This window comes from Hemicordylus capensis, chromosome 4 (genome assembly GCF_027244095.1).
Source record: "Hemicordylus capensis ecotype Gifberg chromosome 4, rHemCap1.1.pri, whole genome shotgun sequence".
Classification (NCBI taxonomy): Eukaryota; Metazoa; Chordata; class Lepidosauria; order Squamata; family Cordylidae; genus Hemicordylus; species Hemicordylus capensis.
This window is the reverse complement of record NC_069660.1, coordinates 138839272-139127629: the sequence shown is the minus strand read 5'-3', so window position 1 is coordinate 139127629 and position 288358 is coordinate 138839272. Positions and strand designations below refer to the sequence as shown.

Genomic DNA, 288358 nt, shown 5'->3' with positions numbered 1-288358 from the left:
AAATCGTCTCTTTTGTTGCCCATATAGTAGAACAACCAGAAATGCTGGCTTACATACTACGCAGCCAGCTGCACACCCAAGAGGGATACAAGTGTGCTTTCTCTGTAGCACTCACCACTGAACGACTCTGTGTATCAGAGCAGCTGTGTGCAACTCCCTGTGTTCCGAAAGGGGGCCAGGCACAGCTGCTCTGATGCACAGCATCCTTCAGATGGAGCCTCCCCTACCTGTACTGCCAGCAGTGACAGAGTGGTGGCTGTTGCACAGTCAGTGAGCCTGCGTCCCTCTTGGGTATAGGTGCACTCTGCAGTGTGTGAGCTGCTGTTTTTATGACTGCTTTAGAAAGTGCTCTCAGTTCACTCATTTTCTAGTTCCTTCCACAAACATCTCTACCTTATCAACAAAATTTCCAACTTCTCAAAAAACCTTCACTTGGCTTCTACCAGCCAGGATCACATCTATCTATCTATCTATCTATCTATCTATCTATCTATCTATCTATCTATCTATCTATCTATCTATCTATCTAATGTGTACACTGCCCCAAACTTTCATCTCTGGGCAGTTAACAATAGCATTAAACAAGTTAAAACAATTTAAAAATCACCCACAAATTAAAACCTTGAAATTTTAAGGAACTGATAAAGCTTGGGTTAAGAGGTAGGTTTTCAAATGCTTTTTTAAAATTGTCAGACTTGAGGAGGATCATATCTCAGTAGGGAGCACATTCCACATTGTTTAGACTTACTGCTGCCACCATATTTGTCTCAGGTATGTCAATTTATTTAACTCTATAGGATGTTAGTCTACTCCCCCCCCCCCCCCCAAAAAAAATTATTTGAAGAATATGAGGTGGGAAATTCTGAGAATTATCTGCTGAGCATGAAAGCATTCTTTGAATATTCACTGAATAATTATCATGCAATCAGTTCCAGAAATGAGGTTTCTGGAATAAGAAGTAAAGATTCATCTTGGATAGATATGCAAATTTTAATTGTTCCCATGTGAAGAAGTTCAAGAGGTGACAAGTTGGGGATTTGGAGAATAATTCTCCAAAATATTTTCCTCCCGCCTTGATGAGAAAGTATTGAATACATTCAAATTGGAGAATATTCATTTCCAAGTCTAAAGAAACATGCAACAAATGTTAGCTTCTTTAAATGCCATCTGTGTTCCAGCATGAACACCTCCTCTTGTGACCATGCATTTACTGTGTGCCACAGTCAGGAATAACAGTGCATCAGCTTCAATGCTGATAAAAGTAATATAAAAAGTGGTCTGGGGTCTGCAAAGTACTTTGCAGAGGAGTTGCTCTGGGTGAGCCCGGTGAATCTGGATTGACTCCTCCCAGAGACTTAACCATCTTCAGCCTGATGACATTAGCCAACAGCTCTATTAGCCCTGCTCAGGGCGGGACTGGGGTCACTGAGAGGGTGGTGGGATGTATGTGGGGATGGCGCCAGGTTTTGAGCAGAATGGGTTCTTAAGTGTGGGAGTATTCATTAGTGCCGAGTGAGGTGGGGTGCAGGGGCGCCCTATGGGTGGGTTGCACCAGGAATATGCCCTGTTGCCCTGTGGGCCAGTCCAAGCCTGGCCCTACTGACATCTATTCCCACTCAGCAGGTTGCCTAATAGTTACCAGGAGCCCATTATTTATAAATTTCACATTGGCTCTTTATAAGGTTAAGTTGTATATATAACCTCTAGATGTGAAATCTGAAGCAACCAATTTAAAACCAAGACTATCTCTATCAATACATATTGCTCCCCAATTCTTCTGTTCCTTTTAGCATTTGGTCCCCAATTCTTCTGTACCTTTTAGTAAGCAGGCTAGTAATTGGTCCAGGTACTTGACATTAGATATGTTGTTTCTGGGTCTAAGTCAGATTTGGAAGTTTCTTTTATTTCAGAAGCTTGGCACATGTGGGATGCTTTTTCCCCTTTCCACTAGTCAAAGGTCAGTGTTGGGTGGAGGGACAGCATGTGGATCAGAAATGGTCAGATTCTATCACTGATTTCAGAAACTGTTACAGTTTTTCAAAACCCATCATGTACGCTGTGTCAACTGAACTCCAGCACATCAGTTTTCCAAATGCAGCACCTCAATGCTTTTTAAAGTTAAAGTTGAATTATTTATCATAAGTATATGTATATGCTTCAGGACTTTCCTTACTTTTTTTCTATTAATGATTTACTTTGATGGCTAGCGAGCAACTAAAAAAAATATTCTTTTACCACATAAGGTGATTCTGGTACCTGTACCTGCTTTTCTTCTGATTAAATTAAAATATGCAGAGAAAAACTAAAGAGTGCAAACTTTGAATACTGAGTGTAGTTTTGCAGAAAAAAGTCACCTATTCAAGATTGTGCATGGAGCTGTTTGTATGCTTATCTATCTATCTATCTATCTATCTATCTATCTATCTATCTATCTATCTGTCTATCTGTCTATCTGTCCGTCTATCTATCAGATTTATATACCGCCTAATCTATGAATCTCTGTCAGAGACGAGTCTGGCTGCCACATTCTGTACCAGTGGTAGTTTCTGAACCATGTACAAAGGTAGCCCCACTTAGAGTGCATTACAGTAAAGCCTGGAGGCTACCAGCATATGTACCACTGTTTTAAGGTCATTTACTTCCAGGAACGGGTGTCACTGACATATCAGCCGAAACTGATATGTTATTGTACTAAGTACAAACAGGGAATGTCCAAAGATGATGATTCTAGAACATTTCAAAGACTGGCTGACATCCTGACTATCAAAATGTTCAGCTAACTCAGCTATACTGCTGACTCAGTGGGGTGGAGTGGGAATTCTACAACCTCCCCTTCCCCAAGAAGTTCTCAAAGATTTGTCCCTTCTGGAGGAAGGGAAGGGTACTGAAATCCCAGCCCCCTGCCTGCCCCCACTTTTCTCTCTCACACACACACCATTACAGTGTAGGCTTGAGCCCGAAATGTTTCGGAGGCCATTATAAAGGCCTCCGAAATGTTTCGGCTCGGGGAGGGGGGGGTGTTCCAGCCTTTTGGCGCTAGCAGGGGTGGTACTTTAAGTGCAGGGGAGGGTGTACTCACCCCTCCCCCACCATTTTCCCCACCAGAGTTCTGTTATTTCTAAGCCCCTCAGGGCGGCAGCATTCCTCCCTGGCACCCCATTTCCCTCATTGGCTGGAAGTGGCCGGAAGTAGCAACCACATGTGCGCTCATTGCATGTGCCCATTGCGTGTGCCCATTGCATGCGCGCACCCATCTGCTGTGCATGTGCATGCGCATGATGGGCACATGCACAGTTGCTACTTCCAGCCATTTCCGGCCGATGAAGAAAACAAGGCGGCAGGGATAAACACTGCTGCCCCGAGGGGCCTACAAATAATGGAGCGCTGGAGGGGGAAATGCGGTGAGAGGGGTGAGTACACCCTCCCCCACCCTTAAAGTACCACCCCTGCCGGCACTAAATATATTTCAGGCACATTCCTATTACAGTATTAGTCTGGAACTCTTCAGGTTCATTGGCACTATGCTTCTCCCATTGCCCTGCTGCTTTGTTAGGATGGCCGCCACTATCTACAATAAGCTTTTTAAAATGGCAAGCTGCTTGCTCCTGACTGGAGTGTGAGAAGTGAGGGATATTATTTGCACAGGAGGAAGAAAAGGGGCATGCTGAAAATATTCTGTTTTTCATTCTGTCCAAAGGGGTGTCGCTACAATTGAATGGGGGTGGGGATGTCCCTGGGCCTCTGAGGTAGGGAGGCCCGTCAGCTCTGAAGAAGGCATCGGCGTTGGGGGGCGGGGGGGGGGGGCAAGGACCCATCTTCATTCTTTGTCCCAAGGCTCACTAAAACTTTGCAATGCCCTTGGCTGCCCATGTAGTTATTCTGCAGCAGTAATACAGGAGGAGTGGTGGTGGAGGAGGAGATGGAGGGGGCAGGGGCCCATTTTCACTTCTTGTCCCAGGGCCCACTTCAACTTTCCTACAGCTTCATAAGCTCTGCTTCATGAGAACAACCCTACTGGATCAGGCCCAAGGCCTATCTAGTCCAGTATCCCACCAGATGCCTCTGAGAAGCCCACAGGCAAGAGGTGAGGGCATGATGTTCCTATAATGTGTGAAAGACTCCTTAGTGTGCAGAAATAGCGAGCTGGTCAGAAATATAGCTGATTCAGATGCATAAGATTTGGCGGCCTTAGATTTGATAGTGTCACACCTCTTTTATGCTCACTGCACTGGTTGCCTGTTCTCTTCCGGGTCCAATTCAAAGGGCTAGTTCTCATCTACAAAACCCTTATGGGCTTAGCATCTGTATATCTCTGGGATCGCCTCTCTCGGCCAGTTTCATCCCATCCTGTGAGGTCTCCTCAGCTGACCATCCTCAGTGTCCAGGGCCCTGGTGTAGTGTGTGATGCCTGGGCCTGTAGGAGGGCCTTCTCTGTGGCTGCCCCTCTACTTTGGAACATGCTTTCCCGCCCTCCAGATTCATTGAGCCCCCTCCCTAGCTGCTTTTAAAGCCCTTCTTTAGACCTACCTGTTTCTCCAGGTGTTTGCCCTTTATTTTATTTTATTTTTAAATTGTTATTGGTATTGTTCTTGTCCACCACCTAGAGTCTTTGGAGGCAGCAGTATATAATAACATTTTAATAAAGACATGAAATAAACAAATAAATGTATTGGTCTGAACCTGGGGGTGGGGGTGGGAGTAGGGGTGGGCATAAGATGGATCTTCCGTGGCCACTCACACTGGTGAGGTGCACCTTGATATCAGAGGCCTTACCTACTGCCAGTACAGTGGGCTTTCCTTCTTTCTTTGAAGAAGAGGGTGACTCACCCCTCCAGTAATATCTGTATGTACACCCCATTTTCATTCCAGCACAATGGGGGAGAGCCGGACATTCAACTTTGGTGGAAGGAGGGAAGACTCTAGGACTAATTCCTAGAGTTATGCTTCACTGCAATGATGAGAATTTGATCCAAGGGCATAGGGAACATGGAGCAAGGGGAAAAAATTGTCCCCCAGTCACCAGCATCGGGGGGGCACCAAGTCACCCCCTCATCCTTGGTCAGGGCACCCCATGCCCCTTCCTGCACCCAGCAGGTGAACAAAGCGCTCGTCCGCTGGGAACGCCAGGTACACCCCTCTCCTCCCTGCCAGTGTTTCACGGAAATGCTGGCTGTTCTGCGGAGTAAAGCCCAGCCAGCCAGAGTTTCAATAAAATGCTGATTGGGGAGGGAGGGTCCGAATGGACCCTTTCCCGGGCATTGGCACAGCCTCCTGCATCTGACATCAGCAACAAGGGGGCAGGACCCGTTCTGAGGACAGGGCCTGTCAGCCCCAGCAGAGCTCCCCTTTCCCAGTGAGTGGCTCATGGAATTGCTGACTGGGAGCTTCTTTCCTTGTCTCCTCAAGAAGGCAGGGGAAGCAGCTCCCAATCAGCGATTCCACAAGCCACTGACTAGGGAAGGGAAGCCCTGACAGTCCCCATCCTCAGCATTGGCCCCACCCTCTTGTGTCTGATATCAGACTCAGGGGGTGATGCTTGGGGTGCCCCCAAGGTTGTAAAGCCTTGGGGGCATGGGAACCACCAGAGGACTTTGTCCTCTGGCCACAGCCAAGCTCCCTATGCCCCTGATTAGATCAGTTTGCCAATGCACTGGGGATACCCCACATCTAATTGGAGTTGATATCAGAGGCCTTACCTACTGCCAGTACAGTGGGCTTTCCTTCTTTCTTTGAAGAAGAGGGTGACTTCCCCCCACCCCCGCCAGTAATGCATCAGGGAAAGGATACAATATCATAATGCTGTTTCTTTTCCTGGAGCATTTCTGTTTGGCTGCTGGAAAGGAAAGTGGCAATTTTAAATGCTGCTTGTGCTGCCTAACAAGGCAGCAGCCTGATCTAAGTAAAAGGGGAGGGGAGAAGGAAAGCCCACCATGCTGTCAGCAGGCCAGGCCACCCCTGTCCCTCTGATCTAATACAGGATTAGATACAGCAGGTCATTTTCTGGACTATGAGATTTGCACCAGTTAAATGGTTGCAAAGTGCGACAGAACAGTGCAACGGTGTCAAACCAAGAGTAAAGGGTTGTTCAGTGCTTCATGGTAGTCTAGTGGCCATTCATATTGCCATCCACTGCAATGTGTTTTTCCAGGCAGGAGGTGTCCATATTCTCCTTGAAACGCACCTATCTACCCCCTCCTTCTGCTCCATTTGGGCCAATGGGTCTTTCTCTCTCTCTCTCTCTCTCTCTCTCTCTCTCTCTCTCTCTCTGAAGTGACGAGCTTAAAAAAAAAAGGGCTGCCTTGCACAAAGCCACCAGCAGGAGGAAGCGCCATTCCAAAACAAAAATCTAACTGAGCCTTGCATCATTGCAGCCTTCTGCAAGTGCTCCAGCAATTTATTTTTTCAATCCAATGACAGAGAAGACCATAATAATAGCAGGGAGGAGGAGGAGGGGAGGCAAGCACTCCCCAGTGAGGGCAAGCTGCCCAAATCTGTTGGGTTTGGGTCCCTGGCAAGGGTGGCTGGTGCAGGCGCTGTGGGGGGGGGCATGCACAGTGGGAGGCACCTTTAACTCTAAATTACTTAGTGTTTATCTCTCCTCCTGCCGCACCTGAAAGCTGTTGTGAGCAGTGGTGTGCTGCCCAGCACCCACAGCGGGAGAGGATTCGCTCCGGCACTCAGCTGGCGGAGACCATTTGCATGCATTCCTAGCATTCCAGATAAAATCTTCCAGCAATGCTACATGCATAGCAAAACAGTCCCCGTCTTTATACTGGAGATCCTGCATTTTCTTTCTCAAGTTAAAGGTGTATGCCCACCCCTTTTTCATATGCAAGGAATCTAGCTTGCTTAGCATGTCCTTTGAGGTCTCAAGATCACATATCGTAGTAAGATAATTTTTACTCATGGAAGCAGCTATCAGGACTTGAGTTTTAGCATCTTTGAGCAGCCACGTCTCTTTAGCAGTTTTCTCAGCAGCTGTGGTCCCATCTATGTGTGGGTGATCTTCCTCAGTTACTTTCTGTAGTCCTTCCGCTCGCAATGCAATCTTCAGTCGAGTTTTCCATTCCAAGTAATTGTCTGGGTTCAGGATAGTCAGCCTGATCTTTCCCTCTAGGTAAGTAGCCATCCTCACGGAGCTCCGTAAAAGGGCAGCTGTTGTAGATCGGCAATTCAAAGTGTCCACGGCTAGGTCTCACTGGATCTCCTGGAACAAACCTAACTCTTTAGTTGCAGTACAAACAGCTCAAAATACTGGGCTCCCATAACCTGTTAGGAATTCTCTCTGGTAGGAGAAACCCTTTTTCATTATAGCAGTGTGCACAGAGGCACAACACAGCAGAATTTAGTTTGGCATGCGTGTATGCTGAGAGTAACGTAACTTGGAGCCAGTTCATAGTTTCAAATCAATATATATGGCATTTATTAGAGAACTCCATTCTAGATAGGAAAGTGAGGAGTTAGGATCTCTAATCTAGCTAGCTAGCTAGCTGGATGCAGATGGATTCTGCATCTCTCTGCACACATGGTGCAGGGGAGAGGAGCTTGCATGTTGCTAGGTAGAAGGAAGGAAGAGAAGGGAGAGAGGAAGGATGTGCAAAGCAGGAAGGAAGGAAGTTAGTCCCTAAGAGTAGCAATCTACATTCTAAAGGAATAGTGTCAGAGCAGTAGCGAAGGGATGGCCCTCTAGCCCTCTGACTCTCTGTCCTCCTATGTCACTGAGACAAGAGACAGTGCAAAGTCCTTCACTTCCAACATAGATAGTGTCTTGAAGATGAATAAACACAGCCATATACCTCCACATTAGCCTGATCAAGTCAGTGACTGGTTGTTTACATCAGTAAACAAAAGCTTTGCATCTTTGCACCTGGGATGTCCAAGTTTCGAGGGAACAAATATAGAAACATTTTTTCACACATGGAAGCATTTACATAGCTTGAACTTGCCTCATCCAGAGGACACAACTGCATTGCTTAGTCCACCCTAAGAAATAGACACCTTTGTCATGTTCCAAGTTCTGCCTCATGATTAGTTCAAATGTTGCTCCAGATCATGATTTGGAGTATATTTTCCCTGATCAGGCCACACAGAATCAGAATCAACTCTACTACAGACTCTCACAAGGAGAGTTGTGGCTGCTTCCCCTTGCCTCTTTCCTGTTTCTCTCCCCTCTATGCACCCTACTCCCAAGGAGCACCAGGACCAAACATCGCGAAACCAACGTGCTAGGAAAGGTAGGTAAATATTCCACCTCCACCATCTCTCTCCCTGGCTCCCTTGTTATTCTGCCTCCCTTCTCGCTTCTCCTTCCCAGGCACTCTTGGTAAAGATTTCTAATCTTGGGTAGAACATAGGAACATAGGAAACTGCCATATACTGAGTCAGACCATTGGTCTATCTAGCTCAGTATTGTCTTCACAGACTGGCAGCGGCTTCTCCAAGGTTGCAGGCAGGAATCTCTCTCAGCTCTATCTTGGAGAAGCCAGGGAGGGAACTTGAAACCTTCTGTTCTTCCCATAGCGGCTCCATCCCCTGCGGGGAATATCTTGCAGTGCTCACACATCAAGTCTCCCATCCATATGCAACCAGGGCAGACCCTGCTTAGCTATGGGGACAAGTCATGCTTGCTACCACAAGACCAGCTTGAACGTTAGCCCATTGATTAAAACTCCTAACCAACCTCTCATTTTCTTCCTGTAACTCCCGTTTTACTTTAATAAAGCTTTGAAACTATAACTTCAGTCTCCCTCATCCTTTGAAACATTTCCAATACACCTTACTTGCCTAAACTTGATACTGTGTCAGAACTGCACCCCAACTGAGCTAATTTCCCACACATAGCACAAAAGCATAACCGGAACATCTAGCCAAAGCTTCTGTGCAGTTTTGGTAACACTGTTCAGGCATAATAGCACTAGAAGAGTTACTGTATGTCCCCACCTCAGTCTGTTCTTTTCCAGGCTAAATATACCCATTTCAACCTTTCCTTACAAGCCTTTTTTTTACAGATCCTGACCATCTTTATGGCATTCCTCCGAATCTGTTCCAATTTGTCTACATCCTTTTAAAAGTAAAGTGCCCACAACTGGATACAGAATTCCAAATGAGGTCTGACTAATGTGGAACAAACTTGATCTATTACTCCTTGTGACTTGAACCTATCACTCTGTTAATGCATGCTAAAATTGTATTAACCTTTCCCCCCAACTGCATCACACTGCTGAGTCATGTTGATTGATTGATTAGTTTTTTATACCGCCTCACCCAGATGGCTCTAGGTGGTTCACAAATATAAAAACAGAGAAAAAACCCACAAATACATATCTCATTAAAACCAGTTTAAAATCATTTCAGTACTCACTAACACCAGGTTAAAAAGATATGTTTTAGGGCTCTTTTAAAGGCTGCTAAAATGCTTAAGCCTCTAATATCCAAAGAGATCACATTCCGGAGCCCAGGAGCAGCTACAGAGTAGGCCCAGTGCCGAGTCACTGCCAGGCAAGCTGGCGGAAACCGAAGATGGGCCTCTCTTGATGACCTTAAAGTGCGGTGGGGATCGTACTGAAAAAGGCACTCTCTCAGGTAACTTCATCCTAAGACATTTAGGTTTTTAAAGGTAATTACTTTGTATTTTGCCCAGAAACATATCGGCAGCCAGAGCAGCTGTTTCAAAAAAGACATAATATGGTCTTGCTGGGAAACCCCAAAGACCACTCTGGCTGATGCATTTTGAAGTAATGGGAGTTTCCGAACAACATACAAAGAGAGTCCCGCATAGAGTGCATTGCAGTAGTCAAGCCGAGAAGTTACCAGTGAGTGCACCACAGTTTTGAGATCATTATCTTGAAGGAACAGATACCACTGTCATATCAGCCAAAGTTGATATGACAGTGAAAACGCTCCAGGCCATTGCCTCCATCTGATACCAGGATGCGGCCTGGATCCAGAAGCACTCCCAGGCTACATACCTGTTCCTTTAGGAACCCCGTCCAGAACAGGAAGTTCTACCCCTCAAATTATGACCCCCTCACCATTAGTACCTCCATCATGTTTGGATTCAACTTCAATTTATTATCTCTCATCCATCCCATTACTGCCTGAAGGCAGCCATTTAAGGGAGCTATACCATTTCCTGATGTCATGGAGAAATAGATTTGGGTGTCATCAGCATATTGATAATACCCTGCTCCAAATCCCCTGATGATTTCACCCAGAGGTTTCATGTAGATGTTAAAAAGTATCGGGGATGTCCCCTGAGGGACACCATACAATAGCTCTCATTTCACAGAGCAACTATCCAGTGACACCATTTGAAATTTGCCCGAGAGATAGGAACAGAACCACTGCAAAGCATTACTCCCTATTCCCTAATCCCTCAGATGACTTGGAAGGATACCATGGTCAATGGTATCGAAAGCCACAGCAAGACCAAAGAGCCAGCAGAGACAGCCTCTGTCAGTTCCTTGGAATAGATATTCCATCAGGCTGATCAGGACTGTCTCAACCCCATAGCACATTCTAAAATCCGTAATCTGAATTCTTTATTGGCATTTAGGAGAGCCCTAAAGACCTACCTGTTCGGCCTGGCTGTCCAGGGTTTTTAAATTGTTTGAAAGGGTTTTTAATGTATCGGGTTTTTATAAGGTTTTGAATTGTTTTATTTTTTAGCTGCTTTGTTGTATTTTAAAATTGTCATTCCCGATCATTGATTGATTTTAACTGTTTTATGATATTTGTGAACCACCCAGAGTAAGGGTGGTCTAAAAATCAATCAAACAAACAACAACAAATAATAAAGTTAGTTTGAAATGGGTCTAGATAATCAGTGCCCCCCCCCAACTGCGTGGAGTTGATCAGCCACTACCCTCTCTTCAACCTCAAGGGAGGTTGAAGACCAGCCTATAATTATCCATCATTGAGGGCTCTAGGGCAGGCTTCTTGAGCAAAGGTCTCACAATTCCCTCATTCAAAGGAGGAAACCTGTACCTTGTGATTAATTGCAACCCTGAGATCCTTTCTACATGTGCTACTTCCAAGCCCAGTATCTCCTGCCCTGTATCTGTGCACTGGATGTTATCCCTGCCTATGTGCAGAATTTTGTATTTTTAATATTACAGCAGTGCCACAGAGAATTGAAACATAATAGTTAATTGCAGTACATCTGACAGATAACATGCAATAATGATTTATATTTGACAATTAACAGCTTGCATTTCATATTTGAAGTCTGCCAAGAAATTATAAAAAGTAAAAAAAGTGCACTTTCAGATTTTGATTCTGAAATTTCTCAGTCACAATTTGAATGGCAAAATGACAAACTTTGCTGATTTGTAAATGTTTCTGGATATTTGTGTCAGATGTAGCTTGTGAGAAAATGGATCCTCTGAGTACATTGTCATAAGAAGAGTCCACATTAACCAACAACTCTATTCTTAACTAACAATATTATTTAAAGACCATGTGCTTAACTTTCTCCCATGGAAATAGATGGTACTTATAAGCATTAAAACTTAATGATACCCTAAATAAGTGGCTAATTTTTATATTGTACATAACTTCCTTTTTTGTTTGCTAAGATGCTGTTTTCTTTCCCTTATTTACTAACCTCTTTGGCTTTGGCTTGCCCTAATATATTTGGACTTTCTGCCCCCTCTGAGTTCCTTTGTCTGCAAAATGTCTAGTGTGTCTCATAAATAGCAATAATAGTCTATGATGTGTAACCAATTATGCATCATATTTAGTTCACAAAACCAAAGCTGACAAGTTGCATCCCACCCTGGTGCCCAGCTTTCCTAAATGGGCCATTGCACTCATGGACTGATTTTTTTAAAAAATATATATATTTCCCCATCAATGCTCCACTGTTGTTATGGAGACTTATTTCTGGTATAATGCGCTTCTTTCTTCCACATGGCCCTCTTCCCTGGCATGCACTTCTGTTACCATGGTGATGGTTGGGCATTCCTTTTGCTTCTTCTTTCAGCAGTAGAGCACCTTCTGCTGCCTCACAGGACTCTGTGTGGTGACAATAGATGGCTGCAGGCACTTAAAAAAAAAAAGGTACAACCAGCTCCAACCTGTCAGCTAATCAATCAACGAAACCAAATCTGCACACAACAGTTGTGGGGGTTGAGCATGCGATGTCTAGGAGCAAGTAAGAAAGTTGAACTAAGCTGGTCAGCATTTGGCCAAGTTCATGGCATTCTCGGAGGTCATAGATCTTTTCAGATAAGAACAAAATGCTACTTCTCCTATTCCTTGTGAGGTAAACTTAGGGGAACTGCTATTGTCAAGTAAACATACACTCAGCCAGTATTTCCCACACTTCTGGGAGTAAGGTATACTTTTTACAGAATTAAAATTAGAGGCGCATTTCATTTGTGCACCACAAAGTGTTTACTTCAGATGTAAGTGTTAGGACTGCCCACCCTCAGAGGAGCTTGGATCCACACACACGCACATGTGTGCATGCATGCACGCACGCACACAATTTTTGCACAAGGCCTTGATCTTGGTGTGCCTCCTGATTGGAAAGATAGACATCAGAGCAGTGCCTGAGGCAGCCTGCTCCTGGGGTGGATTATTCTGCCTGATCTCTGTAACGGGTGTGACTGGAACATTCAGAGAACCAAAGCATAATTGCTTGCCTGTAAGAGAGGCTGATGAGAACGAGGCAAGGCAAGAGTTTCGAATGATACTGAGACGCAACAGAGAAACATCTTCTGAGGGTAGGTACTTTGGTTTTCCAGTAGGGATGTTCCCGAATCATTTTGGTGCCTCTTTGAAGAGGCGTCTGAATGATTCAGCTCCCTGCAGCTGAAACATTTCGACGTGGGGCAAGGGGTTCCTTTAAAAGGAGGCAGGCAGGTCCTACCTGCCCCTCCTGTGAGCTTCCGCTGCCCCGTGCCGCCCCATTGTGGCACTGTTCTAAGAAACACATCCCTGTGAAAGTGGCAGGCTTTGCCACAGTCTGCTTTTAAACGCCCCACCACGACGATGAGATGCTTTCCCCAGCATCCCTCGTGCAGCGTTGGCATGCAAATGACATCGGCACATGCTGGGGGAAGGATCTTGTTGCTGCGTGAGAGATGCTGGGAGAAGCATCCTATCTCCGCGGTGGGGTGTTTTAAAGGAGATTTAGGAATGGGCTGCCACTTTCACAGGGATGTGTTCCTTATAACAGCACCACGATGTGGTGGCGTGGGGCAGTGGAGGCTTGCAGGAGGGGCAGGTAGGACCTGCCTGCCTCCTTGTAAAGGGACCTCTCCCCACCCCCTGGGATCTGCCCAACGTATTTCGTGCACATCCCTATTTTCCAGTGCCTGCTGTTTATTAATTCACCTGACCTGACACAGGCCCCAGCATACTGCTTGGGAATTACTGCCCATGGTGACTGATTTCAATGGCAGAAAAACCAAAATCAATAGACAGATCTATTGGGAAAAGGAGAGGAAGGTGCTTTTTGCAATACACACCAGCATCATCATCACATTCCCTGTCACCCTAAGATTCTAGCACATGGATGCATTCTTGAAATACGGCCTGTTTCTTTTACTAACAGCTGTTCCACTGCTCAGCTGCCTCCTTGCCACAACTATTTTACCCATAGGACCCAGGTCAGTGTGGGTAAAATACGACAGGATGCTGCTGCATCCCGAGGCATATAGGTAATTAAACTGGACATCACAAAGTGGTGGCTGCATGGTGCAGGTGCTATCAGTAAACATAAGATACAAATTCTGTTTTTTAAGCACATGAAAATGAATGGTAAATGAAAACGAATCAAAATAATAAACCTGATGAACTGAAAACGAACTGAATGTTAATGAAAATAAAACTCTTTTTTTTTGCTTGTATGTGCCTAATAAGTACATACAGTTCTCTTGTTTGCTATGGGTGCCATCCTGGCTGACACTGAGTTTGTGCAAGGATGTTGCACTCACACAAGGCTGATGTTCTAGCTAGTTGTGTGAAGTCTGGAGCTTGTGTTTCGGACTAGTATTGCGCTAGCATAGACATGCTTGCTCTTGCACAACAAGCACACCTTGTATATTTTACACAAGAGCCCAATTCCAAAAATCCCCATGATTTAGTGCAGCTACACAATCTTCTTGCACTAGCACAACTTTGTCCATTGTGCAAGAGAAGCCTTAGGATGTGACCCGCTGAAAATACGTGGGTGTATTTCTCTGGATCAAGGGTTCTTAATCCTTTTGCATCCATGGACCCCCCAGATCATCATGTATTACCCACGAACCCTCATCCCATTTATATAATACTGTACGTTTTCATGAGGCTCTAATAAAAGAAAGAGAAAAAAAAGTACTCAACGTAGTTATTTTCAAGGATTTTATTGTAAGTCATCAGTGTAGCAAAGATTTTTCACCACACCTAGACTTATCCCATGGACCCCCAGGTTAAGGATCTCTGCTCTAGAAATTCTCATTCATGAGGGTGCCCCAATTCATACTGCTAAGGTATATCTGAGAGTGCTTTATCAGTGCATGTGGAAACAGTCATCATTGTGGAGATAAATCTCACAAGCTTTTTCTCTTTTGCTGTCCTTCCCAAAACAAATCACCGGGCCTCTTTGCCATTCGCAAAATGCCTCAATGGTGAATGCAATTGACAGGGTGTGTTTTTGATCTGGTGTAGTTTAGCCATTGGATTTAAATATACGGAAGCCATTTTTGATACTAACCCTTCTCTTAAGGAAATCTTGAAAACTAATTTGCAGGCTTTCCCCTTGAGCTGTCACACTGCTGGTGGCACATGGGACACGGTGTTGCCGAAGGATGGCTGCCACCAAGACAGGGCTCCCCAGTACGAAGGGCAATAAAACACTTTTTAAAAATGCACTTCACAGCTTATTCTTTGTGAGAATTGCTTCTTCCACTGTGAGCCTGTGTGCTGCTGGGTGAAGCAGAGCAAGGGCAGTTTTCTAGGAAGCTCATCCTTTGTTGGAATAAAGGACGGTCTCATAATCGAGGGAGTCCAGCTTGTCATATGAACTCCACCAAAAGTGAAAATGGAGTTCTAATAAGGATGCCTGGCCTGTGACTTCCTTCGGAACAGAACAACAAATGTGCCCTACTCTTGCTTGTTGGACATCATCTCACTGTAAGCATCTGATGATGTGTTACACACATCATCTTCTTTTAACACACCTGGTGAATCCCTAGTTTCTTTTTTCCCCCTGGTGCAAAACGGCAGCACATCACATGATTACACAACAGCAGAGTTCAATGGGACCTGAGACTTTGTTTAGGAAAAAATGTAATACTCTGGCATTTGTTGACACTGGAGAACCTAAGCACAGAAATGGGCACTGGCAATTGATGAGCCAGACTAGGCTCACAAAGCAAATGTAACCTCTTCCTAAGCAGCCCACACACATTTTAATGAAGGTGTGGTGCATTTTTGCCCACAGTTCTGGAGAAACCTGGTTTTGAAATTTTGAAATACAGAATTCTCTTTGAGTTTTGTAAATAAGACTCCAGCTATCCCCAAGAGTATGTTTTCAAGGCCTTACTGCCAAGTGGCATCAACTTTACTATCAAGTAGGGACGTGCAAACCGGCTCGAAAGTGAGCTAGTTTGTACTCGAGCTGCCTCAGCTCAAAGGCTTGCCCTCAAGCTGAATGGGGGGGGGGCCTGGTCCAAAGGCGATTTGAGCCAAGCCCCCACCTCACAATCCGACTCGACGGTACACTTGTAAAGGGGAGCCCTTGCTGCTGCTTCCACCATCCCGGGGGACAGCCCAGGGCCCCTTCCACCCTCCTGCCTGACTCCCAAATGACTGCCCAGTTCAAGCCTCTCTGCAAATGTGTGCGTGCGCAGAGAGGCCTGAAATGGACTGCAGCCAGCCAGTGAGTCATTTGGGATGCAGGCGGGAGGGTGGAAGGAGCCCTCACTGCTGCCACCTCCGCCCCCATGGCCACTGCAGCGCTTCTTAAAGGTACAAATTGTGAAACGTACTTTAAAGACTTTTCTCTCCACAGCGGCACATTTAAAAGGTAAAAAAACACACTCTAGAGACTGGAAAATTTCCTTCCCTCACCACCATCCTGCTGCTCAGCAGCACTTTTAAAGGTTTTTTCACACACACACACACACACACACACACACACACACACACACACGTCTAGAGACTGGAAATCCCTCCCTGCCATCCTGTTGCACAGCATCAGTTTTTAAATGTAAAAAGCCTTAGAACTCCCCCCTCCCCGCATCCCTTTACTTGTAAAGGGGAATCCCGCCAGATTCCCCTTTACAAATATAGATGTCGAGCCACTTGAGCCAGCTCGATGGCAGAACTGGACCAGGTCAGGCATGATTGAGTCCGAGCCGCCCAGGATAGCTTGAATCAAGTTCGGATTTGAGCCAAACCAGACCAGCCGGTTCTGTGCACATCCCTACTATCGAGTGACACCCTTCATGAAACAGGATGTTGGGTCATGTGGCAAAATACACATAATAATAATAATAATAATAATAATTCAATTTCTATACCGCCCTTCCAAAAATGGCCCTTCCAAAAATGGCTCAGGGCAGTTTACAAAGAGAAATAAAACAAATAAGATGGCTCCCTGTCCCCAAAGGGCTCACATTCTAAAAAGAAACATAGGACACACACCAGCAACAGTCACTGGAAGTACTGTGCTGGGGGTGGATAGGGCCAGTTACTCTCCCCCTGCTAAATAAAGAGAATCACCACGGTAAAAGGTGCCTCTTTGCCCAGTTAGCAGGGGTAGTTAAGGCCCCCGGACCAGTTTCAGGAGAATTGATTGGCCTCTGAGATTTAGAAGCTGACTATTTCCAAAAAAAGTATTGCTTTTTTCACTGCTGAAAGTCTTCTTCGTGTAGCATCACTTCCAGGTAACGGTGCATAGAAGTGCGGCCTTCCTAGTAAGTGTACTCAGAATGGTAGCTTAGCGGACTGCTTCTCAGGGTTCATCTTGCAATGGCATAAGTTACTTGGTGTCAGTCAGGAGCATCACATCATCACAGTAACAAAGTGAAAAATAACACGAGCAGTGTGATCCTAAGCACATGGTGTAGTGTTTCACAAATAGAACTGGGGAGACTCGGGTTCAAATCCTCAGTCAGACATGAAGCTTACTTAATGTTTGTATTATAAGGCTGTGCATTGTCTTGGTATTGTATCTTACATTTTATTGTTGTGAGCCACCCTGGGAATGTTTTACACTGAAGGGCAGGATACACATTTAAATAATAATAATAATAATAATATTAATAATAAATGAGTAGAGGAGGAGAAAAGAGGCCTTGAAGAATATGTAAAGGACAGTGAAGAAGATACACTTCAAATGGTCAATAACGAGAAACTATTCAACACCAATGAAACAAAGCAGGCCTACAAGAAAGAACAAGTCAAGAACCGAGCAGAAAAAAGGAGAAATAAGCCACTGCATAGTCAATATTTGCACAATATAAGTGGAAAATCAGACATCACCAAAACCTGGCAATGGCTTGAGAATGGCAACTTGAAGAAAGAAAGAGAGGGTTTAATACTGGCTGCTTAAGAACAGGCACTAAGAAGAAATGCAATAAGAGCCAAAGTAGAAAAATCAACAACAAACAGCAAGTGCCGCCTTTGTAAAGAAGCAGATGAAACAGTGGACCACCTAATCAGCGGTAGTAAAAAGATCGCACAGACTGACTACAAACAAAGGCATGACAAAGTAGCAGGGATGATACACTGGAACATCTGCAAAAAATACAAGCTACCTGTAGCCAAAAATTGGTGGGACCATAAAATTGAAAAAGTTGAAGAAAATGAAGATGTAAAAGTATTGTGGGACTTCCGACTACAAACCGACAAACATCTGCCACACAATACACCAGATATAACTGTAGTCGAGAAGAAAGAAAAACAAGTGAAAATAATCGACATAGCAATACCAGGGGATAGCAGAATAGAAGAAAAAGAAATAGAAAAAATTACAAAATACAAAGATCTACAAACTGAAATTGAAAGGCTGTGGCAGAAAAAGACCAAAATAATCCCAGTGGTAATTGGCGCCCTGGGTGCAGTTCCAAAACACCTTGAAGAGCACCTCAACACCATGGGGGCCACAGAAATCACCATCGGGCAATTACAAAAAGCAGCTTTACTGGGAACAGCTTAACTGGGAACTATATTCTGCGACGATATCTATAACAACAGCAACAACACTGACAATAAAATTCTGGCATCCCAGGTCCTTGGGAAGGACTCGATGTCTGGATAAAACAAACCAGTCAATAACACCTGTCTGACTGTGTAAATAAATAAATAATAAAGCAATTCATTACTGATTTTGTTTCCTGTGCATCATGCTGAATGAGGTAAACATCTATGTGTTGCTGCCTATTCCTTGAGTTCATCTAGTGAGGCCCTTTTGGGGATGGCTCAGTCGTAGATCATCTACTTTGCATGCAGAAGGTCCCAGATTCAGTTCCTAGCATTTCCAGATAGGGCTAAGAGAGACTCCTGCCTGATACCCTACAGAGCCACTGCCAGTCAATACTGAGCGAGATGGACCAAGGATCTGACTTGGTATATGGCAGCATCCTATATTCCACATCTCACTGTCCTCAAAAGTGTTCTTGGTGGTGATACATGAAAGAAGCTTTGGCACAGTGATAACCAGTTTATGGGACTCCCTGCCTCATGAGATGAGGGAAACCCCATCAGTTCTGGTGTTCTGCTACTTGCTGAAAACTTTTTTTAAAAAAGAAACCCAGCTGAATTTAAAATTAACCAAGAGTTAAGTTATTCTTTCTGCTCACTGTCCCTCCGTTTTCTGTGCCATTTTAAATTCTGCTGTAACTGTATAAGCTTTATGATATATTTTGTGGTTTCCCTAAATGTCTTGATTATTAGTCACTTTGAGCACCCCCTAGCTGGGATGGAAAAGAAGTTTAAAAATAATAATAATAATAAATAATACAGTAGGAAGAGAGCTCCCCTTGTGCTTCCACCATCCCAAAGTAACTGTGGCTGACATGCTGCACAGGCTTACATGGACAGAGCGAGATCTCCATTCTCACAAGCAGCCAGGAAATGAAGTGCCCACAAGGATTGCCTGACAACACAGCAATAAAGGGAGGGATCTTTACTTCTCCCTCATCCCCCCCCCTTTTTAGTATATCTGTGTGGGCTGTGCAGCTTGCATCCAGGAATATGTCCCCTTCCTCCTTCTAAGCATGTGCACAAATTGTGATCTGCTAAGTGACTTGAAGCACAGCCTAGGCTGTACCTGCTCCTGCTCTGCTCACCGCCGTTTCCTGCTGCGGTGGCGCGCCCCTCCCTAGCTGACCTCACGCACTGGCAATGCTCCCTGAAGCTGACCTCATGCAGCAGTGGCACACACATGACCTCTGTGCATGCGCGGTGGCCATTTGCGTGGTCAGCAATCAATCATGCCATACGCTTTCCACAATTCCTCTACAAGTGACAGCCATTGAAGCAGAAGCTGTGCACGGAAACACTGAAAGGAATGATTCACTTCCACCACCACCCCATGGAGCTCCGGGTGATATATGTGTCTCTTGTTTCTGTCCTCACAACAAACCTGTGAGGTAGGTTAGGCTCAGAAAGCATGAGTAACCAAAGGTCACATACTGAGGTGCTTCACACGACACGTGAGAAGCGCCTGATGGGGTTCCGCAGGGAGAGTGGGCTTAGACAAGCAGCCACTCGTAGCTGGGTGGGAAGGTCGGCTGCTCACATGACTGCCGGCTCCATCACAGAGATGGTGGGGGCTGCAGGGATCGGGGGCCGCACAGCCCCTGGAAGTCCCAGGATGTCCCATGCGAGTGTGCGGGGCATCCTGGAGAGACCCCCAAGCCCGGGAGGCTGCTTCCAACTTTCCGGCTAGGGGTCTGCTCATATTGCCATGTGTTGCCATGCGCTGCGGTGACACAGAAGCAATGAAATGAGGTTAATGGAGTGCTTGCTCCATTAACCTTATTTAAGGGGAGGGTGTTTTAGGCGGACTATTTTTAGGTGGACTATTTCTTTGGGAGCACCGGTCTCGCCCATGAGCCCAGTGGTTCCCACACTCCACAGAAAGCGGGCTAAGCTCTCTTAGCCCGCTTTCCGTTGATCGTGGGAATAGGCTCTCTGAGTTGCATGGCAAATGGCAATTTGAACCCAGGCCTCCCTGGTCCACATGCAGTCTAACCATCACATCACACTGGTCTCAGTGTCCCATCTAACACCTAATCTACTAAATGTTGAGAGTTGTGGGACTGTTCTACATCCACTTTGCCCTGAGCAGGTATTTGAATGCTGGTTTTCCAATCCAAGTCCTCCAGCACCTTTATCTGCCACACCAGGGAAGCTCATGTTAAATAATACTGCTGTCTTAACTTTCATCTACCTAAGTACATCAGGAAAAACCTCATTAATAGGTAGATAGATAGATAGATAGATAGATAGATAGATAGATAGATAGATAGACAGACAGACAGACAAACCTGACCATGTAGAACTTGACCTGTAAAAACACGTTGAGAGCATGGGTGTAAATTAATTTCCCCGGGTGGAGGACACTGGCCAAACATGCACCTGGGAAAGATGCAAGCTAATTATTTATTATTTATTTATTTATTACATTTATATACCACCCTATCCAAATGGCTCTGGGTGGTGAACAACAACAAATATAAAACCCATAAATCAATCCTTTAAAAACAATCACTACAGAACAATTTAAAAACAGCATGAGATCATTAAAAATTAAAACATTTAAAACAGTTTAAAAACCTTGGAAGGCCAACAATGAACTCAAAGTACAGATATCTGCTGGGAGTGCATTCCACAGCCCAGGAGCAGCTACAGAGACAGCCCGCCTGAGTCTCCACCAGACACACCGGTGGTAACTGGAGACGGGCCTCCTCACGTAACCTTAATGTGTAGTGGGGATAATGCAGAAGAGGGAGCTCTCTAAGGTAACCTGGACCTAAGCAGTTCAGGGCTTTAAAGGTAATAACTTTGTCTGGAAATATATCGGCAGCTAGTGCAACTATTTTAAAACAGGCATAATATGGCCTTGCTGGGTTACCCCAGAGACCTGTCGGGCTGCCGCATTTTGAACTAACTGAAGTTTCCAAACTACGTACAAAGGCAGCACCACGGAGAGCACATTATACACACTTAGTATAAGTCAACTGTCTCACAGGGACCCTGGTAAAGGAGATGGAATTCTTATGGACCACAGCCACTCCACCCCCACCGCCTGCCTACTTGCCCTAGCCTGCTCCACAACAGAGTAGCCTGGTGGGAGAAGCTGGGCCCACATTGGACCACTTTCCTCCCCCAGCCAGGTCTCAGTTATACATGTCAGGTCAGCCTCGTCATCCATGATCAAATCATGGACCATTGCGGTCTTATTCTGAACTGACCTGGCATTGCAGAGCAAATATATTACTCTATATTATCATGCAGTTTACATTAACTCCTATCCATAGTCCTATACTATATACCTGCAGTTTGAAGCCCAACTTCTCTTCTACTAAAAAGAAAAAAAAAGAAAAAAAAACAATAAACTGCTTATTACAGGGCTTTAAAAAAGAACAATTTGGAACTGCAAAAGGATATTTAATTGTAAATATCATGCATAACTATGTGTTCTGGCTGTTAGAAATGAACTCTGCTAATGCTCAGAGACCCTTTCCTCCAGCAAATCTCATAAGACTTGGAGGGCCCCGGGCTCAACATCTTTTCTTTGAGCAGGAAAAGGTTCCTCTTGTGCACCCAGCCCCTCATCCAAGCATCTCCGCTGGTTCAGAATTTAATAAGCAACCTTCTTAACAATCATGAAGCTCATGCATGGGAAGGACAATCCCTACCCCATCACAGTATTTACACAAACGTGCAGATACATTCCATTGTAGAGTTAACCCACTTGTGGGGTGCCTAGTTTATTGGAATTCAACTTTGTTCCGCAAAAGCGATGGACCACTGGGATTAAGGTAGCATTTTTACAGCAGAGAACTAATCTAGAGATACTGCGGGGAGAACGCAGCAAGGGCAACCTGTGCCCCACGCTTTTAACAGGAGCATAGTCTATATTCTGCTTCTGGAGAAGAGAGCCCTTGCTGTGGGTGCACTGGCACCGCATGCCTGCCTCCACCCATCTCCCTGGAGTCCTGGCAAATGTGACTGCTGTTGGTGCACACCTGTACAGCAGGTAACACCTTTTCTATGCCACACTATACTGGGTGTGGGTGGGACAATGGCGCAGGCTGTCCTGCCAGGGGCATTGTTGTAGAAGGTGAAAAAAACACTACGGAATTTTTGTGGAGCGCTGTGATCAATTGGAGGGGGCCCAGCTGGAGTGCAGCGCTGTGTGCTGCCCACCCGTGTTTCTGTATAGATGGCTGCTGGCTTGGCTGGAGTGGTGAGACATGTGCAGCCACAGGTGGGACCATCTCCCCACTGCCCAGCATCCCCATCTTTCTTCCCCACCCCAGATCTTGGGGGGCACCCAGCCCCCCTTGACTAGGGCAGAAAGCCGGCTATAGCCAAAAGGTTTGTGTCTCTACGAACGTGTCACTGTTGCCAGTCAGAATGGGGAAGAGAGAGGAGGAGGGTGGAGGCGTGGCACTATGGCCAAAAGGTGGTCATTGAAAGCTGCGGCATGCATAGAGCAACCACATGCTTGGGTGGGTGTGCACCACTGTCTCTATGACTGAGGTTCCAAAATTACCACGAAACCATGGTTATGATGATGTTCGGGTCCGGACACAATGCTTCAGAAACTGAATGGTCTCAGCAGTGAACCTTATTGCAAACCGAAGGTTAAAATTGGAATATGGCGAGCCAAACTGCAGGTTGATTTCGGCTCGAAACCGTAGTTGTATGACTTCGGATGTAACGGAGTTCAAACCTCTGCCCCATTTAATTCTGTTTTCATGTTACATCTGAATTTGGCCTTAGAGTGCTGGACTAGGACTGGAGAGAAACAAGTTCAAATCTCCATTCGGCTATGAAATTCACTAGGCTTGTTCACATGATCATTAACTGGGTATGACAAGTGTATCTGTGTCCTGCCCAGCTTCAGAAATGGTTTGCGCTGCCACTTTAATGTGGGAGGCATTGTTTTACAGTGGTTCTGCTCCTACCTCTCAGACAGATTCCAGATGGTGTTGCTTGGAGACTGTTGCTCTCCAAATGTGAGCTTATGTATGGTGTCATTCCTCCATACTGTCTCCAATGCTTTTTAACATCTACATGAAATCCCTGAGAGAGCTCATCAGGAGATCTGGTGCGGCGTTTTATCAGTATGCTGATGACACCCATATCTATTTCTCCATGTTAACATCATCAGGAGAATGGTGGCATTCGATACCATCAACCATGGTATCCTTCTGGATCACTTTGGGGAGTTGGGGATAGGGGACACTGCTTTGCAGGAGTGCTTCCACTCCTATCTCTTGGGTAGATTCCAGATGGTGGAACTTTGTGAAAGTTACTCCTCAAAGCAGGAGCTGTTATATGGAGTCCCTCAGGGCTCCATTCTGTCACCGATGCTTTTTAATATCTACATGAAACAGCTGGGTGAGGTCATCAGGAGATTTGGTGCAGGGTGTTATCAGTATGCTGATGATACCCATATCTATTTCTCCATGTCAACATCATCAGGAAATGGCATTCATTCTCTAAATGCCTGCCTGGAGGTGGTAATAGGTTGGATGAGGGATAGCCAACTGAGACTGAATCCTGATAAGATGGAGGTACTTATTGTGTGGGCTTAGAACTTGGGAGACAATTTTGATCTGCCAGTTCTAGATGGGGGTCACATTTCCCCAAAAGGAACAGGTACACAGTCTAGGAGTGCTTCTGGATACAAACCTCTCAATGGTATCTCAGGTTGAGGCAGTGGCCAGAGGTGCTTTCTATCAACTTTGGCTGATATGCCAGCTACATCCATTTCTTGAGATGAACAACCTAAGAATGGTGGTACATAGGCAGGTACCCTCCAGACTTGACTTCTGCCATGCGCTCTATGCAGGGCTGCCTCTGTACATAGTCTGGAAACTACAGTTGGTATAGAATGTGTCAGTAAGGCTGATCTCTGGATCATATCTTTGAAGATGACCCGGAAGCTTCAGTTGGTCCAGAATGCAGCGGCCCGCCTGCTTATGGGCACTAGGAGATATGATAGTGTGACACCTCTCTTGTGGTTGCTGCATTGGTTACCTATTTGCTTCCGGGTCCAATTCCAAGTGCTAGTTCTCACCTTTAAAACTCTTCGAGGCATAGCACCTGCTTACCTTCAGGATCACCTCTCCCGGCCAGTTCTGTCCCATCCTGTGAGATCTTCTCAGGTTTCCCTTCTTTCGGTCCCCGGTCTCAGAGAGGTCCGTGGTACTAGGGCCCGTGGAAGGGCTTTCTATGTTGCCACCCCTTCACTTTGGAATTCTCTTCCCTCACAGATTCGGTCTGCTTCCTCCCTTTCAGCATTTAAGATCTTACTGAAGATGTTTCTTTTCTGCCAGGCGTTTGCCCTTTAAAAATCCCTCCCTTCCTCCCTTTAAATCTCGCATGCTGTTCTTGCCTTGTAAACTGCCCTGAGTCTATGGATTGGGTGGTATATTAAATCTTTTAATAAATAAAATAATAATAAAATATCAGAGTCCACATTACTCCTGTGTTGAAGGAGCTACACTGGCTGTCTATAAGTTTCCAGATAAAATACAAAGTGCTGGTTATAACGTATAGAGGTCTAAATGGCTTAAGTCCTTTGTATTTAACAAAATGTCTTCTTCACCATGAGACCCATTGCCCATTGAGATCATCTGGAGAGGTTCGTCTCTGGTTGCCACTGGCTCGTCTGGTGGCCATGTCTCTGGTGGGACAGGTCTTCTCTGTTGCTGCCCTGAGACTGTGGAATGTGCCCCCTACTGAAATCCTACTGAAATCCTACTGACTCCCCATCTCTGACAACTTTAAAAAAGCACTTGAAGACTTATCTCTTCACCCAAGCTTTTAAATCTGATTCTGATTTTAAATTGTTTAAAGGTTTTTATTTAATTTTGTTTAACCTGTTTTATGTTGCTGTAAACTGCCCAGAGATTAAAGTTTGGGGCTGTGTACAAATTTGATTTGATAAATACAATACAAGTACCCCAGAACTGGCCCACAAACCAGCTTATCCCGGTTTGATGGCTGAACCAGACCGAACTTGGTTCAGCTAAACCTGAAGCCGGACTGAACTGGCCAAACAGCTGGCTCATACATCACATGCAGTGGCTATGACAACTATGGGCCTATCCCAAGTGGTCTCAGGATCAATGCATGTTGCTGGTCATATGCTTGATTTAGTCTTCTACTCTGATCAGTGTTTTGTGGTGGTACAGTATTTTGTGGGTGGGGACTACTGTGATTTCTTCATTGCAAATTGCATTAGATGGAGCACCACTGGTGATTCTGTTGATGCCCTGGTTCCGACTTGGAATAATGAACTTACAACGGCAGTAGATACAATTGCTCTAAGCAACCTCTGTGACCTGCTTCTAAATCAACCCCATGGAATACAGAAGAACTATAGGGGCTGAAGCTGCAAGGTAGGCAGCTAGAGCACAAATGGAGAAAGACTTGACTTGATTCCTACAGATGGGAGCATCTTCAGTGCATTTGAAGACCAATGCTCTGGCCATACAGAAAGCAAAGAAGCAATTCTTTTCTGTTCATATGGCATCCACAAGCTCACATCCAGCAAAGTTGTCCAGGGTTGTGAGACAGCTATCACATTGCCCTCCTCCCTTTAATTGCAATTTGGAATTTGTCTCATGGAGGCAATTATTATGCCACTTTTGAAACCTGTATTAGACCCCTCGGAGTTAGGGAACTATAGGCTTGTTTTCAACCTCCCTTGGTTGTGGAAGGTGATTGAGAGTGTGGTGGCTTCTCATCTCCAGACAGTCTTGGGGGATGTAGATCACCTAGACCCATTTTGAACCAGCTTCCACATGGGGCTATGAGGTGGAGACAGCCTTGGTCAGCCTGTTGGATGATTTCCAATTAGAAGTCAACAAAGGGAGTGTGAGTCTGTTAGTCCTCTGGGATCTTTCAGCAACTTTCATTACCATACCATACTATCCTTCTGGATCTCCTGAGGGAGTTGGGAGTAGGAGGTACTGCTTTGCAGTGTTTCCACTCCTATCTCTTGAGTAGATTCCAGATGGTATTACTTGGAAGCTGTTGCTCTTCAAAACAAGAGCTGCTATGTGGAGTACTGCTTCGCTCCATTTTTGTCTCCAATGCTTTTCCCAATCCAATCTAATCCAATTCTATCGAATCCAATCCAATCTTTATTACGATCATAGACCAGAGTACCAAAAAAATAGCGTGTGTGTGCACGCACGCGCGCACACACACACACAGAAACAAACACACGAAAATGAGGAACATATATACAAGTAGATCAAGATCAAATGCTTAAAAACCTGATCGGATCCGTGAATTTGTCTAAACCCCTCACTTACACAACACTTAAGAAGTTGCATCTAGCTTCACCCTCTACACATTTCTTCCTATAAGACCTTTTATTCCCTAAAGTAATCCAGAAAGTCTTTTTCAAACACCTGTGTATGGTGTTTGTATGTTAGGTGACAGAGCATGGTCTTTTCACTGGAGACACCTGTGCTGTGGAATTCCCTTCCTGGAATTGCGCACTAGGTAAGATCATCTGGAGATTCAGAAAGCTGGCAAAGACCTTCCTTTTTTGGAAGGCTTTGGAGAGTGCCGCTCACGCACTGTACATAAAGATGCATATCTGTGCATTTATATATTTTTGTCATGCTGTCTTACTTTATAATGAACTTTCATTTTAATTGTGTATAGAGTTGGGGTTTTTTTTTGATGCTGTATCATCTATATTGTTAAGTTGCTCTGAGGGACTATTTGGCCATAGGGTGGGATAAAAATTTAATGCAAGAATGAAATGAAAATTAATAAAATGAATGCCAAAGGCATAAATCTCTCCTTGCTTCAAAAAAGAAAAGAAAAGAAAAGAAAGATACTTTGCCCTGTGCTGACAGCATATTGTAGATATGAAGTGTAAAAGAGTAACCATGACGAACATTCTTAAAATATACTGTTCTTCCTTTCAAATTTCAAAATACAGTAATCCTTATGCTGGTCAAAGTCCATAATACAGATATTGATTGATAGATATTCAAAATAATCCTACATAGATCCAGAAGCAGGTCTTGGGACTGTATGGTGAATCTTTCTTTCCCTTTTGAAATGTTTTTGCATCCACTCTCTCCTCAGACCTGAAATGAGCATTACGCTGGCCAGTTAGAAGTATAGGAACTAGCCACCTCAAACCACCACCCTGAGGGAGAAAAGAATGACTTGTCCTCCCTCAGGAACTGGCAAGGTAGAAGGCTCCTCTCATTAAATCCTTCCTTCTTCAGTTGTGCCAGCTCAGAGTCACAACTGTTCCACAGTGGGGAGGCAAACTGTAGCTAAAGTCTTATCAACTGACCCTCCACTAAACCTCTTCCACAGATACATTTTTTTAAAAACAATAAATACTTCAGTAACATTCTGAAGGAATCGTCTTTCAAAATCAAAATCGGACTGACACTCCCTCCCCCCACTTTCCCTCAGGCCTGAGTAAGACAATTGGCTTGCTTCAGTTAAATACAGGGAGGGAGGGAGGGATATTCATCTCCTTTCCTAATCAAATCAGGGACCCTCAGTTACCAAACCTTGTTTGTTAGGGTAGGTTCTCTCCGTGTCTGCAGTCTGATCTTTAAAATAATGTTTCACAGGTGGAAAGGAGAACTTGGGAGAAGGTTCAACAGCAAACACGGTCTCGTTAATCTGGGGACAGTCCCTTGCAAAATGATGTCTAAAGAGAGTTTGTTTATTGTGTCCCCCTCTTTCATTTCATTCCTGTCTCTAGCAACCACCGATAGTAATTTTCTAATGTTTGTGATAATGAGTGAAAATTGAAAGAAGCTTCTGATACAATAGTAATTGTAAATTGACATTCTGAATTTTGTACAGCTTTCACTAATTTACAAAAAGAAATCTTGTAAGAGGAAATTAAATGCATATAGATGTCTATAGGGTTAAAGCTATAATGATGTAACATAACAGCGCTAGTTATTACAATTATGTGATGTCACCAAAATACTGGCATGCAAAGGGATACAGTTAACCTATAAATGTCACTGTTGTGATACGAGAGACTGATGAAGACTTGAGGAAAATTTCGAGGCTCAGCTAAGAAGGGCAGAAACCCTTGAAGTAACAGATGGACAGAAAGGAGTCACACACCTACAGTGTGCATGGAAAAGTGCGAAGATTACATCTTTTAAGACAGCACAGTCTGATGGTGGGCGAGCACATCTTGCATCTTGTTTGGCACACATGCAAGAAATGTGCCTTCGCTTTGCGCTTGGCATCAATGGGTGATGTGTTTTCTGGAGACTTGCAGGGAGAGGGGAATTAGGTAGGCAGGGAGATGGGAGCCATTTTGCCAGCATAATAATGACGCTGGACTACATAGGCCTTTAGTCTGATCCAGCAGAGCTTTTCTTCCATTTATTTATTTTTATTTATTTTTATTTTTATTTATTTTTACATTTATATACCGCCTTTCGTTAAAAAGATAACACCAAGGCGGTTAGGGTTATTTAGTCTGGTCCCTGGGTGCCCAGGGTTATTTAGTCTGGTCCCTGGGTGCCCAGCTCTTAGGAAGCAGGTCCACTGAAATGAAAGGATCCTTTGGGAAGACGGAAAGAACACATTCCTCCCTGTAATCATAGGTAATATTCAACCAGTCTTTTAACCAGCTGGCAATAGCCCCCCAAAGTCACAGAGTACTTGTAGCTGATAAGGACACGTCGCCTCTTTCTAGTGATCTCATGTCTGCATATTGGGTCTGCTTCACACCAATAAGTACATTCCCTTTACACTTTCCAAGCTACTTTAGTAAAGCTGTGTAATGCAGCAGAGGACTTAGATCCAAAGTTTTTTGAAATTAGGGCCGGGGGGGGTGACTCTATGAGCAGGCAGAAGCTGAAAAACAGAATGGGTGCATCAACTCTGGTCTGAGGCTCAAGCCACACATGACTAGAAGCTTTGTGTCCTTTTCCTCTTCACTTTATAAAAAACTTCAGATCAGCCTGTGAGCCTTAGAGGAGGAAGGATGAAGGGCAAGAGGTTGCTTAACTCTTTCTAGGTCAAAATCATCCCATATCTTTTCCTCCACAGGTGAAAAGGCAGCAGAGGAAGGTAATGTTAAACTAAAAAAAAATCACCAGAAGGGGAAAACAAAAAAACACACACATGGAATTCAGTGTAGCTTGAGCCTAAGTATATGTAATTGAGCTGCAGCATCAGGACGGTGTTTTCTAGGTGCTTATCAGGGATTTCAGAGCATGAACTGGGAGCCTTGCAGGCAAAGGCTGAGACCTAGCATAACTCAGGCCTGGCATGCTCAGTTAAAGCCCTCTGCAGACTCCAGTGGGACAGGGACGTGCAATATGGAGGATCCCTGCAATTACCAGGTAGCATGAAGCCTCTGAGGTGGTACTAGAAAGCTTTATGTCTCCTCCTCTTCTAGCCCTAGCCCCAGTGCCAGCAACAGAAAGCAGGGATGGAAATTGTGCTTCCCCACAATTTCCCTACAATGCCAGCAAGCTCTTGACACCGGATGCAATGATGCCCAAGCTTTTTCTGAAAGGTGCTGCTGAAGAGGGTATTGTTCTATTGACCCAGGGTCGATTGGTTGGCATCTGCCTCTGACCTAAAAACAAAACATATACAGGTGCTCATCTTAAATCCAGAGCGCTCTTACCCCCTGACCTTGGGGCACTGATCCATGGCCTCCTGTCTGGGGGGCCCCCCTCCAAATGCCACAGGGGACTCCAAAATGCCCCCCGGGCCTTGGGGTCTAGGTGATGGCACCCGCGAGAGTGCGAGGCCTGCCTGTAGCCTGCCCACGACTAGCAGCCGCCCACCAGCCCAATCCTACTCCTGTGCACGGTGGGTGGGGGGGAGAGTGCCGTGCACAGCAGCCCACCCATCTGCCTGCCTGCCTGTAGGCTGGCAGAAGAACAGCATTCGGCTTCCCCATGGGAGGGGGGTAGCAAGCAAGCGAGCAAGCAAGCATGTGCTTACTTGCATCTCATGTGCTTGACTGCACGAGGGCTGCAGCAGTGAGAGGGAGCGGAGGCTGCTGCAAATCAAGGGAGCTAGCAGCAGCAAGGCTCCACCCCAGCAGCAAGCGAGGCCAAGGCTGGCAAGGCTCCATCCATAGAGGCAGCCTCTGATTGTCTCCCTCCCTCATCTTGCTGGGTTGCCTGGCTTGGAGGCTCTGCAGCTCAGGTTGGGCAGCGTGGCACTGGTGAGTGGCTGGCCTGGCTGGTGAGTAAGGAGGGGAGGGGAAACGGCCAGACTGGGAGGAGTGTGTCTGTGCCAGGCAGCAGGACAATGGAAGCAGGCACCTGAGCAGCTCCTACCAGCTCCTGAGTTGGGAGGGTGCTACATATAAGCTTTAGGGGGCCTGAAAGAGTTAAGGGGTTTTTTTTGGGGGGGGGAGATTAGAGGCAGAGGCTCCATGAAATTAGGAGGCTAAAGGCTGCACAAGATCTTGGAAAGGACAGGGGTCAGTTAAAGGCTGCATAGGATTTTGGAGCCGGGGAAACTGCTCCGGGCTCCTTGGTGGAACAGTGGGATAGAAACGTAAAAATAAGTATATACTTTTAAAAATTCCTACTTTCTTGTGAACTCAGTTGCTGTTTGTGCCCCCAAGAACCCACGTGTTAAATACTGTGTGTGTAGGGTCGCTTCTGTGTGTTACCTGGGTCGCTTCTGTGAGAAATTGCGGGGGGGGGGGCACCACTCGCAAATTGGCAGGAGAGCAAGAGGAAGGCAGCGCCTCACCCAGCTGGAGAGTCAGGTTGCTTGGGGGTCACTTTCAAAAGCTTGTGGCTGGACACACTACCTGCAAATTGTCTCTCTTTCCCATAGGCGAAGGGGCAAAGGGAAGAGTTTCATATGCCTGTGTGTGGGTATAGATATGGAGCACCCTTTTGGAATCTGGGTCTGTCTGTGTACATATGTTTTATGTCTGAATGTCTGCTCCGTGCTTGCAAAACTCCTGAACTCGTGGTGTGTGTGGGGGAGCAAAAACACAAGGGAAACTGGAGGAGGGGAGAAAATGCCTTCCACTCAAGCACTCGGCTATGCCGAGTGAGAGAGTGTAAGGGAGAGAGCCAGAGAGCTGAGGGAATGATCTTTTCTTCAGTCACATTTATTGCAACACTCATGGGCGGAGCCACCATTGTGCGAGCAGGTTCGAAAAACCTGGGCCACCGCGCTTCAGGGGCTGTGCCTCACGCCACAGCCACACCCCTGTGTCAGATGTCAGATGCTAGGGCGTTATTTCGCTCGCAAATGGTGCTGCACAGCCCCATTTATGAGCAAAATCCAGCTAGCACGGTGTTTCCAGTGTGGCCAGAGCACCTCTCCCTGCCTGGGAGCAACTCTCCCTGCAAAAAACCAGAGAGAGCAGCTCCAGCCACACTGCAAACACAGTGCTGGCCGGATTGTGCTCGTAAACGGGGCCACACGGCCCTGTTCGCAAGTGAAACCAGTGCTGTGATCACAACATGGCCAAGAGCTGCTCTGGCTGTGCCACAAATGCGGCACTGGCTGGATTTTGCTCGTAAACGAGGCTGCGCGTCCCCATTTGCAAGCTAAGCCACGCCCCCTGCGTCTAAGATGCAGGGGCGTGGCTTAGCTATGTGCCCTGCATCTGATGTGAGACGCTTACATCTCATTCAGGGGGCGAGTCTAGGGGGCCGTGGCAGTGGGCTGAACCCGGGTCACCGCTGGTCTCCCTTCCCCCTCTGGCAACATTGAAAGAGCAAAAAAGCAGTTCCAACTTCTTGCCTGGTTATCTGAATGGTGGATCCTCTTTCCCACCCAGCCCCCAAGTTGCATTAAAAAGCAACAAAAATCCCAAGATCTCCCCTCCTCCAAAATAATAATAATCATCACCTTCTTTAAAATCAGCTTTACTTTCTTGTAGATTCAGTTGGTTAAATATTGGATCCTTTGGAGACAGTGGGTAAAGAAATATGTGGATATGCAGGATGGGAATGTGTTAAGTTGTGTGTTGAAACGTTTCTGGAAGTGCATATTTGCACAAATATACTTGTTTTTAGCCTACATTCCAGTAGACTTATGAGATCACCCAGCATTCTGCATGTGTGTCCATATGTGTGTGTCCCCCTCCCCATCAACTTCGCAATACCTGAGTCAATATAAACCAAATCGGGTACAATTTTAGGGACACATTGGCACACCTCAATGACATAGTTTGCGATGACATCATCCACCCCAGTTCAAAATGACAGCTGCATGAACGTCTGAGGTGCAAGCCTCAGAATCAAATTAGTTGGAGGGCTAATTTGTGGACTGTCTAACCAATTTGAACCAAATTAGGTACAGTTGTAGTGAGTGAAACACAGGGAGACCTCAACGGCATAGTTTGTGATGATATCAACTACCCCAATTCAAGATGGTGGATGCGTAAACTTTTGAGGCACAAGTAGGCTAACTTGCAAATTGCTTAACCAATTTGAACCAAATTTTGCTACAGCTGTAGGGACACATAGGGACACCTCAGTGGTGTAGATTGTGATGATGTCTTCCACCCCAATTCAAGATGGTGGACATGTAAATTTTTGAGGTGCAATTGCACTAACTTGTGGATAGTCTAACCAATTTGAACCAAATGAGGTACAGTTGTAGTGAGTGACACACAGGGACACCAGAGTGGTGTAGTTTGTGATGATATCATGCACCCCAATCAAGATGGTAGATGCGTAAACTTTTGAGGCGCAAGTGGGCTAAGTTGTAAACTGCTTAACTGATTTGAACCAAATTTGCTACAGCTGTAGGGACACATAGGGACACCTCAACAGTGTTTGATGATGTGGATGATGTCAACAGTGTGGATTATGTCATCCACCATAGTTCAAGATGGTGGACATGTAAACCTTTGAGGCGCAATTGCACTAACTTGTAGATAATCTAAACAATTTGAACCAAATTTGCTACAGCTGTATGGACACACAGAGATGCCCCAATGGTGTAGTTTGTGATGATGTCATCCACCCTGATCCAAGATGGTGGACATGTGAACATTTGAGGTGCAAGTGATCTAACTTGTAGACCTCGATTTGAACCAAATTTAGTCCATTTGTAGAGATAGTGAAAGGAAAGTAAGCAGATTAGTTCTTACTAGAACAACTTGTATATTATTACATTCTTGTGAGTTCAGTTGCTGCTTGTGCTCTCAAGGACCCACGTGTTAAAAATACTGTGTGTGTCGTGTGTGTGTAGAGGGACAATGCTTAACTTGCAGTGGGGTGGGGGGCCTCCAATGTGGAGGCTCCAAGATTACCTAGTTGCACCACTGCTTATGTCCCTATGAGGTGGTTCCATTCTCCCTTGTTAGGATGTAGTGAGAAAGGCTGCTGAACCCTTTCTAGGTCAAAATCATCCCATGTCTTTTCCTCTACAGGTGTAAAGGCAGCTGGGGAAGGTAATTTTCAACTAAAACATCACCAGAACAAGGGTGGGGGGAATCAATGGAATTCTGTGTAGGTTGAGACCCCGGGAGGTAGGGAGTGCCTGGATGAGCTTTGTTTGGGTGCCCCCTGAGATTTGGGCCAGCCCTGCTGATTACTCCTTATTTTGAGTGTTATTTCCTCCCCAAAAACCCTCAGGGTTTTTATGACTCGTGGGGCATTCTAGGCCCCAGTATTTACTGTGGGTGTCATTATGAGCTGGCCACCTATGTGTATTGGCATTACAATAAGAAGTAATGTGGATATCGCTCTCCTCCAAAGTATACTGAGCATTTCATGCACATTATCCCAGAGCCAAACTGCATTCTGACCCTGATGGGCTTGTTTTTCCTTTTCTAATAGGCACTGTGGTGGGGGGCAGGGAGAAATGGGTTTGAGACCATACACAAGAAAGGGGGCTTTAACCCTTTGCCCCACCGCAGTTCTGATCTGGGACTGTCCCCCCCCACTCCCTGCCGGCTGACACTGAGGGAAGAAAAAATAGGCCCATCAAAGCCAAGTGCTTGTTTAACATAATGTGTAGGTAGGTTGGTTGGTTTCTAGTAACATATTATCCTCAGTAAATAGTTGACTGGTATTCTTAACCCTGTATTACAGATGGAATGTGTGGGGGGGTTGGGGGTAGGGGTGGGGAGAAGGCTGATGTTCTGATATCCCAAGGATTTCCTAATAACAGGGGAGGACCTCTCCCTGAGTACAGCATTTTCCTCTTCAGACAAAAGCTTCTCAAGGTCTGTGTGGGCTGGGTTGCATAGTGCATCAGCACACGGGTGGGGCCTACTGGATGGTGTTGAAACTGCGAGTGCTTACACAATGACAGTAATGCCTGAATAAGGCTCATCTCATCTGTTACAATCTAGTAACAATTTGGTATTTCTTTCTTTGCCCCTGTTCCCACCTTCAACAGTCTTCATAACCAACCTGCTCCAGCATTCAGGAGAGGGCAGGGCAGGGCTGGAATATGATTTGCTGAGCAGTTTCCCCAGTGTCTGCTCGAGACATAAGCCCTATTCACACATTGTGTTCAACACTCGTCCAACAAGTGTATACTGTACACAGGTGCACTGGTACATTTATTCACACATTATGTTGAATGCAGGTACAACAGTACACTTCCTGTCTGTGCCATGCATAGGAGAGGGGCCTGTGCCCAGGTTCACTTTTAAAATGAATTCAGCTACAGTCACTCACACAAAAACATGTACAAGTGTACAGACATCTGCACACACATACAACACAATAAAGCTGTTCTCACATGCAGGCAAAACAGGGCTGAGGAAGCAAAGCCTGGTTTTGCTTGTGCTTGAGAACTGCCAGAAACCGCCTGGCTCCCGGTAGCAGCATGGTGGCAAACCTGCCCAAGAGCCCCGCCTGTTAGCCAGGCTAAATGATCGCAGCAGCAGCCTCCTGACCAGTGCTGGGGGCAGGGGATCCCCATAATGCACCATGCACTCACACAGTGCATTATGGGAGTTCTGGGGGCTGGGGTGACGTCTCTTGGCCCCTGACCCTCCGTGCTGCCAGAGGAGGCAGCTGCACATATGGGTGTGCGCTGTCTGTGCCCAGCAGAGATGGAGGGGGTCATCTGCCAGGTAGGTAAGCTTTTCAAGGCTTCCTCACCGTGCGCTCCGAGCCCTTTCTCATAATCACGAGGAAGGGCTCAATGTCTGAAGAGGGTTAAAGTGGTTTGATTACGATCACCAGCAGATCTCAAGGCTGAGCTGAGGTTTCAAGCAGCTCAGCCTTGAAACCTCCTGACTCACCGCTCATTCCTTAAGCACGATGCTACACCCCAGCACCACACCCAGGAGAAGTAAACTAATAATAACTTTAGCCCTTTCGACCATGTGTGCTTTAACTTTACACCAGGCTTTCCAAAGGGCACTATCTATCTATCTATCTATCTATCTATCTATCTATCTATCTATCTATCTATCTGTCAAATTTGTACACTGCCCCAAACTTTTGTCTCTGGGAGGTTAACAATAGCATAAAACCAGTTAAAAACATATACAAAAAACTTAAAAACAATTTAAAAATTTAAAAATAAACCAGAGATTAAAACCCCCAAATTTTAGGAAGCTGAAAAGCTTGGGTGAAAAGATGGGTTTTAAGGTGTTTCTTTGAAAATTGCCAGAGATGGGGAGGATCGTATCTCAGCAGGGAGCGCATTCCACAATCTTGGGGCAGCAACCAAGAAGGCTTGTCTCTGTTTAGCTACCAAATGAGTTGGTGGTAACTGGAGACGGACCTCCTCAGATGACCTCAATGGGCAGTGGGGCTCATTGTGAAGAAGACACTCTCTTAGATACCCAGGGCCTAAGCCGTTTAGGGCTTTATAAATTATAACTAGCACTTTGTATTTTGTCCGGAAACCTATTGGCAGCCAGTGTAGCTCCATCAGTAAAGGAGTAACGTGGTCTCTCCAAGATGACCCAGAGACCAACCTGGCTGCCGCATTCTGAACCAACTAAAGTTTCCGGACTATGTACAAAGGCAGCCCCATGTAGAGCACATTACAGAAGTCAAGTCTGGAGGTTACCAACATGTGTACCACTGTTTTGAGGTCATTGATCTCAAGAAACGGGCGCAGCTGGCGTATCAGCCGAAGCTGGTAGAAAGCACCCCTGGCCACCGCCTCAACCTGAGAAACCAGGGAGAGGTGTGAATCCAGAAGTACTCCCAGACTGCGAACCTGTTCCTTTTTGGGAAGGGTGACCCCATCTAGAACAGGTAGATCAAAATTATCTCTAGAGTTCTGACCCCACACAATAAGTACCTCTGTCTTATCTGGATTCAGCTTCAGTTTATTCTACCTCATCCAGCCCATTACTGCTGCCAGGCAGGCATTTAGGGAGGATATGCCAGCTCCTGAAGAAGTTGACATGGAGAAGTAGATCTGGGTGTCATCAGTGTACTGGTAACACCCAGCTCCAAATCCCTTGATGATCTCTCCCAGAGGTTTCAAGTAGATGTTAAAAAGCATTGAAGAAAGTACAGAGCCTTGAGGGACACCATACTTAAGCTCAGATTTTGAAGAGCAAGAGTGTCCAATCGACACCATCTGGAATCTATCTGAGAGGTAGGAGAAGAACCACTGTAAAACAGTGCCTCACACCCCCAACACCCTCAGACGTTCCAGAAGGATACTATGGCCAAAAGTATCGAAAGCCTCCAAGAGATCCAAAAGGACCAACAGAGTCACTCTTCTTCTGTCAATTCCCAATTGAAGATCATCCACCAGGCCGACCAAGGCAGCCTCCACCCCATAGCCTGCCCGAAAACCAGTTTGAAATGGGCCTAGATATATACGGCCAGAGTTCCACTGTTATCCCATCTGAGCAACCACAGGGCCCCCGTGTTGGTTGTTTGCAAAATGCTCTTCATGCTTCCATTTCCTTGCCAGGAAATGTTGCTTTTGGCATAACCCTGCTGCTTTCAGCTGGAAACTAAGGTTTCGTTCTCACAGAGATGCAAACCCTGATTCTGACAGCAACTGTTAGGCTTGCATGGTAACTTGTATATATAATATAATTCCTCCCATATGAGCGCTATTCACACATTATGTTGTACCTGCATTCATCTGGCTGTACACTTATCCATGTTTTTGTGTGAATGATTGTGTCTTCATTCAGTTCAAAAGTGAACCTGGGTACAGGTGCCTCAAACAGAGGGCCAATTACAAAAAGCAACTTTACTGGGAACAGCCTATATTCTGCGACGATATCTATAATAACAGCAACAAGATTGATAATAAAATTCAGCCATCCCAGGTCCTTGGGAAGGACTTGATGTCTGGATAAAACAAACCAGTCAATAACACCTGTCTGACTGTGTAAACAAGAAATAATAAGATAATAATAATAATAATAATAATAATAATAATAATAATAAAGATCGCACAGACTACAAACAAAGGCATGACAAGGTAGTAGGGATGATACACTGGAACATCTGCAAAAAATACAAGCTACCTGTAGCCAAAAATGGGTGGGACCATAAAATTGAAAAAGTTGAAGAAAATGAAGATGTAAAAGTATTATGGGACTTCCGACTACAAACAGACAAACATCTGCCACACAATACACCAGATATAACTGTAGCCGAGAAGAAAGAAAAACAAGTGAAAATAATCGACATAGAAATACCAGGGGATAGCAGAATAGAAGAAAAAGAAATAGAAAAAAATCACAAAATACAAAGATCTACAAATTGAAATTGAAAGGCTGTGGCAGAAAAAGACCAAAATAATCCCTGTGGTATCTGGCACCCTGGGTGCAGTTCCAAAAGACCTTGAAGAGCACCTCAACACTATAGGGGCCACAGAAATAACCATCAGCCAATTACAAAAAGCAGCTTTGCTAGGAACAGCCTATATTCTGCGACGATATCTATAACAACAGCAACAACATTGACAATAAAATTCTGGCATCCCAGGTCCTTGGGAAGGACTCGATGTCTGGATAAAACAAACCAGTCAATAACACCTGTCTGACTGTGTAAATAAATAAATAAATAAATAAATAAATAATATCATCTCTGTTGCTTGTAATCACCATGACCCCACTTTCACAAATACTAAACAAAACAGACCTCGGATACCAAACATCTAAAACATCAAGTAAAATAAACCATCTGATCTACATGGATGATCTGAAGTTGTATGGAAAGTCCCAGTCAGAAATTAAAATCACTGCTAAACACTGTCTGTATATTCAGTAGCGATATAGCAATGGAGTTTGGACTAGACAAGTGTGCTGCATTAATAATGAACAGAGGGAAAATAAGAAAAACAGAAAGAATTGAACTGCTCAATGGTAACAACATCAAGAACCTGAAAGAGAAAGAACATTACAAATACTTGGGCATTCTCCAAGCTGATAACATTGCACACACTGAAGTTAAAAGAAAAATTGGCAGTGAATACATCAGGAGAGTTAGAAAAATCCTAAAGTCCAAACTCAATGGCGGGAACACCATACATGCCATAAACACCTGAGCTATACCTGTTATCAGATACACAACAGGAATAATAGACTGGTCCCAGGCAGAGCTAGAGACACTATATCGTAAGACCAGAAAAATAATGACCATCAGTCATGCTCTGCATCCCCACAGGGATGTAGATAGGCTATACCTCCCTTGCAGCTCAGGTGGAAGAGGAATGCTGCAAGTCCATCAAACAGTAGAGGAGGAGAAAAGAGGCCTTGAAGAATATGTAAAGGACAGTGAAGAAGATGCACTTCAAATGGTCAATAACACGAAACTATTCAACACCAATGAAAGAAAGCAGGCCTACAAGAAAGAATAAGTCAAGAACCGAGCAGAAAAATGGAAAAATAAGCCACCGCACGGGCAATATTTGCACAATATAAGTGGAAAATCAGACATCACCAAGACCTGGCAATGGCTTAAGAATGGCAACTTGAAGAAAGAAACAGAGGGTTTAATACTGGCTGCACAAGAACAGGCACTAAGAACAAATGCAATATGAGCAAAAGTAGAAAAGTCAACAACAAGCAGTAAGTGCAGCCTTTGTAAAGAAGCAGATGAAACAGAGGACCACCTAATCAGCTGTGGTAAAAAGATCACACAGACTGACTACAAACTAAGGCATGACAAGGTAGCAGGGATGATACACTGGAACATCTGCAAAAAATACAAGCTACCTGTAGCCAAAAATTGATGGGACCATAAAATTGAAAAAGTTGAAGAAAATGAAGATGCAAAAATATTATGGGACTTCCGACTACAAACAGACAAACATCTGCCACACAATACACCAGATATAACTGTAGTCGAGAAGAAAGAAAAACAAGTTAAAAGAATCAACATAGGAATACCAGGGGATAGCAGAATAGAAGAAAAAGAAATAGAAAAAATCACCAAATACAAAGAGCTACAAATTGAAATGGAAAGGCTGTGGCAGAAAAAGACCAAAATAATCCCTGTGGTAACTGGCGCCCTGGGTGCAGTTCCAAAAGACCTTGAAGAGCACCTCAGCACCACAGGGGCCACAGAAATCACCATCAGCCAATTACAAAAAGCAACTTTTCTGGGAACAGCCTATATTCTGCAACGATATCTATAACAACAGCAACAACATTGACAATAAAATTCTGGCATCCCAGGTCCTTGGGAAGGACTCGATGTCTGGATAAAACAAACTAGTCAATAACACCTGTCTGACTGTGTAAACAAGAAACAACAACAACAACAATTTTATTATTATTATTATTTATTTATTTATTTACACAGTCAGACAGGTGTTATTGACTAGTTTGTTTTATCCAGACATTGAGTCCTTCCCAAAGACCTGGGATGGCTGAATTTTATTGTCAATGTTGTTGCTGTTGTTATGGATATCGTCGCAGAATATAGGCTGTTCCCAGTAAAGTTGCTTTTTGTAATTGGCTGAGGGTGATTTCTGTGGCCCCTATGGTGTTGAGGTGCTTTTCAAGGTCTTTTGGAACTGCACCCAGGGTGCCAATTACCACAGGGATTATTTTGGTCTTTTTCTGCCACAGCCTTTCAATTTCAATTTCTAGATCTTTGTATTTTGTGATTTTTTTTCTATTTCTTTTTCTTCTATTCTGCTATCCCCTGGTATTGCTATGTTGATTATTTTAACTTGTTTTTATTTCTTCTCAACTACAACAACTATCATCATCATCATCATCATCATCATCATCATCATCATCATCAATTCGATTTCTATACTGCCCTTCCAAAAATGGTTCAGGGCAGTTTACACAGAGAAATAACAAACAAATAAATAAGATGGATCCCTGTCCCCAAAGAGCTCACAATCTTAAAAGAAACATCAGATAGACATCAGCAACAGTCAATGGAGGTACTGTGCTGGGGGTGGATAGGGCCAGTTACTTTCCCCCGCTAAATTAAGAGAATCACCACATCAAAAGGTACCTCTTTGCCAAGTTAGCAAGGGTGGTGCAGATAAGAAGAGTACTTCTTTGTCTGTGTTCAGAACATAATGTGAATACCTGTACCTGTGTATAGATCTGTACCTGTACACAGATTGTATGGGTGTTGAACATAGTGTGGATTAAAGGCCCATCCAAGCATTATGTTTAATACTCGTTCCATGAGTGTACAGTGTACAAAGGTACAGATCTGTACATAGGTACAGTCATTCACATGTTATGCTGAACACAGGTACAGAAATACACTTCCTATCTGTACCATTCATTTGAAGGGCCTCTATCCAGGTTCACTTTTAAAATGAACACAGGTATAGTCACAAACACATGTACGAGTGTACAGACATACACTCGTACAGCATAATGTCTGAATTGGTCTAATGACTATAGAAAACTGGATGACTCGGAAAAGATTTCCAGCCTCATCCCTGACACACTAGTTTCCTATGTGAGGGGATGATACTTTATAGTATGGAGAAACATTTAGTCATGCAAGCCACCATCTCCAGTCTGAAGAGGTAAAACACAGATACCTCACTGAGAAAAGCACACTATCTCCTTGTATCACATGCCGGCTGCTTCTTTGAATACTCTTCCGTGGACTCGGACTTGTAAGGAAGAATCCACAGAGTGCCCCCCTCCTTATCTCAGACCAGAGGTCAAGTAAAGAACATAGAACACCTAAGACATTTGGGTGCCTGAGGCAGGAAATCCACATGGTGCCCACCATGGTGGCCACAACGAAAGCCTAAACCAAATATCTCACTGATCTTGGAAGGGGTCCCCAAATGTGCCCCGTGAGGCAGGCAGCCTCACCCTGCCCAACGGCAAGAGCAGGCCAGCCCTGGTCTTGAGGCGTTGCTTTTATGAAGTGACCCATCCACTCTCTGTCACTCCAAGTGCCATGTTAGTATTCTCATAATATGGATATTATAATGGAGCAAGCAAATTTTTGGCAACTTGGGATCGGGCCTTCTTACTTGTAGCCCCTAGGTTGTGCAAAGTGCTACCCATGGATATAGGAAATGTATAAGCTGTGGAGGCCTTCAGGAGAGCCATAAAGACCCGTATTCCATCTGGCTTTTAATAATATTGAAGTGGTTTTAATAGGTTTTTAAAAATGTGTTTTATGTTAATATTTTAAATGGTTTTGCTTTTGACTGGGGATTGCATTGAGCTGATTTCAGATGGACGGTATAGAAACGAAATAATAGTAGTAGTAGTAGTAGTAGTAATTAATAATTAATAGCTTCCTTTGGTCCACATGCTTGCTTTTTGTGTCCCACTTCAGTAAGCATCTTCCTCTGCTGTTCCATTCTGAAGGATAGAAATCATCATCTCTAGCATCTAACCAAGAGGAAGGAGGGGGAGGAGGAGGACGTAGATCCAGAGGTCAGATAACAATATAGGTCACCCAGAATGGAGTGAATCAGATACCTTTTAGGCATAGTGGCTGTGATGGACTTTAGAGCTATAAAGCTGTCCCATAATGGACATTTTTGTTTTGTTTTGAGAAAAGGGAGCTGGCATTATATGGATTCAACTCCTAATTTATACATGTCAAAATATGTCAAATCAGTGTATAATTTTGAAATACTCCTCTTGTTTCTTTTTCTCCTTAAATTGACACAGGTGGCAGATTTCTGTAGAGTTTGCTGAGTCCGCAGCGCCATCTAGTGTTGAAGTTCAGAATGTCGTTCTGCTTGTTCCTAGTCGCGGGCAGGAAGAGAAATTAACAAAAGCATTTAACATTCAAAGGTAGTGGTGCAATGTTTGTGTGTGCAGTGGATAAGAGGTGAGATAATAGGACTGGAGATAGAAGTAGGAATAGAAACTGCTAGAATGTGCTGCATATTTCTGTGAAGGTAGCAACCATCTGAATAAGAGGTGTCAATATTTCATGAAGGAAAGAAAAAGATGATTATTATGAAGTTATGGTTATGACAGCAAATGGGGCCAAGGATAGTGAGAGCAAAGAAGAAGGATGGTACCAATAAGCAGCAGCAGCAGCAGAAAAGGAAATAAAAGGATGTTTTCAGTAATTAGTTCTACTTCATAGAGCACACGGATGCAGTATATCCCACCTTTCCTATGCTCAATGCAGCATAAACATTAAATTAAAAACATCATTAAAATAGCACTACAGACACAAAAATAACAACTAAGCAGAGGCTGAGAGGCAAACTTAAAAACATAAGCAAGCTAGTAATCCAATTGGCAGGAACGCCAGGCCATTAAGAGACTGATGGCCACTTTAAAAGGGTAAGTTTTTTTTAATGGTGCTGAAACCAAGAACCCCAGGAGCTGGACATCACTAACAAAATGCCATTTGTTCATGTGCTCACCAGTCATCCCTCCACAGATGATGGGACAAGCAGAAAATGTTACCGTCCAGGCCTGATTTATATAACAAATATGCTCATTAGCTAGCATACAAAATTAGGCCTGTCCCATAGTGTCACCAAGTGACCAAGTTCTTTTATATAGTGACCATGTAGGATCTGGGCACAAGGAAGAAAGGAGATCAAACCACTCCTAAAAGGATTCAATGGGCTTTATTGAGTATAAAAGAATAACAACATCAATTCTAGCTGAGCAGAAAGCAGAACACTCTATCAATATTACTAACAGTATTTAAACAGAACATCCTAGCCAGCACCAATGTTCAACCCGTGTTCCTAACTAACATATGTGTGTGTATTAAATCTTCCTAAAACCTAATATAATTCAGATATAGACAGAAAAGGGGGGGGGTAAGGAAGGCTGAGGACTGGCATGGTTTGGGGAGATCAGGAATTAGTAGAGGGACGAGGGGAAGGGAGCAGAAGAAGGGGAATGGGGGAAGGGATTCAAGGCTTGTAAGGGCAGCATATTACCAGGATCAGAGAGACTTGAGAGCGATGGATCTCTTCAGCTGAAGGACCAAGGCCTTTGGTTGGAGACAGGAGCTTTGGATCAAGCATGCAGTTTGCTCAGAGCACAGCTGAGAGTCAGAGCACCATGGCTGGGGAAGTCTTGACTTCTCACTGTGTAGTAGAAGTCACAGACAGCTCCTGTCCATGGACAGAGTTCCTGCTTGTTGCCCCGCGGCTTAGCAGCAAACTCTGGGATTGCTTGTGAGCAGGTCTTGCATGTAGGCACAAGATTGCCCGTAGGCACAAGACTGCTAACTCTCTGTCCAGTAGCCTCATTCTTTATAGTTGTATTTTCCTTTGATCTATTCAAATCTCATCTTTTCCTGGGTCCCAAAAGGTGACCACTTGCTGCTACCTTCTGGATAATGTCTTTTAATTATTCAGGATATTGGCCAGTCCAGAGAGATCTGAATCTCATCTTCTGTAAACTGTGTGCTTAGAAGGGGGGGCATTGCTCAAAGCGAATCTGCATCTCTGAGCTGAAAATGGGCATCTTCCCAGATTTGCCAGCCTGTCCCCAAAAGGTGTTAAAGTGTTAGTAAGGTAAGAATTATAGTCTATAGGTGTTTTCTTTGTATGCATCTACCTATGTTGAATTTCTATAGAGAGCAATTGAGTTAATCACTGACAAGGATTAACACTGTTAGTGAGTCACATATTAGCATTTGGATTATTCGGGCCTGGCTTTTGTGCTTCCTTGAGTATCCATTTCACAATACAATGCTGGATCTCCTCTTCCCTCGCAGACCAGTTGAGATCTGGAGGTCAATTTACCCTGAGTTCAGGCAATAATTGAACTCTTAATATGAAATGAAATCAGACACAGGCCTGAATTCCACATACTTCTGAGTTGGTACCTTTAAGTCCAAGGTTGGGGTACATGGGCCCATAACAAAAAGTCCCCAAGCTGACCTCAGGAAGTGCGCCAGACCCAAGTGAATACCTGCCAACATGCCCCTATTTTCCCATTCAGGTGAATGGGAAAATAAAGACATTTTGGCAGGTATGCAAGTCATATAGAGTTTTATAGGTCATTGTTGTTGATCTATTCTATTCTATATACAGCACCAGAGGGCCCTGTCAAACCTCAGCAACATCCAACAAGGCCCGGACAGTGTGCTGGGAAGTGTAAACCTCAGTAGGAAAAGTGGTGCAAAGACGACACTTCCCAGCGCTTTTTATGTGCGCCTTCCCAGACGTTGCTAGCACCCAACAGGACTCCGTTTCTTTTAAAGGAGCCCACCAGCACTGGGGAAAGCACAGCAGTACGTGGTGATGACTGGTGGGGACGGTCACCTCTGTGCAGTGTCAGGAAAGCTGTGAGAAGTATTTGTCTTCAGTCAAAGCTCCGGACAAGCCTGATATATACCATTATTATGGAGACTTCAAATGCTAAGAACTTGAAAATACTTGGCAAATGTTTTTCAAACAAGCAATATGCATTAGTCTGATATGAACTTGAATTTTGCAGTAAAATTAAGTTATCTGTGGTGAAAAAAGCTCACCTCTTTTTTTTAAACAGCTGGTTTTAAAACTGCTGTATTTGAGCAATTTTTCTATGGATCAGTAAACTGGGGGTTGGGGATGGCACTTGTCACCTAGTTGATGTGTACAAAATTCCAGGGGGACGGGGTAGAAACTGTAGATTTTATGGGCATCAGTGTGTTCAAGGCTTATAATTATAATGTAACTGGCCCTATCCACCCCCAGCACAGTACCTCCAGTGACTGTTGCTGATGTCTATCTGATGTTTCTTTTTAGATTGTGAGCCCTTTGGGGACAGGGATCCATCTTATTTATTTGTTGTTTCTCTGTATAAACTGCCCTGAGCCATTTTTGGAAGGGCGGTATAGAAATCTAAATAATAATAATAATAATACTAATAATAATAATACTAATAATAATAATAATAATAATAATAATAATGGTGGAATGTTGTGTTTACTCTTTGCTTTCACCATACAGGCACAGGCAAAGGCCTCTCAAAGTGGTTTAAACACAACTGAAACATATTTGGATTTCCGGTTGTGGCTGCTGCTGATTCTTAAAGCTACAACAGGCCTGATATAAATAGCCCCAGGAAAATGTTCACCAGGAAGCAGAAGAACCTGGCAACAGATGCCAGTTTTAGGTGTCAGGCTCTCTCCTCCACTGGGCCACAGAGGCTAAAAGCAGCCACTGGCTTCTGTCTATTCTTCTCTGCGATGGCTGCAACCAGGAAGAAGGGCTGGGAAAATGTGACAGCCGCAGTCCTCACCTCAGTCCAGGTTTTCTGGCTGCTGAGTCAGTCAGGATATTTGAGAGTTAGTGACCTTTTTTCACCACAGATAACATACCTTTAAAAAAAAATGCTTCCCTTTTAATTTTACTGCAACATTCAAGTCCATACCAGACTAATCCATATTGCCTGTTTGAAAAAACATTTGTCAAATATTTTCAAGTTCTTAGCATTTGAAGTCTCCATAATAATGGTGTATATCAGGCTTGTCTGAAAACTTCGACTGAGGAATTCCCCTCAGTGGGGCCCCTGAGAAGTCTGATGACCAACCTCTAGCCAGCCCCTCTGCCTCCATTGAGCTGGAGCATCCTTCAGAACCCTGTGTCAGGAAACCCTTTGATGAGGACCCGAAGGAGTCCACAGACAAGGAACCCTGAGCCCAGGAACACTTATACCCGGGCTAACTCAGCAAAGAGACACCTCTAAAGTGGTGCTTCTCTTACCTTTAGCAAGGGGTGGGGGAGCAACTGGCCCTCTTCCGCCCCAGCACACATCCCTCCAGTGGGTGGCTGTGGCTGGTGTCTGTCTTGTGTTTCTTTTTATTATGAGCCCTTTGGGGACAGGGGACGCTATATATAAACCACTTTGTGAACTTTGTCTGAAGAGAAGTATAAAAGTATTATTATGCCATTTACACACAGTCTACCAGATGTTATTGACTGGTTTTGGTACTTTAATTATCGGGCCCTTTCAAAGGGTCTAGGATAACTAAAGAAAAATTAAAGATAGCATCGCAGTATTCGTGCTGTCCCGAGTAGTGTGGCTTTCTGTAGCTGATGTGTTGTAATTTTATCGATGCTCAAGGTGTCGATACATGGTGTTCGAGTTCTTTTGGTACTGCACCAAGGGCACCACCAACTATTGGCACCATTATTGTTTTCTTTTTCCAGAGCTGCTCATTTTCAATCTGAAGGGCCTTGTATTTAGTTATTTTCTCCAACTGTTTTTCACCGATTCGTCTATCCCCTGGGATTGCAATATCAATTATCAGAACCCGATTCTTCTCGATGACTGTCAGATCCAGCGTATTGTGCGCTAAATGCCTATCAGTTTGTATTCTAAAACCACAAAGGATTTTTGCCTCCACATTTTCTGTGACCTTCTCAATTGGATGATGAATCCACCAATTCTTGCTTGCTGGCAATTTGTAATTCTTGCAAAAGTTTCAGTGGATCATCGCAGCAACTTCATTGTGTCTTTCCTTATAATTAGTCGCATGATTTTCATACAACAACATACAAGGTGCTCAACTGTCTCATCCGCTTCCTTGCATAACCAACGCTTACTGTCTTTCTGGGTGTTATCAATTTTTGCTTTTATAACATTTGTTCATAGTGATTGTTCCTGGGCTGCAAAAATGAGACCTTCTGTTTCTTTGTTGTGTCTCCTTCTTTAACCACTGCCATGTTATGCTTTGTTGACTTTTGGTTGTATGTCATTAAAGAACTGACTGTGCAATGGTTTGTTGTGCCATTTTTCTTGTCGATTCCTCATCTGCTGTTTTTTGTATTCATCTGATTCCTTTATTTTCAGCAGTCTTGTCTTACTCACTTCCTGTAGCATTTCTTCTTGGCTTTCACTGATGTATTCTGCCAATGCTCTTTTTTTTTCTTCAACAGACTATCTGACTTGGAACATTCCACGTCCACCTTCATTTCTCGGCAGGTAAAGCCTATCAGTATCACGTCTTGGGTGCAGGGCATGATTGATGGTCATTATTTTCCTGGTTTTCCAGTCCAGCGCATCCAATTCTGCTTGTGTCCAATTAACAATACCTGCTCTATATCGGATTACAGGAATTGCCCCTGTGTTGATTGCTTAGATACTGTTACCACCATTAAGTTTGGACTTCAGTGTCTATCATACTCGCCTGATATATTCCTTACTAACTTTGGTCTTCACTTCAGCATGCTTGATCTTGTCACTTTGGAGAATGCCCCAATACTTATAACTTTCCTCAGGTGATAGACTCTTTATGTTGTTTCTGTTTGGCGGCATCATCATCATCATCATCATCATCATCATCATCATCATCATCATTTAGACATAGTCCACCAGATGTAGTAGTAGTTGTTATTATTATTATTTTACACAGTCAGACAGGTATTATTGACTGGTTTGTTTTATCCAGACATTGAGTCCTTCCCAAGGACCTGGGATGCCAGAATTTTATTGTCAATGTTGTTGCTGTTGTTATAGATATCGTTGCAGAATATAGGCTGTTCTCAGTAAAGCTGCTTTTTGTAATTGGCTGATGGTGATTTCTGTGGCCCCTATGGTGTTGAGGTGCTCTTCAAGGTCTTTTGGAACTGCACCCAGGGCGCCAATTACCACTGGGATTATTTTGGTCTTTTTCTGCCATAGCCTTTCAATTTCAATTATTCATTGTCCTGTCAATTCCATTATTATTATTATTTATTTACACAGTCAGTCAGGTGTTATTGACTGGTTTGTTTTATCCAGACATCGAGTCCTTCCCAAGGACCTGGGATGGCTGAATTTTATTGTCAATGTTGTTGCTGTTGTTATAGATATCATCGCAGAATATAGGCTGTTCCCAGTAAAGTTGCTTTCTGTAATTGGCTGATGGTGATTTCTGTGGCCCCTATGGTGCTGAGGTGCTCTTCAAGGTCTTTTGGAATTGCACCTAGGGCGCCAATTACTGCTGGGATTATTTGGGTCTTTTTCTGCCACAGCCTTTCCATTTCAATTTGTAGATCTTTGAGTCCCATAATATTTTTGCCTCTTCATATTATTTATTATTATTATTATTATTATTATTATTATTATTATTATTATTATTATTATTATATTTATTAGTGGTAGTAGGTAGTAGTCATCATCCTGTTGAGCTGGCGGTCCCCCTGGAATCCAGCCCTTTCTCCTCTGCAGACCAATAGGAGGATGAAGCACCCATGAATCATCCCCAACAGTGCCAGGCCCCCAGGAGCTGCACCATCAGAGAGCGCCATCCGAGCTACCCATGAGCAAGAGTTGGGGAGGGAACTTGATTCAGCTGCCTCAGGTAGGGCTGAGGAGGGCCAGGAGGTGGTAGTGGTAGCTCCAATATAGGAAAGATGCTGAAAGGCATCATCTCATACTGTGTGGGAGGAAGCAATGGTAAACCCCTCCTGTATTCTACCAAAACAACCCCACAGGGCTCTGTGGGCGCCAGGAGTCAAAATTGACTTGACAGCACACTTTACCTTTAGCTCTTGGGGAGATGCCAGATCCCAAGGGCCATCAACCATTTCTTGGCATGCTGAAGAGTAGCACATCAGAGCAATGGGCCAGTTGCTCTCCCCCTGCTAAATAAAGAGACTCACCATGTTAAAAGGGTGCCTCTTTGCCTAGTTAGCAGGGGTGCTATTAATGTGGTGAGCTATTGACACACTAAGGCAGTTCAGATCACCAAAAACTGGGCAGGGAAAGCACCCTACTGAGCTCTTCAGGAGCTCCGCACACTAATGCTTTTCAATCGTATCCTAGCAAAATCCTAGGCAGTGGGAGTGGGGAGTGATCATGTGTGAGACAGGAGCTCCCAAACCTGGGCAGGATGCTTGTCATATGCAGTTTTTGATTGTCTGGACTGCCTTAATGTCTTCATGAGCTTTCCCAGACAGCAGGCTATATTGCAGTTTTACTATGAGGTTTTAATGCGAGTTTGAAGCTACGCCAACAAACAAACAAACAAACCCACGACAAAAAACGTGGATTTTATTTAACCCTGGATACAAATCGGACTACTTTCTAATCCACAATGAAGACCCTGAATTTTGTGTGAAGTGCTCCCTGATAGCTTTCGGGGAGTGACTTTGGGGTAAATTTGGCCAAAATGTGAATGAACCCCCTTCATTCCAGAGGAAATTTGGGCTAAAAGCTGGGTGTGGAAAACTTCCATACAGACATATGTTTTGAGTCGGGGGCGGGGGGGAGAGAATGAGGAGCTCATACAGCAAATTTGAGTCAAAACTATTTCTATACACTTTTAAATGTATATTTATCTCCACCTTAGAAACCTTCTTCTGGAGTTATGTGATCATCACCAGGCCTAGCTTGCCCCACTGTTGTGCCCCATCATTTCTTCACTCCCCTCAACCTATTTTGCTAGACACAGACACCCAGCAGGAACCTCAACACCATTCGTGCAATGGGGAATGCAAGCACCTCACCCAGGTAAGCAAGGGGGTGGTGGGTGGGATTCCATCCCCTTGGCCAAGGACTCCCATGACCTCCCCATTCCTTCCAGAATCTGGGGACATACTTCTTTCATTAGTCTCAAAAAGGTGCCTATGTTAAGATTTACATATATTTATATTTGCAGCAGAAATACAAAATACAGACAGAATTCCACTGTAACTTCCTCTATGGATGAGATGAATGAGTATTGTGTCAATGAATGCAGGATCTATTACAACAGGGAGTCCTTCGGATGTGGACATCGGGGATACCACCAAGGAGCAAGGGGGCTGAGACATGGGAATCGACCACGATTCCTTACATTCCCTGTATCTGTCTTGGATCTGTCTTGGGTCTTTCCAGGCAGCCCTCAAAGTAGTGCAGAGCAAGGCTATTCTCTATTGCTACTGCAGTGCTGGCCACAAGGAGGCAGGAGTGCCACCAGCAGTGATCTAAATCGTTGACTACTGCTTGAAAGGCAGCTTTCAAAGTGGGGACTAGGTTGGAATCTTGGAGTGTGTCAGTATGGGGCTTATGGGCTTCACTTCAGTGGTTGAAACCAGGGAGGGTGTTGTGGTGTATCGTGTCCACCAAGTAGTGCATTATCTGTGTGGTGTGGTAGGTGACATCATGGAGATACATTGTGAGTTACTTCCATGCATGGTTATTGTTTGGGCATTGTTGGTGATGTTTCGTGCGTGTCACAGATGCTTAATCTCAGATGCTGTGTGCGTTCCTCTTGGTGTCTCTACCTTATTTATGGTCCAAAGTTACATTGTTTTGCTGTTAAACTCACTTGGGAATGCATAAGGTCACAATTGCATTTCAACCAGCACCTGAAGTCAACATAGCATAGCAGGGCAATGAATCTGTAAAAAAGGGAGTGATCAGCCAGTGGTGGATTAACGGAGAGGCTGAGTAGGCATTTGCCTATGGTGGCAAAATTTGAGGAGCAGCAAAATTTGCCCCTCCTCAAATTTTGCCACCCCTCTCTCTGTGGCTGCAGAGAGAGCCACCCTGCAGCAAGGGTGGAGTGGATGAGGAGAAAGTACCCCCTTTTACCTTAAAAAAGGCAAACCTTTTTTGTTTAAGTTTAAAAGGGTGGCAAAAGCCTTTTTGCCTATGGGCAGCAAAAAGCTTAATCCACCCTGATCACAGCAGCGAAGGCTTTTTGCACAGCTGAGGAGGTGCAAAGGGGCAGGGAGCATCTCTCCGCTCACTGCAACAGGCCATTTTGCTACTAGGAATATGTCCATGAGGCCTGCATGACCTCATGGACCAAAAAAGGCATAAAGATCTTTCGCAGCAAGGGGAGAGAAGCAAAACCCGCTTCTGCCTCCTCCCTTCCATGATCGTTCGCAAAAAGCCTTTGCCCCTGGGATTCTGAAAGCTCTTTGCAAACATGCAGTTCTTCTCCCGTCGACCTAGTGCTGTGTAGAATGTGGGCCACCATTTCATTTATTTGTTTGTTTGTTTGTTTATTAAATTTATACCCTGCCCAAATTTACGTCTCTGGGCGGCTAACAACAATTAAAACACATATAAAAACACATATTATAGTGCTGACCTACAGTAGTTGGGGGAGAACTTGCGGGAGGAGAGCTGGTCTTGTACTAGCAAGCATGACTTGTCCCCTTAGCTAAGCAGGGTCTGCCCTGGTTGCATATGAATGGGATACTTGATGTGTAAGTACTGTAAGATATAGCTGCTCTGGGAAGAGCATCTAGGTTCCAAGTTCCTTCCCTTGCATCTCCAAGATGGGGCTGAGAGAGACTCCTGCCTGCAACCTTAGAGAAGCCGCTGCCGATCTGTGAAGACAATACAGAGCTAGATTGACCAATGGTCTGACTTGGTATATGGCAGCTTCCTATGTTCCTATACATATGATGGAGGAGTTCACACGGCCATAAACTGTAAGCCATTGTTATTAGGTAGTAATGGCTCACCTTCAAGCTGTGAAAAGCTGCACTTGCTGACTTTTATTATTATCATTGTTATTATTATTAATTTGATTTCTATACCGCCCTTCCAAAAATGGCTCAGGGCGGTTTTGCAGATCAAGTTGCTGTTACAGGCTTTGGAGCAGGCCTGATTTGTTTTTCTTATCAGTTGGCAAATATACATATAAATGGCTATATTAAATGGACTGCCAATCAGTAGAGGGAGGTAGGGATACTTTAACTATTGTAGAGATCACTGGCATATTCAGATCATCCAGGAGGTGATGGGGAAGAACCAGGGAACTAAGTATGATATGAAACTTCAGTAGCTGAATGAAGCTTGACCTATTTCATGTAAGTCGAAAGGATAGTTTGAAAGAGGGTTCACAGAAACCTGCCATGGGTCAGGCAATTCAGTCTTGGTGCATTGTCAGTACAGGTGAATGGTGCTTCTGAGAGTGAAGCTTGTAAAGCAGCACTAAATTCCTTATGTGACCCATGTCCTTGCTTTTAATGATGCATTTTGCAATAACAATTTAAGTGTTCCCTACATACATTAATGTCCTTCACAATACAATGAGGTGCGTGTGGTGTCTTAAAATCAGGAACAATGGGCTTAGTCAGAAAATGCCATTGTGGTCTAGTGGTGGATGGCATAAGAGGCAATTTCCCCATATAAAGGCACAGGATTAGAGTGATGTCAAAATGTGGGTGGATGCAGTCTTCTGATGTGCTATCAATCTACATGGGTTTGTTTGACTGTGTATATACAAAACAGAGCATGCGTGCCTCTTTGGCGGTTTCGTGAGAGCAAGCACACACTGCACTCGGTGATTTGTTGAGCCTACACATGTTTGCACTTCTCTTGATCTTCCGGATTGCTTCACTACTCAGAAACAGGCTTGAGTGTTTTTCCATTGACTGTGCAAAGCTGCAGTCCTATGTACAGTGTACATAACCTGGAAAGTAATTAACTAATAGTGGCAGCCGGGCAGCACCCTTGGATGCAAGAGTAATCCCTATCCTAGGAATATCAAGGGGAAATCCCCTCACTTCTCTTTTGACCTCCGACTGCAGAGGGCTGGTGACAGCACTTGGCTGGTCATTACAGCCCAGCCAACAGCAGCACCTTCTTCAAGGGATGTGCACGGAACTGGCGGGGGCCGGTTTGACAGAGGGGGTGTGTGGCTTTAAGGGCGGGGGTGGGTGCACTTACCCCCACCCCGTGTTTCCCCCGCCGGCATGAGAGTCCTTAAGAGCCCGTCAGGGTGGCAGTGTAACCTCCCTGCCACCCTGTGTCACTGTTTACTGGGTGCACCTGTAAGTAGGAATGGCAACTGTGTTGGTTGCTCATGTGCGCAACTTCCACACTTCCGGGTATGTCTGGTAAATGGTGGCATGGGGTGGCCGGGAGGTATGCTGACGGCCCGACGGGCTCTTAAGGACTCACGTGCTGATGGGGGAAACGTGGCGTGGGGGTAAATGTACCCACCCTCGCCCTTAAAGCCACCCCCCCCGCCGTCGAACCTTCGAGCCGGCGGGGGTTTGAACCGGTTTGAAGACCCGTAAAGGGGCCTCCGAACCAGTTCGTGCACATCTCTACCTTCTTCATGATGGTGAGAGAGATCCATTCCCATGACAAATCATAATTGGTTCAATCCTCATGGAATTTGCTGCCACACAATGTGGTGATGGCCACTGTCTTAGATTGTTTTAAGAGGGTGTTGACAAATTCATCAGCAGTTATATTCCACAACCACTCGATCACTATATCACCACGATCACTTTAAGGTTACCCTTGAAGCATTCCTCCAGGTGCTCACAGTGGTGCAACAGATGGCTCCCAGGGAGAGAGACTACTCAGTGTCCCCTCCCTGATGTATTTGTTGTATATACAGCCCAGAGTAGTCCAACAGAGGGTGGGAGCCGAGCAAGGTCAGTATTCACCGACAGAGTAAATGGCAGGAAGGGAGGACCTCAAGAGAGAGGGATATAGCTGAGGGCTGCTGGGCAGGCCTGAATTGTTCAAAGGAGATCAGTAACAGGGAGCAGCATACAAGAATAGGAGCCTTTGAAGCAGAGTTCTTGGACAGAGGGCTGGGTCTATGTTTCAGGAGCAGGGAGTTGCTTCCCCGTATCTAGGGGAGGGGGCCTGTGTTCGCCCCTCTCCCTGGCAGCCCCTCAGAGTGAAGGAGATAATGAAGAAAATATGGAGGGGTGGAGCTGGGGGGCCCTCAGGAGCTGGGGGGCCGGGTTCTTCGAACCCATCTGCTCAATTATAGCTACACCCCTGAGCTTCCCCTTAGCAAGCAAGTACTACCAGAAGAGTCCATGCAGCAAGAGGAAACTAGTAAGGCCATGCATTCATCCATGCAGCAAGAGGAAGCTAGTAAGGGGCACAGAAGAGAAGGCAGACATTTACCTTCCTGCTTCCACACAACATGAGGCCCCTCTATACTATTTGTGCCCACATGAATAGTGACGCAGTGGTGAGTTCCAGAGCTCGAATGGGAGGGGGGGGAAATTGAGCTGGTTCCTCCAGGATCCCATAACCAGGGAGTAGTGCTGGAAGCAGTGGCCGTGCACATGGCCAGTGAAGGGGGTAGAGAAAAGTTTGTTCTCCTCCCAACTCACTTTTAACCTGGGTAGCCAATCTGGGCTAGCCAGGGATGGAGCTTCTGGGTGGGGAACAGTGTTCCCTCTAACAGGGATTCCCAGATGTTGTTGACTATGACTCCCATCATCCCCAAGCAAAGGCTATTGCAGCTGGGGATTCTGGGTGTTGTAGTCCACAACATGTGGGAATCCCAGTTAGAGGGAACACTGGTGGGGAAGGCTCCTGCAGACAACCAGAGCTACCTGGGTAGAAGAGGGTTAACCCAGGTAGCTCTGGCATGGTCTTTATGTAGGCCAGAGCAGGGCCATGCCCTTTCCTATAAACTGACCCGACTGTAAATAGATTCCTGTCAGTTCTGCTTCCAAGTAGACATATCTGTAAGCAACTTTCCAGCTGCCAGGTGTGCACTTCTGCATTGGTCCTGGAAGACTTCCTGAGCCCAACTGGAACTGGAGGGGGCTTCCCTGGGGAGTTGAGGGGTCGGAGCTGGTTCTCCAGAGGCAAAGGTTTGTGAGGGCCCAGGATAATTTATTTATTATTTATTTACTACACTTAATTGGTTCCTCAGATGTGGATTCTGGTATTAAGGTGGAGGTTGAGTCAGCAGGGATGGTGCAGGCTTGTGGGGGGCAGGGTTCTGGAGGGAGTGCAGGGTATGGGACAACTTCTGGATAGTGGTCAGAGAGTCTCCTCTGGTGGAGCTTTTATGGCAGGTGGTGTAGCTGCAGACATGGACGTATAAGTGGCTTCTTCAGCCAGAAGTCCTTCAACCAGAGGTTTCTTGTCTGAGCAGATTTCTCCTCAGACAAGATTTCTCCTCAGTTTCTGGATCATTGCTACTCTTGGGGCCTGAATCAGGGAGGCTGAATCAGGGAGGCTTCATGGAGGCACATGACAGGAATGTCCTCCTAGGGAGATCCACCTGGCCACCTCTTTGTAAACATTTAGGCACCAGGCTAAATCCTCTCTCTTCCAGCAAGCTTTTACATTGTAATTTACCGAAGCGCTTCACATGATTTGTGTGAAGAGTCTCTAGAGGGTTTGCGGGGAGAACGGGCTTAGCCTGCTCTCCCCGCAGACAACCAGCCAGTCTGCGGCTGCCCACATGACTGCCGGCTCCATCACGGAGCTGAGCTGGGGCTGGGGAGTTCGGGGGCGTGAGGCCCCGGAAGCTCCAGTATGCCCCACGACTCCCAAGCCGGGAGGCTGCTTTTAAGCCGTGCTGCGGCTACCCACAATTTTAAAACCCGGGTTTGTGGAGTGCTCGCTCTGCAAACCCGGTTTAAGGGGAGGGGTAGGTTGGCGGGTTAACCGCCAGGAAGCCACCGAGCTCGGTGGCTCCCACGATCAGGCGAAATCAAGCTAGGCTCCCCTAACCCGATTTTGCCTGATTGTGGGAATAACCCCACTATGTATACTGGTTTTCTGCTGTCTCTGTATCAGCTCACTGGCTGTTCTAATGTTTTAAGTGTTCACATTTAATTGTGTTAATGTTGTTGTTTGTAAAAAGCTTTGAGGATGTTGGTTAGTTGAGCAGTATATAAATCTAAAAAATAAATACGTATTCATTCAGGTTTGTGGCACTGAATACCAGTAGCTTGGAAGGGGCTCTTGCCTTCATGTTCCACTTATTGACCAACTTAATCCCGCCCCTTTTGCCACAGGAGCCGTTTCTGAGCTGAAACCATAATCTGATCCTTTGGTTTGTAGTGAGTTTGCTGCTCCAACCGGAGGTTTTGAAGGCGGCCTCATGTAGTCCGAATTCTGCCACTGCTGTAACCTGGGTTTTGTGCCATGGCTGCTGCCAAAATCCTAGAGAGGGTGGCTCAGGCCAGCCCAGAAACGTGCCAGCTCTATCCCTGCCATACATCTCACTGGCCACCTCTCTGCACACTTGCCCTGCTCTGTCTCTTCACTCCTTCAGCCATTGCCTGGAAACAGGGATGTCCCAAGCTTCAAAGCATGTCAAAGGGGAAAGCCACATTCACTGATCAAGTGAATGAAGACGTATTTGCACAAGCCTTGAGATTATATAATCTCAAACCGCCTTGAGATGATAAAATCTCAAATCGCTTTGAGATTATTGTAATGAAAGGTGGTATCAAAATCTAACAATAAATAAATAAAAGCACATGGAGTTCATGGTGGCACCATAAACCAGGCAACCCGGTTGCTTCCCAACAAGGATAACACATGACAGGGGAGTGATACCCGGGGTCTGGGTTGAAAGGCAGCCCCTGGAATTCCTGAGTGGTTCTGCTCTATTGTTTTTACAAGTTAGTAGGGGAAGGGCTGCTACAAGTTAGTCCAGCCCCTTCCCCTTGGGTGCATGCAGTCTCTTGCCTTACTCATGAGAACCACCATCTTGGGGTACACCAGGATGATGTTTCAGGACCTGGATCGCTAATAACGTGTGATGATGTCCCTGCTCCCAATGACCGCTCTCTCTCGAGAGTGGCAGGCCATAGAGAGAGTTGTCACCACCCAGTCCCATTGCTAGATCCATGCAAGCCCCGGGGAAGGGTACCACACCAAGACCATTCCGGGTTGCAGCGACTGGCAGACAGCAGGAGTGAAAGCACTCACTCTGGCACTCTGGTCGTCCCTTGGAAGGTATGCATGTTGATTTTTGCCCAGTACAGCCACCTGGCTTGCCAGGGATCACTGAAAATAGGACTCCCCTCACCCGAGATTCCCCACAGTGGCTGATCTGCATACACCACAATGCCGGCCCCAGCCCAGGAATGTTGAATGTGTACTAGGAGCTATCCCTGATCTTGCCAGACTGAGCCCACACGGAAATGACTGGACACATGGAGTCTGTGGGAGTTGAGTGTAGAGGGGAAGGCAAGGAGTATATTTTTAAACAGATATACCGGGGTGGGTGGGGGGGAGGCCCCCTATCATTAGATGGCTTAACTCATATACATAGCCACTCCCAGGAAATCACTATACCTTCCTGGAGTAACAGAAAAAGGTGGGCTGCTGTCTGGCTGCAAGACTGGTTCTTGTGAGCGTGGTGGTGCAAGTGGAGTGAGGAAAAGGGCTTGAGTGCCTTGCTGAGGGCGGGCGGTCCATGCTGGAAAGGGACAATCGTGCTGGGCACGCCCCCTTGAAGATCGTGGCCAATGGCTGCCGTCCTGCTGATGTGCTGCCTTGCCCACAGTCTGGGAACATGAGAGCTATGGAGCTTGCTGGGGTGCAGCCTAGGCAGACCAGGAAAAGGGAGGTGCTCCTTTGCCCTGAAACTGGAGGTTGCCCAATCTGGGTTGGAAGATAACCTTTTGGACGAATCCTGGGTTCAAGAATTAAGCTCAGGTTAGTCAACCTGCGGTTTCATGTATGTCCAAAAGAGTTCAGTGTTACCCTCACACCTGCAGTATGTGGAATGCACCCAGGGGCATAGTTAGGTGAGAGGGGGCCCGTGTTTCTCTCCAGCGGCCCCTTGGAGTGAGAGGGATAATGAAGAAGATAGGGAGGAGTGGAGCTGGGGGCCCCTCAGGAGCTCGGGGGCCCAGGTTCTTTGAACCCATCCGTTCAATTGTAGCTACACCCCTGAATGCACCATTTCCTCCGGGCAATCTCTCCCCCACATGTCAGTTGCCCTGGCAAACGTCCACCCCACCCCTCAAGGTGATCTCTCTCCTTCCTCCACATATCCCCTTACCTAGCAGAGCCACCACTGCTCCTCCTACTCCTCTTGCTTGTCCCTCTCCTTTGCCTTTTCAAAAGGCGAACAGAATGGGAATGTGGAGGAGTAGACTGGTGGCACATTGTGCTCTTCCACACTTCCTTCCACTCCATTTTCTGTGGTGCCGCCACCACTGGAAAGTAGGGCAGAGGTGAGGTGGTAGCTCTTGGTGTAGTGAGGCAATTGGTGCCCTGCACTGCCCCCAGTCCTGAGATGGCCACCTCAATGCATCTCAATAGCAGGCTGGCTCTCATCGGCCACCAGATGTTTCTAAGGTGCCACTTTTGGAAACAGGACACATAACTAGATGAACCCTAGGTCTGATACAGTTGAGTGTGTCTTGCACTTTCAGCCTCGTCCTCCCTCCAGAACTCTCCCAAACTCTCTTTCCGTCTACATATTCTAACCATAGCCCCCTTCTGTTCCCATGATTGAGAGCACTGGGGGGGGGGCAGAGTTCTCAGTCCTGTGGAGACCCACCCACCCCCACCCCCCGCCCAAGTACAGCATTTGTCTTTGCAGACTAAAGTGGGGAAATGTGGAGAGTGGGGAGGAGAGTGAGTAAGGAGTGTGTCATGCAGGAGATGGGGCTTGCTGGCATGTTTCCATTAGCACTGTTGTTAGGTTCCGTGTATACAGATTGAGAATGCCCATGGGTTAGAACAGGGCTATGGTGCAGGAGACGACCCTGGTTCGAGACACCCAGAGCCCATACCACCTTACACAACATCTAAGGAATTGAGGCTCCTCCCCTTATAAAAATTGAAATATTTTACTCACCATGACTTGAATCTTAAGGTGATAGGGCTTGGCATTCAGACTTGGAAAAAAATATTATGAAAATCATAATCTGTATACATTATGTCAAAAATGAGAAGAAACCTGATGGTGGTAATGTATGACACACATGAGTCTAAGAGTTTCCTGTTCTATTTTGGAACAGGAAATGACATCTTTGATCTAGCCTGCAAAGTGTTAGCACTGTTATATCCACTATATAAACAACCCTGCACCCTACTTTGAATTTTTTCCTAATTGATCCTCCTTCCCTCTTACTTTCCCAATGTGTCCTGCCTTTATCTTTAAATTATGAGCCTGCTGTTAGGACCTGACTGTTTTTTGTTTTATTTTTAATGCTTGTACAGTGGCAAGTGAATAATTTCCCTCCTTATGGAAAATCCGATTGTGTACACTGTAGTGGAGAAGAACAAGGCTTGCTTTGAGCTGATAGGGTCAGACTTTGCAAAAAGGCTCACAATGAATTTGAGTTCCAGCCCTTTTGCTTGGGGGAGTCCCATTGGAATCTATGGGATTTCCACTTGTACAAGCACTGCAAAAGCATAGGTTTCCTGATAGTGTAGTTCAATAGCAACCTATGCTGACGTAGTCACTTTAGCTACTTCCAAGTCCTAGACACTAGTGGGATTGAAATTAAAACATAAATTTTGGATGAGGTGCCCAGTTCCTCCTGCAATCCACAAATCCTACTCTGTTGGAATGGGGAAAGTGTGGGATTGCTGGATGAAGTGTGTGGTTTCATACTCACCAAATCATAGGATTTTTGAGTTGGAAGGGATCTGAAAGGTTTTCTAGTCCAACCCACTGCTTAGTGCAGGAAATTGCTACAGCATTCCTGACAGAAGGCCTCTATTCGGAAACCTCCAGTGAAGGAGAGCCCACCACTGCACGAGGCAGACTCTTCCATTGTTCTTACAGGTAGGAGATTCCTCCTAATGTCTACCCTGCATCTTCTTCCTTGTAATTTCTAATCATTGGTTCCAGTCTCGCCTTTGGGAGCAACAGAGAGCCCACTCCTCCATGTGACAGCCAATCGTATATTTCAAGATGACAATCATACCTCTTTTCTTGTCTAGGTTGAACATATCCAGCTCCTTCAACCATTCCTCATAGGGCTTGGCTTCCAGGTGTCTCACCATGTTTGTTGTCCCCCCAATGAACCCTTTCCAGTTTATCAACATCTTCTTTGAAATGTGTCCAAGTGAGGTCTGAGTAGTGCTGAAATATTAATGTTCATGTTCTTGACATTGCCTCTGCTAATGCAGCCCAAGATTGCATGGGCTGTTTTTGCAGCTGCAACACAGTGCTGCCTCATGTTCAATAAGGCACTAGAACCTTTTCACATGTACTGCTGCCAGGCTGATCTCCCCTTTGTGCATTTGCTTTTTACCTAAATACAGGATTCTACATTTATCTCTTCTGAATTTCACCTCGTTGGTTTTGGCTCAATTTTGGAGTATCTCTAGATTGTTTTGAATCTCGATTCTGCCTACTAAGGTGTTAACTATTCACCCCACAGCTCTGTGTGATCTGTAAATTTGATATGCATCACTTCTATTCCCTCATCCAAGTCATTTTTAAAAAATGTCGAACAGCTCAGGACCCAGGATTGAGCCCTGTGTTACTCCATTCAACACCTCCCTCTAGGCCAGCCCTGCTCAACTTTGCCCCCCTCACAGCTGTTTTTGGACTACAACTCCCATAATCCTAAGACACAGTGACCAATAGCCAGGGACAATGGGTGTTGTAGGCCAACATGTGCAGGAGGGCCAAAGTTGAGTAGCCCTGATGTAGACTAAGGTGGAGCCAACAATGAGCACTGTTGCATAGTAGTATCATCTAGCCCACATGTTGACATACTGTCAACAAACATATGATGGAAGACTCTGTAAAATGGTCTTTTGAAATCAAGATATGCCTGTGTCCATGGTATTCCTGTGATCTATTAAGCAAATGACTATAATAAAAAGATTAGTCCAGCATGACCTGTGCCTGGCAAACTCATGCTGGCTCCTAGTAATAATCACCAAGTGCTCACAGATGAATGCTTAATAATCTGTCCTAGGATCTTGTCAGGTATCAACATCAAGCTAACTCAGATACATGGGAAGCAGCATGAAACTGCACAGGGTACGGAAGTTCTGCACTGGTAACTGGAAATCTTATTGAGACAGATTTCTGATTTCAAAGTTTTTGCCATGCATTCTCTACATACTTCCAAGGCTTCATTTTTAGCTATAAGGGGTAGAAAGTTTCTTTCTTAAAAAACAACAACCACCAAGCTGATATCTGGGGAAGGAGATGCTAATCATGCATGGTACACATGTTGGCATCCTTTCTGGCCTAAGCCAGGAGGAGTTTTCATAGTTCTTCAAGCTAGCCCCCAGAGGCCCAACGAGCATTCACAATAAGGAATTGTGGAAAGCTGGTCTTGTGGTAGCAAGCATGACTTGTCCGCTTAGCTAAGCAGGGTCTGCCCTGGTTGCATATGAAAGGGAGACTAGAAGTGTGAGCACTGCAAGATATTCCCCTCAGGGGATGGAGCCACTCTGGGAAGAGCATCTTGGTTCCAAGTTCCCTCCCTGGCTTCTCCAAGAGAGAGATTCCTGCCTGCAACCTTCTCTGTTGCTGCCCCGATGCTTTGGAATGCACTCCCTATTGAAATAAGAGCCTCCCCATCTGTGACAACTTTTCAAAAGTCCTTAAATACATATCTGTTCACTCAGGCTTTTAACTGATATTGTTTTGATTGTTTTAATGTTGTTTTTAGAATATTGTTTTAAAAAATTTTAATGGTTGTGTTTTAAATTTATTGTTTTTGTTTTTAACTAATGTTTTATTTTGTTTTTATCTTGTTGTAAACCGCCCAGAGATGTAAGTTTTGGGTGGTATAAAACTATGTTAAACAAACAAACAAACAAACAAACAAACAAACAAACCTTGGAGAAGTCGCTGCCAGTCTGTGAAGATAATACTGGGCGAGATGGACTTATGGTCTGACTCTGTATATGGCAGCTTCCTATGTCCCTATGTTCCTATGTCATTCACATCACCAGTAATTATGATGCAGGGGAAGGGCTGGCGGGAGGTAGGCTCTTGCCTGCCTCCCTGCATATGGTCCAATTCATTTCCTAGGCTCTGCTGCTTACGCGAGTCATTCCACAGTGAGCCAGAGGAGAAAGTCCCCTGGCATCCTCAATGCACCATGCCAGGAGCACGGTGCATTGAAGGAGTCCCCCTCAGTATGGTATTCTTGCAGCCTGCACACACACATGACTGGGTACCTGGATAGAAGGGCGCATGCTCACCCTTCTACCTGGGTAATAACCCGGGGGAAATTCCCAGGTTCCCCAGTGGGGCAGCACCGGGATCGACCTTGATCCCAGCATTTCACATGAGCAGCCCAGTAGGGCTGCACAAGCTTGGGCAAGGCTGTCCGTGTGAATAGCCTTAATTTTCATTATCAGGCCCATAAACTTTGGCCATCGGTAACATCTTGAGGGACAAATGCTCATAGTGATTTTTGCACTGTCTACCCCCCTTGAGCTGGCAAATAAGTGAGAGCATTTGTACTTACAGTTTTCTCTGTGTTATCACCCCTTCTTTATCCCGACTCCCAAATGGTTAGGGTAAAATTGCACTCATTTTTGCACACAGGAAGGGGTTAGGGTCAGGGTAGCAATGAGCAAATTGTCATACTCTCTTCATGGAATAATATTTGGAGGACATTCCTGCCCATTTTCATTTCTATTCCTCTGGCAATGCAGATCAAATGTTATGCTCTTTTGGTGTTTTTAAAACTTTAAAAAGCTTTTGAAACACCCCTGCGGATTTGGCCACCACAGGTGCAATGGTCAGGACAATCAAAACATAACGTGCTGAAAGTATTGCCATGCTATTGCCTATTTACCATCTCTAGGGATGGAGACCTGGTCAAAAATCACAATGAGCATTCATCCCCGCCACATGGTACCGATCACTCCAGCTGGCTCCTGTAGCATATTATGGCCACTGGAAAAAAGCGGTGATTGAAGCCTACCATTGTTGACATCTGATAGACCCCTGTTTTCGTAATAGAAAGGAAGAGCATATACATGAACATAGGAAGATATAAATGAACATAGGACTACCTTATATCGAGTCCATCCATTTAGTTTAGTTGTTACCTACACTGACTGGCTGTGGCTCCCAACACCCCATCCAATGGCCTACAACACCCATTCCCAGCCCTACTTGGAGATGCCCTGGATTAGAACTTTGGAACTTCTGTGTGCAGAACATGTGCTCTGCCAATGAGCTGCAGTCCCATCCCCGAGGAGGCGGTTATTGTTCTGGCTGATTATGAAGGCCACAAACAAGAACTCCTCTTCTCTGAATCATTCCATCTAAATTATGTCTGATTTAGATTCTGCAAAGTGACACGGTGTGTATGGCTGTTGCCTCTTCAGTTGTGCCATGCTAGAGACAAGTGCTTTAATTTCAAGTCTAATTATACATACATAATATTTATTACATGCTTGGTTATTTTAAACACTCCACATATTGTGATAAACAGGTTTCCTGCAACCGGCCAAGTCATTCTGAACACTTTTTAAAGTAGTAGAGACGAGAACATAAGCAAAGAATTAAGAGACACCCACTAAAAACCTGGTGGTGTCAAGCAGCTCCCTCGTCTGCCATTGCCCATATATAAGTGACAAACTCCTTGCTACCCAAAAAAGTGGCAAAAAAGCAGGGAGGGGGGAGAAATCCTTTCCACCAAATGCTCGTAGGAAGCCTTTCACGAACGGGTCCTCTCAGAAATCCTATAAACATCTACGTGTTTCTGGCTTTGTGTTTCTCTCACATCCACACTGGAATACAGAACATGACACATTCAGGAAAAGGATGCCTTCTGCTCAAAGACGGCTCCAGATGATCTGGGTGCCTGAGGCAAAACAAATCCAAATGGATCCCATCCAATGTTTCCTGGTGGTAAACCTTTAATAATTGACAATATGTTCCCCTTTAATGGCCCCCTCAAACCTGTCAGCTGAGCAGGCCACCTCAGTCCGCCTAGCAGTAGAGATGGCAACACTCCTCCTGAAATGTTTCTATAAAAGGCTTTAAATTGTGTATGCATAGTTTGGGTGGATTTCAGGGTTGAAATTATACACCTTCCCCAAAAGGTTTCCAGTCATACGCTCCATGTTCTTATGATAGTTATTGGTGAGATCCCGGATCCTTGTTGTGGTTTCTTCATCTATTTTTGTGGAGAGGTTACCTTGTGAGCCCATTATCTGCAAAGGCAAAACAAGACAGATCCTGTAAACACTAAGCAGAACTTAGGGTCCAACCAGGGTCAAGCTCCTAGAGGTGTGATTTAGAAGCTTTGTCTTTGTTTCTTTATGTTGAAATGGCAGCTGTGAGGGGCACCAGTTAGGACTGAGACTGTGGTGCAGGGTTATTTAACTCATTCCCATCATGCCACAGTCCCAACAATAACTGTCCCACTCCCAAAGAGGCTCTTAGCCCCAAGAACGACACTCCCATTGGCACCAATGGCTGGTCTGTCATTTTGGACAGAACTTTGGACAAGCAGAACCAGTTAAGATGGGCTTTAGCCACCTAATGATGCAGTAGGAAAATGACTCGACTAGCAAGCATGAGGTTGCCAGTTCAAATCCCCGCTGGTATGTTTCCCAGACTATGGGAAACACCTATTTCGGGCAGCAGTGATATAGGAAGATGCTGAAAGGCATCATCTCATACTGCGCGGGAGGAGGCAATGGTAAACCCCTCCTCTATTCTACCAAAGACAGCCACAGGACTCTGTGGACACCAGGAGTCGACACCGACTCAACGGCACTCTTTACCTTTACCTTTATGCCACACTGCTTTCTCCAAAGCCCAGCATAAGACACTCTTCCCTTGAGCCTTCTGCAGATGCAGAGAGTCTAGGGCAGGGCTGCTCAACTTTGGCCCTCCTGCAAGTGTTAGCCTACAGTCCCCATAGTCCCTGGCTATTGGCCACTGTGGCTGGGGATTATGGGAGTTGTAGTTCAAAAACAGTGGGGGGAGGGGCCTAAATTGAGCAGGCTTGATCTAGGGGAAGGGAATTTATTTCTTCTTATTTCATACTAGGCTTTGAAGAAGAGAAGACACAGCAGAAATCTGTCCCACTATGTCCCCCTTTACCAACCTAGTACAAAGTGACTCATCTCTTTCCTTTAGTGAAGGTTAGCATCAGGGGCGTATCTAGGGTAGGGCAGGCAGGGCACGTGCCCCGGGCGCCACTTGAAGGGGGGGCACCATTTTCTAAAATTTAAAAAATCTAAAAAATAGCCACCAAAAACAAAATGGCACATGCTCAAATGGACTCTGTGAGGCCCTAGGCCAGGCCATGCCTCACAGAGGCCATTTGAGCATGTGCGGTGACCATTTCGTTTTGAGCAGCCATTTATTTTTTTAAAAAAATTATTTTTAAAAATGGCCATGACACATGCTCAAATGGTCCCTGTGAGGCCCTAGAGGCCAGCGCGGGAAGGGGGAACCTTTGCAGACCCCTCCACAGCCTTTAGAAAACCTCCTGAAGGGGCTACAGTTTAAAAAATAATAATATAATATAAGTCACTGTACACATATTTAGTTTCGAACTATGTACAGAGAATCAGGGCTTATGAATACTGAGCTGAAGCATATGAGCTAGAATTGTATTCATTTGCTCTAACTCTGCTTCTTGTGATAAGTGAGTTAAATGTGATGTCTTAATAATATGGCTATTAATGGTAAGCTTGTCTTTGAATCAGTGTGAAATCCTTAGTATTAAGACCCACTGAGAGTTTCTTGCTCTCTTTCTCTCATTTTAACTGTCTTTATGAAATACTAGAATATATTCCAAGCAGTGACACAGTTTACTCTGAATATCCTTTAATTATTTTCAGAGTATCTTGGAAAAGTCAAATTCTCCATTTATTTTTAAATCTTACGTAATAGTGATGCTACAATGCATAGTAGAGAATTAGACAGGCACTTCTGTTTAGTTTTCCAAGTACACCTCCATATAGTATTTGGGTATTTCATTAGCCCCAGCATACTGAAATGTGTAGTTTTCCAGCATTTTTGGTCTGGCTACGTCCACTGCTAAATAGTTTTTGAAATATTAAAAGATTAACGAGCTTGACTTGTATTTTTGAGCTGATATTATGGTAAAGTTATCTGAAAGATGGGTGTCAGATGCTTGGACAGGGGGCGCAATTTCAGTGCTTGTCCTAGGCACTATTTTCCCTAGATATGCCTCTGGTTAGCATGAAATGAGATACTGGCCCCAGCCATCCCAAGGTCTCTACATGTGACAGATAATTTGGAGGAGAGGAGGAACTGGGTGCAGACACAAATAACTGCTGGCTAGTAAGCCAAGCCAAAATGTGTGGATCCCTGAGTTTGTTCATTATGAGCATGTTGCTATGATAGGGCAAAGTTAGTTATGTCACCAAAGGTTGGGAGGCAGAGGCGCACGCTCTCACACAAACACTTTACCAGCGTTTATGTGCTGGCTCCAACTTTGGCTGGGTGCCAGGCCCCACCAAACATTCAACCATGATCAGTGATCTCAGATTTGTTCTAGGATGCCAAGCTATGTGCCAGCCATAGATTGAATGATTGCTCAGCTGACATTGGAGCCACCACACAATCACAATCACTTTACCGGCTTTCATGGGAGCGTGCGCACCTCCACCTCCCGACTTTTGGTGGCATAACTAACTTTGCCCAATGGTGCGATCCTGCCCTATATGGGTTTGTGCACTAAAGATATTCAGAAACAATTGTTGCCAGGGTGTGACCACATTTTTTTTAAAGTACCACATTGAAGAGATGTCACTTACGACACACCAAACTGAGTGTGGGAGGAAATGCCACATTAAAAAAAATTATCATCTTTTGGTTGATCCTTGGCAAGAGAATAAATGGGAGAGACCAGGAGTTCCTCTCCCTTGCTCCTAGATATGATCTAATGTGGGATGATGTGCCATTGTCTAACAGGAACATGGACATTTTCATGATATGTGGGCAGAATAGACATCTCCCCATTAAACTTGGAAGTATAAGGGAGAGGGAACACAAGACACTTCTACTTCACATATAGCAAGGGGCTATATTTACCTTGTAGGCATGAGATGGGATGCATGATATATTTGATATGACAAATATTTATATACCACTTTTCAACAAAAAGTTCCCAAAGCAGTTTACATAGATATAAATAAATGTAATGAATCGCTCCCTGTCCCCAAAGGGCTCACAATCTGAAAAATATGTTCATTCCTGCACCACACAAAGACAATCCTCACCTGAGAAAGTATGTGAAGCAGACCTTTGTACACTTACTTACATTGGACTGCTTTTGTCTGAAATTCTTCTCCCTCTGTAACCTGTAGTGGTCTATCTCTGCTGTGGCTTCCTCCTTGGCTTGCTTCAGTCTTTTCCCCTTTCCTAAACAATAAGATCCCATTACAGTGACACAAGCATTATGGTGCAAGTTAATATTTGTACAAAGTATTGAACTCATACGCGGAGCTCCCAGCCTTGTGTTGTGGGAGAACAACACCCCTCCCTCCCTATAAATTACTTCCATTCGCCTGTAGAAAAGAGTACATTTGTTCAATATTTACCCCATGAGTTTATAAAGACCATTTTGCACATTTTGCACCCAGAGTGTGCATAGCATGATGGGGCATGAGAATGTGAATCTCAGATTCCCATGGTATACCACCACACCTTGTGCAGAATGCCTTGTGACTGGGGGATATGTATGTTCAGCCTAGAGTTGTCAACTTTTTATTCCGAAACGACTGGTCCCTTGGATGGATTAGGGGCAGGAAGAGGGCAGCATCTGATAGGTCATTGGTGGAGCCAGGCCCAGGGGGTAATCAGGCAGATGAGGGTAAAGCTGGAAACTGAGTCACAGGTGGGGGTCAATAGCTAAACATATTTCGGCTCAGCTCTGAAGCTTACTGGTCAAGAGCAGGGGCAGGATGTGGGGCAGCATTTGATGAGTCATCAGTGGAGTCGGCCAGGGTGTAAATTTAGGCAGATTGGGGCAAAACTGAAAACTGAGTCATTGGTGGAGTCAATAGCTATAAATATGTTGATTCAGCTCTGAAGTTTACTAGCCTTTAAGAATTCGATAGTTCTGAGCCAATCTTTGGTTTTAATGGTTGCTTAGCATGGATAATTGGCAGGCTTAGTACAATCCTATGCTCCGGCACTCTGTAGGGTACAGTCTGTCTTCTTGATCCATTGACCACAAACATGGGATGGACGGATTGCATGGGTGAGGTTCATGCACATCTAGATACCTGTGTATATGTGCCAGTCACTACATGTGGTGAAGGCACATGGAAGTCTGAGACTTATTGTCTTATCTCATCATATGTGGATTCTACAGTAGTGCTCAAATTATGGGGGAAACAATATGGTGGCCCTTAAGGAAACCCCACAAACCCCTGGCTCTGTAGTTTTCATCAATCATGCTGCCCCTTGTTGCCAAGGGGGTCATGACAAAAGGTAAGGGGTTTCTCTTCTGCCCCTCCCATAATGTACCACTAGTTTACACAAGTGTATGTACAGTATGTGCATGCTAGAGATGTCACCTATCCTCCTTTCACCTTGAAGTAACTTGACAGTTTTCCAATTTTCCCCTTCAAATCTAGGGGGAGGAATTATCAATCCACTTCAAGATTTGACAATTACATCCATTCCCATACTTATCAGCAGCACAGTTAAGACAGGACAGAGAGACATTTTCCTCTTTTTAAACTTCAGTTTGCTTCAAGCAGTGAGGGAGCAGTGGCTATGGTGGCTTCAGTTTCAAAAGCCCCCAGCAGAGAGTGTCACCCCAAATTGATAACTTCCTCCTGGAAAAAGTGGGAGAATCACAAGATATCTTGGGAATTGTAGTCTTTTCAAGAGTTGTTGCATTGCTCATAGCCCCTGAAAAGTCTACAATTCCCAAAATGCTCCATACCTTTTCCAGAACTTCCAGGAGGAAGAAGTTCTCAGTTTAGGGGGAAAGCCCTGTGTGATAGAGATGTGCACAAAACCGCTTTCCCCGGTTCAGTTCGAATCCCAACCAGATTTGAACCAGACTGGGCATGTTTGGTTTTAGCACCCCTCAAGCAGGACCCCGGTTTGGTTCAAATTTGAGCCAGTTTGGTCCTGGTTCGAGGGTGGTGTAGGGCAGTAAAGTTGATTAGAAAAAGAAATTACTAGCCACCACCAAGGGTGGCAGAAGCCTTGAAGGTGCTGCAATGGCCACCGGGGGGGGGGTGTCCTCCGGTGGCTCCCCCTCCCCCCTCTGGTCTCCCCCCAAGTCTTCTTGGGCCAATTTGGCCCATTTCAGTGCCCTTTTGGCCCTCTGAACATGTGTGTTCGCCACTTTTTGGGGCCGTAGTGCATGCTCACTGGCTATTTGTGTAACCCAGGTCACACAAATGGCCAGTGCTCATGCATGGCGGCCCCCAAAATGGCTTCCATGCACAGAGGGCTGAAACGGCCCCCAAACGAGCTGAAACGTCCCAGGGAGACTGGGGGGGGGGTTCCTTGCAGGGGGAGGGGGAGCTACTGGAGACCCCCTGCAAACACTGCAGCACCCCCCTTGAGGCCACCACAGCCCTTGGCAGCTGTAAGTAATTACTTTTTCTAAACTATTTTACTGCCCCCTGCCACCCTCGAACCGGGCCTGAACCGGCTCACCCGAATCGGCTCGACCTCAAACCAAACTGGGCCCAGACAACGTCCAGCCTTGAAGCCGAGCTGGTTTGAGCTCGAGCCCGCTCAATTTCAAGCCAGCTTGCATACCCCTACTGTGCTGTGGGTCTTTTTAAAAGGAAGCTGATGCAGCAGCCTCTGCTCCCTCACCATTGGGAGCAAACTGAAGTGAAAAGAAAGAAACTTCTGTGTGTCTCACCTGGCTAAATACAGAAGTGGGTGGAGTATGGATTGCAAAACCCCACAAAGGGATTTTTGAAGAGTTTGACTTGTACTTGAGCCTGCTCTTTTGGAAACCACCATGTAGACAACTATAGATGCTTAGCATCCCTATGTGCATAGACCCCATGCATACAGACTGCCTATCCCCTCTTTGCGGCCAATAATTCCTTTTGTTGCCCATCATTATTTTGTAGACTCTGACTCATCCAACTTCAGTGGCTTCTCTAGTGCTTGCACACACACTGTGTATCAGTCTTCAAATTAACTGAACAGTGCAGATCTTAATTTTCAGAACGGTTAAGAATTTGTTATAGCAAGCCAATGCATATGCACCTTATTTGTTTTTATATAAGAAAAAAGTGAAGTTTTAAAGAAAGATATTTTTAATGAGTCTGCATTTTTAACAGCTGCCTAAACTTCTGAGAGCAAGCACAATTGCCTGCATTGTCACACAGTCTGTCCCCTTCCTCTGCTCCCCATGTGCTGGCGACAGGAAGGAAACTCCTATTGATTTTACTGGGTGTTTGGATTATGTGCTGACTCCATGATCAGGAGGACCATTTTATTTACTAGCTCACGTCAACAACCAAATGGTTCCAGGCTCCCTAACCAAAAGGCACCAGGCGTTGTCATGACGCATTCCTCGGTGCAACAGTTGATGACTCCCTATCATGCTTTCAGGTTTAAACCAAATACTTCTCCTTCCCACCCCACCCCCCCATTTGCAACAGCAAGAGCCAGAGAACAGATTTTAGTTGTCGTTGATGAGAAACGACATTATTCTGCAAGATTTGCCATATTGATTTGCTGCCAGGAACCCCTTCAGTCCACACCAACTGGATTCTATTTAATGCTGGCAGGTTTCCAAGGCACTACAAAGATACTGCTCAGCCACTAACTGAGTCGCAACATTTACATTTTATTGGGTCTCCCCCTCCTTTCCCCCAACATTTGCTAAATGCAAAGGTGGGTGAGGACATCAAAGCAGCTTTCCAGAACTCATAGATTGTGGACATGAAAGCAAAGGTAAAAATCAAGCCTTAACAAACAAACAAAATAACAACAAGCATGATGGGAAAGTGACTGTGTTCAGAGAACAAAGCCCTCCCTCCTAAATCCTGCAAAGACCTAGGTAAGTGCCAACATTCCAGAGTGAAATGTAGCTATTTATTTGGATCTGGATTTTTACCCAGGCCTGAAATCTTTAAATATTTTCTGTGTGCTTATTGACTCCACATGCTGTTTAGGGCCCAGGGCTCCTAGCACTGATGCAAAAGGAGACCTGCCCCAGTGCTGAGAGCCAGTCTACTGGCATGGCAGCTTTGGCAGCGTTATCTTTATGCACCAAGAGCACCATACAATGATCCAGTTGGGACTAGGAGGAGGCAGAGAGTTGGGGGTGGTGGTTCCCCAATGGCAGCTCAAGGCCTCTGTGTACTTGAGGCAGAGAGCCAAATGCCACCCCCCTTCTGTGCATCCTTCTCCCCCCTTTAATAAAAGCAAGGAGCAGAAAGGTAGGGATGTGCACTAATTGATTTTTTCATTTTAATTTGTACCCAAATCAAAACACCCCCAATTTGTTTGGGTCCAAATCTGACCCACCCCCATTACCCCAGATTTGATTTGTACCTGCATTTTCTGAATCTGAATCTGATTCTGTATCTGAATTGATTCAGATTTAATAAAAAGGGTCCCAGGGCCAAAAGAGTGGCGGGGGTGGTGGTGGTAGTGCCCAATGGGTGAAAGCTACCACCCAAATTCCAAAGAAATTGGGCAAAGGGCTTATTTTTAAAGAATTTTTGAAGTTTACACATCTTTCAAGATTTTTCCCATAGCGAATAATGGGGATTACAGCAAACTTATAGCTCCACGTGGGGGGCACCGGGGTAGCCCAGAGTGGGGTGTTGTGGGTGATAGTGCCCAATGTGTGCAAGGAAACTACCACCCATATTTCAAAGGAATTGGGCAAAGGGCTGGTTTTTAAAGAATTTTTGAAGTTGGCATGTCATTGGGGCAGATTTGGGGCAGAAAGGGGGTTTTGGGGACAGAAGAGTGGGTCAGGCGGTAGTGCCCCAATGGGTGCCTATCTAGATTTCAAAGGAATTGGGCAAAGGGCTGATTTTTAAAGAATTTGTGAAGTTTGCATGTCTTTAAGCTTTTGCCCCATAGGGAATAATGGGGGTTTCAGCAGCCCCATAACTCCACTTGGGGGGTACCAGGGTGGCCCAGAGCGAGTGGTGGTGTAGTGCACATAGGTTGCCAACCACCCCCATACCCACAAGCCCATGGGGTACTGGGTTTTGTTGTTTCTGAGATGTTGTGAGTGTAGATTCTCTGGTACCAGATGAGAGTGGATTCATTTTCAATGACAAACAATGAATCCACTCTCATTTGCTACCAGAGAATCTATACTCAGAAGACAACAGGCAAGGCAAAGGAAAGCAAAGCAAAGGTCTCTCTCTCGCTCACTTCTCTTCTCTTCTCCCACAAGGCAGAAAGGCAGAATGGTGGCTGCTGCCTCTTTAAATCTAATTGAAAATCCCTCTTTGAACTCCCCCCACCCTTTCCTTGACCAATGTGGGGTCAGTCAGCAGTGGCAAGAGCCAAAATAACCAATCTGAAACCAGGAGGGAATCGTCAGCAGATTAGCCCATGCTTTCGTTCACTGATCTGAAGCTTGGAAGGGTGGGATATTCAAATAGATGTCAAACACAAAATGGACACAAAATGGAGATCACCACAAAATGGAGGTCCAAAACAACAAAACCTTCAGCTCCAAAATTCAGGTGATTTGTTTTGGAGCTGAATCTTTCGGGACTTGCAGATGGGCAATTTGTTTTGTACACAAATTGCCTGAAACAGGCAGATTCAGGTACACACCGAAACATTTTGCACATCCCTACAGAAAGGCATCTTGCCACTTTGCTGGAGCCCCAGTAATTTGCTGCCTGAGACAACTGCCTCAATTTGCCTCATGGATGGTGCTCCACCTTTAGGCTTCGCCTCATAGAAGGCCTATGAGGGGTAGTGTCCCTTTAAGAAAATCTCTATTCAAGAGAAAACCAAAAGGAAGAGGGCAGGGAGTAGTGGCTAGGAGTGGAAACTCAACTGTTCTGTAATATGGAGTCTCTTTCTGTTAACTAAAATTATAGCTGAATTCAGATGAAATAAGAAACTGGAGGTTCCTTCACCTCTGGTTTCCGAAGCTGCACATCTGAATTTGGTAAACTGGAGAAGGGTGAAAAGGGACCTGCGGTTTCCCTCGCCAAACTCTTCTCTGAACCTTTGGTCAGAGTGGAGTTTCACCACCCTTAACTCCGGTTTTGCAGTGTCAGAGTTACATCTGAATGATGGCACCATGGTTTGGGCCCCATGGGACCGGATTTGAGGGAGGAAGCACATCTCTTGTTCTGGCTGGATTGGCTGTCTGGGCTGTCCTTCTGTCAAGAAGGAAGCCTGCACAGCCAGCTCCCCCGGCTCTCTGCAGACTCGCTGACTGCAGACAGAGAAACAGCTCTTCCTCTCATCTGAATGTGGACAGGAGAGTGTGTGTGTGTGTGGGGGGGGGTGCCGCCACGCAGAACCACAGGTCCATTGGACCCACAGTTCCACATTATGTCTGAACTGGGCCTTTGATTCTTCTTATCAGCCTCCTAAGTTCTTCTTAAAACATCTAGAATAGCACAGACCACCATTCCTTATGGTACCTTGAAACGGTAACAAGATGGTTCTCACTTGCATTGAGAGGCCCGGCTTGCTGAAGATCCTGTGCTAAGTGTGGTGGTGCAGACATGTGCTTGCATTGCAACAGCTGGGGGAGGGGTTGGGAGCAGATGAGAGCTGCTGCTGTGGCTAGAAGTGTGAGCTTGGAAGTCCCCAGTTCAAATTTCACCGCAGCCACAAGCTCACTAGTAGACATTAAGAAAGGCACTCTCAGCCTGGGCTGTTGTGTAAGGCAATGTATGTGAACCACTTTAAGAATCTGAACTGCACTAAGTATGTGTAACTCAAACGAAGCCTATGTGGGTGTAAGCTCATATTCATATTCATCCCTTCTTACCAGTGCCTCTTCCTTTGTATCTCACTCTGTCTGAATTTTGATTGTAAGCTCCTCAGGCCAGAGGATTGTGTGCCTTTTTTGCTATGTCATTCCATATAAGCACCATGTGTACTGATGGTCTTTTATAAACAATAATAAGTAATGCCAAAACAATAACGAATCTATTCAATCTGGAGAAAGAGGCAATAATACCACAACAGAAGCTGCTGAAAGAAGACACAGAAATCTACTGGAGGGAGATCTGATCTAGATTGGTGACTCATAACTAAAATGCTTCCTGGCATCCTATCATCGCTGCTCAAAGGAATAGCATCAGTGATATGGAAATTTAAGATAACAGAAGAAGAGGTCAGTATAGCTATCAAAGAGTCATGGAACTGGAAAATGTCTGGAAGGGACAAAATGTGGGCATGTGGGTAGATGGAAAGATTTTAAAAGGACACACAAAATCCTTCAATCAGGTTCTTCAGAGCCCAAAAGGTTTCCCATGTGCCCCTCGTTATTTGTGGGGGTTCTGTCCCTGCCAATTTTCACGGATAACAAAACCACGAATAAAGAAACCTTGACCCTATGGGGATTGTGGGGTTAGGTTCCTAAGCACACTGAAGTGTGCTGAAAATCACAAGAAAAAGCAAGGGGAGGGGCAGAAATAAGCATACTCTTCAGCTCTCCAGCAATGCCCCACAAACTTCCAAATCTTCTGATTTTTGTTCCCTTTTGAGGTTTTTTTTCCCCTGCCGCAGAAAAGAGCCACAAAATGGCTCAGCACTACAAAATGGCCACAGGAAATGACATCAGAAGTCATTTCCGGCCACTCAAGAACTGCAGATAGGCGCAAATAACCCTACTTTTGCCCCACAAATAAAGAAACTGGGTTCCTATGACCCAGCCACAGATACGCAGGTGCCACCTGTATATGGTATTATATAAATGCTCTATAAGGGCCAAACTAGATGTTCGTAGGAGGACATTAAAACGAATGCTTCCAAGTGGAAGCCTCTCTCCTCCCCTTCCTTCTACAGAAAACAGCCATGGAAGAGGAGAGGAGAGGAGAGCTGGTCTTGAGGTAGCAAGCATGACTTGTCCCCATAGCTAAGCAGGATCTGCCCTGGTTGCATATGAATGGGAGACTTGATGTGTGAGCACTGTAAGATATTCCCCTCAGGGGATGAAGCCGCTCTGGGAAGAGCAGAAGGTTTCACGTTCCCTCCCTGGCTTCTCCAAGATAGGGCTGAGAGAGATTCCTGCCTGCAACCTTGGAGAAGCTGCTGCCAGTCTGTGAAGACAATACTGAGCTAGATAGACCAATGGTCTGACTCAGTATATGGCAGTTTCCTATGTTTCTAGGAGACTGATCCTTGCAGCAATCAGCTGCTATGGGAGCAAACAGCAGCATTGGATGATGGGTTTCAGAGGGAAAGTGACCCAAGGGGAAAGAGTTAAACTCTCCATGTGCTGTGGACCTAATCAGGATTGGGCCCCCTGCATCTGTTTTGTTTTGGGTTTTTGTACAAAGAAGCCCAAAGCATGTTTTTTAACAACACACAAGGTTTGCCCTACGTCTGACAATCCTTGTGAGCCTAACCACTTATTACCTGCTTATTAGCCATATCCAAAATGTTGCTTTAAGCAAGTATCCATAGAAGAAATGGTCACTTGAGCACCAGTGTAAGGGTACACCAATCACATGTAGATTCAATGCATGGGGGCGGGGGAGGATCATGCCTGCTGGCCCCACCCCTGTCCTCCATGTGCTGATTTTGTATGTGCGTAGGCTCTGTACATGGAGACCCGCAGGATCACTACACAAAGGGTGGGGGTGGAGCCAGCAGGCATTACCCCTCATGTGTTGATACTACACACAGCTGTTGTGTGAAAAGGGCTACTATTACATGGGGAGAGAAAGGATGTGCAAAAGGAACACATGATTGTAAAGATCAGCTTACTGCTGATGCTGTGATCTTGAAGAATGCATAAGTGAGAAAACATAATCTCTCCGTAGCATATATTGATTACAGCAAAGCCTTTGATTCTGTGCCGCACTCCTGGCTACCCAATACTTAAGAGAGTACAAAGTGAATCCCACCATAATAGTGCTGCTAGAAAATACAATTGCAAAAGTTCCCCACTCTCCATGAGGTTTCAGGGGCAGGGCTGCTGCCCGTGCCTGGCTTCCTTGGGACGGGAGAACACTGGCAAATTAGGGTGTGTTTGTAATATTTGCAGATACACAATTGGAGCATAACTGGAGGCAGAGATAAGCTCCTCTAAGCTTCTAGAAGGGATAAAATATAGACTATTTTGCTATTTGCAGCAAATGGGAGCTCTGTGGGGTGGTGGTGGCAGAAAAATAGCATGAGGGGAGTTGTCCTCCTGCTCCTTATGCACTGGATTGGAACCTTGGTAAATCCCCCCGCCCCCACCACCAGTGTTTCTGGCTGTAGAGACACCTCTTTAAAATGTAGTTAGTAAATAGCTAGTTTTGTCCAGAGACTTCTTAGAACACTGAAAACAGAGCTTTAAGCTAAGAATAAAATTAATGCTATCATTGCCTGGACAGTCCAGGTTCTGACTTGCTCCATGGATCTAAATAAGTACCCTTGATTTCAGGGTCCTTGATAGAGCAACTTGCGCATGCACAACAAAGTTCACAATTGTCATGCTCTGCCTGCCCTGAGGCCATGCACATTGCTGCCCCTTGTAGCAGCCTGCCACATCCCAGCAGCCTATTAGCCTTCTGAAGCCCTTGTAAGGCCCAGTAGCCCTATGGGAGCACTCGTTATAGCCTTCCTTATAGCAGGAAGTATAAAAGGCTTCCTTCCTGGTGGAGACAGGCCTTGCCTCTGTATCAAGGTGGACTTCTTGTGTTGGTGTATTATCTTGTATTATCTTGTGTTTCTCTGGATGGTCTGCTTGGTATGATCCTTGAGTTGTTCCTGGCTCCTGACTGCTTCCTGGCTTCACCTCTGGTGTGCTCCTGGCTTCTGTCTAACCCTCAGCCTCCTGATGACTTCTCAGTTTTACCTTTGGCATGTTCCTGACTAGACTCCTGTCTTGACCCTCCGGCTCCTGATTATTGATCTGGCTTGACCTCTGGCATGCTACTGACTCCTGTCTTGACCCTCCTGTCTCCTGATGGTCTACCTGGAGTGACACCTGATGTGTTCTTGGCGCTCTCAACCCTAGCTTTGGACCTACATCCCCTAGCAACCACCGCCCATAGCTTAGCTCCTGTCAATAATGCACAATTCACCCTCCTCAGATGAAAGGCTATATATCCCAAGATCTAAGGAAGGAAAACATTAGTGCACACTCTCAAAAATCAAATATCAAAACTGTGAAACTACTTCAGAACATCTGATCATGTGGTTCTCCAAGTAGCAGTCAACGCTAATTAAGGTCTCTCCTCTCTAAACCTCAGTGATAAATCATTTCAGCCAGCCTCAGTCTAAAGAAAGTGCTGAAAGACAGAAATCCAAAGCCCTGCTTGGGAAATACCTACAAATCCTTAACAGAGAAAATGTGAATGTGGCCTCATCAGTGAGTGGCTTAAAACAGGACAGCTTAAAGCAGAAATGGGAAGCTTGATCCCTACTATTGAAGATGGCAGCTGATAGCTATCAAAAATATCTAACCAAGATTAGACCACAGATGTAGGCACTTTTTGAACATACAATAGACAGGATACCTTTGATATCTATCAAAGATAATAGATATTTTAGCTATCTTTTAATAGATAAGACAATAGAATATGTAATACCTGCCTGTCCTGTCTTACACAATTGGAACATCTTGCCAAAACATTACAAAAAATATTGAGAGCCAGTGTTGTGTAGTGGTTCAAATGGACCAGAACTGGGAAAATCTGGGTTCAAATGCCTGCTCAGCTGTGAAGCTTAGTGTGTGATCTTGGTCTAGTCATTAGGCCAGTTGGGGATGGATCTTGCAGGCCTTCCCAGCATGCTTTGCACTGCCTACAGATTGTAGACAGGATCATAGAGTATGCCTTGCATAGTGGCACATCCATGGTAAGTAGCCCCTGTAGCCACAGATCTCTGTTGTTCCCAGGCATGTTTCCAGAGTAGACAAGTTGTTCTAGCAAGAACTAATCAGCCTACTTTCCTTTCACTGTTTCTACAACTGGACTAAATTTGGTTCAAATCAAAGTCCACAAGTTAGATCTCTTGCACCTCAAATGTTCCTGCATCCACCATCTTGGATCAGGGTGGATGACATCATTACAAACTACACCATTGAGGTGTTCCTGTGTGTCATTCACTACAACTGTATCACATTTGGTTCAAATCAGTAAGACAGTCCTCAAGTTAGTGCACTAGTAACTCAAAAGTTCACACATCCACCATCTTGGATCGGGGTGGATGACATCATTACAAACTACACCATTGAGGTATCCCTGTGTGTCACTCACTACAACTGTATCAAATTTGGTTCAAATCGGTTAGACCAGGGATTCTCAACGTTGGGTCCCCAGATGTTATCGGACTTCAGCTCCCATAATCCCCAGCTCCAGTGGTCTCAAAAATTCACACGTCCACCATCTTGGATCAGGGTGGATGACATCATCACAAACTACACCATTGGGGCATCCCTATGTATCCATACAGCTGTAGAAAATTTAGTTCAAATCAGTTAGACTATCCACAAGTTAGTACACTTGCACCTCAAAGGTTTACGTGTCTGCCATCTTGAATTGTGGTGGATTATATCATCCCAAATTATGCCATTGAGGTATCCCTACAGTATGTGTCTCTACAGCTGTAGCAAATTTGGTTCAAATAGGTTAAGTGGTTCACAAGTTAGCCTACTTGCACCTCCAAAGTTTATGCATCTACCATCTTGAATCGGAGTGGATGACATCATCACAAACTATGCCCATGAGGTGTCTTTGTGTGTCACTCACTGCAACTGAACCCGATTTGGTTCAAATGGGTTAGGCAGTCCAGAAATTAGCCCATTTGTGCCTCAGATGTTCACACGGCCACCATCTTGACTTGGAGTGGATGACATCGTCACACACCCCGCCATTTGGGCATCCCTATGTATCCCTGAGGCTGTAGGAAATTTTGTTCAAATCGATTAAGTGGTTCACAAGTTAGCCCATTTGCACCTCAAAGGCTTATGCGTCTGCCATCCTGGATCAAGGTGGATGACATCATCACAAACTATGCCGTTGAGGTGTCCCTATGTGTCCCTACAACAGTACCCAATTTGGTTCATATTGGTCCAGGCATTGCAAAGTTGATGGCAGGGGGAACCACATGGACACACACACAGAATAATGGGTGATCTACTGAAAAGTAGGCTAAAAAAGTGAGTGAGTTCACATGACCAGAAGAGAAAGGAAGAGGGCTTTCTTTTTCTCCTATATTGGTTAAGAGCAGGGTAGAAAACCTGTGTTACCCAAGTTTGATAAACCTGAGCAGGAGAGATTTTTGTGAGTTCACACAAAAAAACACCTACATGTGGGTAGCCCGGCTTTTAACTGCTTTTGATGATTTTGTGAACCAGCCTACTAGCTCTCAGCCTAACCTAAATTTCAGGGTTGTTGTTAAGATAAAAGCAAAGCCGCACATATACACTGCCCTGATTTCCTTGGAGGACAGGATATAAATGTGAGTAATAGTTTTAAAAAACTCCAACAACAATCATTCACTGCCAACTGGGCATGTCATACCAGCTCATCAATTACAAATGTGTCCCTTTCTACCAACATAGTCTTGACCTAGTTCTTGAGAATAATGATTAAACTTTGGACTGGAATGAAACTCTTGTGACAGATAGCATAATAGATGAGACATAATTTGGTGAACAAAAAACCATATTATAATAATGGTTGTAAACACCTCCCACACTGGGAAGGAAAACACACACACATGAGAATGAAAAATAAATTCCAAAATCTAGTTTGAAAAAGCATGCCCATCAATGCAAGCTAATGCATATTTGCATCTTTAACAGGAGTCATTTCAAATACCCTGAAAAACAAAAGTCAGAAATAATACATGTGTAATTGTTCCTATTAAATACTGTGTCAAATGTGATTTGCCAGACTTAACATACAACCATGACATTCTTAAACCATGATTGACACTTGTGGAGAGAGGTTTCATATACTGGATCAGTGTTCTCTCTAACTTTTTTCATCTGTGTGCGGAATGAGTTTTGTTCTGGGCGGCAATATCAAGGCAGTGTGTGCACACATGCAATCAGAGTGGGGCCTTACTGATTCAGCCTGAGCGGGATCTAAAATTAACTGATTGGACATCAAAAAATGTGCGAGTACGTCCACATGCGCACGGCTTAAAGGGAACACTGTACTGGATTCCTGTCTAAGTAAACACTGGAACTAGCAAAAAGAAAAGAAAAATGATCATTATAATAGCAAACAGTTCCTGTTCGCTTTCCTCTCTCCACTTAGCCTGAGCTACCAGATTCTAAGATTGGACTGAGCTGGATGTGGTGAACTGTGATCTCAGTATGTCCTGGCAAAGGTGTTCACAGAAATAATTATTGGAAGGGGAGCAAGATCTAATGGTGGCTGTGAATTTTGGGTTTGATGAGGCTGGAATTGGGGTGTCTGTGAACAATGTACTTTTTATATTGTTTTGTGTATAGTGCTCACCACTTCAATACATCTGTGCATTTTTCTTGTGCCTATGCATGCTTTTGTACACACCCGCCTCCACCCAGTCACAGCTATCATCCCCATCCTACTTCAGAGATCATATCTAAAAAATCACAGGCTGCATTACTGCTGCTGTGAGTGAGGTAGATATTCTACTCTTGTATCAATGATGTATGTGGGCCACAGAGAAGCCTAGATGCCTGTGTGGGTGGTCTGCTACATTACATAGTGTAATCATTTTGAAACTAACCTGTAACAAACAGCTTTAATTAGTGCATTTAATAATTCAGTAAGGCTGTATACAGATCAGACTGAATTTAACCAAATTATGTTTAAAGAAAACAACCACCGTAGTATAGAAATGCTTAAAAAAATAACAAAAGCGGGGGGGGGGGTCCAATTTAAATTTTAAGGTTCTTGGGTTTAAATTTTTTTTTATGCACACTGTTATGTGAGTTCCCAGAACCCACCACCTCATTTTCCACCTGTCCCATCCCTCCACTCCACCTAAACAGGAATTTAGATGGAATGGAGGGGGGATTGTACACAACCAGACCTAGCTCAGATTCTGCCCTCCCAGAAACTCCTCCCCTTTGGACTACCCACCATGTCTCTGTCTAAACCTTCAGCTTGAATACAGTAATCACCACCCTTTATTCCCCATCTCCTGCATGAACCTCTCGCCTGGGCTGGTGTCATCAATGGGGATAAAGCTTACAGATGCAGTACTGATCTTCCAATCTGCTTGAGAGGATGGCCTAGAGTCGGAGCAGCCTGGCAGAAAGGCCTTTGAGAAGGCTGAACTTGTGGGAGAAGACACTGATGCTTTTGGTCTGGTCCTACGGAAACCTGGAGCGCTAAGCTCACCACTGCAAGTGGAAAATGGAAGCTAAATTGTAATAGATTGTGCTTAAGAATGTATATTAGGCCTGTGCAAATTCAGATTCAAAAATTCTGACTTTATCTGAAATTGCCCCAAATTGGTAAAATTTGGTAAAATCCAAATTTGGTAAAGCTGGAATTGGTAAAGTTGGAATTAATTCTGAAATATTGAAATTAATTTCAGAAATACTTCAGAATTTTGGAATCAGCAAAATGGAATGGGATTTCATCCTATAGAGTTGAATAAGGAAATTGTGGGGAAACCGCCCTCCACCAAAATCACTGGTTGGTTCTAGAGTCTTGAAACATGATACACATGTGGGGAAGGTGGTCAGGACCTCCTGTAGCAAAATTGAATATAATTGGTTAATCCAGTTTTGGTGAAATTCTGAAATTTTGAATTCCTGAAAAATGGATACAAATGTTGAAATCTGGCTTGTTTCAAGCCAGAACTTTACAAAAACTTCTGAAACTGAAGAACCCCCTTGATCCATCATTCCACCATCATGTGGAGGAATTTGCCTTTTGCCTTCATAAAAAGGGGTTACAGCATGCCCCTGTTGTCCCTCCTTTAATATTTCTGGAATGGGTGGGCATATGTTTATGAAATCTGGCATACATCAAGTCCACATTGACATGACTTTAATTTTTTCAAGGCTTTGGGTAACTCCTCTGATTTGGGGGAGGGGAAGGACATTCCTTGGGTTTTATATTAATTTTTGTCTTCCCACAGTCATAGTGAAACTACTTTGAATGTTTCTGGTTTTGTGGTTAGAAAGAATTTCTCACTTTTCCTTCTATCCATAAGGGATCAAAAATGTGAAGTCCTTTTAATCCCTTTTAAAAGGTCTGCCTATTCCTGCAATGGGGAAGAAAAAAAATTAATATAAAATCAAAGTAATATCCTTTTTCCTCCACATGAGGGTCCAAGGAGGGACTTCAGATCCAGAATCTTTTGTAAAGTTCTGGCTTTAAATGAACCAGATTTCATAATATTTAGCCATTTAAAAATAATAAAAAATAATAATTCACCAAAAATCAATAGATTGACCCATCACTTTGGAATATATAACACAGAGTCCAGCCAATGTGAACTCCATGTGTGCCAGATTTCATAACCATATGCCCATCCATTCCAGAAATATAAAAGAGGGGCAAAAGGGGCATGCTGTTATCCCTTTTCATGAAGGCAAAAGGCAGATCCTTTCACATGCTGATGGAATCATGTTCCAAGGAGAGTCTCCAGTTTCAAAATTTTCATATATTTCTGGCTTGAAATAAGGCAGATTTCAGCATTTTTAGCCATTTTTTAAACAAAAATTTCAAAAATCCAACAAAACTCAGGGGATCGACCAATTCCCTTCAAATTCCCTACAGGGGGTCCTGACCTCCTTCCCCACATTTGTGGCATGTTTAAAGGCTTTAGGACTAACTGGCAATTTTTTCCATCTTAATTTCCATATTGATCACAATGGGGAAAAATCCAAATTAAAGTTGGAATTCTGAACCTGATCTGATATCGCCAGAGCCCATAGAATCCGAATCCGATATTGTCAAATTTGGGTCGGGTTGTATCCTAATCTGAATTTTCTGAAAAGGCCTAATGTATATGCAAACTTGTGTCTTCTCACAGGCCCTTCTCTAGAACAGCACAGAGAGTCCAGGCCTAGTAGTGAGAGACCACTACTATCCTCTCACTAAAAAATAGTTTCAGACATCTCTCTGTCTCCTGCTTAGGGGTGTGCAATTCGGGTTTTTGGGTGATTCAGCTCGGACCCGAGCCGAATCACCCCTGTTCTGTTTTGTGCCCGAATCTGGGTCACCCGAATCACTCTTGATTCGGTTCAGATTCGGATTTAATCCGAATCCGAATCCGTATCGATTCGGGGGGGGTAAAAAGGGGCCCAGGGGCAAAATTTTGGGGTGGGGTGGTAGTGCCCAATGGGTAGAGTCTACCACCCCAATTTCAGGGGGATTGGGCAAAATCCTGATTTTTGGTGAATTTTTAAAGTTTTAGTGACTTTGGGGCAGTTTGGGGGCATAGCATGGGATTTGGGCAAAAGGAGTGGGGTGGGGTGGTAGTGCCTAATGGGTGCAGGCTACCACCCCAATTTCAGGGGGATTGGGTAAAGGGCTGATTTTTGGTAAATTTCTGAAATTTTCATGTCTTTGGGGCAGATTGGGGCATATTGGGGCAGAAAGTGGGGCCTGGGGCAGAATAGTGGGGTGGGGTGGTAGTGCCTCATGGGTTCAGGCTACCACCCCAATTTCAGGGGGTTTGGACAAAGGGGTGATTTTTTGAGAATTTTTGAAGTTTTGGTGACTTTGGGGCAGTTTGGGGGCAGAAAGTGGATCTGCCCCAAAATAGTGGGGTGGGATGGTAGTGCCTCATGGGTGGAGGCTACCACCACAATTTCAGGGGGATTGGGCAGAGGGCTGATTTTTTGAGAATTTTTGAAGTTTGGGTGTCTTTGGGGCAGATTGGGGGCAGAAAGTGGATCTGCCCCAAAGGAGTGGGCTGGGCTGGTAGATAGTGCCTAATGGGTGGAGGCTACCACCCATGCCCAATTTAAGAGTGATTGGGCAGAGGGGGGAATTTTGGTGAATTTATTTTTATGAGGTTTGTCTTCATAAGGTGAAGTGTGCTAAATTGATTACTTCCTCATATTATTCATAGTAAAGGAAAGTGTGAAAAAGTGAAAGTGGGGTCATGAGAGTTCTAAGGTGTGAATTCTCATTCTATCATAGCAAATGAGATTTTTTTCAATTAAACAGCTCTCATGACCCCACTTTCACTTTTTCACACTTTCCTTTACTATGAATAATATGAGGAAGTAATCAATTTAGCACACTTCACCTTATGAAGACAAACCTCATAAAAATAAATTCACCAAAATTCACCCCCTGCCCAATCACTCTTAAATTGGGCATGGGTGGTAGCCTCCACCCATTAGACACTATCTACCAGCCCAGCCCACTCCTTTGGGGCAGATCCACTTTCTGCCCCCAATCTGCCCCAAAGACACCCAAACTTCAAAAATTCTCAAAAAATCAGCCCTCTGCCCAATCCGCCTGAAATTGTGGTGGTAGCCTCCACCCATGAGGCACTACCACCCCACCCCACTATTTTGGGGAAGATCCACTTTCTGCCCCCAAACTGCCCCAAAGTCACTAAAACTTCAAAAATTCTCAAAAAATCACCCCTTTGTCCAAACCCCCTGAAATTGGGGTGGTAGCCTCCACCCATGAGGCACTACCACCCCACCCCACTATTCTGCCCCAGGCCCCACTTTTTGCCCCAATATGCCCCAATCTGCCCCAAAGACATGAAAATTTCAGAAATTTACCAAAAATCAGCCCTTTGCCCAATCCCCCTGAAATTGGGGTGGTAGCCTGCACCCATTATGCACTACCACCCCACCCCATTCCTTTTGCCCAGATCCCATGCTATGCCCCCGAACTGCCCCAAAGTCACTAAAACTTTAAAAAATCGCCAAAAATCAGCCATGAACCGAATCACCCGAATTTTTCGGCTCCGAAATTCGGGTGATTCGGCTCGTGCCCGAAAAATATCGGGGGACATCGGGGGTGATTCGGTTCGGCCCCGAATCACCCGAAATTGTTCGTTTCGGGCACAGATCGTTCTGTGCCCGAAATTTTTTGCACATCCCTACTCCTGCTGTCTCTTGGGACATATTAGAGCTACCTAGTTTCTGTACATCAACAATGTTTTAAAGTAAGTTTAAAATTCCTTGTGGGGGCGGAGCACACCTCTCCCCCTGCTCTCATGGACACATATGTATGCTGGCGCATTCATAAGACCAGTTTGTTGCTTATGCCACCTCCACCCCTTATCAATTTATGTGCAAACTTTATCAGGTACCCAACCGGTTAAGAATGCTCTTGTGTTACCTGCCCTAATATCCTGGTTCTCAAGCAATCTCAATCTGTTTAGCCTTCCAAAGATAAGTACATATTTTAGGTCCAAACTACAAATTGAAGCTATTCCCACGATCTGGGCTAAGGGAGCCTAGCCTGGTTTCCAGGGATCGTTGGAGCTACCAGGTTCAAGGGTGAGCCTGGTGGTCCCATGGCAGCTAAGCTGCCTAACAACCCCTCCCCTTAAACAAGGTTAATGGAGTGAGCCCTCTGTTAACCTTGTTTTTGCAACCATGTCAGGGGGATTCCAGGAATGCACCATGCACTCACGCGATGCCTTCCTGGGGCTCCAGGAGCTGGGGCACCACACGATGGTGCTCCCCTTCCACCAGAGCTCTGCAGGAGCACCTGACCTATGCCGACACTCATCTGGGCAGCTGATCCAGCAACCCAGCAATGAGAGACTGCTTATGTGCAGGGAGAGTGGGCCCGCTCTCCCCGCCGAACCCCATGAAGCTTTACATATTGATTGTCAGTGGTATGTCAGTGGTTCCCAACCAGGGTTCCTCCAGACATTGCTGCACTACAACTCCCATCATTCCCAGCTACAATTTATTGTGGCCGGGGATGCTGGGAGTTGCAGTTCAGCAACATCTGGAGGAACCCTGTTTGGAAACCACTGCATTATTTTAAGTCCATCAACACTAAGAGGCTTAACGTTTGTTTCAGGTATAGCAGCCAAGGGGAATGACTGTGACAAGAGGAAGGGGATGCATTTTCCCCACCACAGTCCTGATCTGGTGTGGGGAGCCCCATAGCTGCCATTTGTCATGGGGGGAAAGCTCCCAGTTGTGAAAGAAGATTTAAGCGCATCAGTGCTAATGCCGTGCTTATCGTAATGTGTAATTTGGCCTTTAGCATTGTAGAATCAATCCCCCTTCCAACCCCACTAAAGCATCCTGTCTCCAGTTCTGGAAATCCTGTATGCCCCCAGAGAAATCAGTGATCATGTTACTGAGCTCATCTCACTGAAATCATGTTGCGCCCAATGCTGCGTTGCTGTTTCTCCTCCACTCCTATCGTACAAGACATAATGGGCCCTGATAGCTGTGTCTGTTCCACTGGTGTAACGTTGGAGTTCCTTGGCTGAAGTCAATGGGGTGAAAGAATGTAAAGAAGATCAGACTCCAACCCTAACTAAGCCACATTTGGTGAATGCTTATATTTCAGACTTGAGGCAATTGTTCATTTTTGTTTTCATTTTTCTCTAGGTTGCCATGCCACATTGAATTCAATGTGGTTGCACCACACACGTGAAGCTGTATCAGATGTGACACGTAGCAATGTAACTCCTCTGGGCATAGCACAGCAATGCACTGGGAGCTTGGAAAAACTCGTCTTTTCAGTGGATCTGTGACTTGAGACAACTCTGGATAGAACTGACTGATCCAGCAGTAAATTATCTGCTCAGTGGGCAGCTCAGTCCCATGTCAGTACCTGCATCTCAGTGAGTAGATTTCAGGAGCAGTGAAACACCAAACGCAGTGAAAACCTTTTGAGTCCTGGCTCCGATTTATGGGTCGCTTGTCTTGCTGACTTTGCTTATTGCAGGATTCAAAGCAAGATCAAGTGTGATTATACAAAGCCTCTCCACAGAAGAAACAATCGGGCAAGGAACCATGTGAATTTATTGAATATCATTTCATCTTCTAGGATGTGTAACCCCCACCCCCACCCCCACGTTATTTAATTGCACTTGCCAGACTCTATATGTTATGTTGATCTCTGGGATTATGTACAGATGGGCACGGAACTATTTTAAAGGCTGTCTCCCCTTGCAAAGAGCCTGAATGCATGTTTTACTGGGGTTGTTTATTGAATATGACTGTGCTGCAATGTGCTCTGTGACTGCTCTGAAGCCTGCAGCAACTCCTGCTCGGGAAGTTGGCTTCCTTGTTGAAAATGCATGAGGATGGCCCTAAGACCCAATATTTAGATCAGGTTCAGGTCTGTCTATCAAACCGCAACATCATGCCCCAAATGGGGGTGTTTGGGCATCACCTTTCATTTAGAAAAGCCCTTAAAATGGAGCTGAAGTACTAGATCTTAAGCGCTGAGAAAAATCTATTGGAGGAATCCCATTTCTAGTGCTGTTTCCTAGGGACTGTACAGAATGTCTCGTGAGAAATATTGTTAGTGTCACCAAAACTCTCTCCCTGCCCCCGGCTGGTAAGTCTTCAGATCGTTCACCAGTGCATGGACCTCCAAGGTGCTTTCCAGATTAGCCGCTCAACAACAGCAAAATGCTTCCATTCAGGCAAATTGCTTTCCAAACATAGAGCAGTCCCGTGAAAACTAACAATCCGAAAGAACAGCAACTTCTTTACACTGGATATACGATGTCATAGCACTATAACACAGCGATTAAATTCGAAACAAGGCATTGCAAATATGAACAGCACCCTGCTGTCAGCGTAGGGACTGCAGTGTCACAACACAGGAAGTGTGGAAGCACACTTCAGAGATTCATTGTGACCCCACTGTAATCTGGAAAGCGCCCAAATTCACCTAAAATTTCAGTAAACTTTGTAGGAACAAAAACAACAATCAGCTTTCCAACCAGTTGAAGAGTTTCTTCACCCATCCAAGTCTCTCAACAAGGCATTCAGGACTATTGAGACATAGATACCACCAACAGGACAGCTCGGGCAACACTATCTGCATGGTTCTATAGGTCAAAAGTAGGGCTATGTGGAACATCTGGGAGAAATTTCAGTCTTAATACTTTCTCTCTCATAGTTCTTTGTAGGTTTTGTCTGAAAGAGAAGTGCCAAATTCACTTTGAAAGGGTACTATTTTTTCAATGCAATCAGTGATTTAATTCAGCGGAAGGTACCAGATGTTTTTGTGTATGCAGGTTTTGCTCTAAGTCATACTGCATTATGGGTTCTCTGGTCTTAATCTGTAATAACGTGCTGCCATTTTTGTACATGTATATTTGGTGTGAGCATTAAAAAAAAAAATCTTAGGAGTAATCTCCCTTTTTAACTGTGCCCGTGAATGAGAAATCAGCGGGGGGCTAGGGATGCCAGAAAACAGAAAGCATCTTGAGGCATGCCTATTTGGAAACAGTTGCTTTATAAAGAGTATCATGCAGAGCAAGGAGGATGACAGGAAGATAATGTGGGGATGCTATGAAGGGCCAGTGTCAGGGAAAACACTCTCTTTCCCTTGAGACATAAGAGTTTATAGTTTCAAAGAATATAATAACATAATCATGACCACACCAAGCTCTACTCATGGCTTCAGTGGCTGGGAGTTGTTGAAAATGCTTGGGAAATATTGGGACCCAAGAGTATGGATGTTATTACTTTATAAAGCCACCCATGGCATAACTGATCAGTCTGAATATGAAGAGAGGCTTTCAGTACATGCAAGCAGGGGCGTAGGAAGGCTGGTGGCAGCCCTGGGATAGGATGGGAGGGTGGGCATCAGGTCGGGCGCTGTGCTTCCTCCGCTGGGCGCACTACCCCATGCTGGCCATGCCCCTTCTTGCTGAGTCAGGACGCTGATGCAAGAACTATTCCTGGCACTGGGTACCAAGATGCACAGGGCCTATCGAGCTGGCCAGCACATTCTTCACTGGCCTGGCTGGGTGCTTCTTCCCTCTCCCTCGTGCACAAAGAAAACGTTGGCCAGCTTGATGGGCCCCTTGCATGTGTGTAGTGGCAGAAGTGGGGAGGGGGACACAGCACCTGGCAGCAGCATGAGGAATGTAGCACCTACCAACAGGGGCTGAAGCATCCACAGCAGCACTGGGGAGGGGCGAAGAGTTAACTGGGGCATGGGTGCCCCAATGGGCCCCATGCAGCCCAGGGACATTTGCCTTGCTTAATGGTGGCTAAGCCACTGCATGTTAAGTAGGTCAACTAAATACACACCTTAGGCCTAGAGTTAGCATCATATGGTCAGGGCCTTTAAACCATTTTCCCATGCTAGATACATGGAACAGCAAAACACCAATACAGGTAAGTGCTTTGTGTGCAGTACCGTTGCTTCCAAATTAGGCCTTCGCTTTTGTCAATTCAGCTGGAGCCTTGGTGTGTATGCGTTTTTGCTAAAAGGCTTCAAAAATATCCAGATAAATAGGAAACTCTGACATTATCCATTGAACAATGGAAATAATGCACAATATCTGCCACCCCAGTCATAGTCTCTTGAAATTATTTCTGTTCTTAACCCTCGAAATCAACGAAGGTGTGCTTGATGCACAATATACGCCACAAAGTTCTGGATGTCATTGGAGCATGGCAGTCTCTTAGATTTCCCACAATGCCATTGGTCCGTCACTAATGTCCTGCTGTTTCTCATTTCATTCTCTTTTGACGCGGTGAGTAAAACCAGTACTGCAGCATTGTGGATGGCTTCAACCACTGTCAGTATGGCTATGTTACACCTGATTGCATCTCATGACAAAATCTAGATCTAAACCTGCTGTTTCACTTGAGGCCAACCAAAAATTAATACATGGACTTGGATCATGTTAACCTTTTTACTTATGCACTAGGCAGCCCAAACAAGGGCCTGTTGTTCGGTCATTCAAGGACACAGCTGACATCAAGTGTCGGGATACAGCAGGTCTTGATTTGTACCAGATGTGTAGATCTCATCACACAAGAGGTGGTGGCAGGAATATGAATTTAGGTTCATTGCTTTCTGAGTTGGAGTCTGGCAGTTTGTGGAGGTGAGTAGGCCAAACACCAGATCATACTTCATTTGTATGTTGCAAAGAGGCCAACAATCAGTCATGTAATTAATCCTTCTTAATAAGAGAATGGTTTCCTTCCAGAGTGTATTTTTTCTTATCTAGATGCACACCAAGAATAAAAAGGTAAAGTGTGCCATCGAGTCAGTGTCGACTCCTGGCGACCACAGAGCCCTGTGGTTGTCTTTGGTAGAAAACAGGAAGGGTTTACAATTGCCATGTTCCATGCAGTGTGAGATGATGCCTTTCAGCATCTTCCTATATTGCTGCTGCCTGATATAGATGTTTCCTATAGTCTGGGGAATATACCAGCGGGGATTCAAACCGGCAACCTCTGGCTTGCTAGTCAAGTCATTTCCCTGCTGTGCCATTAGGTGGCTACACAAAAAACAAACAACCAGCCCTGTTTTAAACATCAAGCCCCAGTGTAAGAGTTTGGCCCAACTATGGGAGTCTGTAAGTCCCCCGTCATATGCAGCCGTGTGAAACCACTATCCCGCATAATGAACCCATACCTGTTGGGGAGTGTGTGTGTCAATGAAGCAGCCATGTAGTTGGGACCTGTCATGTGTGTCTTTCCCATCCAGTCATTGCCCCCCCCTCCTGTTAGAGTGCTGATTGGGTGAAGACCCATATAATAGGCCCCACCTATGGGCTCCTTACCATGGGAGCTGTCTCCCTGTGGCGGCTGGGAATCATGTGGGTGCTTCCAACTAGGTTGTTGCACTCCCTCCCTTCTGGGCCATGATCAAGTGTGAAAGACCTTCACAACTGGCCCTGTTCACATGGTGTTGAGTTTGCATGAATTACTGCAAGATAAAGTCATGGGGAAAGAGCAGGTCCTCATAAGAGTGCCTTGTTCACACATGGTTCTCAGCAATGTGGGACCCAGGGCTGGATCTAGGCTAACTGGCACTCTGTGCAAAACAGAAATCGCACAGGATCATCTGAAGAAGGTGATAAGTGGCATTGCTAGATGTATGAAATAATTTGTGCCCGGAACAGGCTTTACTTCACTCCAGAAGGTATATCTGGATCTTCTTTACCTCCTGCAACCAGTACCCTTCACAAATGAATATATTTTTGTATGCATTTTCATATACAGATTGACTTTTAGCCATGTACACTCCAGTTTTAAGCATGCAAACTCAGCAGCATGTAAGCAAGTAAACTCATAAGCAAGTTTCACTGAATTCAATTGGACAAAATGTGCACAGGATCATTTTCACAAGGAGATGAGTGGCAAAATAATTTTAGATGTGCATTCATTTCATTGGGGGCTCCCCTATTTATACTTTTATTATTTTTATTATTTATTTGATTTATATACCACCCTTCCAAAAATGGCTCAGGGTGGTTTACATCAAAATAAAAACAATTAAAATCAAGTAACAATTAAAATGAAAACTAAATCAATTAAACAATTAAAATCATTTAAACATTAAAATCATTAACATTAAAATAATTTAAAACCAACATAAAACATTTAAAACCATGAATCTAATTGAAAGCCTGGGTGAATAAATGCATCTTCAGTACCTTTTTAAAGGTTGCCAGAGATGGGGAGGCTCTTATTTCAACAGGGAGCACATTCCAAAATCCAGGAGCACTATGGAGAAGGCCCCTTTCTGAGTAGCCTCAAATGAGTTGGTGGCAACCACAGACAAATACTTGCATATAGGATTATGGTCTAGGAAAGTACTCAAAGAGCTAGTTCCTTCTGAACACACAGAATTCAACAGCATTCATACTTGGAAAAGTAAAAAAAAAAAAAAAAAAAACCCACAACACTCTATACTTAAATTAGCAGGAAATGAATCTACATTTTTGCAAGTAAGTTGGTTAGAAGAATGTATTTGGTTTACCAGATAAATTTCAGCATAGCACACATCAAGGTCTAGTTAGATGGTTTAATGCCCTGATACTAAGCATGCTAGATTTATTTCTTAATTGAGACAGTTTGAGTGCCATTAGTCTAAAGGCATATTGTCACAATTGCATCAGCCAATGGCAGGTACAGGAAAAAGCTGGCCTTTGCTGACATCCATGGCGAGACAGTTGCTGAGGGTTGCAAGAAGACTATCGGCTTGGAGAACTTTCTCAGCTGTCCATGCTGTTGTTGAAGTTAGAACAGCAGAAGAGTATGACATTAAAAAGCATATATGCTTGATGTGTGAATGCTCCTAACATGTACAGTCAATGCAGGTCAGAAGAGAAACTGAAAAGGCATTCAGGAAGGTGTCAGATTTGCATTCTGGATTGCATTCTGCACACACAAGATTCAACTTTCATATACGTTACCACTGTGTACATTCACTAAGTTTCTCATATTCTGTCAGTGCCATCTGCAAGGTGGAAATATGGTGGGCCTTCAGCTCTGAGTAAGAATTTGCCTTTAGCTTCAGCAGCACACTTTGCTCCATAAGAGCAAAGTCGCGAGGAACAAGTCAGCAATCAATTTTCTGGCAATTCAGGTTTCCAGGTAGCTTCAAAATATGTTTGAAGAACATGTTTTATCTTGTCTCTACACCTATTACTAGGGGTGATTTACTAATATTAATAGTAAAGAAGCTTTATTTCTTCTAAGCCCCTCCTTCTTTCTTACCCCTAAAAGAAAACACTAGCCCCCAATGCTGGTGGTGGCACCAGTGCAACCCATCTTCGACCAGGGCATGCCATGACCTACTTGTGTCGGCCACCAGCAGCATTCTCACCTGTATATGTTTGTTGTCTTTTACAGTTTCTGCTTTCTAAAGAGGCTCTATGTTTTGGGGATGCATGATAAAGAAAATACCTTTTCTTGCCTCCTTTCTCAGAACAAATAAGCAGAGAACAGTGAAGCATACAAAATGATCGGGGCTGGAGTTACACAACAACCATAGGCTATGTTTTCAGTTTAACATTCCAGGACCTCATTCGCCGAGAACGGTCAAACTTGCTGTTTCAGTTTACAACTAAATCCGGCTGAAGGCTGGACACAAAGCAGAATGAAGTGCTGCTGACTGGTACAGATTGCCTTGGTACTGGTGTTTTCTGAAGTGCCAAAAAGAGGTTGGATTGGTTTATGTCATGGATGTGCAAAATTACTAACAGCCCAGTCCACCAGCTCTGCTGTTACAACTTAGGGAGAAAATTTCTGTGTAGGACTGGATTATATAAACTCCACAGCATAAGGTGCAGGGACAGGAGATTATATTAAATCAGCAACTGTAAAATACTTGCAGAGAGAAAAGGAGTTTTAACCCTAACATGCACATTCAAGGTGACATGATTTGAATTTCAGCCCAGAAAGTAGTTTTGGTTTTGAAGACTTAAGATCAAAGTTCTCTATATTTACAGGCCACTTGCTCCCAGGAAGTGTGCCTCTACCAAATCATAATCCTTCTCTCTAAAGAGGAACAGAGCTTTGTGGGTTATATTAGAATTGCTCACCTGTGACATCGTATGAATGTACAGGTGCCCGTGTGGACATACATGGCTTTGTCGGATTGACTTCTTGTTAGAAGTCAACATGGAGACAGGTCTCTCCAACATGGAGACAGGACCCCAAAGTGCTGCCATGCATGCACTGAACGTAACATGTGAATGTATGTGAATATATTGTGCACAGAAAACTATATGTGCTGAACAAACCATGTGACTAGAAATAGCAGGTGTGGGTGTCAAGTCAGTTCTTTCAGTGTTTTCACTCATGTCTGCACAACCTGTGACTCACCAGATCAAACACATCCTGCCACCTACATATCGGCTCCCCCCTCCCCCCGCTCTCTGCTTCAGACTGCTGAAGAGGATGGTTCTCAGGCATCTGGCAAGCCAGAATACATACAGTAGTTGGTGGACTGTGTTTGACTCATGCACACCTGTCTTGACTGGCACTGACCAATTTAAATAGGGAAACCTCACTCTGAGGATGTCAGAATCTATAATCAAAATTTTGAACATTTTTCAAATTCTAAAATGGCATTCTTTTTAAAAATTCCATTTTGAGATTTAAATCCCCTTAAAATCTCAACTAAATGATTTGACTAATAATGAGAAAAGACTGTTTGTTGCAATCCAATAACCCCTCTCTTGAGCTCAAAGACTCTTGATCCATAAACATCAACTCTGCCTGCAAAGATTCTCCTTTGACTTCTACTGGAGAAGACAACAGTCTGTGTACACAGAGGGGTGTGTGTGTGGTGAGGTGGTTGTAGAAGCCTACATGTACAGGACTATGTGTAACACACTGTATCAGTGTGAATTAACCTCTAGCATAATTAAACGACTATTGGATGACATTCTGTGAGCAAGTTTGGTCTCCTGAGGTGGGAGCAATAAATATTATTTCTTATATTTATTATATTTGTACACCACCCCAAACCTCCATCTGTGGGCTTTTTACAGCAACATAAAGCAAACAAAACAGAAATGTAAACCTTAAAACAATTTTTTCTAGTTAAAAAACTTGGGTGAATAAATGTGTCTTTAAAGACTTTTTAGAAGCTCTCAGAGATGGGGAGGCTCTTATTTCAGCAGGGAGCGCATTCCAGACTCCTGTGGCAGCAACAGCGTGGGTCTGTTCCTGAGTAGACACCAGACAAGCTCGTGGAAACTGCAGATGAACCTCTCCAGATGATCTCAATGGGAGATGGGGCTCATAGTGAAGAAGATGTTTTCTTAAATACCCATTGCCCTAGCCTAAGTTGTTTAGGGCTCTATAGCTTATAACCATACCCTAGAAATGTATTGGCAGCCAGTGTAGTTCTTTTAATATAGGTGTAATATGGTCTCTTCGAGATAACCCGGAGACCAAACTTGCTGCCACATTCTTTACCAGATGCAGTTTCCAGACTACATACAAAGGCAGCCCCACATAGAGGGCATTGCAGTAATCAAGTCGGGAGGTTACCAGCATGTGTACTACTGTTCTGAGATTGTTTATCTTAAGAAACAGACGCAGCTGGCATATCAGCCGAAGCTGATAGAAAGCACCTCTGGCCACCACCTCAACCTGAGACATCAGGGAGATGTTTGGGTCCAAAAGCACTCCCAGACTGTGTACATCTTCCTTCTGGGGAAGTGTGACCATATCCAGAACTGGCAGGTCAAAAGTGTCTCCCGAGTTTCAACCCCACACAATAAGTACTTGCGTCTTATTTGGATTCAGTCTCAGTTTGTTATCCCTCGTCCAACCCATCACAGGCTGCAGGCAGGCATTTAGAGTGGTGATGCCTTCTCCCTAAATACACACCATCATCTTCGTTGGTAGCCAATGAGGCTGTTCTTTGGAGTAGCCTAGCCTGTGCTAGGCTGCTCGTGTGGAGCAACATGATCCATAGAGATCCTGGCACTCCTGCCCAGCCAAACCATACTTTTAAGCCAAGCTTAAGGGAGCGAGGGCTTCCTTAACCCAGCTGCCAGGACCATGTGTTTCCTTGTTCTGCACGCAGCCTGAGGATACACAGAGACAGGCACCTAGAGCCTAGAGATGGGCCTAGAGTGCCTGTCTGACAGGGGAATCCCCCAATGCACCACACTCAGTGTGTGGTGCATTGTGGGCTATCCGGAGGCTGAGACACATCGTCCTGGCCTCCAAAGCTCCGTGCTGCCTGCTGCAGCGCTACTCATCTGGGAGTGCAGTCCCTGCTCCCAGCAATGTCCAAAGGATCGTTTGGGGGAAATGTAGGGTTTCACAGCCTTCCCCTCTGCCCTCCCTCCGGAATGTGAATAGCTTCAATATTTGACATGCACCACAAGTCAAGTCCCAAGTAAGTTAAAGTGTCTCTAAAGGTAAAGTGTGCCATCGAGTCAGTGTCAACTCCTGGTGACCACAGAGCCCTGTGGTTGTCTTTTGTAAAATTATAGGAAGGGTTTACCATTGCCATCAGTATGAGATGATGCCTTTCAGCATCTTCCTATATCGCTGCTGCCCGATATAGGTGTTTCCCATAGTCTGGGAAACATACCAGTGGGGATTTGAACTGGCAACCTCTGGCTTGCTAGTCAAATCATTTCTGGCTGCACCATTAGGTACCACTCTAGTGCATACTAAAGTACATATGCAGCCCACAGTCTATCTACAGAATTGGAAAGCGAGTGGAGTTTAGGCCCAACTTTATACTATAGCCAGCCATCCCCATGGGCCCTTCTCCACCTGTCCAGGTGTGGTACAAAAACCTTGCTTATGTAGGCTGATCACCCATGGTCTATCTGCTTGAACATAGAAAAGCTTGTTTTTTAGAAAAGAGGGTGAATGAAAAATGGCAAGCCTGTGGCTCTGAACTAAATCAACTCTGAACTGAAGCAACCCAGCACATGAAACAATGGAATCTTGTCTCATGGAATTAAAGCCATACTCATTAGCAAAAATATTAATCATTGCTGATGATAAATGCACAGTTTCAGGCAAGTCCTGAGACAGTAAGGAAAAAGGGATGAAGAGAGATGCAGCAGCAAGAGATAAAATCTTGTGTAGAAACAAAACCATCCTAGAATCCCTATGAATGCCTGCTTTTCTAATGAGCATGAGTAAAACAAGAACAAAGTTGAGGCTGCAACTTACTTTTTTTGGCTTCTTCGAGTTTGTCCTTGGCACGTTTTTCTGCCTGCAAAAGCTGCTGGATTCCCTGAGACTGGCTAGTCATTTTGTCCCCTTGGTTTGTTCTTCTGGGAATGAGGAAGAGGGCTTTATGCTGCTGCTCCCTGGTTTCCCCACAGCTTGTCTTGTTGTGTCAACAAGATGTGCGTCCAGTTTGAACCCTCCAAGCCTGCTGAAGCGAGATGAATACCCTGAGAAGCAAAACACAAAGGTAGGTGGAAGGAATGTGCACAGACTGGCTGAGGGATACGTTCTCTTTTCCTCTAGTTTATATGGGCTCATTGACGTGTTTTGAAAACGCAGTAGTTCCCTGTTTGCCCACAGTAAATGGGAGTTTTCATTTTAATAGCAAACATCATCTAAATGAAAAATGCAGCCGTCTTACCCAAATTTGCTGCTTGCTTTGCATCTCCCTTTCTGTGCCTGAGCCACAGGTGTCATACAGTGCAATGTGTCAACAGAGCACTCAAAACCCACATTTTTCTGTGAAGCTTTTGGTACAGCCCTCTAATGCACATACCCTGCAACTAAGCCTAATTATGAGTCCATGAAATAGCTGCATATTTGTTTTGTATCTGCTTCCCTTGTAAACACAAAGCATCTTATGTAGATTTAACTGAGAACTTTATTTTTTTTTAAAAAAAAAAACTTCAATTCATTCCTCTCCTTTCTTCTTTCCCTCTGCCCTCATGACTCCACCCCCACTCCCCCCACTGGATCCCCACTGGGACAAACTTCTAAATAACAAAACTGATTATCCTATAGGATACGACAATATTCTTGCCCTCTTTGCCCTGCCTCCACTCCTCTCCTCTCTCTCCATTATCTCCCTTGGATCTGTTTCTACATTGTGAACCTGACAGGGCAGAGACCTCTCCTCTCATCTGTTGAAAAGCACCATGAACGTGGCTGGTGCTACATCAGTAAATACTTCGTACATACTGCTAGAGTTTCAACACAGTGTTTGAACAACTGCAGTGCATGCTGAGATCTGCATTGCTCCTGCTGCCATGTAGGAGCATAACCCTTGGGTATAAATATATGATGATATTATTGCCACATATTTTGGGGCTGTCTCTGGGAAACACCCCCCCCCCCACACACACACACACAAGTTTAGATGTATGGAAATAACTCATAGCCAGAACCAGTGTTTCCTCTATATATTTTTCCATCAGTGAGCAGAATGAATTTTGTTCTGGGTGGCAGTATCAAGGCAGTGTGTGCACATGTGATTATTATGTGCCACTATAGATACAACACACATGTGCACACACACACACATGCACGCACGCACGCACGCACACACACACACACATCATAAATAAGGAGGCAAGGAAGTGTATTTTACAATTCTATACTGTTTTAAAAATTGGGTTTTTACATTCTTTAACTTCACATGTAAGTATTAAGTTACTTAACACAGTAGTTAATTGCCTTTTAAATTTGCATTCAAATGCAAACCAGGGCAGACCCCACTTAGCAAAGGAGACAATCCATGCTTGCTACAAGACCAGCTGTCCTCCTCTCTGCAGGTTAAAGGACAAGATGAACATGAACACATTGGGCGGAGAGCTGATCTTGTGATAGCAAGTATGAATTGTTCCCTTTGCTAAGCAGGGTCCACCCTGCTTGCATTTTAATGGGAGGCCACATGTGAGCACTGTAAGATACTCCCCTTAGAAGATGGGGTTGCTCTGGGAAGAGCACCTGCATGCTTGCATACAGTAGGTTCCATGTTCTCTCCCTGGCATCTCTAAGATAGGGCTGAGAAAGATTCCGGCCTGCAACCTTGGAGAAGCCGGTGCCAGTCTGTGTAGACATTCTGAGCTAGAGGGACCAATGGTCTGACTCAGAATATGGCAGCTGCCAATGATCCTATGTTCCACATTCCCCCACTCTTTCCTTCAGGAATGCCTTCTATGCTTTCATGTGCATGCACATGCACACACGCACCCCTCCCTTTCAGTACCCATTGTTCTATTAAAACAGTGATTAGCAGCACCCAATGTAACTTCATGATTAAATAAAGTGTCAAAAAATTCAAATTTCAAATAATTAAATCTATGCATATAATAATCAAAAACAGATTAAAACAGAAAAGAAGAGTATTTGCTTCCAAATATAAAGTCTTGACCAGGCAGATAAATTTAAAGTTAAAGTTCCATTTTATTTGCACTGTTTCCAGGACCCGTGCAGAACCGAGGCAGAATTCACACCAGACACAGGTTTGCCTCTCTTTTTTTGGAATGTCAACCTCTTTGGCCTTATTACAGGCAATGCAGAGCCAAGATCGGGAAGTTATACGAAAGCAACCAATTGTATCAATCTTGCAAGGACTGCATACAGAAGTTACAGTTAGCAAGGCTATTGTGTCAATGGATCTAGCCTGATCTCGACTTTAAATCTGATCAGTGTTATCAGGCAGATAACATTTTCTATCATTCTCACACATACACACCCAAAGCAAGCATTTTATGCAATCAAATTCAGCATATTTTTTGCATTGGTATGGTATGTAGACATAAGTGTAGCAGCCCAGCCAAACACATGCTTGAGCCTAGGGCTCACTCCTATGGCCCACCAGACATATGACCTACAAGTCCAGCCCACAGAGTGAAATATTGCAAGATGCTTAAGTCATTGACAGGTTTCTGCCATGAAGTTCAGTAGGGGGAAGAATGGGTTGAACCCATTGTTGGAAGTGAAGGACTATGTGCTGTCTCTTTTCTCAATGACATAGGAGGACAAACTAGTGAGTCAGAGGGCTAGAGGGTCAAGACATTGGTCATCCCTTCTCTACTGCTCTGACACTATCCCTTGATATGTAGATTGATACTCTCAGGGACTTCCTTCCTTCCTTCCTGCCACTTCCTTCCTCTCCCCTTCCTTCTACCTTGCAACATGCAAGCTCCTTTCCCCTGCACCATGTGTGCAGAGATGCAGAATCCATCTGCATCCAGCTAGCTAGCTAGATTAGAGATTCTATCTCCTCACTTTCCTATCTAGAATGGAGTTCTCTAATAAATACTACTTATATTGATTTGAAACGATGTAACTCCAAGGCTCCAAGTTACTTTACTCTTAGCATACACACATGCCTAACTAAATTCCGCTGTGATGTGCCTCTGTGCACTGTGCTATAATGAAAAAGGCTTTCTAGTAAGAGTCAATGCAATTCCCAACACCCATTGGGTTCCAGCCTGTGTTCCCTCTAAGGTGTCCGGTTGTGTACCTGCACAAAAATCTCCAGCCTCCTGGCTCCTGCTCAGCTGTTTTTAGTAGCTGTGCAGTCTCACCCCACACTGCGACAGCTGCTGATTGTGCTGCCTTTCCTTGCCCCACTGCTGCCATTTCACCACTGCTGTGGGATTGGCTCTTGCCTGGCCAGAGTGGGAAAATCAGCTCTCTCAAGCAAGTGAGAAAACCAACTCTCGCTCTGGCCATGGCAAGACCCCTACTGATATTGGCGTCAGGGTGCATGCATGCCCATTTTCATTTTGAATAGGCTCTTGCTGCAGTCAAAGCAGGAGAGCCAATTTTCCCACTCTGGCCATGGCAAGAGCCAATGCAGCAGTGGCAGCAACAACAGCAGCAGGGGGGAGGCGGCAGTGGGGGGAAACAGCTAGGGAAAGGGCTGCAGTTTTATGCCAATGCTATGGCAGCAGGTGGTGGTGGAAGGCAGCATCACCCAAGGGATAGAGCTGGCATCCCCCAGACCTGGCATCAGACAGTATGGGGAAGAAAAAGGGGGAAAGGCAACACTTGAAGGAGACTGTGTGGCTGCTTGTGAAATCTAGAAGTCTCTGCTGTGGGTAAGGCATTGGAAAAGTTTCTTCCACACTCTGAAAGACATTTTTAGGTTTCCCCACCCTTTCTCTCTCCCCACCACCAAGTCAACTTAGGCTATTTCTAGTTGTTTTGAGAATGGCTCGCATCTTGCTGCAATTAAGGATGCTGGAGAGCTGTGCTCCTGCTGACTCCCAGTGCCAACTTCACTTGCACTTGCACCAACTCCATCCATTCCTGCTTTCTAGTTATGGGGCAGGAACAGGTAAGGGGTGTGTGTGCCCGCAGAGAATGCTTACCTTGATAGAACAGTCCACCCTCCCCTGCCATACCATTTTGACCTGTCGTTTGCACGCGAAGAAGGAACTAAAGGACTCCTTCAGAGGGGGACTGCACCCAGAAATGAATCCAGTTTGGGGCCTGTTATTGTTTGGTACAGACAGCAACAGAGAAGGCAGGCTTCAGTGTCATGTACAATGATTATAAACACAACTGGAGAATAAATATGAACTCAGCACTTGCTATGGCAACTCACCAAAGGCATAACTGTCATTAACCACTACGACGTAGGCTCTGAGCCTAGCACTGATCCTTAAGAGGAAGCCGACCTCTCTTTGGATGAAGAACCTGAGGCCTACAAAACACCTGATGAGAACAGCATAGCCCAAGCTCCTGGTCCCTCAACCATAGAGGGATCCTCTTCCTTCCTAGCCCAGAAGTTGCCCCAGACCCTCCTCCAACTGACAGCCCTCCACCTACTGACCCAGTCCCCACATTCACACTGGACCCCACTTCCAAAGAACTGACCCTCACAAACGGTAGCCCTCCAAGACCCTTCCCTGGCCTCCCAGCCCCCAAGAGAAGCCCCTGCAAGATCTCTCCAGCAAAGCTGCAGCAAGATATGAGAAACCCTCCAAGATGGGTGCAGGAGCACACCCCTGGCTGCCAGGCATTTGCCTCCGGATGGGTCTACTCAAGAACAGGACTAACTGAGGTCTACTCAGGGGTCACTTCAGTTTGCAGGAAGAGGCATGGCATTCCTGTGAACTATATAAGTTTCTTCCTGGGTTTGAACTTTTGCTGGTTCATTTTGGCAGTGAGATCAGGTGGGCTGGGCAGGAAGAACTAGTGGTGGTTCTTCCTGCCTGCCCGGTGATGGCAACCATGCTGGGTTCAGCCATGCAGAGCTGCAGCAGCAAGCAGGAGCTGGGTGGGCTGCTGGCTGCTGCAAAGAGGCCATGGGCGAGTGGCGCCTGAGGTGCGGGCTGCTCAGCTGGCTGCAGAGTGGCCAAAGTGGCACCCAAAGAGCCTGACCATGCCAGCGGGGAGGAGGAGGAGGAGGCGGCGGGGAGGCGGTGTCCCTCCATGTGATAACAGCAGCTAATTGCCCCGCCCCCTTGATTCTGACATCAGATGCAGGGGGCATGGCTTGGAGATGGAAAAATGGGAGGGGGGGCGCTGCATTTTGTCCCCCAGCTGCCTGTAAGCTCACTACACCACTGGAACAAATTAATAACAAAATCCAGGCATGTCAAATAATATGTAGTTAAAACATAATTGGAAATTTAGCCAAGAAAACAGCTCTACATATATTACAGTTTGACGATCAGTAACAATTTACGAATTACCTGTGTCCATCCAATAGCGTGATTGTGTGGAATCCATGCCAAAGTGGTCCATAGCCTGAGATGTATCTGAGATTCTCACCTTAACATGGGTTCACACAATCAGGCGAATATTGACAACCTACATTAAACCTGGATTTTGAACTATAGTGTGAACCAGGCCTAGATATCAAAAGCAACAAAGCCTTTTCCTATGTGGTCAAAAACAGCTAACAGCTATTAGCTATAGCTGTCAAGTGAGGTCAGCACCTACTTCAGCTCTCTATTTCCCATGACACACCAGCAGATGTGAGAGAGAATAGAGAGCAGCTTCTATTTTTAGAGGAGTTACTGGCATCATTAAAAAAAAAATTACTGCATTTAAGGCAGAAGTAGGGAAGTGTAGATCAGCTGGAGAAAATAGCAAATGCAGTGTGGTTGAGACAGACTGCTGTTAAAGCTGGAAGCAGCTCTCTTTTTACCTCCTTGGGAGATAAAAATCCAAAAGAGAAAACAAAAGTAAAAATAAATTGAGCAATAACCACTTCATACCAGTTGTCTTCTGATGCACAGTAACTAGTTGTCCCATCAAACCAGCTGCCTGAGAAAAGAACATGGCAGGAGCAGTCCAGGCCTCCTGACCCAAACATTATGTGCTCTGTTCTGCTGTGGAATTTAATCTGGGGTTGTGCGAGTTCATCTGGGGACTGCTTGTTCTTTGACTGAGTACTGAGGCTTATATATGTAGCGCCTGTGTTGCAGTGGATTTGAGTCCACTGGGGGCCCTGGCTGGACATTTGTTTATCTAACTTTACTTATCTCAAAGGCATTTGCACCAGGTTAGCTAGGGCCCCTATTTGGTATTTTGAATGGCTTGGCTTGCCTGGTTATGGTTCTGAAGAAGCGAAGATCTCTGTCTACTACTCCAGCTTCACCAGTGGATTGTCCAAATGATTTGAAGCTCCAGATGCTCCTGTTGGAGGTCCATGCCCTGTTGCAGCATCTGGAGGAGAGGGCCGCAGGCGCAGACAACACTTTGTGGTGTGAGTTGCGTCTCGGCTGGTGGGCTGGACTGCTTGCTGGCTGGCGCTGCAAACACAGCTCCCTCCAGAGGGATCCAACCCAAGAGGTTCTTCACCCTTCTGGGAGAGGTCAGCACTCACTTGAGCACCCTGAAAGGGCTGTAGGGTGGTGGGCCTCCTCATCAGTTACTGACTCCCTCTTAATACAGGTTCACCCAGCTGGAGGACAACACCCCCAGTTCCCTACTCCTTTTATTGGACACAAAATGACCTGGTGTGGGCTCAGACCTCGGAGGTACTGCCATGGGATGACCATTGGATTGAAAGGGCAGTCAGTGAGCAAGGAGTCTACATCATTACTCCATCAGGCATGAGCCTCCCTCCTTTTAGCATTCAGCCTACTGCCACCCACATCACGACTTAATTGCACCTGGCCTTCACCAACTGCCGGCCACTACCCCTATTTTTTGTGGGCTCAGCATTTGAGTCCGCTCTCTGCCACAGCCAAGGCTACAAGCAGAGTGCCCAGTCCCAGTGGTGTCTCGCAAACAGGCAAGGTAGCTGCCTCTGGGGCCACGGTGGTTTCCACTTCTCATTCCGTTGCTTCAAGTGTGGTGGTGCAGTACCAGGACGCCAGGTCTTCGGGCCATTATTTAACATCTTGGGGCAGTCAAGGATCAGCCAGATTGATAGATACTTGATTTACGGCCAATGGCCAAAACAGAGCAGCCCAGATCTCAGAACAGCAGGAGTAACTCCTCTCAGTGCCGGAGCAGCACAGCCTTTGCCTGCTCCTCTCAATGTCAGCACAGTGCAACCCTCAGCAGATAATCCCCCAGTTGTCCCAGGGCCCATCTCAGGAGTGTGGTTTGTAGACCCATTTATGGGAAATTGGACCTATTTTCTGGACCATCTGGTCCCCGGTTCAGTGAAATTGCTTAGTTGGGGTAATTAGTTCTCCCACAGCAACCCTTACATGGAGATATCTGCACCCCAGGCCACCATTTGCAGCAGACCATGAAAGAGAAAAGCTGACATGAGGAGTATGTGGACCTTGTTGTCTGAAAATAATTGATAAAGAATTCCAACTCTTCTGAAAAGAATTGGGACAATTGCCTTTCGGACTGTACCACATACATGGCAGTAATAATCCAAGCACAGCCTTGGCAGGCACCATTCCCAGTTAAATATTTAGACATCATTCACAGGGCTTATGATTCTTATGTGGGTGCCCTATGATGAACTTTTCTACATGTGCAGTGTCTCTTCTGTGGGAAGGACAGTGAGCACACCCAAGCCATGCCTGATGTTATGTATCAAGACAGGTCATCCTCAGGCAAAAAGGCTGATAGTGATCCTTTGCTTTCAGTGGGGACTGCTCAGAAGGCAGAAACAGGGAAGGCTGGACAGGCTAAGGGACACATCAAACTAATGTGCTGGGAATTTAACACATCGGGGAAGTGTTTTCGCACTTCTGGCCCATCCACTAGAGCCTAGGGCACCAAGCAGAAACTGCTGAAGGCCTGGGTCATGAGCCACCCCGTGAGCCAAAAGTATAGTCCATTGAGGTACAGGTGCTTGCTTGCCGCTGATGGCTGCAGCAACAAGGAGGATGAGGAGAGCATTCAGTAGGGGCGACACCACCACCCACCCCGGGGCTGGATTAAGGGCAACTGATGCCCTAAGCACAGCCCAGCAATGTTGCCCGCCCTCGGCTCCCTCCATTGCTTAACTGACAAGACATTAAGACTCAAGCAAATTATGTACTTATACCTTAATAGTTATTTAAATTTTAAAAAGTTTTCTTCTAGATTTTTTAAGGTAAAACAAGACAGTTCCACTGCCTATAATTTCTTATAAATAGCTGCAACAGAATGAATGATTGAGAAAAATATTTCATCTTCAAGGTCAGACATCATAACACACAACCATCTTTTACGTGAAGGTTTATCGATATTTTGTACTGCTCTTTACAGTAATCTTTCGCAAATTAATGCCTTTTTACTTCAGATACATAGTTTAGTAGTTTCTAGTTTAGTTGCTCACCGAGCCAAAGAAAATGTTTTTTAACAATGCAGAGTAAAGTCGAATACGGCAGATAAAAACAATTACAAAAAATCGACTAAAGTTGAGTGTGGCAGTGAAATGCAAGGTGGCAAAAGAAATGCAAGGTGACAATAAGGGAGGCGAAAAGAGAGTTTGAGGAACGTTTAGCTAAAAGTATCAAGGGGAATAACAAAAATTTTTTAAATACATCAGAAGCAGGAAACCTGCCTGGGAGGCTGTTGGACCATTAGACAATGAGGGAGTGAAAGGGATTAGTAAAGAGGATATGGAGGTTGCAGAGAAGCTCAATGAGTTCTTTGTGTCCATCTTAACGGCAGAGGATGCAGAGCATATACCTGCTCCTGAAGCAAACTTTTGGGGGATGGCGGCTAAAGAACTGAGTCAGATAAAAGTGACAAGAGATGTTTTAAACTGTATGGAAAAACTGAAAACTAACAAATCGCTAGGGCCAGATGGCATCTATCCAAGAGTCCTAAAAGAACTCAAATGTGAAATTGCTGGCCTTCTTGCCAAAATATATAACTTATCCCTGCAATCAGGCTCTGTACCAGAGGACTGGAAAGTAGCAAATGTAACACCAATTTTCAAAAAGGGATCCAGGGGTGATCCGGGAAATTACAGGCAAGTTAGCTTAACATCCATTCCAGGCAAATTGATGGAAAGCATCCTCAAGGAAAAAATTATAAAGCACATAGAAGAACAGGCCCTGCTGGGGGAGAACCAGCATGGCTTCTGCAAAAGTAAATCTTGTCTCACCAACCTTTTGGACTTCTTTGATAGTGTCAACAAGTGTGTGGATCAAGGTGATCCAGTTGACATAGTATACCTGGACTTCTAGAAAGCTTTCCACAAAGTTCCTCATCAAAGACTCCTTAGGAAACTTAGCAGTCATGGAATAAGTGGACAAGTACATGTGTGGATTGCTAATTGGTTGAAAGACAGGAAACAGAGATAAATGCGGAGTTTTCACAATGGAGGGAAGTAAGAAGTGGGGTCCCCCAGGGATGTGTACTGGGACTAGTGCTTTAAGTAGGGGTAAGCAGCAAGGTGGCCAGATTTGCAGATGATGCCAAACTCTTTCAGGTAGTGAAATCCAAAAGAAATTGTGAGAAGCTCCAAAAGGATATCTCCAAACTGAGTGAGTGGGCAACAAAATGGCAAATGTGCTTCAGTGTTGGCAAGTGTAAAGTGATACACACTGGAATAAAAAAACCCAACTTCAAGTATATGCTGATGTGATCTGAGCTGTCGGTGACTGACCAGGAGAGGGACCTTGGGGTTGTGGTGGACAGCTCACTGAAAGTGTCGACTCAATGTGTAGCAGCTATGAAAAAGGCCAATTCCATGCTAGGGATCATTAGGAAGGGGACTGAAAATAAAACGGCTACTATTATAATCCCCTTATACAAAATGATGGTGTGGCCACACCTGGAGTACTGCAAACAATTCTGGTCACCACATCTTGAAAAGGACATTGTAGAACTGGAAAAGGTGCAGAAGAGGGCAACCAAGATGATCAGGGGCCTAGAGCACCTTTCCTATGAGGCAAGGCTATAACACCTGGGGCTATCTAGTTTAGAAAAAAGGTGACTGTGGGGAGACATGATAGAGGTCTATAAAATCATGCATGGTATGGAGAAAGTGGATAGAGAAAAATTCTTCTCCCTCTCACTAGAACACTAGAATCAGGGGTCGTCCCATGAAATTGATTGCCAGGAAATCTAGGACCAACAAATGGAAGTACTTTTTCACACAACGCATAATCAACTTGTGGAATTCTCTGCCACAAGATGTAGTGACAGCCAACAACTTGGATGGCTTTAAGAAGGGTTTGGATAACTTCATGGAGGAGAGGTTTATCAACGGCTACTAGTTGGAGGAGTGTAGGCCACCTCCAGCCTCAAAGGCAGGATGCCTCTGAGTTCCAGTTGTACTTTTGGATGTTCCCTCACTCCTGAGAATCAGTGTGGCTTTGTCACTAATTGGTGGCTCTCCCTTTGAAGTTTGCCTTTTTGGATCAGCCTTCTTACTCTTGTTTGGTGGGGCCCTCTGTCTGAGTGAGCTCCTTCCCTGTTCAAAGTCTGATGTTTCTAACAGATGTCTCAGCAGGGGCGTATCTAGGGGTAGGGCAGGCAGGGCACGTGCCCCGGGCACCACTTGAAGGGGGGTGCCATTTTGTGAAAAAAAAATTTAAATGGCTGCCAAAACCCCAATGGCCACTGTGCATGCTCAAATGGCCTCTGTGAGGCTCTAGGTCATGCCAGGCTTTTCAGAGGCCATTTGAGCATGCACGGTGGCCATTTTGTTTTCAGTGGCCTTAAAAATTTTTTTTAAAAAAACGGCCACTGCACATGCTCAAATGGTCCCTGCGAGGCCCTAGAGGCCAGTGGGGTGAGGGGGAATCTTTGACAACCCCCCCCCAGCCTTTAGGAAGCCCCCCAAAGGGGCTACGGGTAAAAATAATAATAAAAAAATATGATATAAGACACTGTACACATATTCAGATTGGCACTATGTACAGAGAATCAGGGCTTGTGAATACTGAGCTGATGCTTATGAGCTAGGATTGTATTCATTTGCTCTTACTTTGCTTCTTGTGATAAGTGAGTTAAATGTGATGTCTTGCTAATATGGCTATTAATGGTGAGTTTGTCTTTGAATCAGTGTGAAACCCTTAATATTAAGGCCCACTGGGAGTTTCTTGCTCTCTTTCTCTCATTTTAACTGTCTTTCTGAAAGACTAGAATATATTCCAAGCAGTGACACAGTTTACTCTGCATATCCTTTAATTATTTACAGAGTATCTGCATAGTAGAGAATTAGACAGGCACTTCTGTTTAGTTTTCCAAGTACATCTCCACATAGTATTTGGGTATTTCATGAGCCCCCACATACTGAAATTTGTAGTTTTCCAGCATTTTTTGGTCTGGCTAAGTCCACTGCTAAATAGTTTTTGAAATATTAAAAGATTAACGAGCTTGACTTGTATTTTTCAGCTGATATTATGGTAAAGTTATCTGAAAGATGGGTGTCAGATGCTTGGACAGGGGGCGCAATTTCAGTGTTTGCCCTAGGCGCTATTTTCCCCTCTGTGTCTCAGTGAGGATGTTTCTCTTCAGGGACCAAACTAATACTGAAAATCTATTTTCCAAAAACAGATCAGATGAGTAAGAGTAACTTCATCAGCCTAGGCCCTAAGGGGTGGTGAGATAGTAAATCTCTGTCTAGCCCTTGTTGTCAGAGATTACATAAGACCTTGTGGTTTGGATCTTTTTCCATTACATCAAAATGGAACTTCCCTAACTCAGTTTCAGTTTCTTTTGCCCATTTTTGTTTTGAGATCCCTGCTTGTGTCTGGCCTTCCCCCTAGTTGTTTTTGTTCTCATTCATTCAGAATTGGGGCTGAGTCAGTAGCCGTGGCCAAGGGGCCCAGCAAATAAGCCCTGAAGCACATTGGGTGACAGACTTCTAGTGCCTTTATACTTTACACTAGGAAGGGTCTGTACTAGTTATGCCTTTCTTGATACTAACTTGTTCTGTTCTGTTTAGGTGAGTGAATCAGACCTGTGGCCATCTGGATTATTGGGCACAGCATTCCTTTCTGGGTGTCACAGAATTGCTGGGATCCCCACCTGGGTTGCTGACTGGAAGCCGACATTCTCAAGGATAATGCCCAAACACCAGTTCTCCAGTTGTTTGGGCAAGAGTATCTCATATCTCAAGTAGTCAGTTACTTGAACACATTTATGTTGTTCTGCCCTGGTTCTTTGTTTCGTTTCGTTGAAATGTTCAGTGGCTGGGTGCCTGTGACAATGGTGCCTTTAATAGGGCCAGAAAGAAGATCAATGTGGAGATTGCTAAGACACTCTCCTGGCATGGGAGAGTATTCTTTCATCAACCAGAAATCCATTTCCCTAGGCATGAGCTCTTTGGGAAAGATGGTATACACCCTTTTGTGGATGGGAGGTAAAGCTTGGAGAGGAGAACTGGTCTTGTGGTAGCAAGCATGACATTCCCTTAGCTAAGCAGGGTCCACCCTGGTTGCATATGAAAAGGAGACTAGAAGTGTGAGCCCTGTAAGATATTCCCACCAGTGGGTGGAGCCGCTCTGGGAAGAGCAGAAGGTTCCAAGTTCCCTCCCTGGCTTCTCCAAGATAGGGCTGAGAGAGATTCCTGCCTGCAACCTTGAAGACGCCACTGCAGTCTGTGTAGACAATACTGAGCTAGATAGACCAAGGGTCTGACTCAGTATATGGCAGCTTACATTACTCGGCTGAAGGGGGGTATTGCTTCAACAAAAGCATATAGGAAGCTTGCTGGTGGCCATGGGGCAAGGTCCCGCCAGCGACTCCCTTCTTTATTGATTACTGCACACACATTAGCATGGACATGCCCAATCCGTGCCCCCTGCATCCACGTCAGATGTAGGGGGCGTTGTCTGTGGCAAGACGGGGCTTTTAGCCCTGTTGCAAAGTCTCCTCTCCTCAGTCAGCGGTTCATTGAATCACTGACTGGAAGCTCCTTTCTCTGCCTCACAGAGAGGAGCTCCCAATCAGCGATTCAATGAACTGCTGACTGTGGTAGGGAAACTTTGCAATGGGGCTCAATAATCCCATCCAGGCACTGACCATACCCACTGTATCTGGTGTGGATGCAGGGGGAGTGGCCACTGGAGATCCTTCCCAGCCAGCGTTTCGTTGCAGAGCTCTCTGCCTTGCTAAGAGCAAGGCAAAGGGAAAAGCCTGCCCCGGAGCCAGCTGGATGGGAAGGAGAGGGCCATGCCTCACACTCCCAGCTGGCAAACCCGCTAGCTGGGTGTGGGAAGGTTGGGAGCAGAGGGGTGCTCTGGGCATGGGGGTGCCTTGGCGGCCAATTTCTTGACTTGCTTTGGAATATTTGTCTTATCAGCCTGCACTTGTGGTGTAGTCCAATCAGGGATTTTCCTGGTCTGGTTTTACACTTTTAATTGCCCTGTTTAACACTCTCACTGTCAGTGCAGTTATGGGCACTGCCAGGGGGAGGTCTTTTCACTGAGGTTAATAAGAACAGGCTGCCTTCCAATGTCCTCTTTCTTACAGAAGACACCTTGGGTGCATTTATCTGTGTGCTGCTTCTTGTTGTTAATTTGGCCAGACATTCATTCATTCAATTTCTGTACCACCCTTCCAAAATGTCTCAGGGCAGTTTACATTAAAACAAAACAATTAAAATTGATTAACAGTTAAAAACAGAGATGATAAAACCCCATAAAACAATAACAATCAAAACATTCAAAACTGTTTTTAAAAACCAGGTTACAAAAATTTACAACAATTAAAAAACCCTGGAAGGCCAGGCCAAACAGATAGGTTTTGAGGGCTCTCCTGAAGGCCAATAAATAATTCAAATTTTGGATTTCTTCAGGGAGTGCATTCCACAGACCAGGAGCAGCTACAGAGAAGGCCTGCCTCTGAGTCACCACCAGATGCACCAGTGGTAGCTGGAGATGGACCTCTTCAGATGACCTTAACTTGCAGTGAGGATCATGCAGAAGAAGGTTGTCTCTAAGATAACCTGGACCTAAGCCATTCAGGGCTTTAGAGGTAATAACCAGCACTTTGTATATGCCCAGAAACATATCAGCAGCCAGTACAGCTGTTTCAAAACAGGTCTCTCCGGGTTGCCCCAGAGACCAATCTGGCTGCTGCATTTTGAAGTAACGGAAGTTTCTGAACTACGTACAAAGGCAGCCCAATGTAGAGCACATTGCAATAGTCAAGCCTGGAGATTACCAGCTGATGCACCATTGTTTTGAGGTCGTCCTCTTCAAGGAATGGACGCAGCTGTCAAATCAGCTGAAGCTGACAGAAAGCACGCCTAGCCATAGCATCCACCTGAGATACCATGGTGAGACCTGGGTCCAGGAGTACTCCCAAGCTCCATACCTGCTACTTCTGGGGGAATGTATCCCCATCCAGCACAGGAAGATCTAACTCATCCCTCAGATTCTGAACCCCTACAATGAGTACCTCCGTCTTGCTTGGATTCAGTTTCAATTAGTTATTCCTCATCCAGCCCATTACTGCCTGTAGGCAGGCATTTAGGCATTAAATGAACACCATTTCCTGATGATGCAGAGGAAAAGGAGAAATAGATTTGGATGTCATTAGCATACAGATAACACCCAGTACCAAAATTCCTGATGACCTCACCTAGTGGTTTCATGTAGATATTAAAAAGCATTGGTGACAGAATGGAGCCCTGAGGGACTCCATAAAACAGCTCCAGTTTTAAGGAGCAACTGTCACCAAGTTCCACCATCTGGAATCTACCTGAGAGATAGGAGCAGAACCACTGTAAGGTATATAGAATGCTGCTAAGACATCCAAAAGAACCACTAGAGTCACACTCCCTCTGTCAATTCCCCGAAAAAGGTCATCCATCAGGCCGACCAAGGCTGTCTCAACTCCATAGCCAGTTCGAAAGCCAGTTTGTAATGAGTCTAGATAATCGGTTTCCTCCAAAACTGCCTGGAGCTAGTTAGCCACCATCCTCTCAATCACCTTTCCTAACCATGGGAGATTGAATATTGGCCTATAACTATCCATTGCTAAGGGGTCCAGGAAAGGCTTCTTAAGAAGAGGTCTGACCATTGCCTCCTTCATGTGCTTGTACCCTTCTCACCCATCTCTAATGCCTGGACACATTGGCACAACTCTTAACAACTGTACCAGTGTATAGATGTGAACCTGTGTATACTGTACTGTACATCCATTGTAAAAGTGTTGAGCATAACATGTGAATGGAGCGTCTGTCTCTTCTGTTTCTTTACACACACACACCCTTCTGTCTGCTGCCTTTGTTCAGTGGGGGAAGAGTATCTGCTCAATGGGTACATCATTCGAACAAGGAGGAGAGCAACAAAAAACCAGAAAAGAGGGAAAGCCTCAACCTGATTATCCAAAATGGAACTTATTTACAACGCGTATTGTACTGACAGCATTTCGGATGCAGTAGTCTTCAGAAGTAGGTAAAACAAGATCTTGCACGGTCTCCTCTTAATGAGTTAAATGGCAGATGTTTAGTGTGAGCGTTGAAAGACATGTTTTATAACTGCTTCCCTTATAAACACAAAACAATCTTATGTGGCTTTAACTAAGACTTTATTTCAGAAATAACTCCATTTTCTCCTTCTCTTTCCCCTCACTTTTCCTTTCTGACTCCACCCCCCACACTCTCTACAGGATCCCCTGGGACAAATTTCCAAACAACAAAACACAAAAGATTACTGGATAGAATACAACAATATGCTCGAAGAGGACTTCAGAAACTTATCTCCCTGGAAGAAAACAATCTTTTTTCTTTTTACAAAGGCAAAGATCTGACAAATATTACCTGTTGCAATGCATAGGGCAGATTAAATATAATAAATACAGTCAATGCTTGACCACCAAAGCTTTGATTTATATCACTCAAACACAGAGATGCATTAGGAGACTATCTCTTAACAACTAACCATTCTGGACTACTAACCAATAGAGTGCCTAATTAGGGAATGGGAAGCCAGCTGTTGTAACACCTTTATCTGTCGCTGTTTAGATAAAATCTAACATCAATCCAAATTAATTCAATATTACGAGAATTTCACCACTAAACTGTTCAAACTTTTCTGAAGTTTACAGCTAAACCTTACCTTCATGTTCTTAGTGGCACAACACCAGGGTAACATCATTTATCTGGGGAGCTTGGAAAACCCTCAGAAGATAAAGAGATGGATTTCACTCTTTTCCATTCTTCAGTTATTTGCCAAAAGATTGCAAGACTCTCTCGTTGCAAACGACAAATATGGCAATAAAGTATCACAGAACTACGATGTGTGTCACTCCATAAACCATGCAGTTTGAATTCTAAATTATGCAACTGTAAAAATATTGACATTTTTAAAGCCCAGACTGCCTTTGCTTTGAAAATTTTATATGTAGGAGACTTATCCTCCTTATATAATGGATGCAAATTAACTGCTGAGCTCACCACCCAAGCTGCTTGTGTGGCTTCTGATGAAGACTATTCTTATTCAGTTGTGGCTAGTTCCATTTTTGTTACAGGGATGGTCAAAAATCCATGTCTCTCTCTCTCTCTCTCTCTCTCTCTCTCTCTCTCTCTCTCTATATATATATATATATATATGATATCCATTCCATGTAGAATTCAACATATGAAGACTGGATGCATAATTCTGGATGTGACAATGACATTAATTACCTCTACTGCCATGCAGATAGTCAGATCACAACAAATCAGGGGGCAACATATACTGTAATGTGTAATTATCAACAGATATCTGAGCAGGCAGCTCAGGATCACAGTCAGATACATCGGTGGGCAGTGGAGCTGTGATGGTAAAAGTGAAAGATGAGATTCTGTAAGGATGCAGGGACATCCTCCAACGTCAGCTCAGTGATGGGGCCAATCACTTCACCCCAGCTAACTGGGCAAAGAGGCACCTTTTTAACATGGTGATTCTCTCTGTTTAGCAGGGGGAGAGTAACTAGCCCTATCCACCCCCAGCATGGTACCTCCAGTGGCTGTTGCTGGTGTCTATCTTATGTTTCTTTTTAGATTGTGAGCCCTTTGGGGACAGGGAGCCATCTTTATTTATTTATTTATTATTTCTCTATGTAAAGTGCTTTGAAAACTTTTGTTGAAAAGCAGTATATAAATATTTGTTGTTGTTGTTCATTGACCCATGGCAGGCATCAGAGGATTAGTGGCCATTCCAGTGGATTCTAGAATCCAGATTCAAAAATGTATTTCCTTCAAAGCAGATATGGCCAGTTTTTGTGTTCTTGAGAGGTACTCTGTTCTCCAGACACTAGTCTGGGGATGGTGGTGAACAATATGACTCCTTCACAAATGTTGAGGCTCAGGTGGTACAGTTGGCATCACCTACAAGTAAGAGCTTCATGTGTAGAATTGTGTGCTCTTCGATCCACAAAACACTGATAAAAGATCTTCCACACACAAATATGTATGTGAGTAGGTGTGTACAGATATCTGAATGCAGGCACAACATAAAGTCTGAACTGGGCTGAAGTTGCTTTGGAATGGGCTCTAGCTCATGGGCCACAAAGTGGCCATCACTGCTCCATACCATGCCTGGAAAAGAACCAAGTGATCTCTTGTTGCCATTATCCCTGTTCTTTTTCTTAAAGTTTTGTTTGTACTGGGATTTTCTATATATATAATTCTCTAAGGTGTATCTGTGGATTATCCTGTGTGCAGCAGCTCTCGCGAGAGTTTGCAAGCAGAAGCACTGTGGTGATTGGGCAGTGGGGATTCCATATGCAAATATGGAGGAGGTACCTGTGAGAGCAGTAGCACCATGGTGATTGGACAGTGGGGATTCCATATACAGATAGGGAGGAGGAGCCTGTGGCACCATAGTGATTGTGCAGTGGGGATTCCATATGCAGATAGAAAAGAAGAGCCTGTGATGGTTACAGTCAGTTGGAATGAAACTGTTACTGGTTGGAAGATGTTCTTGATTGTAGAGGAGAGGAATCTATCTATCATCTATCTATCTATCTATCTATCTATCTATCTATCTATCTATCTATCTATCTAAAAGAATAGTGGGCAGGGTTCTGTGAAGAGAGGGGTTGTGAGGGAGGAAAGAGCCCCTTCAGGAGAAGGAGGCTGCTGTTGTGTATATTAGATGAGGAAACAAGATGAACAAGATCTGTTCACTCAGGAAGGGGGGGAGAGTAAGAAGGGAGGAAAAAAAGAGAGAGTGGAAGAAAAACAGAGATGAAGAGAGAGTGGAGGAGAGAGAAAGAAGGGAGGGCAAGGGATGGGCCCGAGTCTGTCAGTGGCCTGAGGGGAATGAGTGGTCATGGCAGCAGCAGCAGCAGCAGCAGCAAGGAAGGCCCCAGTCAACAGGAGTCAAAACCACTGCTGCTGTTTGGGGCTACCAAGGCCATTGGCAGAAGGTGGCAGGCAGGCAAGGGATGAGCCCAGGCCTGTCAGCAGGCTGAGAGGAACGCACGGCCATGGTGGTGGCAGCAGTGAGGAAAGGCCCGGTCAACAGGAGCAGGAGCGGGGCTCAGTGAGAGTGAGGAGGTCTGGGGATAGGGGACTGCAGCTTGGCCAATATGCCGCAGCCATGCTACAGCCATGACCAAGCAGTTTGAGGGGGATGGAGTAAAGGGATGGAGGAGTGACCAAGAGGGGTGAGAGAGATGGAAGCAACTGGATGGAGGAAGAGGAGCAAGAGTGCTGCTCAGGTGAGGGTGGAGAGATCTCTGAGGTGAGGGAGGCTGTGGCAGGGGGTGAGGGGGGCAATCAAGTACTAGCATGCAGATACCCAGCACGGGTTAAGCTAGTTATTATTATTTTTAACATTTATATTCCGCTCTTCCTCCAAGGCGCCCAGAGCAGTGTACATAGTTAAGTCTCTCCTCACAACAACCCTGTGAAGTAGGTTAGGCTGAGAGAGAAATGACTGGCCCAGAATCACCCAGCAAGTATCATGGCTGGGTGGGGATTTGAACTCGGGTCTCCCCAGTCCTAGTCCAGCACTCTAACCACTACATCATGCTGGGAGGTGGAGGGAGGCTACCTTTCTGGATACCCCAGTCTATTTCTGACACCTATTCTGGGTTAATCTGGGGTAGAGGAATTGTGTCACAAGCAATTCTCCATACAAACTGTGGCTTTCCTTTATGCACATCATTAGCATGCATACATGCACATACTTTGAAGCCACAACAGCAGCATTGTCTGGGAGTAAGTCATTTAGTGCTGCTTTAGAAACTTCACAAACCGGGGAGAGTGATCAGTGGCAAGCTTTGTTCAGAATGCAGATGGAAAGCTTCAGACTCGATGCAATGATGAAAGAGCAAAATCAACAGGATGCCAAAGAGTACACCTGGAGGGGGTGTTTGTGTGTCCTTTCCTTTTGTTTGGTGTGAAAGTTATCAAAGCCAGGGAAGGTTGTGCAAACACCTGTGGTGTGTTTTTGGGGTGTGTGTGTGTGTGTGTGTGTGTGAGTGATATCAAAATGAGGCCAACTATTGCTATTGTTTTAACTATGAGGGCTTCTTCAAATGGATTAAAGTATGTCATGTTGCGAGAGAAGCTTAGAAAATGTACACATTGTGAAGTTTCATTTCTACGAATGCTGCTTTTTCCTGCACTACTGGGGCTCCTTCGGCATGCTGTTTCTCCACCTAATCTGGCAGTGTCTCTGACTTTAACTCCTACCACATCCTGTTTGGTTCTTGGAACACAATTCTTTTCTGTTGCTGAGCATGATGCTGAGCTTCAGCAAGGCCTTCACAGTTCTTTCCTAAGAGCATCTGGGTGGGAAGAGGAAACACAGAGACCATGACTTGCAGCCACCATGGGAGGGCAATGCACTGACAGCCCCTCCCATGAGCTTCATCTCAAAGGAAGCCAGGCTGCACCAAGCCAGCACAAGAGAAGGTCTCCTTTTGGCTTTTGCACTTACAATGCTGCCGCAAGAACAGGAAGGTTCTAGGAAATCCTTCCCAGTAGTGGGAGGAGAGCTGGTCTTGTGGTAGCAAGCTTGCATTGCCCTCTTGGCTAAACAGGGTCTACCCTGGTTTGCATTTGAATGGGAGACTACATGTCTGAGCACTGTAAAATATTATCTTTAGGGGATGGGAAGAGCACCTACATGCTTGCATGCAGAAGGTCCTAAGTTCCCTCCCTGACATCTCCAAGATAGGGCTGAGAGAAATTCCTGCCTGCAACCTTAGAGAAGCCGCCTCCAGTCTGTGAAGACAATACTGAGCTAGATAGACTAATGGTCTGCTTTTTTATGGATGGTGAGCTTCATCCATAACTGAATGGAGAGATGAATCCAGCAGTCCTGTATTTAAGTCTGACAGTCTACCAACTAAACATTAGTGATGTTTTTCCAATTATGTAATTAATGTACACATATACTATTTTATATTGTGAAGAATATGTTTGTGCAAAAGAAAGTCATACTTCCCAATGATGTACAGATACCAAATTTTGCCTGAACAACCCTGCCATTCAAATTAGCTGAATTTAAATAGCACCAGCACTTGCTTGGGGAAATGTTTAAATATTTTTTTAAAATTATTTTTCCAGAAATTCTGAATTAATCTTTATATTTTAAGTGTTATTGTTCTCAACAGATTTTTAACACTCAGTAATCAGATCAATAATTCCAAAATGACAAAATGCCCAAGAAAAGCAGATCTTCTCAGATTCAGATGCACAGTTGTTTAAATTTACTGTATAGTCATTATTAAATAGAATAAATAATTCTATTGAAGCTGAAATCCTACAAATTTCAAACTTTTCACTTACTTCCACTTTTCACTTACTTAATAAAAAAATTCTATGGCATATATTTAATTGCTTGAACTTTCCTATAAGTGTAATCTGAATGGCTTTGCCCAGGCAATGCTGGGCCTCACCTACTAGTAATCAAATAAAATAATGTTACTAGATACCATGTTAGTACAGATATGGTTATTCAAAAATTAGGGTTAATAATGAAATAAAGGTCTGCCTGTGTCTGTCATTTCAATGCATACTGAAGGCCTGGAGTGCTTATCAAATGAAAGGTTAAAAGGTGGCAACCCTAATGTAGATCCACATAATTTAAATCTGAAATAAATCCTAAACTGGGGGTGGGGGATGCTTAATTCCATTTCTCAATCTTAAAAATGTAATTTGGGACTGAGCATCAGATGTCTTCATGATGATCGGCACCCTCCCTGACTTGTGATGCTTTTGTGACATTGGATGCAGTGTACCACTGAGACCACCTTAAAGTAAATGGTGGTGGGGAGGGTGAGGGTAAGGCTCTTTTATGAGATGGATTGTAAGGTATAAGCAGATAGATATTATTAAGTGAACAGCAAGGGTGTAGTAGGGCCAGATCATGGAGAAGTGGCAGAATGGCTCTTTGAATAGAGATGGAGCAAGGTCATCATCCAGTGGAGCCTGCTGGTAACCAGGCCAGCTGCTTGAGGCCCAGAAGTTAAGAGACAGCAGAGTGCACATGTGCTTCTCCTGCTATTTAGGTGGGTTGGAAGAGCAGCACCTGAGCCAACATCCCAATTCTCTTCAGTGCAGCAGTTCTGCCACTAGAGGCACCAGCCAGAGTCATCCATTTGCATTTCAAAGTGTGTGTCTGAAGGCTCTGGATGACCACTTCTTGCTCTGGTCAGGTTGTCTGGTCAGGCAGGTGGCTTCCAAGCTGTGTCAGCAGCAGAGAAGAAAGTGCTGCTTTGTGCCCCCTTTCCCCAATTTCATTCACCGAAGAATAAAGCTCAGAGCATACAGGGTTGTCTGGGACAAAGAGAAGACCAGCCAGACCTCACTTGCTGATTAAAGGTAAGTTTAAGTGAGTACACCGCTTCTTTTCTTCTTTACAAAGGGATGTAACGTTTAGCAGACAAAGAATTCAGCATCTCCATTCTCGTCTCTGATATGTGAATTGAGCTGTTTTTAGAATCATGGAACAGAATAAAATGCCCATGATCTCTTGAAAATCAAAAGCTCTTTTTCTTTACAGGTGTGAAAATGGAGAATGCTGAATTCACAAGGTCTGCATGAAATGGAGAACGCTCTGTTTGGCAAGGTCTTCACCCTTTGAGAAAAGAAGAAAATCGGTAACCTGATTTTCAAGAATTACAACACAATGCAAAGCATATTTACCCCGAAGTAAGTTTCTTGAAGCTCAATGTCACTTTTTCAGATGTCAATTGGCTGACATCTTGACTGAATTTACTTGAGGAAGTTGCATTGAAATAAGGACCAGTTATGATGCATAACTTGTCCTTTTAATTTCAATGCGATTTCCTTAAGTAGTCAGGATGTCAGTCACTATGTTTAGGATTGTAGCTGGTGTGTGTGTGTGTGTGTGAGAGAGAGAGAGAGAGAGAGAGAGAGACAGAGAGAGAGAGAGAGAATTTGGAATAGGATAAGGAATTCTTAAACAGACACAGTTGGTCTGACTGCACTCCTTCAGAAAGAAGTAGAAATATCCTGATAAGCAATGCTTCTTCACTAGAGTTAGTGGCTGTTTTATTTTGCTCTATGCTTATAATACAGCTCATACATGAAAAATTTACATGTGAACTGTCTTTATAAGCTTGCAGTGGAATAAAATACCTAGCAACTCTTGAAGAGATTTCCACTCTCTGCAAAGGGGTAGAGACTCTGGAAGGCAGCTTCCTATGTTCCTGAGTCAGACCATTGGTCCATCTAGCTCATTATTGTCTACACTGACTGGCAGCAGCCCTCTGAGCTATGGCAGACACATGATTTTGTGGTCTGTCCTTACACTTACATCAAAATAAGACTTTGTAAAATGTATGATGGGAATGGTTTGAAAAGTCATGTGTCTCTATCCTTAAATTCAGAGATAATGAGGTAATTCCATGTATGCCATGTGGCAGTTGAAGAGGCAAACACCATGAGAGTGATGGCAATTGCTTCTATGTTTGGAAGGCTGAGATGCTTGCCTCTCAGACAAAAGCCATAAGCATGAAGAATATTGCAAAGGCGATGCTTATTAGCACATCAGTGCTGGGGCGAGACTTCCAGGCATGCTGTTAGGATGCTGCACACATTGTAGCCAAATCCTTCTACCGCTGAGTGAAGGCCAATTGTTCCTATGGTTTGCAGCTCCCTTCAGTTTGTGTTGGGTAAAAATTGCAAGCAAAACCTTTGATGTCCAGAGACAGCTTTGCAGTGATTGGCTAAATCCTGCCCCTGGAGTGTCTGTGTAGGTAGGGGTGTGCATGAACCCAGAATCACAGTGTGACTCAAATTTGAATCAAATTCAAGCCGAACTGTGTGATGCCGAAGCAGTTCAGTCAAACCGACCAGCCGGTCCAGTCCGTGTGACCCAACCAGTTCAGCGGTTCAGTGCTAATACTTGTAAAGGGGAATCTGGGGGTGGAATCCTCTAAGAGGCAGATGGGTGGATGGGGTGTCAAGAGAAGTAGAAATGTTCTTATCTGACTGGCATGGCTGCCAGCGCTGCTGCTTGCCCCGCCTCCCGGCATGGCCCCAAGCGTGTGTGATGCTCTGTTTAAGAAGCCGCCTGCATGGTGGCGGCGCAGTTCTGGTCTCTGTGGATGCATGGAGGCCATTTGTGTGGCCACGCAAATGGTGTCCATGCATGCCCGGACACCACACAAATGGCCTCCGCACATCCATGAATGCTGGACTGCACTGGCACTGCGTGGGTAGCTTCCTAAACAGAGCATTGTACATGCTTGGGGCCATGCCAGGAGGGGCAACTGGTGATGCCGGCAGCTGCACCAGCCAGTTCAGTACATTTCTACCTCTCTTACCGTTGCTGTCCGCCCCTTCTCTGATGAGAAGTTCAGTCCATGATCAGTCCCAGTTCAGTCCCAGTTCAGTCCATGATCTAGCTGCCAACTGGTCCAGTTCGAGGTGAACTGGTTTGGCAGTGAACGGTTTGTGCACACCCCTATGTCTCAGTATAATCTAATTCAAGAAAAGGAGTCAGTCTGCCAATCACTAGGCCCTTGTCAAACATGAAGATTCTGCATGAATTCTTCTTTTAATTCTGGAGTAGGCCATAAGGACCTGCTAGTTCAGGCTAGTTAGCATCTTTATTATAATTTGCTTCATATGTGGTGTTGTAACTTCTCTCATCCCTCTCCTTTTCAAACCTTTTGGGGAATGTCTCAGTCTTTTCCCTTTGATAAAATAAGCCACCTTTTAATTTCATAACTGCTGGTTTGTGCTTAGTGTGCCTAATCTCAAAATGTTTGGGACACACGGTTGCCAGGGGTTTATCTTGGGTAGGGCAGGCAGGGCACATGCCCTGGGTGCCACTTGAAGAGGGGGGCACCATTGAAAAAAAATTTTTTAAGGGCTGCTGAAAACAAAATGGCCACCGCGCATGCTCAAATGGCCTCTGTGAGGCCCTAGGCCATGCCAGGCCTCACAGAGGCCATTTGAACATGCACAGTGGCCATTTTGTTTTCAATGGCCGTTTTTAAAAACAGAATTTATTTTTAAAAATGGCCACCACACATGCACAAATGGTCCCTGCAAGGCCCTAGAGGCCAGCGGGGTGAGGGGGAACCTTTGCAGACCCTCCCACGGCCTTTAGGAAGCCCCCAAAGGGGCTACAGGTAAAAAAGTTTTTTTAAAAAATGAATATAATATGTTTAGTTTTCCAAGTACACCTCCACATAGTATTTGGGTATTTCATGAGCCCCAGCATACTGAAATTTGTAGTTTTCCAGCATTTTTTGGTCTGGCTACATCTACTGCTAAATAGTTTTTGAAATAATAAAAGATTAACGAGCTTGACTTGTATTTTTCAGCTGATATTATGGTAAAGTTATCTGAAAGATGGGCATCAGATGTTTGGACAGGGGCACAATTTCAGTGCTTATTCTAGGTGCTATTTTCCCTAGATACACCTCTGACTGTTGCAAAAAGGGGGTAGCTCTGGAGCTAACCATTCTACCCCATCAGGAGATAGATAGAGAGATAAACTTTACTACAGTCTTTGACCAGTACAGAAACATGAAGGGAAGAACATGATGTCACACCAATTTTAATAACATCAGTAATGTTTTACAGATATGTTCCTGTCATAAGGGATGTTACATACACAAGTACAGCACCCCTTTTGGGGAGGCTAAGAGGGCTAGAGAGAGCGAGCCCTGAAGAGAAACATTTGGTTTCAACTTGGCTGGTGACTAGGAGAAGCTGTGTCCAGCTTTCTCCCTCCCTCTCCCCTCTCTCTCTCCCTCGATAGGAGAGCTGGTCTTGTGGTAGCAAGCTGGGTGGCCAGATTTGGCTTTTAAAAAGCCAAATTCTGGCTTATGGCCCATTTGACTCACGAGTATACCCCTTAGGTTCTGGCAACTCTGGCTAGCAAGCATGACTTGTTCCCTTAGCTAAGCAGGGTCCATCCTGATTGCATTTGAATGGGAGACCACATGTGAGCACTGTAAGATATTCCCCGCAGGGGATGGAGCCACTCTGGTAAGAGCAGAAGGTTCCAAGTTCCCTCTCTGGCTTCCCCAAGATAAGGCTGAGAGAGATTCCTCCTTGCAACCTTGGAGAAGCCGCTCCCAGTCTGTGTGGACTATACTGAGCTAGATAGACCAATGGTCTGACTCACTATATGGCAGCTTCCTATATTCCAATGATCATGGTGCTGATGGGAAGGGGAGACATTGAGAGGGGAATTACCATGGCAAGTACCATGGACAAGGGCGTAGCTAGGGGAGAGGGGTCCCGTGTTTGCTCCTCTCTCCGGCGGCCCCTCGGAGTGAGGAAGATAATGAAGAAAATAGGGAGGAGTGAAGCTGAGGGCCCTGGGTTTTTTGAACTAATTTGCTCAATTATAGCGACATCCTTGACCATGGGCCATGGCTGCTGAAGGCAAACTCCAAGCTACCTCCTGCCAGTTGCCCCTCAGCTGCCGAGGCTGTCAGGTGCCTGGGCATGGGAGGTGGTGGTGGTGGGATGGCATTTGTTGCCCTGCTTTTGGCTCACTGAGGCCTTGAGCTGCCACTGCCCACAAATCTTCCTTTCCCATCTATTACATGTGGGTGCATGATTCTGCTTTTGGAATAGAAGAAGAACTTGCAGAGTCTCACGCACAATCTAAAATTAGGGATGCTGTAAAGTTATGGTTTTTTTTAAAAAAAAAATTCCAAATGTGAAAACCACATATTTGCTGCTTGGATATGTGTTATAAAGAGGCAGTAAGTTTGAGAACATTATTACAGTCACATCTGTTAAAAACAAACAATAATAGCAGCAGCTAACTAGCAAGGGGCCATCGGATGCACAAGATGGTGAGCAGTTCATCCAATTGTGCATGTAACCTGCAGCAACAATTCAAATCTGGGTTGCCCTTCTGAAATAAATGGCTCTGTTTTATAGAGGGGATAAGTTCCCCAGTCATGTCCAATGTGCATAATAATATCTATGCAGTGTGCAATAATGATTTTTGAGAGCAGCATATCTGCTTTTGCTGATATCCCATGATTGGAACTCCTGGCATCTTTTTCTTTGTCAAAAGGCAACTGTGGGAAGAGACCATTTAGATCGGGTTTTTGGCTCAGGGTTTTTTTGTGGGGGGAGAGAACCCTTCCCCCAATGCCAAGGCTCCCTCCAAATCAGCCCATGAAGCTACTATTAGCCTCAAAAGAGAAAACATACAGGCAGAATATTTATACCACATGTTTTCCCCACTGCGGATAATTGCAGGTTAACAGCAGGGAGGGCAATCAAACTGGCATGAGGGCAAAAGGAGAACTCCCCTTGCCCCTGCACCATAGCATTGTCCCAGATCACTTCCCATGCAGATTTTAAAAAACATTTTATATAGGGCAGAATATAAATCGATCGATCGATTGATCAAATTTGGGAGTTCCAGTCACAGCTCTCCCATGTCACATCCCATTTAAACCAAAGTTTCCCAAACACTCAATGCCAGTGTGCAATTCACATATCTCTTGTTAAGATGCAGCTGAGCTTTCTCTCCGTGATTGTGTGAAATTGTCCAGAGTTTGGTCATGACTACCACCACCAGATAACAGAATAACTCAAGATCGTTAAATGATGGAGAGACTGTCAGACAATAAAGGGAAAGCAGCAGGAAAAACATTTTGGGGGGCCTGTTTTGGCCATCAGAGCCAAATGAGGTGCTACTTTTGTTACTAGGAGTGAGTTGTATCCTAAACGCCTGCTGGTGGAAGGAAGTTCCCATAAGTGAAATTCCCTGCCCCTTCCTTCCTAAAGCAGTCCCCCCAGATGTCTTGAAAAGCCACTCCTGGGAGTCAGGGATTCTTGGGAATTGCAGAGGATCACAGATGATCACGCTGCTCACAAGCAAAGGATGTGCTACAATTGTTGGCATGTTCTTGAGTGGTTGGAATGGGCACATTCCCATCAAAGGCCTTGTCATTATCACATGCAGGCCAATGAACTGGCCATCTCTGTACCATTGTTCATTTAAAATTGAACCTAGGTACAGATAGGCTGTTGTACCTGCTTTCAGCATCACGTGTGGATAACTGTACTTGTATACAGATCTAAACTGTGTACACTCATACGAATATTCAGCAGCATAATGTCTGAATAGGGCTTATATCAACTCTGAATGCTGGGGAGCATCATGCTGGATTGATCCCTTCTCTGCACTGAGAACATATTTCTCTTCACTGAGGACAGGGAGAAGAGCTGGTCTTGTGGTAGCAAGCATGACTTGTCCCCTTAACTAAGCAGGTTCTGCCCTGGTTGCATATGAATGGGAGACTTGATGTGTGAGCCCTTAGGGGGTGGAGCTGCTCTGGGAAGAGCATCTAGGTTCCCAGTTCCCTCCTTGGCAACTCCAAGATGGGCTGAGAGAGATTCCTGCCTGCAACCTTGGAGAAGTCGCTGCCAGTCTGTGCAGATAATTCTGAGCTAGATGAATCTATGGTCCATATGGCAGGTTCCTATGTGGCTACATATGTAAGTATTTGTCAGTGATTCTTAAATAAAGGACAAAATCCTCACCATCTCTCCACATTTTCCCCCTTACATAACTTCAACTCAAGGGAATAGTGGCTGAATATGACACAAGGCCAAGACTTAGTGTTTCAGCTTTCCAAGGGCTGCCCTCCAGCCAGGAAATCTTTTGTCCATATGGCAGGACTATTTTGAAACATGATTAGTATTTGCATTGCTCTTCCTCAGCCATCAAAGGTAGCAGCAACTGCAGAGATTAAACCTTTTCTCATAGGGCATGACAGGTGATAATGGAAGGCTTACAAAGGGAATGGATGGCTTTGAAAAGCTCAAAAAGATTGTATCTATATTTAAAGGGAGCTTTGTGCTTATGATAAAATAATCCTTGATAAAAGCATCTGCAATGGGAGTATTTGAAATCTTTGGAAAATTGAATTAAAACCCATTGACATTTCTCCATGGTGATGCTTCAAATGAAACACCTTTCAATTATGTGTATTTGCCCTGAAAGGAACTCAGTCCTGAAATTTGATGAGATTATTCCACATTCTTTCTAGTCTCAATATCCAGTTCAGGTGATTGCAAACCTGTCTTGAAGAATCAATCATATTTTAAGAATGTAAGCAGTTTTCACGGAAGAATCCAGCTATCTCAGAGTTCTAAGAAGATGCTGCACTTTCACCATATAGCCATTTACATCGAGATCTAATGGAGTCAGTCAAAAAATGTCAGTTTATACAAAAATTTACATCTACAGAATAAAGGATTTTACCATCAAATCATGAATTTCAGGAGAATTTTGCCGCAGGACAGGAGGGGAAGAAGATAGTCTGTTTCGTGAGGGAAGAAAACAGAGAGAAATGAATGGGAGAGAAAGTAATAGCAGCTGTGAGCACTAGGAGAGGGGGAGAGAGAGATTAAAAATGGCATGGCTATGCCCCCACTGAACCAGCCAATCAGATTTGCAGTATTGGCTGGAAGGAGCTGGAGGGAGAAGTCCAAACACCTGGACAACAACTTCAAATAAACTTAAGAACTGCCTGTAGCTTCCAAGCTACCTAATGCCCACCTGTGCTATGAACCACAGACACCAGCTCTTCGAGTCAGATGCAGAACCCTGCAACCCAGAATCTGCTCATGACAGAATGGGCTTAGGCAAGCTCTCTCAGAGAGGAGAGCTGGTCTTCTGGTAGCAAGCATGACTTGTCCCCCTAGCTAAGCAGGGCCCACCTTGGTTGGATTTGAATGGGAGACTTGATGTGTGAGCACTGTAAGATATTCCCCTTAGGGGATGGAGCCTCTCTGGGAAGAGTATCTAGATTCCAAGTTCCCTCTCTGACATCTCCAAGATAGGGCTGAGAGAGAGATTCCTGCCTGTAACCTTGGAGAAGCCACTGCCAGTCTGGGTAGACAATACTGAGCTAGATAGACCAATGTTCTGACTAAGTGTATGGCAGCTTCCTATGTAAGTTACTGTATCTCAGCCTTAGCCTCTCATCTGCAATATGGGGATAACTGCAGAGAGAATAAGGCTGTGCACACGAGCAGCCCAACCCAGATTGAACCCTAGCCTTAACCGGGATCGAGGCCGATCCTGGCACTGCCTCTGCTGCAATCCCAACTTTTAACCCCGGCTCTTAACCAGAGTTCAGTGGCGTGCAGTAGTTTGTGTGTGCATGGTTGTGTGTGTGCCAGAGTTGTGTGTGTGTGTGCTTGGGCTGCATGGAACCCGAGCACACACAGTTGGGCGTCTAGCATGCCTGACTCACAGGGGATTCTCCCAATACACTACGCTTGTAGTGCTGTACATTGCGGGATACCTGGAGGCTAGGACCCATTTCCCCAGCCTCCAGGATGCTGCGTGGCTCGTGGTGGTACCCATCGTGTACAGCTCAGTCATTCCATGGACTGTCTGGGGCTGGGGGAGGTAGGTCCAACCCTGCCTTCCCCCCTGCCTGCCCTCCTGGCCACTGCCACGGTTGTGTGAACGACCTCACTGTCTGTGAAGCATTATGAATATTAACACAGCACAATATGAATGTTAAGTGATACTCTGTAGGAATCAGGCCTAATGCCCAACTTCTGAACTTGACCACTGTGGACAGCGAACAATTTCAGCATTCAAAATGTCTGATAATTTTACAAGGGAGTGTTCTACAATACTTGTGTTCATTGCTAGGAATTATCAAGTGTATCAGACAAGGCTTGAGCTATATATTTTTAGACATCCATTTCCAGTCAACATTTAACTGGAGGCTGCAGAAAGCTGGAGCCTAGCAAGGTTAGAGTGGGCCCTGGGGGAAAAGGTGAAGATGGTCCCCTGCCCCTTCACCTCCCTGCCTCCTTCTTCAGAGAGGCAGGAGGAGGAGCCTCAAAGAGCGTGGGGTTGCTCATCCCCCCTTTCACTCAGGGGGCCAGGGACAATTCATCCCCACCTCGTTCAATTATAGCTGTACCCCGGCAGAGAAACAGGGTCAGAGCAGTGGCAAACAATACTGTGCCTGCAATTGTACCCATTTATTATACAAAGGTAGACTTCCTGTTCTTCTGGCCCTAAGGGTTTTTAAGGCCAAACCTCCTATGTAATTGCTATGGTGGATTCATCTATCAAGATTGTACAGTTAGCTTTCCTTCATTCTACCATTGGTCTTCCTAATTCTGTGAGGGCCTCTACCCTCTCTTTAGAGATTGGACTGCAGTCAGTTGAATGAAAGATCAGACTGTATTGTTCAGGCATTTATGGGTAGCTTAATGGGTATCTAAATTTATGCAATATTTTTTAATGCCTCTATTTAGATAGGCATCTCATTGTTCTCATGAGAAACCTATACACAGGACAGGAAGCCACAGTCCAGATGGAACATGTTGAAACAGTCTGGTTCCAGATAGGGATGGATCCAGACCGGTCCGGAGGCCATTCTAAAGGCCTCCAGACTGTCCGGACCAGTTCAGACCTGGCCGGTTCGGTTCGGGTGGGGTGGGTTCCTTTAAGGGAGGGGCAGGGTTTACTTACCCCTCCCGCCGCTTTCCCCCCTCCAGCGCGCTTATTCTTTGTAGTAATTGGGGTGACAGGATACCTCCCTTGCCGGAGCCTTTTGCGCACGCACATGTCATGCGCAAGCTTCACGTCTCTCAGCAAGCCTTTTGCACTTAAACGGGAGAACGGGTGGCAGGGAGGTATCCTGCCACCCCAATTACTGCAAAGAATATGCGCGCTGGAGGGGGGAATGTGGCGGGAGGGGTAAGTAAACCCTTCCCCGCCCTTTAAGGAACCCACCCCACAGTGCCAGACCGCAGCTCTGCGGTTCCGTGCACACCCCTAGTTCCAGATTGGCAAAGGAGTAAGACAAGGCTGTCTACTTTCTCCTTCTTTATTCAACTTATATGCTGAGAGAAGCTGGATTGGAAGAAGATGAGCACAGTCTTAAAATTGGAGGAAGAAACATCAATAACTTGTGCTACGCTGATGACACTACTCTGATAGCTGAGAATGCGGATGATTTGCAAGCTCATCTGCAGTAATGAAAGTCAAGGAGCACAGTGAAAAAATGGAACAACATAATGCTAAGAAGACTAAACTAATGACAATGGGTATAGCAACCAGCCTCAGAATTGATAATGAAGATATTGAATTGGTGGATAATTTCTGCCTTTTAGGATTGACCATAAACAGTAAAGGATCCAGCAGTCAAGAAATACACCTCAGACTAGCGCAGTCTAAACTTCACTACGCTGATGACACTACTCTGATAGCTGAGAATGCGGATGATCTGCAAGCTCTAGTAATGAAAGTCAAGGAGCACAGTGAAAAAATGGGACTAAAACTAAATGTAAAGAAGACTAAACTAATGACAATGGGTACAGCAACCAGCCTCAGAACTGACAATGAAGACATTGAAGTGGTGGATAGCTTCTGCCTTTTATGATTGACAGTCAAAAGTAAAGGATCTAGCAGACAAGAAATACACCACAGACTAGCACTTAGTAGGGTTGCAATGAAGGCCTTGCAAAGGATATTTAGATGCCATGACGTGTCTACACCTAGAAAGATTAGAATTGTTCGGACTATGGTTTTTCCTGTGACACTCTATGAATGCGAAAGCTGGACTTTGAAGGAGCAAGATAGAAAAAGTATTGATGCTTTTGAACTTTCGTGCTGGAGAAGGCTTTTGAGGATACCATGGACAGCCAGGAAAACAAACAAATGGATCATAGAACAGATCGATCCAGAATTTCCACTCGAGGCACAAATGACCAGGCTCAAACTATCATACTTTGGACACATTATGCAAAGATCCAGCTCTCTTGAGGAGTCCATAATGCTGAGGAAAGTGGTAGGAAAGAGAAGAACAGGATGACCAGCAGCAAGGTGGATGGACTCAATTACGACAGCAATGAATGCACCACTGAGGGACCTTAAAGGCCAAGCTGAAGACAGATAATCTTGGAGAGAATCTATGTGGTTGCTAAGAGTCAACACTGACTTGATGGAACTTAATCAATCAATCGATCGATCAATCACCATCCACCCCACTGCCTAATAGATTCCTTAACTTTGCTGACAGTTGCTGAGTTGGTGTTGGTCACCCAGGGTTTTGGTGCTGGGTGATTTCAACATCCACTCTGGGACTGGCTTGTCGGGTGCTGCTCAGGAGTTCATAGTGGCCATGACAACGATGGGCCTATCCCAATTAGTCCTAGGACCTATTCATGTTGCTGGCCCAGAGCGAGTGGTGTTATAGTGCACATAGGGTGCCAACCACCCCCATACCCACAAGCCCATGAGGTACTGGGTGTTGTTGTTTCTGAGGTGTTCTGAGTATTGATTCTCTGGTAGTATATGAGAGTGAATTCATTGTTTGTCATTGAAAATGAATCCACTCTCATTTGCTACCAGAGAATCTACACTTAGAATACCTCACAAACAAACAAAAAACCTAGTATCCCATGGGCTTGTGGGTATGGGGGTGGTTGGCACCCTATGTGCACTACACCACCACTCGCTCTGGGTCACCCCGGTGCCCTCCAAGTGCAGTTATGGGGCTGCTGAAACCCCCGATTATTCTGTATGGGGGAAAGCTAAAAGACACGCAAACTTCAGAAATTCTTTTTTAAAAAGCCCTGGCATGGTTGATATCATTAATACCTCACTGGGGGAGGACAGGATGCTACCTTGTTTGAAGGAGGCAGTGGTTAGACCTCTTCTTAAGAAGCCCACTCTGGATCCCCTGAGGATAGATTATTATAGGCCAATCTTCAGACTTCCATGGTTGGGTAAGGTGATTGCCTTACCCAACCATGGAAGTTGGAGGATGGTGGCTAATCAGCTGCAAACAGTCTTGGAGGAAACTGATTATCTAAACCCATTTCAAACAGGCTTTAAGGCGGCCTATGGGGTTGAGACAGCCTTGGTCAGCCTGATAGATGACCTTTGCCAAGGCATTGACAGAGGGAGTGTGACGCTGCTGGTTCCTTTGGATCTCTCAGTGGCTTTCAATACCATTGGTATTGACCATGGTATCCTTTCTGGATCACCTGAGGGATTTGGGGATAGGAGGAACTGTTTTACAGTGGTTCCACTCCTATGTCTCGGGTAGATTTCAGATAGTGGTGCGTGGTGACAGTTGCTCTTCAAAATGGAAGCTACTATATGGAGTCCCTTAGGGCTCCATTCTGTCACCAATGCTTTGTAACATCTACATGAAACTGCTGGGTGAGGTCATCAAGGGATTTGGTACTGGGTGTTATCAGTATGGTGATGACTCACACGCCCCGTTTGTGAGTAAACTTTGGCCAGTGCCTTATTTGCAGCTGGGGCCACCTCTCCTCCTTGCTTGCAAAATCAGAGAGACACGTGCCAGCCAGGATGGGAACCCAGCGCTGGCTGAAACTTTTCAAAAATAGAACCGTGCGGCTCCGTTTTTCAAACACTTCAGCCAGTGTTAGGTTCATGTCTTTCTGCTTTTGCAAGCAGGGAGAGGTGCTCTGGGCCACACTGCAAATGTGGCACCGGCCAAAGTTTACTCGCAAACGGATTGCACGGCCCCATTTGTTAATGAGGCTACACACCCTGTGTCTGACATCAGATGGAGAGGGTGTGGCAGGGGCAACAGGCGCAGCCCCAGGGCAAAATAGCCCAGGTTCTTTGAACCCCCTCACACAATGGTGGCTCTGCCCCTGGTGATACACCAGAGGTGGTATCCTCCGGGTTGGACTTCTGCAATGCGCTCTATGTCTTTGTAAATAATTTGGAAACTTCAGTTAGTTCAAAATGGGTCAGCTAGATTGGTCTCTGTGGTATCCCAGAGAGACCACATTATGCTTGTTCTTAATCAGTTGCACTGGCTGCCCATATGTTTCTGGGCAAAGTACAAAGAGCTAGTTATTACCTTTAAAGCCCTGAATGGCTTAGGTCCAGGTTTCCTTAGAGAACGCCTTTCTCTGCAAGACCCCCACCACTCGTTAAGATCATCAGGATACATCCATCTTTGGGTGCCACCTATTAGGGGTGTGCATGGAACCAGGAAGCCCGGTTTGGTTAAAATATAACCGGACTTGAACCAGGCCCAATTCAGTTCTCTGCAAGTTGAGCCAGGCCCCAGTTTGGCTCGAGGCCAAACCAGGGGGATTCTAGAGGTGGGGAAAAATGTTTTTAAACTTACTGCCCAGTCCGGCAGCTGGGGGGCGGTCTCCAATGGTCCCCTCTTCCCCCACTGGCCTCCCTTTGATCTTTTTAGTGCTGGGCTGGCCCATTTATGGGCCTTTCCAGCCCTCTATCTGCTCACAGTGGCCATTTTGAAGGCTGCCATGCCTGTGCACTGGCCATTTGCATGCCCAGGTCATGACTACCTAAGATTGCCTCCTACTTTGCTTCCACACAATAACTTCTACCCAACTTTCCCTCTTACTTTGCTTCTATACAACTGTAAATTTGGAGTATATAGAGCTCCCAAACATGGGCACCACACAGTTTTTGATTGTGTGAATGACCTCAATATCTACAGCACTGCTGTCAGCATATGAAAACCAGCAGCTCCTTTTTTCAAATGAAAGGCTCAGGGTCTTGACCTGTATGCCTACTGCATAGGCCCATTTAATGGCAGGATCCTGAGGAAAAAGCAGGCGAAAGAGCCAGAAGCCTAGGGAAAAGGCTGGGTGACTGTGAGTTCAGGGTCAATGGGGGCAGAACATTGTCAGGACTGGATTATGAGAGGGCTTCTTTTGCCTCTAAGAATTTATTTATTTATTTAAAATATTTCTATACCACCCAAAATGTGCGTCTCTGGGCGGTTTACAATTAAAATCATTTAAAACATTAAATCAATTAACAATGAAAACCATTTAAAAGATCAAAAGCATTGAATTCTGCTAGCGTTTGCTTCTACCATCATGGCATCATTGTGCCATGCATAATCTTATGAGGGGGGCAGTGAAGACTTCAGGGGCAATTAGGTAGAATAATGAAATTCACAAATGGATGTGAACTCTCCAGTCAATTCGTTGGCTGCTGGTTCCTAGTAAGCCTTACAACTGCATTTTTGGCAATTGCAAGCTGCTCTCTGGAGGACATTTTCAGAAACTGTGGCTATTATATAAAACTTGGAGGCATTTGTTCTGACTTGTTTTTCAGCGAACTGTTCTTTATTCAGTCCTTAGTGGCAGTTACACATCAGGGAAGAGACCCTGGCAGAAAGCATATTTGTCCGTTATACTGTTGGTTAGTGAGCACATGTTGCCGACTGTTGGAGTTGCGGAGAGTCTTCTAGATTCCCTGCTGAGGGCTGGAACAATCACTTCAAAGTCTCGCCTCTACCTCCCCCCCATTTCTTTTTCTAAAATGTCCTTGGGCTATTCCCATATAAAATGAGGAACATAAAAAAGTGAACGCTGTAGTCCAGAAGTATTGTGGTCTCAGTAAGGATTCAGTTGCTTTAAAACAAAAAACCAAACCAAAACAAAAAAAGATACCAAGCAAAATTGCAGATCTATTGAAGTCAGGAGGCAAGCATCCATTGATTTCAACAGGGGCAGAATTTCATCCATACGGTGATCTTTATGAATTGCCTAAATGGAGATACCTGTTCATCGGCTTCCTTTGTGTGTCTTTTGCCTCGATCCCCCTGGAGTACAATTTTGAATGTGATAACAAAACATGCCGTAGCAAGGAACCACAAAGGACTAACTCAGAGAGCCAACATCTAATGATCATGCCAAAGGGATAGTGCTGCTATGATTAAAATCAAAAGGGCCAGCCTTTGTTTGAATTCGCATGCTTGAAATGTTAGCTTTCCCTCCATTTCTTTGATTAGCAGGAAAAGAACTCCATGGATATTGATAGCTGCTCAAATTGTATAGATGTGCATCATTTATAGTCCTCTGTTTCTGCTGTAATTGTGATGATTTATTTGTTTGTTTGTTTGTTTTATTCAATTTCTATACCGCCCTTCCAAAAATGTCTCAGGGCGGTTTACACAGAGAAATAATGGTTCATCTGTCTTTATTTATTAATTACAGTTCAGTTGCACTCTTCCTCCAAGGAGCCTATTTTATCTTATAGCAACTAGGGATGTGCGAATTGATTCGGATACAAATCGATTTGTACCCGAATCTAGCTGATTCGGGTGATTCGGAGACAAAACAAATCACCCCTGTGGTCCATTGGCTAGATTCGGGTACAAATCGAATCACGGCTGATTCGATTTGAATCGATTCGGGTTTCGGAACTGTTCTATTAATTTCCCCAGATTCCCAGCTTTCATTTTTTTTAAAAAAAGCTAAGCTCTAGCCCTTATACAAGTGGAGTTATGGAGCAAAATGTGTGGTCACTATTTTTTAAGTGTTCGGATTCTTTGGTGTATAATAACTTTCACTCATTGAATCCTTATGAGGATTCATTACACACCTTCATTTCTTCTATTCGTTTTGACTGTCTTTTAGACAGTGCCAATTGTCAACTGCCATGTGCCAACTACACCCCACTCCCACCCACAAGGCAGTAAGGTACTACTCAGTTTAAGTTAAGTGCCTAATGGGTAGAGGCTACCACCCAAATTGCAGAAGGATTGGGCAAAGGGCTGGTTTTTGGTGAATTGTTGAAGTTTTCCATAGGAAATCAGGTAGGTTTCAGCAGTCCTATAATTGCACTTGGGGGGTGCTGGGGTGGCCCAGAGTGGTGGTGTAGTGAACAGAGGGTGCCAGCCACCCCCATGGGTTTCTAGCCCATGGGGTTCAGGGTTCTGTTGTTTCTGAGGTGTTCTGAGTGTAGATTATCTGGTAGCAAATGAGATTTTCAATACAAACCATGAATCCACTCTCATTTGCTACCATAGAATCTACACTCAGACCACCTCAGAAACAACAGAGCCCTGTACCCCATGGGTTAGCAACCCCATGGGAGTGGCTGGCACCCTATGTACATTACACCACCACTCACTCTGGGCCACCCCAGCGCCCTCCAAGTGCACTTATGGGGCTGCTGAAACCTCCATTATACCTTATAGGGAAAAACCTTAAAGATGAGTAAACTTCAACAATTCACCAAAAACCAGCCCTTTGCCCAATCCCTCTGCAATTTGGGTGGTAGCCTCCACCCATTAGGCACTACCACCTCACCACACTCTTCCACCCCAGATCCCACTTTATGCCCCAAATCTGCCTCAAAGACACTAAACCTTCAACTATTCACTAAAAACTAGCCCTTTGCCCAATCCCTCTGCAATTTGGGTGGTAGCCTCCACCCATTTGGCACTACCACCTCACCACACTCTTCCACCCCAGATCCCACTTTATACCTCAAATCTTCCTCAAAGACATTAAACCTTCAACTATTCACCAAAAACTAGCCCTTTGCCCAATCCCTCTGCAATTAGAGAGCCAGTGGTGTGTAGTGGTTAGAGTGCTGGACTAAGACCAGGGAGACCCGAGTTCAAATCCCCATTCAGCCATGAAACTACCTGGGTGACTCTGGGCCAGTCACTTCTCTCTCAGCCTAACCTACTTCACAGGGTTGTTGTGAAAGAGAAACTCAAGTATGTAGTACACCGCTCTGGGCTCCTTGGAGGAAGAGCAGGATATAAATGTAATAATTATTGTTATTGTTATTGTTATTTGGGTGGTAGCCTCCACCCATTAGGCACTACCACCTCACCACACTCTTCCACCCCAGATCCCACTTTATGCCCAAATCTGCCTCAAAGACACTAAACCTTCAACAATTCACCAAAAATCAGCCCTTTGTCCAATTCCTCTGCAATTTGGGTGGTAGCCTCTACCCATTATTCACTTAACTTAAACTGAGTAGTACCTCACTGCCTTGTGGGTGGGAGTGGAGTGTAGTTGGCACATGGCAGTTGACAATTGGCACTGTCTAAAAGACAGTCAAAACGAATATGAAGGTGTGTAATGAATCCTCATAAGGATTCAATGAGTGAAAGTTATTATACACCAAAGAAACTGAACACTTAAAAAATAGTGACCACACATTTTGCTCCATAACTCCACTTCTATAAGGGCTAGAGCTTAGCTTTTTTTAAAAAAATGAAAGCTGGGAATCTGGGGAAATTAATAGGACAGATCCAAAACCCAAATCGATTCAATTCGGATCAGCCACGATTTGGATGCGAATCGAATTTGGGGTGATTCGGATGGGTCAGATTCAGATCCAAATCGAATCAGGGCTGTTTCGATTCGGTTACAAATCGAAACACAGAAAATCCGAATTGCACATCCCTAATAGCAACCCTGTGAGGTTGCTTAGGATGAAAGTGACAGGCCCCAAATCACCAGTAAGTTTCATGGCTGAGTGGGAACTGAAACTCATGTCTCCCAGTCCTATACTCTAACCATTACAATACACTCTTTTAATTATTACATATATAATAATTAAATGACCGTGGTCCAGGGTACTTGAGAGTGCCTTCTCTGTTGTGAACCCTGTCACCTATTAAGATCATCTCGAGATGTCCAGTTATGGATGCCGCCGACTTGTTGTAGGGGAAGAATGGCAGTTCGGTCCCCAAATAGCAAAGCAAAACCAGTTTGATGAGAAAGCAGCAAAGCAAGAGGTCTTGAGACAGTCCTTTAGGATTGAAGAACTACAAGGATTTATTTAAAGAAAAGGTTACAAACAAATGTGAAAAAGCCTGCAGATTATTTCAGCTGTAGCTCATGGCTGAAGAGAGAGAGTCCAAAACAAACTGCCACCTCTGGAGAGACAAAATGGAGACTACACTGGAAGAACAAAGAGGGGAGGAGACCAGCACTTTTGTCCATGACCCTAAACCCCCACCCCAGTGATCACTATGAGACATTGTAACTGAGAGCTGATGCTGCCAGGGTCCTAGCTCCAACACCCATTTGGTGGGAACTCGAGATCGGGCCTTCTCTGTGGCTGCCCCAGGGCTCTGGAATATGCTCCCTGATGAAATGAGAGCACCTCCTTCTCTGTTTACTTTTAGGAAGACCCAGAAGATGTACCTGTTTTCGCAGGCTTTTAATTGGAATTGGAATTATAATTTTTTTTAATCAATTGAGATTATTTTTACCTGTTTTTACCTGGTGGTTGTTGTTGTTGTTGTTTGGTTATGTTTTAACTCGTACACTGCCTGGATATTTCTATTTCAGGCAGTATAGAAATATGATGACTAAATGAATTAAAATAAATAAATATGTGCCACACTAAGCTCAGAGCAGCTATCTATGGAACTCAGGTTGTCTCCCACCTAGGGGGTGTACAAGATCAGACCTGCAAATTGTCTCATATTCCTTCAGTCCTCACAATGACGGGAATTGTAAAAAGTTAGCTTTGTCCAAAAGCAAACATAAAATCAAAGATCAGGTATGGAACAAACCCTGATATCTGTTCCACAAAATAACTATGTTATGGTGGTACCTCAAAATAGGCCAAAAATGATAGTGACTTCATAATGTCCTCTTGTTTTTGTGTGCCAATAACATTACTATATAGTGTGGCTCGTCAACACAGTTGTTATATTTGTACAGCCTAGTGAGAAAAGTTAAAGAAAATCTATGACAAAACTTTGCATTTATATAGCACTTTCCCCCAAGCAATCTACAGAATAATCCTATGGTAACAGTCTGGTAAGGTAAACCAGTATCACTGTCACTGTATTACAGATGGAAAGCTCTGAGACAGCAGCTTCATACAGTGAGTTTACTTTAAGGAGTGTTTTGAATCAGGAATTTTTGGACTCGCTATTTTTTCTTAACCATGTTAAACTAGCTCTTGTGCCTAGGCATTAAGTTTTTTGAGGACTTCTTGTCCAATCCCCACCATTCTTGCTGACTGTGAGGCTGGTGTGTCTTGGTAGCAGAGGCAGCAGCATCCAGTAGAGAGGATGTGAAGCTTGGTCTCTAGAATTCATGCCAATTCACCCCTTTGCCCTGGAATGCAACCTTACTCAGCCCATGGAGCAGAGTCGCTGCTCAGCAACTCAAAAAAGGCTAGTGTGTTTTGGTTTTTTAAAAGTCTAGCAGGCATCTCCACCCAACAAGGAACACCCAACTTCATTTCTTCTTCACTTGCCTGTGTCTGTGTTTCTCAAACTAGCAGGTTTCCACCTCTCCGAGAACAGTTATGGATGAAAACACTCCCCTCTCCATGAAAAATAATACATATGGAACAGGCGCGTAGCTAGAGGAGAGGGGGGCTGTGTTCACTCCTCTCTCCAGCAGCCCCTTGGAGTAAGGAAGAAAATAGGGGGGGGGTGGAGCTGGGGGCCCCTCAGAAGCTCAGGGGCCCGGGTTATCTGAACTCATTTGCTCAATTATAGTTACAGCCCTGATATGGAAGTATCCATCTCAGCACAAACTACTTTATTTAAGCACCATACTCTTGGGGTAGTCTGGGTTTTGGAGCTTAACAAAGGAAGGTTTTCCATGGAGCAAGGTGAGACAGTAATCTCTCCTGCCTGGTACCACCCACCATCATTGGAGCAGCTCTGCTCTTTGCTGTGTGGTAACAAAGCTAACCCTCCACAAAGAGCCACCTCGAGAGGGTCCTTTGCCGTTGCCTCCTTCTCCTAGCTAGCATGCACCCTCTTACCACCTCACTGGGATAATAATGAAAAGAAGCAAGTGGAAGAGGAAATGATAAATGGGCAGTAGAATACAGGAGGCACTATAGAGAGTGCCTCTTGTACTCTGTGAAAAAGGCAGGAAAGAGATGTTCTATAAAGTGTTTCCTGCACTCTATTACTCTTTCATCATTTTCTCTACCGCTTCCTTCTCCAGTTCCTTTGATAACTAGTCCAACATGAGTGCTGAACCAGGCAATAGAGGAGGTGGGTGTTTGCACACATCATTGCCACTCAAGAGGGGAGGCAACAAACCCAAATGTGCATACAGCCCACAAAGGTCAGGGGAGGAGACATTTGGCAACCTTCCTCCACACCAAGATCTTCAGTTGCAGCTGGAGATTAGTTTCTTTCTTTCTTTCTTTCTTTCTTTCTTTCTTTCTTTCTTTCTTTCTTTCTTTCTTTCTTTCTTTCTTTCTTTCAAAACAATAAGATAACTCTTTCATGGAAAACAATAGTGCAATTCTTGAGTAGCAACAGGATTTCTCATGTGATAGGAAGTTTCTTTCACCAGAAAATATAATCACCACACCCCTGCAAATTTAAGTGAGTGTGCTTTGACGAGGGAATGAATGGGGCTTCAGTGTATCTTTTGTTTTCCTAGCAGAGAGTGAAAAACAGTTTAATAATGGGTAGCGCACAGGTCTGATTACAGTAAGCTGTTAAAGATGTAGTTCTGGTTGCATGACCTGGTAAGGCTCTGCCAACAGGTTTATTTATTTATTTATGGATTTATTTATTTGTTCCACTGTTTAAGGGCTTGTCTATGATTGAGCACAGTATTTCACAAACTATAATAATACTGAACATCACAGAGGCCCTAATTTTTTCTGTATAAGCTACCATATGTCAAGTTTTATTTGCCTCAGCCATTGGCCATAACACAACTATCAAAAATCATCACAGAGATGAAAAATCATCTTGACCTTTTTAAAAATAGCAATAAATAAAATATCTCTATGCAAAACCATGTAAATGAAATCAAACTGCAAGATATCTATAAACTGGAAGTTCAGTAATTCTGTGTACAATCAACCACATAGGTATCAAAATAGTGCTGATGCAATCTTGCTGGTGGAAAGACAAAATTCAACACTATGAGGCTGCTCACACAACCCAAAACTACGTAGGAGAAAATGTCCTACCAATGTTTGGGAGCTGTGCCCGCTTACAATTTCTGGTTGTGTGGGAGCAAACAACTAGGTAGGAAGAGGGAGAAGTGACTGTGCGGGAGACAGGAGCTGGGTAGGACAGCTGTTCCTACTACCTTGGTCAAATGCTGGGTATGGAAGCTGGGTAGGATGGTGCTGTCCTACCCAGGGGTGCACCTAGCCATTTTTGGCACCCAGACCTGAGGCTAAAGGGCCTCAAAGACACCCCCCATGCTGCGAGTACCCCCTTATTTTATTTATTTATTTATTCCTCTAATTGCCGGTGCCACTGCTGCCCGGCCCCCGCCGCTGCTGCCGGCCCCCGCTGCTGTTTCCCTTTCACTGCTGCTCGCCTGCTTCACTCCACTCAACCCCCCCCCCCCAGCAGTGGCAGGCTCAGGCAGGTCTCCTCGGCCTGCGGACCAGCCTCCTCTGGCCTGCAGACTGGCCTCCACTGTCTGCGCGCATGCACAGTAGGAGTTATGGAGTGTTGCATCGACACCCCCCAGAGCATTTGGAGGCCCCCTAGGAGGCACGAGGCCATGGACCCTCGCCCCGTGGTTCATGCCTAAATGCGCCACTGGTCCTACCCAGCTCCTGTCTCTCACACAATCACTTCTCTCTCCTCCTTCCTCCTAGATGTTTGTTCCCACACAACTGAAAATTAGGAGCATATACAGCTCCCAAACCTCTATTTCTGTTATCCCGCTGTCACTGTTTGCCTAAAGATATCTGATTTTCTGCCGTCTGGACCATTATTCAAACCCCGCAAGCAACACCAATGGAAATTTACACACGATCCTTTGAAGTGGAGCACTGGAGCATATAGTGTACAATGTCCTCTATTGGACTTTCTCCACAGATACAATGGAAGTTATGCAGGGGGCTCACTTGTATAGTGTTTGTTTCACTGACTAGCAAAAGCAGGAAGCAGAGTTCAGAGGATATGCAAATATTACATCCTGATCCTTGTTGGGTAGAAAGCAGGGTGGGAAGGATGATCTATCTCAGAGTTGCATAAATTGTCTACTAGATTGACATCATTTAAAAAAAAAGAGTGAGAGAGATGATCTGTGCTTGTTAGACGTGGAACTGAAAGCATGTTTTCAAAGATGATTGATCTTAAAAGCGAAAAAACAGTAAAGCCTAACAAGTGCTAAAGAGTTTACTTTTATGATGGTAAAAATCTCAAAAGAAAAACTGGTTTATTATTTTTATGTATATATGTGCTCTTGTGTGTGCAGACAAAATGCCTGCACAATTTTGTGTTCAGGAGAAACTTTAGAACTAGATTGGGGGAGCAAAGGGGTGGAAAAGACTGTTATTAGGGTAGTGTTTTATAGCTGCTTCCCTCATAAATACAAAGCAATCTTATTTTGTTTAACTAAGCTTTATTCAGAAACAACTCCATTTTACCCCTTCTCCATTCCCTCCCTTTTCTTACTGACTCTACCCTCCACACTCACTATAGAATCCCCACAGGGACAAACTTCTAATTAACAAAACATAAAATATTGCTATATAGACTACAACAGGGAGCAATCTATTGAGGTCATTCACACAATCAAAAACTATGTTCTTCTAAACAGGTTTGGGACCTGTGTGCTCCCAATTTTTGGTAGTGAGGAAACAAGGTAAGAGGAAAAGCTGGGTAGAAGTGATTGTGTGGAAGCAAGGTAGGAAGACAACTTTAGTAGCTTTTCCTCCTACCTTGCTTCCACACAACCCACACAAAATTGGGAGCACACACAACTCCCAAACCTGAGTAGAACACAGTTTTTGATTGTGTGAATTACTTCATTATGGAGATAAGCTAATTCATGTTAGTTTGTTTACCTTATTAATGAAACGTGCTTGATATTTTCAAACTTATTCAGAAAATGGGCCAGAGTCTTAGAAAATACTGAGGCTATTCCCATGATCAGGTGAAATCGAGCTAGGGGAGCCTAGCCCAATTTCGCCTGACCGTGAGAACCACTGGGCTCGCAGGTGAGCCCAGTTGCCTCCAAGCGGTTAACCTGCTAAACTACCACTGCCATAAAACCAGGTTTGTGGAGCGAGCACTCCTCATACCCAGTTTTTAAAATCATCTGTTGCCGCGCCTCAGCTCCGTGCCACTGCAACTCATGAGTAGACCCCCGACTGGGAGGCTTAAAAGCAGCCTCCCGGCTCGGGGGACTCTCCAGCATGCCCTGCACATTGCACAGGGCATGCTGGAGCTTCCGGAGGCTGCGCGGCCCCCGATCCTCCCAGCCCCCATCAGCTCCATAACAGAGCTGGCAGTCATGTGGTTGGCCGCTTTGGCCACCCAGAGCAGACAGCCTGCTTATGTGTGGGGAGAGCGGGCTAAGCCCGCTCTTCCTGCAAACCCCATCCAGGCTCTTCTCACCGATCGTGAGAAGAGCCTCACTGTATTTTTTTGATTAGGCCAAACCTTTCTGTCTGTTTTCCAGGCTAGTTTTCTCTTCCTGTCCAAGGCCATGTGTCAGGAAAGGCTGTGGTGGGGAAAGAGGTCATATCAGGCCAGCTGAAATCTACAGAGGTACAGAGACCTGCTATACACATGGGGGCTATTCTCACGATCAACAAAAATTGACCACCCAACCTGGTTCTTAGCCAGGGAGGAAGCTAAGGGGTTGATCTGGCTCTTGGGAGTCTGGAGGAGTCTCCTACCTGCCCAGTGGGAACTGGTTTCTGCCACTTGTTCTGAAGTAGAAGATTGAGTCAATGAGGTTTCTTTAAGCAATGGAGGCCTTTTAAATGAATTGAAGTTCTAGAACCAAAATACATGACTGCAAAGTCGAACACTTTGCTTTGAAGTTTTTGAAGCTATTCTCACGACCAGCAAAAACAGGGCTTAAGGTCTGAAGGCGGGGTTAGCACTACCATGTGGAACCTCGGCAAGCTCTCAAACAGGGCTCTGTCAAAAGAGGGTCACCCAGTTCCCAGCCCCTCCTCTAAAACCTGGTTCAGCAACCAGGGGAGGTTCAGCAAGAGGAGAGCTGGTCTTGCGGTAGCAAGCATGACTTGTCCCCATAGCTAAGCAGGGTCTGCCATGGTTGCATATGAATGGGAGACTTGATGTGTGAGCACTGCAAGATATTCCCCTCAGGGGATGAAGCCGCTCTGGGAAGAGCAGAAGGTTTCAAGTTCCCTCCCTGGCTTCTCCAAGATAGGGCTGAGAGAGATTCCTGCCTGCAACCTTGGAGAAGCCGCTGCCAGTCTGTGAAGACAATACTGAGCTAGATAGACCAATGGTCTGACTCAGTGTATGGCAGTTTCCTATGTTCCTATGTTCCTTGCCTACCCCCTCCCAGTGCCCGTGTGGAGCCACGGAACGCTGTGGGACCTTGCTTGAGGCTCCCTCCCCAGGGGTACCATAGAGACTGGATAACAGAGCGGGCGGCAAAGCAAGCAGAAGTTTGCTTGGGGAAAGCCTGTCCAGCAAACAGCATTGAGCTTCCTTAAAGTGGCAGACACCTTGCAAATGAGCCCAAGGGAAAATATGAACATAGGAAACTGCCTTCCACTGAGTCAGACCATTCATCCATCCAGCTTAGTACTATCTTAGTACTGTCGACACAGACTGGCAGTGGCTTCCCAAGGCTCTCAGGCAGGATTCCTGCTCAGCCCGACCTGGAGATGCCAGTCAGGGAGCTCAAATCTTTCTTCCTATAGCAGCCCTATCCCCTAAGGGGAATAGTTGCACAGACACATGTCATACTATTCATTCATTTTACATTTTACTAGCTGACCCTGCAAGGAGCATCTGTGTGGTCTTGCGCTGAGCCTGTGGCATTGCACCCCCACAACGCTCTTGCTCGCTCTCGCCGTCCCCCACAACACTCTTGCTTGCTTATGCCACCCCCGATCTCCCCCCACAAGTCTCTCACCACTCCCGCAATGCTCTCGCTCACTCTCGCCACCCCCTCTCTCCCCCACTCTCCCCCCGCAAGTCCCTTGCCACTTCCACAATGCTCTTGCCACCCCTGCTCTCCCCCGTAAGTCTCTCGCCACTCCTGCAACGCTCTCACTCGCCTCCCGCAAGTCTCCCCCCCTGCAAGTCTCATGCTTGTGCTCTCTGTCCTCCGTCTTTCTATCTCTGTCTCGCAGTCCTTGCTTCCCCCTGCCACTGCCAGGGACTGTCGCCTGCTTGCCTGACAGCCTCCGAGCTCCCTGCCGCTTCACGGCGCAGCTCAGCCAACCGTCTGCTGCCCGAAGCCCTCAGAGCCAACTGTCCAGCTCCCGAAGCTGCCCCCAGCCTCTGAGCTCCCTGCTGCTTCACAGTGCCCCCGATCCAACTGTCAAACTGCTTTCCAGCTGCCCCGCAGGGCACATGGCCCATCTAGAAGAATTAATAATATAGAATATCCCACTCTTCCTCTAAGGAGCCCAGAGCAGTGTACTACATACTCAAGTTCCTCCTCACAACAACCCTGTGAAGTAGGTCATGCTGAGAGTGAAGTGACCTGCCCAGAGTCACCCAGCAAGTATCATGGCTGAATGGGGATTTTTGTGCTCCTTCCTGTCCCCTGCAAGACACTGGACAAGAGCAGGAGTGTCCCTGCCCTTGCCTGCAGCTGCCCTTGCCTGCAGCGTGGTGTAGTGGTTAAAGTGCTGGACTAGGACCAGGGAGACCCAAGTTCAAATCCCCATTCAGCCATGAGACTTGCTGGGTGACTCTGGGCCAGTCACTTCTCTCTTAGCCTAGCCTACTTCACAGGGTTGTTGTGAGGAGAAACTTGAGTATGTAGTACACCGCTCTGGGCTCCACCGGTTCCTCCTTCCATCTGCTGGTGGAGTGGGAGTGACTGCTGGAATGACTGTCCATGCAAGGGTCACTGGTTCGGCCTCATGGCAGCAATGGCAGTGGGGGGAGGCTTGCGGTGGCAGCAGGGGGCTCACAGCAGCGGTGGAGGGCCTCACGGCGGGGGCAGTCCAGGTGCCCAATCTGCCTCGGTGTGACACTGCACCCACCTGCCCACCCTTGCACCATCATCAAGATGCAGAGGGTAGCAGTGCCAATGAGGGTGTGCAGGTGTGGGCGACACTTTGCCACTCATTCTCCCACCCTGCTGGTACTGCAAGAGTGGCAAGTGGCAGTATCAGGGCAGGTGGGTGATGGGGACACCTTCCCCCACATGCCCAACCTCCTATGCCCAGAGAGGCTAGCAAGGGGTGGCAGTGGTAGATTGATGGGGAGGCAGAGTCACCACTTGGCTACAGCAGCAGTGGGGAGGTGGGGTTCTCCCTTTTACCTTCTACACACACTATACAGTGGGGTGGGGGGGTGTGCCACAGAGGCCACAGCCACAGTTGCGGGGAGGGTGAGCGGGCAAGGGGAAGGTTCCCCCTTCTGCCTTCCCAAACCATGCTGCGGTGTACGGAGTGTGCCTTGTGCCTGGACTACTTATGGGGGCATCTTGCAATCGCTCTCATCGGCATTTGGCAGTTGCTCCAGGGGACATCTGCTGTGTCCCTCCTGGATCTGAGGAGTGTGTTGGGTGTGTGTGTGACTCTTCCTTTGGGGCTGGTTGGCAGCGGCAGCTGCTCTAGTCTTCTCTCTCCTTTTGGGCATCAGGATGGAGTTCAGTTCCTTTGACAGTGCTGCAATTGTCAGGAAAGGGTTAACTAAGGCTACCAATCAGGGAGCAGCAAAGGGGGACTGCAACTTGGAGCCCTCTGAGTGGTCTCCTTGGGTCACGTGCTTCCTCTGTCCACTCACAGACTGCTGTTGCCATGGGCGGGGCTAGCTATGGCTGGAGAGAACCTTAAAATGTTAATCATGTGTCACTCACACTCCCTGCCGGGTTTGCAGTACGTACCCGTCTGTTTGCTATGAGGTAAAAATAGGGTTCTATCTGCTTTCAGAACAATGTAACCCTATTTTCTGCTTGTCTGAATAGCTTCCCAGTCTGGTAAATAGGGAGGGCAAAAGGGGGGGCAGGAATATCTGCTGGGGGGAGCACCTGCTACCCCTTGGAGTCTTCCGTTTGAGCTTTTCATAGCTGTGGACAGTACAAAGGTAGTTAACAAAACAAGATATCCTCTTATTTGTCCATTATCACCATCAATGTACACGTTGCTTTACAGATGTGTTTTTAAAAAAACAACAGGTCTCTGCTCTGAGGAGCTTACAATCTAAATGTTGACACTAGGGGAGAAATGGGAAAGGGAAGAAAGAGAGGTAAGGGGCAGTATTCCCTCTAAGGTGTGTACATGTGTGCATGCTCACAAGTTTTAAAATGTCAGCTCAGTTAATTTTAGATCTCGCTCAGATTGAATCAGGAAGGCTCCACTCTGAAATGCACATGCGCACACATTGCCTTGATACTGCCACCCAGGACAAAACTCATTCTGCACACAAATGAAAAAGATTAAAGGGGACACTGGTAAGGGGATGAATGAGAGCAATGGTCTGCAAAGAATAAGCCATGGATGATGTGCACCACACACTAATGGTCTGGTCTTAGTATTCCTTATAGGTTTGCATATGATGCATTTTAAGCAACTTAAACCCTTCGCTAATTTAATTATGCTCATTTTGAGGATCTCTGAAACGATATGGAATTCATCTTTGTAGTGAATGAATCTCATGTTAAAATGAAGTGGGCTGATTTGTGCCAGAGCTCTTTGAGCATTTACTACAAATATGAAACCAAAGGAGGGCATAAAAGCAAGACATTCCAGAAGCATATTCTACCCTTTCCAAGTGTTTCATTTCCCAACCCTGGTCTGCCTTTCTTCTTACACATCTTTCTAAATAATTGCCTCTTATTTTCCTGGCTCTCTGCCACAACTTTTGCACCAGCACCTATTTCCTTAGCATTGGTTCTGTCTTCCATCTAAACCCCATCACACTTATAAATAGACAAAAAGGACTGATTCACACGTGCATGTTCAGGCAATAGTTGAGTATGGACAGCCAAACTTGGGCCTCCACTTTTAACAGGCCTGCCTCCAAACATAGAGCAGCATTAGAGACACAATGGAGGATCTGAAGTACTGTTCTTCCCGGCTGAATCTACCCACCTGACTAGATCAGCTGGGAGGGCTCTGCTTCACGTGCCAACACCTGAGGAGGCCGGTTAGATGAACACGTGGGACAGGGCCTTCTCGGTTGTTGCCTCCAGGCTGTGGAACTCACTCTCAGCTGAGAGCCACATGGCTCCCTCTCTCCCACTCTTTAGGAGGAAAGTGAAGATTTATTTGTTTGATTGATTGATTGATTTGTATACGGCCCTTCCAGAATGGCTCAGGGCGGTTTACAGCATGATAAAAACAATTAAAACAAATTAACAATTAAAATCAAACTATTAAAACACAATAAAATCAATTAAGCAGCTAAAAACCCTGGAAATCAGGGCAACAATTTAAAACAATGGGGCTATTCTCACAATCAACAAAAATTGGGCTAGGAGAGCCTAGCCCGATTTTTGTTGATCGTGTAAACCACTGGGCTCGCAGGCGAGCCCGGTGGTTTACGAGTGGGTAACCCGCTCAAGTAGCCCTCCCTAAAGCCCGGGTTTGCGGAGCAAGCACTCCACAAACCTGGGCTAATTGATCGTGAGTAGCCATGCCTCGGCTCCGCGCCACAGCTACTCACAAGGAGACCCCCGGAGGGGAGGCAAAAGGCCACCTCCCGGCTCTGGGGGTCTCACCAGCATGCCCTGTGTGCTTGCGCAGGGCATGCTGGAGCTTGCCGGGGCCAATCGGCCCCTGCTCTCCCCAGCCCCCGCCAGCTCCGTCACGGAGCCGGCAATCGTGTGGGCAGCCGATCTGGCCGCCCCGGGCTCCCTCCTTGCTCATGTGCGGGGAGAGTGGGCTTAGCCCGCTCTCCCAGCTCACCGCCCTAAACCGAGTCTCACTGATCGTGAGACCCGGTCCAATGTAAAACAGTTAATCATTTAAAACCCTGGAAGGCCAGGCCAAACAGATAGGTTTTAAGGTTGCCCTTGTTATCCAGGCTTTTGGCCAATGAGCTGTCCTTTGCTCTTTTAGAACTTTTAACTGTATTAGTTCTGGTTTTATATTTTTATTGTTTTTATCGTCTTATTTATCACCCTGGGTTCTTTGGACGAAAGCCAGTATATAAATATATACCTAAATTAACATACTTTTCCTTATAGGTATATTGAATTTATTTAAATCATCATTTTTGTCGTCACATAAATGTACAAGATATTGCTTACAATAAATACTCACTACAGCATTGGAGTACATGAGGAAGTATAGTTGCTAAGCAACCAGAAACAAATTGGCAGGGCTTCCCCTTCACCCCTGCATTTGGGCCAATTGCCAGAAAAGGAAAGGGCAAGGACACTTTCTCCTGTCAGCCATTTTTTTTTTAGCTGTACACCTTAGGAAAAACAAACACCTTTTAAACTGTGCTCTGCTTCATGACCTGCCAAAAGCTGGCAGTCACCATGAGGATGTGGAGAAAAATTTCCACAGTGGACATTCTCTCTGAACATCAGGATTCTTCCAAAGGAGAAATAGAAATTATCTCTGAATTTCTGGGTTCCTTCCAAGGAGATATTTCATAGAAGTTTCTTTGGCCCACACTAGACCTGCCCTTGACTCCACTCCTTGACTGAGAGGCCTCCACCCCCCAGACCCTGATTGAATTATTATTTTTAATTAAAAGTTTGATGAGGAACTCTATGAGGAAATAAAACAAAACCAACCAACAAGGCTCCTTACACTCAATGGCTGAGTATTTATTCCCCTCAAGTGGTTTGAGGGGAAACCCGACTTGCTCACAAGTCAGCTACTACCAGTGGGTTGTATTTTGTCATTAATTATATATTTTATACTGTGCAGCACCTTATTTTTAGGTGTTTATTACTTAATATTTAAGCAATAATAAATATTATCACACTCTACCATGGAGGTGCAACTTAAGTAAGGGTTTGCAGAGCCAGAGCTCAAGAGAGTGGACTGGTTCATACATAACACATAAATGGAGGTCAGTGAGCCCGCGATTTCAGTTTGGAACTGTGAATCACACTACAGATGTTCACCAAACTGCAGCCCACCAAACTCCAGTTCCAGGAGAGGGGAGCTTCTCCCTGCTGCTTGGCCGCTGAGGCCGATCCCAGCAAGCCCAATGGCCAGACTGTGGGCAAAGCATCGGCAGTCAGCACAGTGGCCGTGATTGGCCATGATCTGCCAAGCATGATCATGAATTTTCAGAGCACTCCACCCATCCTCGTCAGGGAAAGGGCATTAAAATCAGGGGTGTACAATTTCGTATTTTTAGTGTTTCGATTCGGACCCAAACCGAAACACCCCTGTTCGGTTCTGTGCCCGAATTTTGCTCACCTGAATCACCCCTGATTCGGTTTGGATTCGGATTTACCCGAATCCAATTCCAAATCGATTCGGGTAAGAAAAATGGGTCCTGGGGCCAAAAGAGTGGGGTGGGGTGGTAGTGCCCAATGGGTGGAGGCTACCACCCAAATTTCAGGGGGATTGGGCAAAGGGCTGACTTTTGGTGATTTTTTTTGAAGTTTTAGTGTCTTTGGGGCAGATCGGGGGCAGAAAGTGGGATCTGGGCCAGAAGAATGGGGTGGGGTGGTAGTGCCTAATGGGTGGAGGCTACCACCCCAATTGCAGAGTGATTGGGCAGAGGGTTGATTTTTGGTGAATTTCTGAAGTTTACACATTTTTAAGGTTCCCCCCATTAGGTAGAATGGGGGGTGTATCACTTCACATTGGGGGGAAAGGGGTGGCCTAGAGCGGTGTGGGGTTGGTGGTAGTGCCGAGTAGGGGCAAGGAAGCTACCTGAAGTTTTTCAAAGGATTTGGGCAGAGGGCTGATTTTTTGTTAATTGTTGAAGTTCACATGTCTTTAAGGTTTAGATTCTATGATAGCAAATTAGAGTGGATTCATGGTGTGTCATTGAAAATCTCATTTGCTATCATAGAATCCACACTCAGAATACCTCAGAAACAACAGAACCCTGTACGCCATGGGTTAGAAACCCATGGGGGTGGTTGGCACCCTATGTGCACTACACCACCACTCGCTCTGGCCCACCCCAGAACCCCCCAAGTGCACTTATGGGGCTGCTGAAAGCTCCATTATAACTTATGAGGAAAAACCTTAAAGACGCGTAAACTTCAACAATTAACCAAAAATCAGCCCTCTGCCCAAATCCTTTGAAAAAATTCAAGTAGCTTCCTTGCCCCTACCTGGCACTACCACCAACCCCACACCGCTCTAGGCCACCCCTTTCCCCCCGATGTGAAGCGATACACCCTCCATTATACTTAATGGGGGGAAACCTTAAAGACACATAAACTTCACCAAAAATCAGCCCTCTGCCCAATCACTCTTCACTTGGGGTGGTAGCCTCCACCCATTAGGCACTACCACCCCACCCCACTCTTTTGGCCCAGTTCCCACGTTATGCCCCCTATCTGCCCCAAAGACACTAAAACTTCAGAAATTCACCAAAAATCAGCCCTTTGCCCAATCCCTCTGCAATTGGGTGGTAACCTCCAACCATTAGGCACGACCACCCCTCCGCACTCTTTTGGCCCCAGGACCTCTTCAATTGAAGTAAAAGGAAAGCAATTTCTGCATTGAAATCAATGGAGGCAAAAAGGCGAGAAATTCAAAGAGACGTCAAACTGAAAACGGAGGGGGAAGAAGAAGACAAGGCTGGCACTTTTCTAGGGCACAAAAAGGAGACCCGAAACACCCAAAAAATTTGGACCTGAAACAGGGGTGATTCATTTCAGGTCCGAAAATTATCGGGTCTCATCATGGGTGATTCGGTTTGGCTCCGAATCATCCAAAATTGGTCGTTTCAGGCACAGATCGTTCTGTGCCCAAAACGTTTTGCACATCCCTAATTAAAATCCCTTTAAATGTCATGCCATGCCATGCCAGTGCTTCATCTGGCAGCAATGGCATTGGCAGCCCCCAAAGAGCCCTGCACCCAGATAGTCCTGCACAAGCATGAATTCTGGGGGTGGGGGAGATATTTCCCTGTTACTCTGGGTGCATGGAGACTTCCTAGGAGGGGATATGTAGATTACAGAGGGCAAAGTATGCTGGGAGGTCTGTCCCACCATAACCTAGGAAGATGTTGCGAGGAGTCACCTTGACAAAGTAGTCCATCCAGACCCAATGAACTTCCTGCTCAACCTGCAGTTTGCTGCCAGCAGGCTCATCCTCTCAGTCTTCAGGAGAGACCAATGTGGCTGCGAGGGCACTGGCCAACCCACAGATTGTGAGCTCACGAGTTGAGCCACCTTGAGCCAAAGGGGTCCCACTTGCGTAGTAAAAAGGGGGACCCAAGGGGCCCCACTCTCCATAGATAGACTAGAATCTCTGCAACCTCCTCACCCCTAGGGATGTGCACCGGACTGGTCCGGGGCCATGTCAGAGGCCTCTGAACCGGTCTGGATTGGGGCCGGTCTTGCGGGGGGAGGGGGTATGTAGCTTTAACGGTGGGGTAGTACTTACCCCTCCCGCTGCTTTTCCCCCTCCGGCGCTCAACTTTTTAGCAAGGTTTTTGGGGCGGCAGCGATCCTCCCTGCCGCCCCTGCCCCCGTCGTTGCCCAGCAAAAGGGGAAGTTGAGTGCACGCATGCACCCGTTAAAATGCGTGCACGCCCATCGCCACCATGCGCCACACAGTCACATGTTGTGTGCGCACACATGTGACGTGTGCGGTGTGCGCAGCGGCACACGTGCACTGCAACAAGCGCATGCGTGGACTGAACTTTCCCTTTTGCCGGGCAACGACAGGGGCAGGGGTGGCAGGGAGGATTGTTCCCGCCCCAAAAACTTTGCTAAAAAGTCGAGTGCCAGAGGGGGGAAATCAGCGGGAGGGGTAAGTACTAACCCCCCGCCCTTAAAGCTACATACCCCCCAGTGCTGGACCGCGCCTCCGTGGTTCCGTGCACATCCCTACTCACCCCCATTCCTTGTGAAAACCTACATGGCCCCCAAGGAGATCTAGATGCTCCATGTGCCATTGGCTGGCCACATGCATAGACGGAGGAGACACTGGGATGGACCTTTAAACCCAAGGCTTTCCTCCACACAGCAACCTGGCTTGATGTTGAGCCAACATGGCCTGGCACTCTCATGAGGGAGCAGTCCATGGGAGAAGGGGATGTTTTGCCAGCAGGCATCATGACTAAATTTGCTCAGCATTTCTTTCCCCTCCCCTCTGATGGTTCTTCCCCTCCCCTCTGATGGAGTGAGCTTGAGCACTGTGACCCCTGTTCTCCATAAAGCCTTTTGTGCACCTATAGGGGATTCTGATTCCCTATGTGTCAGAGCCAGCCTGTGTGTGCAGATGGGGGAGAAACTAGGTTATGAGATGGACCTTTAAACCCATTCAAAATTCCCGGTCTCGGCCTGGCATTGCACTGTATGCAGATCTCCCGGCACGGGTATTCACAAGAGAGGGGATCCTCTGTTTCCAGCAGCCCCAGAACAGTGGGGTCACCATTTCAGGGGGTGGGCGAGAGAGCACATGCCCCCATGGGCAGACAGGCTGACAGGGCACACAGTTTAACAGCTACTTGGTGGCAGTCACCAAGACTGGGACAGTACTCACCAAAGTAACTGTCCCTGCATATTTCCTCCATTGGGCATCCCTGCTCAGTTACCAAGCCCTGATGGCCTGACACTTTCATGAGAAAGCAGTCCATGGGATAATGGATGGCAAGCACTTGAATACTCTCTAGTAAAGCGGGGAGCACTAATTTGTTATTAGTGCTCATAGATGAGAAGGTTTGCAGAATGCAACAAGAGCATCTCAGAGCGCCTCCCCCACTCCTCACAGTTGGTTCTTCTCATACGTAGCCCTAGGGACCGATAACCGCCAAGGGGAAGGGTCTGGATCCCCCTTCCCCAACCTGTCTTTGGGGGGGGGGAATAGAACTTGGTCACTCCAGGATCCTTGCTTGGGGCTGCCTTTTAAATCTGACCATAGGAACCACCCCTCATGCCTGATGTTCCCCTCCTAGTGCTGTGATGGGGTGCCCTGCTTATGTAGCCATCTGGAGTGTTTGTACTTGTGAACATACATCACTGTCACTTACTTTTCAGGGAGAAAAGCAAGGGGCAGAGTTGGAATAGGGAATGCCCATTGAGAGGATGACAAGGCTGCAATGGGGCATCATGACATTCCTGTTACTGGGCAACTCCATAGCTGCATAGATGGCAGGAGGGCGGGACTGATTTTCTGAGAGGTGGCCAGTGAGAAGCACTGCTGGCATAGAGCAGCCACATCCCTGGGCAGGTCTAAGCTGCTGCTTCTATGACTGCAGTTGTAAAATCAGTGTGAAACCTGATTATGGCGGCGTCTGGAGTTCAGACATAATGCTTTGGCAGTGAACCTTGTGAAAACTGAAGGTTCAATTTGGAGTTTGGCAAGGCAAACTGGAGGTCCCTTTTGCCATGAGACCACAGTTTCATGTGTTTGGATGTTCCAATCTCTGCCCCATTTAATTCCAGTTTTATGTTACATGTGAACCGGGCCAGGGAGAGAGAGAGGCCTGAGAACTCACTCAAAGGTGAGTTATTTCAAATAATATGTCAGCTGGTTCTCTCGTAACCCAGAACAAATAAGTTTAGGGGGCCAAAGTGGTCTGCAGGAACCCTAGTTCTGAGTTTAACTGGAATACAATGATTTCCTTTTCATAAGTCTATAGATAGCTGACTATTACTACTGTGAACCAAACATTTCAACTGAAGAACCACATGTTGAGCGTAGAGGAAATAGGCAGCTATGCTTTCGTGCTTCATACAGCACAAGTGGATACTTCTTTTTTCCATTTCTGTTTTACTTTCTGAAACTCTCATGCAATGAAACTAAGCCCTTTTGAATTGCTCTACCAGATAAAATGTTGATTTTAAGCTCTGATGTTAACAGAGAGGAAGGAAATGGAACATGTACACAACCTTCATACCAAACGTTGGAGAGACCAGCCTTCATGGTTTCCAAACAATGTTCCAAGAGGATTCCACCATTTAAGTGAGTTCTTTTATACTTTTTATTATCAGAAAGTATTTTGCATATGTTTGATATTGCAAAATGAAACAAACTACCCATCTTTTTTCTTCCCTCCATTATAACAAATTGCATATCTCCTTAATAAGCATATAATGAGGTTGCCCTCATGACCAGCCCTACCTACATATGACGGGTCGGGTAAGGCTGGTCGTAAGAAGTGCTGGGATTTCTCCTGATCCTCTGCTCCTCCCCCCGGGTAGCCCTGCTTTCCTGCCCAGGCAGAATGTGAGGTAGGGGGACAAGCACATGCCTCCTACCTCACTTTCTGGTCGTCTGGGTGCTTGAGCTGCTGGCAGCCATCTTTACCATAGAGGCCGGAGGAAAGAGTGGCCCAGCAGCAGGGAAATTTCCCAATGCACTTTGCTGTTTGCACAGTGCATTGTGGGATTCCTGGTGGCCTGGTTTTCTCCCCCCCACCTCCCAGTCACTGCCTGGCTCACCATCGCACCACTCATCTGGGCATATGGGTGGCGGAGCCCAGTTCGGGCTTGGATTGTGTAGGGGAAGGCAGGTAGGCTCCTGCCTTTCCCCCAATGCTCCCCACTTTGATCATGTGAATTACCTCATTATCCCCTAAATTAAAAGTCTTATTGGTTAAATGAAAGCTTCTCATGGTGACACCACCTTCTGAAGTTAGGCATGTGGTGATTAGCAGTGGCATCATGGATGTGGAATGCCCACCTCAAGGAAGTGCACCTAACACCTGTTTTGAACCCTTTTCAGCATCAAAAAAATCTTATTTTCCTAAGCATGTGTAAACATCAGCTGGTTTTACTGCCCCCTCATGCTTGTTTTTATTTTTCTGCTGTTTTAATTCTTTGATACTAGTAGTTGATATGCTGTTTTATGACTCTCTGGTTTTGACTCATCTGCCAAATTCAGATGTAACAGGAAACTGGAGGTCCTTTCAACTGCGGTTTCCTAACCTGCACATCCAAATTCGGGGAAATGGAGTTTGTGAGGGAAAGCAACCCATGGTTTCCCTCCCGCTACAAACGCTATTTGGACACTACAAACTCCGTTACATTTGAATGCTGGCACCACAGTTTTGGGCCCATGGAACCGGAGTTGAGGGAAGAAGCTCCTCTCTCACTCTGGCCTGATTGGCTGTGCAGGCTGTCCTTCTGTCAAGAAGGAAGCCTGCACAGCCAGCTCCCCCACCTCTCTACAGTCTCACTGACTGCAGATAGGCAGCTCTTCCCAACATCTGAACGCAGACGGGAGAGCAGAGGGGGGGGGGTGCGGAACCGTGGGCCCATTGGACCCACAGTTCTGTGTTACATCTGAACGGGGCCATTCTGAGACTCTTTACTGAAGGGTGGAGGCACAAAAATAAATAAATAAATATGGTCATTATAGCAAGATTATATAATGTACATATTTTCTATTCGTGGCCATTTTTCTGCTGCTGCAACAATGACTTTTAGTTGTTGCAAAAGTTTATCAAAAGAGTTTATGTATTCATCCTCTTCTAATAAAAGGTCTGTAATCCTTTGAATCTTTTTGAATCTTGTAATTCAAGAGATTTGTAATCTTTCCAGAGTTGAGCAATCAACATATTTGCGCTAACCAGCATAACTTGAATAATGTTGTTGCCCAATCTATTTTTTGTCACTGTAGCATTGTAAGGGGATGACATCCTAATAGTACTCTTATTCAGCCCTTTACTAATTTGATGAACTTGTATCCAGAAATTTTTAATAACAGAATATGGAGCTCGTCTCACGATCACTGAGAAGAATTCCAGGGCGGTCTATGGGGAAAGCAGGTATCACTTACCCTCCTCACTTTTAAAGGGAGGCTACTTTGGCAAGGTTTGCCACCCTTAGCCCGGTTTTGCGTGCACATGTGAATAACCTCTATGTCTACCAGACATGCAAGTATATTGTGAAGGCAGATTTTTAAGGAAAAGTAAAGGGTTTTTCTCTTTCCCCAGAGGAATATTTTTTTTAAAGTATCAGATGGGTTAGGAAGCTTTTTTATATATTCTAGAATTTTGTGTTTATTGTTCACTGCTATCTTAAATTGAAGCAATACCAAATTAATTTTAATTTTATTAATTAAGATTTAATAAGTTTACCAAAAAAAGTTCTGCTCAGTGATACAGAATTACTGTGCACATCCCAATATACCTAAAAGGAATATATGTATCCATCAAAGGTACAGATGAATAAATCCTATTTCTTCAAACCAAATGTGTGATTGTATCTATTTCAGCTGGGTCAATTACTTTAATCAACCATTCTGCTTTTGTAGGGATAGTGACAATTTTCCAATATCAGTGATTTTCCAATTTCCAATTTTCCAATATTCCAATTTTCCAATATTTCCAATTTTCTAATATCAGTGATCCATTAATAGTGGATAATCAGAATCTAAATAATAACTACCACCTTGACCAGAATATGTTATGGGGTTTTAACTGTGAAGAGACATTACAGTTAATGCCTAGGCAAAGCTGAAACATTACATTAAGGTCGTTCAAATAAACAGATGATAGAGTTCAAGGTAGTCTACTGTTGAGCTGGTTTTAATAATTGTGAAAAGCAGCATTTGCAGCTTACCAGACAGCAGTTTCCTTCACCTCTTTGATCATTCACTGAAAATAAGGTAATGTGTAGGCATCATAAGCAGAATGCTTCAAGGAAGTGCAGGAATCCAGAAATCGCTTTTATTCACATGTCCTGCTATTAGAGGATGTCAAAACATTACTGAAACATTAACTGATTACATTACAGGCAACTTGTAGTGTTGGTTGGGCAATATTCTCAGGTAGAGAGACTGCGGCACAAAGATAAAAGTAGACTGATTTTGGCAGAGTCCTTCTATTTGCCACCTCCAGGAATCTCTCCTGGAGCAAAACACCAAGGCAGTGCAAAGCCTGAGAGAAATCTGGACAGAAAGTGGCCTTGGGTGTTGGGAAACATACCATATCATTGGTTTGTCATAAACTAATTTAGAAGTCTCTGCAGCAAAGCACTCCTATTAAAGGCCAATCCTACTAAAGGCAGCTTGGATAGGTTGTGAGCAAGACATTTCCCTGACCCCAACCCCCAACATTTCTTGGAATCAGTATTCCAGGTGAGTCCCAGTACAGAACATGTCCCAGGATATCTAGTGGCCTGATCTCCAGAGACTGTCTTTTCTCAGGTCAAATTTGGTTTATTGAACCACCAGCTGGCCCAGTGGGTTGGGCCATAGAGCTAGCAGTGCCATGCTATTGTGTTGACCAGGATGACATGATAGGGAAGAACCTAGTTCTGTACTACACAAAATTACACAGAACTACACAAAACATTGAGCTAGTTTTCAGGCCCTGACATATGTGTGCCCTTCTGCATGGAAGCTGCTTCAGCGTGGCATGATTCCACAAGGGTGTATATGTGTGGCTAGCATGACCATGTGGAGAGGGCTAATCATGATCCATCTTGTACATGAGTTAATGTGCAATGCAAATGCACCATTCATAGAGCTGGGACCAGTTCACATTATTCTTTCCATCTTCAAAGTGTGGGCATGTGTTGTGAGCACAGTCCTGTGTAGAATGCTTACTTCACATGTCAATCTGTTGCCAGGTGATGGGGATATACGTAGCCACTCCACCACCACTCAGAAAAGATGTTCACTTGGGTGACAGCGTGAACAAGCTCTTAGTCATTTATTGCATCATTTGATGATTCCACACTTGATGACTGTCAGTCCAATATGTGAACAGATTCCATTGAAAATACCCCATTAGAGTTACGTGAATGTTCAGTCTGTGGTGTCAGATGTGTGATGTCCCATTTACATGTGCGAATCTTCACGGGATGTAGCAGTCAACAGCAATAAACAGGCATGCCTGATCCAGTCCACAGAACACCTCTAACACATATTCATTGCAACCTCATATAGATCCAGCTTTCTGTGATTCAAATCCTATCTTAAGCTCTCAGGCAACCTCTGTGCTGGGTTGTCATCTTCTAATGGCACATATTTGATGAAGCACTGAGCAAGAAATAATGCCTTCCACATGCACATCTATACTGACATATGTCTAACTCAAATGGATATCCCCAGAGAGAACAATCATGTCAACAGAAGCCAGCCAAGAAGTATCACTGCAAGCAGATTGTCCTTCCATGTAAATGCTATGATTTATGCTTACGAGTACTCTTGCTAAAAGGCATTTTTGGCCTCCATTCTATAATAGCTGCAAGCTGCAATGGGGAAGATACTTCTATCCACAGGCTACAAGTCATACAAATAAAAATGTTGTATAAATCCATATGAAATAATGCTAGGGGGGGGGGAATCAATCAAACCAAATAGTTTGGGATATGAGCTCAGTTATATGGCAGACTGAAAAGCACCTGAAGAACCACAGGCACAATCTGATACTATTTGACAGTAAATCCAGCCTTTGAAAGGCAGGAAACTGGGAAGGGTAAAGAGAAAAAGAGAGCACCAATGCTGCGGGTAGCTATGTCATCTTCCTGAAGAAGGGATATTAAAAGAAAGTATTGTTCTAATGTGTGTTTTTAAAAGTATCAGACAGAATATTTCCCAATAGTTAAAAAAACCAAAACAACCCACATATTGTAGCAGAGAATATTTTGGAGTAAAAAACTGGGGCAGTAGCAGGCAGCTTGTGCCACAAGATTTCCACAGCAGCAGCAAAGCAAGGAACCTTCTAAAACATCTGGGGAACAAGACTTTTTATATAAAGTTCTGTATTCTGTAAAATCTCCAAGACAGGAAAAAATTGAGTTTCAAAGTGGTCCAAGGGACTGGGCTTGAGGAGTGTGTGGCTATAGAAGTGGCTATTCAGATGAGGCACAGAATAAAAAAGAGTTCTATTGTGCAGAACTAACTTGGAACTTGAATTTTGGTGCATTCTGCAGTGCTTTGATAGTTTAAAGGTTCTGCAGCTTCACATGCTCTGTTTTATTGTGTCAAGAACACCACTGAATACCGAGGATTCAGTGGTGGTGCTACACTTTTTGCTAGGTGACATTTTCACCAGTTCGACCTATGCAAGACACTGCAGTGTGATCCAAGCAGAGGCCAATTTCTTCTTTGGAACCAAGTGCCTGTCTATGTGCTGGTTTCATTACTTTCTGAAGAAAGCCAGAGATTCCCAAAGGGGCGGAAGAAAGAGGCCTAGTTGTGTTTGTGAGGATGTTCATCTGAATGCCTCCCAAGCAATTAGTTGAAGGCAGAACAGGGCACCAGGTGTGGGAGGAGGGGCCATGTCAGAAACACTCATTACCAGGAGATTAGGATAGGTTGGAAGCTATATCATCCAAACCGGACTATAGTCTATGTTCATATCTCCTTGATCTATATCAATCTCACTGCTTTCTCCTCAAGTTTTGAATTTTTTTCCAGCTGTACACTTGCTGATTTGTTTAAGACCGATTTACTTAATTTAAATCCTTCTCTCCCCACGCCTCTAAGTCATAAAGTGACTTTGACTCTCAAAGTTTGACCAATAACCTTTCTTTTCATAGCTGACACCTTGAAAAGCCTTGCGGGGGAGGCATTATTAGGGAATTTATATACAAATTTAAATGTATTTTCATTGTATAATAGGTTACCTTGACAACGACGGAAAACAAACAAATCTGGATAATTGACAGTGAGGAACACATGAACTTTGCATCATCAGTGTGTGTATGTGTGTGTGTGTATTCTAAGACAATAATTCAAAGACAATCGTTCCTTTTACTGAACATATCAGATATATTTCTTCCCTCCAAGTGAAATGCAAGGAGTAATACAAGCTTGGTGTTGAAATGCTTTCACAGAGGAAATGTCTGCAGAAGTGGAATGGCAATTGGATTCTTCCCATCCTTGCTTGTCAACTTTGTTCTTAAAGAAGTGACTGAACAACTAGTAGGTGGCAAGAAAAAGAACCATTGGGGGTTGCTGACAAAGAAGCATGAGCACTGCCAGCCATGACATAGTGTATGTCAAGGAATATGCTTACTGACAAGACTTCTTTCTTGCCCTGTCCATCTCAGCTTCCTTCTTCCCTGCCTTCTCTTCTTTTTCAATATCTTTTTCTGTCTTTCTACAAGACGTTGTGCAGATTATTTTTCTATTCTCTTTCTCCCTTTTCTTTGGAGAGAGGATCGTTCATTCTTAACTATATATAGCAAGCTCCTTTATGTGTTACAGGCCATGTCCTAGGAAGTACTGGACAGTTTCTGCTGTTCTGAAATCAACTGGCGAGCTGCAAGGGTCTAATCTGAAGATTACAGGAGGCTTCCAGTAGTTCTTTAGTGGACAATATTATGCATGGTAAATGAAATGATTAAGGGGGGTCAACTATTTCCTTGGAAAAGGTCTGTGGTGTTAGAGGTACTCTTATTCGTGCCAGTTACTTCCTCATTATAATTCAAAAGTGATAAATAAAATACTGCGGATGATGTAAATTCTTGAACATATATCACACTACTACTACTACTACTACTACTACTACTACTACTACTACTACTATTTATATACTGCTCTTCAACCAAAGTTCTCAAAGCAGTTTACATTGAAAAAATAATAATACATAAATAAGATGGTCCCCTGTCCCCAATGGGCTCACAATCTAAAAAGAAGATAGACACCAGCAACAGCCACTGCAGGGATGCTGTGCTAGGGCTGAATTAAGGCCAAATTAGATGTGACATTAAGTGCATTATCCAGGGGTGTAGCAAGGTTGAAGTGGACAAAAATTAAAAATGGGCCCCTGTCCTCATCTTCACTTTTTGAGGGAGAGAGAAAGGGAGGGATAGAGGGAGGGAGGGACATCACCAAGCCAGCAGATCCCCCTCCCTCAGGGCCCCAGGGTACATTTGTGCCCCACCCCACCCACTTGTTTAATTGTAGCTATGTCCCTGGTAGGGGTGTAGCTATAATTGAGCGGATGGGTTCAAAGAACCTGTGTCCTCCAGCTCTACCCCTCCCTATTTTCTTCATTCTCTCTGAGGGCCCACTGGGGAGATGGGCGAACACAGGCCCCTCTCCCCTAGCTACGCCTCTGGCATCATCTTCAAGTTAGAAATTTATTTCCCTCTAAAAGTAGTAGCCACGTAGGGACCTGATCCAGATGAAATCTTAGGGTGAAGAAAGGAAGTGTTTAATCCTGTACCATTTGGAATGATAGAGCTGAAGCACTTTGGGGTGCAGCTTTCTCTCTCTGGGGTTCTGATGTAACTGTAGCAGTTGCTCAGCTGTAACATGTAGGTCAGCTGCTATTTCAGCACAGGTTGCATATTTGTAAATAAACCAAATATTACAAAGCCCCCCACCCCACCCCACCCAAAAGCCTCCAGTGATCTCTCCTCTACAGGAATATAAGAACAGCCTTGCTGGATCAGACCCAAGGCCTATCTAGTCCAGCATCCTGTTTCACTCAGTGGCCCACCAGATGCCTCTAGGAAGACCACAGGCAAGAGGTGAGGGCATGCCAACTCTCTGGCTGTTGCTCCCCCAAACAAAACAGGTATTTAGAAGCATCTTGCCTCTGAAGCTGGAGTTGGCCTACAGCCACCAAACTAGTAGCCATTGAGAGACCTGTCTTCCATGAATTTGTCTAAGCCCCTTTTAAAGCCATCCAAGCTAGTGGCCATCACCACATGCCATGGCAGAGAATTCTGTTATGTGCTATGTGAAAAAGTGCTTCCTTTTGTTGGTCCTAAATTTCCTGGCCTTCAATTTCATGGGATGACCCCTGATTCTAGTGTTGTGAGAGAGGGAGAAAAATTTCTCTCTGTCCACTCTTTCCATTCCATGCAAAATTTATACACCTCTATCATGTCTCCCCATAGTTGCCTCTGTTCGAAACTAAGAATCCCAGATGCTATAACCTTGCCTCAAAAGGAAGGTGTAGAAATGTGCAAATCGATTCGAATTTGAATTGATTTAAACTCGAATTGGGTCATTCTGAGTGATTCAAACTTGAAATAAAACACCCTTAAAATAAAGGGCCTGATTCAAGTTCAAATCAAAACAAGCCCAGTTCGAGCTCAAATTGATTTGAGTGATTTGAGCGTCAGGCTTTTTCCGCTTGCTGATTGGTTTTCTGGCACTGGCATCACATTTGTATGAACATAGGAAACTGCCATATACTGCGTCAGACCATTGGTCTATCTAGCTTAGTATTGTCTTCACAGACTGGCAGCGGCTTCTCCAAGGCTGCAGGCAGGAATCTCTCTCAGCCCTATCTTGGAGAAGCCAGGGAGGGAACTTGAAACCTTCTGCTCTTCCCAGAGCGGCTTCATCCCCTGAGGGGAATATCTTGCAGTGCTCATACATCAAGTCTCCCATTCATATGCAACCAGGGCAGACCCTGCTTAGCTATGGGGACAAGTCATGCTTGCTACCACAAGACCAGCTCTCCACAATTCCTTATTGTGAATGCTGGTTGGGCCTCTGGGGGTTAGTCTGGCTTCTCCAAGTATAGCTTGAAGAACTATGAAAACTCCTCCTGGCTTAGGCCAGAAAGGATGCCAACATGAGTGTAGATTCTTTGGTAGCATATTAGATTTTCAATGACAAACCATGAATCCACTCTCATTTGCTAACCTTAAAGATACATAAACTTCAAAAATCACTTAAAAATCAGCCCTTTGCCCAATTCCTTTCAAATAATTCTGATATCTTCCTTGCCCACCTTGGGAACTACCACTCACCACACTCTGCTCTAGGACACCCCTTCCCCGCCGACGTGAAGCTATACATTTGCTGCAATCCTCATTATTCCCTATGAAGAATCAAAAAATACTTTTAAAATTCACCAATAATCGGAGGAGTGTCTGATTGCCTTGGGGTTTTGTGGGTGGTAGGCACCCCTGGCTGCCTACCAACCACCCCTCTTTTTTGCCCATAGGTGCTTCACAATAGGTTATAATGAGCTAGTTTGGGTCCCATTATACCCTATGAGAAATATAATTAAAAATATTTCAAATATTCATAAAAATCGTAGGAGTGTCCAATTGCTTTGGGGTTTGGGTGGTTATTGGCACCCATGGGTGCTCCACAATAGGGAATAATGGGCTGGTTCGAGTCCCATTATACTCTATGAGAGAAAAATAAAAATAAATTTCAAAAATTCATAAAAAATTGTACGAGTGTCTGATTGCTTTGGGGTTTGGGTGGTAGGTACCCATGGGTGCCAGCTACCACCCCACACACTTTTGGAGGTTCAAACCAGTTCAAACTGGTTCAAATCAAACCACTCCTCATTTGGTTTGAATTCGAACCTGCAGCTCAAACCTGATGGCTGGTTTGGTTCAAATTAGAACCATCGAACCACCCCGATTCAAATTCGAACTGGTTCGCACATCCCTATTTAGCATGTCTAGAAATTTGGCCTCTCTGTCAATTGCCCAGTCTATATGAGGGTAATTGAAGCCACGTGTTGTTACAGCTTTCTGACGCCTCTCTGATAGGCCCTGTCCCATACCCCCTGCACAGGGATGTGCAAACAGGTTCAACATTGAATGTGTTCAGCGTCGAGCCTGTTCGGTTCGACAGTTCGGGATTGAACTGAACCATCCCCTGTTCGGTCTGACCCCGGACCGAACACCCCCTGACTGTTCAGGGGTTCACAGGCCTCCCTCCCACCACCAGCCTTTCTTGCTTTTTCTATCTTGCTTCTTCAAGACATCTAAAATCAGTAAAATCAAGAAAAATCTAACCAGAAACAAGCAAGGCCAAAAAAAAAAGTCTTTTTAAAGGACATGAAAATGAAGCATTCAACAAATGATCTGTACAATGGAGATTGCTTGTGACAAAAAGAACACAGTTCAGAATGAAAATACAAACAGAACATTAGGTGGTGATGGACTGGCCAAACGCATTTTGACCATGCTGTTCTTCATCATTGGCCCATTCAATGAATTAATCAGAGTTTACAGACTTGCACATTTGCTTTCAGTACTGATTTGCATATATTGTCACTCCTTGTTCAACAAATTCTTTGTACTATTCCAACTGCTCTCATTTCACCTGCGCCTTCTAATGTTTCATTCCATAATGATACCTCTACAGGTTCTCTCTGGTATGGTAACTGCTTTCCTTCCACACCCATATGCAAAGGAAAAGATTCTCTCTCCTGAAAAGCTGTGCATCTTTAAAAAAAATTCACACCTTGGTGAGGATCCAGACAGGAATGTTGGCATTTTACTCTCAATCTCCACGGCAGGAGATTGATTAAAAGGAGCAAAATTATACATGGTAAATATAGAATCATATGGACTGGGAGACTAGTATTTGCAGCTGCACCATAACAGAAACATTAGGAGATTTGCTGCTAGGCATGCCAAATCATTCTCTTATACACACACACACACACACACACACACACACACACAACACACACACTTCTGCTACCTGGGTTGAGCCTGGGGAGGGAACCCAGTCCTGGTCTGAGGCAGTGCTCTCTCTAACAGGGATTCCCAGATGTTGTTGACTACAACTTCCAGAATCCATAGCTTTTGCTTGGATAATGGGAGTTGTAGTCAACAATATTTGGGGATTCCTGTTAGAGGGAACACTGGTTTGAGGGTAGAGCCAGGGGTCTGAGGCCAGCAGATTATCTTGCGTGATGGGATGAAATTTAGCTGGGTTGGGCCCAGCTCAAAAACTGTCTAGCTACATAGACCTTATTTGGGGGGAGGGGAAGTAGGCAAGGGAGGAAATGGCTTCATACCTTTCTTTTTAGTTAACTGGACCATTAGCCAGGCTGTTCCCCCCGCCCCCCGCCCCCTGATCACTTAGCAACCTTATCTCCAGCTTGGATCATTATGCCCCTGTGAAGGCCAACCTCATGATTATCTTAGTGTGCCATATAAGGGTTACTGTGTAGGGAGTCCTATGTACCCTCAGCCCCACTTCTTTGAGTAGTAACTCGTGAGAAGTTCCAGGGGTTTAGCAGTACCAGTTTGGAAACAGCTCTTGAGAGGATAAGGCTTAGACTAGGGAAGGCAGCAAACTTTTATTTTCTTTCCTAAAGAAGCAAGTAAGAAAATAGGTGCATAGGAAGCTTGCGCGCTCAGTGGTTCCCTGATCCTCTAGGATTTCTGATTGCACACACAAAACTTGGACATGCTCCCAAGCCACACCCTCTGTATCTTATGTCAGATGCAGGGGTAGGGATGTGCACAGAACCGGCTAGCCCAGTTCGGTTTGAGTCTGGACTGGACTCGGACTGGACTGGGCCAGTTTGGTCCAGCACTCCCTTGAACCCTCCTGGTTCAGTTCAGTGTGTGTGTGAGGGGGGGTTGCAGACCTCCCCCCCCTTTTAAGATAATAATAATTTTTTTTACCTTACCTTACCCTTTGGGGGAGGAGTTGGAGGCGGTGGGGCAGGAGTGTCCGCGGAGTTTTCCCCTCCCCCTCTTGGCCTTCCTTGCAGCCCAACCGGCCCATTCAGCTGGTTCTTTGGCCTGTTAAGGCCTTCACCCTCTGGCGCGGCGGCCATTTTGGAGGCTGCTGTGCCTGCAATAGGCCTCTGTGTGACCCAGGCCATTATTATTATTTTCATTAATTGGTATTGGTATTGGTGTTGTTCACCGCCTAAAGTCTTTGGAGGAGATGGTATATAAGAATAAATAAATAAATAAATAAATAAAACCACAAAACCCAGGACAGCAGCAACAAGAAAACAACACTCGCATAAAAGCCTGTGTAAAAAGTCATGATTTTACTTGCTTTCTAAAAGCTGTAAATGGAGACTTAGGAGCAGATGCCCACCAGGAGAGGATTTCAAAGCCTGGGGGCAATAACTGAGAAAGCCCTGCATCGCGTTCATGAAAGCCAAACTCCCTCATAATTGACACATGGAGCAGAGCCCCTTCTGATGACCTTGTCAAGCAGGCAGAAACCCTTGGGGGCAGGCGGTCCTTCAGATATCCAGGGCCCAAACTATTAAGGGCTTTAAAAGTCAAAACCAGCACCTTGAATTGGACCCAGAAACAAATTCGTAGCCAATGTAGCTCTTTCAGGATGGGAGTAACATGGTCACAGCGGAGAGCTCCAGATAAAATCCTAGATGCCTCATTTTGCACTAGCTGCAGTTTTCAAATATTCTTCAAGGGCAGTCCCATGTAGAGCATGTTACAGTAATACAGCTGTGATGTGACTAAGGTGTAGGTAACTGTGGCCTGATCTATCTTCTTGAGAAAGGCACGCAGCTGAAGCACTAGCCAAAGCTGTGCTAAGGCACCCCTGGCCAGTGCCTCCATCTGTATAGCAGAACCAGGTCCAGGAATACCTCCCCAAGCTACACTCTTTCAAGGGAAGTGCAACCCCATCCAGAACCGGTTGAATTCCCTCATCCCGAGGCCTACTGACCAACAGTACTTCCATCTTGCCTGGATTCAGTCTCAGTTTATTAGCCCACATCCAGCCCATCACTGTTTCCAACCCCCAGTCCAGGACTTCTAATACTTCCCTAGGGACAACAGGTGATAAGGACCAGGTCTACCTTACATCTACATCTGCCACCACCTCCCTAGGACTAGGTGACAAGGAGAGATGAAGCTGAGTGCCATCTGCCTATTGCTGACAACTCTGTCCAAGTCCCCAAATTACCTCTTCCAGTGGTTTCGTGTAGATGTTAAAACAGCATGGGCGACAAAACCAAATCCTGTGGATTGCACAGGCCAATGGCCAAGGAGTCGAGCAGTAGTCACCTAGCACCACCTTCTGTATCTCCCCCCGCCCACCCGCAAAGGACAAAAGCCACTCCAAAGCAGTGCCTCCAATCCCCACATTCAAGACATGGTCCAATATACAATACAGGATACAATAGTTGATGGCATCAAATGCTGCTGAGGAGTCCAGCAGCTGAACCAACAGGGATGAATTTCCCGTCAGGCTCCTGGCGTAAGTCATCCACTAGGATGACCAAGGCACTTTTAATCCTTTTGTTGTCGCTATTGCTCATTGTTCCCTTCTGTATCTCAGAGATGCCATCACAACTGGATTTTTTCTTGACTGCAATAAAAAGATATTTCCATTGCTATATTCAGTGTCATTGAGTCTCACAGATCAATTGGCAACATGGAATCTTCTCCATTTGCAGACATGCTCTCTCTCTCTCTCTCTCTCTCTCTCTCTCTCTCTCTCTCTCTCTAATTTTCAGGTTTGAAATAAGTTTCTCTTAAATGCTTAGAAGGAATCATAGTATTGATTCAGCAGTCAGTCAGTCTTTATTGTTACAGTCACTGACCAGAACCAGAAATCAGCAAATAAAAATTTAAAATTAGTTAAGATTCAATGTATCAATAACAATAAAATAGATATTATAAATTAGATTAAAACAATAAAATTCCCTACAGCTTTTTATAATTCCTTCAGCTGCTGATACCATGTTTTTGGTTGAGACACAAGCAATTAAACAACTTTCCAAGGCTGAAAGTGCCTCTAGTTGGATGCTGTGATAATGCAGATCTGCTACATTGTATTCATGGCACTTTATCTTAGCAGCCCGTATGTGAGATATTGTATATAATATAAGAATGGATTTCAAAGAAATCCATCAGATGCATCTGTATCAAGTGTGGATGGACTGTAGAGCTGTTGACTTTTTGCCTGTACATTTACTATAGTAGGTGGCATTTTGGGGAAGCACTGTGCCTTGTAGAGATGCTTGGAGAAATTCAACAGGCACCAGTCACTCACCAATCTTAGTCCAACACTCTAACCACTACACCACACTGGCACATGCCACATCCTATGTAAATGTATTAGGTACCTGGGATTTGTCCTGGCCAACGAGCACTTTAAGCACTAGATAATTTTATGGTGGCACTCTCAGTTAAATATGCTTACACACCACGCTCTATTATTGAAAAGCTTGCATTATTCTCTTCCTGTTTAGAAATACAGCTCTTCTTTTTGTTTTCTTCAAAGCCATGAGTATTTTAACCATTTCAACATTTGAAGTGAGTCCTCCTCTGTCCTTCAGAACTTCTGAAGTTGTCAGCTTCAACTAGGAAGTCACAACACTAAAGCAACAGCTTAAGAAAAACCCTCTTGACTTCCTGGAAACTGAAAAAAGTGATGTTTTTAGAGAAGTGGGTAAAATTGTCAGTGACATCACTTTGCTGCACAGAGCGACAGTGAGTGGTTAATCTTTGGGTGACAGAGGAAGCTGCTCCCTGGATGATAAAGACACATTGCAATGTATGTGCATAGCATATTCTGCATTTGATTTGGACTTTTGCAAGACATTTACACAGAGAGATAACAATTATTTTGCTTTCCAGAGACAGACACACATGCTGTTTTGTAAGGATACACCTGATACCCGGATATAACCATGTTTTTGTGGCTTAAACTCTTGGCGTTTGGCTTGGCCCTTGTGGACATGGATGTTTTCGGTCAAGGTAGGTAGCAGCTATCAATTTCTTCCGTCGGGTATCACAGAATTTTCTTCTCAAAATAAAATGCAGGGTGGATCTTTAGAGGGCTAATAAATATGGTTAAAATTTAAGTAAGTTTTTCATACTATGTTCCTAGGAAGTCTAGCCTTCTTCAGCAAGTGAAAAAAAGTTCTTTGATGAGAACATCAGTCATGGCAGACTAGAAGGACAGCTTGTTTATTATTAGCAGTATGGCGAACACACTCTTAGTTTGGACAGGTAGTGTTTTGAAATTCTCAGGCTTGTCCAGCACCCCGCATTAATTAAGAGCACCCTAGAATGCCCCAGAATCCTCTACAAGTCACAGGAACCTACTGGGCAAGTATTTTTATTCATTTATTTAGTACATTTATATACGGGCCCATACAAAAAGGTCCCTGGGCGGTTCACAATATATCAATGTAAAAAGTAAACCAATGTAGAAAGGGTTGCCTGAGGGCTTGTAGTTTCCAAACAGTGAGGGCATTCACACAATCAAAAGCTGTGTTCTACCTGGGTTTGGGAGCTCAATGTCCGTCCAATTTTCAGTTGTGTGGCAGCAAGGTAGGATGAAAACCTGGGTGGAAGTGATTGTGTGGAAGCAGGGTAGAAAGAAAAATGTGGGTAGTATTTCCTCCTTCCTTGCTTCCACACAATCACTCTACCCAGGTTTTCCTCCTACCTTGCTGCCACACAACTGAAAGTTGGATGCACACAGAGCTCCCAAACCTGGGTAGAACACAGTTTTTGATTGTATGAATGACCTCTATGTCTCTAAGTCATTAGGGCCCATGCAGATAACTGACTTCATAGGGAGTTGTCTCACTCCAAGATGACTTGGTGACCTGAAATCTTTACCATGTGGGTTTGTTGTTCCTAGCTACACATTGTCCTGCATATTGACGCAGGTGTTGTCAGTCAAGGGCCTCTTATGGTGGTTTGTACTGGGGGAAAAATCCATAATACAATTAAGGCAGCACTGCTTTTGAAAGCAGTGTGTGATGGTTTCCTTTGTATAAAATTATTAGATGCTTTAGGGCATGTATGTAAACATAATATCTCACTTCAGCATTTCAAACCTTAACTTATTTAGAGTTGGGACTTTTTATTTCATCATAGGATTGCATTTTAATCTGTGAAAAGGAAACAGCTTTTTTGAGGCTTGTTTGAGCAACAATATTACAGCCTGAACTTCTTTTCTGCTTTCAAAAAGACTTCTCCATTAACTTTTGAGCCACTCCCTCATCTCAGATCCTGTATTTAGTTCCTCAAATTTCAAGCTCTACTGCACCAAAAGCTTTCTTTTTTAGTGTTGGGCTAATTTGATACCAAATTATTTGTAGAATATGAGATATATCTGTCAAAAATGAACTAACCTTACTAAATTATCAGCATTAATGTCACTTCTGAAGCAATGTTTTTCACTTTATGACCACACAGCTTTGGATGCCACCCTAATATAGAAACCTCGTAGGATATATGCTGCTCAACTCCCATAACCCTTACACTGCTTGTTCCTCACCTACATGGGTTCGGCCTTCACACTTCCAGCCATTCCACCCTCATGCCCCTTTTCTAGCTCTCAGCGTGCTGCCACTTTCTACATAGCCCATCTTCCTGTATCACTTCAGCCAAACCACACACCCAGTGGAGAACACTTGCCTGAAAACCCTGGCTGCTACCAAGCAGTGGAGATGGAGCAGACGTTTCAGGGGAGAATCTGTGTGAACAAGGGTTCTTTTCCTCACTCGTGTCTTTCCCCCTCTTCTTAAAACAACCATACACTGGGGAATTCCATTGGGGGGGGGAAGTGCTCAGGGAATGGGGTCATAGGTGGAAACGAGTGGGAAGGTTGAGCTCCCCTTTCTGCTGCTTCTCTTCTGAAAATTGTGCCAGAAAAAGGGCAACTCAGATTCCCAAATCTGATTTTGCCACCAACAAGTAGAGTGCAAAAAGCATTATACTTTTTGCGCTTCTCTTCCACTTGTGATACCCAAACCCACCTCTGGTACACTGACAGTTTGAGGATAAAATGGCCTTCAAGAATTCTGATATTTCTAGCAGGGCAAAACAAACGGAAGGTTAAGACATACAATTTCTCACAAAATATGTGAGAGAAAAATGCTGGAGGATTATCAAATCCAAGTTCCCCTTTACCCTCAAGAGTGCATTATCTGAGGGTTTAATATAGGTGGTCGCATTTGCCAAGATAATAAAAATTTGGGAACTGGGGTGGGGTGGTCTTCTAGGGAGAATGTGTGTGAAAAAGTCATCACCATTTGCAATCACAACTAACCGTAACTTAGTTAAATTCACAAACAGGTTAAATATATAAACCAGTACATCTGGGAGAAAAAAAGGATTTTTTTTTACTGTTTACTGCATTAGCAACATTCATTTTTGTAGACAACACTCACAGTAATAATGTTTCTGTTTCTGAGATTATTTGCAGTCGCTTCTACATTTTCTGATTAAACATGTGAAAAGATTTAAATTGAAAATCAGAACTGTTTCTGAAACAGCAGCTATTTTTTAAAAAAACCTGCTGTTAAAAATTCCAAATGACACATAGAGACTCATATTCAAAAAAATCTTTATTAGTGTCAATTAGCATTGTGTTCATATCTTTATTCATATTATTGTCCATATAGCTGCATAGAGCAGATGGTAGGTAATTCTTATATAGGATGTGAAAACAAGTGTATACGGCACTGAAAGAACAGGATTCTGTTTTGTGCATTTCTTTGCCTATTTTTCATTTTTATAACTGACGTTCTGCAGTTGCCCACTGTTCTCTTTTCTTTCGAAAGAGTAGGCCAGTGTCTGTCTCGGCAGCTCACCTCTATTGTTACTTTATGCACTGTCTGTCTAACAGAGAAGGCATGGAAAGGGGTTGGATAGGAGGGTGTACGACAATAGTTGCCTTCAAAAGACTGATTTTCGTCTCCTTTGTCTGCATGAGATCGATGCCTAGGGCATGTGCTATCCTAACTAATTGTTGCTATAGAAATCCTACGAGATACCAAGATTTAGGAAATGTTCCAACTCTGGAACAGCGTAAATCATTTCACAACTGTGAAGTAGGTAAGAAGGTAACTTCTCTGGGTTAGCATTTTTGAAAGGAATACTTTATCTTGTGTGTGTGTGTGTGTGTGTGTGTGTGTGTGTGTGTGTGTGTTTTCTTAAGCAGCCCAGTCTTTCTTCCAGTGATTGTGTGTGTTGGGGATGTGGTATTGTTGGGTGTGTGTGTGTGTTACTCTCTAAAAGTAATATGCACTCTTTTTGCCAGGAGCGCATGTTCTTTAAAAGCCGCTTTCATTTAAAGAAGTGGTTAATTACTTAGCGTATCTGTATATATATGGATTGTATATATATGGATAGATATTTAAGCCAGTATCTCACTTCTTTCTCATTGCCATGCTTCAGGTTCAGTATGAGAGAAGTAGCACAATATGAGTGTGCATTTATGTGTGTGCACATAAATGGTGCACACCATTTGGAAGGGTGGTAAAGAAATCAATCAATCAAACAAACAAACAAACAAACAAACATGCACAGTGCTGCCATTCACTTTCTCATGTCACTCCCTTTCCTCCACTGGCGCCGGGCTCAGAGTGCTCTGTGTCTAGGGGAGCTCAAGTCTCACATGTGTCTAGGGGGGCTCGAGTCTCACCATCTCACCTTGTGCTGAGAAGGTAGAAGCTGAGATGGCACTATGCCTCTCAATAAACCACCTCATCTTCTCCTGTCCCTCCCTTCACCTGCCTGTGCTAAGCCTCCAGCCCAGTGAAGTAGGGAAGGTAAGCAGAGCTGCCTCACTCCTCCCCCCACCCCCACTGACGGAAGAAGAGAAAAATATCCAAAGGGGCTGTGTAAGATTGGCTTTATTTATTTTTTAGAAAATAGCCTGTGCAATAAGTTCCAGAGACATGGAAGCTAAAGCCCAAATCAAGTGTGCATTTTCAAGCTCCATAATGGTCACTCATGAAACATTTCTGCTTCCGTTAATGTGCATTACTGCTGTTCACAAGTTATTTCCCCACTTTAATTGTCATCCTATGCCTCACTTAACAATGTTAGTGTGGGAGAAGATACCCCCACAGTGGACCACTTTGGATAGCAACTCACACTGCAGTGCAGCTAGACTCTGAGGCAATCCCATCATAATATTATTGGTGACAGTCTAACGTGGGTATATGGCAGATCCCAAAGAACATGGGAAAGGTCTAAGAGGAAGAATCAGCCTAGGGAGCTGCAGCTTGTCTGTTAGTAGTGGCCAAAAAGATAGTTCAAAACACGGAGAAGAGATTAACATGAAGAAATTCATTCCCAAATGTGTGCACTCTATGGAAAAAAATGTTGGTTGGAGGCCTGAAAATGCACTTCAGATAGAACACATAGAACACATCTGATAAAACACATCTGTTCACGTGTGATTCCACCCCCGCGCCCCCCCCTGCCAGAAGACCGGACTGCAGTCATAAATTCTGCTTCCTGATTTAAAAACCTGATATAAACCCATTCAGTCAGTTCTTTATTACGGTCTATGATCAGCAACAACAACAATAAAATGAGCAGAAGTCTGCAACATATATACAATGAACACCACCAGAATGAATAAAGAGTAAATACAGCCAATCCTCATTATACACAAAACTATTATTCACAGCTTTGCATATCGGCAGGTGGCAAAGACACCCAATGTCAATATCCACGGACTCTGAAATATTTAAAACTCGCGTACCCGTGGTTCCTAGAAGGCTAGAAATGACTGTGGGGGTAATTTCCGGCTGCCATTTTAAGAAACTGAGCCATTTTGTGGCTCTTCTGCTAAAAAATAAATAAATAAATAATCCCATGATTTGGAGGGTTTGGGGAGGCATTTCGGGATTTGGGGACATTCTTGGGCACATGGTACAGTAGATACTTTCAGTTATTTTTGCCTTTTTTCAACTGTTTTTTTAACCTCCCTGCCCCCCACCTTCTGGAACCTAACCTCCCATTTTCCATAGGCACAATGCCTCATTACTCGCAGTTTCGTTACTCATGGTAGTAAAAAAGTGTAGTAGTAGGTGAGGAACAGAACCCCTGCGAGTTTTCACATATCATCCAGCTTTAAGTCGAAGTCCCTGCAAGCTATCGGGGAGCACTCCATACACAATTCAGGTTTTCTCATTGCTCATTTGAGCTTAGCCCGATCTATGGGTTTAAAAAAAAATCCACTTTTTGCATCGTATATTTAGGTAAATTCAAAATATCCATAACTCACAGTACTTCACCCTTCTTAATCCTACGGTAAAGCCTGCTGTCTGGTAAAGCTCCAGTAGTCTAATCCACGTATAGAGCTTCTGAATGAAGTTATAAACACCTTTAAAACTTCATTTTTGCCTTTCTCCCATACACATACCACATGGGAGAATTGCATAAAAATGCCCTCAGTGGTTAAATTGGTCTATCACAGTGAAGAAAGAAAAGTTCTCTCTGGAAAGACTTACAAAAGGGAAATACCCCCGAGAAAGAGCTGTAACATTTGAAATGCATCAGGCCATTTTCTAAAAATAAAATCAGTCTTCCCCAGCAACTTTAGATATCTTCTTACTGCCATGGGTTGGTGGTGTCACTCTCTTGTTTTTGCACGCCCCTGCCTCTGTCCCGGAGAGCTGTAGGTGGGGGTCCAAGGTCAGGACGCTGTATGACCCAGCAGAATGCCCCTCTTCTAGGGTAATACGGTGTCACACACATACATACAAATTTGATCTAGAGGGTGAACTGAGGTAAGCTGTGCCATAGGCTGAGGAATCAGTTAGGTCTTTGTAGGTAAGGTGGTGTATTGGAGCTGGGACTTCGGAGCTGGTTCTTGAAAAAGGTACTGTTAGTTCAAGGAAGGGGAAGGGAAGTTACAGTATGGTACTTTTTACCTTCCTCCTGATTTGCCCTCTTGATTTGAGGGGTGCTTAACCAATTTGAAATAAAACTAAATTTGATATCTTCATGGACCTGTTTACATGCCTGATCAAAGCTATTTCAGTGCCAGAGGTTGCCATTCTGAGTCAAGCATTTCTTTTTGAAATTACAGTGAATCATATTAAATTATAAATTCTTGCTCGCTATCTGAACTCATTCTGCCCTTGTTCTATTGCTTTCTCTTTAGAAAGCATTATTTTTAAAAACTGGGCTGGAATACTGTTGCAGAATGAATTTCAGTATGGTGCCTCTGTACAGTTCTGTGCGGCTCAGGAAGGATATTTAGAAGATTATCTTAAACAAAATTTCTTTTTCCAAAAGGAAGTTAAAATGTTATAGCTAAAGACAAAACATACAATTAAAAATATATACACATCTTTACATAGAATGCTTGTTTTTGTTTTGGAGTTTTTTGCTTTAAAATGTTATCAAAATGATTTCTGCAGGTTGAGGATCAAAGAAAGGGAGAGGAAAATTACAGTAAAAGTAGCAAATAGAAATACACACATTTGTATTTATGAGGTACATGCCATTTGGGGGTGAGGGAACAGCTTCAATATAACATAAAAAAGGGAATGAGATTGCTGTTGTATTAGTATTCAAAAGTGGGGTTCTACCTTGCCTATTGCCTAACTTGGTGAGTTAGCTTGTTTAAAAGAACAAATTCCCAAATCTCCTCATCCATCCATTGATATTATTTAATGTGTCATTCAGCTATCTTCCTCAGCCTAGCAGTAATCTTGGCAGTTGTGTGAAGGTGTATGAAATGAATAAGGGAGGATTTGGGGAGGGGATTTGTACCCCGACTGCAAGGAGTACAAATTAAGATGGAACGTTGAATAAAACAGATGCTTGCAAAATAGCAAAGAAAATTTTGTTTGGGGAAGCAACAGTGGACAGACTTTTGCTTTTACTTTTGGCGTCAAGGTTGAATGGTCCCCTAACCAGATTGATAATCTATTTGGCTAAAGAGGCAGGTGGAGGCAAGGAAAGGGAAGTAAGGCAAAATAGTCTTCCGCTTTAGTATGCAATATGACACTGAGGTTGTGCACATGATCGTGGAAGTGGCTGGGAGGCTGGGTTGGGGGGGGTAGGGTTGGACCTCCTTTCCCCCCAGATGATCCATGGAGTAACTGCACCACACAGCATCCTGGAAGCCAGGAAAATTGGTCCCAGCCTCCAGGTATCCCACAATGCACTGTGTGACTGGGGGAATGCCTGGTGAGTTGTGCACTTTTGGCACCTGACTCTGTGTGCACTTGGCCTACAAGCAGCCCAAGCATAAAGGTGACCCTAGCCCTGGGGTTGAGGGCGCACTCGTGTCCTCTAACCCAGGGCCGGGGTTGAAAGTTGGGCTAGCAGGGGCGGAAGCACCAGGATTGGGAGCGATCCCAGCGCTCTACATGAGCAGCCCAACTCAGGCTAGGCTGCTCTAGCCTGGGCTGGGCTGCTCATGTAAATAGCCTCACTGTGTACTTGAGCCCATATATGACTTTGTTACCGACATTCTGTTACACTCAAGCTGCATTGTGGCCAACAAGCAGATTCCAAGATCGGGCTAGAAGCAGGCTTGATTTGGATTCCTACATGCCTCTCCCCTAATGGAACAAAGTTTATTGGGAGCCTTGCCTCTGAAATTGGATGGGTCCACTGACTGGAATCCTATAAAGGGTGCATTGCATGCATTGCACACACACACACACACACACCTGCAATATATGGGTCCTTGCTTTGCTCTGCTCATTTTCATGATGATAGGTGATCCTTGTACATCGAGGATGCAGTCTGCTGCGGCAGGCCTGTGGTCATGGTGTTGCTCTCTATAGTGGGAGATTTTGGTGCTGGTCCGTCCGCTTGTTTTGGCAAATCTCTCTTCTAGAGAAGAGAGAGAGCTTGGTGGTAGAGCTCATGGCTTGCATGTAGACTATCACAGGTCCATGATTTGCTTAATGGACCTCAACTTGTAAGGCTGGAAAGGCCTGCTGCTTGGAGAGTTATACTTAGCATTATAATCCTGGGTTAGCTGGACCAATGGTTTGTGTCAGGATAAAGCAATTCTTGGGGGGGGGGGACATATAATTTGGATGATATTGACTAATGTATCAGAGATGGTGAGCATGAAGAGGTCTGCCTTATTACTATGAGTGCATCTGAAGACCACAGAGATATAATGATAAAAGCTGCCATATTTCATTATTATCTGTGCAGCAATTATGTTGGTTGCCAACCAATTTGTTTCTTTTAAATCAGGGAAATATCTCATTGCCATGGCATCCTTTTTTTTTAAAAAAAGTACATTTGCAATGCCAAAACCACATTGGATCTGTATGTGCAGTGGTGTAGAACCCTGAAATAGCACAATACTAAGTTGCTTCTAAAAATATCAATTAAAAAAAAAATACTGGCACCATTGTGAATACTGCCTCTCCTGCATAAATGATTTTTCACCTTTTGGGAAAGGCTGGCAGAGGACAATTCAGACTGATTTCCCGTGTTTCTTGTTTATTTCCATATCTTTAAAAATCATTTTGTTTATTAACTTTAAAGGATTTTTCAGCATTGGGGAGAAAAGGCTGTCATAAGAGTTAAACTGTAAAGCACAGCTGGATAATACATTTCAAGCGTGAGGTGCTGTCTGCTGAGTTCCAACTGCATATATCAATAAAATAGGGCCCTTGCAAATGGGTCATGCTTGCTGGTCTTTCAAGAAATGCTAAACCATTTATCTCTTTTCAGGCATTTTCTCCAGTCTTTGAAATAAAATAAAAAAACGTTTGTGGCCCTAGGTATCGGGAATTTTAAAACTACCTGTGAGTGTTTCAGTGCCGTCCACAATGTACATAACGTTATTCAGAAAAAAGTGCTATTTGCTACCTTTTCTTTCTATACCTTCCCTTTCACTGCACTATGGTTGCCATGATTCCCTCTGTGTCAACATATCCTCAGCTGGTATGCTTGCTTGGTTCCTATTTTGCAGATTCAAAGACTTATAATCTTTTTGCTCCTCATTCACAATCCCACAACTCTATAGAGAAAGTTATTGGACAGACATATCTTTATTGTAGATAGGGGGCAGGAATTCTTTTTTTTAGTCTCAAAAAGAGAGATTCTGTGGAGAATTTTTTTTAAAAATTGCCTTTGAAATATTCTTACTTGACAAATGATGAAAAAAAAATCAGACTAACATCTGAACTGGTAGGAGAGGAGAAAAAGGCAGCAGATCAAAGCCGCTTTCTATATTACCTATAGCAACTACTGTTCGTTAAATGAGCTAGATATAACTAGACATAACACAAAGCAAATGTTATTAGAAAAATGTATGCTAGAAACACAATGTGTTGGTATCAAGGAAGGTTTATGAATATACATATTAACAATATAGTTTTGGGTTAGGATTATGGACAGGAATGGATGTTGGTAGATGAAAAGCATTCGTGAAGCAAGGCTTGAAGTAAATTAGAGGATGAAGAATGAATAATTATGGTTAAGAACTTTTAAGCACAGGAGTGTGCTTCTTGACATTCTTGACGTTCTCAGTTCTGGACTCTGCCAGATTTAGTTCACTCGGAAACCAAAATATGAGGATTGCATCCTAACAATAGTCTCTTCAGATCAGATGTTAGTTCTTCTTTATGAAGGACCAATGTGTGAAGGGGGTCAACAGGAGTGTGCCCATCAGCCACACCTCCAGGATGTCCTTGTATTCTGCACTTACCTGCAGAGGGCATGCTCTATATGTGGGGGAAATTCCACCACATGATTTAGAATTCTGGGTGACCAGATTTCTTAACCGCAAGGAGAGCTGCCTTCTGCCAAGAAGTGCTAAAAGAAGAGACTTTGAGTGTGTGGTTGAGGGCACAGTGCATTGCCATTTGTGCCCCCCACACATTGGTCCTCCATGGATGTACCTCATGAGAGCTAATGCAGATCACAAATCTGAATCATTTCTTCACAGTATACATGTGAATATATACATACAAATATTCTTCACAATATTTCTTCATCATTCATACACACACACACACAATGGAAATAACTCTGCACCCAGAGTTGCAGACAGCTGTTCCTGTTGTGAAAGAGCTGACTTGCAGTGTGTGTGTGTGTGTGTGTGTGTGTGTGTGTGTGTGTGTGTGTGTTGGGTGGCATAGGGGGAGCAGAGCCAGGGGCCAGTGATTACACTCAATTTCTCTCTCTCACCTTAGCCAGATACCAGAATAGAAGGAAAGAATGCTGGGCTTCTTCTTCCTCCTCCTTTGTGGTTGTGCAAGCAGAATGGGAGGGGAAAGCCCAGTGAGAGATACCTTTCTCCTTCATTTTCACACCAAGGCAATCAGTGGACAAAGGGACTAGGTAATCAAGGGGCAGTGGCTGCTAGATTTCTAACATGGCATCTCTAATTATTGTGCATGTTGAAAAAAGAATGTGCGTGCATTCAAATGTTGTACCAGCTACATGCACCAGCCTGCATGTACCTCATGTAACCATGGAGGTGATTTAGCAAACCCTCACATTTACTTAAGAATGTCATCTCTCTCTCTTTAATTTAAAACAAACTTCTTATGCTTATGGTTATTAATTGTAAAGGTAGAGGGGGGAAAGGTTTATACTGGTGAGCATGGCATTAGCTGTGAATACTAAAGAGTAGAGGCGGGTGTCATTTGAGGCAGGGGGTTCTTGCCAGAGTAATTCAGTGAAACAAATTCCTCCTGCTCCTTCCTTGCTGCATTCCACCTTGCTAAAAGGCACAGAGATCAGGGGAAAGATGCCCGCATTCTATAACATAATACCAAACCAGTTTGGGGTAAGGCTTGAAATCTTGGTTTTAGGTATTTAGGTATTGTTGATTTTTTAAAAACCCAACCATTACATTTCAATTTGAAATATATAAACCATCCTTGTCTCAAACTCACCCACCTAACCCCTAGTGGTTGTGTTAAAACAAACTTATCAAGTATTCTGTTGCTCAATCAGCAGAGGTTTTAGGGAGAGAGGGTTTGGGAGGTTAAACTCAGGTGCCTAAACAGTAATACTTCAAACCTGCCTGAAGAATGGACATATGACATATGGTTTCACACAGGTTTGCTTTGGAAACTCCTATTACTCTGTACATTTCAAGAAAAGGTGCCGTTCCTCAAAAATACAGGAAAATACCACATTAGCAGGACCTGATGTGATTTACAGAGATCTGCCCATTATCTGCACTGTTGAAAGACTATGGCCGCATTCGCAAGTAACACAAAACTGGAGGTGAAGGAGCCTCCGGTTTCAAATTGATTTGTACCTGCGGTTTGTAGTAAGATTTGCCACCTGGACCTCTGGTTTAGTGGTGCCAGAGTTTCGTCCAAATGCAGCACTGCAGTCAGCCCGTTCTGCAACCAGAGTTAAGGGAGGAAGCTCCTCCCTTGCTCCAGCTGCTATTGGCTGCTGGGGCTGTCCTTCAGTCAAGAAGGAAGCCCCGGCAGCCTGTTCCCCCTCCTCTCTACAATCTCATTGGCTGCAGAGAAGGAGCTCTCCGTGATGTCTGAATTTAGACGGGAGAGCAGGCAGGGAGGGGGGAAGAGCAGAACCATGGGCTGATACGTGTGAATGCAGCCTATGTTTCCTCAATAAATTCCATGTGATTACTCTGCTAATCTGGGGCCCTTCCGTAGATTGCTCCCTGCTTGCTCTAGGATTTGTGATTTTCCCTTTGCTCTTTTCTTCATGTTGACCTGCTTCACACATGAGTTGAACTAGAACACTTGGACTTCAAGTGGAATAAAACTTACTGATTTCAAGAGTGCCAGCCATTTTAAAATCCAAGCACCTCGTGTTCAGTCTTCATCCTTGCTTGCTCGCTAAGTGTTCGTTGAAAACTGATGTGCTCATTCTTTGGACTTCCCAGCTTCAGATCCCTTCAGTGTATTTCCCGTAATATCCTCAGGCATTTAGAGGCTAGGACCACAAAATGAGAAGTGTCCCATCTAAAGCTGTTGCACAATAGAGCTGCAACTATGTCAGTATTAAAAATATAGAAGATCTTGTTTATTGCTCATTTGCTGGGCACTGCATACTGTGTGCTAAAACAAATTATTTGTCAAGAACAGCTGAATCAACATGTTTGGCATCGGCTAGGAAAAAGTTAAGTGGCAGCGTCACTTTATTAAGTGACAGTGTCACATCCCACCCGTGGGTTGCTGGGAACAGGGAAATTCCTGCGTGGCTTATCTGCAGAGATAGCACTACTATTTGGAAGTGACAGCACTGCGGTGGGGCTACAAAGGAATGCCAGAGGGGCAGGTAGAACCTGCCTCCCTCCATTTAAAGTGCCCACTAGGCACCCCGTGGATGTGCACTTTGTGCACATCCCTACAATTCACTTGCAGTCATTTGTCCAAGGGGTGACCGTAGCTAGAGATGAGGTTAAATAATTGTTTGATGACAATAGCTTCAGGTACTATTCTTGCTTCTGACAGATCAGACTTAATGACCTTGCAAGTACCCTTGTGCTCTGCTCGTTATCAAAAAACTGAACCAAAAGATATATCTTGAAGATTCACTTCTGTGCATTTCACTTCTTGTATGATATGTGGCTGAGTTTCCAGAGAAGTAAGGAAAAGGGATGCCACCTCTTCCAGCCTCAGAGGCAAGCTGAAGCTGTCTCTGAATACCAGTTGCGGGGGGAGCAACAGCAGGAGAGAGGGCATGCCCTCACCCCTTGCCTGTGGGCTTCTTAGAGGCATCTGGTGGGCCACTGTGGGAAACAGGAGGCTGGACTGGAAGGGCCTTGGGCCTGATCCAGCAGGGCTGTTCCTATGATCATTTTGGGTGCAACACAGCAGAGAGTTAGGTGGAGTTGAAATCAATGACTGACATCCTGACTAAATTTACTAAAAGTCATATTGAAATCTAGTACTCCTGTAGAGTAACTCCTGAGCAGTACTATTGAGTAAATTAGTCAGGATGTCAGGCAAAACGTTCACCTACTTCTGTGTTGGTTTATAACTGGGAAATTGAAAATGAGAACTCCTTTTCAAAACTTCTTTACCCACCGTATTCACAACACTGTATTCACAAAACAATCATCATTGTGTATTTTTTTAACATGATGACTATTGGCTCAGCGATCATGGACTGAGCCTTTTCATTACAGGTAAGGAACACATCAAAGATGGTGAGATATGATAGTTGTACATTATATAAGCATCATTATACAGGATAATAACCATGATATACACAATAATGAACAAATAATATGCTTCCACCATGACTCTTCAGTGATAAGGCATGGGCAGGGTTGGCTATGGGGAAGAATAAATATATTTTCTAATGAAAATGCACTATCTGGATAATAGGAACAATGAAATGGCTTGTGATACACTAGGAATCAACTGTGCTAGACATTCAGGTAAACCAGCCACACAGTCTAATGAGGAATGGTTCTAACTTCATGAATTTTCATGAACTGCATACAATATATGATTTTCAAGGTAGAAGAAAATATGGCAGTTTTATTGAGTAGTGAAAAATGGGGTAGGCATCCATCTTGAGTGCAACACAGGAAATATCAAATCCATTGGAACTTCACATTAGAATTCAGGAAACTCATTTACATCCATACAGCCAACATTACAAGAGTCAAGAGATCTTTATTCTTAAACAAGGACAGGAAGCAAAACAAATGCTGAAGCTTCATTTGTCCTCTTCTTATCGCTAATTGGTATCATCTACTCCCTTATGCTAGTACAGCATTCCCAGCAATGTAATGCTGGTGAGTGACTAGAATATCTAGATGACTATTTAAGTGAAGGGGGGTATTTTGAAGGTCCAAAATCTGTTGGCCAAACCTTTGCTTAATTTTTCAAAGGTTATTTCATGGTTCTGGCTGGCTTCTAGCTAAGCTGGCAAGAATATCCTATTTCTGCTCTTTCTCAGCAGGTAGCTGTCTTGAATTGTCCCTTGGCTCCACTCACTGTCTCAAACCACTTTCTCAGTACGGTTCTAATTTAAGAAGAGCAGGACATAACTGAATAATTGATTCCCTACCCCCACTTTCAAATCTAAGTAGTCATCAAGTTGACCAGGCCCTTGGGTAGGTAAAGAATGAAATCTTATTCATAATCAGCAGTTTTCACCCACCAGTCACAATTGGTCAGCCCTGTCTTGGAAAATCTACTGAAGGGTCTTGAGTCAAATCAATTCCCTTCTCAGGATCTAGAGGAGTCTACAAACAACCCTATGAAGGTCTCCAGCAAGTTCTTATCTGCATCAGTTGCACCTACTCATTGATAGGACACAAAGGTGATATCTATTGTTATCGTCTTGTTACAAATAATCTTTAGTCTTACTTGTGCTGACTCTACACCATCCTAATCAAGAAAACACAAGAAAGTAAAGGTCTAACCTGGTGGTAGGGTTTAATTAAAAAATGCAGATGGGGTGCTGGTCTCAGAACTCCAATCTATAATGCTTAGCTGGATGGTTTGGCACATAGTTTGACTTCGTGCAACATTTGTCATGTAATGTTTTCTTTTTCCATGCATTGTCATGTGAAACAGTGCCTATTCTATGTCTCAGTGCACACTCGCTGCCCCCACCCGTTCCCTTTCTTGGTTTTGCTGATCTTCAGTAAAACAGCCTTTCCAAACAGCTACTAGAAGCCTTTTCTCCGGCACCTGGCTTTCTAGCTGGAAGAGCATTCAATCAAGTGAGCCCCACTTGTATTCTAAAATGGAACAACTCAAGTTTCCTTACTCATCTTCTGTTCATAGACTGGTTTGGATGATACTATCCCCACCCAAATGATTAGGAAGGGGATGCACTGAGAGTGTCCCTGTTGGGATGTCCATGAAGTATGTCCAGATGCCCTCTTGGCACAATCTTTTATTATTTGGGCTGGGAGGTGATCATGCAAATTTTAAACTGTCTGGAGCACTATAGAGGGGTTATTTGGCTGAACAGCATCCCCACCCACCCACCCACACACATACACACAACGTGTTAAACGTATGTGCTCGGAGAGTGCTGGGATATCTGCAGAGGATGTCACAACAGACGCAACCTCATCAGCACACACCCCTTCCTAATCACATGGTGGAAGACAGTATTGTTCAAACTAGCTCTGTGAGAACTAGATCTCAATGAGCATCAAGCTCTGGCCATTCCACCAGAAGTGGAATTGCCCATTCCAAGGTGAAGAGGGAAGGATCAGTTCCTCCCATTCTCTGCAGCAGTAAGGCTATTGTTCCTTGCAAAGTTCTGCATTCGGACAATACTGCCAAGAATCACATATTGGTAAGCCTGCTCTTAGTATCTAATTAATTGTACAGTACTAGCTTGACAGTTGACATCTTAGGGCACAGTGACAACTGTGCTTTTTCTTTCCAAAGGTCCCCATCTTAGGTGTTGATTCTGGCTGCAAAAGAATGAGTCATTCATGGCTGATGGTGCTACTTTGAATGTTTGAAGAGGAAATGAATACCATTTGGGATCATGAAACCATTTTGCTGCTCGTATTTGTGCTTGGTGTGATGTTAAGCTCACCCTCGCCTCTTCCTCTTAGACTAATCCTTTATTCTAAGAAGCACCCCCAATTTTAAAGAAATCACAGCTCCTTTAGAAAAGAATGAACTAGTTGATATAATGGCAACACAATACGCATGATGGATCTGCTACAAAACTTATCTCCAACCCGTTTTTTAACTGTGTAAGTTAAAAGGGGACTGCAACAAAGAACAGACTAGGGGTGTGCAATTTGGATTTTCGGTGTTTTGATTCGGATCCAAACTGAAACACCCCCGTTCTGTTTTGTATCCGAATATTGCCCATCCAAATCACCCCTGATTCGATTTGGATCCAAATTAATCCGAATCTGAATCAATTTGGATTAAAAAACAGGTCCTGGGGCCAAAAGAGTAGATTCTATGATAGCAAATGAGATTTCCAATGAGACACCATGAATCCACTCTAATTTGCTATCATAGAATCCACACTCAGAATACCTCAGAAACAACAGAACCCTCTACCCCATCGGTTAGCAACCCATGGGGGTGGTTGGCACCCTATGTGCACTACACCACCACTCGCTCTGGCCCACCCCAGCACCCCCCCAAGTGCACTTATGGGGCTGCTGAAAGCTCCATTCTATTATAACTTATGAGGAAAAACCTTAAAGACGCATAAACTTCAACAATTAACCAAAAATCAGCCCTCTGCCCAAATCCTTTGAAAAAATTCAGGTAGCTTCCTTGCCCCTACCCTGCACTACCACCAACCCCACACCGCTCTAGGGCACCCCTTTCCCCCTGATGTGAAGTAATACACCCTCCATTATACTTAATGGGGGAAAACCTTAAAGATGCATAAACTTCAACAATTCACCAAAAATCAGCCCTCTGCCCAATCACTCTTCAATTGGGGTGGTAGCCTCCACCCATTAGGCACTACCACCCCACCCCACTCTTTTGGCCAGATCCCATGTTATGCCCCCAATCTGTCCCAAAGACACTAAAACTTCAAAAATTCACCAAAAATCAGCCCTTTGCCCAATCCCTCTGAATTTGGGGTAGTAGCCTCCACCCATTAGGCACTACCACCACACCCCACTATTTTCCCCTGGGACCCAAAATTCGAGCAGACGTCACATCAGACTTTTTTGCATTGAAGTCAATGGGAGGCAAAAAGGCGGGAAATTCAAATAGACGTCGTTGCTCAAAATGGAGTGGGGGAAAGAAGGCCACAAAATGGAGGTCCGAAACATCCAAATATTTCGGATCCGAAACAGGGGTGATTCATTTCGGATCTGAAATTTTTCAGGGTTCTTCGGGGGTGATTCGGTTCGGATCCGAATCACCTGGAATTGGCTGTTTCAGGTACAGATCATTCTGTACCTGAAACGTTTCACACATCCCTAGAACAGACATTTTGACGTATATACATCAGCTTCTATGTCACACTGTTTAAAATCCACATTCTTATATCCACGAATGAACTGCCACAACTCCAGCAGTTCCTTATTTTTAAATATTGAACTACCAGCCCTATCAGTTTTACATGTTGGTTATAGTACTCTGTCCAGTGGTAAATGAATGGCTTGGCTTTGCCAAACGTTGACTTTGAAAATGTTGGTAGTCTAGCACAAATATTCTAGAATTAGTGTCCCAAGGTTTTGGTGTTGATCTCTTCATCCATCCTGGCAGGCTCAATGGTTTGCCATGCCCAGTGGGTTTTTCATCTACTCTATTATACATCCCAATATTCAGCTACAATATAAAATATCAATTAAAATATCAATTAAAAATATACTTAATTCTCTAAGATGGGCCATGCGTGGGGACATGGCAGAAAGGAGACGATTGGCTGACAGAGGGGAGGGATGAAAGGAGGCGTTTGACTGACAGAGGTGGGGAAGGAAATTAGCTGACAGCACACAAGAGTTCAGAAAGCAAGAAGGCAGCTGCCGGAGAGGAGTATGGGTGGCCACTTTGGAAAGCCAGGGAGTTTGCCAGCTGAGGTCATGAAGCAGGGAGTTTGGGGGCTGGGGACGGATTTGGTGAAGGGTCAGGGAATTCTGCCAGGAAATCCGGGAGAAGGAGGCAGGTGGCAGTTCTCCGCCTCAAAATCCGCCAGGGAGCTTGACAGTTGCGGGCGGGGAGAGCGAGGTAGAGAGGTAGAGGGGAGAGCAAGTGAGCGAGAGAGTTGAGGGGGGAATGAGCAAGAGAGGTAGAGAGGAGAGCAAGCGAGCGAGAGAGTTGAAGGGGGAACGAGCAAGAGAGTTGTAGGGAGAGAGCAAGCAAGAGAGTTGTGGAGAGGAGAGTGAGCGAGAGAGTTGTGGAGAGGAGAGTGAGCGAGAGAGTTGTGGGGGAGAGAGCACGTCAGAGAGGTGGGGGGAGAGCGAGCGATAGAGTTGGGAGGAGAGCGAGTGAGAGAGTTGTGGGGGAGAACGAGCGAGAGAGTTGGTGGGGGAGAGAGAGAGTTGTGGGGGAGAGCGAGCGAAAGAGTTGTGGGGGGAGAGCGAGCGAGAGAGTTGTGGGGAGGAGAGCGAGCCAGAGAGTTGTGGGGGAGGAGAGCGAGCCAGAAAGTTGTGGGGGAGGAGAGCGAGCCAGAGAGTTGTGGGGAGGAAAGTGAGCAATAGAGTTGGGGGAGAGCGAGTGAGAGAGTTATGGGGGAGAGCGAGCAAGAGAGTTGTGGGGGAGAGAGCAAGCCAGAGAGGTGGAGGGAGAGCGAGCGATAGAGTTGGGGCGAGAGTGAGTGAGAGAGTTGTGAGGAGAGAGTGAGCCAGAGAGTTGTGGGGGAGAGAGCAAGCCAGAGAGGTGGGGGGAGAGCGAGCGATAGAGTTGGGGGGAGAGTGAGCGAGAGAGTTGTGTGGGGAGAGCGAGCAAGAGAGTTGTGGGGGAGAGCGAATGGGAGAGTTGTGGGGGGAGAGCGAGCGAGAGAGTTGGTGGGGGGAGAGAGAGAGTTGTGGGGGCAGAGCGAGAGAGAGAGTTGTGGGGGGGATGCCACAGATTCAGTGCACAACTGCACAGATGCTCTGTGCGGGGTCAGCTAGTAGTATAATATTAGGTTTGTAGTTAGTCACCTTCCTGGTCATCTGTTGCGAGTAGAACAAAGGCTTCTATGTAAAACAATGGATTCCAAATAAAGTCCCTTGGCTATTAGTGAACAACCAAATCCTTCTTATCTTAAAAAGCTACTAAAAACTTTCTGCCTGGCTGGTTAGTTCAAACACTAGTATGAAATATTCAACCCTCAGCCACCCCCATCAGAGTTGTCAGGGCATGATGCTGTAGTGACAGCAGAACAAAAACTGGCAGAATTTCCCTGTCAGGGTCTAGAGCAGTGTTTCTCAAACTTTTTGGAGTCAAGGACCGCTAAATTCTTCGTGCAGAGTTTCAAGGACCGCTACATTCTTCATGTGCAGTTTCCCGGACCAGCAGTTAGTAAAGGGGTTTCAAGTCTGTCTATCTATCTATCTGTCTATCTATCAGACTTCTATATTGCCCAAAACTTGCATCTCTGGGCAGTTTAGAATGAAAATAATATAAGCATTAAAATAATTAAATTTGTTATCTTTTGCAAACATGGAATATTAGGGGTTCTTAACCTTGGGTCCCTCAGTTAAACTCCCATAACCCCCAGCAACAATGGCATTTGGCCATTATGGCTGGGGATTATGGGAGTAGAAGTCCACCAATGTCTGGGTACCCAAGGTTGAGAACCCCTGAATCTAAAAGCCTGGGTGAACAAATTTGTCTCCAGTATGTCTGGAGTGGAGGTGCTTGTGATTACTCAGTGGAGAGGGGATGTTGGGCCATTAGAAAAATTCAAAAGCTACATGGGGCCAATGAAAACAACATACAAGCAAGCCCCACTGATGCAAGAGGGAAACAGCGTTCCCTCTCAAGGCGCCTCGATCACAACAGGCAGCTGGGTTTCAATCAACCAACCTTTGGCTGCAAACAATGAGCATGCAAGAACCAGCAGCCCTTCAAGTGGCGCCCACTGCCATACTTTTTCCTCCATGCCCCCGCATCGCATACAGTTTGAAGCTGTAAAGATAGGGAATAAGATAGCTGTAGGAAGATCTCAGCAGCACGTGGAGGCAAGGCACAAGAAGGGTCCCATGCCTCCGTGATACTCTTCCTCTTCCGTGCCATGTGCAAAATTGAGGAAATGAGTGCCTTGATTTCAGTTGGGGGGGGGTTGACTCCCAGTCAGGGACCGGCACTCAACCCTTCGGGGACCGGCAGCGGTCCAGGGACCGGTGGTTGAGAAACACTGGTCTAGAGCTATACACAGCGACCCTATGTCCTGTTGGTGTCCTGGTTCACAGTCCTCAGCCCTGTAAACCTGCCTTGCTTACCCACTTCCTTCCTGCTGATAGTCCACAGACCTTACTGTTTCCTGGGCCTATGCACAGTTTTGGTTGAATCTCACTTTCTCCTTGGCTCTTTGGCATGTTGAAGAAGTTCCCTGCCACTGCCTACTTGTGCTCACTTGCTTTAGCCACTTGCTTTGCCTCTTTACTAATCTCCATCGCATACAAACCCTGCTGGTGTTAAGCACTGTGAAGTTTCTTTCCAGTTCTATTTCTAATTAGTCTCAATTCTTGCCATTTTTTCTTGCCTGAATTCATTGTCTCCTCTGCCTGTTTCCTCAAGCCCCATACTCTATCTACACTTATCTCAAGTTACTATATAATTCTATAGTATAATTAATATACTGTAATTATAATATAGTTATAATAAAATGAATTATAATATTATAATATATATTACATAATTATAGTATAATTAAATATGATAATTCTCAGATTATTGCCTACTCTGCTTCCTTCCTTGAGCCCCCTTGACTAGTCTGAGCAACCTGCCCCTTAGTGTCATTATGTTCTGAGATCTCTTCCTAGCACTGAGTCTGCCTCTTCTGTGAGGCTTTGTTGTTGTTGTTGCTGTTATTATTATTATTATTATTATTATTTACATTTTATATCCCGCTCTTCCTCCAAGGAGCCCAGAGCGGTGTACTACATACTTGAGTTTCTCTTTCACAACAACCTTGTGAAGTAGGTTAGGCTGAGAGAGAAGTGACTGGCCCAGAGTTACCCAGCAAGTCTCATGGCTGAATGGGGATTTGAACTCAGGTCTCCCAGGTCCTAGTCCAGCACTCTAACCACTACACCATGCTGGCTCTCAATCCCAATCAAGCTGACAACTATTCCTTCTCTCATAGAATCTAGACTTAAACAACAGGGTGGGTTGTAGATGTTACATTTAGTGACAATTGCTTTCCTCTGAAAACTGAATTATGTCACATCATCAACCAGGTGCTGGGACTGCCTACTAATTAAGGCATTTCTAACTGATTAATTGTCTACCTTTTAACTGATTACTCCTTGAATGAATACACTATGAGCCCTTTCTCATGAGCAGTGAGAAAGGGCAAGAGGGCTAGTGGGGAGGAAACCTTAAAAAGCTCACCTCCCTGCAGAAGATCCTGTCCTTTCCTTTGGGTGGGCAGATCGTCCACCCAGACGATTACTGACTGCTGCCAGTAGCTCTGAGGGCTGGGGTGCCGGACACATTGCCCTGCCTTCCTGGAGCTCCCGTAATGCATCTCATGAGTGGTGCCCCCATCCCCTCATGAGTGGATCCTCCCTCCGCTCCCCAAAGCCAATCGGCAACCCTGCAGTCTGCAGTCTCCAGCTGAGGCTGGCAGACAATCAGCAAAACAGGATTAGGAGAGTGCTCAGTCTCCTAACCTCCTTTTAGAGATGGATGTCCTGCCGTGGCGCTGGCAGGATTGGGCCCCATTCCAGCGGCACACATGCGCCTGCAAAACTGGGCGGGGCGGGGCCTCCTTAGCCCAGTTTTTCACGTCCGTGTGAAGAGCTTCTATAAATTGAAGTTAACAAAACATTAATATGGCACCACAGAGACATGTTAAAGGAAATGTAAGATAACTTACATTTTAATAAACAAGAACTACTGCTTGTTCTGCAAAGGAAAGGGCAATCTTCAGTATTTTCTTATACAGCACATTCTCTTTTGCAGTAACACACAGGAGCCAACATTGCCTGAAAACACATCCTTAACACAAAATTTCACTCATTAAAATGGACTCTCATCTATTAATATTGTTCCCCACCAATTAGTCAGTGACAGCTTTAGTTAGTTAATCTGTCAATTGAACCAGTGAAAGCCTTACTTTTTGCACAGTAATTATTTTGTGATCTACTTGATGGCAGGCATCATGGAGAAGAAAGAGTTATGCATCCCAAGCAGCTCTGGAGTAGTGTTGGTCAGTTTTATTTAAAAATGTTTCTGTAGAATTTAAGGAGTCAATGGGCATGTTTGATAGAGTGATAGATTTGTCAGTTATTGCATTCTTCACACACACACACACACACACACACACACACACACACACACACACACACTCTTTCTCTCTCATTGTTGTTGTAGTTAACTCGAGACTGGCTTTCAGTCAGTGTTTCTGAAAATCTTCCAAAAGCAGAACGTAGAATTGCTCCTGAGTGGATGACTCAGTTGCTTCAAGGCAGGTGTGTTCTCTAACACAAGATGGTGGAGTGGAATCCAACAGCCATTGCCAGTGAAAGGAAAGTCTAAGAATGAAGAACAGCTTTTTAACAGTTTTCTGTGTGGCTGCTAGTATCTGTTAACCAAATCACAATCACACATAACAGTAAGCGGCAAGTAACTGATTTACAGCGATATAATTCTGTCACATGAATCTGGCAAAGAAAAAGCATGAGGAATCTGTATGTTTGGGTGGAACCTTTGCCAAGTGCTTCAAAATTAGCTGATTTCCTATGTCATGCGAAATAGGAAAATGCAAGTATTAAAACAGGTAGATTTAAGGCTGGAAATACTATTAAGTAGGGACATTAAGACCTGAGCCTCATGTGGAGCAGAATCATAAGATGTACCTTCTCCTAGACTTACCGCTTCAGGCTATTATGTGCGTGGGGGAGTAGAATCTTATTATGCTTGAATGCTCTTCCATATAGCAGACTTCCTGAACTTCAAAATTTAAAATGAAATTAATATATCAAGAAGAAGATTGGACTGTAACTCTACACCTTGACATGCTAGTTTTTGGTATGCAAGGAGGTTGTTGTTGTTGTTGTTGTTGTTATTTTTAAATGTTGAAGCAATTCAAACATGAAGATTCCCCCTGCAGCCATAGTCTAAAGGGCTGTGGTCTAGGAAAAGCTGCACATGCAGTTCAGAAGGGTCCTTGCCTCTGACTGCCTCTGCATGTGTATTTGTTGGCATAAAGTTGTGCCGTTGAGTCAGTGTCGACTCCTGGCGACCACAGAGCCCTGTGGTTTTCCTGGTAGAATACAGGAGGGGTTTACCATTGCTATTTCCCATGCAGTATGAGATGATGCCTTTTAGCATCTTCCTATATTGCTGCTGCCCGATATAGTGTTTCCCATAGTCTGGGAAACCTACCAGCGGGAATTTGAACCAGCAACCTCTTGCTCCCTGGGCAAGTTACTCCCCCACTGCTGCATTGGGGTGTAGTCTCCTCTTTTTCCTTTTGACCTAGCAGCACTTCCCAGACCTAAAATGACTCCTGGATTGCCTAGTAACAGTAACAGATGCTTCCTCATAAGTGAACATCTATTATAGTCTTAGGGAGGATTCTTACATGCAGCCAGCTACCATACACAGTACCAGGGTTTAGACTATGGATATGCAGCCCTACCATGCACATAAGCTCAGCTGCAAGGGAGTAATTTCCAGGAAGACACATAGTCGTACTGTTCCACTTAAACAGGCCCACTGACCTGAAGCTATTTTTTATTGGTCTGTCACTATATGTTTTACTAGAAAAGCAGTAACAGTGCTTCTGTATACTTTGTGGGGAAATCACACATACACAAAACCACGTGCTTAGCTGGCATACATGGAAACACACCCTTAGGTAGAGTGTTTTGTGGTATCTATGTTTTTTAAAAGTAATTTTCACACTATTAAAAACTGCATGAGTTGAAGTCAGTACAGTATTTCAAACACCCCTGTGCTATGCAGCATTTTACTAGACCTCCCCTGAATTGATATCTGATTCCGAAAGCTCAGCTTGTTTAATCAGCTCATATACCTATTTTTGTCTGTCTGCCTAGAGAAAAAACGGTAAAGGGGTTGATCACATTGGGCTACTAAAGTACTGCATTTCAGAAATTCTACCTATGGTTGATCAAGTTAGGGGTGATTTTGTAACTGAATGATTATGGGGAAAATTTTGTCGTTTGATTGATATTGTGATAATGTCAGACAAACAGCCCTATGATTGGTTTCAAGAAAGTGTAGGTAGAACAATCCTACATCTATGCTAGTCAAACAGGAAGATTGTAGGTAGCACATCTGGAAACCTTCTGGAATCTCTGAGTAGTAGCAATTGTTTTTATTTTCCCAACATAAAGTGACAGCCCTGCTGCTTGTTGTAAATGAATGTAAGTGAATGGCCAGATCATGAATAATGTGCTTTAATACTGCAAGTATTTGGAAGTCTCACCCTCTGACCAACTTTGGTGAGAAAGTCAGATTTTGGGAGCGGGGGGAGGAAGTCTGGAAGAAATATTCCAGACTATGAGGTCTTATTAACCTCAAAATAAAAGTGAGGAAGTGTGAGTTTGTTCCTACAATAAACAAGAGGACAAAGTTCTTTTCAGTGTGTACAAGGCCCTGATTTTGTGCTTAAGTAAATAGTTGACCAAAATCTTGCAGAGGAGATAGAGAGGGTCCAGCTCCAGATCTAGTTCTCCTGAGCAGGAGACTACTTGAGGTGTGTATATAGCATTTAGAATGTGCATAGGCATCACATATATCGTATTTTTCTAATCTCTATAAAAACACCGCAAGGTAGGTCAACACTCTGAGATAAGTAAGCCTTCACATGTGGGCTTACTGGGCAGCAACGAGAGTAGCAGCAACAGTGGCCGTGGTGGCAAGAGGAAGCAAAAGGGAGGGGAGGAGAAGGGGCAGCAGGTAGCAAAAGTGGTGTCAGTCATGAGGGAGGAGGAGAAGTGGTCAAAGTGATGCTAGCAGTGAGAGGAGGAAGAGGAGGAATGAGCAGGCCGTGGTGTAGGTGCTCCTGCTGAGTCCTGGCCACCTCTCCCCCTCCCCCCCCGCCCCCACACCTGCCCCTTAGCACTTTTTCTCCAGTGCTAAGCAGGAGGGAAAGCATGGGACATGGCTGAAGAGGCAATGTTCTTATCAGGCCCTGTGGCAACCATTTTGCAAGGAGGATTAACCCAGCTGGGTCCTGGCTCTTTCGTTGCTGCTGAGTGTTAGTGGCTAGAATGTAAGGGGTGGGGGCAGATTGTCTCCTCATGTTATGGTCCCAGTCAGCACTGGGCTCTTTGGGGGTGCTGGATCACGGGTATTTCCCCAAGGATGCCATGTGCTGACAGTGGACCTGAGTAATCTTATCTCAACACTGAGGCTGGGAAACTGAAGTTAAGAAGGAACCCCTTGTCTCGGTTACCTTGTCAATTTATGAGAGGTTAAGAAGGGACTTCCTCATTCATATCTGTCTCTTAACCATTACACCAGCTCTTGTCAATGTGTATATTCACATTTCAGAAAGCACATGAGGGCTTCCATGATGGAATGCTTCCCCAGGAAAAAGAAAAACCCAACCATCCCTAGACATAGAAAGCTAGCAGGCCAAGGAAAGGACACGCTAGAACCATTCTCCTTGACATCTAGTTTCTTGTACAGACATCTCATATGTATGGAGGGCATTAAGTCATATGACACCACACCTGCAGTCTGAGGTGGTAAAGTCAAGGTTTCCCACTTCATTTACTGTTTGTGAACTAGGCCTGCCTGTGAGATGCTCTGAAGCTGTTTGTGAAATTACTGAATGTGCTTCCTAACTTGAAATATAGTGTAGGCCATAATCTTTTTCATAATATAAATTTTCCTAACTGTAATGTTCAATTTCCTTTTAAGTAATCTTTTTCATTTTTTTAAAAGTTCCTCTTTAATCTAAATATGAGCATGTTAGACCTCTGAACAATGTTCTTTGTCCATATATGCTGATTTCCAAGGGGTTTGGGAACACTTGTGACTTGCACCACTTAAGGTCAAACTACATGTTATGTTAGAGAGGTGTTTAACACCAACATTCTTGTAAACTTAATAGCAGCTGGATCATCCCACCCCAGTGGATTAGGACTGCGGTATATCCCACCCTTGCCATATCCCTCCCTTGCCATAGTCCAAATCCGAATTCTCTCTCTCTCACACACACACACACACACACACACACACACACACACACACACACACCAGCTGCTGTTTGCCACGGAAAAAAGTTCCCATAGGCACCAGTAGGGTTAGATCCAGATTGAATCTATGGTGAGAGGCGGAGAAGAGTGTTAAGCCTTCTCTGCCCCACGCGCACCATAGTCCAAATTTGCAGAGGTCTTCTTCTAATTTGTAGAGTCTTCTCTCCCTCCATACCATAGTCAGAATCTGCAGGGCCCCCATTTGGATGCTATTTAGTATAAAAGGTGGAAGTGTGTCAATGTTAAGCATGTGCTTAACATTTTGTGTAATGTGATTGACCTTTATGACCAATACGAGTCATTTTTCAAACTATGCATGATGATGTGTGCAATGTATGGCCTCCATCAACAGCAGCCAATGCAATGGAGTGGTGGCAAAGAAGCACTGAGTGCAACGCTGCACCACACAGGTTCATTAACTAAACATGAGCCAGGAGGAAGAGCAGACCTGAGGGTCAGTAGTGGACCATGTGTTGATCAGTAGCATATACTTTGGGCTTAACTCATTGAATGTATAGACAGGTTTTCTCTTTGTCATACCTTGAGTCTTCGGTGACCCCATAAAACAGAACAATTGAAGCTACCCATTATTGACACAAGCTCTGCTTTTGCTTTGTCTCTGATTGTTTCTAAAGATGCCAAATTTGTGTCATGTTATACAATCACATAGACACTTTTCAGTGCATATACATGTGCTGAGAAGATGCAATCGGGCATGGCTTACCAGAATGTGTACACTATCCATCAGTGAATATGGTCTTACATGTCGGTTTCATGCTGTTCCATCGATGGACAATTTTTCCATTTAGGAAACGCATAATGCAGGAAGTGATCCCCTATGCACCCTGAAGAGCAGGGAGCTGCATTGTTACAATTCACTTCTCTGGGTGAAGAGGATGTTTGTTCATTTGTGGGTTTTCAAGGAGCATGTCATGAGAATGAGAAGGCTGTTTGCTGAGGAGTGCAAGCTGATGCACAGCTGCTGCCTGCATTAGAACTGGATAGACTCTGCAAACTGGAGATAAAATTAACATAGCCACATCCAGCAACACATAGTCGTTCCAGCCAACAGTCATGTATCAGGAAATACATGATACATAATGCCTAAAGCCACTGCTAATGTGGCCAATTGCACAATTCGCATTATTTATTTCTACTATGCTGTGTTTGGCTGAAATGAAGCAAATTATTCCTTGTCATATTCATCACTACATTTTAATAAAAAGTTTCTATATTTGCATTCCCCCCCCCCACTTATTGTCATCAGCAACTGGCCGATTATTAGGAAGATTTAAGAAGCTATATATATTTTATGCTTCCTACATTATTACAGATTAAATATTTTCTCACAACACACACACACACCATTTGGGGCAGTGGAGCAGCACTTCCTTTTACAGTGGCTGGCAAGAACATATTTGCAAACAGAGTTGTCTCTGAAGAGTTGCACTGTCGTTTGTGAACTGATACCTAAAGAATTATTTTTTTGCTGAGGAATTCTAACTAAGCATTGAGGTGAAAAAGAAGGCCTGGCAGAACAGACACTGTGAAGGTCTGGAATTTATTCTTGTAGACTGAAAGTCTGAACAATATGTGCCTGTCTTCTCTAGTAAGATTAAGCGACTGCAAGTGAAGCTATTTCTGAATCCATCTGAAATTGTTTGATGGGTTCCCCCCTGCCCCAAGCTCTCAAGGTGACCTTTGTCTGGGAGGCTGGACCTTTTTGGAAATATTCCGGTCTTTTCCATGAATTTCTAGTTTTCATTAAATGAAAAGGTAAGGACAAAATCCAGCTGAAATTAAATACTTGGAAGTTCCACAGAAGAAAGCCAAGCTGGTTCTTAATTTCATTCTTAAAATGAATGGGACATCAAAGAACTTTGGCCGAATTATGCTCTCTCTGTTGCTAATCCTTTTACTTCTAGAGAGGGAAAGAAAAATGTGCAGACAAGTTGCTCTACTTGTTTGATAAGAAGAAACCTGCTCCAAAAAATTTGGCATGTGGCACTGAAATTAAGATGTATTGCATTTAAATTCCTTAGTAAATCATATTAAACACCCTGAATTTAATTTTTTATGTTTTGCATTGGCTTATTCTCATTCTCCCAATGTACCCTTAGCGTACATATACCCTGTAAAACAGACACACTCTTTGGTGACAGCCCTTTCTCTGCTGAAGAATTCTGTGAGTAAATCCATACTTTTGCTGTCTGCATTTTCAGCTGAAACTGAGTTGTTCAAAAGGCCTAGTTTGAAATGAAATCTGTCCATTTAGACATTCCTGCAACTTTGAATTCAGGGTTGATTCAGATGTTTAAAAACAACCAAGGCTGGGAGTAATAGCAATGGTTGGCGCTTTTGCTCTGATGTGGTATGTTGAAGGAACTTATTGAATGTTCTCATTATGGTATTATCTACCCCTCTTCTTCTCAAAGTCCAAACCAGGCCCTAATCAGGACTGTAGTGGAGGGGGAACGCGCAGGGACAGGGTGCCAGTGCTTCTTGGCTTCTCTGGCTGCTGTGGTGGGCATGGCCATGGGTGTTGTCATGGAGAGCACCTGCACTTCTGAATTTGCAACTACTGGTCTTAATTATATCTGAGCATTGCTACACACTTTAGAGGGAAATACAGATGTTCATCCAGTGTATTCTAATTTAAAGAAAAGAGCTTGTGATGTTGGTGGGACAGGCATAATATGTCTTAGAAACATAGGAAGCTGCCATATACTGAACACCTTGATGCCTGGAAGTTTAGAACAGAAGAAGCACTAGTTACACATACACGATAATTATACATTAGGGCTGCCCATGCATATTTAATGAGCATGCATAAGGCAGGCTAAGTGTACTACATACTTAGGTTTCTCCTCACAACAACCCTGTGAAGTAGGTTAGGCTGAGAAGGAAGTGACTGGCCCAGAGTCACCCAGCAAGTCTCATGGCTGAATGGGGATTTGAATTTGACTGGGTCTCCCCGGTCCTAGTCCAGCACTCTAACCACTACACCACGCTGGCTCTTTGATGATCCAGAATGACTAGTTCTGGATGAGAATGTGCATTAGAATTCACATCTAACTGAAAATAATACAGTGCAAATTCAGTACAATACAGTATAATACAGTACAGTACATCTAGATTTAGATACATATTCTGATGTGCATTGAGCCTCTGTTTCCCCCTCCTTCTGCCTAGCTTATGCAAATATTGAAAATTTGAAAATATATGCATCTATAGAATTTGAACATCTGTTAAACCAGCAAGTTAATGTAACATGATATCATCTTGCCTCTCCTCGGGTCTTTCACAAAAGTGCCTTTGGTCCCAAAAGTAGCTGCTTATTTATTTTATTCTATCACATTTGTTCCTTGGCCTTCATCCAAGGACCTCAGTGTGGCCTACATGGGGATATTCCATTTTATCTTCACAGGAACTCTGTGACAGAGATTAAGCTGAGAGATAGTGAATTGGTCAAGGTCACCTTATGATCTTCATGACAGAGGAGGGCTTTAACCTGTGTTTCCCACATCTAAGCCAAGCAGTCTAGTTTCTACTCCACATTGGCTCTTAAAAAATAAACAGCCTACTATATGACACCTATAACTATTTGTAGCTTCTGGCCGTGCTGTTAAATTCAATGTTTACACCTTCACAGCTCCTTAACAAACACAGAGAGGTAGTAACACAGAGCTTAACTACATGGTTAAAGGCTTCAGGTGACCCCCTCACCACAGAGAACAGGTGTCCCAGTACGCCTTTAAAAGTCTGTCTATCATTTGAAACCTCCACTTTAGTTAGACTTTGTTGGGTTTGGGGATTTGAAATAAAAACCTTTCAACTTTCTCTCCTTGGGTAGTAGACTATTGACATAAAGGGTCAACATTGTTCTTCAGCATCTTGCATTTCTTACGTTGTCTTCCTTCTTGTCAGCTTTGGGTTCTACTAAGCTACTCCAGGGCACGGGTTTGTCTGGTTTTTGCTTATGAGACATCATAAAGTGCCATGTACACTGGTGGAAATGAAATCTGAATAGGTTTATTCACATAAACCGAAACCCATTAAAATGTCACAAGTTTGAGGGAGGAAATGGGCTCAAAGGAAGCATGTTATCTTAGGTGAATTCTCTCCTCCCTTACCCCCAACATTAACCCAGCCACACCCTCCATGAATAGAATCACCCACCGCAGCTGAAATAATTCTCTGAGGGAGGAGAGGAGTGGGCTTGAGTAAAGGATAATACAGAACATGCATCCCATGCACCCAGCCCTTTACATCCCAGGCGAACTGAGGGAAACGTCAGACCCAGCTGACGGAGGATTTTCACCTGTGTGCACCTTGCATGCTGGCATTGCTCATATGCAGGCCAGAACCCCCACCAGTCTGGGGAGCTGGTATGATGCCAGGGATCATTCCAACCTCCAGTATGTCTCCACAATATAGGTGGGGAGTAAGAGAAACAAAATATACATCTGAGTGTGGCTGTCTATTAGCAGTACTCTAGCGCTGGCTTGAAACTTGACAACCATTTTCACCTCCCCGTTCACATGTGGCAGGGGGGATGAGTGGGGAGGGACTTAGCTTCGTTGCTTTTGTGGGGGAACTCAGGTACAGTTTTGAACAATTTCAGAAAGGTTTACTAGAGTGATGGTGGTCACAGAGGCAGCATGTTCTCCTATTTTTAAAGCAAATGCCACTCTTCTGCAGGAGCCGCTGTGATGACAATGACACTGGCAGTGCTTCTTCTCTTCCTGGAGCCAGCCACCATTTTTGTCCTGAAATACACCTACATTGAGCAATATCTCAGGAGAAAAAATGGCAGCTACCGGTGTGGACACAGGAAGCTACCATTCCCCCACCCCCACCCCCAAGAACGACGATCATAACATCATTCCTTGGAATATTTCAAGATAAAGAATGGCAGCTGGCAAGAGCCAGCCACCAGCAGCATTTTCAGACAGCATGAGTTTACTGCGAGGCTTTACTACAAGTTCGAAGTTGCCCCCCCCCCCCAACTGATGCAAACAGTGGATTTTTTTTACCCTGGATATAAATTGGGCTATACTCTTATGTGCAATGAAAAACCCAAATCATGTGTGAAGCGCTGTCCGATAGGTCACAAAGACTTCGGGGTAAATCTGGTTGATATGTGAATGCACACCCTCCATTCTGGATGAGGTGCAAACTAAAAGCCCTGTGTGAAAAAGCTCCAGGAAGGGGAGCAACACTTTAAGCACTGCTGTTGCTGCTGCCCACAGAGGAGCAAAGTTGGCTTTAAGAGCAAGAAAACATCCTGCTGCCACAGCCGTCACTCTGGTAAGCCTCCACCCCCTGCATTGTTCAAAGTTGTTTATGGGTCTCTCATAAAAGTAATTTTTTTTTTTGGTCCTGACCTACTCTCTTCTGCTGCCTTGTGGCTTGAAAGTACTTGACACAGATTCCACCAAATGCTTTTGGGCCAGCACTAGTCAGTACTGTATTACTCTCAATCACCCTCTTCTACTCTAGCCTCCCCCACATTTTGACACCAAGCAGGTTCATAGATGGTACATTTAGTTCACTATTAATGTTGCATTCAGATATTATTAGTGCTACTAATATTACCTCTATCACTTTGTGGCTTGCCTTTCTCTGCTCAGTTTCAGGTTAAATCAGGCCTGTACAAGTTCTAATTTCACTAAATCAGATACTGTGCACCCTCTTCCATGTTTGCCAATAATGCCCCTCCCCACATTTTTTAATTCTGAGTGCTTGACTTAAGTGCACACACAGATGTGCACCTAGGTAATTTTGGAGCCTGGACCTAAAGGCCTTTGGAGCCCACCCCCCACCCCCGTGAAAGTTAAGCATCATTTTTTAATACGTACGTTCTTGAGGGCACAAACCACACCACCCAGGACAGATTAAAGGGGATTTGGGGGGCCCAGGGGGTGTGGAGGCCCTGGACCTTTGTTTCAAGATTGAAACAAAAGTCCAGGGCCTCCACACACCCTGGGCCTCCCCAAATCCCTGCCCCCTCCCAAATCCCTGAATGGCTGAAATATTTCGTTAAAGCAGCAGTCTACCCGGTTGTCTTGACTTAACAAATCTTCAACAGTTTTGAGTGTTTGGGCCATAGGGAACAATGGAGAAACTTAAAACACCCCATTGTTCCCAATGAGTAGCTCCAAGGGACACCAATGTGAGTTCGGTGATAGGGCATGATGGATGCTACCTACCACCCAGCCCACAAAAGAAATAAATGGGCAAGCAGGCGATTTGAAACAAATTTTCAACCTCTCCTGCAAACCCCGATAGGAAGCCAGTGCCAGAAAAACCAAACAGCAAGTGAAAAACAGGCCTCCCAAATGCTGAAATGTTTTGAATAGAAATGGGGTTGTTTTGTTCCAAGCTCAGGACAGGCTCTTTATTTAAAGGGTGTTTTGTTTCAACTTGAGCTCAAAACACTTGAAATGTTTCAGTGTTGAAACCTTCTGAATATGCCTACATCCCCATGCAGACATCCAGTGGCGCAAGAGAGAAATGACTTGACTAGAAAGACAGAGGTTACTGGTTTGAATCCCTGCTGGTATGCTTCCTAGACTATGGGAAACACCTATACCAAGCAGCAGCGATATAGAAAAATGCTGAAAGGCATCATCTCATATTGCATGGGTGGAGGCAATGGTAAACCCCTCCTGTATTCTACCAAAGACAACCACAGGGCTCTGTGGTTGCCAAGAGTCGAAACCGACTCAATGGCACACTTTACCTTGACATTCCCATGCAGACAAACATTGAATGTGGGGGCACTTGGAAGCATAGCTGGAGATCACATGGGCATAAAGGGGCATGGCTTACTGGAATGTTTCCATTCTCCCTGGATTCACACTGGACATGGGGATAATGTCTGCAAAGGGTTATATGACTGGACTAGGACAAGGAAGATGTGCTCATGAAAACTGTGCTGCTTCTCCAAAGAAGCGAGTTTCCTGGAAAAGATCTTCTGCACCTGAACAGAAGATAAGCTCTTCAAACCAACTGAAATTAGAATTGGAAAAGAATCTGGTACAACATTTTTAAAAATAAAAAATTTCCTCCTTCTCATTTCAGACATTGAAGAGCATAATAATATTGCAGTATTAGCCTGGTACAGGTGTTCCTCTGCTGCTTTACAGCAGCATTTTCTTATGAGGTTTTATTTTTGGCAGGCTTACAGGTGGTATTACACACATCCTACTGCCAAACACTTATCTTTGTGGCTGCAAATCAAGGTTTGCTTTGTTGATAAAACAAATAGTACTGATGTCCTCTTCCTTGTAATAGTTTGCTTGCTCTCGCTCTCTGTCTCACCGGTAATAACTGATATGCCACTGTACACCTCAGAAATATCTTGTTGTCAAGGTCAGGCAAGATGTTTACAGGTCTGCAGAATTCCCTAGCTCATGTACCTCACTGCTGTCTCTGAGAAAGGAAAAGGAGTTGGAGGGGAACTGGAGCATGTAATCACATGTTCTCCCAGCTATAGCCCGAAGGCTTTATCTAGGGCCTAAAGTATAGGCTTTTGAAAGTCCACAGCAGACTTATAACATGTCAGATTCTCATTCTCATTCATATATATATATTCCCCCCTTGCTTGTCATCTTCATTGAGTGCATTAAGCAATAAAAATTAAATGTAATATCATAAATGCAAAGGACAACCAACAAAACACATTAATGAATGCACAAATAAGCCCAGAAGACAGCAGCCTAGCTATCTTTAAGAGGAATCCTGAAAGGCTATGCAATGGTCTGCATGTACAGAGTGTACATGTATATTCCTAAAGACAACGTGTATCTATCTAGTGGTTTCCATGGCACTGTACACCACACCTTTTCTAATAACCCAACCATTTATTGCTTACAGACTTGGTGCATAAAACTGTCTCTAGTTTCTAATCCATCTGAGTTAGGACTGTTCAGGACCTGAGGAGAACAGGCCCAAACAGGCCCAACCACTCATAAAGTGGTTACAAAACCACTCATTTGCTACAAAATTGAAATTGTTTCCACACTTTTCTCACGTGACCTTTCTCAACCTGGGGTCTTCTGTGCTTGGCTCTTAAAGTAGCAGTACTCATTACTGTGGGACAAAGTCAATGGGCTACATAATTAAGATGTGCTAGCTTCTCAGACACAGAGAATACTGTGGGAACGTGCAAGTTCAGCAGAGGTGCACCTAGGTAATTTTGGAGCCTGGACCTAAAGGCCTTTGGAGCACCCCTCCCTCGCCTGGAATCTTGCCCCTGGCAAATCAAGCATCAACCCCCTACATATGCACACTGTGACACATGCAGTATTTTTAACATGTGGACTATTGAGAGCACAAACTGAACTCACAAGAATGTAAGAATATAAAACAGGTATACATGTGCAAATATGCATTAGCAGAAACACTTCAACATGCAACATAACATATTCCACATATTTCTTTGCTCACTCCCACCTCTGTCTCTAAAGCAGAGGTCACATTTGGCCGCCCAGTTCAGCATGGGCCAGCAGCATGACACGGCGACCACACCACCCGGGGCAGACTAAAGAGGATTTGGGGGGCCCCAGGGGGTGTGGAGGCCCGGAAGTCTAGTGTGCCTCTGTTTATGAGTTATGCCATTTCTTTCCCCCAAATCAATGCACTGCAACCATTCATTCTTACAGGGGAAAGTAAAGTGTCTTGACATACCTCCCACCCTTGAAACTGCATGGTCCCATGGGTAGGGAGCAGTATCCCTTCTCCACCTCCTGAAAGCAGCCACATAGTTGTAGGAGAGGGACAGTATGTTGTATACACTTAGAGTGCCATGCTGGCAGAAAATGTGGTTTCACATTTTTGAAAGAGCAAACACATCAGTAAATGGATGCTTCTCCCACTCCCACACACTCCCCAAAAGCAAATGGAAAACAAGAAAATGAAATTGCTGGGTTTAACCAATTTTACCAGAAAGGCATTTGAAATTCAATTTTGCAGAATGGTATAGAATATTTTTAAAAAGCAGACTGGGCCTGTAGTTCATGGCCGTTAAGCTGGTGTGGACCAGAAGCTGCATACAGGAGGGTGACGCGAATCCTTGCCTGCCTGCCTCCCTCCCTGCTTCTTTATATATATTATGGTTTTGAACAAGCAGGTGCTAGATTTCTATCAGCCAGAAAGAGTTAGGTACTTTCTTAAGAAATCTGGGTCATGGAAGCTGCATAAGACGAGCAATGTGGTTTAGAGAGCTCTGCTTCTTGGTGGCAGTGTGGCTGGAAGGACTCAGATGCAGTGCAGAGACAAGAACCGCTGAAGGTTCCATTAAGCCTGGAGCAAGAAATGGTGGAATCCAAATGACAGCTTGTTGGAAAACAAAGTTCTTGTACAAGGCTTGCTGTAACAGTAGCTTGATTGCAATTTAGAAAGCTGCATGGTTATTACAGTCTCTTCAGATATCTCCCAGGATTACATCAGGTGGAGCAGTCACTTTATAAAACCCAGTCCTGCATATCGCTGTCACAGCACAGGTTGTTCATCAGAAAGAAGGCTGCTGCCATGTTCCCCTCAACCCCCTTCCTTTTTATGTTTGCACTGCATAAACACTGAAGAAGTAAAGAGATCCATCTTACCTCCAGATCAGGGCTGGCCAGCTGGTAGTCTATGGACCAGATCTAGCCCACAGATAATTTTGTTTCCTACTCCCTCTATCACCCTACTATTTTAATTAAAGTGCAGCACAGCATCCCTCCAGGGATTGTTGCTGGTGTCCACCTTATGTTTCTTTTCAGACTGTGAATATGAATACGACAAATATTTATATACCGCTTTTCAACAAAAGTTACATAGAAATAAATAAAGTAAATAAATAAAATGGCTGAAATGTCTCCCTGTCCCCAAAGTGCTCACAATCTAAAAAAGAAAGATAAGATAGACACCAGCAACATCCAGTGGCTGTTGCTGGTGTCTCTCTTGTGTTTCTTTTTTTAGATTGTGAGACTTTTGGGGAGAGGGAGCCACTTCTATTTATTTATTTATTTATTCATTTATTCGTTTATTTTATTTTATTTATTTATATCTATGTAAACTGCTTTGGGAACTCTCATTGAAGAGCGGGATATAAATATTCATCGTATTCATGTTCATATAAGATAAATATCCATCGTATTTGTATAAGTCAACTGAGGGCATAACTGATTTTTAACCTAATAGCAAAGACGTACCAATAAACAGGTTGCTGAAATCCTGAGTCCTTTCTCATGATCACGTGAAAGGGCTTGAGGGTGGGCAGCGAGGAAGGCAGCAGAAACTTGCCTTATCCATAGACAATCTGGGTGCCAGGTCTGGGCAGGTCAGGCCTTGCGGATTGTGCACCCAGCTTATGAGAACAGCCTCACTATTTCTTCTTGATTAACTGTCTAGGCTTAGACTCTTTTTAGGTGTGGAATGGATAGATAGATAGATATATTTAGGTAATATTTCCTCATGTTGCTTTATTGTATTTCCATTGTATGTTTATAACTAATCTTGGTCTGATCGCTGACTGTAATAAAATGACTGACTGACTGGCATTTATAGTAATTTTAAATGTTAGAAGCTCTCACTTTCTGATCTGACTCTTGCAGTCTTTGAAAGGGGAGGCCCCTTCTTCTCACCCTGCAGCCCTTTTGAAGTCTGCAAGGGTCAACTCCAAGCCCTGCAGGCTTTGAAAAGGGTGTGAGGGGGAAAAAAGGGATGCCGACAGCTTCTCCTCTGCCCCCACTGCTGCCACAGCAGCTGGCTCCTCTTCTTTCCCGAAGCAGAAACAATGGCTGGAAGCTAGTGCAGCCAAGTGGGATGGCAGAAAAGGGGAGGGGAGGGGAGGAGGCGGGGGTAGGGGCCAGATGGCAGTGCCTGCAGCCCCCTGTGCCCATCACCTGAGGCCACCTCCTTCCCAAGCTTCATGAAGGAACCAACCAGATACTAGTTGGCCAAACCTACACTTAGAGTTGTTATGAATTGCAGTGTTTGGGGGTTGGTTCCTCCCCAAATATTTACTGCACACAAATATTTACTGCAGCCCCTCCTCATGTCCTTGCAATATACGAGGCCTCCCACAAAACACACGCTTCCAGCAAAAGGATAGGCTTCTCCTGTTCATACTGCTTGATAACAACAGACACTAAGACTCATACACAAATGTCATTACTGACATTATTTTAAGTTCATTTGGATATGGGCTAGATTTCCAGTTGACAACTTTTCTGGAACTCCGTATCCTGCAATCTTAGCTGTGAGGATTTCTCTTGAAGCAGCTCAGTCAGTATGCTTTGACTTCAAATGCATGTGATTCAGGTCTCAAATGAAGCACTGAATAGTCTCTTTTCTTATTAGAACCATTCATGGTTTAGCATTGTGCTTTCAACCAACAAGACAATTCCTTTCATTCTCAGGAATAATACGGTTATACAAACCATTCCAGACACCAATGTTTAGAAACATCCCCATGCCACCCTTTATGAGAATAATTTTGATTTTCCTGTCTCAAATCAACCTTTGTGATCAGGCTTCTTATCTTTTCCCTTTTTACTACCTTTTGTGATCCAGCCAAGTGCTTTTTGAGTGTGCAAAGTACTTTGTGTGTGTTATCTTGGTGTAATCATTGCAAGATCCCGGTGACGTTTTCATGGGGGGTTTTTTTGTGTGTTTTTTAAAAAAATCACAAATGATGTGGCTTGCCACAAATCCCTGTTTTGGTTATGGCTGAAGGAATTGTGGGGGCATGAAGGGAGACCCTCAGTGACATGTTTCTGGTCTTGCAGAATCATTTTCAAATGCAGGGAGTGCTTAAAACTCTAATGGCTCTTGTTCAATAGCATGCAGGGGGCAAGAGGGAGTTGTGTAGGGGCTATGTGAATATAGCAAATCCATATTTGCTTTTGCATAATGTGTGAAGTGTCCATGAGTACCTAAGGTTTCAGGATGTTTTCATCAACATTATTTATTTCTGGGCCAACCTGAAGGCTGAAAAATAGGGATTATGTTTTTTTTTTAGGGCCAATTCGTATGCTATTTTTGCAGTGTGGTTGCTGTTTGGCATATTTTGTTTTATTTTATTTATATACCACCTAGTATAAAAATCTCTAGGCGGTGTACAGAATTAAAAACATAAAACATAACAGATTTAAAATTCATAAAAAGATAAAATAATAGATAAAAACACACTATTACACATTAAAATTTTAAAAATTGATTCTCAGTTGAAGGCCTGGGAAAACAGGTATGTCTTCAGGGTCTTCCTAAAAGGAAAAAGAGAAGGAAATGCTCTTATTTCAGCAGGGAGCACGTTCCAGAGCCCCAGGGCAGCCACAGAGAAGGCTCGGTCCCGAGTTGCAACCAACCAAGTTTGTGGCAACTGTACCTGGACCTCTCCAGATGATCCTAACAGATGACAAGGTTCACAACAGAGAAGGCGCTCTCTTAAATACCCTGGACCTAACCCATTAAGGGCTTTATAGGTAATAACTAGCACTTTGTATTTGTTCAGAAACATAGCAGCAGCCAGTGCAGTTCTTTTAGAATCAGTGTTATGGTCCCTTTGGGTAAACCCAGAGACCAGTCTGGCTGCCGCATTCTGTAGCAATTTTCGTTTCCGAACTATGTACAAAGCCAGCCCCACGTAGAGTGCATTACAAAAGTCAAGCCTAGAGGTTTCCAGCATATGTACCACAGTTTGAAGGTCACTAGTATCCAAGAATTGACGTATCTGGTGTATCAGCCCAGCCGAAGCTGATATTCGGGTTCCACACTGCACCAATAAAAAACTAAAAGGGAAGATTATATTGGATGATATGGTTCCCATACCTGCTATGCTCATCCCAGGGGAGCTGGCATGAAAAGCAACCGTTTGCCTTAGTGGTCTCCCAGTTTTCACACGTTACAAATGTGGCATGGGACCTAACCACATGGACTCAGCAGCTATGCTGAAAAGGTAATGTGAGGACTGGCCCTTAGGCTGATGGAGAAATGATTCAGTGTGACCAGCTCAGGCTTGTGTGAGGGAATACCATGTGTAGAATCCAGAGGAAAGAGTTGTGACACACAAGAACCAGGCGGTGGAGCATGATTAAGAATATTAAAACTTTAATGAAAGACATCTTGATTACAGAAAGGCAAGTGCAAACAGCTTTCTATTCTCCTGCTGCTTGTGGTTTTTTCTGCCCCGCCTTTGTTACTCAAGCTGTAACTAACCAAGAACCTGGCCTGGGTCAAGGAATGGATACGTTAAAACACAACACCATGCAAATACTCCTGTGGTCACAGTGTCCAGCTGCAGCTGGGTTAAAAGAAGGCAGTAGTTTTAGGGCCTAGTCTGGCCCAGTAGCGAAGCCCACTACAGAGGACTGCTAGTGTGCCATGGGCAATCAATCATTCACTAAGGAATTATGTAAGCCTACAACAGCCACAGGGGGAATTGCTGGCTTGATATATGCCCTTTGCTCTTTCCTTATTAAAATCAACCAATTCTGGAGACATGCAATTCTTTTAAGCTTGTGCATCATCCCTCACAATGCAGGTACTCAGCAGAATGACCTGTCCTGAGAGAACACTGCTCACAGTGGTCTCCTCATGAGTCAGTGCTCTGGGCTGACTTCCTTCCACTCAGGAAGCAAAGCGTACTCCGGTCAGTGACTCAGTCAGAAACACAGAGGAGGGGACTCTTTGAAGGCAGGTAGTTCTTACTCTTACTCACTCTAAAAGTAAATCTTTTCAAGGGGGCTGTCTCCAAATGTAGCTCAGAAGGACGTGTGCTTCAGCTATCAGATTCATATAGCGCTAATGAAGCATATAAGAAGGGTGCAGCATCTACACACATGAGAAGCTTGAAAGCGGAAGTCATTTCCCTCTGCTACTAGTCACTGCAGCCTTGCATAAGTACCCTCCTCATATGGTAAACTGCTTATGCAAGTAGACTATGCTCATGAGCTGTTACATGCGCAAGTTAGGGTTGATTCATAATGTATCCATCAACCCTTATTTCCTGGGACCAACACAGCACCTTGCACTAGTCTCTGGTACAGACAAACAGAATGATGAATGCATACTTGTAGAGAAGAATTTGAATCAGGAAACTTCACAACTGCACTGGAGAAGTTGCGGTTTTAGCACTCAGAGTGGGCCGAAGCTATGAGCATGCCGGTGCTATGGTAACCATGTTTCACCATTTAGAAGAACTTACATTCTAAACCACAGCATGCTGCACTCTCTTCCTTTTTTTAATGTAGGCTTCTGAAAAAGAAAAACAGAAGTAGGCAAAACGAAACCACAAATGTAACAAAGGAGTCATTAGCTGCAACTATGCTAATAACTTGAGGTATCTGCCCTGCTGAAGATCTGATAAGAGGGAAAGTCACAATATACAATGAGTTGCAACTGACATATACTTTTGATTCCCTAGATAATGGTTGGTTAATAGCCAGTTCAAAAGCCCACTGTGCTAGTAAGTAAGTGCTTAAGGCAAATTCACAACATAACCAACTTGTGACCCCCGAAGCCAAACACAGGCCTACAGTCATATATGGCAGTCTGAGCCTTCTGTTTGTATGACCAGGCCAGACCTGCAGAAACAGTATGGTTGTCAAGCACCTAACAGCTCTCAAGCACCTGACATAGACACAAATTTTAGGTGGTATAGAAATGTAATTTGATGATGACGATGATGATGATTGAAAAAGTTGAAGAAAATGAAGATATAAAAATATTATGGGACTTCCAACTACAAACAGACAAACATCTGCCACACAATACACCAGATATAACTGTAGTTGAGAAGAAAGAAAAACAAGTTAAAATAATCGACATAGCAATACCAGGGGATAGCAGAATAGAAGAAAAAGAAATAGAAAAAAATAACCAAATACAAAGATCTACAAAATGAAATTGAAAGGCTGTGGCAGAAAAAGACCAAAATAATCCCAGTGGTAATTGGCGCCCTGGGTGCAGTTCCAAAAGACCTTGAAGAGTACCTCAACACCATAGGGGCCACAGAAATCACCATCAGCCAATTACAAAAAGCAGCTTTACTGGGAACAGCCTATATTCTGCGACAATATCCATAACAACATTGAAAATAAAATTCAGCCATCCCAGGTCCTTGGGAAGGACTCGATGTCTGGATAAAACAAACCAGTCAATAACACCTGTCTGACTGTGTAAATAAATAAATAAATAAATAATAAGTTGATGGATTGTGTTTGTCTTGGAAAATCACAAGTTGCCCAAGCTTCAGTTAAGGCCTCCAGCTTTTCAGAAATCACAAGCATTTCTACATTATGCTGGTATTAAAGGCTGATGCAATACCACAGATCTTTATGATAAGATTTAGATCTAGAGATATCCTATTTTCCAGAGAGATTACCATGACAAACACTAATCTCTTGAATACTACATGTATTGGTTAAATTGAAAGACTTCCAGGGATAATTTACTATGGTTGGCCAGCAAAAGCCACTTACCCATTTAGGCATGCCACATGCCTGTCTAAGACAAACTGGCCATATGATCCCAGCCACTGTACATTGAGCCAGTTCAGAACACATTGAGCCACACAGAACTGTGGCTCCAATGGACCTGAGGTTCCACACCCCTCTCTCTCCACTCTCCTGTCTGCATTCGGATGTTGAGGAGAGCAGCCTCTCAGCAATCAGCAAGGCTGCAGAGAGATGGGAGAGATGGCTGTCGGGCTTCTATCTTAACAGAAGGACAGTCTGCACAGCCAATGGGGCCGAAGTGAGGGAGGAACTTCCTCCCTCAATTCCAGCTCTGGCCCAAACTGCAGTGCCAGAGTTACAGATGTAACACTGGTGCAGAAATGGAGTTTGCAGCAGCAGAACTCCCCTCTGACTGAAAGTTCCAAGTTGAGTTTGGAGAGGGAAACCATGGGTTGCTTTCCCCCGCAAACTCCATTTATCCGAATTCAGCCGTTTGAGTTGGGAAACTGGAGGTGAAGGGATCTCTGGTTTCCTGTTACATTGAACCGGGCCAGTATTTGAGGAGATACTTGCTCCATGTGCCCATACTGAGGTAAGGAATTCTGTGACAAGGTGTAGGGTCTTTACTGCAATTGCTTTCAGGCTGCAGAATGACTTTGTACATGAGCTTTGCAGCTGTGACTTTTTAAAGAGGGTGTAAACTCTGCCTTTTCTGAAAGGCCTATAAGGGCCAAGCCCACACTCTGGCATTGTGTTTCTGCTGCTCTTGTTTGGATTATGTTTGTTGACTATCCTTTTGGTTTTTAAAATTGCTTTTAAAAGCAAGTAGGGCTGGTTGTGTGAAGTGGCAGGATCGCTCCCAATCCTGTTTCTCCTCCCACAAGTAGCCCTGAACTTAAACCCAGGCTAAAAGCAAGGTGGAAGGATGAGTGTGTGTCTCTTACCTCACTCCCTGGTCATGTGAGCCATTGAAATGCCGGTAGCCATCTTGATCAGAGAGCCCAGGAGAAGGAACAATCAAGGCTCTCTCTTGATCAGAGAACCCAGACAGCAGGGAACATTCAAGAAAAAAGTGGGGAAGGAAAATGACACAGCATCAGGAAACTGGGGGGGGGGGCACCCATAGGTGCTGAGTAAGTTGAAAATTGTATTCTTTATGGCTTAACTTACAATGCATTGTGGGATACCTGGCAGCCTGGATTCCTTCCCACCTCCTGAACGTCACTTGTCTCCTTGCTGCACTGCTTGTGTGGGCATGAAGGTGGTACGAATACAATGAATATTTGTATACTGCTTTTCAACAAAAAAAACCCCACAAAGTGGTTTACATCGATATAAATAATTAAATAAAATGGGTTAGGGTGGAGCCCTGATTGGTCTCTGGTCATCTGGGACAAGGCAGATAGGCTCCTGCCCTCCCCTCAATCCACTCCCCTTGTCATGTGGTCATGTGAACAATCTTAGTGTTTGTTTTCTGTTGGAAGCTTCTTTGAACCCTAGAAACATGACATACAAATGCTTTACAGAAATGAATGGAGAAATGGATAACGACTCAAAGGTTGGACTCAGTAAAAATCAGATTTATATGGTCACATGCAACCCTATGAGCAAAGATTTTATTGCATTTTAATTAAAATTTGATAGGGTGCTTGGGAAAGTAGGAAATCAAATGCTCTGTGAGCTGGACCTGGTCTATAGACTACCAGCTGGCTGTCCTTGATTAGTAAGATAATGTGGGTCTCTTTAATTCCTTAGTGTTTGTGCAGTGCAAAGAAAAGGGGAAACACTTCTGTCTGAAACCCTGAAGAGCTGCTACTAGTCAAAGCAGACAGTACTGAGCTAGATGGACTAATGGTCTGACCTGGTATAGAGCAGATTTGTATGCAAAAATAGAACTGAACTTTACCAAATTTTCATTACCTACCAGGTGACAAATCAATCTTTTTCTCATCCCAAGGTTGTAGGCTCGTTCACATGACGATTGACTGCGTAGGACAAGAGGCCCACCCAGTTTCAGAAGCTGTGTGTGCTCCCGTTTTCTGCTTGTGCATAAGTAACAAGTTGATCTAGTAAAAACTAATCAGCCTACTTTCCTTTCACAGTCTCTACAACTGAACTAAATGTGGTTCAAATCGAGGTCCACAAGTTAGATCTCTTGCACCTCAAATGTTCATTCATCTGCCATCTTGAATTGGGGTAGATGACATCATTACAAACCACACCATTGAGATGTTCCTGTGTGTCACTCACTGCAACTGTACCCAGTTTAGTTCAGATGGGTTAGACAGTCCACAAATTAGCCAGCTTGTGCATCAGACATTCACATGACCACCATCTTGGATTGGGGTGGATGACATCATCACACACTGATGATGTCATCCACACATTGAGGTGTCCCTATGTGTCCCTACAGCTGTACCAAATTTGGTTCTAATCAATCAGTTAAGCAGATTACAAGGTAGCCCACTTGCATCTCAAAAGTTTACATGTCTGCCTTCTTGAATTGGGGTGGATGACATCATCATAAACTACGCCATTGAGGTGTCCCTATGTCCCTACAGCTGCAGCAAATTTGGTTCAAATCGGGTAAGCGGTCCCCAAGTTAGTCCACTTGTGCCTCAAAAATTTACCCGTCCGCCATCTTGAGTCAGTGTGGATGACATCATCACAAACTATGCCATTGAGGTGTCCCTGTGTGTCACTCACTGCAACTGTACTTAATTTGTTTTAAATTGGTTAGACAGTCCACAAATTAGCCCACTTGCACCTCAAATGTTCATGCGGCTGCCCTCTTGAATTGGCGTGGATGACCATCACACACCATGCCATTTGGGCATCCCTATGTGTCCCTACAGCTGTAGCAAATTTGGTTCAAATCAGTTAACCATTTCACAAGTTAGGTCATTTGCACTTCAAAAGTTTACGTCGGCCATCCTGGATCAGGATGGATGACATCATCACAAACTATGCCATTGAGGTGTCCCTATGTGTCCCTATAGCTGTACCCGATTTGGTTGATATAGAGTTGATGGGCGGGCGGGAAACATGGACAGACACACACACGGACACACAGACACACACACACAGAAGGCCGGGTGATCTCATAAGCCTACTGGAAAGTAGGCTAAAAACACAAGATAGGAGGTATAGGCAGTGGTCATCAGTTAGCTTTCCATTGGGTAGGAGGGCTCCATCCTACTCTGTCCTACCCAGCTGTTTAATGAGATAGAAGGAAAAGACATCCTACCCAGTGACGTCCTACCCAGAAGCTAACCTATGATCACTGTCAGGGCCTCCCACCTTTTTTTTTTAATTCACACATGAGCAGAAAACGGGAGCGCACACATCTCCTGAAATTAGTTAGGACTCATGTCGTACCTAGTTAATCTTCACGTGAACAAGCCTTGTATGTAGTGCTTTCCCTCTCTCTGGTGCTTTCCAGTTTAGCTGCTCAACAGCAGCAAAATGCCTCTGTTCAGGCAAGTCAAATTTGAAACGTAAACAGTAGGGGGAGCAGTCTCATGGAAATGAATCACCCGGGGGGAAAAACAGCAACTTTTTTACACTGGATACCTGATGTCATAGCATTATATTGCAGCAATTAAATTCGAAACAAGGCATTGGAATTGTGAACGGCACCATAGGGACTGCAGTGTCACGGTGCAGGAAGTGTGGAAGCACACTTAGCAGATCCGTAGTGACCCCATTGCAGGGTCTAATCTGGAAAGTGCCCCGCTGTGACCTTGAGCTGCCATCAGGCACTGTGCCAGAATTAGCGGTCTGATTTCCTTTGGCTTCTTCTCCATAGTCTCTGATCTTATACTGGATGTTTATCATTGGAAAGTGTTTCCTTCTAACATACCCAGAACTCCACAGCTAATTCTTCATGTGTGTTTTCGTGCAACTTCAGAAGGCTCTATCAGTCTCTGCTCACTAAGGTTTATTGCTAGATCAGGTTGTAAGAGGCTCCCAGTCTTTTCCCAAAGGCAGCTGTGACTGTGAGGGCCAGTGAGGACAAGTGTGGATTTATCCCATTTTCCCAGGTGCAAACTGGTGCAAGCAAGATGTGCCACAAGGGATCTGAAGAGCAGATGGGTTCAGAGCAAGTGGGTTCAGATGAGCCATGCAAGTGCACGCCCTCCAGCATCTCACAATTCCTTTCTTGCCCTAAGGATCACTGCCTGAGCCCACGGGTGTTGCTATGTATTTGCCAGCGTGGTGTAGTAGTTAGAGTGCTGGACTAGGATCGGGGAGACCCGAGTTCAAATCCCCATTCAGCCATGATACTTGCTGGGTAACTCTGGGCCAGTCAGTTCTCTCTCAGCCTAACCTACATCACAGGGTTGTTGTGAAAGAGAAACTCAAGTATGTAGTACACCGCTCTGGGCTCCTTGGAGGAAGAGCAGGATATAAATGTTAATAATAATAATAATAATAATAATAATAATAATAATAATAATAAATAATGTATTTAAAAGATCCAGGGTCACAGCCCCACTTTTGATAACTAAACTCAGTTATATATCCACTCCTCAAGAATTATGTATGTTTTTAAAGGCTCTAGTGCTACAATAGAGCACCTATGAAGGTGAGCAGCAGACAGCTGGGTGATGCTAGCAACTCTCTCCCGGGCTCTCTGCAGGTGCCTACATTGGAAGAAGTCATGGAGGAAATAGGTAGCTGATGAGATTCAGGGCTCTGAGCAATTCACTGGGGGCCTGTGCCTCATGGGCTACTCTCTAAGGATACCCCTGCCTGAGTATCTCTCTGACTGACTATACATTCCTCCAGCTTCACCCCACTTCTTGAATGCTGGGCCTATGCAGTGCTGGGTTTTGAAAAAGATTCTCTCTCTCTCTCTCTCTCTCTCTCTCTCCCTCTCACACACACACACACGTACGTGTAAAGCATCTTACTGGTAACAAGCAGCAGCTCTTCTGCTTATAGGGGTGGAGTGGCTCAGTTTTCTGGGTTTTTGAAAGCCCAGGGGAGAGAAGGGAGGCTGAATGGTCAGGCTGTCATAAAACCCCAGCTTGGTTGGGTTTGGGTCTCATTCTGCTCCCTAGAATAAGAATGTGTGACTGTCCTCTGATGTTCTTGTATATGTCTATTATGAATTGAGCAGCTTGTCTTCACTGCCCTGACAACAATTAACAATGTATTTTATGGTGTTTTTTAAAAATTAATTTTCTTTTTATTCTGATTAGCTGTCAGATAGAAAGTTGGGGCTTTGTTGGGTTTTTTTTTTAAACCTTAATAAATATAAACAGAGAATGTGAATCTCACAGAGGCTCTGGTTGTAGCTAATAAAGGGAATTGCTGCATCTCAGGCACCTCCAGCCAACACTTTCAGCAGTATGTAGTACCTAGATAGGTGGTTGTAAAGTGGGAAGGCAACGGAAGAGAAGCAGGCACTGGCCTGTGAACTTACATGCAGGTGCCTTAGAACGGAGATGCATCTGCAAGCAGCTGCTCCTCCTCCCACCAAGATCTAATCTCTAGAGATCTCAAAAGGGTAAAGGAAACTTGAAGAAGTTTAGTGCATGTACACATACTAAATAAAATGTTTACAAGCATACCTCAAATCTCCCTTGAAGACAAAACAGGCATCACTAAGGAGAAATACAAGAAAAAAGGGGCAATCGAAATACACGTTATCCAGGCCTACAAAAAAGGGACAGGGTGGGGGGTGGGGTGGGGTGGGGGGAGAATGAAGCCAAAAACAGATTCCCTAGTCATCTAACCTGGAAGAAACATACTTTCTGACCTCCAATGGTGGCATCAGCCTGATTGTGCTTGTGTTCAAAACACATCGATTGCCTCCTCAAAGGAACGTTTATTGGCATGAAACTCTATTCCCTCAGCCTCCTCTCTCTGGTCTTGATTGTCTCTGGTGCCTGTAGGTAAGGAGGAACTGAATGGGTGTTTAAATCCACCTCTTAGGTAGGTGGCTTTAAACATCCTAACTGACCTTTACCGAAAAACCAGGACAAAAATAATACGAGGTTCAAAGGTAGTATATTATCAGTAGATGGTGCCATTAGGCTTACCAATGGCAGTAACCTTGAGCCCCCATGGAATATGTAAAATAATACGTATATACATACATACATACATACATACGCAAGCTGCCCTCTGATTTTTAATGTTTGCTCTTTTTAAAAGAAACCTCTTCAGTTGGCCCAGTAACTCACCACTACCATGATACAATGAAGCAGATGCAGCCAGCCTGTACGCAGTTTGTTTTTTGGTGTTATAGTGCCATCTATTGATTTCCTACTAAATGTCCTCCTCTAGTACTATACGGAGAAAGCAAAAGGCAGGTAGAAAGCTCTGGTGACTTATTCCATAATATTGCCTTGAAAACCATCAAGAAGATTGCATAAAATAAATGTGTCTAGCCAGACCAGGTTACTCATGACAAGTCCCATTAATTTTAGCGGGACTATTCATGAGCAATTTAGTTTGGATTTCAGCCACTCTAAAGGTGTTCTGATGGTCTATATCAGTGGTTCCCAACCTACGTTACTCGAGATGTTCTTTTGTTTTGTTTTTTACATTTTCTATCCTGCTCTTCCTCCAAGGAGCCCATAACGGTGTACTACATACTTAAGTTTCTCCTCACAACAACCCTGTGAAGTAGGTTCAGCTGAGAGAGAAGTGACTGGCCCAGAATCATGACTATTACAGTAAACACTTGATCTATAAATGAGATCTAGAGAGCTGATAAGATTTCAGTGTTCAAAGGGTTTATTTGTACAACCTATTATCTGATTGACCATATACTGTATAACAGATCATTAAGTAAATGGATGAAAAAACTGCACAGAGAATATAATCATGGCTTACAATCATACTAAGGAATATGTTCTTGTGTATATTAATATACACAAGAACAATATTGCAGTAATAGAAGATGTTTGTACACTATGCTTAAGAGTTGAGTTACTGGGGCAAAATTGTTCTAGGGCCCCAACATAAAAATCTTAGTTATCCAGATTTTTTAGTCATCCAGATACCTCTGTATTAGTATGTGTGAGTAAAAAGACTCCGTTATCGTGAATGTCTTGCATATTGTCTAAACCCTTTGTAATATTTCTATAAGTTTCACAGTGGCCAGGTGGTAAAATAAATTCTGTATAGCATTAATAGTACTGGAGTGGGTTGAGTATTATTTTGTCTTTGCTGTATATTCACTTCCACCCAGCTGTCAATGTGCCAGTTAAGTTGGAGAAGTTAAAGGTTTGTTGTAGATATTTAACATGTCAGCCCCCCTGCCCCAATTTTGTTACACCCCAGAATTATATCAGTGGTTAGTAGTATAATTATCTGCTGTCCACACAACACTGCCACTTTTTATATTTGGTTATTCTCCTTTCTGCTAATGTATTTTCCTTCTGAAGGCATTGATTAAAGGCTATTCAACAAATGTTTGCTCAGGCAAATCAGAGAGATGAAGGAAATAGGAAATAAGTCATTCTTTTGGTCTTCTTGTTTATGCAAAGACATTAGCCTTGTTAAATCATTCTGTAACCTTGTACAGTAGGCCTGTGCACAGCCCAAAACGTTGGATTCTGACCTGACAAGTGGCAGTACTGGAAGGGGCGATGTCAGCCTATCCCAATTATAATGTTGTCTCTTGTTGGGTCATGACATGTCTATTGGATTGTCAGACCAGACCTTTGCCCTCCCCTGCCCTGCCCTCTCTTTTACATCCACTCTTACTCTTTTCTCTTTTTTTAAAAAAGGAAATAAAATAAGATAAACACAATATACAGTAAGAAAAAAAAAAGAATGAGGGTTCTAATGCTGTCCTTTACCTTGGGGTCACGAGACAAGCGGTATCATGTCCTCTTTGCTTTGGAGGGAGCACTCAACAATGCACTTTTGGGGCCCTCTACATTCCTTTCTAGATCCCTGAGTAGAATAGGGTGCTTCTGGGAAACAGAGTTTTTTCTGAGGCTTCAGCCACCCGGACAGTTTCCAGACTAGACCCTACAACATGGTCAGGATGTATCTCGGAAGCGTGCTTCTACACTTCCTGTGTCATGACACCACAGTCCCTACACAGACACCAGGGTACCGATCACATTTCATATGCCTTTTTTCGAATTTAATCGCTGCGATATAGAGCTAGGACGTTGCTGGTTTTTCTGGTTGTTAGTTGCTGCGAGACTGCTCCCCCTGCTGTTCACGTTTCGAATGTGACTTGCCCAAATGGAGGCATTTTGCAGCTAGTCTGGAAAGCACCCTAGAGACTTTATGAGACAGCTGAGATTTAAACCAAGGACTTCTCACTTAACCATTAGGGATGTGCGTGAACCTGTTCGGAGGCCCTTTTACGCGCCTCCAAACAGGTTCCAACACTGACCAGTTTGAACGTTCGGTGGGGAGGGGGGTGGGACTTTAAGGGTGGGGGAGGGTGCACGTACCCCTCCTCCTGCTTTCCCCCCACCAGTGCTGGAGTTAGGTAAAATCCCATGGGGCAGCAGCATCTCTCCCTGCCACCCCTTCTGCTTCTTCGGCCGGAAGTGGCCGGAAGTACCGGGTGCATATGCGCACATCATCCATGCATGCCCTCATGCATGTCAGATGGGTGTGTGAAGCCAGTGTGCACGTGCGCACCTAGTACTTCTGGCCACTTCCGGCCAAAGAAGCAGAAGGGGTGGCAGGGAGGGACGCTGCCGTCCCATGGGATTTTACCTAACTCCAGCGCTGGTGGGGGGAAAGCGGGGGAGGGGTAAGTAACCCTCCCCTGCCCTTCAAGTCCTACCGCCCACCCCTTCAAGCCACCACCACCTGGTTCCGTGCACATCCCTATTATCCATAACATTACATCAGCTCTCAAGCAGCGGGGGATGATAATTCCATCCCAATTGTCCTGGAATATATCACCAATTTGTTTCCTCTGCTTCTTAGCGGCCTCTATTTACAGGTTTTTCAGGCTGGAAGAAGTGTGTATAGAAAGGCATAGAGAGATGAACTGTAGAAGGGTTACACTTGGAGGGTTGTGTGGACCAAGACTAGGAGGCTGTTCACACTCACAGTCTAACCCAGGCTAGGGACTCCTAACCTGGGTTAGGTTGCATGTGAGAAATGCTAGGATCAAGTCAGCACCACCTAGCCCAGCTTTTTAGCCTGGCTATGTTAAGGGAGCAAGCGCTCCCTTAACGCGGGCTACTGGATCATGTGTTCGCTGGGGCTACATTTAGCCCCAGCAGACACAGAGACAAGTGCTTAGAGCACCCATCTCTTGGGGAAATCCCCAGTACATTGTGCATCTCTCACAGTGCATTATAGGATTCCCGGAGGCCAGGAAGCATTGTCTCTGTCTCTGGAGCGCCAGAAAGCACTGCCCATCTGGGAGCACAGTTCATGATCCCAGAAACCTACAATCATATGTCTGGGGGGAAAGTGAGTGTAAAAAGCTACCGCCCCCACACCGCCAGCCCACAACCCAGCCTGCCTGGTCATCTAAAATAAACCCAGGATTACTGTTGATGAGGGGAATAAAATCTATCTAGGAGCTGGTGAGTCCAGGGTGAAGTTACACTCCTCCTGAAGAACCAGGTGTACAATGCATTCTGAGGATGCTTCAGGATCCGGCTCTGCTACTGGAACTTCAGGTAGCAGTTGTTGCCAAGGGTGCATTGTATCAGTGAAAGTTGCCAACTCTGATTGTAATTCATGGCTAGGTAAGCTCCAGGCCAGACTACTGAAATGTGTCCCATGTAGGAACTACCTACTGTTGAGAAACTTCTATCCCGCTTGTGTTTATGTTTGTTGTTGATGTATATAGCATATTGTTAACTGCCCTGAGAACTCCATGCAGCCATCCTGGAAATATCTTTTTTATATATATTCCTCTAAGGCAGGGGTGTCAAACTGAGGCTCTCAAGCTGTTGCTGGCCTACAACTCCCATCATCCCTGGCTACTGGCCATGGTGACTGGGGATGATGGGAGTTGTAGGCCAACAACAGCTGGAGGGCCACAGTTTGACACCCCTGCTTCTAAGGCATACTCATGGCTAATCCCATGCTTGGCAGCTCTCATGAGAGTTCAAAGAGCTGCCAGATAGCCATGGGATGGGTGGGGGAAAGAAAATGGTGGTGGCCATCCAGGCAAAAGAACCAGTGGCGAATGGCGTCGACTAGCTGGCTGAAGAAAATGGTGGTGGGCAGCCAGCCGGCAGGCGGGCGGGTTGGGAAGGAAGAACACAGCAGGCAGGGGCAGGGCGGGAAACAAGAAAGGACGGATGGGGAAGGACAAAGAAGGTGGGTAGGGGGCAGGCAGGAAAACAGACTGCCAGCAGGCGGGGAAGGAAGAAGACGGAGGGCAGGGGGGCATGCGGGGAATAAGTCCAGCGGAGGGGGGGATGTGGTGGGGCAGGCAGGCAAAAAAGCAGCGGCGGAGGGTGGGGAGAGAAAGCGGCGGTGGCAAACTAGGGACACAGATGCTCTGTGCTGGATCAGCTAGTATCTTTTAAAAAGTTGCTAAAATATTAATAGTTCTCTAGTCATTCTTTCTTCTGCCTTCCAGAATGTACTTAAGGGTACTAGATCCTCATGTGGGGAGAAAAATCTAGAAACTGTATCTCACACAATATGGTTTTCATCCTATTCTCTTTGTTTTGTTTTATTCCAGATCCACCACCTACTTCAAAAAGCAACACTGTTTCTACCAAAGGTAAAGGAAAACTTTTTATTTTAATGAATAATTTATTTTTATTTTTTATTCTAATGAATAAAATGCTGTGAGATATTTGCTGTTCTTTAAGCATGACCCAGTCTGTGGCAGTGTGCATGCCGGACAGCATTCCCACAGGCAGAGCTCTCTCTGCAGAGCAGAGGGTGAGAGGAAAGAGCACTTGGATGCAGAAGAATCTTGTGGCCGGAGGACTGTATGTGGGTGGGGGGAAGAGAAGAAAGCAGGGAGGGATAAATCCTTTGGTTTTTAAGACAAATGCACAGAATATGCATCACATGAGGATTTGGTTAATTAATCCTGTCAATAGAGTGAAATTACATATGTAGAATTAAACTGTAAATCTGGACTTGCAAAGAGTTAACAAGATAAAAGTGTTCCTTTTTTCTGCATTTGCCATTGAGGAGTGGGCTAATCCTGAGTTCAAGCCCCATAGTTCCTGATGACTAGAAACTTTGAGCCAGTTTTTTCAGGCTCACCCACCACTCAGTGAGGGACATGTGCCAACAGATCTCACTCCCTCTCCCACCACACCATCCCACAGATTGATAATCCCATGGCAGGTGGTCGAAATCATCCTTTCACACAATTTATAGTACTTGAAGTAGTATTTAAAGAGTATATTGGGAGTGGTTCAAAGAAACTGCCTGCATGTGATTATGAGGCTGCATGAGCGGGGCGCACAATGTGCACATTTTCATTGCATGGTGAGTAAGGCCGGTCAGACGTACTGTCTGAACTGGCCCTTTGTAAGCTTATAGGCATGAATGGTGTGGCAGGTCACTGAAATAATATTACTCATTGACTAACATCCAGATTAGTGCAGCACTGATCCTGGGAGAAGAGGGGCAGTTATCTTCTATTTCTGCTTTATGAAGCTCACTGACCAACATCTTATCTAAAGCTGCATTCATACAGCCAAAAAAACCAACACAAAAACCTCCACTTCAACATGGACACCCATGCACAGAAAGGGCCAATATTTGCCAGTATCCCCTTCTCCCAGAAGTGCTCTGTGCAGTGTGAAGTTTTGTTCTTGAGGTTTGTGAGACCCTCAGAGACATAATTTTGCACTGCAAAGGAACTTTCACAGGGAAGGTGACATTGGTGAAAACTGCCCCTCCCAAGCATGGGCATCCATGTGGAGATGCTCCTGCTTTGTGCATACCTTGTTTGGCTGCAAGCATGCAGCTTTAGCCAGGATGTTAGACATTGTATCTGCTCCAAATATGTCCCTGAAGGCCACACAGGCTTCAGAGACATATTTTCAGCAGGCACAGTGGTCTTCAGAGCATAGAGGAGATTGACAAAAATTACCCCTCTCTTCCAGAACCAGTGCAGCATTAGCAGTGCAAATGATGCATTAGTCTAGATGCCAGTCATTGTAATTAGTCTTGGCATTAAAACAAACCAAACTGATTTTAGATGCCTTCTCTTTTCATATCATTCTGTTTAAGGCTTTGCTGTGCAACATGGCTGATTTTTTGTTTGTTTCCTCTCTACTGCTCACCACAGGAAAATCAGGTTTCTTTCCAACTACTGGCCTTATCACCATACCTCCACGCTCCACTTCACCCTCACCTGCAAGCACCACTGGATCAAAAAATGTCTCCGTAGCAAATGAAACAGTGGCTTCTACTAACCAGTCCTCTTTTTCTGCTGAAATGCCTCTTGGCAAAACCAGCAATGTCACTCCTACTGCTGTTCCCGTCAACATCCCAGGTTTGCTTTGGAGAGTTTTTCAGTACAGATGATGGTGCCCTGGTTGCATTCCTTTAGGAAAAGCTAAATGTTTACTGCAACATGTAAAGAACTGCAAACAGTTATTCATATTTTAATGTCGCATATTCATTTTAACACATATATCCAAGTACTGAGTGCTTGCTTATGCTCAGTGACGTGAAGCAGCACTGTATTTAGATAACATAAAGGATGTGAGGTTGCAATGGAGTGCTGCAAGTAACAGGTGGGTGACCAACTCTGTAATTTAGACAGCTAAATGGGATTGGAAGCTCTGCTAACCTTTGCTAACAAAGAGGCACCTTTTTAACGTGGTGATTCTCTTTATTGAGCAGGGGGAGAGTAATTGGCCCTATCCATCCCCAGCACAGCACTTCCAGTGATTGTCTACCTTTTGTTTCTTTTTAGACTGTGAGCCCTTTGGGGACAGGGATCCGACTCATTCATTCTTTCTTTCTTTCTCTATGTAAACCACTTTGGAAACTTTTGTTGAAAAGTGGTATATAAATATTTTTGTTGTTGCATGGAAGCTCTGTGAATGAAACAGGAATTGAGGAACTAGCCATATTTATGAGGCCTGAGCCAGGGTTGCCAGAACCTAAGGGGTATACTCGTGAGTCAAATGGGCCATAAGCCAGAATTTGGCTTTTTTAAAGCCAAATCTGGCCACCTAGCCTGAGACCCTTATATGGCTGAGGACAGTGAGCCCAGGTCACTCATTCTGGTGATGCTGTTTATGCTGGGGACTTAGACCACAAGGGTGCATCTCTGCTTGGCTAGTTATGTGTGGCAAGGGACATCCATGTGAGGTGGGCCAGTTCTAACCACACCAGGGAAACTCTTCTTGTATTTATTATTTTTTATGCATGGCTGGTGTCCTTTTCACTAGTGTGGTTAGAATCAGCCTGAACCACATGAGCAGCTCACACAGTTGTCATTTCTACCAGCGATCATATTGCTTGAGTATAATATAGGAAATACTGTTAGGGTTGCTAGCTGACTCCTGTTCCTATCTTGCTCAAAGAATGGATATTACCAAACTCCTCTGTAGACAATATTTGTGACAGAATGCATGGCTCTAGACCCCTCCTGCTCCCCAGTGGAGCGGCTTTTATAAGATCCAGATATGTTTATGAATTCTGTGCATTCCATATGTTTGCATTAAAACATTAATTTAGTGGACTTTGCAAACACCAGCTGTTTGGGTTGAAAATATAGAAACATACTTAGGGAAAATATGTTTGTTTAAATACTTTTTTTGTAGTTGTGATGAAAGAAAAAAATGGGGATTTTTAGTAGAGTAAAAATGTGCAAAGTTTGGATAGAACACGAAAAAAGAAAACCCTCAATTCCTCATTAAAAGCAGCTTGGAGCCAAACTATACATGACATTAAGTGTGTCACTGGCCTTGACATATTTTCCTTTTCTTGGGTAAACAGCCAGCTTTCTTGGGTAGATCAGCCCCCTGCGAAATGGGGCCACAGTGGGAGGTAGGGGAGTTTACCCTCACTCCCAGCTGCGTTTCTAATCCAGAGCTTACCCATGCATGCTGTCAGCCAAGAAAAAAAGCTCCTATGGGTGCCAGTGGGAACATTTTGTTTGGCAAATACGACATGATGGGGGAAGGGGGTGGAGGACTGATCTGGATGGGAACTGCAGAAGAAGGTAAGGGTTAAAAGCTCCCTCCCTTCTTATACACATGTATTGCATTCTCAAACCATGGGGACCTCTGATCTGGCAACTGCTTACCTAGGGAAATTAAGGTAGCTGGGGCTAATGAGACATTTGGCTAATGAGTCATTTAACACCATGTGTTGTTTGGCCCTTGATCTTGTTAAAACCTCAAGAGTAGGTCATGCTGGTTTTTTTCCTGGCACTCTTAAATTGTGTGAGTGGCAATGCTGTAATGGTAAGAATGAGCTGGCCCAGGCTGCAAGCATGTGCACTGTGCACATAAGCTCCGTAAAGAATCATGGCTAGTGGCTAGAGTTCCCATGCCACCTTAAGTGGTGCAGCGGGGAAATGCTTGACTAACAAGCAGAAGGTTGCCGGTTCGAATCCCTGCTGGTACTATATCAGGCAACAGCAATATAGGAAGATGCTGAAAGGCATCATCTCATACTGCGCAGGAAGAGGCAATGGTAAACCCCTCCTGTATTCTACCAAGGAAAACCACAGAGTTCTGTGGGCTCCAGGAGTCGAAATTGACTTGACGGCACACTTTACCTTTACCTTTAGGGTTGCCATGGCTAGGGTTGCCAACTCTGACTGAAGTTGTGCCTGGTGTTTTGGTTTCCAGTATTTCCCCCCAATAGATTTCATAATATCAAACCACTGAAATCTCCAGTATTATTTTCAACAGTCCCTTGGAGATTGATGCCAGTTCCTGAAACTTCCAGACCAATCCTGGAGGGTCTGGAACCCTAATCATGGATTCAACACAAAACGGCAGCAACAGTTAAACAGATGCTAAAGCCATGTATCTAAGCCTGAGGGTATTGGTCTGTGGGATAGGAGACTGTGTGACCCTGTTGCTGAAGTGTATCTGTTCCCTCAAACCCAAGGTCAGGTTCAAAGAATCCTGGAAGTGAGTTAATCTAATGTGAGTTGATTGACTGAAGTCTCAGTGCTTGATGATCTTTCCACATCAATTGGCATATTACAGAAGTGCCACTGACTGAATTTCAGAGTCTCAGAAATACCTTCCTCGCTCCTTTTCTTTTAATGTTGCACATTGCCCTTTTACTGTTTGACTCTTGTACCATCACAGTGTTAATAAGACAATTGCATTTTTGTCACCACAGAGCCCATTCCACCAAGCCCCTCAGCCCTCATTCTTCATGCAGGCTCAAACTCTTCCACTGAATTCCGCAATCAGACGCTGAACAGCACTGCTGACTTTCCTCCATTCTCTCCCTCCACTACCACGCATGCACCATCAGGTTTGCTCTATTCTTTTCAAAGCCCCCAGAGCATCAGTAGTGCTTAGCATACATTTGCATTCTGTGAGATGGTTAGTTCAGTATGATCCGATGTACAAACTCAATTGTAACTTCATGCTTCGTTGTTGCTTGTAGTATTTCTGTTCTTGATATGTAAAATGTCAGGAAAAGCTCCATTCCCCCTGCCCAGGTCAAAGCCTTTACAATGAGGCTCTTCACATGATTAGTGTGAAGAGCTGTAAGGGGGTTTGCAGGGAGAGCAGGCTTAGCCATGGAGCCGGCAGGGGCCACGCACCCCCCAGAAGTTCCAGGATGCCCCGTGTGCTCGCAGCCTCCTGGTCTGGGGTCTACTCATGTGCCGCCACGAGCCACGGCAACATCCGAGCCAAAAGATGAGGCTAATGGAGCGCTCGCTCTGTTAACCTTGTCTAAGGGGAGGGGGATTTATGGAGGCTAGCTGCCAGGAGCTGCATGGCTCCCGTTGCAGCACAGTATCGCCCCAAAGCAGGCTAGGCTCCCTTAGCCCACTTTTGGGCGATCGTGAGAATAGCCTCTATGGGTTCTAAAGATACAGGGCCAACTTTTACATCTACATTTCCAGACTCGGCATAATTCTCATCGGCAATTCCTGTTTCTTGATATATTATCAAAAGGGGCCTAAGTCATTTGCTTTCCAAAGAAACCCAATATTAAAAATCATGCTCCAGCCTGGTGCCATGCATGGGGTCACGGTGAAACATGAAGTTACTTATAAATAAGCTACTAAGCTTTTTGCGGGCTCTGATCCCTGTGAGTTTCACATCATTTTATCTCCATGTCAGGAAAAAGATTCACCTGTTCTACAGCTCATACAGTAGTTGAGCAGGTCCTGTGCCCAGGAATGGGGCCAGTAAAAAATATGGGAAACCGTTCATAGGTAGCAAATTCCTGGATTCCTTTTGCATGTGTAAATTTAGTCAGGAAAGTAATCCTGGTTCCAAATCGTGGCCCACATCTTCAGGATGAAGAAGGGCTCTGCCCTTGCAGACCTGCTGGAGTCTAGCTGTACTGCAGTCTTGCTCTGCAGCCCAATGAGGGGGTGCAGGTGGAAGCGATTTTCTACAATTGTTTATAATACAGACCATTTAAAAATCTGTAATTTTAATTAATGCTACAATAATAATAATAAGATTGGGACAGCGTGTCCTGGCCTCCAGGTATCCGACAATGCATCACGCACAGATCGTGGTACATTGGGGAATTCCCCCAGGAGATGGGCACTCTAGATGCTCGTCTCTGTGTCTCCTCGAGCTGGATGCAGCCTCAGAGGACACATGATAAGGAAACCTGGGTTCACTCGCTCCCTTAGCACTGACTAAAAGCTGGGCTAAAAAGCCAGGCTAGGTGGCGCCGCCCCACCGGGACTGGGCCCAATCTTGGCGGTTCTCACACACAGCCTAACCTAGGCTGGGTTTCCCTAGCCTGGGTTAGGTTGCGTGTGAGCAGAACTGCACGGTTTAAATAAAAAAAATCAACAGGCTCCTTATAGAGAGGAGGAACTGTAGTTCAGTGGTCAAGTACATGCTTGGCATGCTACTGGGACAGGCAGCCCGACACAGAGCACACTGCAGTCGTCCAGTCTGAAGGTTGCCAATGTATGTACAGTACCAGCATTTTAAGGTCATTTATCTCAGGAAATTGATGTAGCTGGCATATCAGTCAAAGCTGATAAAAAGCACTACTGGCCACTGCCTGAACCTTAGACACCAAGGGGAGGTTTGGATCCAGGATTACTCCCAAACTGTGTGCCTGTTCCTTTTGAGGAAGTGTAACCCTATCCAGGACAGGTAGATCTAAATCACCTCCTGAATTCCAACCCCCCACCCCCCACACACAATAAATACATCTGTCTTACTTGGATTCAGCTGTAGTTTGTTATCTCTCATCCAGCTCATTGTCACGTCCAGGCAGGCATTTAAGGAAGTTATGTCATCTCCTGATAAAATTGACACAGAGAAATAGATTTGGGTGTCATCAGCATACTGATAGCACTCTGCACCGAATCATCTGATGATCTCTCCCAGCAGTTCCATGTAGATGTTAAAAAGCATTGGAAACAGCACAGAGCCCTGTGGGACTCCATACAAAAGCTCTCGCTTTGAAGAGCTACGGTCTCCAAGCAACACCATCTGAAATCTGCCTGAGAGGCAAGAACAGAACCACTGTAAAACAGTTTCCCCGTCTTCCCACTGTAAAAGAGCTTCCCAGAGCTCTCAGGCAACTCAGAAGGATGCCATAGCCAATGGTATCAAAGGCTGGTGAGGAATCCACAAGGACTAACCGAGTCACACTCTGTCTAATGATTCCCAGTTGGTTCATCCATCAGGCCAACCAAGGCAGTTTCCACCCCAAAGCGTGCCTAGAAGCTGGTTTGAAATGGGTCCAGATAATCTGTCTCCTCCAAGACTGCCTGGAGCTGAGAAGCCACCACCCACTCAGTCAACCTGCCCAACCATGGGAGGCTGGAGAAAGGCCTATAATTGTCTAACACATCATCTCTACCTACAGCTCTGTTTGAAGGTTGTTGTGATTCATGTGGATATTATAACTGTAATTACCAGACTTAATGTAACTTGTTTTGTTTGTTTCCTGGCAGGTGATCAGAATAATTTTTTCACTCATACCAGCATCTCACCATCCAGCAACACTTCAACAAACAGTACTCCAGCTCCCACAGCCATCACCACTGGCAAAATAGGTGACAAACATGCACACATTTAAGAGTAATCTTGACACTGCATGCATGCATTGCTAAATCTGAATGCAATACAAATTTTCTTTGACATCAAATATTTTCTTGCACAAGTGCTTTCAAATGAATACAACATGTATAAAAATTGCTCCATAATTCTGATTTTCACCCTAGGACTTGGTCGAGGAATCAGTAGGACTCAGCCCCATCATATGTGAAGTTGGATATTGTACTGTTATCTCCCAGATGATTTTCACATGCTTACTCTTCCAATTTTACAAGAATGCTCTGGAACAGAGTTTAGAATTTGCCTATCTTTAAAAAAGCTATCAAATAATTTAATTTAGTTTATATATTTATAATTGATGACTCCAGTGTTCCCTCAATCCCAATGCAGCCCCTTCAAAAGCTACTAGAATGGTGTGGGATGGGGTTAGGAGGGAATCAGCCAAAATCGGGTGGAGGCACCTTTATACAAGAGAATTAAAGTGTTATTATAAGCTTCCATTTTAATTCAGGGAGGTTTGCACAGGAAATATTTCTCATGAAACAGACATAAAAGTCACAATCAATAACTCTGATTTTGTGGCCATGAGTAATTGGTAAGAGTCTGATCTACAGTTACTGTTGCACCAACACGATAGGAACATAGGAAGCTGCCATATACTGAGTCAAGCCATTGGTCTATCTAGCTCTGTATTGTCTTCACAGACTGGCAGCGGCTTCTCCAAAGTTGTAGGCAGGAATCTCTCTCAGCCCTATCTTGGAGAAGCCAGGGAGGGAACTTGGAACATAGATGCTCTTCCCAGAGCGGCTCCATCCCCTGAGGGGAATATCTTACAGTGCTCACACTTCTAGTCTCCCATTCAAATGCAACCAGGGCAGACCCTGCTTAGCTAAGAGGACAAGTCATGATTGCAAGACCAGCTCTACTGGACAAGACCAGGACAAGACGAGCTCTACTCTCTACCAGCTCTCCTCTGATGATTATATTGGTCATCCCAATATAAACACAGGCAGTCTCAGTAAACTTCAAGTTACGAAATTACCCAGTGGTTGTGCGACATCCACTGAAGACTCTGCAACTGGTTCTGCAACCAGCTACAACCAGTCCCGACCTAGAGCAACAAGCTATGGTGTGTCTTCTGGTCAGGAGCATTTGTAACTGCTAAGGCCAGCTGCAGAAGCTACAAGCTGGATCATATAGTGTTCCAGGTCTATCTTGTAGTGTTTGTTAGGGTCTAACTGTCTTCATTGGCTTTGGGGAGCACATTGCATCAGTCCAAAAGGCTTTGTGGAGTACATCCTAAGTGCTGAACAGTGGTTTATAGTCCATGTTGAATATAAACACATTAGTTTATTGCAATTATGAAAGATTCATATTAATCAATACAGTATAGCTAATTCTGTTTAGGTTTCAAGACAAAGAAAATGGAACAAATCAGAGTGCTATAAGTAGAAATCTGATGCTCTTGGCCAAAAATCACTTTCAAAGTGTGAATGCTCCTCAATGAAGTTTAACACTTCATTTCAAGACTTTGCAATAAATCACCTTCTCATATTTTGTCTTCTTTCTTACAGAACTACCTTCTACTCCCAAGGACTGCAGTAAGTTTTATGCCTGGAGATGAAATTCACCATTTTGAATAAGAAAGAATACTAACTTTATAAAAGACTTTACAAAATCCTTCACAAAAGGATTTCTCAAAAATCCTTGAATGATCTCAGACATCTTATATGAATGAGTCATGCATACAAGTAGCTCTCTATAAATGTCTAGTTTCTAGAATCCGGTTGGCAGTTCACTATCAGCCCAGGGGGTATTCACATGTATGCTTCATCTGTACAAGATCTGTGCAGCTGTATACATGTGAACAAAATCTAGTTCAGAAATGATCCATCTCTTAGTCACTGCTAGCACCTGTTTGGACACTCATATATATGCTGGAGTCCTCTTTCCTGCATGTTGTTCCCTTCCCAGAGTAGTATAGTGTATATCCATTTGTGCCACTAGGATGATAGAAAGTCACCTGCAGGACTTAATTTCCATTATTGTTCATTGGTACTTGACATTACAATATGTTTCAGAAGGCTGTACTTGGCTGTACTAGGATATCTCAATATGTCTCAGAAGGCTGTACTAGAGTATCTCATTTCCCCACATTACCTGGGATTGTTCATCTGAGCTCATGCAGACTGAGGCCTCTTCATGGGCCTCTTCACACGTAATGGCACATCAGGGATCCAATGGACCCACAATTTTACTCCCCCCTCCCCCCCACACTCCCAGATGATCAAATCCCCACTTTGGGAGCTGTCAATGGGGGCAGTACTGGCTATGCGGGCTTCCTCTGACCCTGGAAGGACAGCCGATGGCATGAATACCCATGGGAGGAGCTTCATCCCTTAACTCCGGTTAAGGGAGGAACCTCAATCTGGACGTCATGCTGCAGGGAACGGACCCTCAGTTGGGTGAGTGAAACCAGTACAAACTGAGGGTTCATTCCCAGGTTTGGGGGTAAAATCAGAGCTGCAGTTGGGTTCAGGAACCACGGTTCTGATCATTCAGACAATGTTGGCGGTGAACCTGAAGTGAGTTCATCTCCAGTTTGGCATTATGCCCGAAGGCCATATGCAAAATGTGTTTCCTTCATCACATTTAGCCTCTGCATATCTGCCATTAAAACAATAAAGATTGTATTAATGGAAATACCATAATAGGTATTCTTATTAATGGAAATACCATAACAGATATCTGATTTTACAGATATCTTTAAGGCCCAAATACTAAGGTTGTTTTCACACATGAAGCCTAAAGTGATTCTTGCTTTAGCTAGTTGTGAATGTAAAACATACACTGGCCAGAATGCTCAGTTGCTTTACAAATGCCTCCCCCACTTCCTTTTTTTTTTTTTTAATTTTTTTTTTGCTTTATAATCATCAGACAATTTTCATCTAAATAACATAAGAGAGAATAAAAGACAGTCCTAACTAATTCTTTGCATGGGCAGGAAAACTATCCCACATGCAGTGACAACAGATGCAGTTCAGCTGCATGCACGGAGAGTGATTTTTGCCCACCTCCTCTTCTGTTCAGCACTCAGGGACATATTTACGGAGTCAAGCAAGCAAAGAGGAAATAAGTGGAAATCATGCCCCCACCCCATGCTTCATTCTTCTCACTTTTTTCTGCCCACACAAAGTGTTAGAATGTTGGTCATTCTCTACATTTTAAACATCTATTTTTCTTAAAAGCACATCATCCTCTTATTGGATCAGCCCTTGAATAAGTAAAATGGGGTAGGATATACAGGAAAGGACTCTCAAGAAACTGCAACTGAGGGAAAGAGCCCTTTCTCCCGAGCAGTGAGAAAGGACTATGGGGTTTGTGGGGAGGAAGCCCTTCCCACACATGAGCAGTTCATTGTCCTTGTGTGTGCAGATCCCCCGCCCCAACAAGCACTGGCTGCTGCTGGCAGCTCCAAGGGTCGGGGTGCCGGGACGCATTGCCCCAACCCCAGAGCTCCAAGAATGCACCATGCAAGTGTGCAGTTCATTATAGGGATCCCCCTCCCCTCCCCAAGAGTGACATAGTCTGTGAGCTGTGGCTCACTCTCCTAACCTCATTTTAATGGGAAGCTTCATAGGCGGGTTTGCCACTGATCCCGATGGTACACGCATGTGCAAAACCAGGCTGGGCTTCCTTAGCCTAGCTTTGCATCCATGTGCAAATAGCTTCAGGAAGTATTTTGCTACACCTGCTTCACACGTTGAAAAAAAACCTCCACAAGTTGTGGCCCATGGAGCTGCATGCTGTCCAACAGCTGCATATGGTGGCCTGCCAGGTACCTGACAATCTTCAGTCTTTTGCAGTCCCAGGCTGGCAGCAAAAACAGGAAATTTAGGTTCAAAAGTCACATGGAACCCAAGTTCAATCTTGGTTTAATGTGGCATCTCCTAGTTACAGGAGTACTCACTTCCCCTCCCCATCTGTGTGTGGATGAGAAGAATTCTACTTTTGGCTGTGGTTAGAAGCAAATCAAGATCAGTTGCAAGACCGATCCAAAGTCTATCAGATAGACAGGACCAAATCTATCTTTCTTGTTTCATTTTGACCAAAGTGCTTGAAAGAAACTATAATCTGCAACCTAAATTTGAAGTGCATTTCAGATCTCAGCTTTTTTCAAGTGCGTTGGTGAGCATACACCAACGTCAGTTGGTTTTAGATGTCACAACCAATCTTAGTTTATTGCCAGCCACAGTTGGAAGTAGAATTCTTCCGACTAACACATGGGTGGCAGGGGAGGAATGCATGCCAATGAGTTTGGAGATGTCACATGAAACATTGATTTAGATTTGGTATCTATGACACCGGAATCCATGCAGTGATATATAACTTCCTTTGGATGCAATCCTCTATGTTTTTGTTTTGATTTTTTTTTATAAAAAAAAAACTGTTTCAGAGCAATATGTGTTTCAGTATTTCTCTCTTTTCTTTTGTAGGCAATATCCATCTTTCTGTGGTTAATTATAAGTATCATAACCTCACTGCCAGTGCAACACTTGCAATTAATAATCCAAAAGAAAATGTTTTGATGGCTAACTGCAGCCCTCAGAAATGTGAATGGAGCAAAGGGAACAATGAAATTTCTGAACTTAAACCATGTGAACATTACACAATACAAGCAAATGTTAGTGGATGCAGTGAACTAATTGAAACAGAGGAGTTTCAAGTCCCCCCTGGTAAACACTTTTTAATCTGTTTTCTTAATTAAAAATAGAATTTTTGTTTTCCAGTGCAGCCTTTTAAACTAACTGGGGTATTGGGGGAGTTAATGCTGCGTTATTAGGAATGTATATCTTAGCTGGGTTATGGAACATTGGAACATAGGAAGCTGCCTTCTACCATGTTAGACATTGATCCATCTAGCTCAGTATTGCCTACATACACAGACTGGCAGCGGCTTCTCGAAGGTTGCAGGCGGGAATCTCTCTCAGCCCTATCCTGGAGATGCCAGGGAGGGAACTTGAAACCTTCTGCTCTTCCCAGAGCAGCCCCATCCCCTAAGGGGAAGAACTTACAGTGCTCACATGTAGTCTCCCCATTCAAATGCAAACCAGAACAGACTCTGCTTAACAAAGGGGACAATTCATGCTTGCTACACCTTAAGTGGAACAGCAGGGAAATGCTTGGCTAACAAGCAGAAGGTTGCCAGTTCGAATCCCCGCTGGTATGGTTTCCCAGACTATGGGAAACACCTATATCAGGCAGCAGCGATATAGGAAGATGCTGAAAAGGAATCATCTCATACTGCACAGGAGGAGGCAATAGTAAACCCCTCCTGTGTTCTACCAAAGAAAATCACAGGGCTCTGTGGGCACCAGGAGTCAAAACCAACTTGACAGCACACTTTACCTTACCATAAGACCAGATCTCCTCCCTCTGGGGGTTATTTCAGAGACAGGAGAAAGGGAACTGGGAGGCATTTAAATATTTTCTTGTGTCAACTGAAGTATAGTGATGTCCAGTCTAAGAAGTTCCAATAGCCCTTATTTGTACAGAGACTATTTGAGAGACTGAAAGTTAAAAAGGCTCCTGTATGATGTTTGGTACTGCAAAATGTGCAGGTAGTAGCAGAAATGTTGCAGTCTTGCTCTCCTAAAATCATTAACAGTCTTGCTATTTACTTCAACAGGAATGGTATTTCAACCTAACTTGAGATTTTCTACAAGGTTATTGTAGGAAAAGATATATCTATAACTTAAGGTCAGGATTTACATTGAAGTTCTTACATTCACTTTTTGGAAAAAGCAGAAAAGCAAAAAACAAGATCTTAGAACATACAGTAAGTCATCAGCAACATGGAGTCCAGCTGTGCAAGCAGACCAATCAAACATGTCCAGATACAGTGCACAGATGCAATACCCTTAGGGCATCTGGGGACCTTCAAACTTAGGTCCCCAGATGTTGTTCAACTACAATTCCCATCATCCCCAACCGCAATGGTGGCCATTGAAGTAAGGAGCAAATAATACTGGCCACTGTGAAAGGGGATGATGAGAGTTGTAGTCCAACTACATCTGGGGACCCAAGTTTGAGAACCCCTGCCTTAGGGCATATCTATACTACAAATTTGCATTGGTTTGATGACACCTTAGCTGTCATGGCTACCTCCAAAGAATCTTGGAAGTTTTAATTTGTTGAGCGTACTGTAAGGGAATAACTGTTAGGTCGGTTTAAATCTGAAATGTAGGTATGTTAATACGCTTAAGTTTTAAGAATAAGTAGGTTGCTATGCCCTTAGAAGTGCCACCCAGAAAACTGCTCTATGATCATGAGTGTTTCAGAAAGCAGCAAGAACCTAAGTTCCAACTATAGGTGCGGTTCAGATCAATGCATGAAATGTATGCAAGTTTTGCCCCTTATTTCAATGGGATGTTAATTTCTACTCTCACATCACACCCTAATGTTTCAAACTTGCTCAAGATATGCTTAATAAGTCCCATTAAAATCGATTGCCTTGAGGGCCATTTTGTATGTGATTACTTTTCTCCATTAATTTTGCTTCATGGATATCACTTCTATGTGGAAAACAGTATAAAATGTTTACACGTTATGCATGGCAACCTCATGTGTCTTTGACACATACTGTATACAGGTGCCTATATTTTCCATCATGTGTACATACAGCAACATGTTGATGTCCATCAGACATGGCAGTATACATACTTTTCCTAAAGAAAAGTAATAACCATGTAAGAAAATTGTCATAAGCCAAGCAACATAAGTGAGTACATGGAACTGAGTGAGAGATGAAAGGTTGTAGCTTTGTTTGTAACTCTGATGCTGAAAAGATAACGAAAAATAATTAACATTGGCTTGGTTGTGCCTTGGTTTTCTTGGTGCTCATCTATATGAGTGCTAAGTCACTAGGTTCTTATATGATCTCAGCTCATTTAAGATAATAGCAATAGCAATAGCAATAGCACTTACATTTATATACCGCTCTATAGCCGGAGCTCTCTAAGCGGTTTACAATGATTTAGCATATTGCCCCCAACATTCTGGGTACTCATTTTACCGACCTCGGAAGGATGGAAGGCTGAGTCAACCTTGAGCCCCTGGTCAGGATCGAACTTGTAACCTTCTGGTTACAGGGCGGCAGTTTTACCACTGCGCCACCAGGGGCTCTGGTGGCGCAGAGCAATGATTCACTTCAATAAGCAATGATTCACTTTCTATTTCAGGTCTGTTAATTATTTATTATTATTATTATTATTATTATTATTACTACTACTACTACTACATTTATATCCCACTCTTCCTCCAAGGAGCCCAGAGCGGTGTACTACATACTTGAGTTTCTCTTTCACAACAACCCTGTGAAGTAGGTTAGGCTGAGAGAGAAGTGACTGGCCCAGAGTCAGCCAGCTAGTTTCATGGCTGAATGGGGATTTGAACTCGGGTCTCCTCGGCCCTAGTCCAGCACTCTAACCACTACACCACACTGGCTCTTTATATGAAATATATAAACTGTACTTATGCAAAATGAATTTCTGTGACCATTGAAAGCAGTGTTTTGATTGTTCATTAAGTGTAAAATTGTGAAGCCCATACAAAATATTTTTTAAATTGCTGTTGTTTGTCAAAAGTGCAAAATTAATACTGAAAGAAATACATCACAGTGGTTTTCTTTTTTTCCAGATCCTGATTTGTTTCACTTGTTCGAGTCCTGGGTAACTAACACCACAGTGAAATTATCATGGAACATATCTACAAAGATTAATTGTACATTAATGTATTCCTATGAATGTGATGGTAGGAGTTTTAGCAGCTACTTGCATTTTTATCTTAATCTAATGAAGAATGCCCTGATTTAAAAGAACTTTAATCAGGAGGAACTGTAATTGGGAGCCTATTCTTTTAAAATCCTGTATGTATATACTGTAGAGATATATGTCACACGCAGGAAGATGAATATACATATACATATATATAGATAGATAGATAGATAGATAGATATAGATATAGATATAGATATAGATATAGATATAGATATAGATATAGATATTTAGATATATATATATATGAAGAGAGAGCAAGAGAGAGAGAGAGAAACTTTGTTAACTTTAGAAGAAGTATGAGTCTGAATATAGTTTCAGTACTTATGAAGGATTAAAAATACTACTGAAAACTGGAAATATAAAAATTTATCCAGTTGTCTTTGTATGAAGTGTTTCTTTTGCTGTTATTCTTTGTATGGGCTTGCTGGTATTCCAGAGATACAAAGGATATGTTCGTGATATCTTGTAATTTCTTACAGGTAAATCTTCAAATAAAAACAACACCTTTCTCTCAAATGGAATTATAAGCGGTTTATCACCCAACAAGGACTATAATTGCATGTCAACAATATATGTAAATAACCATGTAGTGAAGACGGAACAGATCCAAATAACAACAAAATATGGAAGTGAGTATCACATATATTTTTCTTATTAAAGTAAATTAATATTTTAATATTTTATTAATGCTTTGCTATGCATTTAAATTTCCTTCATCTCAGAAACCAAACTTTTATCATGAGGAGAGTAGTGGTATGTGTGCCAGAGAGTTAAATATATCAGCTGACATACCGCACAAGGGTACATCAGCCCAGGAATGTTGCATGCATGCTAATTGTAAGTGATGTTACACAAGAGTAAGCCCATTATTTCCAAATGACTTACTCTTGTGTAATATCATTTACACAGTTTTTGCATTTGTGCAACTTGTATGCATGCACTTACAGAGTTGACATACCCTTTCACAGTATGTCAGTCACTAGAAGATATTACATATCACAATGTGATCACTAAAGACTATTTGAGGAAATAAAGTATTACATTACTGTGTTTTATTCTTGAAAAAAATACACCTATAGAAGGGGAATAATTAAAAAGAATAGGCACCTATGTTACAACATCTGCTAATCTGATACTTTCAGATATGCTAATATGACATTTTCTCATATTTCAGGAATTTCTGTAGAGGTTTGACTTCACGGTGTTCACAGATTGGCGATACATTCAATTGTAAATGTAGCGAGCCATTTGGATCTGATCTTTGTGCAGTTTTCAATTGTACCAGAAGCTCTTCCTTGGGACACTGTACATATATATAAACTCTTGTAAAGGAAGCCAAACCACTTCTTTAGGCTTATTGCACCAGGGAATTTTACACACAGCAGGCTTTACCAGGAGTTTACTGGGAGACTTTACTGTGAACTCAAAGTTGTCCCCCAAAACCTGACACAAATAGTGGATTCTTTTTCCCTGGTTATAAATGCAGCGAAAAATCCGAATTGTGTGTGAATTTCTCCCTGATAACTCACAGGGACTTCGAGGAATCTGCACAATATGTGAATGCACCCCTTCCATTCTGGAGGAGATGTGAGTTAAAGGGCTTTAAAAGCCCAGTGTGAAAAACTTCCAGGGGTGGATTAGGCACAGAGGAATAACATTTCTTCTAGTCATTAGAACAAAGCAGCGTTATACAAATTACTTCCTTGGATAATTGCTTGCAGTCAGTTCAACAGAAAATACTGAAAAGCACTTATTAGACTTCTGTAAGGGTAGTTAGAAGAGATTTTTTTTCATCAGATGCTTGCTGGATATATGGTACTTGTAGGCTGTCTATGTCACATATGAAATGGGGTGCCCTGTGGTTATGCCTTTTTGGTAAGACATTTTCAGAAAGAGTAATATGGTTCTGGCTCAGCATGTGACTTCTTTCGCATACTTGCCAGCTATAGGGTATTTTATTATCAATTAGTCATTGATAGAGCTTCAACCACTTTGGTCTTATAGACCTTTTTCAGTAAGCGTTTTATTTTACAAGGTTCAACATCTAAATTCCTTCTAGATATAAAGACCAGGATCCAGTCAGTTTTAGGGGATTAAGCTGGTCTTGAGGTAGTGAGCATGAATGGTCCCCTTTGCTAAACAGGATTCACCTTGATTTGCATTTGGATGGGTGGATACATGTGAATGCTGTCTGCTGGAAGATATTCCCCTTAGAGAATGGGACCATAGCACAGTGGTAGAGCATGCTCTGCTTTGCATGCAGAAGGTCTCAGATTCCATCCCTAGCATCTCCATGGCATTTTTCACACAGCAGGTGTTACTGCAAATTTACTGCGAGGCTTTACTGCACGTTCGAAGTTGCCCAAATAAACTGATGCAAAAAGTGGGTTTTTATTTACCCTGTATATAAATTAGACCCCGCTAACTTGGCAAAGAGGCACCTTTTAACATGGTGATTCTCTTTATTTAGCAGGGGGAGAGTAACTGGCCCTATCCACCCCCAGCACAGTACTTCCAGTGACTGTTGCTGGTGACTGTCTTATGCTTCTTTTTAGACTGTGAGCCCTTTGGGGACAGGGAGCCATCTTGTTTATTTGTTGTTTCTCTGTGTAAAACGCCCTGAGCCATTTTTAGAAGGGCGGTATAGAAATCAAATCAAATCAATCAATCAATCAATCAATCAATTAAAATAAAGCTGGATGATATGTGAATGCACACCCTCCATTCTGGAGGAGATGCAAACTAAAAGCCCTGTGTGAAAAATGCCCAGGTAGCAATGGGAAAGACTCCTGCCTGAAACCTTGGAGAAGCCACTGTCTGTGTAGACAATATCAAGCTAGATGGACCAATAGTCTGACCTGGAATAAGGCAGCTTTCTATATTCCTAATGGCTGGTTGATCTGAGTATTGTATTATTTATGTATCTGGGATATTTTAAAGCCACTTCTCTGTTTAAAAATATAAAAAATATAATAAAACAATAAAACTAATAAAAATTAAGGCTGTGCATTGCATCGGCCCAATAATTGGGCATGAGGCGATTCAACCGCCCAGAGGCAAAAGTTTGAGGCAGTATACAAATTTGGTAAAATAAATGATAATAATAAACTTCAAAGGAATTTTCACCAGAAAAATCATCCAATATTAGAAAATCACTTAATACATATTACAGTGTATCAGCATTGCAGAGAATAGTACTGGTTGGATGTTGAGGTTTACCTTTAGTGAAGAACTGGCTTATTTGAACATGCTGGTTGCCTGTAGTGGCAAATTTAAAACCAACACCTTTCTTTTCCTGGTCTCACCCTGAAATGCACCAGGAAAGGAAGCAAAGTAATTAAGTTTCATTATTGGGGGAAACAATGGCCAAGATTTCTGGGAACAATGTGGCTATCCGCCCCCCCCCCCCGCCCGCCCCAGTAATGCACCTATATCAGGCAGCAGAAATCTAGGAAGATGCTGAAAAACCTCATCTCATACTGCACAGAAGATGGCAATGGTAAACCCCTCCTATAATCAACCAAAGACAACCACAGGGCTCTATGGTCGCCAGGAGTCAACACTGACTTGACAGCACACTTTACCTTTAATGCACCAGGAAAAGGATGCAATGTCGTGATGTTGCTTCCTTTCCTGTTGTAATACAAGGTAATGCCCCCTGCTGCTCAGTTGATTTCCATGCATGCATGGATGGCCTCAAATCAACTGAGCAGCAGGGGGCAGGACAGCCTCCCTGATGGATGCTGAATGGGAGCCCCCGTTCCGCCTGCATTCAAGATACCAGCAGCAGAAAAGTTTTCCACTGGTTAAGTAAAATATTCCCACCCTCACCAATGGGCAAAGGAGGGGAGGGGAGCCAGTAGCCCTAAAAGAGAGCCAGCTGGCTCTGGAGGCAGGGGGGTTCTTTGCACCAATGACAGCTCCACCACTGTCACCTCAGTAGGGACATAGCAAGGCTGGAGTGGGCCTAGGGACAAAAAGTGAAGATGGGCCCCATTGTTCCCCATCTTCTTTGTTTCCCACTTCCCCCATATATATTTTATGCAGAAAAACTGCAAGGACATGATGAAAACAAGATTCTTAGCATGCCAGCAGCATGAGGGAGCTCTAAGCTTCCAGACATAGGAAATGAGAAGCACTGAAAAATAGGGGTGTGCACGGAACTGTCTGGCCCGGTTTGGTTCAAGGCCAGACCGGCATCGAACGGCAGCAGGCCAGTTCAGTCCGGCCCCCCATAGAAACCCCCGTCCCCGGTCCAGTCCCGGACCAGTCCGCAAACTTTCTTTCTTTCTTTTTAATTTAAAAGTTAAGGAAGTACCTGTAGCTCCTTTGGGGGGCTTGCTGAAGCCGTGGGTGGGGGGGTCTGCGCGGGTTTCCTCTCCCCCTGCTGGCCCTCCTCATCACCGCTGCGGCCGGTTAACTGAAGCCTTTTTTCCCCTTTTGGGCCTCAGTAAGTGCGAGCGGCCGCCATTTTGGTGGCCACCATGCATGTGCAAATGCCCTCTGCGAGGCCGTTTTAAAATGGCCTTGCAGAGGGCATTTGCGCATGACCCTGGATCTAATGACTTATGAGTGGGCCCTTGCAAGATAAACATCCTTCCCCATACACACACACACGCACACACACACACCTCCCCCTCCCAGAGAGTGGGGCAGGAGGGGGGGAGGGAGGGCAAGAGAGAGTGGCGCAGTAGGGAGGGCAGGAGAGAGTGGGGCAGGAGGGGTGAGGGCAAGAGAGAATGTGGAAGGAGGAGGAAGGGGGAGAGAGTGGGGTGGGAGGGGGAAGGAGGTCAAGTGAGAGTGGGGCGGGAGGGGGAGGGAGGGAGGGCAAGAGAGAGTGGGACAGGAGGGGGAGGGAGCAAGAGAGAGGGGCAGGAGAGAGTGGGAGGGGGCAAGAGAGTGGGGCAGGAGAGAGGGAGGCGGAGGGAGAGTGGGACAGGAGGGAGGGGGGAACAGCCAGCCCCAAGGAGTGCACAGATGCTCTGTGTGGGTCGGCTAGTGTATACCATTTTGAGAACCTGTTTGGTTGAAAAACAATTGAATATATATTTAACAACCACCACTACCACCACAGACCAGCCAATAAACTCCACCCCCCTTGCTTTCTCTCTTACTTCCTGCTTTCCTTTCCATGAAGAGGAAAACAACTCATTGCAAGTTCTGAAGGGAAGATCACATGGATCAGGACTTATTAGGAAGAACCCAATCATTTAAAATCATTTTTTAAAAGTTAAAAATCTCTCACACAAGGACAACCAAGGATTTGGGGATGAGGGGGGACATAGACACACCATGGGAGGCTTTCCATTGGGGGTGGGATCTCTCTCTCTCTCTCTCTTTTTCACACACACACACACACACACACACACACACACACACACACACACACTTCATGAATGTGGGAAGGAGAAAAACACAGTACATACATTAAGGGCCGGTGCCAGACTATTTTGCGCCCTAGGCAAACACATTGACACTCTACACTCTGTACCATCTGAGGTCTGCGCCCTAGGTGGCTGCCTAGTTGGCCTAATGGTAGCACCGGCCCTTTTTACTTTGGCTTCTAAGGGAAGAAACCACACAGAAAAAACAGATAAGGGTTTGTTTGTTTGTTTGTTTGTTTGTTTGTTTGTTTGTTTGTTTGTTTGTTTGACTTACCTTTCCAGCAGCTCTCCTTGTGGCCATGCTTTGTTTCTGCTCCCTCCTGTTGCAAACACAACTGCTACATTGAATTGCAGAGCAGGGGAGGAGCACAACTCAAGGAAGACCAATCAAAGACGGCTGCTGCTGGGCTGGTTTAACCCTTTTCTTTCTCAGCAGCCACCATCCTCCTGCCTGAAAAAAGAAAAAAATGGCTCACTGGCTGCACTGGGGATGAGGGGGAGAAACATTGGGAGGGGGGATGTCACACCCTGGCCACAGGTCTGGAGAGCCTTGACCTTCCGGGCCTGGGGACATTTGTCTCCCCTTGTCCAATAGGCCCTACGCCCCTGCTCCTCAGTTCTGTGCCTGATACCAGCAAAAAACCCTACGTTGCATCTGATGCATGCGAGAGCAGCATGGCTGTCACAGGCCAGGTAGCACCCCCAGTGGGGGGTGGGGCAGGCCCGGCAGTGGCAGCTGTGGGGTGGGGGAGAGCACAGTGCCCACCTCATCTTGTCCCAGGACAATTGCCAGCCCTCCTACTCCCCTGAATTGACTCTGAGCATTAATGAATTGCTTTTTTAACTCACTGCATACCCAGAAGCAGTCTTGTATAGTCCTCCAATATGAAAAGCAGATTCCAAGCTATTTTCTCTAACAGAAGCTGCAGCTTTTGCAGCGAATGCAAACTCCTGGAGTTCACATCACACATTTTTGAGATGACTACTGCACAGTGAAGAAAATATAAAAGGAAGAAAATAAGAACTTCCAAAAGCAGAGGCTATACACAGAGCACAGAGAATCTACTGACTCTGAGCCATTATCTTAATGCACTGGGTCATTACAAGATCACTTTGCAATGAAAAGCAGAGTAACACGTGTGAGAGTGAAGTTTAGGGACAGATAGAAATAATGGGCAATATATGATACATTTACAGGATACTTTATAGACTGTAGTTATCAAGTAGGGGCAAAGCATAGCACTGGGGTTAGCATACAGGGGAGAAATGAAGCTGGCTGCAGACAGAGGGAACATAGGAAGCTGCCTTATACTGAGTCAGACCATTGGTCCATCTATCTCAGTATTGCCTACACTGACTTGCGGTGTGCCCACCTTGGAGATGACTGTATTGTGTGCACGTAGACTATACTCTGGGACCTAGGGGAAACCGTGGGAGTTAGGATTGTGTGGAAGAGACTGACACTAATGACAGAAACAGCATGGAGGGAGGAGATTCTCTCATGCTTTGTTGGGTGTCTGTTGGGTAGCATTTTCATATGCAGAAAGCAACTAAAGGTTTTGCTCTGTTCTCTGTGGAGAACTCATTTGAAAGATGGTGACTGGTGCCATCTTTCAAACGAATGCCGCATAAAGTAACAGATATTGGAAATGGTAGATGACCCATTCACTTATGGTCAGAGTTACAAAAGACCACACTACTCTGAGTAAGTGGGAACTGTTTAAAACAAAAACAAACCCTGATTAGAGAATGGAGCAACAGTTTTGTTTGATTCCTACTTATGAAAATGCCACCCAATTAGCAACCAATTCTTTGAAAAGCTGTTAAAATGTTTTAGAAAGGATAACATTTTTTTTTAACGTTGTTTGTAAACAGGAATGTGTGGGGGCAGAGGGGAAGTTGAAGCTTTGCCTAGTCTGAGAAGAGGATTTGATGTTGGGGGGAAGCTTGATCCTCACACCTTCACAGAGCTTTCTCAGCACTGGGACAAGCTGCTGATGTGATAGGGAGAGGCCTAGTCTCCTCCACACACATAGCCACGCAGTCTTGGGATATATCTGTACACATTATGAGAATTATTCTTACGCCTCTGCCCAGATTGAATGGAGCATTCCCCATTGCTATCTCCAATGCACAAACCAAGCTGTTTTCAGCCTGGTGGGCCTCTCAAATTTATAAGAGTTCTTGTAAGATGCCTAAGAATTCTATCCCAAATATATTAACTCCAAAATCACTGTTGGGGCCAGAATTAAGTGGCAGCTTTATTAGTATTGAAATAATATGGAACAAGTTTGATTCTTAGCTCTAAGTTTGCTGACAGGATATGTTATTTTCAAGTGTCATTTTTAATTTAATTTTTGTGCTGCACCTTTTTTTTTTTTGTAAGATATTTTACAAAATGTTGATGAATGTTATTTTATCTGTTGCTACTGGGTTATTGTTTTTTGTCATTCATTTTCCTCATCATTATTATTGCTAATCTGTTGATTTGTTACTGTAATCACAGAATAATTCTTTTTAAAGCATCTTTTCTGCTAAATTTCTAAAACAGAGCCAAAAAAGCCTAAAGATCTTACCATGAATATGACTTCAAGAACTATATCTATCTCCTGGGAAAAGCCCTCAGACACAGAAAATGGCCCCATTGATGGTTATAAAGGCAAAATTGAAAGTAAACCAAAAACTGGTATGTACATTTTGTGTAAGTTTGCCAGAACATTCAATTATATTGGAATGTACATTTTGTTTAAATTTGTCAGAAAGCATCTAGTTGGGCTACTGCTTTCTTACTAGTCTCTTTTCTCTCAAATGCAGTCCAATATAATCAGCGATTCTGAAAAAAAATGTGTAAGTCCAGAATATGTCAATGGGAAATTCAGGTTCAAATCCATGACCAAGTATGAAAGTGGCCACGAGAAAGTCAGTCGCTTAGCATAATATGTATCGTGGGGTCTTTATAAAATTAAATTGTCATTCTCTGAGCTACCAAATGTAAGAAATAAAATAAAATAAGTGGCTTGCCTAAAAATGCCTCAGCTGAAAAAAATACCTTAGCTATACAATAGTTATCACCTTAAGTGGCACAGCGGGGAAATGCTTGACTAACAAGCAGAAGGTTGCCAATTCAAATCCTCGCTGCTACTATGTCAGGCGGCAGCAATATAGGGAGATGCTGAGAGGCATCATCTCAGACTACACGGGAGGAGGCAATGGTAAACCCCTCCTGTATTCTACCAAAAGAAAACCACAGGGCTCTGTGGGCGCCAGGAGTCGAAATTGACTTGACGGCACACTTTATACAATAGACTTAGAGCATAATCCAGACTCCTACTGGCACATCATCTGTACATGGAGAGGAGGGTGCAAGGGAGAAGCAGCGCAGAGGGGACAGATCTTTAACCTTTCCCCTAGCCACTGCTTCTATTTGGTCCGTAGTCACCATTCCAATGTAGCAGGAAGAAGGTTCAGGATATACCTCAAGACCATTGTGATGGGTATCAACTTCTCTGTAAGCACCATGCTTATATGTCACTAATGACCAAGTCACCAGTATACAGTATTTGTGCCCATATCACTGCATCCCAAATTGCTTTTGATATCATGTACTGAAGAACAGAACAGACTAGCTTTACTCCCCCACCGGAAAGATTTATATCATCCCTGAAATATCTGGATGTAAACTCAATCTCAGCAGTATTTATTTATGTACCTATTTTCATATTCTGCCTTTCATCTATTGTGGTACCCAAGGCAGCATACATAGGGTTTGCAGGTGGTCCAGTTGCAGGTGGTCCAGTTCCTGCCCATTCAGTTACTGCCATCCATCCCATCCAGTTACTGTCCATTCCCATACCTGATTTGCTTATACCAGTTTTCTAACATGTAAAACATGGGCCATGCCCCAAAGGATGGACAATGTGAACATTAGACCTGCCCAAATTCTTCTCTGGCTTGGCTTAGAAATCTGAGCCTCCTCTTTTATTTGTCCTCATGTGAGCAAATAACAACCTGCTTCTGTCTGACCCCAGTGTCAGAGAGTCAGCTTTTGCACTCTATCAACTTTGATCCTTGATTAAGGAGAGGAGAGCTGGTCTTGTGGTAGCAAGCATGACTTGTCCCCATAGCTAAGCAGGGTCTGCCCTGGTTGCATATGAATGGGAGACTTGATGTGTGAGCACTGCAAGATATTCCCCTCAGGGGATGAAGCTGCTCTGGGCAGAGCAGAAGGTTTCAAGTTCCCTCCCTGGCTTCTCCAAGATAGGGCTGAGAGAGATTTCTGCCTGCAACCTTGGAGAAGCCACTGCCAGTCTGTGAAGACAATACTGAGCTAGATAGACCAATGGTCTGACTCAGTATATGGCAGTTTCCTATGTTCCTATCCAGATTGTATAATGGTTAGGGATGTGCACGGAACTGGGCGGGGTGGCTAGAGGGTGTGGTGAGGTCTCGCTTTAAGGGCAGGGGAGGGTGCATTTACCCCTCCTTCCGCTTTCCCCCCGCCCCATAAAAGGACCTCCAAACAGGTTCGTGCACATCCCTAATAATGATTGGTTAGTTGTTTTTGGTAGCATTGGGCTCAATGGGAGCCACTAAGAACTGAACCAAACTCTTTTTACTGATTCCCACCACTTCATGTGTATAGTCTGGGTTGTGTTATTGGACTACTATTGATAGCTGGCTTATATGTATAATGATGGTTTTAACCTACTCTTCCATTCCAGGTTTTTAACCACTTTTTCTTTTAAACTATAGAACCAGTTGCACCTCCCCCTCCCCCTAATTCTTTTGATGTGCCCAGCAACCGTACCATTTATACTTGGCATGACTTAGAGCCTTTCTCAGATTATATCGTGAGAGTATGGGCATACACAAATGTGGAGGGAGCACCAATTGACGGAGAAGAAGATAGTCATGAAATAAAGACTGCCTCAGAAAGTAAGCAGCATTTTACTAATATAGTGCCAACTTTAGAAGAAATGAATAGATTTTTCTCAATTTAAAAGAGAATAGGAAATACATAGCATTGCTATATATAATCACAACAGCTCTCCTATTTTAAGGAGTCATGTATTACATTCTACACATAGATAATTGCATGAAAGGATATCTGCATGGAAATAATTTTGTTATTTAAAATCCTGATACAGTGATCTCTGTCTATTAGCCTTTTACTGCATGGGAGCATCTCACGTAGCGCACATGCAGCCTTAGTCAGGATTATGGGCAATGCGTGTACGACTTTGCTAACATAGCAAAGAGGGATCAAAGATGACACTATGAACTGTCATTTCTTTTTCTTTTTAAAATGAGGACCTTTAAATGAGTGCTTTTAAAAATCATATTTATTTATTTATTTATTTATTTATTTATTTATTTATTTATTTATTTATTTCCTGAGAGCTTTCTAAGAAACCATAGAGTTGGTATTGATTCCCCCCCACCCCTATAAAAGCAACATTCCAAGGTAAAGCTGGAAGTTTCTCCTCTGAGAAAATATCTAAGGAATTACAAAGATTGGGGGGTGGGGAAGAGAGATTTTCAGGAAGAGCAGTAAAAATGTTCATGGGTTTTTGGAATTCCCTATCTGTGACCCATAGAAATAATCAATGCAGATTATTTGTCAGACTGTATTGTGTAAATCTGGGATTCTCAACATTGGGTCCCCAGATGTTATTGGACTTCAACTCCCATAATTCCCAGCCCCAGTGGCCTTTGGTTGGGGATTATGGGAGTTGAAGTTCAACAACATCTTTGGTTGAGAATCCCTGGTGTGAGTCTCCTACCATTCACAAGCAGTGTTGGAAGTCCACAGCTGGCAAACAAACTCTCCACTCAAGGAACAGAGTTCATCAAGCCTGGGATAGAGCCTGTGTTCTTTGTAATTAATAATACAGGACTTGATGTAACCACACTGCAAGTTCTCCCACCTTCTCTTGGCTTCATTGGCCTGTCACTTGTAGCTAGGGGTGTGCATGGAACCTTTTATTTGCTTGACCACACAATTTTTGTTCCCAGAAATGACCCCACACATGCACGGAAGTAACACAAATGGCCTTTGCAGATGGCCAAAACCGTGCCACTGCCATGTGGGCTGCACTGTTGGCGGGAGAGTGCTGAGGTTTAGAGGAGTGGCTCAAACCAGGTCAAACTGATCCTTAACAGGCTCAGCCTAAGCTGCTATTATTTTCCTTTAATATAATCTTTTTTATTTAAACAGAACCATATCCTGTGACAGACCTTCAAGGACATGTTTCAGATAAAACAAACAATGCAATTGACATTACTTGCAAAGAACCAGAGCATTCATATGGCCCCCAATATATATATATATTGAAGTGGGGTGGAAAAAATTATACAAATAGAGAATGTAACTTTAATGTGGCGGACCTGTCCTACTTGACATCATATACATTTGAGGTAGGTTCTTAATTCTAGTATTGCCATTAAGACATTGTTAATTGTGATTATTCCACCATCTCACTGGTATTGATCTATTTTTTTTTAAATTCATTTAATTTGATCTACGTTAACAGTTTTGAAGATTTCCATTACATTTCCTCAGTGGACACTGATTGGGCATATCATGTTGAAAGTGAGGAGCACATTTGTTTTGGCATTAGGGTTACTACTTGGGGGCATTCTGTTTGTGATCTTTACATATTACATTGCCGACCATCCTTCTAGGAGCCATCCCTGCTGGGAAGTAGACTTCCATGTATGTATCTTGAGCTGGATGAAGGACTGTGGGCACAAACAGGTGCTGAATGCGGAGTTCCTCTCCTCTTTTGGATCCAGAAGTTCAGGCCACTCAGATGAAGCACTTCTTGGAGAGAAAACAATACTTGTACCCACCATCTGTTTGGGAAAAGAAGTAGAGGACTCAGTTTATCCCCCTGCTTCCCCACTTTTCATTGGAGTTACAGGCATGCTTACTGCCTTTTAAAAAGAGGACCTTGAGACAACTTGCATTTATTTGCTTCACATTCTAGAAAAGATTATAAGCTGGATCCAAACAAACAGCATGAACAAAAGGGAGCTTCCTTTCTCCTCCATACCACTGTAGACCCACCCACCCCCACCCTTGAAAAACTGCTCCTGAGGATCAGTGGATCCTCAGAAACAGTATGAAATGCATCACAGAGGGCTGCAGATGGTGTGAGGAATCTCCAGAACTGGGATATGGGGTGTTTGTGCCAGTTTCTAGTGAACCCCCCTGCAGTCCTCTGCACCACATCCATGCTGTTCCCAAGGGTCTCCCCATCCTGAGGAGCTGCTTTGGGGGTCAGGGCTTGAGAGGCTGCAGTGGGGACAAGGAGCAGGAAAGATCCTAGAATGGCTGCTTGAGCACAAATCTAGCACAATGACCTCTGAACACAACAGAAACAGGAGAGCCAGAGAGCCAGGCTTTAAAGCACTATGAAGCTAGTTCTGAGCCCAAGGTGGCTGTAGTTTTGTCCACAGCTTCCCTCTTGGGATACATAGCAGCAATAGGGTGAGAAAAAGGGAATCCAGATCAAAATATGTCAAGGATAACAGGTTAAACCCCTCCTTCTCTACATGCCATTGTCTCCGTCCAGATTACACACACACACACACACACACACACACTTTTGCCAAAATGAAAGGTGAAGCTGCATATAGCATCATGTATAGTTTGACCCATAGACAACAAGGATTAGGCCAAATAAAGGGTAACTTGGAGGGTTGTTGCAGAATGCCTGGACCTAAGGGAGTTTCTAAGGAGCCACTGGAATATGAGGATGTTGCCAGGGAAACATTATTGGCAGGAGATAGAAGAAACATAGTTCCTGGGAGTTTCGCTTCATCATCAGTGGAAATTTCACAAGAGGGATTGCCTAAGGGGCTGATTCCTGATATCATCTAGGAAGAGGGTCTACCTATTTTCTGGTTCCTTGGCATTCTAGGATCTCTCTTCTACTGCAGATATGTCAGAGTCTGGGTAAAAAATGTTTGTATTCTCTACACAGACTGGCAGCAGCTTCTCCAAGATTGCAGGCAGAGTCTCTTCCAGCCCTATCTTGGAGATGCCAGAGAGGGAACTTGGAACCTAGATACTTTTCCCAGAGCGGCTCTATCCCCTAAGGGGAATATCTTACAGTTCTCACATGTAGTCTCCCATTCAAATGCAAGCAGGGTGCACCCTGCTTAGCTAAGGAATCAAGTCATGCTTGATACCATAAGACCTCCTCCTCCTCCTCCTCCCCAGAATGCTTCTTGCTTTCTCTCTGAGCACCATGCTTCTATAGGTCTTGTTCTGACCACCATGTAGCCAGTGGTTAGATATTGGTCTTTCCTATCATCATGGACTTCTGAATAAAGTAGATTAGTTTAACCTTACACGAATTCCCACGCTTATCATTTACAAGCTGTTGCCCCTGAGACTCTATTAACTTCTGCTGTAATGGGTATAAGTTAGCTCCTGAAATACTTTGCTATATAAGTAATCACCCCTAACAGGGTTATGGGCCCATCCCCTAACAGGGTTTTTGGGACTCCAATCTGATCTCAGGATTGCTAAAGGCACAGCTACAGTAACAAAGAGACAGCATGGATTCCAGCCAGACTAGCCTCAGCATTCCCAAGCTGGTTGGCTCAACTACAGTGACTGGTCATTTCAGATAAAATATTATCTGATGAACCAAGGACTCAACAATGTTCTGGAGCACTCAACAATGTTCTGGAGCAATGTTCTGGAGCACCCAGTGTGCAACAAGCAGAACCAAAAAAAATTGGGGATTCTCAAAACAAGAAAACTTGGAATTCTTGGGATGCATGTAAGTCCAAAATTATATACTCATTTTATGGGTGTGGAATTGACCAGTGACATTTGGAAAAGGCTAGATGAGCTTTATAATCACAAGAGCCCCAGTGATACAGTCTTTCCCATTCAAAAGCTCTGCAACTTGAATCTAAATGAGAGACAAAATCCCACTGAACACATAAGCCAAATCCAGGATCTGGGAAAACAGCTTAAAGACTTGGGGACAGACCTCAGTGAGGCTGCCATTGTGGGATCCATTTTGGACTCATTGCCTGAAAGTTACCAGGCTTTTAAATTGGCAGTTGAAGTTTCAGATGCATCTTTAAATTTTACAATATATCTCTGGACACTTGGCTGAACATTTTCATAGAAAGCAAGAAATGGCTTCTCCTCCTGCAGATCATGTTACAGGGTTTCACTCAGAGAACACAGAACAAAGGTGTTTTCAGGGTAAAGGTGAAGACCATTTATATGCTAATTGCACTGATAAGCCTAGGAAAGCTGCTGCTGGCAGAAACAAGACAAAAGTAGAGACAGAGAGGGTTAGGTTTCCTGATGCTAAAAGCCATCAGAATTCCATACCGGGAAGAGATTCTCATAAACTGAAGCACATAACGGGCCAACCCAAGCTTAAAAGTTATAATACCATGATTGAGACCAATAAAATGTGTATTCTGCATCAATTCCAGAGCAACAGAGAATCTTTTGAAAGATATTAAACTGTTTACAGAATTGGATAAGGATTACAAAGTCCTGATGATGGCAGATCCCTTTCTGCTGAGGGGAGAGGTCTTGCAATAGTGCATTGTAAGCTACCAGATGGACAATGTGTGGTGGTTACTATTAAGGATGCATTATTTGTGCCATCATTGGGGAATAATTTTATTCCTGTGAAATATGGAGTTGAAAAAGGATGCAGAGTTGAGTTCAAAGACAAACATTGTTATATTACAAATGGAAATTACTTGATTATGGCTGCAACTGTAAAAGAGAGTGGATTGTTTGAACTAGACTCTATAAATGAAAGAGCAAACTAACAACAGGCTGCAATCACAAGTCATGTGACTTACTTTGGCACCAGTGCCTAACTCATTCTAATATTAAAGCAATTCATGAGCTTGCAAAGGGGGAATTAATTAAATACTGGCTGACCCCTGCCTATGCTCAAGATTCAGAGATAATAAATGGACTTACACCCTGACTTACATTGATGACTTGATTATTGCATATGAGGAAAAGCAAGACAGCCATGAGTTTGTACAGCAACTGAACAAGGAAATAGAGATGAAGGAAGTTGGAAGCATCTCCTACTATCTTGGCATTCAAATAGAAAGAGAAGGGGATGGGACATTCCTTCTCAACCAGAAGCAGAAAATAAAGGATCTTCTAGAATGTCTGTGACTGACAGATGACACTGAAATCAGTAGTACACCAATGAATACAAATTTCCCGAAGCAAGATGGAGATAGTGAACCTTTGCCAACCAACAACCAATACAGAAAAGCAATTGGCAAGCTTCTTTATATAGCCACAGTGACAAGGCCAGATATTGCTGCAGCAGTGGGAATCCTAAGCAGAAAAGTAAGTGCACCAACCAAGAATGACTGGACTGTAGTCAAAAGGCTGGGGAGATACCTGAAGGGTGCCACACACTACAAGCAAGCAGCAACCCCAGACTAGTGGGATAAATGGATGCAGATTGGGCTGAAGACAAAGCTGATCACAAGTCCACCAGTGGACATCTGTTTTTCTATGGAGATGGAGCTGTAAGTTGGACTAGCCAGAAGCAGTCACTTGTTGTGCTCTCAGCCACAGAAGCAGAGAACATATCAGCCACTGAAGCGTGCAAGGAAGCTGTGTGGATACACAAGCTACAGCTGGACTTTGGGATTGAAGAACCAAAGCCTACCAAGATGTTTGAAGACAACCAAAGTTGTATTCAGCTCTCACTTATGGAGAAAGTCAAGTCTCGAACAAAGCACATTGACACAAAGCACCACTGTGTTCGAGATGCACAAGAGAAGGGGCCAGTCAAGTTGAAGTACTGCCCAACTGAAGAGATGGTGGCAGATGGACTGACCAAGCCGCTACCAAGAGATCAGTTCCAGAAGCTTCGTGAGAAGATGGGAGTCGTGAACCAATGCAACAGGGGATAGCAACTCCCATCTTCTCACGAAGCATGTGAAACTGATCTCTTGGTAGTGGCTTGATCAGTCCATCTGCCACCATCTCTTCGGTTGGGCAGGAGTTCAGCTTGAAGGGGTGTTGGAGATACAGCTCTAGATGGCATCGACCTTTTGCACCAGTAACCCTAATGACCACTAGGGGCATTGGGAGTAGAGATTGATAGTTAGGGTCTCCTTCTCTTTCCTGTTTATCTGTGCCTCTATGACCCCTCTATGGATAGAATGTACTCAGGAACTTCCTGAGTGTGACTTACTCCTCCTTCTCCTCTTCCTCCCTTGAATGCTGACCACCATGTAGCCGGTGGTTAGATATAGTTCTTTCCTATCATCATGGACTTCTGAATAAAGTAGATTAGTTTAACTTTACACTAATCTCCATGCTTATCATTTACCAGCTGTTGCCCTGAGAGACTGTTAACTTCTGCTGTAATAAGAGTGAGTTAGCTCCTGAAATGCTCTACTATAAAAGTAATCACCCCAAAAAAATTCAATATACCTTTTCTATATCCTTATTGCATAGTTCTGGCCACGTAATTTGCATTATATTACCATGATGCAATCTAGGGGCATGATCTCAGCTAAAGAGATTGAAGTTATTAAGCGTCAAAATTGAAGTGCATGTTTTGTTTTCATAGTGAAACCAGTGGAGCCTAAAGGGGTTTAACTGTGGATGGGATTGTGCCCCTAGATTTTTTTTTTTAAAAATCCAATTCAGAACCCGCAGTTTACTAGTTCTTGAAACTGACATGCCAGTCAGAGAGCAAGAAATTGGCCTGCTCTCTGACTGCCATGGATTTTAGAGATGTTCACAAAACAGATTCCGGGTTTCGTTTTGAGCTCAAAATGAAACTAGGATGGCCGGAAGGTTTACAGTTTGTTCCGTTGAAACAGCCGGCTGCTGAGGAACAAACTCCGAACGTTTCAAGTGTTTCTGGCCATAGGGAACAATGGGAAACTTGAAACATCCCATTGTTCCCCATGGGTAGCTCCTAGGGACACTAAAGTGGGTTGTGTGGTACGACATGATGGTGCTTCCTATCACCCAATCCACAAAAGAAATGGGCAAGCAGATTCTATGGGGGTTATTATGGGGAAAGGTTAAAAAAAATTTAATCACCCACTTGCCCATTTCTTTTGTAGGTTGGATGGTAGGTAGCACCATCATGCTCTACCACCCAACCCACTTTGGTGTCCCTAAGAGCTACTCATGGGGGACAATGGGGTGTTTTGCGTTCCTCATTGTTCCCTATGGCCAGAGCAGTTTTGCATTGCAATTTGTAATGCTTTTTGCAACCCTGCCTTGAAAAACACTGCAGAAGTACACAGTAAAAGGAAATCTGTCCCTCCCAACACAGAAAAAACATTTAAAATACAGTCCAAAAATGGCCCCAAAAGAACCACTGATTCAGAATCCACTGCCAGCCACAGTGCCTGCGTAGTAACATCAAGAGCACAAGTTGCTCTCTCTCACACAATTCTGACTCCGTCCTTACTTCCTAGCATTGCAACAGCTGCCAGAGCAGCACCCTTAGCAGCAAACATAGCTATAAGCTCAACTAGAACAATTTCAGCCACATTTTGACTGAATTTGCAAGCAATGGAGATTGCAGAGCACATCAGACCAGAGCAGTGAGTGAAGCACAAGTTAGTCTCAAGGCCAGACATGGTGCTCATCACAGCAATCACCAAGAAATACACAGCTCTCATGGAGAGCTGCCACTGTCCATTTCTCGCCACAACACTATCTCACAAATAAACCACAGCTCAAGGAAGGCAGGCACCCAAGTTTTGCCGTTGTCAATTTGAGATCCAGCAAAACCAGATAGTTATAGCAGCAATAGCACAGCATATTATACTTGGTGCTGAGAAAAGAAAAACCAACAAATCAAATCTTCCTTCCATCCTGCCTGCCTGCCACAGAGAGACAGGAGGACTTCAGACAATACTGAGCTAGATGCACCAATGGTCTGACAAGAAACAAAGCTTCTAGTCTCTTACCATGAGAAGAACTCTTCTTTCTTCTATTCTTCTCCAGCGTATATACTGTGACACTGCTACCTCTGCCTGCCTGTGTCTGGATAACACGATGGCCTCAGATTGGTGCTGGGCCCCGGCTGACATCCTGACACATGGGTCAGGGCACCAGTTCATCTCATCATGGACCATGGTGGTGGTGTGCATGTGTGTCTGCATGTGTCAACAGCACTAATGGGCAGACTGTGACACATCTGGTTTTGTGGGTTGGCCAGGGTGGGGTGAACTGCCAGTGGTGTTGCAGTGGGTGGGGGTGACCATGAGGCACTCATCCTCCATGGCCAGCTCAGCACAGCTCAGCAGGGGGAGGTTGGCCTTCAGGAAGATCAGCCACTCCACCAAGTCAGCATCCAAGTGTGAGCAATGGGGTGTCACCATGTCCGCAGCTAAGGAGAACATCCTTTTGCTCTGGACGCTGCTTGGCAGGCACAAGAGGAACAACTGGCAACCATCACCAAGTCCAGCTTGACAACGTGTTGTCCCAAACTGGATTGGCTCCATGCAGGACACACTGCTCACCACTGCTGCAGGACTCCATGGGTTACTCTTGTACCCGTGGCAAGGTGTCAAGGAAGCCCCCTGTGAACCACCAACTGGAACACTCAGGCAGAACTTCTGGCTCCCTTGGCCCTGCCAGCGACACCACACTGCTGGACTGGGAAGTGGTGGTAATCCTACTGCTAAGCGTAGACTGTGCACTAGCAGTATGCTCCAGCACCTTCCTCCTGGTTGCAGCCTAGCCTCCTCTCCTGGGCTTGCCTAACCTAGTCAACAAGGGGGGCCCTCCACCTGGCTCAGCTTTGCCCTTCATCTCTGGGTCACATAGACAGGACAAAACATGCACTGCTGATTCACCCAAGGATGTCCGGAACTGACCCACCATTCCAATCCTCAGCTGACCTTGCAAGACGATTGCTTCTCCAGTGGTGGACTGGAGCTAACAAATCGTCTTCTTGAGAAAGGTGTCAGGCAAAGCCTGGCTTAGTGTTGCTGTCTGGGCACTCAAGGCATCAGTGGCAACAAAGAACAGCGCGAGTGTCAAGACAACCTCAGAAACGAGTGTCCAGTCCTGGGTGGATAGGTCACAGACTTCCAAGCCACACCTCCTTGCCAGGCTGTGGATGGCCAGCTCTTACTCCTGCAGGCACTAGAGCGAGAGAAAGGTGGTGTTCCAAAAGGTCAGAACATCCTGAGGGATCAGGTAGGCTGAGCTCAAGCTGCCTCTCCTTGAGCATCTGCCTACCCTTTCACTCTGGTGGAAGTAAGCTGCTATCATGTGGCACTTCTCCACAAGAGCAGCTGTGGCAGCAGCAGACTGGTGCTCAGTGGGGATGTCTCACCTGGCCTTTGCCCCAGAAAGGGCAAGCACATTCTGCATGAACAGGTGCAGAGTGTGCGCCACACAACGTATGATAACAAGTCAACCAAGAATCAACGAGATCACAAGCCAATCGGAAGTCAGTGCCAGAAAACCAACCAGCAAAGGGGAAAACATACCTTAAACTGGTGATCGGAACACTCGAAAAGTTCCGAAGAAAATGGGGTTGTTCTGTTTCAAGATCCAAACCAGCCCTTTAGTCACAGGGCATTCTGTTTCAAGCTCAAAACACTCAAAACAGGCTATTTTAAGTCAGAACGTTCCAACTGCAAAACGTTCTGCACATCCCTAATGCTTATTATTTAACAGGCCAAACAAGCCAGTATAAAGAACTGAAATGGTGAATGGTTAAAACAGTTAGAGGGTGTACTGTCTTTAACAAATGCAAGTCTTCTTTTTTCCTTTTGATTTGCATTTGATGAAACTAGCTGTTAGTATATTAACAAGCTCTAGTTTTACTTTTTTAATGGCTGTTTTGAATTTTGCTCATTTATTTAATCTACTGTTTTAAATATATTGTTAAATGGCACTTACTTTTTGATTTTAAATATGTTTTTACTGTACATCACTGTGAACACAAGAAAAGTGGCCTTAAATGAAACAAATAAATAAGGAGGCAAGCCTCAAGATGCTCCTGTGCAAAAAGACTTATTCACTTGCTGGAGCACGTGTTTAGGGGCTGTTCGGATGAACAGCCCCCTCACATGTTTGAAGAACACCCCGGCAGAGCATCTGGACATCCTTCAGTGACATCGGGGCAGATGTACCCTTGGCATGTCCCTGCACCTCTTTGCATGTTGGGGATGTGTTCATGTGAACTGGCCCTATGTTCTTCTTAGATTCAGTGATACAGAAGGACTGGATCTTGATTATTGCTTAAACAAAGAGCACCATTGGGCCCTAATCCCACCATTTCAATTTTCATATTCTCAATCCTTAACCTCGTCACTCCAATTGAAAAATAATGAGAAGATATTAATATTATCTATCTATCTATCTATCTATCTATCTATCTATCTATCTATCTATCTATCATATTTCTATACTGCCTGATATATACAACTCTAGGCAGCATACAAAATTTTAAAACAATATAGAAGTCACAGATTAAAATCCACAAAACACAATAAAAACAATAGTATAAACCAATTATTAAATCAGATTATTAAAATTAATTCTAATTAAAAGCCTGTGAGAACAGGTGAGTCTTGAGGGTCTTCCTGAAAACAAACAGAGAAGAAGATGCTCTTATTTCAGTGGGGAGCATATTCCAGAGCCCTGGGGCAGCCACAGAGAAAGCCCGGTCCCGGGTCACCACCAGACAAGCTGGTGGCAACAGTAACTCGACCTCTCCAGAAGATCGTAACAGGTGGCAGGGTTCGTGACAAAGAAGGCACTCTCTTAAAAACCCTGTGCCCGAACCGTTACGGGCTTTATAGGTGATAACCAACACTTTGTATATCGCCCAGCCCGGAAACATATCAGCAGCCAAAGCAGTTCTTTAAAAATTGGTGTTACGTACTCCCTTCATGTCGGCCCAGAGGCCTATCTGGCTGCCACATTCCGTACCAATTGTAGTTTCTCAATTACATACTTTTGCTAGACTTTTCTACCCATACATGGCTATAATAAAAAAAATAGGAGTGTGTGTGTGTGTGTGTGAGAGAGAGAGAGAGATTGAAGCTTTCATTAACTGGGGTATTTAGTTCCACTTCAAGAATTTATAAAACAATTTGTTTCTTTGGGTCAGATGATACATGCGTTTTGGAAAATCTACAAAATGACTTGCCTTTGGTGATTCCCTTTTAAAGCAATAGAATCTGCATTTACTGTTCATTCTGTTTTTTAGGTTACTTTTAACAATGGAGATTATTCCTCAGACCCACAGAGCATCGCAGTAACCACCAGATGTAAGTTCAAGTTTAAATGGTTCCTTTTACTGGCTAATTTGGTTACATGTTAAGACAGAAGTGTGTGTGACACCAGGTCTGCAAAGTAAAGTGCTTTACCGAACAATAAAGAATTCATTTTTGCTGACATTCCTAAGAATTTTCCAACATAGCTGCTCTCTCCCCCTTTTCTCAATTTTACAGACAATCCTAAAGCCTTGATCATATTTTTGGCATTCCTTATTATTGTGACAGCTGTGGCTTTACTCTTTGTTCTATATAAAATCTACATCCTTAACAGAGAGAAATCAAGGTAAGGTTCTTTTTCTTCTCCCAAATATACACAAAAAGGTGAGAACCCTTTTCTTTCAGATGCAGGCTGATTCATAACGTGGCTTGTGACTTCTTTCTCAGTGATCTAATCCTTCCCATGCCACTCAGTAATGTAGACAGAGAAACTCATGGTTGGGAAGATTGGCATAGTTCCTTCTTATGCCAACTTCATCCTCCATGTCTGCAAGGAAAGGAGCTACATTTCCCCCTCTACCACCACCCTCATCACTATTATTATTATCACTATTATTAGTGGCATAGGAGCAAAACACAGACAGGTGCTTGACATTTATTAGGAACTCGCCCTCTAACTCAACTGCAGTAATCTAAAACTTGATTGCAGTAGGCTTTGGTAGCATGGAGCATTGTTCTTAGCATTCATAATTGTTTCTGCTTCTTGCAGAAATGCAAATGAATCTGAAATGCTTGTACCCAGAGGTAGGTACCCTTTTGGTAAGTATAGGCATCAAGTGGATCTTCTGTTAGCTCATTGTAAAGTCTGTGCAGTGGGATCTCATCTAATCTTGAAGCAAGCTCCTCAGAGCCATGTAGGCATTGCAAGGAATTCTCATGACCTGCGTCCCTACTTTGAGACTGTTGAGTATCTAGTACTCATTCTTACTATATAAAGCCTGCTTTGTCCTTCTGTCGTTGCCAGTATAAGGAGCACTGCTGCTCCCTGTGATTCTCCTCTTCTAATCTCTGATCCTGCCTGTGTGTGCATCTTTGGCCAGAACTGTCTATATAAAGGAGACAGCACCACAATCCATGTGTTAGAATATCAGCCAGACCAAATTCACTGAAGGCAGAGGCCAGGGGCAGTTTAAACATGTCAGGCAGCTTGGGGTGTTTAACCCTTCCCGAGTCTGCTGCTTCAATCACAGCTCCCTCCTCCCATATGTTTTTTTCCTTCCTTGTGAGGTTTATTTTGTTGGGGTTTGTGATTATTTAGCAAAGCACCAGAAGTAGCTACCCACTCCAGTTCCAGAGTAGAGTGCATAGTTTAGTTGTTGCAGTTATTTAAAGAACACGCATGGAGATTGTTGTACAATCTAAACGAAATAGATTTTAGGGATGTGCACAAATCAATTTTTTTTATTTGATTTGTGCCCCAAACAAACCACCCCTGATTTGTTTTGTATCCAAATCTATCCCTCCAAATCACCCCAGATTCGATTTCTATTTGCTTTGGTTTGATTCATATTTGGACTGATTTGGACCACTTAACAAGGTCCTAGGGGCACCACATTTGGGTTGTAGGTAGGTCCCCATGGGTGCCATCTACCACCCAAATTTCAAGGCAGTGAGACACTTGGTTGATATTTAATGATTTTCTTTAATTTTTACTGATTTTGAACATTTCTGCCATAGGAAACAATGGGGATTCGAAGTTGCCATATCCTAACCCTAAAACGGATCCCTAGCTTTCATTAAAAAAAAAAAAAAAGCTAAGCTCTAGCCCTTGTAGAAGTGATGAAGCAAAATGTGCAGTCATTATTTTTCAAGTATTTGGAATCTTTGGTGTATAATAACTTTTCCTCATAATGAATCCCTATGAAGATTCATTGCACACCTTCAGCTCTTCTGTTCATTTTGACTGTCACTGGACAGTGCCAACTGTCAACTGCCATGGGCCAACTACACCCCGCCCCCCACCTGTAAGGCAGTGGGGTACTCATTTTAATTTTTAGGAATATTGAAATGTTTAGATTCTTTGGTGTCTAATAACTTTTCCTCATAATGAATCCCTATGACGATGCATTATACGCCTTTGTTTCTTCTGTTCATTTTGACTATCATTGGATAGTGCCAGCTGTCAACTGCCATGTGTCACCTACACACACACACCCCACACACACCGGGGTACTCAATTTATCTTTTAGATATTTTTGAAGTGTTTAGATTTTTTGGTGTCTTCATTACACACCTTCATTTCTTCTGTTCATTTTGACCCCACTGCTTTGCAGGTGGGGGTGGGGAATTAGTGGCATCCAATGTTCCAACTATCCCAACAACCCACAAGCCACTGGGTTTATATTTCAGGAATTTGTGAAGTGTTTAGGACTCTTTGGTGTGTAATGAATCCTCATAGGAATTCACTATGAGGAAAGGTTATTAGACACCAAAGAGCCTAAACACTTGAAAAAAATCCTAGAACATAAACTGAGTAGTACCCCACTGCCTTGCGGGTGGGAGTGGGGTGTAATTGGCACATGGCATTTGACAGTTGGCACTGTTGAAAAGACAGTCATAATGAATAGAAGAAATGAAGGCGTGCAATGAATGCTCATAGGGATTCATTGAGGGAAAGTTATTATACACTAAAGAATCTAAACACTTAAAAAATAGTGACCACACATTTTGCTTCATAACTCCACTTCTACAAGGGCTAGAGCTTAGCTTAAAAAAAAGAAAAGAAAGAAAGTTGGGAATGTGAGGGAATTAATAGGATGGATCCCAATCTTGAATCGATTCAAATCAAATCAGGTGTAATTAAATTTGTACGCGAATCTAGCCAATGGACCACAGGGGTGACTTGTTTTGTCTCCAAATCACCTGAATCAGCTAGATTCAGGTGCAAATCAATTTATACCTGAATCAGTTTGCACATCCCTAATAGATTTATTGGTGAAGTACATGCACAGCGGGGAAATGACTTGATTAATAAGCCAGAGGCTGTCAGTTCAAATCCCTGCTGGCATGTTTCCCAGAAACAGTATGTTTCTATATCTGGCAGCAGCGATATAGGAAAAACGCTGAAAGGCATCATTTCATACTGCGCAGGAGATGGCAATGGTAAACGCCTCCTGTATTCTACCAAAGACAACCACAGGGATCTGTGGTTGCCAGCAGTTGACACCGACTTGACGGCACACTTTACCTTTGCATTTGAGATAGATAGAAAGACCTATTCTATTTATCAGCTACATAATGAATAGGTAGGGAGAGAGAGATGTTTTCATCTGCTCTCTAAGAGGAAAAGAAGGTACTACAGGAAGTACCTGAGGAGTCAAAGCAGGGGTCATAGAGTAGAGGCAAGCTGGGACTGATAAAGAGACCAGCTACCTCTACTCCCAATGCCCCTAGTGGTCATTAGGATAGTTTGTGCAAAAGGTCGATGCACTGGAACTCCATATCCAACATATTTATGGTTACAAAGGCCCACCATAGAAAAGTGGCGGAAAAAGAATTCTGAGCAAGTGGGAGAAAGGCAAAGCATCTTACCCACCTGGCTGTCAATTGTCCATATTAGATCACCTCTCCGTCCCACCCAGAACTGTTACGAGCATTTACCAGGGGAGCTCGAAAGGCTGAACTCTCCTGCTCAAATGCCTGTGAGCAGAATCAAGATGAGCTTGCAGCCCACTTTGAGCACGTGAGTGGGGCCTGTGTGCCTCTCACTTATATCTGTTCGATTGCATCTCATATAGCTACTCATCTATTTTGGATCCTGAAATCTCCTGTCTCCTACAGGAGACAGCATCACAATCCATGTGTGAGAATATCAGCCAGACCAAATTCACTGAAGGCGGAGGCCAGCACTACATGCAAGCCACTACTACCCTCCCTCTCCTGCCTTCCCTTTCCCCTCTCTTTCTGACAAAGTGGAGTGTTTATCTTTGGCACTGGGAAAGGAAATGTAAATAAGTACTTTTAGAGCCTCAGTGGCATCTTTATCAGCAGGGCTGGGGACTGGGACCATGATTCTCAGTATCCTTGGCAGGAAACTGAAGCTCTTTGTATCATTTGTTGGAAATAGCATCTGTACCCCATGGAGGATGCTGGAAATTGTAGTTTCAGTCCTTGTCCCTACCAGAAAAGTGTGCTGCTAGTTACCTGGAACTTAAGTGCCTGCTGCTCTCTTCACCTTCCCCAGCACCAAAGGTAAGAACTTTGCTCCAGTGGAATAGGGGAGGAGGAGAAAGCAGCTGGCACTTTTTATTCAAGTTTAGGCAAAAATAATAATAATAATATGGTCAATATTTGCACAATATAAGTGGAAAATCAGACATCACCAAGACCTGGCAATGGCTTAAGAATGGCAACAGGCACTAAGAACAAATGCAATAAGAGCAAAAGTAGAAAAGTCAACAACAAACAGCAAGTGCCGCCTTTGCAAAGAAGCAGATGAAATCGTGGACCACCTAATCAGCTGTTCTAAAAAGATCGCACAGACTGACTACAAACAAAGGCATGACAAGGTAGCAGGAATGATACACTGGAACATCTGCAAAAAATACAAGCTACCTGTAGCCAATTTCTACAAATTGAAATTGAAAGGCTGTGGCAGAAGAAGACCAAAATAATCCCAGTGGTAATTGGTACCCTGGGTGCAGTTCCAAAAGACCTTGAAGAGCACCTCAATACCATAGGGACCACAGAAATCACCATCAGCCAATTACAAAAAGCAACTTTACTGGGAACAGCCTATATTCCGTGACGATATCTATACAACAGCAACAACATTGACAATAAAATTCAGCCATCCCATACTATGGGAAACACCTATATCGAGCAGCAGCGATATAGGAAGATGCTGAAAGGCACCCTCTCATACTGCACGGGAGATTTTTAAAATTATTATTTATTTATTGTTGCATTTATATACCGCCTTTCGCTAAAAGACAACCCCAAGGCAGTTTACAAAAGTTAAAACATACAATAAAAAGACAATAAAAATATTAAGCTTAAAAACATAAAAACAAACCAAATTTAAAATCTATAAAATACAAACATTAAAACAATACAACAGGTAAAAACATACAGAAGCAGCAGTAAAAACGATTATATAAAAGCCTGAGTAAAAAGCCAAGTTTTAACAAGCTTTCTAAAAGCCGTGATGGAGTCCGAGGAGCGAATGGCCACTGGGAGAGCATTCCAAAATCTGGGGGCAGCAACAGAGAAGGCCCTGTCCTGAGTGCACAACAGCCGGGCCTCTCTCATTGTCAGCACCCGGAGCAGGGCCCCCTCAGATGTCCTCGTCAAGCGGGCAGCAACCCTTGGGAGCAGGCGGTCCCTCAAATACCCTGGGCCCAAACCGTTAAGGGCTTTAAAGGTCAAAACCAGAACCTTGAATTGGACCCAGAAACGAACCAGCAGCCAGTGCAACTCTTTCAGAATGGGGGTGATGTGCTCCCAATGGGCAGCTCTGGATAAAACCCTAGCTGCCGCGTTTTGCACTAGCTGCAGTTTCCTGATATTCTTCAAGGGCAGCCCCATGTAGAGTGCATTGCAGTAATCCAGCCGTGACGTGACTAAGGCATGGGTAATTGTGGCCAGATCTGCCTTCTCAAGAAAGGGACGCAGCTGGTGCACTAGCCGAAGCTGTGCAAAGGCACCCCTGGCCACCGCCTCCACCTGAGCTTCCAAAAGCAGAGCCGGGTCCAGTAGTACCCCCAAGCTGCGTACTTGCTCCTTCAAGGGGAATGCAACCCCATCCAGAACCGGTAAAATCTCCTCAAAGATGAGATGGCAATGGTAAACCCCTCCTGTATCCTGTACCCCTCCTGGGAGATGGCAATGGTAAACCACTCTGTATTCAAAGAAAACCACATGGCTCTGTGGTTGCCAGGAGTCAACACTGACTAGATCTCACACTTTGCTTTACTTTACAAATGCGAGAAATTAAAATAAAATAAAATAAAATAACAGCTAAGTTGACCAATTCTGATTACAGTTGTCCGTGTGTGTTTGATTTGGAGTTCTTAATCAAGGCTACGCTTTTAGCATCTCAGGGTCTTGATCCACCACCAGGCACTACTCTCAGCTTGGCATACCACAGTCACGATCTTTTCACAAAACATTTTCAAAGTAAGTTAGTCTTGCACATTTTGAAAAATCTTGTAGCAGCAGAGTTCCTCTCAGCAGCCCCCATTGGCAGCTGGATGCAAGAACATCTTGGAGTATCCATTTGAACTCCTGGAGGAAGAGTGAGGCATCAATATAGAATCCAGAATGCTAACAAGTGGCAGTCAGTGGTGGTTATGAATAAACTTTATCCTTTTTTTCCTTTGCTCAGATGTGTTCTTTCTTCACTCCATACTTGCTATGAAATGCTGGTTTTCAAATTGTGTTCCAGGGATCCCTAGGGTTTCTTGAAGGTTTATTAGGGGTTTCCTCGATAAGAAGATCAGTAATGACAGGCTGACTTGCCTGAAAGTTGGCCATTACTGATCTTTTCCTGCAATGTACAACTGCCGGAGTGTCTTGATACGTTCCAGCTTGCACTGCCAATTCATATGGGGCAACTATGAGGCTCAGTAGGCTTGACCAGTGCTCTGCACAAACTAGCACGCAGAATATTCCGCAATGTACAATGTTTGTGTAGCTGACATGCACGAATTCCTGCAGAGACAATTTGATGTGGAAAGGTAGCAAGTCTGATAGACACTGCTTTAGATCATAACTGCAAGGGTAACATTGATTTTCGGAGCTCTATTTTTAACTCGTGAGGTCGTGAGGTCAGGGTTCCTTGTATTGCTTGAATACAGTAGGGTGATGTTTGGAAAAACACTGGCTCATAATTCAAACAAATGATGTGATGCATGCTCTTAAAGCATATACATCATTCCAGTGAATTAGTTGATGGTGTATTCCAAACCTCACTTTACTGAGGTCACCTAATTGATTACCTTATTCAAGGAATACAATTACTGCAATTAATACATTCATTTACGCATGTATTACAAATGTATTAAATGACACTGTATAACCTAAGAGCAGCAAACACAATGACATGGATGTTTTTCTACATGTTCTCAAGATTATGAAAAAGAGCTGATGAATATAGACCCAATTCCTGCAGAGTTGTTGTGGGAAGCCTATAAGAGAAAAATAGCAGATGAAGGAAGACTTTTCCTGGATGAATTTCAGGTTGGTGTCTGGTTAAAATAAAATATTGATGGCTAGCCATCATTTGGAGTGGGATAAAAAGCTTCCAAACCAAGCCTTTTAGAGTATAAAATTCTTGAACGTAGCCATACAGAGCTACACATAAACAAAGACTGCAAGCAAAGAGTTTAGGTGCATGACCCAGAAGGAGGGGAATGATATCCTCAGATGAAAAAGTCAGATATTCTGATAGTATTTATATCTTTGCGGGGTCCATTGCTTGATAAGTATTATGTCACCATTCTGTGAAGCATGTGTCCAAAATATGTATGGCCTCATAAGCATTTCTGTTCAGCTCAGCAAGATTTGCACCTCTTCTCTTCTCCAAGAGACCCCTGTTATAAAGAATCATGTGAACAATTCATGACCAGCTGAAGTTTCCGTTTTCATCTTTAAGGAACATTCAGAGCTATCTTTCCACAACAGCCATTTTGATGATTATATTAAGGCCTATTTTGGTAAATGCCACAGTCTTCAGTGATACCATCCTAGGTGTTATCCTTGATATGGTGACATGATATTAACCCAGCTCCACATATAGAGCTTTATATTCTATGCATAATTACTGGGGATAGTGGCAAACATCTCCAAGCTTGGCCTCAGAGAAGAATTTCAGACATTTGAAAAGCCCATCTGAAATGGAGAAGCAAGCTCTTAAAACTCCTGAAATCTGCCTCCACACAGAGAACTCCACTGGAACTCTCCCCCACCCCCACACCAGCTCCCCCAGCACCCTTCCCACCAACCTGCCCCCAAACAATGCTCCCTCTTTCTCTTTATTTACCAGTTCAAGATCTGTTCACATTCCAATCATTTCTGATGATATACCATATAATGCAATGAACAAAATAACATCATGGAAAACAAAATGATTGCAAAGTCTATATCAGTTAGGTTTATAGGCCAATCTTATATATATTTACTCAGAAAATAGTCCCACTGGGTTCACTGGGACTCATAAGTATTTGTAGGCATGCAGCATTAAACATGCACCACTGGTTTAGCAATTATTTGTTTGTTTGTTTGTTTGATTGATTTATATACCGCCCTTCCAAAATGGCTCAGGGCAGTTCACAGCATGATAAAAACAATTAAAACAAATTAACAATTAAAATCAACTATTAATTGACATGATTATTATTCAAACAGTCTTAAGCAGCAAGCTTACCTGGGAGTAAGCCCCACTAGAAAAAGTGGACTTTATCCTCTGTTAACATGTACTGTATTGCACTGCATAAAAGCTAAATATCTCATACATTTTTCTCTATAATTAGAATTACTTCATGTAACACTATTTACTTAAGTGAATGTTGCCCTTTGCAGAGCATTCCCAGAGTTTTCAGTAAGTTCACTATCAAAGAGGCACGGAAAACTTTCAATCAGAACAAAAACCGCTACATCGATATCCTTCCTTGTAAGTAATTGCAAAAGGAGTTTTTCGTGTCCTCCCTTCTTTTCATCTCCCCTTCCCTGAAATTATACCGAAGTGAAGATCCTAAGGCGATATTCTTTGTCTTGACTTTTGTTTCTAATTATCTGCATGAAAAGATGACTACAACCGTGTGGAGCTCTCCGGAACACCCAGTGACCCCGGATCTGACTACATAAATGCAAGCCATATTGATGTGAGTCAGTTTAATTAAGAAATTCCCAATGCCAAAGTGAAAACATTGGCTGGCATCCTGAGTAACCAAGTGCTCCCCAAAGGTTGTTGCACAAGCTCAAGGCTGCTGCGCTAACCACTCGCGCTAAGTCTGGGGCTTGCATTCTGGATTAGTGTTGTGTCACTACAAAGCATGTTCGCTCTTGTACCACCATTGCACAACCTGAGGCATGTCGCCTTTGTCTTAAAAGGAACGCCTGCACAAAACCATTACAACTCAATTTGCAAGCCTTGTTTTTGAGTGCAACTATGCTATCTTTTTGTGCTAGCACAACTTGACTTGACTTTGCTCAACTTTGTCTAACTTGGTGGCGATGTCAGTCATTGTTCATAATCTAGTAATCTCTAACGATACGGACATGTTAGCATTCCTGAGCATTTAAACACAGAGTATTAATATATGATTTTCTATTATAGGGTTTCAAAGAACCAAGAAAATACATTGCTGCCCAAGGTAGTGTATTTTTCCTCTTCTCTTCTTCTCATACCCACCTTAAATTTGGCAGGAAAATAAAAACACTTGTCTGTACTTTGTATGGCTATTGCTGCATGTCAAAACAAATTAATGGCTATGTTATCAAACTAGTAAAACAAATCAGATGCACTTGGGTATAAGATCTACAACAAAAAGCACACACAGTCATAGCTTTTAAAACATCCTCTTTCAATCTTGATTCAGTTTTATCAACATTTAGAATACCAAGCATATTGTTCAGTAACATACATATTTTTTCCTCCTTGAATTCTTTGTGTCCTCCTTTTCTGCTCTATCCAAATTGCTGTTGTGTAAAATAAGAGTACATGATCCATGATAATTTAACACTTAGGATGATGTTAACATGACCACCAACATGCATGGTCAGGGAGGCGGGGGGGTGGGGGGGCGGAGGTGATGCAGGGTTCAAACTATCTTCCCCCAGATGACCCTTTGCAGCCCAAGTGGTGCGCAAGCAGCACACTCTCATGACCAGCAATGCCAGAAGCAGCATGGATGACTCCCAGCCTCTGTTTGCCAGCACAGCCAGGAGCAGCACAGAGAGTCACCTGTGAATCCCACAGTGCACTGCGCACCCGGCACAGTGCACTGAGGCAGGGTTTCCTGACCTTGGGCCACCAGATGTTGCTGGACTGCAAATCCCAGAATCCCCAAACATGGCCTTTGTGGCTGGGGATTCTGGGAGTTGTAGTCCAACAACATCTGGGGGCCCAAGGTTAAGAAACCCTGCACTGGGGGATTCTCCCAGGGCACAGGCACTGTAGGTGCTTATCTCTGTCAGTGCGCCCTTAACCTCAACTAAAAGCCGGGCTGTGCTTCTGGGTTTGGTGCTGTAGCAGCACCGGGAAATGGAAAAAGAAAGTTACGAAAGAGAAAGAGAAACTTACGAAGCAGCCTTATTTTAACAACAGTCATCTTCCTAAAGAAAGATGAATATATTCTACTCAGTTAAAATTATGAATGTAATGTGTTCCATCAAAAGCCCCCTTAGGTCCCACTCAGCATGTGCTTATCTTTCTCTCCCACTGAAATACATAGTACTTGGCTGGGAGCATCTTAAGCTATCACACGTAGGTATGAACCTAATGAGAGACTGCTGGGAACCCCAAGAAAGGGCATTTTTGATTCAGAAATCAATACAAACGTGTTTTTAAAGAAACAAATGGGACTCAACAGTGATTATCTTTGTCTGGATTATGTCCAGACAATTAAAAAGTTACCATTAAAAGTTATCTATTAAAAAGTTACAAGTGACTTAAGTGATCTTTGTGCCAGGTCCCAAGGATGAGACAACAGATGATTTCTGGAGAATGATCTGGGAGCAAAAGGCAACAATTATTGTCATGGTGACTCGTTGTGAAGAAGGAAACAGGGTAAGAAAAACATGTACACTGTATGTTGGTTGCTGTAAAATGTAAGTTTATATGCTTTTCTTAGTATACGTATTCATTATTTTATGTATGGGTCACTTATCTGTCACAAAACTACCTGAGTCGATCTACAAAGCCATCTAAAGTTTTGTGGGGCATCTGTGAAACCAATCCATATCTTGTGCTTATAATTTCACCACTATCCAGAATTCTTTGGGTGAGTCATGCATTTTCCTACTCTCATCCAGGAGTAGGAAAACCCACCCTCTTGGTCAGCAATATGCCTTGAATTGTTTAGGTGTCACATCCAATGTATGGCTCCTTCTAGAGCCTCCTATTGATTCTGGTCAGGCTTCTGTAACAAGCATATTTCTCCACCTCATCCTTATCCAGTGACGGAATGAGAAATGAGGACTAAGGAGATCTAACAAAAGAAAGAGTTCCACAGCAAACTCTTGCTGTGGGAAGCAGAACAGTATTACAGTAGTGTGACACAAACAAATTGTAGCCCATTGTTTTCTTTTACAGAAAGTGTAGAGGGTCATGCTTTAAAAGCCAGTGGGCTGGTTCAGATTATATACCCCCTGGCACAAGTGATTAGAAAGGGACCACTCCAAGAGTGCGCCCAACAGACATTCTTCATAGATGTACCAGTGCCCCACTTCCACCCATATTCCTTTGTCACATGGGGAGAATATTCATCTGAGTTCATCTGCGACTGCTCATCTGACTGACCTTTGAGCAAGTATTTGGAGTGCATGTATAGAAGACATTCAGATCAACAGTCGTCCCCGCCCCGCCCCCCCGCATGTGATGAAGGGATGCGTTGGAGGGGTGTTGGCAGATGTCCCAACAGCATGTCCCCTTCCTAATTGTACCAGTGATGGTATTGTCCAGCCCAGGGTGAACATTTTAAAATCCTCTTTCCTTGGCAAAAGATAACTAGACAAGAACCCTGTGATTGGTGCAATGGCAGAATAAAAATGGAGCGAAATTGGGTGAATTAGATTTCTATTTAGAATGTTGGGGGGCAATATGCTAAATCATTGTAAACCGCTTAGAGAGCTTCCAGCTATAGAGCGGTATATAAATGTAAGTGCTATTGCTATTGCTATTGCTATTGCTATTGCTATTTCACTGAGAGAGGGGGAAAGGGAGAAAGAGAAGTTTACAAATGCGACTCTGCATTTGATCACCTTCATTATTTCTACAGATCAAATGTGCCAAATACTGGCCATCCAAGGAGGAAGAGACTGCATCTTATGGGGACATTGTTGTGAAGATAAATGAATGCAAAGTGTGTCCTGACTATACCATTCAGAAGCTGCATATCACAAATGTATGTAAGAATAACACATATTGTGCTTTGCATACATTATCTCAGTAATTCTTACAACTACTCTCTAAGATGGATAGCTAATATAAAAATCTCTATATTGCTAATGGGAAGTAGGGATGGGGCTGAAGGAACAGCTTGATTAGAACCAACAATGCTATTCTACTAAGTAGATGTTTTTCTTGGAGGAACAAGGTAGGTAATGCAATATAAAGAAAATTATTGAGCGAACCCTCTAAGGAGGTGTCATCATAATAGTAGTAGTTATGAGGGGCAAGTATGGAAGGCGTTCCTCATTCTTCCAGTACTTTCCTCCAAGCACTGTCAAATCAGACAGCATTGGTAAGTCACCTTTTTCACTGTTTGCTAGGACTTGTCTTGGTAGGTAGCCAGTTCAACCTTTTCTTCACTCACTGAGCCTCTTCTCATGATCTATGAGAAGGGCTTGCCGGCGGGCTGCAGGGAAGGTGGGTTATACTTAACTTCCTCGCAGACAATCCTGCTTGTGTTGCTGGGCGCACAGCCCGCGTGCCCAGATGATTATCAACATGGTCAGGCAGCGGGGAAGGTTGGTGAACTACCCCAGAACTACCAGGATGCACCACACGGTCCATCTGGGCTCCATGCAGTGTGGCAGGCAGGCACAACTGCCTCATGATAAAACAACAACAACAACAAGGTTAAGGGAACGCTTGCTCTCTTAACCTCGTTTTAAAGGGTAGCTGTTTAGGTGGTTTTGCCTCTGTGTTGCTGACAGGATCCTGGCCCAATCCCAGAGAGGTTCACACACATGCCAAACCAGGCTGTGCTCCCTTAGCTCAGTTTTTCACGCACATGTGAATAACCTCTATATTTTTTATTTTAACATGGCAACAATAAATGTTTACATTCACACACCTTTGTCCAGAGAAGGGAAAAGACGACTGGAAGAGATGTGACCCACATTCAGTTTACAAGTTGGCCAGACCACGGAGTACCCGATGATGCCCATCTCCTTCTCAAGCTACGCCGGAGAGTTAATGCTCTAAGCAACTTTTTTAGTGGCCCGATTGTGGTCCATTGCAGGTAAGATTTAAATGGAAAACAAATCCCTTTCATAATCACTGTTTGCTGCAACTACTTAGAAACCTAAATCATAAAATGTTAGCATTTATGTCAAATTTTGCAAGTACAGCTACCTAAATTAACATGTTTAAAAAGAGGCTGGTTTTTTACAAAAATGTGCCAAGACCTCACAATTAACCATTTCTTGCAGGAACATGCAGATAAAAGGGGGAACAGGGTAAAATGCTTGCGTTCAAAATAGCCTCAAAAGATGAAAAATAGCCTTCCAAAAAGTGCAATTAACTAAACATGTCAGTTTCTTCCATTTCTTTGTTTTCACTTGATCCCCTTCAGTATCCCCCCAAATTTTTTCCTCCCTTTCTTTGTTATTACCCAACTTTTAGTGCTGGTGTTGGACGAACTGGAACTTATATTGGAATTGATGCAATGCTGGAGGGATTGGAGACTGAAGGAAGAGTGGATGTTTATGGCTATGTCGTAAAGTTACGGAGGCAGCGGTGCCTTATGGTTCAAGTAGAGGTATATTTTCAGAGTTTAAGTTAGCATACTTGCTCACACATTTGTATGATACGCAGGTGTGTCTCTGTGCTTTCTTAACTAAATTTGGTGGCTATTCAGAAGAAGTACAGAACAAAAGGGTGCTATTATGCTGAATTTATATATGAATCGGGACTCAAACTTGATTGCATCCTCTGTTTCTTAGGAGATGCTTTAACTTTAAAAGACTGTTTGCTGTGCCAGTATCTCTGGCTTCATTAAGAATGCACAGGATGCTGGAGTACATCACCATTTGCTAGGCAGTGTTTGCTATTATTTCAATACTGGTATGACACTGTTGTTTGATTCAAACAGAGGACAGGTTTTCCCTCGTAACACCAAATGTCTGTGTGTGCTCTGCTTCCTTCACTTCTATAGGTTTAGGATTGGACTGCAAGAGAGTAAAATTTGTGTCACAACAGTTTTACTTGGGATATAATGTTGTTTGTTGTTGTTGATATTTATTTATTACTACTACTAATAATAATTTTATTATTATTATTATTATTACACATCTGGGAAGTGCACAACAGTAGCAAACAATCAGTTAAAACAATAAATATGCAATAATGTTGTATGTATATAATTTTCCATATATTTCTTTAACTGTAAATTTTCCTTTCTACAATCTACACAATCTGGAATCCTGGGACACATTAGGCACAGTACATCTTGATCCATCAAGCTTTGGTTGAATACGTTCAGTATGGTGAAACAGAGGTCAGCATCTTGGAACTGCACAACTACCTTAATCACCTGAAGAAAAGAGATCCTCCCACTGAGTCATCTCTGTTGGAAGCTGAATTCCAGGTAAATTACTTTTCTCCGGGCTCTCTGGTATTAGTGCAAAATGTTCATTATTTAGTTTTAAGCCCGGGCTATATATACTCTGCCTCTCAGCAATTTATTGCCAGGTACATTTCCTCCTGCCCTTCCTAATGTCCACTTTCACTAGAAGTGAAATTAGCTACCGAACTAGCAGAAATTGAGAAGTACCAGGAGTGAAATAAACTACTTAACTGCTAAAAACTGCTTGGCGTGTAAAGAAAAGGAATAGGATGTTGAGAGGTGATTTAATATTTCTACTTCAGTCTTTCTTATTTAAGAGCTTTTATTTGGAGTGTGCTGTATGCTTCCATGTCTTTTTCTTTAGAGGCTCCCTTCATACAAGAATTGGCAGACACAGAGAGCTGGCCATAGAGATGAAAATAAAAGTAAAAACAGGAGTTCAGCAGTTATTCCATGTGAGTATTTGAGAGGGGGAAAACTGTAAGCCACATTCTCTAATTTCTTAGGCAGGTTCACAAAAAGTAAAAATAAAACTGGCCGGGGTAATGATGAGTGAGGGATGTCTGTGGGCAAATGCGGTTGCACAGGATCAGACCGACCCTCTCTCTGATCCAGCCCACATGTATGGAGAAAAGCGAGAGCATGCATGTCTCCCCTCTCCCACAGCATCATGCAATGGTGAAATACAAGCCCTGCATGTAGAATCTAATCAATGCAGTTTGATTTCCATGAAGTCAAATTTCCAAATGAAGACTAGTAATTAATTGTGCAGTCTGCACATGCACATGTTAGCTTTTAGCATGCATGTTAGATTCAATCAGTCCAGTCATCATGTTGGATTCCAATCAGTCAAAGGTGGGGCAGGTGAGCAGAGGGTGCTCTCATTCCCCTTCATGAGTATGGGCCTGCTCAGAGGAGGTTTTCTCTGATTCACTGTTGCAGTTGGGATTGGGACTAATGGTTTAAATGGAACTAACTGGGCCGGCACAGAGCATCTGCACGCTAGTTCTCTCTGCCTCTAACCCCCATGGGTAGATCCGTGCCCCCGTACCACCTTGCCCCCCCCCCCCGATAAAGCCATTCCCTGCCATCCGGGATGGCCCTGGATGTGGCAAAAGCTCCTTCCATGGGCCCTCCTGCCACCCAAATAACAGATCGGGCCATTTTCGGACCATTTTGGGCCTCTCTAACACACATGCAGAGAGCCCCGAAATGGGCCAGAAATGACCCGAACTGTCATTTGGGCGGCAGGAGGGCCCACAGAAGGAGCTTTTGCTGCCTCCACCACCTTCCCTGCCTTGGTTTCACCTCTCTGTCACAAGCACTACACACCATTGGCTGCATCCTCACCACCCCCGTCCCCACCACCATACCTGCCTCGGTCTCCCCTCTCTGCCAGTTGCGCCACTGGAGTGCCATGCCATGCTGGCCACATCCCTGCCACTGCCATCCTGCCTGCCATGGCCACTTCCTATCTGTGTCTCCTCCTCCTCCTCCTCCAGCAGGCACAGGCCCGCATTTTCATTGGTTGCGGCTGCTGCAGGGGCGGGGCTTGCCATGTACCACCTAAGCATTTTATATAGAGATGGGGGTCGGATTTGAAAGAAGATGGAGAGAGGTGGCACCATGCTCTGCAATGTATTCCAGCTATATGGAGCAGCAGAATAGATGGAATAGTTTGAGAGTTACTGAGGGCAGTAGAGTTGGAGGAATTAAGCTTACAGGGAACAAGAGCATAAAAGTAGAGTGGGACAAATGACGTTATTTTATTCCATGTTGGATTTTTAAACTAAAAGGCTAGCCTGTTAAAATGTTGTTTTGTGTAGTGTCGCTGTCTCATAATAGGACTTAAGTAGTCATCAATTTTGCATACTTGGGTTCTGTTGTAGACTGACATTAATCCCTGCAAAACTATCTAAATGGGAACCCTTGTTCTGAATTTCTTGCGGTACAGATGACTATAACAGAGTATTATTCAAACAAGAAGAGGAGGGGAGCCGAGAGAGCGAACATTCTAATGCATCCTCTGATGAGGAAAGTGACTGCGAGGAACCCAACAGATATATCAATGCTTCCTTTATAACTGTATGTGTTTGCATAACTTAACTACCTTGTGTTCCTAAAGCTTGGTCACAGCTGGGAATGAGTATTCCAGGATTAGCCAAAGGCAGTGCAGGAAATTTGGGTTTTGAGGTGGTGTTTGTAGGAAGCCAGGTGGCACTACATACAACTTTGAAGAGTGAGTTTTATGCATACATGGTTCTTAGTGCTTTCAACCTACACCCATGGTTCTCAAAGTGTGGTGGAAGACTCTCTGAGAGGGAAGAACAGCTACCAGGAATTTGCCTTTGGCTGCTTTCCCAGATCACGCAAGACCATAAGATGAGTCTTCTGGATCAGGTCTATTTAGTCCAGCACCGTGTTTCCATTATTTCTAATTATTGTTACATTTTAATGCCACCGTTCATTTAAAAAAAATCCCAAAGAACCTTAGATTAGATTAGGCAGATGCTAATCTACAGGATGCAAAAGCAAAAGCTCTCCCATATTGTTTATATGTAGCATCTAGGATTAAGAGGTATACTGCCTCTGGACATGGAAGTTCCATTTTGAAAGCCCTTAATATACTTATCCTCCAAGTATTCTAAAGCCATATAATTTTAAAAGCCATATAATCTAGTGACCATCACTACATCTGATGGCAGCAAATCTGTGTGAAGAATAATGAATTGTGTGAAGAACGTTCTTTTGTCTGTTCTGATTATAACCACCAGTTTCATTTGGTGACTTATTGGTGAGGATTATGAAAGTGGGTGAAAAACAAAAACAGTTGTGGGCCTCAAAGTAGAACAAGAAGTACAGAAATATTTCATATTTATTAGACCTGCTCTGAGATGAAATCGTACTGGAGCTCAGGTCTTGATCTAATAAAGGATATGGCCAGCTATAATCTACCTCTAGAACCATTAGTTATACTGTTTTGATTTCTTGACTCTATCATCCTGCGAGAAGATACAAAAATGATAATACACTTTTGACAGTTGCTAGAATTGCCATGAGTCATAGATGCGGGGAGGGAACAAACCCTTGCACTATTCTGGAATGGTTATTTGGGTTTTGGGACATACACTAAAACTGATATGTTAAGATTTGAGAAAGATAATGGATAGATAACCATTTCATTCAAAACTGAAGTATTTTTAATTCTTTTGTGGAATAACAGGACAAGTTAATGTATAACCATGAGCATTATTAAAATCAGTTTAAGTAATACAATGAATACTGTGAATATTTATATACCACTTTCCAACCAAAGTTCCCAAAGCAGTTTACACAGAAGTAAGTAAATAAATAAAGTAAATAAATAAAGGCTCCCTGTCCCCCAAATGGCTCACAATTTTAAAAAGAAACGTAAGATAGACACCAGCAACTGCCACTGAAGGGATGCTGAGCTGGGGATGGATAGTGCCAGTTGTTCTTCCCATGCTCAATAAAGACTGTTGACAATAAAGACTCCAGTGACTGTTGCTGGTGTCTATCTTATGTTTCTTTTTAGATTGTGAGCCCTTTGGGGACAGGGTGCCATCTTATTTGTTTGTTATTTCGCTGTGTAAACTTCCCTGAGCCATTTTTGGAAGGGTGGTATAGAAATCCAATGAATGAATGAAAGAAAGAATGAATGAATGAAAGAGAATCACCACTAAAAAGGTGCCTCTTTGCTCAGTTAACAGGGGGTCTGCATAAATGTGGATCGAACTGAGAATTCTATTTCTGATTAAATAGAATGCCGCTAGAACCTAGCATATATGTATTACTAACTACTGCAACAGAGATGCCATCAGATGCAGTGAAACTGAAAGGAAGAGAGAACATTTGGATCCATGTACTCAGAACTCTAGCCCCAGGAGGCCTCGATCTTGAGGACAACACCTGACATCTTAAGAGCAGCCAATCACAGACTGCTGAACCCTCCATCACAAACATGATATAACTGTTACTGCTGCTACTGTATCTTGCCTATAACATCAGAGCAACTGAAGAAGGCAGAAGCCATTATATTTATGTTCAGTTAATCAACAATAATATTATATATTGAGAGGGGATTAATTTCCTTAGGCACCTACTTTACAGTTCACATGGAGTACTTCTGGGGGAAGGGGGGATTGATGAAAATCAGCCCCTCCAGCCACATGAGCATCTGCACTACTGAAGTGGTAGCAGTGCACACGCTTTTTGCTGGCTGCATGTGCACAACTGTAAGTGAAAATGCCAGCCACTATAATTAATGGGGGTTTAACCTAGCCATGCCTAACTTGTCTCTTCTCTTCTCCTCTCTTCTCTCCTATTCTATTCTTTATTCTTTTATAACATTTATAGACAGCCCCATCCAAAGGCTCTAGGCTCTTAGTCATAACAAATTTAGTCTGGATCTTGCCCCTCCCTTGTCTTTTTAATAGGTGTATACATTGATCTATTTCATTTACTGAGGCCACGATTCAACCAAAATTAGCATTTTTATGTTGTATTAATTTCAAAGGAAGACATTTAAGCACATTGAAATCAATGGACTTTAAAGGACATAACTGTGATTGGAACAGTAACATTGTATATTTGCTCTAAATGATGTATATTCATTTGCTATGATCAATGCAAAATAATATCTCTCTTCATCTTCATCACAATGTTTGTAGACCTTTTGGAGTAAGAGTCCCATTGTGTTGACTAATGGTAATGTGTCAACTCAATGTTGTGATTTCCTCCCCACTCCTTTTGGTTCCATATATCAAGAGATTCTTCTTCATGTCCTATCTTCTACTGGAGGTTAGCTATCATTAAGGCTATTCTGACTTTGGATGCCGTTGCTCTAAAATGTTGTAAGGATGTACATCCAAACTATTCTCGCAAATTTTTCCAGCCAGGATTTTCTTCGTATGCTGACATTTCTTCTCCTTTTAATCTTTCCCTGCATGATTAACTGCAGTAAGGAGTATTTTTCCCCTATGATAACATGGCCGAGATATCAAGTTTTCTTCTCTTAATGATGTTAATTAGCTCTCTCTCTCCATTCTTCTCAAAACGTCCTCGTTGGTAATTCTATCTACTCATTATATTCTTAATATACGTCAATATATCCAGAGCTTGAAATGTTCTAGTTTGTTCATATTCTGTTCTTTAAGTGTCCAAGCTTTCATTCCGTAAAGCAAGACTGAATAGATGTAACACCTCACCATACAAATTTTCAGTTCTATTTGAAATCCCTATTACAGAGCAGATGTTTCATTTAGTCTGAATCCTTTAGTCCTGGATCATTTCGTCTGGATTTTAAGAGCTATATCAACCCAAATATAGTCTTACTTTTTTTAATTCCCTCTGATTTCCCCCAAACTGAACACTGGATGAATGTATACTTCACCACGGGTTAGTTTTCTTAATTTAGTCTTTATTACATAGAGGAAAGCTCCAACAGTGCTTTAATCCCTTGATGAATTATGATTTTTTTTAAAAAAATAATTACTTAGGAATTATCTTGGATTCCATTTTTACAGGGCTACTGGCTTCAAAATGCAATGATAGCAACACAAGGGCCACTCCCAGAAACCACTGGTGACTTCTGGAACATGGTTTATCAAAGAAAAGTGAAAGTTATTGTTATGTTGACTGAGCTGAAAAATGATACTCAAGTAAGTTGATCTCTGTCAATCTATAGGTAGACATGGCGTCTCGTACAGAGGACTATTAAAATTCTGATTATCTAAATTGAAAGGGAACTCTGATTTCCAAATCTGAAAGATATATCTGCTGAAAAAGATATGTAAGCCAGTCCTGGCTTTGTCTACTTAGAAGTACATCCCATGTATGTGTGTATAGGATAGCAGCTTTAGAATGATTAATGAAGACTTATCTATTTAGAAAAAGACACTTCCTATATTTCCATCTGTGTTTTGCAAATAATTTATATACTGAAACATATACTCTAAATCAGGTCCCAAGCTTGACTCCACATATGATGTTGGACTACAACATGTTGGACTCATCCCTAGCCACAGTGGTTGGCCATTGAAGCTGGGAGTTGTAGTCCAACATCATCTGTGAAGCCGGGGTTGGGAAGACCTGATATGTTTCATGTGTTCAGAACACCACACATATTTCAGTAAATAAATTATTTGAAAAGCACAGGTGGAAATATAGGAAGTGCCTTTTTCTCACTATGTAAGTTTCCATTAATCACTCTAAAGTTGCTTCCTACGCACACTTAACATGGCAATACTACCTTTTGAATACATGGGACTTGCACCTAGGGTTGGGAACCCTTCTCTAAATGCCCAATGGCTGCTGATCTGCATGAATCCTGGGCTTCAACATTGGTTTTCTTAGTGTGATCTCTGAATTATGTTGCCATCACTATTCCTGCTATATTTCAACACAAATTTGCTTTGCATGCATAGCAAAGGTCTCAGTGCTGCCAGGGGTATCTAAATAGAGGGGGACAATCTACCAAGGTCCCAAATGACCCAGAGGTATCTGGTCTCTTAGAAGCATACGCCATCATCACTATGCTTCCTCAAGTATATGGCCCCTATTCTTCATTCACACCAAAAGCTTATGCTTGTCCTTCGTGGTCAATCAAAAAATGATATATGATTTGATTCTCTTGAGCATCCAGTTCCAGAGCTACTTGTATTTTCTTTTGTGAGTACCTGCTTACTTCACTCTTCCAATTCAAAACTGCTGATACTGCAGTTTGGAAACCTTTGATTTAGCCTTTCTTCACTTCTAGGAACTGAGTGCACAATATTGGGGAGAGGGGAAAAAGACATATGATGGCCTCACCGTTGATCTAAAAGACACAAACTGTTGTTCCAGCTACACCATCCGTGCATTTGAACTAACACATGGAAAGGTAAATGGTTCATAATAACTGAATCTCTCTCCCACACAAATGCCATTTTTTCTGTTGTATCCCCCAGAGTTTAAAGAAAGCGGGGGGGGGGAGAGGTAAATAGAGATATCAAGCTTTGAGGCCAGCTTTGCATTCTTTTGTGTATTTGGATGTTGCTATGAATTCTTAATATGATTTGGCAATTCTGATGAACTGTAAATATTTAAACTTGTGAATGATACAATGGGGGAGGGCAGAATCTTGCTCTCAGTGCTTATGAGGCGGTGGGCATGTGACCCTTACCTTTTGTTCCAGACTCTTAGATACTGTATTTAGAATGGTGGGGGGCAGGAGAGTTAGGGGCTTGTGGATTTCATTAAAGGCGCCTCTACAGATTATCCCACAGTTTGAGCACCACATATTCTCATTCACTTATGAAGCTACACCTCTGAGACCAGTTTCTTATATTATGATATGTCTTCAAAAACCATGTGGAACAATAAGTTACATAGCTATTGAAGTCACCCTGTCCCACATGTTCAGAAGACAGACAATAGATTTTAGGAGAGTCACTTTCAGCTCTCCTAAAATCTATTGTCTGTCTCCTGCGCATTCATTGTTAGATAGATAGATACTTTACTTACGGACAATGGACAAAACAAAACAACAACACAAACAATAAATTCCAGCATTCAACATTAACTTAGTCATTAACTTTAGCATCAGTCAATGAACTTACGAATTCTAATTGCGATGTAACAAAATTTTGCTACAACATGAGATTCATTCATTGTTGTGAATGGCAGAAACTGTGGCAACATAGTTTGCGCAACCGCTTGTTCTCAAAAGTGTTGGAACTGCCTAGGCATCCACAGCAGCCCAAACGTGGTTCACACCATAGCCAGAACCCATCACCAGAACCTTGTGCATCCTGTCAGTCTCTGTTTTTAAGGGCTGGATGTTCTTCCAGAATGGCACACGATGTGGTGTGGAAGTGAGCCTGGATACAGTGTACACTGTACACATGTACCAGTGTTGAACATAACATGTGAATGGTCCTTACGTGTCTGTTTCTTGCAGAGGAAAGAAACCCGTACAGTGTTTCACTATCAGTACCAGAAATGGAACAGCTCAGTTCTTCCAGAGAACCCCAAAGATCTAGTCACCATGATCCAGAATCTCAAACAGAAGCTTCCAACACCAAATATAACAGAAGAAACCAACCTGTACAGCAAGAATGTTCCACTCGTTGTTCACTGCCGGTGGGTGTAAATTTGTGGGGGTATTATTAGCATGTTTAAAGGCTTGATTTGGTCTGGTTTTTCTCATCTTTGCTTTGAGCTGATTAACACACTGCACAGTAGCATCATGGTTTAACACCCAGGGCAAGCTTACATGCCACCCATTCTCAGGAATGCCTTGCATTCCTGAGAATCTACACCAGGGTGAAGAATGAATTAGCTCCTTGGAGGGTTGTGCTGCAGAAATTGGAACTGGTCAGATAAACTGCTCTTGTTCAGGGGTTGCTGTTCCGAAAACCTGCTGACTGCTATTGAGCTCTGCTGGACCAGCTCAAAGGTCTATCAGTGGCTAACCTGATCAGTGGCCACAGCAGCCAGCCTGTTTCCAGGAAGTCCACAAGGATGGTATGAAGACAATAGGCCTCTTTAACTGCAGTTTGGAAACCTGCAGTCCCAAGATCAAAAGAATTAAAGGCATAAAGAAGAAGATGGACGTTATTCAGTGGCATACTGCTGCCTCAGAACCTGAAATTCCATTCACTATCATAGCTGTTGATAGATCTCCCCTGCTTGACTTTGTCCAATCCCCCTTTAGAGTCATTTAGTGTCTATCATGACATCCTGTGGCTATGTGTGAAGAAGTGCTTGTTGTCTATTGCCAGACCATTTCACTGAATGACTATACTTCCTAGTATTATGGAAGAGGGAGAAAGGATTATCTCTGTGAACTTTCTCTACACCGTGCATGATTTTTATAGACCTTTATCATGCCCCTCCACCCCAATCCGTTATCTTTTTTTCTTCTTCTGTAGTAAAAAGCTTCTGACACATTCATCTTTCCTAATAGCAGGGGTGCACAACTCAAATGCCCCGGTAAGCTGGAACCAAACAAAACGTGGTGCATGGGGACCAAAGTCATGTTGTGGGATGGGGTCTTGGATGAGTCACACTCCCCCTGAAAGACATTGAACCTTGCCCATTCACTTAGCTTAGAAAGTTCCTTTTGGAGCTCTTCACAGGTTTCCTTGGGTTTGACCATCCTGAATAATTTAGTATCATCAGTAAACTTGGCCACTACACTGCTCACCCCAACTCCGGATTACATTTGAACAAATTGAATACTGCCAGTTCCAGTACAGATTCTTGGGAGACCTTTCTTCCTTCGACTGCAAGAGTTTTCCCTTTATTCTTACTTACTGCTTTCCTTTAACTAGTCCCTAAACCATAAGAGAAGCTGTCTTCTTTTCTTATGGATGCTAAGTTTTCTCAGAAACCTTTGGCGAGAGATATTATCATACGTTTAAAACTTTCCTTCCTGTCAGTATTCAGTGACTGAATGTGCTAAACTGTGTTAGGCTGTAGTTTCAAGGCCAGTGAGAAGATAAATGGTGCAATTCTACTTAGCCCACTGCCCTCATTAAGCTTAGCCCACTGCCCTTATTAGCCAGTTGCTATCTGGATTTTAATCAAACAAATTGAGAACATGCTGAAAAGAAAAGAATGACTTGTCTAATGTTATTGTAATAATTTTCAGCTAGCCAACCTGCACAGAACATTTGTGTGGTCTTTGGGGCTGGCTGTCCCCCCCTGCCTCCTGCCTCACTCTCCCTCCCCTTCTCTCCCTCCCTTCTGCCCCACACTCCTGCCCCTCTTCCCCTCCCTCCCCCACACTCTCTTGCCCTCCTCCCTCCCCCGTCCTCTCTTGCCCTCCCCCATGCTCTCTTCCCCCCCCCCTACGCTCTCCTTCCCCTGCATTTTATTTTAGTCTCTTTACCAGGAGGCGGGCAGCCAAAAATGGCCCCCCCACCGCCGTTCCTCCTCTTGGGAGGCGAACAGGGAAGTCCCACTGCCCGGTTCCCTCCCACCCCAGCCTCCCATGGCTGGCCAAGAGTCACCTACGCAGCCGAGCCCAGCCCCTCCGTGGCCTGGCCCGCTGCCACCTCACCCCCATGGCCGGGCCTGCTGCCACGCCAAGTGCTGCCTTCGCGGCCCGCCGGGCCCACTGCCATCGCTTGCCAGAGAGGTAGGCGGCCCCCTCTCCCCTCTCCCCCACCCCCACCTTCTGTCCCTGTATTCAGGCGGGAGCAGGCCCAGGCTGCCGGGCCGAGTGCTGCAGCTGAGCCCACCGCCTTGCATCCGCGGGCTGGGCCTCGCCGCCGCCGCCCGGCCATCCAGTTCTCCTGGGTGCGCTAGCCAATCAGGTGCCTCGCCGCCCAGCCAATCAGCTGGGCTGCCAGGACGCACATTCGAAGGCACACCCAGGAGAAAGATATATATATATAGATATGTCCCTTTGCTGTCCATGTTGCAGTTCAATACAAGTTATACTCAGGGTTGGTGTTGCTATCATCCCACCTTAATTATGTTACTGACATTGCACTCTGGCTTGCTAGTTTGAACACATAGTGGGGCGTGGGGCAATGTGTCCCCACTGCCACTTAGCACTGTATTTGTTGTCTGAACTTACGAAATATCATAGCATACTTTTCTAAGGTGGTGTATTTTCTGTCATATTGTTAACACTGTTGGTTTTCTGGAATATTGTTTTGAAGGGATGGTTCCCAGCAAACAGGAGTATTCTGTGCCTTGATGAATCTCTTGGACAGTGCAGAGACAGAAGGTGTAATCGATGTTTTCCAAGTGGTGAAATCTCTCCGTAAAGCCAGGACAGGAATGATTTCCTCTTTTGTAAGTATATTGTGTTGGATAACTGGATTTTTTAAAAAAAAGACCATTATTATTTTTAAGAGACCATTTATTTAGTATCACTATAATCTAGTACATGGATTGAGACTGATTGATTTAAACATATTTATACTTTGCTTTTCTGCCCAAAGTATCTAAGATGGACTAAAAAAAAAGGAATACAAATATAATAATCAAATAAAGTATCAGCTGAAGCAGAATTAACAGCAGCAAATCAGTAACTGTAAATGTTTTTGGTCAATGACTGAAATAAATTGATTGATTGATTGATTGATTGATTGATTTAAAAAAATAAAGGAATAAAAATATAATAATCAAATAAAGTATCAGCTGAAGCAGAATTAACAGCAGCAAATCAGTAACCGTAAAGAGTCCATACTATTTCCTCCACCAAATGTTCAAACAAAATTGTTAACTTCTGCTCAAAGGAGAAAAGAGTGCTTGCAGTGGTTCCTTTCTGTCTCTAGGGAGGGCATTCCATGATCTGGCACTACCACTGAGAAGTTCTTGTCCTTGGTCACCACTTGCTAACCAATAAGAATCAGGAGCTCAGCTTCCACACCTTCTAGCAGCAATTAAAAATGGCTGAAATCCAGAGCAGCTGTCCAAGGATGCAGCAGGAACAGCATTTTCATAGAGACACACTGCTCTTAACACAGTTAGAGGCTTTCTGAGCAGCATGAGCATGCAGGGGAGGGGGAGCAATTTTCACTGATCTCCTCTGCCTCATGAAGTGCTCCAGGAATATGTCCCTGAAGATTTGTGACCCTCAAGGACATATTCCTGGAAGACAAAGAGCATCTCTTGAGGTGTGGGGGGGAGAGATTAGCAAAAAAATTTCCTACTTCCCTGCACATACTTGCCTACCTTTCAGAAAATCCTTCCCTCTTCAAGTGCTTTCTCCCACCGAAACCTGCTTACCAGATGCACACTTTTTCAGATGTCCTTCTACAGGTGCTCTCTGCCTTCAGAGGCTAGGTGGTAGGGTACCAGAGGGGGGTGGGTTTATGAGGCCTAAACTATGACACTCCCTGGAACTTTATTTTCTATTTTTTAAAAAGTTGCCAGGTAATGGCACTGCTTATGCCTTTAATGGCTTTTAATAGTTTTGATGACCTTTTAAAATAGCTCTTTATCTGCTGATTTTAATCTGGGTTAGTCCTACAGTTTTATCTGATATCCTTATTTGTTGTATTTGTATTGCTGTTTTGATTTCGTTGACTTTAATGTTTTATATGTTAACTGCCTTGAGGCCCTTGGTGAAAGGTGGGATATTAATGTTATATACAAACAAACCCTTCTGCCAAGGAGGCACTTCCTATTGCAGAGGGTTTTGGGACATGTGTTAATGACATGTGCTAAGGCCCACATACTCATTGCATGTGGGGCCCTGACCTGGCCTATTGGGTCTTTCTTGACCTGCATGAACTGTGGCTTTGACCTCAATACTTAATTCCCTATAGCTGCATGCTACAGTGCACAATAGGTAGTGGTGGGCACAGAGGTGTAACTACAGGGGGGGCAGGGGGGCACGTGCCCCGGGTGCCATCTTTTCTGGTCACGTGGGGGGCACCGCCATGACAAAAAAATTTCTAATTTTTTTTTTTAATTGTTAATACAAATGTTTCCTGCTCAGTGCAGCAGCGCTGCAGCAGTCAAGGGAGCGTGTCGGCAGCCCCTCCCTCACGAGCGGTCCCTTCCGCGCTGCCCACCCCCCCATTGCTTTGCTGGCGCCTGGTGGCCAGTCAGTGGCCTGGCTTGGCAGTGGCGGCGGGCACTTGTGAGGAAAAAATTAAGTATAATGTAGTATGTTGGGGCCGCGAGGGCGCCATTTCAGTGCTTGCCCCGGGCGCCGTTTTCCCTAGTTACGCCTCTGGGTGGGCAAGCTGTCTCTTGGGGAAGCTTTTCCACCATGACTGATCATCTTCCTGAAGAATTCCTGATAAAGAACCCCAGGATTCCCTGGCACACAGTTTGAAAGCCAGGGAACGGCACAGTTTGAAAGCTGATTTGCACCTGCTGGGCTTTTATAAATAATAGATGGTGGTAGGCTGGTAAGCCCACTACTCATTGACTGACATATTGCACAAGAATGCTGGCATTTCCAACCCACCAGAGTCTGCCATGCATGTGCAAGCCAGCCCTGGTGGTGTTGCGGAGGTGGGCAGTTGCACAACTATTTAAGACAGTATATGGGCATTTCCTCCACACTACTTCCATTGGAAACAATGGAAGAAGTTTCACAGCGCAAGTGCCTGCGCACAGTTTTAAGCAATTGTTCAACTACACTGCTGTTCAACCCTGCCAGGACTTGCTTTCACAGCTCTGGTGGCAAGGGTGTAGCTAGAGGAGAGTGGGGGCTCATGTTCGCCCCTCCCCCTGGCAGCCCCTTGGAGTGAGGGAGATAATGAAAAAAATAGGGAGGGAGGGAGCTGGGGGCCCCGAGTTCTTTGAGCCCATCTGCTCAATTTTAGCCCCTGTCTGGTGGGTCAGTAATGCCAGTGCTTCATGGTACATCATGTTGACCCTTGCCTTTCTTCTACCTTTTTGTGCTTTCCTTCTTTGTCTCACTCTGCGAAATAGCTAGAGGGAAGAAGAAGAGCATCCGATGCTTTTCTGCATATACAACTTCTTCCTTCCTTTCTTTTTCCCCCATTTTAGGAAGATTACCAGTTTCTGTATGATGCTGTTGCTAGCATGTATCCTGCCCAGAATGGACAACTGCAGAAAAACCAATGCCAAGAGCACAAAATCAATATTGAAAATAATGAGGAGAAAGAAGAGGAGGCTAACTCTATTAGCACTGAGCTCTCCTGCCCAGTTCAAGAAACCACGTGTGATGTGGAAATGCATGAAGATTCCAAACCCCAGGATGGCTCTAGGGAAGCAGAAAGTTCTTCTAATGGACCCAGAAATCCAGTTTTAATGGAAAGTGCCTAGAAACCTTTTGAACCCTTCCAGACAAAACCATTTGTACATGCTATCTTGCTTCATTTGGCAGTAAATTAAAAACAAAACAAGAAATCGGCATTTCCTTCACCACCCCAACCTCTATTTTCTGTAGAGAAAAGATATGAAACAAACCGGAAGCAATTGTTTCCCCCACGGTACGTCATGGAATAGGCCGCTTGAATCTCACGGATAGTTATAGCACACTGTGAATTGTTTTGTGTGTGTTTGTGTGTAGATTGGCCATTTTGAATCGGTTGGTATAATTTGTAGTCTTTCATGTTTTTAAACTGTATGTTGTCTTTTATATAGCAGCAAAAGAGGAAAGAAAAACTAACTACTTGTTTCTGCGTTTTTAACAAGAAACAAAAATGTTGGGCTGACTAGATAGAAACTACCAGTTTTCAGATCCCATGGAAGTGCTGGTATCACTGTACTAAGCCCAGGCTATTTTTCTTATTGTGATTTACTTATTGTTACAGGCCAAAGCACGGCGCAACTAGTTCCACATGTGCAAAGGCACTTTGAACTTCTGTTTCTCTAATAGGCCATTCAAAACCCATGGCAAGCCAATGCTGAAACTCAGGGACCTTAAAAAATATATACTTCAGATATAACATGAGAATCTGATGTTCAAAGGAAACAAACTCAAGAATCCCACTGGGCATGCCCAAGTCCTTGGGTGTGCCTAAAGGATCCAGACCAGAGTAATTACATAATAATTTTATGGTGATGGGGGGGAGAGAGAGAGAGAGTGTGCGTGCGTGTGCATGTGTGTGTGAGAGAGAATCCCTGATCCATTGCTTCTACTGTACATTTGGCAGCTCTGATGTCACTGTGGAGAACACAAAGAACAATCTCCTTTACATACATGGAGCATTGCTTTATATGGAACTAAACTGAATAAGTTGTGACCCTGCTGAGCTCTGTAACTGTATTAATGCCTAAACAATAAATATGATAAACTATAATATAATCGGTGAACATTCATCAAGCAAAGATAAATGTGGTAGATTCAATGTATAAACTGGAATAGCACCAACCAAGGGCACAGAAATCAAACAATGGGCATTACGAGACAAAATCTGGATAAAATCTAAGGCATGCATTTCTAGAGCTGGCCTCAGGATGTCACTATGTTCACAGAAATTCGCCTGATGCTTCAGTTTTGGATGGTCAGCAAGTTTGCTAAGGTAACAACAGTGAATGTTGTTGTTTTTTTAAACTACCCGGATAAATATTATTCAGTTAATTCTACATATTAGTATAGCTGCTTTTGATAATCTATTTTTTTCTCTGACTTGAACAGAACTGGTTTTACAAGAGTTCTTCCTCTTGGTTTTTGTATATGCTACTCTTTCTGAAATGCTGCTTCATGTGATATGATAATTTTTAAAAAATATATTACAGTTGTGACAATTTCGCATCCAGCTGAGTCTTATTTTCAAGCCGAATAAAAATAATGTATCCGTTTGTTTTTTTTGTTTTGTTTTTGTTTTTTTAAGCATTATTCTGAGATATACAAAGTGTTGATGTTAACTATAAGAAGCTGGGTTGAAAAAATGCTTGTTACATAAATGATATCATATATGGAAAGTTTTCAAGAATCCCAAAGGTAGGCTTTTAACCGTCAAAGGCCAACACGTTGTGCAGTGTAATGCAGGTTCCAGGCTGCCTACGCTGCTTCAAGCTCCTCAGTGGTGTAGGGAGAGCATAGGTGACCCTATGACATAGGTATACTCACAGGCAGTGGCCTCTCCCCTGCAGCTGCAGCAGCATGCTCCCTACCTCCCACGGCTGGCTGCGGCACCAGGCTCCCTGTGGCGCTGTGTGGGGGTAGAAGAGGAATGCCACAGCACTGCTGGAGCCTTCAGCGCTCCCACCGCTTCCTTCAGGGTGTGTATGTATGCTCTCTCTCTCTGTCAAACTCCCCACCACACACACATGCAGCTAGGGTTGCCATATTCTGGCTCTCCAAATCCATGCGCCATAATCTGCATATTATGTAAACTGACTTGCAGATAATTTGCATATTATGCAAATTAGGTGCACTTTCCAGTTGACTTGTATTGGCTTTTGATATCTACCAACAATAGTTGGTGGGGGTGGGGGTGGCTATCTTTGACCATTTTCCTTGACATATTAACAGCAGAATAACAACAAAAACAAGCAGTTAAGGCTGCAATTCTGTACACACTTACTTGCGAGATCTGATTGAAATCAACAGTGCTTACTTCTAAGTAGGCATGTATAGAATGTAAATCCATTTACATTACAATTTATTAACATTACAATACAGAGCCTGATAGGCAGGCAGTGATTTACATAAAAAGCAAGCTATCCTCTCAGCTGCCTGATAGATACCCCCTGCTGTTAGAAAGAAAGAAAGAAAGAAAGAAAGAAAGAAAGAAAGAAAGAGGCAACATTCTTCAGGGAATTACTGTACTTGTGAAACTCTCCAAGTTAGCTTTCTGCCTTAAAACAAGTCCAGCGGTTGAGCAGAATAGTGACCGCACATTTTGCTCCATAACACCACTTCTAAAAGGGCTACAGTTTAGCTCTTCCCTTTAAAAAAAAAATGAAATCTGAAATCCAGAGGAATCTAGGTGGGCTAAGCAATCTGGGTGACATGCTTAAAATCCTGGTACTATCTGGGGAGATGGCAATACTACATGCAGCTGCCCCAGGATTTGCTAGCCAGTGGGGTGAGAGAGGCAAGTGAGGCAGCCCTAGGGAGCCTCAAGGTGGCCCTGGAGGCAGGAGAGCACACAGGTTCTTGGGATCCATGTACTCAAAGCCATCAGCTGTCTTGTGCTTTCATGCAAGAACGCAAATTCTTACAGTAGCACACCCACACCCCTCAAAATACTTTGCATGAGTAGGAAGACCCACATTCACCTTGAAATATCAAGAGTCTGATGAAATTCCCAACTCTTCTCCCAAGAGAAGAATCCCTGTCTGGAAGGTTTCATTTAGGGATGGGCATGAATTGATTCGGTGAGGCCTGCCAAATCGTTTTATTAGGGCAGGAAGTGGTACCTTTAAGCATGAGTAAAGCAGGTCCTCACCTGCTTCTCTGCTGCCCCACTGCTTTTCCAGGCATGGTGCTGTGCTGTGCAGAAGTCTTTGCACGGCTGTGGGGCTTCACCCAGCAGCCTGCGCTAGGGATGTGCAAACAAGTTCGATTCTGAACCTGTTTGACATTGAACCGGTTCAGTTAGATGAATTGATATCAGACTACCACCACCCTGGCCTGTTTGGGCTGGGTCTAAGTTTTTTTTTTTTTAAAAAAAAGCCTTGACACCGCCGCTCTGGCAGGTTTCTATGAGTCCACAGAGGGATCTCCAGAGGTTTCCCTTCCAATGGCCTTCACTACTGTTCAAATTGCCTGTTTGGGGCGGACTTCGGCCTGGAACAGGCCTGCCCTCCATGGCAGTGGCCATTTTGGAGGCTGCTGCGCATGTCCAATTCGGCCTCTGCATGGCCTGGGTCCCAGCCATTCCAAGGCCCGTTGGGCTATGCAGTGGCCTCCAAAATGGCCACTGCTGTGAAGGACAGGCCCGGAACAGAACAAAGACTGCCCAAACCGGATGATTTGGACATTGACAGAGGCCGGGGGGGAGGGGAAACCTCCGGAGACTTCCTGGAGCCCCCCAGAATGGCAGTGGTGAGCTATTTTTCTTTTTTAAAGTTTTTTTTTAAACTTAGAACCCCCTGAACTGAACTGTGGGGGCATGTTTCAGGGTGTACAAACCCGAACATGCCCGGTCCGGTTTGAGTCTGGTCTGGACTTGAACCGATCCAGGCAACCAGGTTTTGTGCGCACCTCTAG

At 44.2% G+C, this 288358-nt stretch overlaps 2 protein-coding genes across 11 annotated transcripts; one reads left to right on the top strand and one right to left on the bottom strand.

Moving 5' to 3' along the window:
• Positions 1 to 63434: 63434 nt before the first annotated feature.
• ATP6V1G3 (ATPase H+ transporting V1 subunit G3) lies at positions 63435 to 164410 on the bottom strand. Of its 2 annotated transcripts, none has more exons than XM_053248539.1 (4): positions 164368 to 164410; positions 96745 to 96971; positions 67369 to 67469; positions 63435 to 64276 (listed from the first exon to the last, which is right to left on the bottom strand). In XM_053248539.1, exons 2-4 carry the CDS (start codon positions 96824 to 96826, stop codon positions 64103 to 64105), a joined length of 357 nt encoding a protein of 118 aa, XP_053104514.1. In that variant the 5' UTR covers positions 96827 to 96971; positions 164368 to 164410; the 3' UTR covers positions 63435 to 64102. The 2 variants fall into 2 exon arrangements, with proteins under 2 accessions (XP_053104514.1, XP_053104513.1); XM_053248538.1 differs by lacking the exon at positions 164368 to 164410 and adding an exon at positions 112935 to 113038.
• Positions 164411 to 167188: 2778 nt separating this feature from the next.
• PTPRC (protein tyrosine phosphatase receptor type C) lies at positions 167189 to 285999 on the top strand. 9 transcript variants are annotated; one of them, XM_053250019.1, is made up of 30 exons: positions 167189 to 167225; positions 167309 to 167428; positions 219300 to 219341; positions 226677 to 226778; positions 228354 to 228380; positions 231276 to 231515; positions 234478 to 234591; positions 235097 to 235246; positions 242553 to 242687; positions 244754 to 244936; positions 246219 to 246418; positions 256231 to 256291; positions 256475 to 256583; positions 257007 to 257056; positions 263367 to 263476; positions 264818 to 264908; positions 265043 to 265119; positions 265575 to 265611; positions 266929 to 267026; positions 268237 to 268362; positions 269267 to 269424; positions 269808 to 269943; positions 270622 to 270771; positions 271115 to 271205; positions 272705 to 272835; positions 276297 to 276431; positions 277529 to 277651; positions 278711 to 278892; positions 281424 to 281559; positions 284239 to 285999. In XM_053250019.1, the coding sequence occupies exons 2-30, from the start codon at positions 167362 to 167364 to the stop codon at positions 284515 to 284517; spliced, it is 3540 nt and encodes a 1179-aa protein (XP_053105994.1). In that variant the 5' UTR covers positions 167189 to 167225; positions 167309 to 167361; the 3' UTR covers positions 284518 to 285999. The 9 variants fall into 9 exon arrangements, with proteins under 9 accessions (XP_053105994.1, XP_053105996.1, XP_053105993.1 ...); XM_053250021.1 differs by lacking the exon at positions 167189 to 167225 and having other exon boundaries at positions 167298 to 167428; positions 257007 to 257041; XM_053250018.1 differs by lacking the exon at positions 167189 to 167225 and having other exon boundaries at positions 167298 to 167428.
• Positions 286000 to 288358: the final 2359 nt, after the last annotated feature.

Excerpts from the sequence above, each read along its gene's own strand:
- ATP6V1G3 (XM_053248539.1), bottom strand. The coding sequence starts at position 96,826 with ATGACTAGCCAGTCTCAGGGAATCCAGCAGCTTTTGCAGGCAGAAAAA. Across the intron at positions 67,470-96,744 it reads ACTCGAAGAAGCCAAAAAAA|GAAAGGGGAAAAGACTGAAG; the intron begins GTAAGTTGCAGC and ends CTTATTGTTTAG. Across the intron at positions 64,277-67,368 it reads TCAGACAAAAGCAGTCCAAT|ATAATGGGCTCACAAGGTAA; the intron begins GTAAGTAAGTGT and ends TTGCCTTTGCAG.
- PTPRC (XM_053250019.1), top strand. The coding sequence starts at position 167,362 with ATGTTTTTGTGGCTTAAACTCTTGGCGTTTGGCTTGGCCCTTGTGGAC. Across the intron at positions 263,477-264,817 it reads TTTTCCTGGATGAATTTCAG|AGCATTCCCAGAGTTTTCAG; the intron begins GTTGGTGTCTGG and ends TGCCCTTTGCAG. Across the intron at positions 265,120-265,574 it reads TAAATGCAAGCCATATTGAT|GGTTTCAAAGAACCAAGAAA; the intron begins GTGAGTCAGTTT and ends TTTCTATTATAG.